At 45.3% G+C, this 243,392-nt stretch overlaps 1 protein-coding gene and 1 pseudogene across 3 annotated transcripts; both read right to left on the bottom strand.

Annotated features, from left to right (window-relative positions):
• Positions 1-50,552: 50,552 nt before the first annotated feature.
• On the bottom strand, positions 50,553-198,749 carry GPR146 (G protein-coupled receptor 146). Of its 2 annotated transcripts, XM_086940569.1 has the most exons (6): positions 197,605-198,749; positions 96,667-96,753; positions 55,639-58,682; positions 54,956-55,389; positions 52,671-54,911; positions 50,553-52,412 (listed from the first exon to the last, which is right to left on the bottom strand). In XM_086940569.1, the coding sequence occupies exon 3, from the start codon at positions 58,635-58,637 to the stop codon at positions 57,636-57,638; it is 1,002 nt and encodes a 333-aa protein (XP_086796695.1). In that variant the 5' UTR covers positions 58,638-58,682; positions 96,667-96,753; positions 197,605-198,749; the 3' UTR covers positions 50,553-52,412; positions 52,671-54,911; positions 54,956-55,389; positions 55,639-57,635. The 2 variants fall into 2 exon arrangements, with proteins under 2 accessions (XP_086796695.1, XP_086796694.1); XM_086940568.1 differs by lacking the exons at positions 96,667-96,753; positions 197,605-198,749 and adding an exon at positions 75,393-75,585 and having other exon boundaries at positions 52,671-55,389.
• LOC147684727 (BCL-6 corepressor-like protein 1) lies at positions 144,155-155,354 on the bottom strand (annotated as a pseudogene). The gene is made up of 5 exons (XR_015300743.1): positions 154,432-155,354; positions 152,001-153,995; positions 148,543-148,984; positions 145,594-146,640; positions 144,155-144,932 (listed from the first exon to the last, which is right to left on the bottom strand). The product of XR_015300743.1 is annotated as a BCL-6 corepressor-like protein 1 (transcript).
• Positions 198,750-243,392: the final 44,643 nt, after the last annotated feature.

Genomic DNA, 243,392 nt, shown 5'->3' with positions numbered 1-243,392 from the left:
ATTACTACACTCCTGATGTAAACTGTGTGTTTCCATTGTATAAAATGAATACCTTGTATGCAAGGTATAAAGCAAAAACTACTTTTTTAATCACTGCACGATGATGCCTTGTACAGAACTGAGGAATGGTCATTCACTGAGAAACCTGGTGGGCCCATGGGGTTTGTACACTGAATTTAACCCCTTTGTCGCTGATGACGAGCTCAGCTCGTCATGAAGTACACCTCTCGTACGCTCATGACGAGCTGAGCTCGCCAAGAACCGCGGGATTTTCGAATCTTCAGCGCACAACGGGAAAATGCGCTGCACCGATGGTGTTAAGTCTCAGTGAACAAACATGAATGCAGGTACTAGAGAAAGGCACTTTTGCACTGTAAAAAAATAAATGATGTCACCATTTACAGTGGGGTAGAGCTGAATGGGCTCGAAGATGGCTGTTCTTCTTGTGGGCCATGTTTAACCGCTCTACCGCTACCATTTTGCCTCCCTCAGGAAGCAATGGGATCCCAGAGATGACTTAGGGCCATATGTATCAACATCCTGATTTGCGATTCTCAAATAGCGATTTTTTAGAAATCGCTATTTGAGAATTGCAAATCGGGATGTATGTAAAAAATTGCAATTTTTTAGCGAGTTCTTAATATTCCTTAATTGCGATTAGCAAATTGCGAATCGCAATTAAGGAATACTTTCCTATTCATTTCTATGGGCCAGGAGGCCCATAGGAATGAATGGGAAGTTATTCTCAATTTGCGATTCACAATTTGAGAATCGCAAATTGAGAATAATTTCAAGGGTGCAGGGGTGTCAAAAGGACACCCTGATGCACCCCTGAAATAAGCATGGGTGCACATGTGGCGCACATACATGCCCTAAGGGCATGTATGTGCTTCATATTGCACTTTGAAAAATGCAAAAAAGTGCATTTTTCAAAGAAATCGCAAATTACCACCAACTTGAAGTTGGTGGTAATTTGCGATTCCTTAAGTCCAAATTGCACTTTTTTGGTGCTTCTTACATTGCATTTAAGGAATGGCAAAATTTGCGATTCATTAAATGCAATCGCAAAATAAGGATTCGCAAATTTTGCGATTCCTTATTTTGCCTTAATACATATCACTTGGCAAAATTGCATTCGCAAACGCCGAAATTTTGCGAATGCAATTTTGCTTGATACATATGGCCCTTAGTGTGCTGTTGCTGAAATCTTTTGACCTTCCATAAGTGAAGTAGATCTCTTCTATCTCTCACTGGGTGCACAGAGAGATCCAAGATGGCAGAGAAACGCTACTGAGGCCCAGTTGGTGCGGTAAACCATGGGGCACCAGTGGTGCGGCTGAGTAACAGAGGGAAGTCAGCCACAACCACAAATCCTGAAGATGTATTGAACTCGAAACATGCTTGATCTTACCCGGTCCTTGAGCAGCATGGCTTTGAGATTGCAGGAGTGAAGGACAGAGCCTTTGGCCTGATGTGGGTGGAATTCTCTCACCTGGAACCATAGGGGATCCGCAGATCCACCGAATGAAGGTGCGGCAAGAGCAAAGGTCTTCTAGCACCATGGGCGCTAGCAGAGTTTTTCTGTGCTTCGACTAGGTGATATTACTGTGGTGACTTTGACCCTCTCTCTAGTTTGTTCGGACCCATTCATTGAGGTACAAGGTGCAAACATTTGAAGTATATATAAATAAAGAAGCAAAACTGAAAATTGAAAATTTTATAATATTCTGTGTGTGAGAATTTGAATTGGAGGATAAAAAGTAAGTTGGTGCGCTCAGATTGATATGTTTGAGCAGTGCAAGTGTATCAAACAGAGTATAGTACGACTGATGGGTGGCCCAAATTTAATTGAGAAGCTGCACACTTCCCATTAAAATGTAAAATTCGATTTCTTTTTGATATATTTGTTTGTAAATTAAATAAAATGTTTCATCATTTGTTTATTTGTTTGTTGAATGCTTGTTGGACCATTTTTATGTATTGTTTTGAGGTTCAAATCCTTGAACTTGCCCTAGTGGGCAGAGAAAAAGTTGGTGGCTCAGTGATGCTGGTCAGTTCTTGAAATGGAACAATAGAAGTGCAGGTACCCTGTACCAGAGTACCTGCTTGTTTCTGAGAAGTGCCTGTACGCTCTAATTAACGATATTATGTCACTCTTGAGAAGTGCAAGTACTTCCCTCTCAAAATAAAAAAGTGCCGGTACTCAGTACCGAACAGTACCAGCCCATTTAAAGCAGTGATGCTGGTTGTGCAAATAGAGAAATTAGCCTGTGTTGAAGTGACAGGAAGTGCGATTTGATGGACAGCAAATGTTCTTTCTTCCTTGGTCAGTCTGACAACTTTGAAAAGGAAGCAAGTCCTCTTGGGGATACACAGTGAGCTACAGGCACTGGGAATCCCAGAGTGGTCAGCTGCCCTGCAAGACTGAACGTGGTACATGGAGGCGGGACATTTCTGTTCACGCGGCAGGAGGAGCCTGCCTGGCGGAGGATGCTGGCATGGACCATCCCATCTGCTGCGCACTGGGGGTGGTCGGCTCATTCCACACCAAAAGCCGCTTCAGTGTTCCTCCTTGTAGAATTGTATAGAGCTCAATTCACCTTGATGTTATCTCTAGCTTGTGACTTGTTTTCCTCTTTCACTTGGCAATTAACCCCTTGCGTGCGGCCGCGATTCTGTGCCTGTGCGGCGCTTTTAAAGAGTGGGCGGGTTCATGACGGCCCCCAGCCGCCATCAGCACACGCCCACCGTGCTGCATGACGGACGGGGGCCGTCATCAGCACGCAAGGGGTTAATGCAGTGTTATTTATTTTCCCTTCCCCCTCTATACAGTGTTACACCAGGCGTGTACACCCAGTTTTTTTTTATTTGGCGTCACAATTAATATGAAAGTGTAATACTGCAGTTGTGGTTCTGCATCTGCACTTCGGCTGCTTTTGAGTTCATGAATCTTATGATCTTTTGATGGCAGCATTGATGTTTAAGGTTTAAACATAGATATCATGGGACAGGTTACATGTGCTTTTTTTCAATATTAGTTGGATGTTTATGAGCTCAGCTGACCTTATCTTGTGCTCATGAGTCAAAACATCAAAAAGCCTTTCTCTTTTCTCGCCTGCAGTCCATCACAAGACTTTTTCCAAGCGATATCATCTAGCTTTTCTAAATGAAGTGCAATTTTTAATTTTTTTTAATCACTTAAAGCCGAGCTGAAATGGAGCAAGGGTCTGTAATCATTAATAAAGCATCCAAGTGGCTTGTTGATGTTATATATATATATATATTCACTGAAAAAACATAGGCTATAGACCATATATAGTTAGGAATTAGCATTTACAAAACCTTGAAAATTCACTGAAAAAACCATAGGTTATAGACCATATATAGTTAGGAATTAGCATTTACAAAACCTTATTTTACTCACACAAAACCATTGAAATTCGCATATATAGTTAGTTGCACTAACTATATATCGCGCACCCGCAATCCACTGCTGATCATGTCACATATTACATCATTCATGACATGGTCAGTGACATCACTGATGACATCTCAAATGACCGTTACGCTACCGGTGAGCTACCCGGTTCGCGTACCGGGTAGCGCTTCCACCGCGAAAAATCGAAAAAAAAAGTATTTTATTTTTTTGCCCCGCGGGGCCCTTTAATAGCCCCCACATTAATCCTAAGGGGTCAGGAGGGGTCTACCTTGCCCCCTTTCATTCATTTCCCCCTTCATTTATTTCCACCTCTTGTCTCTCGATCCTACCGAGAGACAAGATGGCGGCCACTCCGGACTGTTTAGAATGTTGACAGTCACCGGAGAGCCAATCCGCTTCTCCTCGCGAAGTTCCGTTACGCGTCTGGTACGCGAACTGGGGCGCTAACCGGGACGCTGTCACAGATATATATATTTTTTGGAACGTTAATCTCTCAAAATCCACTGGAGCACATATCTTGAGACCTAGCAAAGGCACATCGGGCAAACAGTCTCTACAATTTTGCCAAGTTTCATAGAAATCCATTCAGCCGTTCGAGCTAAAAGTGAGTCCAACCGCCCTATGGAAAACTCAATGTTAAAAACACGTTTTGGGACCCCCCTTTTTTCTCGGCCCTCGCTTGACGAAACCCCCCCAAACTTTCAGGGGACGCTCAGAAACGAAACCTGCCATTTTCCTGAAAATTTCAGCCAATTCCGTCCATCAACGCCAAAGTTATTCAACATAGAATTTTCAGAAATCCCTATTAAAAAAAATCCTGACTATATATACCTACTGGCGACTGCCAGTAGGTAATATATATATATATATATATATATATATATATATATATATATATATATATATATATATATATATATATATATATATATATATAACATTTCTATGGTAAAACGAAACCCCTTTGTTCCTTTGCAAATTAAATGTTTTAAGTGTTAACACTTTATTCCAATCAAGATGACTTCAGGTGTGCCATACTTTTGTCATAAGTAAGACTGTTAGCGTTCTAGTTGTTCTTTAGAACACTCTGGGACATTCTGTCATTGGGCTATAGTTGGGCTACATCTGGCTGATATTTGGGCTACATTTGGGCTCTTTTGTCTCTGGTGGCCATCTTGGGAGACTGCATATCAGAATTTTTTAATGAAATATAAGAGGATTTGAGAAGTCACTCAAAATGTGCCCTAATTTTTCTTTCTTCAGCACTAATCATAATTTCTATGGCAAAATGAACCCCCTCATTTTGTTCCTTTGCAAATTAAATGTTTTAAGTGTTAACACTTTATTCCAATCAAGATGACTTCAGGTGTGCCATACTTTTGTCATAAGTAAGACTGTTAGCGCTCTAGTTGTTCTTTAGAACACTCTGGGACATTCTGTCACTGGGCTATAGTGGGGCTACATCTGGCTGATATTTGGGCTACATTTGTTTTTTTTGTCTCTGGTGGCCATCTTTGGGCTACATTGGGCTACATTGGGCTACATTTGGGCTCTAACATATATATAGCCCAATGTAGCCCAATATATATTTTTCAAACTTAATTTTCGTAAAAACCACTGGAGCATATATCTTGAGACATAGCAAAGGCACATCGGGCTACCAGTCCCTACAATTTTGCCAAGTTTTGTGGAAATCCATTAAGCCGTTCGAGCTAAAAGTGAGTCCAACCGCCCTATGGAAAACTCAATGTTAAAAACACGTTTTGGGACCACCCTTTTTTCTCGGCCCCCGCTTGACGAAACCCCCCCAAACTTTCAGGGGACGCTCAGAAACAAAATGTGCCATTTTCCTGACAATTTCAGCCAATTCCGTCCATCAACGCCAAAGTTATTCAACATTGAATTTTCAGAAATCCCTATTCAAAAAAATCCTAACTATATATACCTACTGGCGGCCGCCAGTAGGTAATATATATATATATATATATATATATATATATATATATATCTTCACCCTAGAATGCCTCTGACACAAAGACGCCACTCCGTGTCTGAACAGGTACAACCTTCTTTAATTGCAAAAACTGCGCCAAGCGTCTGTCATTTTTCAGGGTCCCCAACGCGTTTCGAAGCGTCTCGCTTCTTCCTCAGGGGGTGGCACTGTGTGAGGGCGGATGAAACTGCAGCTCTGTTTGTCCAATGCGCATGCTCCTTCCAATAGGTGCATGCTGGGGGCTGTAGTCTGATAAAACTCCTCCAGTGGAGTCCGTGCTCTCACAATGTTTTCGTGCTTTTAACCATATTTAACTGCCCTCCAGTGGGCTGCAGACACAAAGCACAGTTCTCAATTAGGCAGTTCATCCACGCTGCTTGTTGGCTGTCGAGTCACAGCCCCACGCAGACCCGCACTACCTTTTCAGCGGGCGGTGCATCTTCCGCGGTTGAGGCCACCGCGCATAATCTTCACCCTAGAATGCCTCTGACACAAAGACGCCACTCCGTGTCTGAACAGGTACAACCTTCTTTAATTGCAAAAACTGCGCCAAGCGTCTGTCATTTTTCAGGGTCCCCAACGCGTTTCGAAGCGTCTCGCTTCTTCCTCAGGGGGTGGCACTGTGTGAGGGCGGATGAAACTGCAGCTCTGTTTGTCCAATGCGCATGCTCCTTCCAATAGGTGCATGCTGGGGGCTGTAGTCTGATAAAACTCCTCCAGTGGAGTCCGTGCTCTCACAATGTTTTCGTGCTTTTAACCATATTTAACTGCCCTCCAGTGGGCTGCAGACACAAAGCACAGTTCTCAATTAGGCAGTTCATCCACGCTGCTTGTTGGCTGTCGAGTCACAGCCCCACGCAGACCCGCACTACCTTTTCAGCGGGCGGTGCATCTTCCGCGGTTGAGGCCACCGCGCATAATCTTCACCCTAGAATGCCTCTGACACAAAGACGCCACTCCGTGTCTGAACAGGTACAACCTTCTTTAATTGCAAAAACTGCGCCAAGCGTCTGTCATTTTTCAGGGTCCCCAACGCGTTTCGAAGCGTCTCGCTTCTTCCTCAGGGGGTGGCACTGTGTGAGGGCGGATGAAACTGCAGCTCTGTTTGTCCAATGCGCATGCTCCTTCCAATAGGTGCATGCTGGGGGCTGTAGTCTGATAAAACTCCTCCAGTGGAGTCCGTGCTCTCACAATGTTTTCGTGCTTTTAACCATATTTAACTGCCCTCCAGTGGGCTGCAGACACAAAGCACAGTTCTCAATTAGGCAGTTCATCCACGCTGCTTGTTGGCTGTCGAGTCACAGCCCCACGCAGACCCGCACTACCTTTTCAGCGGGCGGTGCATCTTCCGCGGTTGAGGCCACCGCGCATAATCTTCACCCTAGAATGCCTCTGACACAAAGAAGCCACTCCGTGTCTGAACAGGTACAACCTTCCGAGGCCACCGCGCATTTAAATATGGTTAAAAGCACGAAAACATTGTGAGAGCACGGACTCCACTGGAGGAGTTTTATCAGACTACAGCCCCCAGCATGCACCTATTGGAAGGAGCATGCGCATTGGACAAACAGAGCTGCAGTTTCATCCGCCCTCACACAGTGCCACCCCCTGAGGAAGAAGCGAGACGCTTCGAAACGCGTTGGGGACCCTGAAAAATGACAGACGCTTGGCGCAGTTTTTGCAATTAAAGAAGGTTGTACCTGTTCAGACACGGAGTGGCGTCTTTGTGTCAGAGGCATTCTAGGGTGAAGATTATGCGCGGTGGCCTCAACCGCGGAAGATGCACCGCCCGCTGAAAAGGTAGTGCGGGTCTGCGTGGGGCTGTGACTCGACAGCCAACAAGCAGCGTGGATGAACTGCCTAATTGAGAACTGTGCTTTGTGTCTGCAGCCCACTGGAGGGCAGTTAAATATGGTTAAAAGCACGAAAACATTGTGAGAGCACGGACTCCACTGGAGGAGTTTTATCAGACTACAGCCCCCAGCATGCACCTATTGGAAGGAGCATGCGCATTGGACAAACAGAGCTGCAGTTTCATCCGCCCTCACACAGTGCCACCCCCTGAGGAAGAAGCGAGACGCTTCGAAACGCGTTGGGGACCCTGAAAAATGACAGACGCTTGGCGCAGTTTTTGCAATTAAAGAAGGTTGTACCTGTTCAGACACGGAGTGGCGTCTTTGTGTCAGAGGCATTCTAGGGTGAGGATATATATATATATATATATATATATATATCCCAGTAGCAGATGTAATAGAATAGAATAGTTAGGTCTGTGGTTTGCTAATAACTTTAGCACCGTTTGACAAACCTTCATGAAACTCTCTAAACAAGTGCTTTTTTTGGCCTAGTTTGTGCACTGAAAATTTCAAAGTGATCGTCAAGTTTGGGGCCGGAGGGATTCTCGGGGAAACCAAAATGCAAAATCCCCATTCATTTTCCATAGACATAGCACTACTGCAAAACTTGCTGAACTGAACTACACCAATTTGGCACAAAGCTAGATCTTAGTTGCCAGAAAGTAAGCTTTTCGTCATTGGGTGTAAATCTGTTCAGTAGTTTTTGGGATATTAAGTTTCAAAACTATTTGTATATCTGGGCTGTTGTATTCGAGGGACTCTCGCAAGAGTCCCTCGAACCGAATTAAAGAAAATAGAGCATTCTGTTTGGCCTGGGAGTCTTCATTTTCCTTTGGGATAATTCTCTCCTACCGATTACACACTGAAGTGGGAGCACTCTGATTGGTTGCCTGCAACATAAAGAAAAATGTTGCAGGCAGCTATTACAGGCCTCAGGGACTTAGGGCCCGATGTAGGTAGGCCGTTACCGATCGGTAACGGCCGAAAATACCGATTTTCGGCCCTTACCGATCGGTATCCAGCCATCGAGATGTAGGGCAATGAAAATCGTCCAAATCGGTAAATATACCGATTCGGAATGGCTACCGAATCGGACATAATCCGAATCGGAAATACCCCGAATCTGTAACAGAAGGAATCGGTAACATACCGATTCGATAAAAATACCGAATCGGTACATGTACCGAATCGGTAGTGACACCGAATCGAAAAAAATACCGATTCGGTCCATGTATCGAATCGGTAGAGACAGCGAATCGGAAAAATTCCGATTCGGATAACCTACCGATTCGGTAGAGTAACCGAATCGGGAAATCTCCGAATCGGACAGAGAGAGAGATGTAGGGAAGCACAGAAATACCGATTTTGCCACAAAATCGGTATTTCAAAATCGGTATTTACCATGGATTACAATCAGGTGGTAACCAACTCCAACCTATAAAAATAGACCCAAAATGTATTGCAACTTGCAGGATGGCTGCTTTTTATGTCATTGCAAGGCGGCTACAGCTACAGCAGGAAGGAGAGAGGGAATGGCAAAGAGAGGAACAGGTCTACAGACAGAGGATCACCCTGTTCATGCTCACAGAGGCAGAGATCCTACAGAGGTACAGGCTGGACTCAGACACCATTCTGGAGCTCATCAGGGACACCATACCATTGTTGGACCAACCCACCCCAAGGGCACACGCCATCCCAGCGCACGTGCAGGTGCTATGCAGCCTACACCTGCTTGCGTCTGGCAGCTATCAAAGTGGAGTAGCTGCGGTAGGAGGGGTGACCCAGAGCAGCCTGTCAAGGTTTTTCCACAATTTCCTTGACGCCATGATACACAGGATGGACCAATACATCTCTTTCCCTGCAACCCACGCAGAACTGGTACAAACAAAAGCTGACTTTTACCAGATGGCACAATTTCCCCAAATCATCGGCTGTATAGATGGCACGCACATTCCGATTTGCCCCCCTGCTGACACAGAATACATATACCGCAATAGGAAGTCTACGCACACCATCAATGTTCAGGTGATCTGCAATGCGAAGTGCACCATCACAGACCTGGTCGCAAAATTCCCAGGGAGTACCCACGACTCCTACATTTTTCAACAGAGCGGCATCTATGCACGGCTGACGGCAGGCGAATTTGGTGAAGGATACCTCCTAGGTGAGACACATCATCAGACCCCCATAACACAAAGTAGCTAAGTGAAATACATGTATGCATGTGAGTAATGTTACCCCTTTTCCTTCTAGGCGACAGTGCATATGCCCTCCGCTCATTCATACTCACCCCCTACCTCAAACCCTCTACACCCAGCCAAAGGAGGTATAACCGGGCCCACAAAAGCACAAGGAATGTAGTTGAACGGATCTTTGGCATCTGGAAAAGCAGATTCAGATGCTTGCACAAGAGTGGAGGTGCAAGGCAGTATACCCCCATCACCTGCTGCAAGATCATAGCAGTCTGTGCAATGTTGCACAACCTTGCAGTGAAGAAGGGCACTGAGGTGGAGTTGTCAGACTACGAGGACCATGACGACGACGTTGCTGTGCCACAAACACAACCTGCTGGGGTGTCTACGCCAAGTGATGGCAGATACAGACGTGAGGAGATTACAGAAAACTATTTCTGAGTGAGTACAGATGCACAGACAGGTCAATGGATGTTAGGAAAAGAAATATTTAATAATGTTGCAACAACGTTACTGCACTGATGTGCAACAAAAGAAAATGTAAACAAAAAGTTGTTAAATGTCAATTGTTCGGGTTGCCTCACCCGCCCTGGCAAGCTTATTTTTTGCTGCGCTTAGCAGCCCCACTGGGATGAGCCTCTCCCCATTCCGCATGTCCAGCAGCATCAGCAGAGCGCCTGCTGCTCCGGCGCGGCTTTGACACTGCGCTGGCTGGGCTGCTGCGGCTGCTGCTGTCCCCAGCCTCGCCCAGGTCCAGGGCTGGATTGCCAACAGTGTTTGAAATTATAAGTGCCTCCATGGCGGTCGTAATGCGGGCCATGCCCCTAGTGACCTCAGCCGTGTTCTGGGTCAGGCTGGCCTCCATATTTGCCCCACGTTGGCATAGCTGGGCGGTAGCAGCAGCAAGGCGGTTGATTGCCCTATTATGCATCCGTGCATCCCTGCGGCGAGAGTGCTCGTGGTCATCAAGTTTGGTACAGAGCTGCGTGATGGCAGTGGTCATCCGGCCAAGACCTGTAGCAATGTCCTTATTGCTTTCTACAAATGTCTTAAACCCCTGCTCCATCTCTCCCATCTGCAGGTTATGCAGCCGCAACTGGCGCTGGCAGGCCAAGATGGATTTCGCCTGCATGCGCTGGATCTTTACCATGCTGCCCTCCAGCCCCTGAAACACGCTGTCCTCCCGTGCTGGAAGAGCACTGGTGGATGTTGTTCGCCTCCGGGGATTGCTGCTGCCCTGCTGCGTTGGCTGGGGTGCCACAGGTGTGACTGTGTTGCTAGCTGGGGCCTGACCCGCTGCTCCCTCGATGGGGTTCAATGGAGCTACAATAATACTCCTGGCAGGAGATGTGGCAGGTGCAGGGTGGCTCTGTGGTGGAGAGTTATCTGGGGAGAACTGCAATGGGGGTGTGCCGGATAGTCGGGGGGAGTGTAGAAATGTGAGGGAATGTCCTAGGTCCTCCTCATTTTCCAGGGCACTGGTGTTCTCATCCGCCTCCTCCTCCTGTGCTGCTTGACTGGTGCTTGGCCCTGCCACCGCACTGGCAGATGGTGCTGGTGCTTGACTATCTCCTGCTCCTCCGCCTGATGGTGCCCCTAGGTATAAAGAAGCATTTGTGAATTGAGTGCTGATGTATTACAGTCACTACAATTAAAGCATTGCACATATCATTTCAAATACTTTGATTCAGTTTCACAGTTCTTTTAATTATGCTTCTGCACTGGCATTTGTGCCTAGTTCTGCTGACTACATTTACCATGTGGCATTTCTCATGTCTGTTGAAAGCAGTACTGGGCTGGGGTTTGGCTGTGCATTGGGTCTAAAGGGGAGGTGTCTGGTAGGGTGTGTCATGATGCACATGCTTCTTACCTTTAGCTGTAGCTCTGGCTGAGCTGTCCAGGTCTCCAACTCCAACCACACTCTCCCTCTCGATGGTAGTCGCCACTAGTTCCTCCAGGTCAGTGAGGGGTGGCGCCGGGTTCCTGCCTCCACCAGTAAGTCCGGCTTGCCTCTGCAGCTCTGCCATTTTGCGCTTTGTGAGGCTGCGGATATCATAGAACCTCTTCTTGAGGTCGTCAAGGCTCCTGGGGGTGACACCGACAGCGTTGACTTTCTCCCCTATGTCGCTCCACAGCCTCCTCTTCGTGCTCTCAGGTACAGTGAGGGACAGCCTCCCAAACAGCTGCCTGTGTACCCTCACCACCTCCTCCACCAACACTTGCAGCTCCATGGTGCTGAATTTTGGTTTCCTCTTGTGCCCAGCCTTCTGGCTCTCAGTGCTGCTAGCCATGTTTCACAGTGCTCTGGATCCTTCTTCCACTGCTGCTCACTGTGAATGCTCAGCTCAGGCTGCCTCTCCAGAAAGTTCTTAATGAGCTGCACCTGCCTGGGTAGCCACTCCCTGCTAGGGTGGGGGAGGGTGGTTCCACCTCATTGGCTGTTGTCTTTGGTTTCAGTTTGACTTGCTTCCCGAATCGGCATTCACCGATTCGGTATTTACCGAATCGGATTTTACCGAATCGGATCTTACCGATTCGGTAAATACCGATTCGGTATTTACAATGCGTTCCTATGGGCCTTTTGGCCATGGGGGTGTATTGCGATTACCGAATCGGTATTTGCCGAATCGGTTGTAGCCGATTCGGTAAATTCTGATTCGGTGAATGCCGATTTGGTACGTATCGAATCACAATACCGAATCCTACCGAATCTGTATTTTTCCGACTTTTTTTTTCTACATCTCGTTTTCCGATTTCAAAATACCGATTCGGTGCGATTCGGTATTTTAAAATCGGAAAACGCGTATTACCTACATCGGGCCCCAAGTCCCCTGTCCTGAGTGTTATTTATAATTATATATAAGGGGACAGAGTTGGGGTTCCCTTACCCTCTAGACCTTGTGGGGGGTCCCACAAGGACCCCTGCTGGGGCCAAAATAAAACAAATATTTTTTTTAAAGCAGCAATCTTGAGAGAGTTCTGTGGGACTCCCACAAAATCACAGCTTTTTGTAGAAAATAAAACGCCTGCCGACATTTTAAATTTCAATAATTGGTGTGATGTGGACCAGGGCCCAAGGGGCTTATTTTTAAATATTTTTGGTGGGGTGTAAATGGGGACTGCTCCCTGAGCCAGTCCTTGCTCCAGGTCCTAATCCCCCAGGGTTAATTTAGAATTAAAGGGGAGGGGCATGCAGTCCTGTCCTCATCACACCATTTGGCCCTGGGGACCTCATCCTCTGAGACCAATATTTTTAAAGAGGGGAGGGGGTGCAGCCCCGCTTCCAGAGACTCTTTTGGGCCTTGGGGACCCCATGCCCGGTTTCAAATTACTAATACAAGGGGAGGGGACATATGCCCCCACCCAGTGCCAATATCAGCTACGGGATCCCAACACCGAGGGCACGATAATCTACAGTTTCCCAGGAAACCCACCTCTGAGACACTGTGGTTACCTGCCCAGGAGAGTTGAGACATTCCCTGCCCACACACTCCCGGTCAGGGAACTACACTTTGGTCCAGCCCAGTGGGAGCAGTTAACAACAGTTGCTCCCTCCGGATGGGAGTAGATACAAGTTGCCGGCTCCCGGCAGCACCTGGTATGGTGCTGGATGGGGAGCCAGCCAGCGCCGTGGGGCACTGGGGCTCTATCTGCATCCGGGGCCCCTTAAGGCTCAGGGAGAGGGCTGCATACCCCCTCCCCTTACTTTAAAAAAAGGCCACAGGATTTTTTTTTTTTTAAACCAATATGTCTCTACCTATATGTTTATTACATTTTCACCCCAAAAATGTAATAATAAAAGCTATGTAAAAAAGCACGTCATGTATTTTTATTAAAACTTTATGAAACATTTTTATAATAATCAATATAAATAAGCATTGCATTATGTGTATTCTTGAAATATACATCTGATTAAAAATATTAGTAATTTTAGGAGAAAGGTGATAGATCTGCTTTATATATATTGATATGTACACCCCTTCATAAAACCAATTGGCTCACTTTTTATATTTTGGTGTTGCAGAAGCCGTGCTTGGCTGTGGGTTGGCAGCTCGCAGGCCAGGCCCTGCGGCCACCCCCTTGCGGTGCACGGCCAAAGGCTGTGCATGGTGGGGTGTTGCCTGCCAGTGGGGGTATTGGCTGCAGGGCCTGGCAGGTGGCCAGGCCCTCAGGCCAACACTCGGCCGTGCATGGCCAAAGGCGGGGGTTGACTGCTCACAGGGGATTGGAGGCAGGGCCAAAAGACTTTGCACAGCGGGGCGTTCCTGGTCTAAGGCAAATGTTGTGGGCAATGGGAGGGGGGAGTTGGTCACTTGTGGGGTATTACCCTGAGAAACGCAGTCAAAGGCCATTCTCAGAGGAGGTGTTGACCACCCATCTTGGCCAGAGCGGAAGTCCATGTACAGCAGGGATGTTGCTCGTCCATGCGGGTTGGGTGGAGGCTTGCCCTTTAGCAAACTGCGCATACAACTTCTGCAGCAGGGTTAGCTGCCTGCAGGGCATAGCGGCAGTGCCTGGCTGGAGTCTGAGCACCGCAGGAGAGCTGGGCGCAGTCTCGGTGAACAACCCTAAAGGACATGCATTGCGTGGGTTTTGGGAACCTGTGGGGTGTTGAATGCAAGTCACCTGTAGAGGGCTGGCCGAAGAGTCTCCTGAGGCCTATTCCCAACCGATGGCCGGGCACAATGGAGAGGTTGACTGCCTGCTGGGGAGTTGGTTGTCTGCCTGCCCAGGGCCGAGGACTGGATGTGACAGGGGGCATTGGCAAAAAGAATCAACAACAACCCTGGCCGTATCATCTATAGAGGTCCTGAGGTGGATCTTAAAGTTCAACAAAGGGTGACGTTGAGTAATATCAGAGTCAGAACCGCATAAAGACTTCGTTTCTTTTCTTATTCCTTTATTTGGTAATCATTTTCTCAAGGTTTGTTTGGGTATCAATAATCAGTCATTTAGGATAAATGACATTACACACGTTAAAATATATACAAAAATTCAAAAATAATAACAGTCCCACACATACCTCAAAAATCAGAGCTCAAATCACAGTCATATCATCAACATTAAGCTACCATTCATACCTTCTATCAAACATTCATACAATACAATCACAGTGGTACATCAAAGCCTTAGGATGCAGTCAAGAAGGACAATACTGCATTGATAAAGGTGAAGGGATGTGGGGCAGGGAGAGATGGAAAAGGTCATCTAAAACAGAAGATGTCCTGCCTCCGACTAGCAATGGAGGTTTGGCATAGGTCGCCCCTCGGAGCTGGGTGAAGGGCTTTGCCAGAGACCAGGCATTGGGCCAACATCATGCACCATACGGGTGAAGATCATGCGCAGCAGATAGGTTGGCCACCTGTGGGTGTTTGGACAGCAGGAACTGTGCAAAGTGTAAGTCTGTGCTCAGCAGTGTGTGCTAGCTGCCCACGAGGGCTGTGCAAAGAGTTCGGTCGCAGGTCACGCATGGAGTGGTGGGAACAGGACCTGAAAAGATGCAACCCTCTGTCGCACATGACTGAAGACTGACAGAAGTTGGCTGCCCGCAAATTGTTGGGCGCAGGACGAGGCCCAATGGCAGTTAGGTGTATGTTCACCTTAAAACATGCTCAAAAACACATAAATTCACTAAGCCATCATCATGCACAGCTTATGACCTTACATATTGCATGACTCATGACATGGTCAGTTAATTGATCAATAATCTTTATTGGATTATTCATAAATAATCATAAAAGCACAAGGTTAAAATATTGCAATCTATCCATATTAAAAATATCAACCTATCCAGACAAAGTCATCTTGAATTAAAAAAGCATTCAATTGCGAAGTAATACTGTAGAATTTAAGAAGCACTCGATATCATTACAGATCAAAGGATTGCTTATCATCTGTTAAAAAATAAAATGCAGGTTTCATTTGGGAAATCCATACATTTTAAGAACAGGAATTAAAAAGCAGCAGATAAAAAGTGTATAACATTTACAAAAGAAGACTGAGTGCATCATTAACTGCGCGGAAAGTTCATCAGAAAGGCTTATCGGCATTGTGGACTGATCACATTCTCCTAGGGTCAACCAAGATAACTTCTGATACTGCACAAGTGGTATCTTTGTAATAAACACCTTTCCCATGGGGTTTTAACCGAAGGTACGTAGGGCTCTGCCATGGTTTGAACAATAACATATTCATGCAGAGTTGTGTTTTTTCAATTCACTACTCATGACTTGTGAAATGACTTCATTAATGACCACTGTAGATATCTCAAATAACATCATTGATGACATCACTAATGACAGCATCCAAAATTGTGTCAGTATGCAACAAGCTTCGTGGGCTGGGAGTAATTCAACAAGTTAAAATGCGGACTGCTATTTTAAAAGTAGTTAGCAGAAAATAAACATACCATTTGTTATTGTGCAATAGATTTTGCATACATGTTAAATAAACCACTTTTAGGGGATGTCACTCTCCTTTTACTTGTATTCACTTGCCTAAGAGATAAATATTCTTTATAGATTTTAATGAGTTCACATGCTTATTAAATTTTGATCAACAGCTAAAAAAAGTGTTTGCTATTATTTCACTTTAAGTGGAACACTCACCAATACAAGTCACAATGCTCACAATGAACAATACATTTTTTTACAAGTAAGCATTTTTCAATGATGTGCAACCTTTGACAAGGCGAAATAACCAAATCTCTGTTGTTTTGTTAAATACACTACATCACTTGCTGAGATAAACAGAATGGCATCTTTAGAGCCATCATTAGAATCAGATTTGAGTTAAAACGTGTAGGTGGTCACCCCTACATTGCGCATTTTTGAACAATATGAAATTAATCAAAAAGGTAGAGGAGGTGGGGAAGTTACACATCTATAACCGATCACCTTATAAATCTTCCATACAAATTATCTATAACTCTGCCAAACTGTATGGATGTATGGCTATTATGGATATTTTGTACAGATTTGTTGAAGTGCACCAAAGTTATTAAGAAAACAAAAAATGTATTTCTTGCGTCTCTGTAATACAAAGTGTATATATATATATATATATATATATATATATATAAAATATATATAATTTTTATTTTTTATTTTTATTTATTTATTTATTTATTCTTTTAATAACCTTAGCATTGTTCAACAAACCTGCACCAAACATCGGGTGAAAAAAAAATTAATCCACTTTGTCCTTTATGGTAAGTGTCATTCAATTCCAACAAGCAGGGGCCAAGCAAAAGAAGGGGTTCCAAAGTTCCATTTCTAATTTTAATAGAATTTCTCATAGAAAGTTTTTGCTCTTTGATACAGAACAAAAGCTGAATAGAATTATACCAAATCTGGCATCAAGTTACAACTTTACTCAAGAATGTGTATTTTGTATTAGGATTTTAGTGATGGAGTTGTTTTTGAGTTGATTGTCAGGCCGATCTTTCTCTGCTTTCTTTGCTTTTTGTTCTTCCGCTTCCCCCCCTCAGGAGAATCCTGTAAGTCTCGCGAGGTCTCTTGTGAGTCCCTGATATGTTTTATATGCTCGCTACCAGCTTTCACTTTCACTTCCAAACGCCTGTGGTTCTACCCATGTTGACTCAAACTGCCCAAGGGAACTAATCAGGGCTCTATTTCGAAGTGTATAGCGCCCCACCTATATATAATGGGGTCTCTGCAACACAATCCCCTGGCGCGTTTGCAGAGGGGGAACTAATTCCCACTGCATACTGGTGGTCCCTGGGGGCCAACTAGCCCACCAGGAACCTCCAGAATGCCCAAGGGGGCTGCGTTGCAGAGAGGTGTAATGAGGCCCCGCCCCTTTTCACACCTCTCTGCAAGGCAGCCCCCTGGCGCGTTTGCAGAGTGGGAACAAATTCCCCTTGAATACTGGGGATCTCTGGGGGCCAACTAGCCCACCAGGGACCTCCAGTATGCGCCAGGGGGCTGCGTTGCACCTTCCACGTACGGTCCTGGGATCTTGAGCTTCTTTACAGCGTTTATTCTATCAAGAGGACTTCATGAGTGGCACACTTTTGTAATAAATACAGAATGTTTGCCCCTGCCATTCCTCTCCTGGGACTAACCTGTTTCCACTGACTTTATCTCTGGGAAGAGTTAGATATCACAACCCTGGGTGACTTTTTCTGAACTATCAGTTGGCTCAATACATTTCCTGGCCCAAGTCCAACTTTCTTTGCAGTCACTGCAGGACACCTGGGAACTGGAGCTACAAAGGGTCTTTCAAGACAAAGAATGGTCCTGGGAACTGGAATATCCACACAAAGTATTATGTAATGCCTGATGTAAGTTAATCAAGTTATTTATCCTAAATACGGTCTACCTTCTTCCTTCCAACATGAATCGTCTATTCCCCAAGGCAAATGTGTCTTGAACCCACTGTGGAGCGAATGATGCTGACTTCCATCACATGTTATGTGGCTACCGGTCACTGTCTTCTTTCTGGGGAGAGTTGCTCAGCCAGTGTGTGGAGCTCACTGGCCTTCCTCAACTGCAGTTCAGTGAGCCAGGTGCACTGGGTATATTTAAGAGACCAAAACAGGTGAAAATCACTATGCACTTCCTAGACCTATCGCCCCAATTGGTGAAACTTGCCATCACCTGAACCTAGAAATCCCCTCACCCACCATCACTCAGGAATTGGAGCTGAGACCTGTTCCAATGGGCAGGGGTATGGCCCTCCTTAGGGATGACACCCCAGCTTTCGAAAACTCCCTATCGCTGGCAACGTGAATGCCCTATGAAAGCCTCCTGCACTGCCCTCGAAAGCCGAAGCACCAACACCTTGAGAAGTTCTGGCCTCTAGTATGAAAGATGTGGGTTTAGGGGCCTCCACCCTCCAATACTTCCCCATGTATGATTCCTAGGGGCACCCCCAATCCTCTTCTATTCACCAGACCAAACCATGGCCTGCTCATAGCCACTCTCTGACACCCTAGATATCCATCCTTTATATACTCGCCACTCTTTACTAACCTCTCTACTTAACTCTGGAATATTCTCCAAGCCTACCAGTTGCCTTTCTTTTCCTTTTTTTATGCTTCTCCAGTTTGTTCCCGGCTTATATGAGTCCAGCGGAAATACCTGTACCTGCCCCACCACGCCCCAGTGCCACAGTCTCTAATACGCCTGCCTGGCCCACAACACAGTTTAACACCCCTCTTGCTCCCACTTATCACTTAAATTGCCAATTTCTCTTACTCCTGTTTGGACCGAGAAAAGAGTGAGTGGTACAGAGACCTGAGAAGACTTTGACCAGCATTTCCAGTACTCCAAAAACAATGTATTGCTTACTACTGAAGAAGGACAACTATCCTGAAACACGTGTCTAGAGATACACAGCATTGGCTGCACCAAAAAGGGGAAAAAACTAAAGACTGTCACTGAAGGAAATGTTATTATGCACTGCGTTTACCATAATGCATTGGGGTGAACTGATTGCTGGGATGTTAGGCAGTGTGCTCCCACCCTCATTTTGGACAGCGAAACTGATGTACAATAAAAATGTGTTTATTGACTAAAACTAAATGTTCCTGTTTTTTTCGTCCATTCTGTCAGTACTCGGTTTAGAACATATTGCAAAAATGCAATAAAAAATGATTTAATAAAAAAATACCTGAATAAATAAAAATGCTAATGCACAGGTTTGTTCATTATTATACTCTGAGAATCAGTATGCTGGGAAGTTAACTTGGCAGACTGCGGCTGGTGTTGAAAGTATTTGTTTCATCTGCATGTCATAATGCTTTACTATAAAGGATGAGAACGATATTTGAGGATTGTTTTTTTCTCATTTTAGCTTTCTCGAGCACCAACCATAATTTCTACCTTCAATTCCATCAAAATGGCCTCAGGTGTGCCACATCTTTATCATAAATGTGGAATGTTAGCGTTCTAGTTGCTCATTAGAACACTGTGGGAAGCTGCAGTAGAACACTGGGGAATCACTGACAGGTTGGGGCTTCTGGTGAAGGAAGTGGAAGTACGTTTTACTCAGAATATCAGACTTTATTCTCACACGCTTGAGGAAGGGAGTGTGAATGTATAGGAAATGTGCTGTCATTTTATGTCCCTGGTGAACCTTCCATAAACACTATGACAAAATCATGAGAGAAAATTGTTTTCTTTCAAACATGGTTCATCAATTCACATTAGAGTGTCAGCATTTTTCATATGATAAACCCACCTTAGAACACACCACAATTGCTATCATTAGTATGGTACCATCAACAAATGATTTATATTGTGACTAAAATCGGTTATCACTCTTTTTATAGGTTCTCCTTTTTGTGACACTCAAAATATTCACTACAATGCATTTCAATGGGGACCATGCCCCTGAGTCCTGCCACAAAACGTTCCCCATATTGTGACCAGCAAGTCAATCAACATTGGAGGAGGGATCCCTTTGGGACCACCCCACATGCCCCTTGATTGACGTGGAAATTATTTATATTTTTTGCTGTTCATTCTGCAAAACCAACTGGCATTTTACTGTACTGTAAGCCGGCAAGTTCGGACCTTGTTTTGAATAGCTATTAATTTATTTTTGCAACTTATGATGAAAAAGAAAATCTTTGTACTATACTGTATCTAATAAAAGTCAGAAGGGACTGCCGACATAGGCACTTCTTTACTGCCAGAAATAATATATAGGAGTTTATTACACCTTGCAACTACTATTAAGCTCTGAAAAATCTTTATTTTTTATGACTTATAGATGTTCAGAGGCAACACAATTTTACACAAAGCATATGTAGGTGCTGCTAAAACAAACATTACCAGCATGCTAGTTATACTACGTTGGAATGTGTATGATAGTGGAATATGTGATGATTGTTTTTGTTTTGTTCGTTCCTAATCACGCAATTCGAATAACTTGAATAAACAAAAATAGTTATTTCTTAGACTTGTGAGGCATCAGGATTCCTGACAGCATGTAGTTAAAGCGTCTTTTCTCTGAGCTGTGTGATCCACGTCACTTAACGATAGGTTAATGGAGTACTTGACAAAGTTTGTTTGCAGGGAGCGCCCTCTCCTGGAAGAGATTTGTGCAAACCCAGTTCTATTTATCAAATGATTATGAGCCCTTTAATCCCATGAGCATGGGTACTCACAAGGGGCCAACATGTACAGTTTGAAGCGTGACCGAAGGCCACATCGGTGCCGTGGCATCACCAAGGAGAAGAGATACGGTGAGGGATTATCAGGACAGAAAAGAAAAACACATCTTTCAAAAAATTACTAGATAATGCTTTCTTTAAACGCATTTTTGCACATTTTGCACCGGTTTATTTTCAACGGTGCTGACCTGTACATTTTTAGGATTGTACAGGCTATGTTATACTGTGTTCATCACCACCCCCTTTTGTAAATCGATTTTGGCCACTATAGGTGTGGCAGGGTATACTCAGACATGAGTCCCTTTCTCACTGCTCCATCAGGATTCAAGCAAGCCGGGCCGAAGAGGCTGAAATGCCAGAAACCGGTCCCCGGTAGCTTGGCTCCTTTCTGGTAAAGAATTGGCTTGGTAGTTCAGTCTGCCCTGTTCCCATGATGCACTGGGCCAGGGACAGACTGATTTGCATATAGCCAGATTCTGAGCTGGGATGGGGCAGTGAGATAAATAACGGTGATGGATCAAGCCCTGATCTTTGGACTGGGTAAGAGTGGTCTGCTCAATTCAGACACTCTGTTCATCACCACCCCCTTTTGTAAATCGATTTTGGCCACTATAGGTGTGGCAGGGTATACTCAGACATGAGTCCCTTTCTCACTGCTCCATCAGGATTCAAGCAAGCCGGGCCGAAGAGGCTGAAATGCCAGAAACCGGTCCCCGGTAGCTTGGCTCCTTTCTGGTAAAGAATTGGCTTGGTAGTTCAGTCTGCCCTGTTCCCATGATGCACTGGGCCAGGGACAGACTGATTTGCATATAGCCAGATTCTGAGCTGGGATGGGGCAGTGAGATAAATAACGGTGATGGATCAAGCCCTGATCTTTGGACTGGGTAAGAGTGGTCTGCTCAATTCAGACACTCTGTTCATCACCACCCCCTTTTGTAAATCGATTTTGGCCACTATAGGTGTGGCAGGGTATACTCAGACATGAGTCCCTTTCTCACTGCTCCATCAGGATTCAAGCAAGCCGGGCCGAAGAGGCTGAAATGCCAGAAACCGGTCCCCGGTAGCTTGGCTCCTTTCTGGTAAAGAATTGGCTTGGTAGTTCAGTCTGCCCTGTTCCCATGATGCACTGGGCCAGGGACAGACTGATTTGCATATAGCCAGATTCTGAGCTGGGATGGGGCAGTGAGATAAATAACGGTGATGGATCAAGCCCTGATCTTTGGACTGGGTAAGAGTGGTCTGCTCAATTCAGACACTCTGTTCATCACCACCCCCTTTTGTAAATCGATTTTGGCCACTATAGGTGTGGCAGGGTATACTCAGACATGAGTCCCTTTCTCACTGCTCCATCAGGATTCAAGCAAGCCGGGCCGAAGAGGCTGAAATGCCAGAAACCGGTCCCCGGTAGCTTGGCTCCTTTCTGGTAAAGAATTGGCTTGGTAGTTCAGTCTGCCCTGTTCCCATGATGCACTGGGCCAGGGACAGACTGATTTGCATATAGCCAGATTCTGAGCTGGGATGGGGCAGTGAGATAAATAACGGTGATGGATCAAGCCCTGATCTTTGGACTGGGTAAGAGTGGTCTGCTCAATTCAGACACTCTGTTCATCACCACCCCCTTTTGTAAATCGATTTTGGCCACTATAGGTGTGGCAGGGTATACTCAGACATGAGTCCCTTTCTCACTGCTCCATCAGGATTCAAGCAAGCCGGGCCGAAGAGGCTGAAATGCCAGAAACCGGTCCCCGGTAGCTTGGCTCCTTTCTGGTAAAGAATTGGCTTGGTAGTTCAGTCTGCCCTGTTCCCATGATGCACTGGGCCAGGGACAGACTGATTTGCATATAGCCAGATTCTGAGCTGGGATGGGGCAGTGAGATAAATAACGGTGATGGATCAAGCCCTGATCTTTGGACTGGGTAAGAGTGGTCTGCTCAATTCAGACACTCTGTTCATCACCACCCCCTTTTGTAAATCGATTTTGGCCACTATAGGTGTGGCAGGGTATACTCAGACATGAGTCCCTTTCTCACTGCTCCATCAGGATTCAAGCAAGCCGGGCCGAAGAGGCTGAAATGCCAGAAACCGGTCCCCGGTAGCTTGGCTCCTTTCTGGTAAAGAATTGGCTTGGTAGTTCAGTCTGCCCTGTTCCCATGATGCACTGGGCCAGGGACAGACTGATTTGCATATAGCCAGATTCTGAGCTGGGATGGGGCAGTGAGATAAATAACGGTGATGGATCAAGCCCTGATCTTTGGACTGGGTAAGAGTGGTCTGCTCAATTCAGACACTCTGTTCATCACCACCCCCTTTTGTAAATCGATTTTGGCCACTATAGGTGTGGCAGGGTATACTCAGACATGAGTCCCTTTCTCACTGCTCCATCAGGATTCAAGCAAGCCGGGCCGAAGAGGCTGAAATGCCAGAAACCGGTCCCCGGTAGCTTGGCTCCTTTCTGGTAAAGAATTGGCTTGGTAGTTCAGTCTGCCCTGTTCCCATGATGCACTGGGCCAGGGACAGACTGATTTGCATATAGCCAGATTCTGAGCTGGGATGGGGCAGTGAGATAAATAACGGTGATGGATCAAGCCCTGATCTTTGGACTGGGTAAGAGTGGTCTGCTCAATTCAGACACTCTGTTCATCACCACCCCCTTTTGTAAATCGATTTTGGCCACTATAGGTGTGGCAGGGTATACTCAGACATGAGTCCCTTTCTCACTGCTCCATCAGGATTCAAGCAAGCCGGGCCGAAGAGGCTGAAATGCCAGAAACCGGTCCCCGGTAGCTTGGCTCCTTTCTGGTAAAGAATTGGCTTGGTAGTTCAGTCTGCCCTGTTCCCATGATGCACTGGGCCAGGGACAGACTGATTTGCATATAGCCAGATTCTGAGCTGGGATGGGGCAGTGAGATAAATAACGGTGATGGATCAAGCCCTGATCTTTGGACTGGGTAAGAGTGGTCTGCTCAATTCAGACACTCTGTTCATCACCACCCCCTTTTGTAAATCGATTTTGGCCACTATAGGTGTGGCAGGGTATACTCAGACATGAGTCCCTTTCTCACTGCTCCATCAGGATTCAAGCAAGCCGGGCCGAAGAGGCTGAAATGCCAGAAACCGGTCCCCGGTAGCTTGGCTCCTTTCTGGTAAAGAATTGGCTTGGTAGTTCAGTCTGCCCTGTTCCCATGATGCACTGGGCCAGGGACAGACTGATTTGCATATAGCCAGATTCTGAGCTGGGATGGGGCAGTGAGATAAATAACGGTGATGGATCAAGCCCTGATCTTTGGACTGGGTAAGAGTGGTCTGCTCAATTCAGACACTCTGTTCATCACCACCCCCTTTTGTAAATCGATTTTGGCCACTATAGGTGTGGCAGGGTATACTCAGACATGAGTCCCTTTCTCACTGCTCCATCAGGATTCAAGCAAGCCGGGCCGAAGAGGCTGAAATGCCAGAAACCGGTCCCCGGTAGCTTGGCTCCTTTCTGGTAAAGAATTGGCTTGGTAGTTCAGTCTGCCCTGTTCCCATGATGCACTGGGCCAGGGACAGACTGATTTGCATATAGCCAGATTCTGAGCTGGGATGGGGCAGTGAGATAAATAACGGTGATGGATCAAGCCCTGATCTTTGGACTGGGTAAGAGTGGTCTGCTCAATTCAGACACTCTGTTCATCACCACCCCCTTTTGTAAATCGATTTTGGCCACTATAGGTGTGGCAGGGTATACTCAGACATGAGTCCCTTTCTCACTGCTCCATCAGGATTCAAGCAAGCCGGGCCGAAGAGGCTGAAATGCCAGAAACCGGTCCCCGGTAGCTTGGCTCCTTTCTGGTAAAGAATTGGCTTGGTAGTTCAGTCTGCCCTGTTCCCATGATGCACTGGGCCAGGGACAGACTGATTTGCATATAGCCAGATTCTGAGCTGGGATGGGGCAGTGAGATAAATAACGGTGATGGATCAAGCCCTGATCTTTGGACTGGGTAAGAGTGGTCTGCTCAATTCAGACACTCTGTTCATCACCACCCCCTTTTGTAAATCGATTTTGGCCACTATAGGTGTGGCAGGGTATACTCAGACATGAGTCCCTTTCTCACTGCTCCATCAGGATTCAAGCAAGCCGGGCCGAAGAGGCTGAAATGCCAGAAACCGGTCCCCGGTAGCTTGGCTCCTTTCTGGTAAAGAATTGGCTTGGTAGTTCAGTCTGCCCTGTTCCCATGATGCACTGGGCCAGGGACAGACTGATTTGCATATAGCCAGATTCTGAGCTGGGATGGGGCAGTGAGATAAATAACGGTGATGGATCAAGCCCTGATCTTTGGACTGGGTAAGAGTGGTCTGCTCAATTCAGACACTCTGTTCATCACCACCCCCTTTTGTAAATCGATTTTGGCCACTATAGGTGTGGCAGGGTATACTCAGACATGAGTCCCTTTCTCACTGCTCCATCAGGATTCAAGCAAGCCGGGCCGAAGAGGCTGAAATGCCAGAAACCGGTCCCCGGTAGCTTGGCTCCTTTCTGGTAAAGAATTGGCTTGGTAGTTCAGTCTGCCCTGTTCCCATGATGCACTGGGCCAGGGACAGACTGATTTGCATATAGCCAGATTCTGAGCTGGGATGGGGCAGTGAGATAAATAACGGTGATGGATCAAGCCCTGATCTTTGGACTGGGTAAGAGTGGTCTGCTCAATTCAGACACTCTGTTCATCACCACCCCCTTTTGTAAATCGATTTTGGCCACTATAGGTGTGGCAGGGTATACTCAGACATGAGTCCCTTTCTCACTGCTCCATCAGGATTCAAGCAAGCCGGGCCGAAGAGGCTGAAATGCCAGAAACCGGTCCCCGGTAGCTTGGCTCCTTTCTGGTAAAGAATTGGCTTGGTAGTTCAGTCTGCCCTGTTCCCATGATGCACTGGGCCAGGGACAGACTGATTTGCATATAGCCAGATTCTGAGCTGGGATGGGGCAGTGAGATAAATAACGGTGATGGATCAAGCCCTGATCTTTGGACTGGGTAAGAGTGGTCTGCTCAATTCAGACACTCTGTTCATCACCACCCCCTTTTGTAAATCGATTTTGGCCACTATAGGTGTGGCAGGGTATACTCAGACATGAGTCCCTTTCTCACTGCTCCATCAGGATTCAAGCAAGCCGGGCCGAAGAGGCTGAAATGCCAGAAACCGGTCCCCGGTAGCTTGGCTCCTTTCTGGTAAAGAATTGGCTTGGTAGTTCAGTCTGCCCTGTTCCCATGATGCACTGGGCCAGGGACAGACTGATTTGCATATAGCCAGATTCTGAGCTGGGATGGGGCAGTGAGATAAATAACGGTGATGGATCAAGCCCTGATCTTTGGACTGGGTAAGAGTGGTCTGCTCAATTCAGACACTCTGTTCATCACCACCCCCTTTTGTAAATCGATTTTGGCCACTATAGGTGTGGCAGGGTATACTCAGACATGAGTCCCTTTCTCACTGCTCCATCAGGATTCAAGCAAGCCGGGCCGAAGAGGCTGAAATGCCAGAAACCGGTCCCCGGTAGCTTGGCTCCTTTCTGGTAAAGAATTGGCTTGGTAGTTCAGTCTGCCCTGTTCCCATGATGCACTGGGCCAGGGACAGACTGATTTGCATATAGCCAGATTCTGAGCTGGGATGGGGCAGTGAGATAAATAACGGTGATGGATCAAGCCCTGATCTTTGGACTGGGTAAGAGTGGTCTGCTCAATTCAGACACTCTGTTCATCACCACCCCCTTTTGTAAATCGATTTTGGCCACTATAGGTGTGGCAGGGTATACTCAGACATGAGTCCCTTTCTCACTGCTCCATCAGGATTCAAGCAAGCCGGGCCGAAGAGGCTGAAATGCCAGAAACCGGTCCCCGGTAGCTTGGCTCCTTTCTGGTAAAGAATTGGCTTGGTAGTTCAGTCTGCCCTGTTCCCATGATGCACTGGGCCAGGGACAGACTGATTTGCATATAGCCAGATTCTGAGCTGGGATGGGGCAGTGAGATAAATAACGGTGATGGATCAAGCCCTGATCTTTGGACTGGGTAAGAGTGGTCTGCTCAATTCAGACACTCTGTTCATCACCACCCCCTTTTGTAAATCGATTTTGGCCACTATAGGTGTGGCAGGGTATACTCAGACATGAGTCCCTTTCTCACTGCTCCATCAGGATTCAAGCAAGCCGGGCCGAAGAGGCTGAAATGCCAGAAACCGGTCCCCGGTAGCTTGGCTCCTTTCTGGTAAAGAATTGGCTTGGTAGTTCAGTCTGCCCTGTTCCCATGATGCACTGGGCCAGGGACAGACTGATTTGCATATAGCCAGATTCTGAGCTGGGATGGGGCAGTGAGATAAATAACGGTGATGGATCAAGCCCTGATCTTTGGACTGGGTAAGAGTGGTCTGCTCAATTCAGACACTCTGTTCATCACCACCCCCTTTTGTAAATCGATTTTGGCCACTATAGGTGTGGCAGGGTATACTCAGACATGAGTCCCTTTCTCACTGCTCCATCAGGATTCAAGCAAGCCGGGCCGAAGAGGCTGAAATGCCAGAAACCGGTCCCCGGTAGCTTGGCTCCTTTCTGGTAAAGAATTGGCTTGGTAGTTCAGTCTGCCCTGTTCCCATGATGCACTGGGCCAGGGACAGACTGATTTGCATATAGCCAGATTCTGAGCTGGGATGGGGCAGTGAGATAAATAACGGTGATGGATCAAGCCCTGATCTTTGGACTGGGTAAGAGTGGTCTGCTCAATTCAGACACTCTGTTCATCACCACCCCCTTTTGTAAATCGATTTTGGCCACTATAGGTGTGGCAGGGTATACTCAGACATGAGTCCCTTTCTCACTGCTCCATCAGGATTCAAGCAAGCCGGGCCGAAGAGGCTGAAATGCCAGAAACCGGTCCCCGGTAGCTTGGCTCCTTTCTGGTAAAGAATTGGCTTGGTAGTTCAGTCTGCCCTGTTCCCATGATGCACTGGGCCAGGGACAGACTGATTTGCATATAGCCAGATTCTGAGCTGGGATGGGGCAGTGAGATAAATAACGGTGATGGATCAAGCCCTGATCTTTGGACTGGGTAAGAGTGGTCTGCTCAATTCAGACACTCTGTTCATCACCACCCCCTTTTGTAAATCGATTTTGGCCACTATAGGTGTGGCAGGGTATACTCAGACATGAGTCCCTTTCTCACTGCTCCATCAGGATTCAAGCAAGCCGGGCCGAAGAGGCTGAAATGCCAGAAACCGGTCCCCGGTAGCTTGGCTCCTTTCTGGTAAAGAATTGGCTTGGTAGTTCAGTCTGCCCTGTTCCCATGATGCACTGGGCCAGGGACAGACTGATTTGCATATAGCCAGATTCTGAGCTGGGATGGGGCAGTGAGATAAATAACGGTGATGGATCAAGCCCTGATCTTTGGACTGGGTAAGAGTGGTCTGCTCAATTCAGACACTCTGTTCATCACCACCCCCTTTTGTAAATCGATTTTGGCCACTATAGGTGTGGCAGGGTATACTCAGACATGAGTCCCTTTCTCACTGCTCCATCAGGATTCAAGCAAGCCGGGCCGAAGAGGCTGAAATGCCAGAAACCGGTCCCCGGTAGCTTGGCTCCTTTCTGGTAAAGAATTGGCTTGGTAGTTCAGTCTGCCCTGTTCCCATGATGCACTGGGCCAGGGACAGACTGATTTGCATATAGCCAGATTCTGAGCTGGGATGGGGCAGTGAGATAAATAACGGTGATGGATCAAGCCCTGATCTTTGGACTGGGTAAGAGTGGTCTGCTCAATTCAGACACTCTGTTCATCACCACCCCCTTTTGTAAATCGATTTTGGCCACTATAGGTGTGGCAGGGTATACTCAGACATGAGTCCCTTTCTCACTGCTCCATCAGGATTCAAGCAAGCCGGGCCGAAGAGGCTGAAATGCCAGAAACCGGTCCCCGGTAGCTTGGCTCCTTTCTGGTAAAGAATTGGCTTGGTAGTTCAGTCTGCCCTGTTCCCATGATGCACTGGGCCAGGGACAGACTGATTTGCATATAGCCAGATTCTGAGCTGGGATGGGGCAGTGAGATAAATAACGGTGATGGATCAAGCCCTGATCTTTGGACTGGGTAAGAGTGGTCTGCTCAATTCAGACACTCTGTTCATCACCACCCCCTTTTGTAAATCGATCTTTAATCCCATGAGCATGGGTACTCACAAGGGGCCAACATGTACAGTTTGAAGCGTGACCGAAGGCCACATCGGTGCCGTGGCATCACCAAGGAGAAGAGATACGGTGAGGGATTATCAGGACAGAAAAGAAAAACACATCTTTCAAAAAATTACTAGATAATGCTTTCTTTAAACGCATTTTTGCACATTTTGCACCGGTTTATTTTCAACGGTGCTGACCTGTACATTTTTAGGATTGTACAGGCTATGTTATACTGTGTTTAATACATTTTTTAACTAATTACTTGCATATTCACAGTGCTTATGGTCACAGGAAGGGACCTCGCAGCATTATATATACCCTCGACTTTTCTACAGTGCACCAATGATGTATTTCAGTAACACTGTAGTTACACGTATAGACATGTGAGAGAGAGAACTGTAGTTACTGCATTAACAAACTTAGATTGAAACTATGTACTATGCAACTATGCATGGTTATTCCATTATTGAAAAAGGCTAACGCTGATCCAACGGTGTCGTCGAACTATCGGCCAATCTCCTTGCTTCCTATATTTTCTAAAATCTTGGAGAGGCATATTAATGGTCAATTGCCTCAGTTTATTGAAAAGAACAAGATTTTGCATTCTTCTCAATCTGGTTTTCATACCGGTTATTCTACGGAGACAGCTTTTCTTGACGTAACTGAAATGTTGCCCCAAAACTTGGATGCAGGCAACACGGTTGCACTTATTGGATTTAAGTGCGGCTTTTGATACAGTGTCCCATGCCATGCTGATAAATGCCCTACAATCTAGAAGGGTTACTGGTTCTGCACTTAGCTGGCTAACCTCTTTTCTCACTAACCGTACGTTCCAGGTTTTCTCTTCTGCAGCTAAGTCCAAGACTCATTCATCCCCATATGGGGTTCCCCAGGGGTCTATTCTTAGCCCTTTGTTGTTTAACATATATGTTAGACCCCTGGCAACGGGTGTTGAAGAAGCTGGGTTGTGGTTATTTTCATACGCCAACGACACTCAGATGAAATGTTCCCTCTAATTTCTTTCCTCTGTGTGCGGCAGTGTAAGGTCTCTGTGCACTGCAGCCAAGGCTATGTTTGCCAACAACCAGCCTGCACGTGTGGGTGCAGCAACAAATATCCGTTCAAAAATCACTCCAAACGTTTTGCACACATACAAACCAACATGATGGGTCTTATTTATATAGCGCTTGTTACCCCTGGTGGGATGTTAAAGCGCTTTTTTGGCGAGTAGTATTCAACTCCGGAACCCATAAATGATTAGTGGTGAATCAGTATAGTGAAATGTGAAAGTAATTTGAGTGGTGAATGATGAAGTTGGCCTTAAAAATTACACAGTCTTAGATAGGAAGCTTGTGTAGTTGGTTCCTTAACCATTATTTTACCCTCGAAAAGGGAATGTGGAAGAGTAATTCAGGTCAGACTGTTCCTTTGGGAGTGAGGTCACAGCTGACTTGCAAATTGTTCTTTACACGCACAGATGAGATAAACAGCCTTATAAAGAAAAGCTAATTGGTATAAAGTGTTGATATATGCATTACATCCCTCACTCTGCTTTTCTCAGCCAATCTCCATAAATATGAAAAAGAGGACAACTCATTCCAATATGTGAAAGAAACAGGAATGACTAAGGAAGGGCCAGGCCAGCCAGTCATTCACTGGACACCACTAGATTTCAGTTCACGAGAGAATTAGTCTGAAGACATGAGTCAAGATATTCAAAACCGCTTTAACTTTCTACCGCAACTTCCATACTTACCTCTACCAGCAAGACGAAATCTCCATTCATGAACCGATCAGACAACTCTGATCATCTAGAGCAGTTTACATTTAGGATTGAAGAAGCCACTGAATCTATGCAAACCACACCATTGCCAAAGAACAATGGCTGTAGTGGAATTTTCTAACACAATTATCACACTCCATTACTCTCCACTCACTAGCTTGTGAATCATGGATTGCTCAGTACCGGTGAACAACCTTTACAACGAAACTTTTACAACGCACTACCATTACAACGCGGTCATTACAACGCAAACCATTACAACGCATTGCGCTGGGGGGCGCTCTAGGATAGGGAATAAGTTTAATTTTCTATCCAACACTTTCCCTAGTGTCCACGGGGACTGGAGTTGGAATAGAAAATTAAACTTTTCACTATCCAGCACCTCTAAGCGCTATGCGTTGTAAAGGTATGCGATGTAAAAACCGCGTTGTAAAGGCAGGCGTTGTAATAGCCTGCGTTGTAACGTCATACATCCCTCAGTACCTACCTAATCATAGGTTTTAGGAACCACAGAGTGGCTGTGAGGTTGTGGCTCTGGAATACGCTTGTCGTCCTGGAATTCCTTTATGCAGGAGTGGGAGGTGTAGTTCGTTCAGGGATATAACACAAATTAATGTTGTCAAAAGTATGGTGAAGGTAGAGATAAGGCAATTTTAGTGTGATGTCTACATTTAGGTAAGCATATCAAATATGTCAAACTCATTTAGGTAGGAGCAATCATAGCACGACGTAAGGCTGCTGCCTTAAGATGACAGCACTAGGGCATGTGAAATTACTAGATCTGAAAACGGTTATCTCATCTCCTTTCATCTTGATGGCAGCACTCAGTAGTGTCAAATAACAAGAAAAGACCTCAAAACGGATATTTCATCTCATCGTAGATGTCAGCACTAGATGGTGTTAAATAAGGCCAGAAAACAGCTCCTTCATTCCAACATAAGATTTTAATATTAAGTGGTGCCAAATTACAGGCAAGGGCATGAAAATGTCTATCTCATCTCATCAGCTTAAAATGTCAGCAGTAACTGGTGTCAGATTGCAGATTGTAACACATCAGCAGTTCACTAATATTAATCTAAAATTCACAGTAACGCACAAAAATACTAGTTACTGCTTTGATGTACTTGTAACAAAGTGTCACTCGGTTGGCAGTAGAATGCCACTTATATACACACTGAAACCACCAAAATTCCACACATAAGTAGTGGGAAACATCCTTTACAATGCAACTTTTACCACGCAGTGCTTTTACATCGCAACTTTTACAACGCAAACCATTACAACGCATTGCGCTGGGGGGCGCTCTAGGATAGGGAATAGATTTAATTTACTATCCAAAACCTTCCCTACTATCCACGGGGACTGGAGTTGGAATAGTAAATTAAACTATTCACTATCCAGCACCCCTCAACACTATGCGTTGTAAAGGCATGCGTTGTAAAAGTTGCGATGTAAAAGCATGCGTGGTAAAAGCATGCGTTGTGATGTCATACATCCATAAGTAGTATCACTCATAGTCCTTGAAATGTCACTCAAACATACACAGAAATTATCCATATGTTAACACATAGCAATCTGAAACCTTGCCAGCTATGCCTGAAAGGCTGGGGCCCTGGCCCACTTTGGCCATGCCTTAAAACGTCTGTGAAGGCTACAAGCATGACGTGCGTTCAGGTGTTTCTGAAAAGACACGTCTGCTTGTAGACTTGCTGCATTTCTTTTGTTGGTAGAGCAGGCAGATTGCGTACCCGCTCTATTAACAAATTAAAGGCAGCAAGACTACAAGTATGACGTGTGCCTTCAGGTGTTTCTGTAAGCACATGTCAGCTTGTAGACTTGCTGCATTTCTTTTGTTAATGGAGCGGGCAGATTGTGCGCCCGCTCTACAAAAGAAATGCAGCAAGTCCTGAAACACCTGAACGCACGTCATGCTTGTAGTCTTGCTGCCTTTCATTTGTTAATAGGGCACAGCTGCGGGGCAGATTGTGCACCCCTTCGTGAAAGTATTCATGTTCATTTCAGCGCACACAGGTGCTGCGATTAACATGCCTCACAGCCGTGCCCTTTTAACAAAAGAAAGGCATCAGGAGCCACTTGAGGACAAACTTCGGGTGGTCTCTACTGCCACCAACTACAAAAGGAAGTGAACATTTTTCATGCTGCGCGCATTTTAAAAGCGTCGGCGCGAACGGTCCTCAGCTGCAAGTGCGCGCTTCAAGTATTACTCTGTGCGCTCACAGAGACCAAAGATCTTTATTGATGAGAATCAGATTAAGTTTAAGGCTCTGAACTATATGTTCAGAATTAAGCACGGCATGGTTCCTATGTATGTGCAAAATTTGGTCCATCTCTATTTACCTTCCCGTTCTCTCAGATCCACTACTCAGGCTAAATTTCAGGTGCCAAGGATCAAACTATCCTGCGTGGGTGGCCGTTCTTTTTCTGTTTTGGGCCCTGTTCTATGGAACACTCTTCCACTGTCTCTTCGTACTCAGATGAAAGTTACACTCTTTCGTAAATCCCTTAAAACCTGGCTTTTTAATCAGTAAGCTCCATTTCCCATCTCTGTTGTTGTCTCCGCCGGGCGCCGGGAAACCATTTTGGGTAGCTGTTGCGCCTATATAAATTTAAATAACATAACATATGCATTTCCACATATTAGTTTCACTTGCACTCATTTTTTCATGTAAGATGTTTGCATTATATTTTATATTCCGGTACCTGTAGATTAAAAGACCAACAAAATATTTAGAGAATATTTTGTTCTTTTAAACTCCTCTCTCCCACCCCTCTCAACACCCACTGACCCTCCCATTGTAATCATGATCACATTTCCCATCATTTTTTGAAGCACTTTCACAGTTCTCTCATTTAAGCTTCCACCAATGAGCAGGGTTGCGTTGTTGAAAGTACAAGCTACAATGGATGTAGAAACAAACCCCATAACCAAAAGAGCACAAAAATTGCCATTCAGCATCGTTTTTTTGTGTGTGTGTTTTTTTTTATTCTAGGGTTTGTTTCTAGAGTCATTTCTGCCTGTTCTGTGAACAGGGCATCCCTGCTCATAAAACACATTGAACTGACAATAGGAAAAAAAAGCCCAGAATAGCATAACGATGTTGCTGGGCTAACAAAATATGCCAACAACTGTATAGGTGCAGTTTTCTCTCTCGGGTTACCAGCGGTCCCAGAAGATCGGTGAGCCACAAGGAAAGTTCTGCTGGGCCGTTGTTGGCCCGCGGGCCATACTTTGAGCATCAGTGGCCTAGAAGTACATTAAAGACATGGGGGCTTGATTTCAGTTATAGCATGAATGAACTTTCTGGAATCTAACTAACTCTGGCTCAGTAGCGGCCCGTGGAGGGAGTGCTGCAAGGCGGATAGGCGGGCAGGGGAGGAGCAGGGTGGGGGTAGTAAACTACGGAATACGGCCCAACGGAGGTAACAAATAAATAAATAAAACTCATTTCATTGCACGCGCTGCATTGCCAAATGCGATGAAGTGCACACAACAACATGTGTTTTATTTATTTATTTGTTTACTTGCCTCCGTTGGGCCGTACTGCGCATACTAACCCACAAACAGTCCTATACAACACCATACAGTCAGAAAGAGCACACAACACACTGGGCTGTCACATACAGCCCGTGGACAAACAGACAGATGGACAGAGGGATAGATGCTTGATTGGTGCTAGACATATTCAGGCCCTGTGCTCACTTATAATTTTATATGCAGGAAGTTATAATTGCAGTGAAGAAAATAGTATCGATTCCCATTGGGCTCTGCTTGTAAAACTCACTTCCAATGGATGTTGGCAGCCTTCCCTTTCCAGGCCCATCTAATGCTTGCAACCTTTGCAATGAACACCCTATGCTAATAATAGGGTGCACTTCGCAAAGTAGTATTGGCCTCTTTGGCATAATTATATACGTGTCACATTTCGGCTGCCACATCACATAGTGTACACTGCATAACATATGGCTGAGATTTTTGTTGTTTCAAATCACTGTTATCTGGTGTACTAGTCCAATTAGATCAAATGAAACAAAGACAGCTATTCTCAGAATTCATAGATTGTTTGAAAGAAAACAAAGGTTTAATATGATGATATCATGTATATGTATATATGTATATCCTGTAACCTTTAACCACACATTGCATGCTGCATGCATTTGTTGCGCCAGTTTTCATTTTCTAAACTAAACAAACATACTTTATTTACATTCTTAATTTAATTTGATTTTCCTGCTTCCTAAAAGGGTTGTTATTGACGTTGAATTTTGCACCTTTCTACACACAATGCAAATGTTTTATTTCTTGTTTACTCTTCTTGCTTGTGAAATGTTGTGCCTACAGTTCAGCATAGACCTCAAGAATCTCGAAAAAAGTGAAATCCGTCCAATGGGTGTTAAGAGCTGATGCACGTTGAAAGGCTTGACTTGTTAGCTCAGTCAGTGCACAAATACTGAAACTCATATGCACATGGCTGGGCTAAGTCTTACTGCATCCAGGCTTGCTCATTCGAATGGGAATCCTTTCCACAGAGGAATCAAAGAAATCTGCAGAGGTAAAACGACAATGTGCAGAAGCTAAACTTCTTCCCTGAAACATAGGTTTAGATTGTTTTCTCGTTCATCCCAGTGCAGGTCGTTGGGTTCCAAGTCCCTATCTCCTATTATATCTCTAAAACTGCAAATCTGAAACCAAGACAACGGGGAAAGGCCATTACATACCGTTTGTAAGGGTATGCAACCTTTACAACGCAACTTTTACCACGCAGTGCTGTCACAACGCATGTATTACAACAAAAACCATTACAATGCATTACACTGGGGGGCGCTCTAGGATAAGGAATAGTTTTAATTTACTATCCAACACCTTCCCTAGTGTCCACGGGGACTGGAGATGGAATAGTAAATTAAACTATTCACTATCCAGCACCCCCAAGTGTAATGCGTTGTAAAGGTTTTCGTTATAATACTTGCGTTGTAACAGCATGCGTGGTAAAAGCATGCGTTGTAACGTCATACATCCGTTTGTAAGCATTCTAAGGCAACTCCTGGTGATGTAGGCGAATAATGGCACATACTACCATTCCACCTCTACAGTTGTTGCACTAGATCACCTTAAAGTGCACCTTGTATAGAAAGCCATGACTGATTGACTGAACACAGGCAAGACAGAAGTGCTAACACGCTGCCCGTGCACACACTTATGAATTACACCAGCTTATTGCATTCATTTCATCAAAACAATTCCAAATTTTATTTTTTGATCTTTATTTTCTTCTGCTAGTTGTCCAGCCGACACATGTTTCGACCTTTAGGGCAGTAATCAATGACTTCCTCAGGGCTGTTTTACTACATCAAGCACTCTGTGCCGGCTGTACTTCCGTCCCAGCTGGTAGGAAGTAGAACTGAAATCCAAATCTTCTACAATAAATAGGCAGCAAATATGGTCAATGTTGGCTGAAGCTGGACCAAAGCTATATTATTATTATTATTGAATTTTATACCGCGCACGGTTACCCTGAGGCATCCCAGCGCCTATGAAGACCAAGAGCAGACTGCTAATGGAGAACAGGGGCTCATGGAAGTCTTGATGATCCATATTAAGACTTCCTGGCGAGTGGTGCTCTTCTAGCGTCTTGCAGGTCCTGAGTCGAGGAGGTGGTGTTTACGAGTACAGAATCTCACTCGGGACACAATCGAGCTCCCTTTCATGATGGCGGCTACAGACTGATAAGTGCTGGTGGGCGCTTGTGGTTTTGGTGCAAAAAACTATTTGGATCACAAGGAACACTCTTAAACATGTTTATGTTGAACGCTCTCAAGGGTCATTCATGAAGAAATCTGATTAATGACACAAACGTGTAGTCTTAGCCAGAGGACTAATAACTAATAGGACAACCGTTTTATATACTCACAATTACTATTTATGTCTTTATGCTTAAGGTGTGAGTGCGAGTGATTTAGCTGTGTTCTGAAATTAATATAGGGGATACATGTGACACCATAGATATGAGTGCTGAGTAAATTCTATAATCCAAAGTCATAATGTGTGGGTTATTAACACCCATGAAGTTTCATGGTGGCACAACTCTGACCAGCAGTAAATGGAACACGTCAAAACATCAGTACAGATAATTTCAGGTGTGTTTTAGTTGTTCCATGCTGTTAATGTGAGTAATCAGCTCCAACCACCTTCTCAGCCACCTTATTCAGTTTTTCGATGGTCTAATTTGCTTAAATCATAGGCTAATTCCTATTTTCAAATGTTGCTTCAATTTTCGCCACTTAAAATCAAGTGTGGAGCCGGAGTGCAGGGACGTAAAAATCAGTGTGTGTGCTCCATACGTGCTCCGTGTTCATTAAATTAGACCATCGAAAAACTGAATAAGGTGTCTGAGAGCAGACATAAAAGACATCATAGATTGGTGGGTGTCTGTTATTGTTTGCATAAATCTTGATTAACAAACAGCATACAGAATATATCAAGTGAATTGAAGATCTACAACATATTGTGACATATTTGGTTGTCACACCTTGGGATAAGTGAGGAGATTTCCCTTCCACCTCTGTGTTTGTAGACTCTGGGAGATACGAAAAAATACCCGGAGGAATTATTTCCCGGTATAGAGTCAGAAGGCCCAGACTGTGACAAAATTGCTGGGAGACATTTTGATTTAAGCCTGAAGAAGGTGGTTGGACCTGTTTATGCCACCGAGAGGCGTCGCTTCTTGGTCTTCTTTAAGAATTAAACCACAAGGGTTCTCCTTTGGACAAAACAATAGAAAAATATGACCAAATGTTGAACCGCTTATAAATTGTTGGGTTTGAGTTGCATTATTTGTACTGTTGTTTTATTAACATTTTGTTGATCAATTTGTCATTTTAATATTGAAAGTGGTGCTTTTTAGCCTATTCTAATACTTTCCATATTGGCTCTTGGGCTACTGTTATACTCTCTTGGTGATTGGTTGTTATGACTGAATGCGGTGTGTGATTAGTGTGTAATGCTCTTGAAGTATCCCAAAGGGAAATTATTTTAGACCTAATATAGTATAGTTTGCCCACATTCATCATAAAAAAGAACCAGTTTAACAAAACCAAGCAACTCAATTAATCAATCAGGATTTATAAAGTGCGGCTAATCACCCAATAGGGTATCCAGGTGCCTGCAGGTCCCGGAGGCTTATTCGAACAGCCAGGTCTTGAGGGCCATTCAGAATGCCAGAAGTGAGGTGATGGTCCGGAGGTGCGTGGGGAGACTGTTCCAGGTATTTGCTGTTATGTGGGAGAAGGAGCGTCCTCCACTTCTGCTTCCGTAGAGGCAGGGAGTATGGGCAAATGAAAGGGAGGCAGAGCATAGTCTTCTCAATGGTTGGTGGAAGTTCAAGTGGTGGTTAATGAAGGCAGGACCTTGGTTGTGTAGAGACTTGTGTGCCTGGGTCAGCAACTTGAATAGGAATCTCTTCTGTACGGGAAGACAGTGGACTTTCCTGAGTTGGGATGTGATGTGGGTTCATCTGGAAAGGCCGAGGATGGGTCTGGCTGAGGCTTTCTGTATGGTATGAAGTCTCTGTAGGAGGTGTGCTGCGATTTCTACGTAGAGGGCATTGCCGTAGTCCAGTCGGTTGGTGATGAGGGCTTGTGTCATGGTGCATCTCGTGTGTAGGAGTAGCCACTTGAAGATCTTATATAGCATGCACAGAATGAGGAAGCAGGCAGAGGAGATGGCGTTCATCTGTGATTTCATGGTGAGCTTGTTGTCAATTATGATTCTGAGGTTTCTGGCATGGTTGGAGGGAGTGGGTGCATATCCTAGGTCTGATGGCCACCAGGAGTTGTTCCTTGTGTTGCTGCTGTTGCCAAAGATCAGTACTTAAGTCTTGTCAGTTGTTCTTCATCCAGTCGGCGATGTTTGTTAGGCATTTTCAGAAGTTGGTTTTGGTGGTGGGGTCGTCGTTGAGTGAGAGGATGAGTTGGGTGTAGTCTGCGTAGGAAATTATGTTGAGACCGTGAGATCTGGCAATGTTGGCCAGCGAGGTCATGTATGTATTGAAGAACATAGGGATGAGCCCTGGGGGACACTGCAGATGATCTCCTTGGGTTTAGAGGGGAAAGGTGGGTCTTATTCCCCGAAGAAATTGGAACAAAATTACCACCGAGCAGCTCTTCAAATCGCTCCCCCAAAACCCTCCTGCCAAATCATCGGACCCAAACCAAGCAGCCACCAACCTCACACAATGGATCACCCACAGCGCCGACGAACTAGCAACCTTTAAAAATCATCAAATCAAGCAAGGTAGCAAAAAAGCCCCCTGGTTCAACGATGACCTTAAGAAATCCAAGCAGTTCTGTCGCACCCTCGAGAAAGCCTGGAGAAAAAACCCAACCACTGGCAACCTGGCCACCTTCAAGAACGCCACCAGCAAACACCACCAACTGATCCGATCCACCAAGAAATAAGCATTCAAGGATCGACTTGACAACAACGCCCAAAACAGCAAGGAACTATTCAACATCGTCAAAGAATTCACCAACCCCACCACCGGCACCAATGACATCACTCCCTCCCAAGACCTCTGCGACTCTCTATCCTCATTCTTCCACAACAAAATTGCCGACATACATAACAGCTTTGAAAACCAGTCCGAAGACCAGTCCACTCCACCCACCTCCGAACCAAAACCGCTCTCTACCAACCTTTGCGCCTGGAACCCAATCACCACTGAAGACACCATCCACCTGATGAACTCCATCCACTCAGGATCGCCAACCGACCCATGTCCCCACCACATTTTCAACAAAGCAGACTCGATCATCGCACCCCATCTCCGCGATGTCATCAACTGTTCCTTCAACTCCGCTACATTCCCGGAAAGCTGGAAACATGCCGAACTCCGCGCCCTTCTGAAGAAACCCACAGCAGACCCCACTGAACTTAAGAACTACCGCCCCATCTCGCTCCTCCCATTCCCTGCCAAAGTCATTGAGAAAGCCGTCAATAGTCAGCTCGCCGCCTTCCTTGAATCCAACAAATCCCTCGACCCTTCACAGTCCAGCTTCCGAGCCAAACACAGCACCGAAACCGCCCTCATCGCAGCCACAGACGACATTCGAACTCTACTGGACAACGGAGAAACAGCCGCGCTCATCCTACTTGACCTTTCCGCAGCCTTCGACACAGTCATCCTAGCACCCTCATACAACGCCTCAGCAACATCGGAATACAAGGAAAAGCATTGGACTGGATCATCTCGTTCCTCGCCGGAAGAACCCTGAGAGTCCGCCTCCCCCCATTCAGATCAGAGGCCACCGAAGTCATCTGCGGCGTACCACAAGGATCATCACTCAGTCCCACCCTCTTCAACGTATACATGAGTCCCCTCGCATCCATCGCGCGCCAACACAACCTCAACATCATCTCCTACGCAGATGGCACCCAGCTGATCCTCTCCCTCAACAAAGACCCAAACACCGCCAAAACCAACTTACACGAAGGAATGAAAGAAGTAGCCGAGTGGATGAAGAACAGCCGTTTAAAACTAAACTCGGACAAAACGGAAGTCCTCATCTTAGGGTCATCCCACTCTGCCTGGGACGACTCATGGTGGCCACCGGCCCTGGGAACCGCACCCATACCTACGGATCACGAACGTAACCTGGGCTTCATCCTGGACTCCTCCCTCTCGATGACCAGACAAGCCAACGCCGTCTCTTCATCATGCTTCAACATCCTACGCATGCTCAAAAAAATCTTCTGTTGGATCCCCACCGAAACAAGAAAGACGGTCACCCACGCACTGGTCATCAGCCGACTGGATTACGGAAACACCCTTTACGCCGGAACCACAGCCAAACTACAGAAAAAACTCCAGCACATCCAAAACGCCTCAGCCAGAATCATATTGGACATCCCTCGTCAAGCTCACATTTCCGGTCACCTGAAAGACCTCCACTGGCTCCCCGTCAACAAGAGAATAACGTTCCGTCTCCTCACCCACGCACACAAAGCCCTCTACCACCTAGGACCCGAATGCCTCAACACGTGACTGTCCTTCTACACCCCCACCCGCCAACTACGATTGTTCAATCAAGCCCTCGCCGCAATTCCGCGCATCCATAGATCCACCATGGGGTGGAAGATCCTTCTCCTACTTTGCGGCCAAAACCTGGAATTCTCTCTCCACCCACCTCCGCCTTACACAGAACCACCTCTCCTTCAGAAAGCAACTAAAAACTTGGATATTCGATAAGTAAAGCACCCCCCCTCCCTCAAGCGCCTTGAGACCCTCTGGGTGAGTAGTGCGCTATACAAATTTCTGAACTTGAACTTCCGTGAGAAATGGGATTATCTATCCGAGTGCGTTACTTTAGATGCCAATGTGGAGTCTTTCAGTCAGTGTGTAGTGGGATACGGTGTCGAAGGCTGCCGAGAGGAGAAGGAGGATGAAAGCTGTGGTTTTTCCTTGATCGAGGAGGGTTTGGATGTTGACGATGGCTGCGATCAGGGCAGTTTCAGTGCTGTGATTGCTGCGGATGCCGGATTCTGAGGCGTTGAGTAGCTGGTTCTGCTCCAGGTGTGTCATGAGTTGATTGATGGTGATCTTTTCCAGTACCTTCACAGGGAATGGGAGCAGGAAGATTGGGTTGTAGTTTATGAGTTTGCTGTGGTCAAATAAGGGTTTTTTGAGAAGTGGTCTGACTTTGGCATGTTTCCAGGTGTTGGGATATGTAGCAGTGGTGATAGAGGTGTTGAGAAGGGTGGCGAGTTCCTGGCTGAACCTTTAGTTTCGGAGGTTGAAAATGTGGTGCAGGAATGGGTCTGTGTGAGCTCCTGAGTGGGTGGATTTCATGGTGGAGGTGGTGTCCAGGGTGGAGAGGATATTCCAGGTGGTCAGTGTGTGGTTCGTGTCGTTAGGGTGGTGGCGTATCTGTCGAGGAAGTCCGTAAGTGTGGGTTGGGGTTCGAAGTTTCTGTATATATTTCTGTGATCTTGTCATGGAAGAAGTGGGAGTGTTTGTTGCACAGCTCCTGTGAGGGTGTGATGTGGTTTTCGCTGACAGGCGCTTTGGAGAATTCTTTAACGATGTTGAAAAGTTCCTTGGTGTTGTTGGCGCTGGTTTCAATAGGTGTGGCAAGGGCGGTCTTCTTTGTTGCCCTCAGCAGCCAGTGGTAAAAGTTGAGGGAGGTCGTGAAGGCTGCCCTGTCAGAGGTGTCCTTACTGATGTGCCATCTCCTCTGCAACTGTTTGCTGTCTTTTTTCTCTGTTCTGAGTTCTTGGCTGTACCAGCTGGCCTTTTTGGATGATTTTCTCTGGATTTTGATCTTGATGGGGATAATGCTGTCTGCGCAATTGGTGATTCATGTGCGGCAGTTTTTCACTTCCTGTTTGAGGGTGGTGGCAATCCCAGTGTTGGGGGTGTTTAGGGTGTACACCCAGCTGGTCTCTGAGATTTTTTCAACCTTTGGTGGGGGCGTTGGTCATCTTGGGGGTGGCGGTGCATGGGCAAGAGATGATAAAGTGGACAATGGAGTGATCAGTCCATGTGAGTTCTGTAACATGACTGTATTTGACACAGTTGCTGAACGGGAAAATTGGGTACAGTGTGTGTCCTGCGGTGTGTGTAGGGTTGTGGACGATCTGGGTCAATCAGAGCTGCTCATACTGTCGAGGAGGTGTGCGATATATTGGTCATTGGGGTCATCGATGTGGAAATTTAGGTTGCAGAGAAAGATGTAGTCCTTGGAGTCTAAGACTAGGGGCGCAAAGAGGTCTATGATGGTGTTGCAAAAGCTGGAGCATGGGCCTGAGGGTCAGTATGCAAAGGAGGCTCTGATGTTTATCTTGTCGTCTGTGCGGAACTTGAAGTTGAGATGTTCTATGGGATGGCGATGTTGGTGGTGGTGGTACACTCTGTGGTCTCTTTGTGGATGATGGCTGTTCCTCCTCCTGACTTGTTGGTGCAGTCCTGGGGAGTGATTTTATATCCATTAGTGATCGCTGTGGCAATGTCTGGTATGGATGTGGAGTTGAGCGAGGTCTCAGTGAGGAAAGCGGAATCGGGTGTGAGGGTGGCTCACTCCACTGCTAACAGATCATGTCATGAAAACACTGTACCAGGCTTCAAATCAGTGCACTGTTAGCCAATCTGGGAAGATTGTACCCTAATCACTTCAGTCTCATCCACAAACATATCTATGATACTGGCCATGTTTATATGAAACCTCTCCCCAAGTGAGAACTAAGATCTTATCACAAACCCTCTTAAAATCTATTCTCTGCCCTACGACATAATAGAGCACATCCTCTCCTGTTTCTGACTACGCTTTTAAAAGAAACAATCACTCTGCTAATCTCCATTACACCACTGACCACATCATCTATCACAAGCAACTGAAACTCCACCTCTTCACTAAGTTATACTATGTTCTTCTCCCACTTGGTATCCTGTCCAGAACTCCTTAAACTTCCTCGGGTTGATATGTTGATGCTATACAAGAAATTACAAACCCAAAAATATAGTAGCCAGATTAGATAGGGTTCTGATGCCTCACTATTTGACTAGAGATTGTTTTTAAAAAGTATTTTAAAGAATGCTAGATTTAAACATGCTAAGGTGGCCTTGTTGTTTTAAAAAATTTTCCACAGACGCATTAACTCTGCTCTGCACTGTAAACTTTTTAAGGACAGCCGTCAGACTTAGAAACACAAGAGGTACTAGGTGAATAAACACGGCACTAAGTGCTAGTCTGTTAAGGGCCCTAAAATGAATTTGACTTCAGTTCTCAGAGCTTCTCCTGTCTGATCTTCTCTGAGAGTTTTGGCATATATCCATGGTTTACTTCTGAATCCTCTCACTTCTGAGTGTGTCCTTTTATTCCCGTTTCATCCATATTCCTTCTGCCCAGACCTCTGCTTCTTAAGGTGTGTTGAAAATACATATTTACCATCCAAAATAACTCTCAGCCATGCAGAGAACAGCATCATTTAACCCCTCCCCTGCTGGTGACGGAACCACTCCGTCATCAGCCGCGGTTGCGCTGTGCTGATGACGGAGTGTTTCCGTCACGACCCGCTCGGCACGCCTGCGTAGCGCGGATTCCGCGCCTGCGCTGAGCGTTCAATTGAGCAGGCGGGGCCGTGACGGAACCGCTCAGTCATGAGCACAGCGCAAACGCGGATGGTGACGGAGCGGTTCCAGCAAGGGACCGCCGTGCGGGCCCCCCGCCCCCTTAGCACTGCAGCGGAATAGCCGCCGCAGTGAAGGGGTTAATTCATGTTTAGGTCTATGCCTTGGTTTCTGCACCACCATGGGGAAGTTGGAGCACAGACGGAAAATTGAATTTTTGTATGGATTAGCTCCTGTCTGGCTGCCTACAGTATGGTATCTCTATTCAGGAAATTGAACACTCTCTCAGTCTTGGCATTGGGAGGTGCCCCAATCTTTCGCAGTTTCCAGTTAACCTTGGAGTCGCTCCAATGTGTAGAATTTAGAGAGGCCTTTTTGTTTCAGCACTGTAATAATCCAGTCATCCATGTATGATTATGTGCCCAGGCCCGCTGCCCTTTCTGGTTTCCCACTAGTCTGGTGTTCCCCCTTATCACCCTTTGCGTCTTCTAGGTGGGTGTGTGTGTATTCAATCAAAAAGCTCAATCCTTCAACTGTTGCTCTCACGGGTTTTGTCTCAGCTGTTACATTAGTGAGGAAGTGCGCCTTCTACTCAACTCTGTCACTGAATTTATGAAAATCTGATCATAGGAGGCTTAATTCGACCATCACAAAGTACATTTTGTGTATCAATCTTAACTTTGGGTCTCTTACTTCTTGTAGAAGTTCCTTCAACGTGGGTTATTGGTCTGTAATGGATCAAGCTTGTGGGTTTCCATTTACGTCTCTTGCTTCCTTCCCTGACATCTAATGTGTAGAAATGCTCCATTGACTTACCAGTAATCTTCATTACTCCAAGCCCAGGTCTTCCCAGATATAGCCCTATATTCCTCTCCCTCCCGGAGGGTGGGATTGATTAGATCTTTTATATTGGTTGTCTTTCACAGAGTAAGTAATTAACAGGACATGATGTAGTAATTCTTCTTTTTCTAGAGATGGCTGGGTAGTCAGCCGCCATATTGGGAGAAGTAATTTAAGTCAGCTAGGGAACAAGTCTGTGGACTGGAGTACTTATCACGCATGCGAGGCCTAGAGTGGGGAAGACTGACGAGGAGGTCATAAAAATTTTTGGAGGCAGTTTTCCTGAGGTACTCTATCTCTGTTTTGCCTCATTTCAGTCTTTTCTTAGGCGGTTTGCTTTTCTCACTTATGGCTGCCCGCTTGTTCCTGAGGTTTACCTCAACTCTGGGGCACCTTTTCTTTCAGAGAGGGCAAGAATTGGGGATAGACAGGCCGACAAGCCCACCTACGCCTCAGTGCTGCCACTCCACCCATCCCCACCAGCACAGTACCTCGGTGGTGCACACATCCCCTCCAGACTCCTCAACTAGTGCGTCACCACCTACTCCACTCCTCTGCATTGTGTAGACATGCGCCTCTTGCAGCTGACAACCAATGGGAGAGGGAACGAGGCCTCTGTCAATCCACCAAGATCTGCATCCAGTCTACCAACACGGAGAACTAGCTCCATTCTAGCTCGGCCTTCGCATTGGTGCCCTGGTTGAGGCGGTGTCCGCGAGCGAAGAGCATGATTTAGCTGTAGCCCGCTTGCTTGGTGCCCATCCATTTATAGTTCTTAATAAAAAGAAAAAAAGCATCATCTGTGCTCCGAGCTGGGAATTGAACCCTCACCCCCCAACTGTAGGTCATGACTTATGCTTGGTCCCACCTTCTAGCCTAATATTCCAATTGTCTATTGTGAAGTCCCTAAAATATTACTTGTGACAGGCCAGTGTGAATTAGGAATATATGGTGACCTAAACACTGTACCATTCGTTTTCAATGGAAACTCACTAGTTATTTTTCACACTTCCTGACCGTTAATATATGTGGACAGTAGAAGACCTTAGAGTAAACGCATGCTTTGCCGCAAAACATATTGTGGATGGGAAATTAACATTAATTAGGGATATCCTATTCAGCAAACAGGAATTTCTTAGTTTTAACCTAAAAAGTCTCAAATGTTCGCAATTTTAAGTCCTAAGGGGCACATGCATCAATGGAAATTGCATTTGCAAATGGTGCAAATCGCAAAATTCGGCCGTTTGCGAATGCAAATCCAATTTTTGGGATGCATTATCATTTTTGTAATTTCGCAATTTAAGAAATCGCAAAATTGTGATTTTTTAAATTGCGATTGCATTTAAGAACTCTCAAATTGAGATTCCTTAAATGCAATGCATCAAACGTTAAAAATTTGCAAATTCGCAAATAAGGGGAGCAAATTACCATGAAGTTAACCTTCCTGGTAATTTGCGAAAACTTTGAAAAATGCACTAAAGTGCATTTTTCAAAGTTCAATTTTACACACACATATGTCCTTGGGGCATGTGTGTGTGCAAAATGTACTTATAGGCAGATTTCAGGGGTGCAACAGGGTGTCCTTTGGACACCCCTGCACCCTTGAAATTGCATTCTGAATTTGCGAATTTTTAATGGTGAATCGCAAATTAAGAATGTCTTCCCATTCATTCCTACAGGCCTCTAGGCCCATAGGAATGGATGGGGAGGTATTCCTTAATTGCGATTCTCAATTAGAGAATCGCAATTAAGGAATTTTAAGAAATCACAATTTTTTTTAGTGATTTCTTGATGCATTGTAGTTTGCAATTACTTAATTGCGATTCCTTATTTTTCGCAATTAAGGAATCGCAAAATGCAATATTGATGCATGTGCCCCTACTCCCTCCTCTTCTTCATTTCAGAATATGGGCAATTCCCGAAAATCTTATTTTTAATTATATCTATTCTACTGTGCTCTTTTTCTAAGTGTAGAAACATTGAATTCTTTCCATCAACTTTCCGTAGTGCCTTCACATGCCCCGGCCACCTGATCTTCGGTGATTAACGGTGGAATCCACATTTTTTCCTCACGTGCACTTTGTCATGTACACAGAATACCGAGTGAAGCGGAAGATTACTAAGTGATGCGTTTTTTTAAACTCCTAATTCCATAACATTTATTCTGGTTTCTATTGTCAAGATCAGTTGCTTTCCTTCTGTATAATCACAAGTGAAGGGGCGCTGAACGTTATCAATATACCCCACTCGATCCATCTGTGCCAGATTTCTGTATTGATTACATACTGTAATCATTTATGGATTATTCAGGCACCAAATCATACAACCAGTCCATTGTTCAGCTTTCACAGTTCATCACATATTTATAGCTAGCTATTCTGCACTTTTATTGATGCAGTTTCCTGAGACGCGTCTTTATAAATTTAGTCGCTAGGTGGCGGCAGCATCATGTGTATTGAAGAAGCCTGTTAAAGTACAAACTGCCGCCCTAATCCTAGGTTTCAACCGGAGTATTTTGCGTTATAATGTAATAAAAAGAGGCATCAGAGATATAGCCTGCGTTACTGAATTACAACAAAATGGCTGCATTGTCTCCCTTCAAAACTGTAGCTAACATGTTTGGTACATTTTTTTTCTCGCAATTAATTCAGTTCATCCAGGTTAGTTCAAATCTGCTGTCTTCGCTACGAGCACAGAGCTCCTTGTAAATAGATATTTTAATAGGCTCACCTGTACACGCTACGCCCTCCTCTGCAGCAGCCCTTGTGATGTGCTGATAGGTACTGAAAAATCCAGTGCTTGCTTTTATGATTAACTTTGATCCCGGACTGCTCAAAAGTACCCTTCAGTTACCAGTGGCGTAAGATTTATAGACCCCCTTCTCCTCTCTAACCGGATACTCCCTGGCAGCATTGGGTATCGTTTCTTTTCAGAAATTCTAATTTATCCTTCCTTCATGCCTTTTTAGCCTCTATTATGCTTGCCTGGATGCATGCCATAGAGATATAATGCCAAACAGTTATTGAAACAAAACCTTTTATTAATGTTGTGCCAAATTTGCATATTTTGTATTTGCGTAACTAAGTGACTTTGATAGAAATTACGTGAAATGCAAAACTGCATTTTGAGCTACATTTTAGCACAAAATGCGTCCTCGTGTCCATTTTAGATGCAAAGACAAATTCGGGGATAAAAAAAATAGTGCAAAAAACACAAGCACCGTAAACAGTGGATGTAACGTTCCGGTCGTTCATATTGTCCTCATGCGGTCAGGTTAAATGTTTGCCACAAACAGCTTGAAAGGAGAAGAGATGGCATACTAGAGGAACTTCAGAAATTACACAAGTTTAAGCTGGTGTAAAAGAAATTTCGCTCAAGGCTACTTCTCACTAAATGGTAAACATCAGAAACATGAAATCCAGACCTTGTTCCCCGTTTTAGAATATTTCTCTGAGCAGTTCAGGCAAATAAGCCAGAACACGAAGCATGTCCACAATATGTTCTACAGAAGGATTAGAATCACTACTGTAAGGACAGTTGACAACAGTGCTTAAGTTGTGCCGGTGGTTCCAGGTGGCGAGCACTGGCCTTTATTTTTGGAGTCTGGGGCTTATTTTTCATGGCCCTATGACCGACAGCAAGAGTGAGAAAGACAGACACGGTGGAAAGAAAGAGGAAGAAAAAGAAACCAAAAGAGTGACAAAGGGAGAAAACATGGGTGGAAAAAGAACCTACGTGAGTGAGATAAAGGGACATGAAGTGTAGCGTGGTGGAAAACAGCAGTGCGGGGAGAAATCAGGTCTAGGCATTCATCAACTCCACCAGTCGGTACAGCTGAGATCCTACGAATAAATTAGGGCCACTGCACATTTATTTTAAAACAAAACAAAAAAACACTGGTTGGCACCGCTTCATATTCCCTCCGAAACTGCTTCGGCCACGTCACCTTTTGTTCCTCTGGTAATGTGAAAGATTTCAAAGTCCTGCTTTAAATGGTGGCCACGTTTCTGGGTGGAAACACTGCATTCTGCCAGCCATCTTTCAGTATTCCTGCCTCCCTAGCACTCGCATGGAAACTTGTATTTTCTCTCAACCAGTTTTTACTACATATAACTGCATATTGTTTCAATATGTTTTGAATGCCCCACGGTTAAATCTGTTCTGAAGGAGTAATTTTCCTCTGTATCTTGTAAAAAGATTTGTCAACCACCAGCTGTATACAGGAAACAGCCGTCACATCGCATGTGTTACAACGTGTGCGATTACGACGTGGTTGTTACAACGACCGCCTTGTTACATCGCAGTACCGTTACAACGACTTGCTGTAGGGGGTGCAATAAACTAAGGAATAGTATAATTTACTATTCCAACACCTTCCCTACTGTTGCACTCACTGGAGTTGGAATAGTAAATGATACTATTCCAACATCCAGCGCCCCTACAGCATTGTATTGGTACTGCGATGTAACAACGTGGCAGTTGTAACGAATGAATGAATGAAATAAATCTTATTTTGCGCAAACTTTGCCCATAGGCATCAACAACAGCGTTGTATTCGCATGCGATGTAAACGTCTATATTCTCTCTATAATCAAGGCACAAAAAGCCAAATATCAATTGGTCACCATTGGAATTTACAGGTTTGGATTTCCACAAACTTTCCACATGGTTAGCCAAGCAACCTTCATGGCATCAGGACCCCACTTCTGGAAGGACGCTAGCTCAAAAGTTGTTACCTATCATGAAGAAATCTTTTCTCACCACATAAATATTGGTAGATTTTATCAACAGTTTCACATTTTGGAGAATTCCCCCTACAAAAATATCAAAATATCTTTGAAACACAAAATCCACATAATTACCTACTACGTCAAGTACACTATCTCACCAAGAATTAATTACTAAGGTTTCTTCATGCTTAGGAGAATGCAAATTACTCAGCAATGCCAGTTTTGTGTGTAGCCAATAGTGTCAGTTCTTAGATTGGTTTACCACAAGAAATAATCTGAGAGAATATCTAATGACATTTATAAGGTTTTCACCTCCCTGAAGAAGTCTCTTGTCACAATCTGGGTTCATAAAATCCCCAGTGCTTGAATCTGCCATGCATGGCACAGGTTGGCACAGACACAATGATGAAATGGTTCCAAAGTGTAGTTTCACTAGCCTTGCCCAGAGGTCAATGCAGAAATGTTTGTTCAATCTTTTCTGATAATGTTCTTCCAAAAACAGTCTGCGCCGTTCAGGCTGAATTTTTTAAATGAACTACAAGACAACCTCATTTTGAAATCAGGGAAATTACTTAAACGAGCTAGACTATATGTAGCCCCATTTTTTCATCTTCTGAAAGCTAAAAAAACATGAGCAACTGAATAAACATTTCCTCTGCTTACATTTCTTAGATGCAAGTGGCATGGGGAATCTCAAATGTTGGGTTATTCTCTGTTGTGGTTATACAAGTCATTGCCATTTGCCACAAATACACCCTTTTGTTGATCAGTTTCTGCATTTATCATAGGTTATGTCTATGAATCATGTTGCATGTGAACCACTGCAGTAAACTGTGTCCACCTTCCATTCTATAACTATGGGCCCAATTGTCAGACTCCAAAGTACACCTTGCTTAGCACTATTAAACAAGGATATTACATGTCCAACCTAAAATAGAACTGGATCTGCATATGTGCACTGAAGAGGAATATTACTTTGTTTTTGACATTTGCCTTGATAAAGCTTATTGACCTACTGATCCAGAGCGAAACACGTGTCAGCTATGTTCAAAACCACGGAGTTATCCACGCAGGATATGTTTCAGATTCTGAGTTTCTGTATTTCTAGAAAGTAAATTAGTAACTAACTGACTCATCACCCGCATATTCTTTTTAGTGAACATACAGGAACCAATGCAGGACTTTAGAAAAGCTGTGCGAGTGTCAATCAAGGCCAACGTTTCAATAAGACTCACTCAAGAACTGAGCAACTGTTAGTTTATTGATTTCATACATTTAACTCTTCATTGAAAGGACTACAAAAGTAGTACATCAACACAAACATATCTAACAAAGTCTGTGAGAAAATAATACTGTGTTAATAATGGCACTTGTGCAGATTTTTCTATATACAGTATAGAAACATACGTACAATAGATGCAAGTACTACACTTATTCACTGTGCACTCGTGCCAGCATTTTAATGAAATAATTTAATATAGTCTGTCTCTCTCCATGTTCTTTTTACATCAGTAGGTTTGTTTTTGAGTATATACAGTACTTTACACATGGTTATTAAAAATATAAAACAGGCTGGCTCATATGTACTTCGAAACCAGAGAACCTCAGATTAGAACCGGGGAGTGCAGGTTTGATTGACACCTCGCTCCCCCAAAGACACAAAAGAAAATGGGACTTATTACATGAAAAGCGGCCATAGCAAATGGACCAACTGTGCAATGCTGCTTTGTTCAGCTTGTTATAAACAAACAAATATAGCTTTGGATGGACAAGGACCACAGGAAGGGCTCTTATGCACGTCTCTCAGCTGCTTCTAAGATGCTAGCTTCTGCTGAACTTAATGCAAAGAACACATTGTTTGTATGCTCTGTAGGAATAGAAAATTACAGTAGAGGTAGTGTTTGGCACATCTGTGTAAAGCATGAAGTCCTAAACAGCCTAGAATTTCTCTAAAGTTATTTGGTAAACTGGTTAAAATGTAAACCATGTGTAGACAGGCCATGAACTGTAAACTTTTAGAATCTCTTCCGAGTGGAGACATGGTGTTGCTTCTTCAAGGGCACTGAAACGCAACGTTTCCAGTGGTGCATTTTGGAAACCTGCAGAATGAGTTTCTGGAGCAGGTTAGCATTCTAATAATTGTAAGTTATGATTCAGCAAATCAAATGACTGCTAAAGGCAAAAGCGTCAGGGATCCACACACTGCATCTAAGCTCCCACACCCCCTCGCTCCCCAGTGACTCCTTCGGAGCACTTTGAGAAGTCTGCATTAGACGCTTTCAAATCCAAATATGTTTTGGAATGTAAATACAAGCCTAGGGAACTGACTGACCAGTAGGGAAATGTAAAGATTTCACAACTGGTTGGTGCCTCCGAACACACAGATAGAGCTGGTCAGAGCCGTTAATGTATATAACTATACCCAATATGACTCGGATCCTGCACCAGCCAACTAAGCTTTCTTAGGTACCTCTGAAAAACGTTATGTTTTAGGTTTAATACACCATTGTGTTTTCTTTAGGGGTAGACATCAGCTGATATTGTTCAATTTGTAATTGACACAAGTACTAATTGACAGAAATATAGCAAAATAAACAAACAGTGGTTTGGCATAATTTGCTGGTTGCAGAAAATATACATTGGGCCAATAAGTGCATGATATTCTTTGTTCTCTAAGACTGTATTTTGTTATTTCATAAAAAATATTCAATACTCGTTGTTCGATCTCATACTTGCCCTAAGTTGAGGATAATATACACAAATCACTCTGCGCTGGAAGGGGCTACTCAAATATATATAACAACTCATTACCTACCCTGGTGCCATGTTGCTCTCTCTGGCCCTCGTAATATAGCAATTCAGAGAAATGTTATGCCTTTTCCTTGCTCTTGCATAGTTAAAACAAAACATCAGATGACTCACACCATTGGGTCTTAAAAAAAAAAAAAAATTAGGGCTTACATTTTTCCCCCAAAAAACACTTGGTTCTAAAACTGAAATTTGGAGCCTGAAAATAGGAAACCGATGGGTCATGCTTATGTTTCCTTTATCAAATTCGTTGACAATCAGGAAAAACCTTTAGCCTCAAATATATTGAGACCTAAAGTAATTACATGTAACTTTGAGGATGCGTATCTTGAATGAATTTTGGCCAACTATAATAATTATTTGGGATGATAATCTGTTTATGATCGGAACTGGTTGTACATATACTACGTTTCTGTTCTTTTTGTATGGAATGGTTTCCCTTCTTTATTTCATTTTACTGTATTTTATGTTGCAAGAACTTCAATAAAAAAAATATATTGGGAAAAAAAAGACAATCAGGAAAAACCTTTAGCCTCAAATATATTGAGACCTAAACCAAAATGGTATAAGGAATATGATGCAGTATTACTGAACTTGTCAAAATTCCAACTGGCATATGAAAACTTGAATCAATAAACTATTACGTCCCTATCAATGGTAATAACATTTCCAATATTTGTATATAACCCCTCGATCTTGAAAAACTATTTGTGTGAACTCACTGTGGCTTGTAATTTTAGACCAATGACCAAAGTCATGGACAGACGTGTTGATGATTTATTGTAAAACACATTTTCACAGTTTTATCAGAATTTAGTAGAATTTTTAAGAATCCTGTTGTCATTTCAGGGCCCTAAACTTAAAATATAATGGCTTAAGAATAATATGAATTCTCCAGAGGAGAAAGATCTCCAAAGGACTGCTTAGCAGGAAATGTAACCAAAGACAGCATTTGAAAACTACGTTTACTGACATGACGTGTTTTGTGGAGAAATAATGCATACGGATAAGATTGGTCCTCTGAGGACTGGATAAAAGATTCCACAAGCAAATACTAGTGGTAGAGGGTTCATCTCACAGTAATGAGGTGCAATATTGAATGTAGTGGTGATAAGCCGGCCAATGTTTATATATAGCTCTGACATGCTGACAGTTGATTTAGTGGTTCATTTATGGCAGTTCATAACTTGTTTCAATGGATTTGCATTTAACAAGATTAAATATGGCATGTTTGGCAACTAGGGGTACATCTTACATAGATTTTTGAAGTGCAGAGTAAAACGGGTGCCAAGTATATAATAACTTTATTCTATATAGCTGCCTATCTTGAAGTAAAATACACATATGAAATACTTGGGCCACAATATTAGATTGAATAGGTATGCCATTATCAGGGTCACTGGAATTATGCAATTGTTCGGCTGTGGCATTTTTTACATAGATATAGATTTGCCGCATTTGCCACATAATCCACCATCTGCTGCATAATCTGCAGATTTGAACAAAATGGTCCAAAAGCGATGTGTTTTGCAACACAGTTAAAGGCCTTTTGCAAAGGTTGACTTATTACCTTTCTGTTGTTTATTGCCATATTTGGGGGTTAAAGTGGTATTAATGAGGTACAACTAATACCCAAGACAGTGTTTGCAAGCGTTAAAAAAACCAGACAAAATAATGGATACTATCACAAAATATGCCGCATAATTTACTCAGCCCTGTCGTATAATTTGCCCCCCCCCCCCTTCCGCATTATTCCACTAGCAAGGGCAACAAAGGGTAATATAGTGATTTATACAAGATCGGAAGGACTATAATTGATCACTGGGTTTCTTACTGAAGACCCAGTCACTCTTATTAGCCATTTTGAATAGTGGCGCTCAATTTCACATTATACTGAAAGCAAAGATACACACTCAACAGTGGGTCCATACTGCCCAACCCACAGAAAATTGACTTCTCGACAGCCTAAAGAAAGACATGCAATAAAGCAGAAACCAAAAGATCGATCAATGGTTGTTTTTAGATCCGTTTGTGTCAACACACAAAATTACTTCATCTAATGCTAACTTGCTGCCTGAGGAATTTAAAAGACACTGAAGAGATCCTGATGAAATGTGGAAGGCATGGATGAAAACTTTGGCTAAATAGCTCCATAGAAGATAAAGGTGATCGATAATCATATATTTGCATTATCTTTAGTTTGTTGATCAAGCCACATATATGTAGAATGACAGAAGGAAAATAAACAGCAATGTTTTTTTCACGAAGGAAAATCTCTTTTTTTTCCAAGTGAAAGGCACTTCATATTTCTGGCAAATTTAAAGATGATTTCTTGCGGCGATCTAGTATCAACCGGCTATGTGTGTAAGTGTATATACATACATATATGTTTTTTTTAAGATTATGTCCTCATCACAACATGTTGGTACACAAAATTAATTTGATTCTTTGACGTACTGCACATTTTTTATGTTTTTGACGATTTTTAAATATTGCCAGTTGTGAGGTTGAAAAGAGCACTGTAAAAGGTGTGCTACTGTATTCTGATGGTCAAAGACAGGGTTGTTCGTCATCACCCCAGGTGTTATTAAAGGTAGTTTTTTTAGATACAAGAGGAAAAAAAAGTTTGAAAAATATTACATTTCTGTATGAGTTTATCCCTGTGATTACTTTAGTTTCCATGAAAACGTGATTGTTGTCTCTATTGTTTAGAACTGAAGTTCTAACCCCCAGCACTTCATGGTTTTGATCCGGTACACTGGCAAAATTGATCGCTCCTGCCATGGCATTTCTGCAGTTTTGTAGCACTGTACTAAAGATTGTAACTACTCTTACCCCAAAGCAAACAGTATTCAGACGATTGATCTGGTAACAGCAAGGGTGATTCGGCCCCAATTAAACCTGTAACCACGTTACGGGCAGATCTCAAAATCTGGCTATACCCACTTTCGTTTCACGATAAAAAACGGTAATAATAAGCTCTAGCCACGGGATATCCCTTTCGGGATGAGTTGCGCACTTTGTAAGTACCGAATACAAATACAAAGCAAGTGCTTGATACACTAAGGTGCGAGAAACATGAACCCAGCACTGCAGTTATAAGCAAGAGACCTTAGTGAGCCAACTTCAAAGGGGACTTCTGTACTGTATACCCGACTACTAGCAAAGGACCAATTTCACCAGCTTCAGTCAAGCAGACTGATGCCAGATCCAAGGATTTATCACTAATGACCAGTGCATGAGTGAGTGATAAAATACTCTCTATGCCTCTTTGTTGTACTCTGTGCATGAAGACACTGGTAGCCAGGTTGTAAGTTCTTAACCGCATGCGCGCTAGCGGTTTTCCCGCTGAGCGTGGCGATTTCGAAAATCCAGCGTTACGTGACAAGGCCAACTCGTCACACGCACAGCGCAGGTAACGCCCATGACGAGCTGACCTTGTCACACGCATCGAAGGGGTTAAAGTCTTCTTTATTAATCCATGTCAAGTGGTATCAAACAAGGATCAGCTTTACCACTCTTCCAATCGGTGTAGCCTTGGAGCCTGCTAAGGGTATGTGTAGCTAAGTAGTATTTGTAGGTTACTTGAGCTTAGCAAGGGACTCTTGTGTGACGATAAAAAGGCACAACAGGTTATGGTAAAGCTTTACGTGGTTGCATTAAACAGTGTTCTGTGCACACAAAATACAGAAAAGATGAAGAGCATGCCCCTGGATTTAGAGAATTTCCAGGTATGGTCCCCAGCATAGCAAAGGGGTGAAGATATAATAGTTCACCGGGGGAGCATCAGGAGGTGGTTTTGGATTACCAGATGAAGAGGGAGGGCATGAAAACAAGAGTCAGTTGATGCTCTGGGCCACACTCCCCGTAGATATGATGAAGCCGACACCCCTCAACTTATTTTCTGCCCACCACAATTGCAGGGAATTGGAAGGGTGCTACCACCGACCCCTTCTTAAGAATTTTAAGATGCCAGGCAAACCGTTGCGTTCAAGGGAAGATTCTGTTAAGAATAGAAGCTCTTCAGCCTTCTGGTATCAATCCTGGCCAATTTCACTGCCCACAATTATCGTCAGGAGAAACCCCAGACCTCAGTGGCTGTTATAGGTTTTTGGGCAAGCAACCTACCTTACCCTGCTAGATACTGAAAGCTCAGAGAGGATTTATACCAGAGGTCTATACTGCCTGCCTGCCAATGACCACCTTATCTCATCCTCTACTGCCTCCTTTTACTTGATCCGTGGCTTATCCTTCCACCACTAGCAAATGGGATGAAGACAGGTAGTGTCAGCTGGAGGGAGGCATTATTGTTCACAAGGAAAACAGAATCTTAATATAAGCTTCTAGATGTGGACAAAAGTCAACTTCTTTGCACTATGTATATAATATTGTATGTAACTTATAAATTATGGATCTTACTAGAGAACCATCTGCATTTAGAATCATACAATGTTTTTGAGCCACTCTTGAACAGAGTTCAGTGGAACCTTTGAACGTATAATGGATTTTATTTTTGAGGATGCTATTATTTTCGTCTTGGATAGCGGCTTTTCTCAGCGACCACAGATCAGGTAGTTTGAACACATACACATTTAAGGAAGCTAGTTGTGTGCAGGAACCAATGAACTATTCTAAGTAAACCAACAAAAGGGAATGCATTGTTAAATACAAATATGGTATATCTTCAGCAAACAATTATGACACAAGTACATTTGTATCGGCGAATATTCAAACTGGTTCCAATAGGTAAAACATAGTATTTAGCTTATTAAAAGGTACTCTTGAGTTGCAGCTGCTGAACATTTCTACGGCTAGAACTGGCGCTGTATTTAACACAATCCATACCCTTCATGAACAGTGGCATACCTGCCAACTCACATGGTGCCACCGTGTGTCACACAATTCGGCTCCCTACACACTGTCAGTCGGCGAGCAGCCGAAATCAGACAGTGGCAGAGAAAACAAGCTGAAAACCACTATACACAGTGGATTTCCCGCTTGTTTTTGGAGGCTATAAGCAGCCGATGACCATAAAACGTGTGAAAAGACCCCAGGACATCGGTGACAGCCTCGATCCCTTGTACAGAATGCCTCTTAATTAGCTCTCGGCACAAGGCCAGCCCCCTACTCACACTGCAAAAATATTTTGTACGTTGGCAGGTATGTGATGGTGCTGTTTTAGCTTCATATTACGGATATAAGCTTCATTTAAGTGAGTAGACTTTCTTTTTAGAAGATAACAAAGTGCTGTATATTTAGCCTAGTAAGCCAACAGAAAGCTGTCTAGGGCACAAAAACAGGAGGGGGCAGCATAATGTCCCCAGAAGTATCAGACATGGCCCCTGTGCCAGGGGAAGGAGCAGCAAAAAGCCACTTCACCCAGGATGCCAAAAATGATGGCACCACCCCTGCGTTTGAGGCATTCATGCTAGAAGACTCCAAGTAGGTCAACAGAGGAATGCCTTGGACCACTCTTGAGTTCTACAGTACAACATGCTGCTAGGATACTTCATCATTAAATCATGACTTGCTGGACCACAGCGCGTTCATGGGAACATCCTTGGTTTCCACAGTGCAGTTTCTTGAGTAGCCTTCGTAGCTTACTCGGAAAGTTTTTGTTTATGTATCTGTAAAGCAAAGGTATCACAAAACTGCTGGAAAAGGCCAGGAATTTCGATAAACCCTTTACAAAATGAAATATTCGAATGTAGTTCTCATCTGTTGGCTTCCCTTGTATGCTAGTGAACGTGTTCACCAAGAGAGTGATGTAGTACGGTGTCCATAGAATGAACTGAGTACATACGGTGGCAATTAAAAGCCGGTGCACGGAAGGATCCAATCTTCCGCTATCATGGTCCAGTGGTGTAGCCTCTTTACGAATTCTCGAGATTAGCACAAGTGCATAGAGTATAGCAACAGCCGGTACAATATATCCAATAAAAACCATAATGGCGTCTGCAGCTTCTTTATTCTGCATCTTGGAGCACTCGATGATTTTAGTGGAGACGTGATTGCAGACGTAAAAAAGGAGGGATGAAAAGCTTGTTAGCATGGCTCCGCCCCAGATAAATCCACAGACATGCTTGGTGTTGTACACACTAGACATATATGTTCTTGGTAAGGCACGCTCAATGTAGTAATCCAGGCTGAGCAGTGTGGTCGAGTACATGATAACCAAAGACGAAACATTGAACAATATCAGCAAGGTGATATAAACTTCATTGTTAAAACTCCAAAGTGCCCACTTGGTGTTCGCGGGTCCCAAGAGGTATATGGGTGCAACAGCACTGATGATGAGGCCGGCGATGGCCATGTTCACAAAGTAGACATCGGGCATGGTCATGGTGGCCTTGTTGTAGAGGTTGACTAGAACCAGTAGGGCATTGTAACAAAATCCGACTGGAAAACAGACAATGAGGTAGAGCAGGGAGAAGATGGACAGGATAAGATGGAAGTCTTGGCAGCGATGCTGGTCCTCAGTGGTAATGGTGCCATTGTACGCTTCACAGCTCCACATAGTGATCCCCGGCCAGGGTCCTTCGTTTTTTGTTCACCAGCCAGGCTGCAGAAAGAACAATTAGGAGAAGATGAGAAACTCACAGTTTTACATACTTTATAAACACAGTTGCAGTGATTCGTTTTTGTGAATGGTGTTAACTGAGCAGTACTACCTTGAATAATAAATTACATTTATATCTCCACCCCAAAAACGTCATGTTTCCTCTTCTTTCCCCTGTTACGCAGTTCATGGGCTGTTGACCGTACCTACCCTCCGTAATAACTGACTAACACCACTCAAATTACTTTCATATTTCGCTATACTAATTCACCACTAATCCTTTATGGGTTCCACAGTAGTGTGCTACTCGCCAAAAAAGCGCGTTGACGCCTCGTCAGAGGTAGTAAGCGCTATATAAATGCAATTACAAAACAATCTCTGTCTGTTGTCCGGGGATGTCTTTCCAAACTAAACAGTTTTGCAGTCATTGACATTATGTACCATATTTTTGAGACCTTCGACCAGTGGTACTCAAAAGTACAGCCCGCGGGCCGCAGGCGGCTCAGCCGACCTTTCGTTGCGGCACGCAGGGCTTCCTCCGGGAACATGGTAAGCTGCAGCTCAGAAATAAAGCTGTTCGAGATCCGTTTCATTCTGTTGCTGCTAACCATGCAGCATCGTTTTGTGATTCTGGGCTTTCTCTAGATAGTTAGTCTAGCTTGTTTAATGAGCTGGGCTGCCCTGCTCATAGAACAAGCTGAAATGACTATAGAAAAAGCCCAAGATCAGAACTCAAAGAAAACGAAGTATTATGGTTACATTTTTGGTGATGTTCAGGATATGGGCTTTGTTTCTACATCTAGCTCAGCATAGGAAAAGTATGGGAATACAAATAGGAGTAGAACAGGGCAGGGTTAGTGAGTGTGAGGAGGTGGCGAGGAGGTGGCCAGCCAGTAGCCAAAAAGAACAAAGTGTTCTGTAAACATTTTCTTGGTCTTTAACAGACTAGGAACTGCATACAAATTGTTATGGACACACCTTAAATGAAAAAAAAAATGAATGCAAGTTAAACTTGAATCTGGCAATACGTTGCTTTGGTCGGAAAGGACAGTTTGATCACTACAGAGTTAAGTGTAAATGGAGGGGCATTGACTTGAATCATGTTTGGTGCGCTGGGGCAAAGCAATGGTGTATTTTTTGTTAAATTGGGTACCATCCTAGGAAAGTAAGCACTGTGAATATAAAAGTAATTTATTTGAAACTGTATTACACACAGTATAACAGACTACAAAACCTAAAAAATGTATAGAATACACACAGTACCCGATGGGCTGCAGCAAAATGTGTAAAAAGACTTCAAAGAAAACCTATCTACAAATCTTTTGAAATGGTGCATGCTTCTTTTCTGTCCCCACAAACCCCCCACCTCACCCGGTCTCCCTAGTCTTTTGCCAGCACGGGTGTGGCCCTTGGACTATTACCCAGACTGTACTTTTTGGCCCCTGTGAAAATGTTCGTGAGTACCTGTGCCTTAGACGGATGCCCGCTCCCCTTTTAATTTTTGCAACTAGAATTTCTTCACTGAAGATATGTGCAGCTAAGAATAAATGCTATGCCTTTCATGCTTCACATAGGCTCAGCATTTCTCATTTCTCATTGTAGCATTATCCATAACGTCAGAGTCCCAGTATCTAGAATTCCACATAATCCTAAAATTCATGATTTCACACAGTCCCAGCATAACTCATTTCTCACTGTTCCAGCAACCATAACTTTACATAGTCACAGTATCAATTTTTCACATACTTGCAGCATCCATACCTTCAACCAGTTGCATCATCAATAATTTCATAGTGCTATTATCCATATATTCACTTACAGCATTCAAACTAACACAGGGATAATATTTGTAATTTCACACAGCATCTTCATCCACAATATCACACAATCCCTGTATTCATAATTTCACAGTCCCAGCAGCTATTATTTCACATGAACCCACCCCACCCTTCACCGTCCCAGCATTCATAATTTCACACAATCACAGTATCCATAATTGCACTCAGTCCTAGCAGCAATTACTTCATAATGTCCATAATTTCACAGAAACAGCATTCATAATTTATTAGTCCCAGCATTCATAATAATTTCACAGTGTCTGAAATTATGGCTGCTGGGATTATGAACTCGTACACAAGCTGCCACCCTGGCACTTTACTGCTCAAATGCCTGGAAACTCATCTGTGGAGCACCTCAAGGTTCATTCCGCAGCCCCACCCTTCTCGATGTATACATGACCCCTTGGCCAACGTCATCCACACACAAGGCATCAACATCCTGTCCTAAACTGACGATACGCTACTCATACTCTCCCCCTCAGGCAAGTCCCTCAAAACACCGCCTGCCTGACTGAATTTGCTAACTGTGGTGGTGTGGTGAGCAAAATAATGATGGATTAAACCCGGATCTGTAACTGGAGGGGAGTGTTTTGCCATTGTGCAACATTCCATCCATCATCTTGTGTGTTTTGCTGTTCACCCTATGTGGGAAGGGTATGCCCAGACGTGGTTCCCGTGCTCACTACGCCACTGGAGTCAAGCTATCCTGGCTGATGACGTCCGATAGCCAGAAAACTGCCCTAGGATGCTTGATTCCGGTCCAGGGAAGACATGGCTTGGCAGTTCGCGCTGGACTGTTCCCATGAGGCACAGGGTCAAGACTGATTTGCATATGGCCATGTTTGAACTGGGGTGGTGTGGTGAGCAAAATAACGATGGATTAAACCCAGATCTGTGACTGGGGGTGAATGTTTTGCCACTGTGCAACATTCCCTCCATCAACTTGTGCAAGAGCACCTCGCCATGGTGTTCAGACTGATGGCAGGCCAACCTCGGACCCACACGCATGCCAGGAACCTCGGGGTTATCACGGACAGCAACCTAGACATGACCACACAAGTCAACACTGTCACTGCATCTTGCTACCACATGCTGAAGATGCTCAGAAAGATGTTTAATTGGCTCCCAAGCAGCACCAGAAAAAACATCACTCAAGTCCTCATCACCAGCAAACTGGACAATGGGATCACCCTCACGCAATCTGGACAATGGAAACACCGGCATCCCCAAACAACTCACCAGAAGCCTACAAACTATCCAGAACTCTGCAACCAGGCTCAACCTCCTATGCAAAACCCTTATCACACCGCACCTCATGGAACTCCACTGGCTCTATGTACACAAGCGAGTTCATTTCAAACTCCACACTCATATGTTCAAGGCACTACACAACCTAGGCCCCACCTACCTGAACAGCCACGTATCCTTTCGCCAACCACTCAGAACTCCTATAAGCACACATACACAAAGCTAGATTCAGAGGGCAGGCGTTCTCCTTCATGGCTACTAAAGCATGGAACGAACTAACTGCACATCAGTGTCCCCCTCTCTTCTGGAATTGCTTAAGAAGCTGAAGACCTGGCTATTCAACTAACCACCCGGCCCATAGGCAAGGCTAGACGCACACACCTGGGCACCGCCACGATACCCTCATAGGCGACAGGGCGCTTTAAACATAAGATACGATTACATATCAGAACATAAGATAAGTTAACATATTGTAAAATACATATGGTAATGTAGATGCAGCATTCATAATTTTGATAGTTCCAGCATCCATTATTTTAAATTGTCCTTGCATTCATAATTTGCTGAGGGGCTCTGATTAACATGGAATGCACTCCACACAAAATGGAATTATTTAACCCCCCACCCCCCTCCCCCCTCTTTTAGCTCTACATACTTCATGCCTCCGGCTAAATTTTTTTAAATGATATTTTAGGCCTCAAAAGAATTTAAAGCCAGCCCAGGTCTAAAAGATCAACAACGTTTGTTATCAAATTCAGCTAAAGTTTTACACTGAGTCATCAGTCTTGTAGGGTAATCGGGCAAGCAGTGCATGCCTATATTTACTTTATTAGCCCAAGCCCTCACCTCAGCCCAAATTCTGAGTTTCATGGAATACTCGTTTCATATATTTAGGGGAATGTGTGTCCAAATCAGGAGTCATGCAAGTGAAGTAATTCTGCAAGTAGTATTACTTGACCTACTTGAAGAAACTCTGTGGAAAACAGCCTAGAATCTGAAAACTACATGTAAAAATCTTGGCATAAACACCTGTTTCTGTGATAAATGTCCTGTTCCTCAAAGGACATCTTAGGATAGTGCGGTGATAGCACCCCTTGGTATGGTGAATTCCAGGTGAAGAGAAGGAGCTTGTGTCCTCAGGATCATCAAGCAGCCACTCAAGAAACAAACATCTCAAACACGGAGGCAGAATTCCTTGCATCCCGCGTCACTGAGGACGGGTTTCCAGTGCTTGACTAGGTCTAAAGAATGGCATATCAACTTTGTCTTAGAGTATCTGTTTTTTCCTGTGAGATAATTGTACTCTGTCATACTTGGAATCACAGGTGCAGGTACTGCCCGTTTAAAATTAAAGAATTGCTGGGACTCAGTTCCTGACAGTACCTGCCCACTTAAAGCAGTGTTTATTCCCATCATAACAGGGACTTGCCCTGGTGAATCACCATGAATTGGCACTGTATTATGTGCCCTTCACCTTTAGGAACAAAGGCTAAATCATGATGTCGGCTATTGGCTATCTTTTTTCAAATGTGTGAAATAGGTGGTGTCGGCTCAGCCTTGCTCCAATGGTTGTCTTATGCCTATTGCGGTAGGACTACTACACTCCTAAAAATACACAACACAATTTACCGGCTTGTGTCCAGATGGAAGGATTGTGGACTTTTAGGAAAGAGGAACAGTTTATTTTCTTCACAACATATTTTATTGAGTTTTGGTACCATAAACACCAGAGTAGCCCGGAAAAATTAAAACTTACACAACCATTTTAAAAGACATTAATAATTCTAGTATTCACACCGGTTATGGCTACTGTACATATGAGGAGACTTAAACGAACTGTATAAAACAAAGAGGAACAGTTTTGATTCTCCTTTGTAAGGCACCATCCATGAAATACAGTAGTGGGGACAAAGGCATCTTTGGGAAGGTAATGACGTAAGAACAAATCAAATAACTAACCTCAATACTAGTATGAGTTATTTATTTCAGAGCCAAATCATGAAGCCAACGAACAGGCTGGACATGAACTCTTTTCTTTGTAGTGGACTACACTATAGGCAATCTCCATTTCCATATATGTTGTCATTTCACATGAGAGTACACATCTTCACAGAATGCTGCAATCGGACCCTTTTTTTGCAGACGTCAGTATATTTCAAGCTCTAGGAAAAGACCATGGGCCTTATTTAGGGTTTGGCAGAATGAGAACATCGCCTGAGATAAGGAAGATGTCTCACATATCTTATTTTCGGAATATAAGGCCTATATACCCTCCACGTACGGTGGACGATACACCGGCCAGGTTTTGGTGGATGTCCCACATCTGCCAAACTAAACATAATGCCATATATTTTATATTACATTATATATATATATATATGTGTGAAGAAATCCCCGCCTGTCAATGGATGACAGGCAGCAGCAGGGTGCAGACCTCGCAGCGCCACAGCAGACAGGCAAATGAAGCTCTCCAATAATCCAGCTCAAGTGAGTAGCAGGTTCAAAACATTTATTAAGGGGTAACGCGTTTCACTCCACTAGGGAGCTTGATCACACAAAGGCACTCATAAAAGTGGGGATATATATACAACAAGTGGGAGGGGCTTGATTGGGGAGAAAAAACGCCCAAAAATAAAAAAACAGCAAAGTAAATAAAGCAACAGTGTCTACATTAATCCAACATGTTAGACACACATGGGAAACAGCATGTACCACATGGAAATTTACATATTAAAGATAACACAATGCAATGTGATGAGAAAGCAAATCTGGGAAGTATTAAGGCAGATCAAGAGTAAAGCAGCGCTGCATGGTTCATGAAGGTTGCGAATGAGTAGCATGTAAAATAACATGGGAAGTCACGACAAAGTGCCAAAATAAGTATTTACATGGAAACAAATTTAGCAAACCAAAGGGTCAAAGAGCGCGCTGAAAACAATTACGGCATAGTGCCTGAGTCAAATATCTGCACATTAGAGTAATTAAAACAAAGGCAATATATCAAAGAGCATATAGTGAACATTTAGCGTGGCATAACATAGCAAGCTGCGAGAGACATGTGAGCTCAAATAAGGGTAAGGGAGGAGAATACAAAGTGCTAGAAAATAATCATAAAAAAAGAGTGAATAAAATATATTAGAGAGCCCAACCACAGATGTGAAAAGTAAAAGTGAGAGGAGAGGGAAAGTGACAGAACAATAAAAGAGTAAGACAGCGGCAGCACAAGAAAAAAAGTGGAAAGCATGGCAACAAATCCTATTCAAGTTACAAATATAACAAGAGTCATGATTCTAAGGTTACGCCATGCGTAGCATGTGGCAAATGAGCCAGTAGTCAAACAAAGAGCCTAAACTGAGCGAGAGAGAGGAAAAGACTGGAGTAAGGAATAGAATAATAATGACCAGACCACCTAACTAAGGACAGAAGGAAGCTTTATAAGAAGCTTTTCAAATCTTCAGTCAAGTTAAGACCATTAGGGGCTTTGGTGTCGAGGGACAAAATCAACTGGGTTTCACGCTGCCTGAGCATTTTTTCACGGTCACCTCCACGGCTAGGTGGAGGTACTGAACAGAGAACCGTGTATTGGAGGTCTTTAAGCATCTTGTTGTGGACCAACCCAAAGTGTCGAGCAACCGGATAGTTGCTATCGCTATTTACAATGGCCCTTATGTGTTGCAAAATTCTCTGATGCACTGGTAGTTTGGTGCTGCCAATGTATTCTAGGTTGCATGTGCACTTAAGTTTGTAGACCACAAACTCTGATCTGCAAGTGAGGTATTCCTTGATGGGAATAGGAGTGTCACAAAAAGCAGTCACATAGTGGGTAGCATTAGTAGCAAAATTGCAAGCACGGCAGGAGGTGCATTTAAAAAAGCCCATTTTGGTGGTTTTGTTAGGTTTAGGAGGATTTTCAGGTGCAATTCTATCGAGTGCATCGCGCATGGACGGTGCACGTCGGAAGGTAATGGTAGGGGTATCATTTAGTAGTGGACCGAGTACTGGGTCAGTCAAAATGATAGGCCATTCAGTGCCAATGATGCGTCTGATCTTGCGCTCATGTGTGCTAAAAGTAGTTATGAGCCTGACAGTGCATTGTGAATCATATATATATATATATACACACACACACATACATGCATACATACACACACACATATATATATTTATATATATATATATATTTTTTTTTTTTAATTTTTATGATAGAATCACTTGCGTTCATTTTACCTAATGGCTTAGTTTATATTCTGTCATAGGATTGTTCCTCCCCACTAAACAAAGGAGAAGCAATCGTAATATTTGCGCTTTACAGTAATCAGTTCTTTCAAAACCACAAAGTTCATACCTCAGTACTGTTTCCACAACAACTCTAACGTTAACTACCAACATCTTTTGTAATAAGACCTGCCAAGCAATATTGTTACTTTGCATGGATCACAACAGGTGTTAGGCCATGTTTGTTGTTGATTCTGCACTACACATTTCCTTCAAGTGAATACAAGCCCATTATTACAAAGCACTGAAAACTGGGGCCTGGTGACTCACAGGGTCCCTGCGGGGTTTACATGTGCTTCTGCTGAAGAGGATTCAGGATTCCTAATTACTAAGTGGCTAGGAGCTATTTTGTCTATGTGGCCGTTTTATTTCGTCTACATGCCATAAACAGACAAAGATTAGCATGGTACGGTGCTTTTCAAGGTGGGTGAAATTTGGGCAATTTGTTTCGCTACATTTCAAGATAAGTGTGTAAAGTAACACAGAAAGCTTGAAGTGTGGTTTACTGGTATCATGTATAGCTTATGTATATGAGAACATAACTGCAAGAGACTGCGCAGCTCTTGTAGAAGACAACATAACAGCGAGACCGCATAGCTTTTGTATAGGCTTTTGTATAGAACAACTACCAACAAGAGACTGTATAGCTCTTGTCTATGAGGAGTTACCAGCAAGATAATGCACAGCTCTTGTTTGCAAGAACATACCAGAAAGAGACCGCACAGCTCTTGTACACAGGAACATACCAGAAAGAGACCGCACAGCTCTGGTCTATGAGGAGTTACCAGCAAGATAATGCACAGCTCTTGTATGCAAATACATACCAGAAAGAGACCGCACAGCTCTTGTACACAGGAACATACCAGAAAGAGACCGCACAGCTCTGGTCTATGAGGAGTTACCAGCAAGATAATGCACAGCTCTTGTTTGCAAGAACATACCAGAAAGAGACCGCACAGCTCTTGTACACAGGAACATACCAGCAAGAGACCGCACAGCTCTTGTACACAGGAACATACCAGCAAGAGACCGCATAGCTCTGGTCTATGAGGAGTTACCAGCAAGATAATGCACAGCTCTTGTTTTCAAGAACATACCAGAAAGAGACCGCACAGCTCTTGTACACAGGAACATACCAGAAAGAGACCGCACAGCTCTTGTACACAGGAACATACCAGCAAGAGACTGCATAGCTCTTGTCTATGAGAAGTTACAAGCAAGAGACTGCACAGCTCTTGTATACGTGAACATACCAGTAAGAGATCGCGCTGTGTTTTTCTAAACAATTGTTTCATAATATTGTTTACCCGGTGACAGGAAACTTTTAATTGGATTTTAATATGTTTTTTATGATATTGATGTATACAATAATGTACTGTACTGAATAAACCAGGTTTTTTTTTAGAAATTTTGTTTTGCGAACATTTCTTAGTACATCCACTTTTTATTCATGGATATTATGCTTTTGACATGTTGGTATTAGTTTTCTGTTCTGAGTTTTGACAAACATAACATTACCTTACTGTTAGGTTCTGGGTATTTCATTCTCTGTTAGGGACATTGTTGCTTTATTTGCATTCATATAGCGCCTGTTACCCCTGATGGGGTGTTGAAACACTTTTCTGGCGAGTAGCAGGCTACTCCAGAATCCATAAAGGATTAGTGTTGAAAATAAATATAGTGAAATATGAAGTAATTTGAGTGGTGGATATGTTAGTCAGTTATTTAGATTGAGAAGGGTTGGGGAGGCATAAAAAAGGTTTGTATTTGTATATAAATTTTTTGTAAATTGTTGTGTCTTGTAAAGCGCACTGCTACCCGGAGGCCTCGTAGCGCTATAGACCGCTGGGGAACCCGTCCTGGCTTTCCCTGTGAGATAGTCCCTCCTGGGGGTCTCCAAGGTGAAACCAGGCATCCCCGGCGTTTGTGTGGGGCCGTTGTGGAGATGAGGCAAGCTAATGCCCAGAGTTGCCGAGTGTGCTCCCTGGTCGGAGTAGGCACCGATGCGAGAATTATCAGTCCGCTGATCCTGGTCCAAGACCCTGCCGCGTCGGGAATCGAACCCTGGTCGAACCCTGGTCCCGGGCCGTTCTCTGCACTCGGGTCTGCCGCCTCTAACCAGTGAGCCACACCTCACAGCGCTTGTAACCCTGATGAGGTGTTGAAACGCTTTGTTGGCGAGTAGCACGCTCCTCTGGAACCCATAAAGGATTAGTGGTGGTTTAGTATAGTGGAATATGGAATTAGAGAAGTGAACGTGTTAGTCTGTTATTTTGATAGAAAAGGATAGTGGAGGGATAGAAAAATGAAGGATTTCTTTTTTGTGGTCATGGCAGTGGGAGGAGACTTTTGGATAAGTAAAAAGGGGTTTTGGAGAGGAAGAGTCAGAGGGAAGAGTTTAGAAAGGTTTGTTTTGGGTGATCAGTATAGTAAAAGAGGTGTCAGATGATGCAAGGAGGGGTAGAGTAGGAGAGAGTCGAGAAAGGGTTTATTAAGACAAGTATAGGTGGAGAAATAGGGTAGTGCATTGGAAATGCTAAATTAGAAGAACGTGATAAATATGTAGATCCATAAGTACATTGAAAGTATATAGATGCATAAAGGAGGTAAGTATATGCAGATTGAAGATCTTGATAGAGGTACAGGATGAGAAATAGTATAGTGCATTGGATGTGCTTTTTCAGGAGAATAGTAACAGGCACACAGATCCAAGTACATGGAGGTACATAGATGCACAATGGAAGTACATGTAGACCAAAGATGATTTTTTTTAACATATTCTACATGTTTATACAAAGCAATACACTAAGTTAGGTACATATCTATGGTGAATATAAATGCTTACATACAGAGGGACACATACATAGGGAGGGTATTAATGAATGGGAATATGGGCAGCATTTCTCGCCCTGGCCAGTCTTGAACAGGCTCAAACAGGCACTCACCCCGGTCGTCTCCACCCTCAGCCTCGACGCCCGGGTGAGACAAAATGATAAAATGTTGGTGAGCAGAAGATTCCAACTTTCGTTTTAGGTACTACAACCTCCAGTGTGTATGTGAACATGCCAGTAAGAGACTGCACAGCTCTTGTATATGAGAACATACTAGAAAAAGACTGCACGGCTCTGGTTTACAAGAACATACCAGCAAGAGACTGCACAGCTCTTGTATACTAGAACATACCAGTAAGACACACAGCTCTTGAATACATGAACATACCATCAAGAAACCACACAGCTCTTGAATACAAGAACATATCAGCATGACACTGCACAGCTCTTGCATATCGGAAAAGACCAGCAAGAGACTGCACAGCTCTTGTATGTGAGAACATACCAGCAAAGACCGCACAGCTCTTGTATGTGAGAACATACCAGCATGAGACCGCACAGCTCTTGTATGTGAGAACATACCAGCAAGAGACTACCCAGCTCTTGTATGTGAGAACATACCAGCAAGAGACTACCCAGCTCTTGTATGTGAGAACATACCAGCATGAGACCGCACAGCTCTTGTATGTGAGAACATACCAGCATGAGACCGCACAGCTCTTGTATGTGAGAACATACCAGCAAGAGACTACCCAGCTCTTGTATGTGAGAACATGCCAGCAAGAGACTACCCAGCTCTTGTATGTGAGAACATACCAGCATGAGACCGCACAGCTCTTGTATGTGAGAACATACCAGCATGAGACCGCACAGCTCTTGTATGTGAGAACATACCAGCAAGAGACTACCCAGCTCTTGTATGTGAGAACATACCAGCATGAGACCGCACAGCTCTTGTATGTGAGAACATACCAGCATGAGACCGCACAGCTCTTGTATGTGCGAACATACCAGCAAGAGACTACCCAGCTCTTGTATGTGAGAATATACCAGCAAGAGACTACCCAGCTCTTGTATGTGAGAACATACCAGCAAGACGCACAGCTCTTGAATACAAGAACAAACCAGCCAGAAACTGCATAGCTCTTGCATATCGGAAAAGACCAGCAAGAGACTGCACAGCTCTTGCATATCGGAAAAGACCAGCAAGAGACTGCACAGCTCTTGTATGTGAGAATATACCAGCAAGAGACTGCCCAGCTCTTGTATGTGAGAATATACCAGCAAGAGACTACCCAGCTCTTGTATGTGAGAACATACCAGCAAGAGACTACCCAGCTCTTGTATGTGAGAACATACCAGCATGAGACCGCACAGCTCTTGTATGTGAGAACATACCAGCATGAGACCGCACAGCTCTTGTATGTGAGAACATACCAGCAAGAGACTACCCAGCTCTTGTATGTGAGAACATACCAGCAAGAGACTGCACAGCTCTTGCATATCGGAAAAGACCAGCAAGAGACTGCACAGCTCTTGCATATCGGAAAAGACCAGCAAGAGACTGCACAGCTCTTGTATGTGAGAATATACCAGCAAGAGACTGCCCAGCTCTTGTATGTGAGAATATACCAGCAAGAGACTACCCAGCTCTTGTATGTGAGAACATACCAGCAAGAGACTACCCAGCTCTTGTATGTGAGAACATACCAGCATGAGACCGCACAGCTCTTGTATGTGAGAACATACCAGCATGAGACCGCACAGCTCTTGTATGTGAGAACATACCAGCAAGAGACTACCCAGCTCTTGTATGTGAGAACATACCAGCAAGAGACTGCACAGCTCTTGCATATCGGAAAAGACCAGCAAGAGACTGCACAGCTCTTGTATGTGAGAATATACCAGCAAGAGACTGCACAGCTCTTGTATGTGAGAATATACCAGCAAGAGACTGCCCAGCTCTTGTATGTGAGAACATACCAGCAAGAGACTACCCAGCTCTTGTATGTGAGAACATACCAGCAAGAGACTACCCAGCTCTTGTATGTGAGAACATACCAGCATGAGACTACCCAGCTCTTGTATGTGAGAATATACCAGCAAGAGACTACCCAGCTCTTGTATGTGAGAACATACCAGCAAGACGCACAGCTCTTGTATGTGAGAACATACCAGCATGAGACCGCACAGCTCTTGTATGTGAGAATATACCAGCAAGAGACTACCCAGCTCTTGTATGTGAGAACATACCAGCAAGAGACTACCCAGCTCTTGTATGTGAGAACATACCAGCAAGAGACTACCCAGCTCTTGTATGTGAGAACATACCAGCATGAGACCGCACAGCTCTTGTATGTGAGAACATACCAGCATGAGACCGCACAGCTCTTGTATGTGAGAACATACCAGCAAGAGACTACCCAGCTCTTGTATGTGAGAACATACCAGCAAGAGACTGCACAGCTCTTGCATATCGGAAAAGACCAGCAAGAGACTGCACAGCTCTTGTATGTGAGAATATACCAGCAAGAGACTGCACAGCTCTTGCATATCGGAAAAGACCAGCAAGAGACTGCACAGCTCTTGTATGTGAGAATATACCAGCAAGAGACTGCCCAGCTCTTGTATGTGAGAATATACCAGCAAGAGACTACCCAGCTCTTGTATGTGAGAACATACCAGCAAGAGACTACCCAGCTCTTGTATGTGAGAACATACCAGCATGAGACCGCACAGCTCTTGTATGTGAGAACATACCAGCATGAGACCGCACAGCTCTTGTATGTGAGAACATACCAGCAAGAGACTACCCAGCTCTTGTAAGTGAGAACATACCAGCAAGAGACTGCACAGCTCTTGCATATCGGAAAAGACCAGCAAGAGACTGCACAGCTCTTGTATGTGAGAATATACCAGCAAGAGACTGCACAGCTCTTGCATATTGGAAAAGACCAGCAAGAGACTGCACAGCTCTTGTATGTGAGAATATACCAGCAAGAGACTGCACAGCTCTTGTATGTGAGAATATACCAGCAAGAGACTGCCCAGCTCTTGTAAGTGAGAACATACCAGCAAGAGACTACCCAGCTCTTGTATGTGAGAACATACCAGCAAGAGACTACCCAGCTCTTGTATGTGAGAACATACCAGCATGAGACCGCACAGCTCTTGTATGTGAGAACATACCAGCATGAGACCGCACAGCTCTTGTATGTGAGAACATACCAGCAAGAGACTACCCAGCTCTTGTATGTGAGAACATACCAGCAAGTGACTGCACAGCTCTTGTATGTGAGAACATACCAGCAAGAGACTACCCAGCTCTTGTATGTGAGAACATACCAGCATGAGACCGCACAGCTCTTGTATGTGAGAACATACCAGCAAGAGACTACCCAGCTCTTGTATGTGAGAACATACCAGCAAGAGACTACCCAGCTCTTGTATGTGAGAACATACCAGCATGAGACCGCACAGCTCTTGTATGTGAGAACATACCAGCAAGAGACTACCCAGCTCTTGTATGTGAGAATATACCAGCAAGAGACTACCCAGCTCTTGTATGTGAGAACATACCAGCATGAGACCGCACAGCTCTTGTATGTGAGAACATACCAGCATGAGACCGCACAGCTCTTGTATGTGAGAACATACCAGCAAGAGACTACCCAGCTCTTGTATGTGAGAACATACCAGCATGAGACCGCACAGCTCTTGTATGTGAGAACATACCAGCAAGAGCTTGTTTTTAGCAGATGTTGGTCGCTCGTTGTTTTGCTGTTCCTGGGAAACATTTTCTGCTCAAAATAATTACTAGAAGCAAAAAGAACACCTAATTGCCTAATGCAAAACTTCACCAGGGCCTAAAAGGGAATATGGCAACTGTTCACAAAACAAATACTTTTAGCAATCATTACAGTGAGGCTGAGAATATGGAATAATTATAAAGTCAGGACATTGTGAGGCCGGCCTAGGATGTACGACATAGGGCACTGGAGGACGTACACACTACAGCTGTCCATGCTACAGCTCTTTAAAGTTGAAGATTGTGGAGAACATATTTTTTTAAACGCCTTCAGAGGGTTAATTTAATAAAAATAAACCTATATTTGTGTAAAGTGTTTCTATAGTAACACTTCACAAGACATTGAACTATGGAGATTGAGGCCCAATTTAAAGTTTGAATGACAGAAAATTCTTTCACTTCTTGAGGAAGTGGCACATCTGAGAAAATCCACTGTTGGATTCTTCTATGGATTTAGCACATAACCAAGATATCTTTCCATCTTCAAAAATTAAGGCTTGTAGGGCATAACGATGAGCTCTGCTGATCAGAATCCCAGAGTGGGGTTCCTCTATGCACTATTACGAGTGCCTTATTTACTGGGAGCCAAAAACCAGATTTTACTGTCTAGGAAAAGAGTCTGGTAAAATTGCTTGGAGAAAGGAGTGCATTGCAGGCTAGACCATGAAATGCTCCCACTGCAAGGAAACATCTGTCCATACCTCCCCTGCCCACCAAGCCTCCATTCCTCATGGTAATGCGAGCCACCTGCTGAAAGCAAGTGGTATATTGTGTTAAACCCACAAATTAAGATGCTTTGAGGTAGTTCTCTAGAATGCCATTAACATAGTGGGCCTGCTACACAGGGCGGAATCTCCGCAATGCAATGAGAATTCTTATTTAGTAGATTTTGCCCAGAGAGTGGGCGGTCCCTCGCGACTGCTAGACCTCCGACAGAAGTGCGAAGGGCTTTTGTGAATGAGGCCCATTGTGTTTGCCTGGATATAAACAAACACTTGCACTGTATATCATGCCATTTCATTTTAATAACAAAAAGATGTTAAAAAATGTATTCAACCTCACAGAATTGAGAATTCTGTTCAATGTACCAGCTGGAACATCTGGGTCCAAGTAGTTATTTCCCATTCCACAATGTTTACCTCGTTATAGGAGTAAATTAAGTGTAGGTAACCTTCAGAAAAGGTAATTCTGGTCATGGGGAATAGGTTCCCATTATTAATTCTAGCTCACAATTGGTGCACTGAGCAAAAGACACACAAATGATGGACAGAATGTGGAACTAATGAAACATTCACCCCAGTCAAGAGACCTGGGTTGAATCCATTGTTCCTTTGCTCACTATGACACCCCAGTTTAGACACAGCCATATGCAAATCATTCTTGACACTGCTCGTCATGGGAACAGTCCAGCCGGAACTGCCAAGCCAGGTCTTCCCGAAACAAGCATCATGGGACGAGTTTTAGGGTATCACACCTCAGCCAGGCTGGCTTGAATCCATTGGCACAGTGAACCCGGGACCCACATCTGGGCATGCCCAGCGCACTTAGGGCGAGAAAGCTAAAGACACACAAAGGATGGACGGAATGCGAAACAACTCAAACATTCACCCCCAGTCAAGAGACCTGGGTTAAACCCATCGTTCTTTTTTCTCACCATGCCACCACAATTTAGACCCTGCCATATGCAAATCAGTCTTGACCCTGCTCCTCGTGAGAACGTCCAGCCTAAACTGTCAAGCCAGGTTCTCCCCATACCGTAAACAAGCATCCTGGGACCAGTTTTGCGGTTTCACTAGTCAGCCAGGCTAGCTGGCAGTTCAGGCTGGACTGTTCCCATGGGGAGCAGGGCCAAGAGTGATATGCATATGGCTGGGTCTAAACTAGAATAATGTAGCGTGCAAATAGGTAACAATGGATTTAACCCAAATCTGTGACTGGGGGGCGAATGTTTGATTTGTTCAGCATTCCATCCATCATCTGTTCTACATGCATCTGTGCCCTGAGCAGCACCACAGTCAAATAAACACGGAGCTTTTAAAAGCGCAGACTGTTTGGAAACCTAATGGCTAGTTGTGCTCTGGACCTGCATTTTTGTAACAGTGCACCGTGAGTCACACTGTGCCACTTGGGAGTAAACAGCGACTATTATACATAAACAATCATTAGACACGAGACAGCCTTGACAGCCGGTACAGCTGCTGCACGCCCTGTACCTTCAGCAGGAGAAACAAACGTGCCTCGATGCCTGCGCCACGATTGCCACATACCTTCTACTTAATCTACTACAAGAAAAAAAAAACATTTACATTGAAAAAAAACATGACTAGGCTGACATGCTATGTGAAGTATTTATAACTTAATTGGTGCACTCATTGTGATGTGCACACGCCTAAAAGGGCGGCACGGAGTCGCCAATGTGTCAGGGCTATTTTCAGCCATCACGGTTCCATCTCTGGTATAAATAAATAAATCAATTACATATAAAGTTTCCTCATCAATGTCCCATCGCGCCCCCCCCCCTAAAAAAAAAAGCTGTCAGGGCTATTTTCAGCAATCGTAGTTCCATCTCTGGTCGAAATAAATAAAATAAATACATAAAAAGTTTCCTCAACAATGTCCCATCGCTCCCCCCTCCTCCTGCAGCCTTTTGCATCCCTCGCAGCTGTATCCACAGACCTCCCCACGTCAGAGAGCACGCCCCGCCACAGCCTACCTCCGGTTCCTCGCCGCACATTCTCCTAGCCCCGGGGTCCTCGAGAGTCGCTAAGGGACGGGCGGGGGGAGAGGCCGAGGGAGGCTCTGGACGGACACGACCCCCTTCCTCGGCCAGCATGGCGTTCCATCCGCGTTTCCCGGCAGCGCGCTGGCCAGTGTGGCTGCTGCACTTGTTTCTTCGCCTAGTAAATAACACAGAAACTTCCAAGCTCTCTGGGCGGGCGGCTCTAGGCCCCGCCCCGGCCGCTGTTTACAGCGCACGGGCTGAGAGGCGGGAGGCTGCTCTCTGACTGGACAGCGCGGCGAGTCCCCCCCTCAAGACACCGCTGCACCCCGGGGGCCCGGTCCGGCCAGCTTCAAGGGCCCTTCAGAAAGTACGCTGCGACATACCGGCCCTTGCAATCTCTTGAGAAGAATGCGAGGTCACGGGGAAGTTCAACAAGCAGAGGAATTTTATTGAAAAAGAGGGGGGTAAAGAAGCAAGAGTGTATCTGGGTGCAGATTACGGGCGGCGCGAGCGTCCGCAGCCCGCGCGCACAATGGAGGCTCTGTGCGCGCGTGAAGGGGCGGCGGGAAAACAATGACAGATGCCCTCGCTGGGGAAACCACAGGGCCAACCCCGGGGCCAGGTGACGGCGTCAGGGGAATGCAAGGCCGCGCAACAGGTTCCTGTGAACACGCATCGCCTCCCCGGCGTCCACTTCCTCGTTCCACTCATTGCTTCGGCTTCCATTGTTGTTATTTGAAATGGATGCAAAGACCGGAAGAGCCGGCTCAGAGTGATCTAATTACTGGGAAGTAACGTTTTACACCTCAAAATATGGTCCACGTTTGGTAAAAAAAAATATAGTGCAAGAGTGCCAGGCCTGGAAATCTATTTCGTGGTTGTTGTATTTGTTACTTTGGCGTTTGCTAGAATTGTTTTCTGAGACGCAGCTGGGATAAATAAACATATAGCTGCTGCTAAAAGTAATTAGACTCACATCATCCTTTCCAGGATGCGAAGTTCAAAAGTTATCAAATTTACATTATATGACACTTTTTTAAGCAGTCGCTGTTTCAAACAGTTGCAGAAATGCAGTGATTATTTTAATCCGCGCTTTCCTTATGACAGGTGCATGTGCATTTTAAGCAAAAGGGCACTTTGCAGAGGATCCGCGGACTATCAAATTGTCCATCTGAGAGGGGTTAAGAAGTGTACGTGAGAAAAAAACAATGACTACCAGAACACTTAAAGGAGGACATAAAATGCCAGAAAAGGCTCCAAAGTAGCAAACACACATTGTTTCAGTTCAAAGCGCTGCAAACTTTACAAAACGAGAACACACCCCATTGGCGAAACACATACTTCTCCCAGAACCACACAACCGCAACTGGCTAACAAAAACACACAGACAAGATACAAGTTCCACTTGCAACAACAAAGAGGTGCAAAAAAATGCTACATAATGCTTACCAGGAGCTACATTATAGCAGAATACGTCGACACAGCGACGAACTCCAAACACAGGCAGTTTATGACCGAATAAAGTGCACAGGATCTTGTACTAGAGATGGAAACAGGATGTCTCAGACACGCATGGTAAGCAGAACCACATCTGATCTGGTAATGCGATGTGGAAAACGAGATGACTTCCTCTCGTGCCGGCTCAGATATGAGTAAAAACACAACGGCTGCTCTGAGGAACTTGCCCCCAGGCGGACTGACTTCACATGACTTAAGGATGACCACAAGATCTGATTGAGAAGTCCAAGAGCGGACAGGAACAGACAGGAGAATACCTAAAAATAACTTTTTTTTTTTTAATCAGCTGCTTTGGTGTGCTTGGTATTTGGCATGTGCATAGTGCACAATGTGGCACGAGCATGGAATGGCTGCGTTCAATAGTTCGGAGATGACTTTCCAAGCGGTTGTGTGAATCGGTTTGTGTAGATGTGCAGTCAGGACTGCTGGATTTTGCCACGTGTGTACCTTGCTCTCCATGCTACTGGATTCAAGCTAGCCTGGCTGATGAGGGGTGATGCCCTGAAACTGGTGCCAGGATGCTTGTTTCAGGTCCATGGAGGACCAGACAGTCCATCCTGGACTGTTCCCATGGGGAACAGGGTCAAGACTGACTTGCATATGGCTGGATCCAAACTGGAATGGAAAGGGGAGCATAACAACAATGGATTTAGGCCCAGATCTCTGTACTGGGGTGAAGGTTTGACATTGTGCAGCATTCTGTCCATCAATTGTTCTTTTTGGAATGTCCCTGCCAGGCACTGCCAATACCAGGTGTTCCTACAAGCTAACTTAAGACTACACCTTTTGCTAACCTTAAAAGCCTGGAAGGCTGTGGCGTACTTGCCAGGCAACAACATCTGACCTTTATCCAAGCAGATGTCAGCAGCAAGTGTTTTAGTCACGGAGTCAACTTACCTGTTTGTCAACTTGTGATGCCATCAAAGACACACAAGCTATCGTGAAAGGAGTCAGCAAGAGCGGTTGGTAACACCTGCAAACCCATACCCACAACACACAAATATCTTTTGGCAAAACATTCTGCTGCTTGACTAATGATGCATTATGATGTTGGTGCTAGACTAATGCCGACAAGTGCAGAGGGGAACTTCCACCAACACCACGACAATGCCAAAAGGCCAACTCACTGGTGAATGCAGCACTATACAAAAATCGCCCAACAAAGAAAGCTGTGCTAAAACCTCATTCAATTTTATTGTTTTGGGTGCTATCGCCGGTAATTTGAGAGGAAACAGCAGACAATCAGTAATGCCCGTAAATAACACCATGAGCCTCTGCAGCAACAGATTCTTTCATCTCACTGAAAAAGTGCTTCGACGCCTCGTCAGGGGTAGTAAGCGCTATATAAATGCAATCACAATACAATACAATCTCCTTCTTCAAACACATGATCTTGAAGGAAGGTAGTAAAACTGCCCAACGAAATCAAAAGCCCCAAAAGTGGGCCAAACCATGACCAACAGCGTTCCTTATGGATGACCTCGCAACACTGGCCCCGGAAATCACAAACTTTCCCAATACAGATCTAATAAAAGAAGCCATCAGCGCATGCATGAAACAAGGCATAAAGCCCCCAAACCGATCGTGGTTTGGCAACGACAGACTGATCTTGACCCATCTTCAACATAAAATGTATTAGAGAGTGAAGTGAAAACAAGTACGTGTATATGTGAATCAACATACCCTCTCCTATAGCTGCAATCAGGCTTAAGACCCCTCTCCACCCCTTCCCTCTAGAGGGACTTAACTCAACAGTAAATGTACAGGTGCATCGTATCCCAGCAGTACCTGGGACGAAGAACACAAAACTGGCCCACTTCTCTTCCGCCTGTCCGCACACCACAGTGTTCGTCTCAGAGACAGTGTGGAACAGAGTCGATCATCCTTCAAGAAGCGCAATCATAAGACCACGATATGATGCTCTGAAGCCTAAATGCAAAGAGTCCCACACTATTGCAGGAGGCAACAGCTGTCTGCCGCTGCTAACCCAACTCCTTGAACACCACCAGCTGTCGTTTCAGATGTTTGCAGATACACCAATGCTTGGTGCAGAAAAGGTGGTTGGTAAAGTAGGTCTACCTTAGCAACTCCTTCAATCCCTCCAATCATCTGGAAGAAGACCTGCACCACCGTCTCAGCTGCAAGTCCCCTGAACTGCACAACATCCAGGAAACGTGCAGTTTGGCAATGCTGCTGCACTGGGTTTTATGGCCGTACAAGGATAAAAAATAACGCAATACCTTGGAGTACAAAAATCTGTGTTTCATAAACATTCCTAGCTGACAACAGGACTTGAAAATACTCTATTTCCAGCTATTCCAACAAGTTAACATTTAAACCCACTTAAGGGAAAAAGTACAGACATTTCTCCAACAAAAATAGCATATGTGGCCAAAATCCAATTAAATAAACATGGTTGGATTATTTTCTGTTTTTCTTCTTAACTGCCCATCTAAAAGCACAAAGCACAAATCAGACTCGCGTAAAGACCTACTCCACGCAGAGACTCAACATGACCCACAATACAACAGACTTCACAAAATGGACGAACACAGAAGGTAACTGGTAGACAGACACCCCGAGAAGCATAACAAATAAGTTGCAAACTGATATACCAAGACCAGCACACCAAGCTGCAGCAACAAATGTACGAGTTTTCAAACAAAAAATAAAGCCACTTCACTTACAAAAGTGTAGCTGGCAGAAACAAGCGTAATGAACTATTTTGGGTTATTTACCCGCTTATCTTCAAGCTACAGAGCTGTGAAGCTTTAGTAAGGACTTGATCTATGATACAATGAAGAAGTGCTAAAATAACAACACACAGTAAGTGCACTAGATCTCCAGTGCCTCTACCGACAGTAAACCCTATTCTAAAAAGACCCATAGTTACAGAGAGGACTAAAAGCAGAATGTATTGGGAAATGAACACATCAAAATTAAGTAATTTGTTGCAAAAAATTATTAGAATCAGTTTAATATAAATCAGATTAACCCCTTCATTGCGGCGGCTATTCCGCTGCAGTGCTAAGGGGGCCGGGCTGCCGCGCGGCAGCCGCATGCTGGTGACGGAACCGCTTAGTCACCAGCCTCGGTTGAGCTGTGCTCATGACGGAGCGGTTCCGCCATGGCCCGCCCCGCTCAATGGAACGTCCAGCGCAGGCGCGGAATTCGCGCCGCGTAGGCGAGCGGGCCATGATGGAACCGCTCCGTCATCAGCACAGCGCACCCGCAGCTGATGACGGAGCGGTTCCGTCATCAGCATCGAACGAGTTAAACAAAAATGGAGAGGCTAACAATGTGTTGTTAAAATGCTAAGAAATTCTATTTTACTTGTAATGACCTTTAGTGTGCAAAAAAATAAACCTGCCGCCATACAGATCTCACATGTACTTCGTCAATATACCTTTGAGGAAAAAAGATCAGAAGAATGAAAATCCAGTTTTCGTTGCTTTATTTAAACTACAGCTGTAATTATGCTCCATGACCTGCATTTCACCTTGGTAGCGGACTCTGAGCAGGTACTGTGGTGCCACTTAGCGACTTTAATATTTATTTCACATGAACAACAATGCCAATTTGTTATTAAAGGTGACTAGAGATATCACAAGTGGCCTGCAATAAGTAAAAAATTAGAGACAGGCTTTTATATAGGGACAGTGGCATTCACATATTCTATAGAAGGCCCCCTGTTTTCCGTTTTTACTGATCTTTACAGATAAATGCAGACAGAAAACAATTTATTTTCTTGTCTGTTTTTAGTTTTAATTGTGGATAGAAACGGATATTGGGTGCTTTTAGAGTGGTTCTAAATATACTTTGCCATGACTGCCAGGCCAATAACTGAGTGGATTGATGGCAAAGGGGGTTAAAAAAGAAAGGAATTTAGTAAAGAGGCTTAAACAGCAGTAGATATGCACAAGGCTGATACTGAAATGTTATTATTTCCATATAAGTACATTGATTTATCTTCTGCTGGTGTTCATATCACCGAAACCTGACAGGCATTCAACCATGGCTGCATATTTATTGGTTAAATGTGAAAATATACTAGTTTCAGCTTTATTTTTTTCTCATAACCCATAATAAATAAGGATAAATACAGCTAAGGTTGACAAAAATAAATATGGATTAATGCAAATGGAAATGTCCAAAAAATAAATATCATAAAACTAGGAGCCCTAATTATATAATATGTCTGGTGGTCGAATAGCACATGGGTAGTGCTCAGATTAATAGTAAATAAAGAGAGCTTTTAGCGCCTTTTCATGCCCCCACCACTGCAAGCTCTCCATCACAAAGACCTATTTGTCACTACCAATGTGACAAAAGTATCAATGGAGATCGCTGTGCTCCTTCCACCACGACCCCCCTCCTTTTGTGTTTTTCACATGATCGCATTTTTCTTTTTTAAGACAGGTTTTCATTGTTTGGCATTTCTACGTGCTCTTTTAAGTCAGGTGCTACTGCTCACAAGGTTTTCTTCCCCGTGGTTTTGTGAACAGAATTATAAGGATTTTAACAACATTAGTGGACGATTAAGTAGCTGTGTGGCACAGATCTAAAGCAGCAATCAGGAAGTTTTCTGTGTAGTGTAAAAAGTGCTACATAATAACAGGACAAAATAAGGTGGCTTGTTAGCAATTATCAGAAAAGGTCTCTTTTGAAACAACATGTATAACAGAAACGAATGTATTCCTTGTACTGAGGTGCAGTAGATATTAACATACGCTAAAATGAAGTGCTGCTCTTTGTTAAAAATTTAAGAAACAATAACCTATATTTTATATGAGGAATCCATGATTATGTATCTGTGAGGACTTCAATGCTAGACTGAGCATATGATGGCTGCCATATTGGGATTATTTTTTTGCGGGTATGGCCTGCCTGACCCTAAAATGGAGACCCCGAGGCTTTGCAAGATTGCAGCTTCTTCTTGGTCTCGTGAGACTTCATCCACACGCATGCCTGACAATGTGATGGTGGGGTTGGGTATCTCATCGGACCTTGCTGCCGGCCCCCACTCTTGCGTATCTGTTTTTCAATGAACATTGCAGAGGGGCCTCCACTGTTCTCCGGAACACACAAAAGTGATGTGTTTTATGTTTTTTATTGTCTGGTCTGGCCTGACAGTGCAGCTGTCTCCAGACAATTATGTGAGAACCACCAAGAGATGGGTCTTGGCTTTGCCTGCAGATTGGGAGCCAGGAGTACAGCTTTTGATTCGGCAGAAGTTATGTGGAAAAATAGTGTTTGCGCTACACACAGCAGTGGTAATTTCATTTATTTATCCAGCTTCTTGAGCTAGAACTTTCATGGGCACATACACGCCATTGTAATGCTTTTAAAGTGTCTTGGATAACTAAATAATGTAGGTTTTTCTCTGGCAACAGCACAGATGGTAGGAGATATGCCTGTTTAGGTCTGTCGTGATAGTGCATTCATTTATACCGACCTATTGGTGTTGCCAATGCATGTTTAATAGATGTGATAGGTTGAGTAGCAGTGCACACATTTGTACATCCAAGATGTTCATGCCTGAAAACATATTCCACTGCACCATGGGTTTCTGTAGCACCATCTGCTGTGTGTCACCGTCGCCTTAAGAAAGTCCTTAATTAAGTGCCAGCCCTGCTGAGTAGAATTCACAGGTTTAAATGAACTCACAGGAAGGGGTGACTCACCTCATGACAGAACAGATCAACAGGAATTGTTATTCCCCATCTGGGGCTGGAGCAGCCGCAGCTATTCATTCTCTGCAGCCATGTCCCTGTTCCCCACATCCTCTCTCGCCTACATCTCCCAGGAAACACAGCGATCTAGGCATCCTCTTGCTCTACAGTTCTTGCGTCTACCGGCACCAATTCCTCTTGTTATTTGGACTGCACTTCGTGAAATCTGATGCATCGCAGCAGAGTAAGGGATGTTTGATAAAAACAGCTTTTTTCTGTTTGGAAACCACAAACTAATGCTGTTACAATCAGATGACCCTATGCACGCCCCACAGCTGTCTCTTCGTGCACAGTGATGTTTGTGTGATGTCGCGACTTATGACGACACCGGCACGTCGCAAACGTGAGGGTCATGTGACCCGTAGTTAATAATAAAAGTAATGGGACGTGCTCACGTCGGCCAGTTGGAGACGGAGAAGAACCCCATGAGGTTAACCATGAGCACGGGCTCCTGTGGTTATTAATACAAGTGTGCCCCTCAGTGTACCTCATTGCAAGTGTTGGCGCTGCCCACGCGCACAACATTTGCCGACGGGGGTGGGCTCGCACCTCGGTGAGGCGGCCGTGAGCGTGTCGTGCTGCTCGCGGCGCTCGTGCCCGGACGACCGGCGCCATCCTTTCCTGGCGCCCAGAGACCCGAGTGACACTCCTGTCCTGTGCGGAGACGTGCGGTCGACATGGCCCGGCGTGGCCGATAAGGTGAGGTTGCCACTGCGCCCCGCCCGGAGGAGCCGCCTGCCGCGTGGCCCATTGCCGCGGCTGTGTGCAGCTTGTGTGGTGCCGCCTGCGTGGTGCTCCAGCGGTCGGCGTTGGCCCGCCCGTTCGCAGGAACGTGCAGCTGAGGGAGGCTGCAGGTGCGATCGGCGCATCGCGCCCAACGATGCAAAGTGCGTGGTGCACACAGGACCCTTCCTGCCAGCACTAGTGCCGCCACGTGGTGGTGAAGCCAGGAGGCCTCGGCACAGGCCTCTGCACAGCACCGGAGGAGGCCACAATACAAGCCCCGCCCCATTCAAGCACCAAGCCGGCCCTGATACACACCGCGAGGGGCTGCTGTCTAGCCACAGCCAGTGCCACATAGACAGGCCTAACACTTACACGCTTGGGAGCACCTACGTATTGTGGAGGCAGGCCATACCATTGGGGGAAACAGTATAAGGAGGAACAGGCAATGAACTGCCCTAGGTGCTAACACGCACACATGCTTCTACTAGGAGCATTCCAAGGTTGCACGCACTGGCCCTATGCACTTGCCCTGCCACGGGAAAGTCACCTGAGTGCCCAGGGGGAGAGGAGAGCCCGTCACCACTTATTACCACATGCTAGGGACACTCTCGGAAACTGCTGCATTCCTGAAAAGACACAGCCAAGAGTTCCTGAACCCGAAGCATGTCGCAAATACCCCCATAGAGCCCTTCATAGTAGAAGGATCGCCATCCTCCCTCGCGCCCAAATGGAAAGATGGGTGGACCGTCTACAAATTTCTTCGAGGCCACTAAAGTACACAAAGACCAGAAAAGAGCAATGCTGTTGCACTTAGGAGGAAAAGACATATATAACATTGCCAAAACACTTGCAGAAGCCACGCCAAAGAACCACAACACATTAATTAATGCGCTCAATGGACATTTTGAGCCGATGGCCAACCAGGACTATGAGAGGTTCATATTCAGACAAGCCCGACAACTTCCAGATGAATCGTTGGACACGTACCATGCAAGGCTTAAAAATCTTGCCTCAACGTGTGGGTTTCAGGACGAGATGGAAGAGATAAGGGGTCAAGTGATTCAGGGTTGTGCCCCAGCCAAACTTCGGGAACGTATCCTAGAGGAGTCTGACAAGTCCCTCGCCGATATACTTACCCTGGGGCGCACCAAGGAGCTGTCCAAAGCCCGAGCAGCTCATATGGAGGCAGCCCTCCAAGTCCCCGTGAAAACGGAACTGGTTAATGCCGTGACAACTAAGCCTGCAACGTGATGGAACAAGAAGGGACCCCACACTGCGACGGCAGGGACAGCTAAGACGTGTGGGTACTGTGGCCGACCACCACACCAGCCAGCTGAGTGTCCAGCAAAAGGAAAAAGATGTTCCGGATGTGAGCGATTTAATCATTTTGAGAAGGTATGCAGAGCCAAGAAATACTGCAAGCCACGACAGATGGTTAATGCAGTGCCGGTGGGAGAAAAAACACCAAGTGATATGGACGACGGTGAGGAGGAAGATCGACAGTCCACAAGGTGCCCACGATTGGTACCGCCACCCGCAAAGCGCGACGCTTACCACAGTACAACATTCGTGTAGGGGCTCAGGAAGTCATGGACGGAGTAGACACTGGGGCCACCATCAACATCATGGCAGCCGCCCTTCACCGGACATTGTGCCCCGCACCCGTGCAACATCCATCAGCCATCACAGTGTTCACCTATGGCCAAGACACCCCTCTGAAGATCCTGGGGCGTTTCAAGACGTCGCTAGCTCATGGAGAGCGGACTTTCAACACCAATGTATACGTCACCGAGGATGGCCAAGCATGTTCCTAGGGTGTCGTGCTGCAGAAGACTTAGGGGTAGTGACATTCGCCTTCAGTGTGTATCATGAGTCCATACGACACCTGCTGTAGGAGTTCTCTGAAGTATTTGAGGGCATTGGAAGGTTCAAGGGGAAAGAAGTCCATCTGCATGTTGATCCCACGGTTCAACCTGTTGCCCTACGACATCGAAGGATAGCGTTCCACCTACGGCCACAAGTTGAGGAGGAACTGAAAAAGCTGGAGGCCACTGGAATCATTAAGAAAGTCACCGCTCCCACGGCGTGGGTCTCCCCCTATAGTGGTCACGCGGAAACCAAAACAGCCTGGTGCAGTGAGTATCTGTGTTGACATGCGCTTATCAAATGCTGCAATCAAACGCGAGCGCCATATTACCCCGACAATCGATGATCTTATTGGAGAAATGGCTGGAGCCTGCTGGTTCTCCAAACTAGACTTACGGTCAGGATACCACAAACTAGTCCTTGACGAGGCGTCACAAAACATCACCACATTTTCAACTCATGTGGGGCTACGACGTTACACTCGACTTAGTTTCGGGGTATCGAGCACCGCAGAAGTGTTCCAAAACGTCATACAAGAATTGATCATGGACATCCCTGGGGTAATCAATGTAAGTGTCGACATTATGGTACACGCCAAATTGTTACCTGAACACAACTCTTGTCTCACAAGTGCTGCGACGTCTGCGAGACGCTGGCCTCACGGTACATAGAGAGAAGTGCGAATTCCTAAGGAAGAAGCTCCAGTTTTTCGGTTATACTTTCTCCACTGAGGGAGTCAACCCGGATCCCGAAAAGGTGCGGGACATCAAAGACGCTGCGGCCCCTGCCAGTGTGACGGAAGTTCGCAGCTTCCTTGGCATGATAAACTATTGCGGTAGGTTCATTAGAGACGGACGAGGTCACTGTGGTCCTGTGACAGCATGGATTTTGGCAGTCTACCTGACGGTCGTCACACCTTAGTGGCCATTAATGACTATTCTAAGTATCCAGAGGTGGAAATTGTATAATCTCCCAATGCCGCTGAAGTGATACCCAAGATAAAAAAGATCATGGCTGCCTATGGACTGATACAAGAATTGCCTCCCTTTCAGGGACAAGAACTGGCTGTATACCCCCCAGCCCTTGGTATCCGACACCGCCGAATCACTCCTCACTGGCCTCAAGCCAATGGTGAGGCAGAACGGTTCATGAGGACTCTTAACAAGGTAATCACATGACAAGAAGCAGTCCGTAGAGCTGGCCCTATTCACATTCTTCCGCAGCTACTGCCAAACTCCCCACACCACAACCGGGGTAGCCCCAGCTCACTTATTGAGTGGTCGAGTAGTCACTGATTCTTTACCTCATCATCCTCAATGGCAACCGCAGGACCCTGATGAGAGAAGAGAGACAGTGGAGAGAGCAGAAAGAGGGGAGGGTGGGGAGAAAAGTGAGAGAGTGGAGAGAGCAGAGAGAGAGTGGAGGGTGGGGAGAGTAGAGAGAAAGTGGAGAGAGCAGAGAGAGAGAGAGAGAGAGAGAGAGGAGGGCGAGAGAGCATAGACAGTGGAGGGTGGACAGAAAAGAGAGAGGGTAGAGAGGGCAGACAGAGGAGGGTGGGGAGAGCAGAGAGTGTGGAGGGAGCAGAGAGAGGGTGGAGAGAGAAGAGAGAGCAGAGGGAGGGGAGAGCAGAGAGTGTGGAGGGTGGAGAGAGAAGAGAGCAGAGGCAGAGTGGAGGGTGGGGAGAGCAGAGAGAGAGTGGAGAAAGCAGAGGGAGAGTGGAGGGTGGGAAGAGCAGAGAGAGTGGAGGGAGGGGAGGGTGGAGAGAGAAGAGAGGAGGGAGCAGAGAGAGAGTGGAGGGTGGGGAGAGAAGAGAGAGTGGGGAGAGCAGAGAGAGAGCAGAGGGTGTAGAGAGCAGAGAGGCAGGGACAGCGAAGGTTGAGAGGGTGAGTGAAAAGGAAGAGAGATGAGAGCTCAGGAGTGTGAAAAGTGAAAGGGTGAAGAGTACGAAGGAGGGGGAGATAGAGGGCAAGAGAGAAGGAGGAAAAGAAAGGTAAGGAAGCGGAAGATGGAGAGAGGCAGGAAGGAGGGAAGACGTGAGAGAGAGCAAGCTAGTTCTGAACAGAGTAAGAGACAGGGAAGAACAGAGAGATGTAAGACACAAGAGACAAAGAAGAGGAAGAAAAAGGCAGGAAGCGAGTGAGACAAAGAGGGAGAGACGGCACAAGTAAGAGAGGAGGCAGTAAGAAGAGAGAGAGAGATGCACCAAACACTACTAGGCATTACACTTTATTGCACTGATGTCTACAGAGTCCTTTCCGTGCCTCAACCCCAATAGTCCATGCATCCGCCATAGAGCGGTAAGGCGGCTCCGCCTGGAGAGCTCCTCCCTGATTTAAAAACAGCATGCGTGTTGCTCCACAGTGACGCTGTACCCAAACGGGTGTTGCCTAGAGACCGCAGATGGAAAAAGAGCAAGCTATGTAAGATTGGGAGATGCTGCGCACAAACACGTAAATTATCCCTCATGCACCTTGGAAAAAGCAGGAGGGCGACTCAATGTTTATAGCAAGGTTTTCAGGGTAGGAAGAAGAGAACAGAAACAGACACGCCTTCCCTGTGATGAATATAGGCCACTGTGGAAGGTTTGTGCGGTGTCTGATGAAAGGTGTTACCCAGAAACTGGTCCCAGGATGCTTGTTTCCGGTTTTGGGAAGACCTGGTTTGCAGTTCAGGCTGGACTGTTCCCATGAGGCACAGTGTCAAGACCGATTTGCATATAGCTGGGTCTGAACTGAGGTGGCGGAGTGAGCTAAAGAATGATGATGGATTTAACCCAGATCTGTGACTGGAGGTGAGTGTCTGAAAAGTTGTAGCGCTCCGTCCAGGGCTGGGCTGGCCATTGCGGGCACCGGGCAATCCCCCGGTGCGCTGCAAGGGTGGGGGCCGGTTTTGGGCCCCTGGCAGCCGTTTTTGTTACAGGGCCGTTTTTGCGGCCCTGTAACAAAATCGGCCGAAAACCGGCACCGGCAAAGAGCTTGGTCACACCCTCAACGCCCTCTGGGGGGCCGGCCGAGCACTTTGCCGGGGCCGGTTTTGGTTCTCAGTCCGGCCCTGGCTCCGTCCATCATCTTGTGTTTGAAAATATAACTGAAATTGAATAGAAAATATTTTGCAAACCTTCTCAGCAGAACGTATTCCCTATATCAACTGTGTCACAAACAGGAGCTGCTCCTCCATTAGGACAGTGGAGCGTCACCCAACTGCCGAAAATGTCTCCCAGGAAAGCCCCGGAGATGAAAAATAAAATGGTAATATAGTTCATTTAGGCAAGGAAAGTGGTTATTTCTTTTTATTTACATTCACCTTGCATGCATTCATGCACACACTAATCACACATTTGCCCCCCCCCCCCAGCTATCTACTTACCAGCTGGTCTCTAACCATTACTGTGTTGAGGCCCAGTCTTCAAATGGTTGCCTCACAGATATGAAGAGGTAGGTTTTGAGTTCAGGTTTCAGTTTTTGGAACTTTCTCAGCACCGTGAGAGTCTGTAGGCTCTCCTGAGGCAAGCTCCTAAAGTTCACAGAAGCCGCCTCTGCACCCCACTCCACATCAGTAGACAACTTGTGCTGGTAAAGGGCAACATAAATTCATGCTTATTGAAATAAGATACCTTTAAAAGTATGGCCTAATTTGTGGTCACAAATGCTGTGCTTCGCAAACAAGGTGCATTTGGGACCACAAAATAAGTTTTTACCATGTACTAATCGAATTTTATGTGTCAGTAAACGTTTGCCAACTCCTAAATCGGATTGTGAAAAAGTATGAGACATACCAATGCTTTGTGGCCATAATCCTTTACATTCATGAGGTAGGCCAGATTGCGACCCACCGAACTGGAGTTTTGCAGACCAACGTTTTGATGCATATGTCGTTTCGCTAAATCCCACACGGATTGCAAATGCACTGAACACAGTTTGCGGTGGAGATTTCGCAGCGTGTGTTCTGTACATCAGGCCCCAGTTGCTAGGGATGCATGGGTGCTAAAGGAGGATGAACACTCTATCCAAAACATGTAACATGTTTGGCTTCTTTTACTTAATCGAAACAGTGTCATAGCCCATCATTCACTGAGATATGATTCTATGTTGCAGACAGCACAACTTCTGTAAAAATGTAAAATTAATACTTGTATAGCGCACTACTCAACCGCAAGGGTCTCAAGGCGCTTGTACGAATACGGCTGCGGAACCCATCCTGGCTTTCCCTGTGAGGCGTCCACTCCTGGGCACCCTCAAGGTGGAGGCCAGGCATCCTTAGCGTTGTGGGGACCGTTGTGGAGATTAAGCAAGTTATTGCCTGGAGTTGCAGAGTGGGACTCCATGATTGGAATAGGCACTGAGGCGAGAATTATCAGGTCCGTGGAATTTTTGAGCCCAAGACCCGCCGAGGCGGGGAATTGAACCCTGGTCCCGGGCTAGACCTCTGCATCAGGGTCTGCCACTCTAATCATTGAGCCACAGTTCTCCTTCTCTGTGAAATATGGGTAAACCTCAATGGGCATTCTAATCTCAGTTTTATATTCTATGCTCATTCAAAGCACAGCAGTTCATTCTAATAATGAAAGACCCATCCACTCTGTTAAACTCCCACTGTGCCTGTTGTTTAATTAGCCTCTTCTTCATCAAAAGTAGCCAGAAAATTCAAATTTCAAATCAGTGCCCATTGTTAGGTGCACCATACAAACAAGAGTTTCGGAAGCTCTCACTTGTACAGACAACATTTAATTTCATAACCACTATTATTAGTAGATGCTGTGATTACATTTAAGATTCTGTGTAACATTCAGAAAGTCCCCCTTGCAAAGGCATGAAAATACCATCAGAAACTAGCACCACACTCTGGACAAACAAGAAACTGTTCTTTAAGCCTTCACTCATCTAATTACCCAACAAACTTTCAAGAATTTAAAGCAGAAGCACGTGTGGGAGAGCACATGTACTTGAAAGCTTAACCCAATCGCAAGCTGTTCACGAAAACGCCAGAAAATTGAGATAGTCTGACTGGCGTTCAACCCAACTAGTTACAGAACGGAGGCCATGAATACAGAATACTGGACACAGCTACTCTCCCCATGTGGTCGGGCTCAAACATCCCCAGTTCCATTTTGACCATAATTGTCAGACCTCTGACCAGTGCCGTCTTAACGCATGGGCACACTGGGCAGTTGCCAGACGGCCCCACAAGTTTAGGGGCCCCATGCAGACCAGAATTTAACACTAATTTTCTGTTAAACATTTTTATTCCTGTAAGTGGTTGTGTAGTCAAGGCCCACGCGGCTACATGCAGCCTCCCACTGAACCTCTGATTAAACAATAAACTAAAGAGATTTTCTGGTAATTCCCTACCCTCTTAATAAAATAATTCACTTTGTTCTCTCCTGTTTTCTCAAAGCAGTACTGTCCAGCATCTCACTTACTGTTTTCAATAAAAATTTCTCCATTAGAAAAAGGGCACCAGTTTCATGTTTTCATACCGATTGTACGGTATTAAATGTTTGATGTAAAAAATAAAAAGAAAAGGCCATAAAGGCTTCAATTATGAGTGCCTGTGTAGTATACAATCACATCACAGCGCTAACACCCGTTTGCGTAGGGATCGCAGTTACAAGCAACACCTGGTAATAACCAGGTATCTTAACCACTGCACAGTTTTCTTCAGAAAGATCAAACCTACTGAAATTTAATGGGGAAAAAGCCTGGTAAGTATTGGGACATGTGGCCCATTTTGCAGGGCTTAATAAGTAATAGGGGATATATATTTATATATATATGTCTCGGTATTCACCAAGGGGGATCCATATCGGGCACACACCCTGGTCACACCTAATCAAGCCCAAAGGGCAACCCTCATCCTAGCGCACCAAAGCCGCCCCCGGACATTATACCATTTACAAACCACTTCGACTTCGCGGTTTACGCCATCACCAGAATAACTTGATATCTTTTTCCTTCCAGTCCTGCGCCCTCTTATTTTGAGATTTATATTCATTGTACAGAATGCCCATTTATAAGTGTGCTTTAGTCTGCTTGATAGAGACAGTGTTATTTTAGCTTTTAATTGTTCAGAACATTGTTTTTTCAATTTAATGAAGAGTTACAGGAAGTGATACAGGAATGTCCATCTCTTGCAACAGCCTCTCCTCCTGTTCCTAGCCATGTTTTCGTTGGACCCAGTCACAGTGTTTACCAATCCTGCTGTCTCCAAAGGCCTCCTGAAAACACCACCTGTTCCTGACTTGGTTATTTTCTGCCTAAATTGCTTCCTGCACTTCTCCGACTCCCACACAGGCCAACATTATCCTCCCAGACAGATCCTTGTTGTCTTTTCAGTTTGTAATTTCATTAACTCTTATGGCAGGCTTCAACCAGACACATGCTTCTGAATATAAGCATCTCAGTACGAATTTAAAGGGCACTAGGTTAAGCGATATTGCTGTTCTGTGGATTGAAAGAGGTGGGAGATTAAAGCTTTAAGTAAAAAAATGAAGGGGGGGGGATTTAAAGTAATATACGCAGCCTGCAGAGCTTTTGGTATGGTGAAGGGCGAAAAACTCACTTCAAGGGGGACATGAATAACTTAAGAGTCTGCCAAAAACATCAGCTCTTGGGGCCTTGCAGACATGCTAATGCTCTTCTTGTCCAATAATTCTATAGGACTCCATATGTATTTATGTTCAGGGGGTCAGTAAGAAATTAGATGATTATTTGGGGTTGGGCGACTAACCACCTCAAGGAATACTTGAAATACCAGTATTTGTAAATGTTTGTCAGGGTTGACACCCAAAATCACGAATTTACCAGAGTTCAACCCGCTAGAAGCTTTGGCATAAAGCAGACAGGCCTAAATTAGGGCAATGTGTTAAGTATTTATGCAGTACTAAAGCAGTTATAAAGTAAAAATGCATAAGGATAAAACTCAAAACAAATTTGAAAAATAGAGTGCAATTTAATAAACAAAATGACAGAAACCCAATAAGGGTAACCAAAGGTATGACTTTTTCAAGTTTTAAGTAGAAATAGCACCAAAAAGCACTAAGTGCCAATAACAAGTCAATGGTCACGTTAGACCAGGACTTAGGCACAATTTAAGGCTTAGCGCAATGGCCGCGAGTCAGATACACCAACCAGGTTTGTCCTGGTCAAAGATTTTATCTCCGACTTAGTCTTTTTAAGTCCTACTCCAACACAGGAATACACTTCTAAAGCCCCCATGACCTCTGGGGAGGCACTTAGAAACTCACAGGGTGCCAAGCTGAGGCCAAAAGCAGGGACCAGTTCAGGTCAAGCTGCCACAGTGCAGGAACAGCATCTTGTAGCTGGTTGTATACTTTGTACTAAGTGTACTATAGTAATCCTAGGGTCCTCCTGCATTAAATATCAAAATATGGGTTCAAGCATTCACTAGGGCACCAATAAATGCCCAATTAACCCTGAAACAGAAGGACAAAAGTAGGGTTTTCTGCAACCACAAAATGCACACACAACAATGGTCTTGGCACCAGGGGCGGCCGGTACAGCTCGTGGGTAGGGGGCGGGCCTTGCGAGCAGATCTTTAAAAAAAAAGTAAAACTAAAACTTACCTTGCTGCCACTGGGTTCCGCGTCTTCTCTCCTGCTGTATTCCATCCCAGGTTACCTAAGCCAATCAAAACGCTCCAAAGGAGCGTTGTGATTGGACTGAGCGCTGTGACACAGAGTTCAGCCAGGGGCTGTAGGGATGGGCATGTCCTCCATGCAGGCTGCAATAAAGCTGCATGGAGAACTGGGGAGTGTGCATGACTGTTTTGGGCGGCCCGAGAAGTCATTGTGCACAAGAATGTCTACCTCTCCACCCCTGCCGCTCCACCCTGCCCCTCACACACTGTTGCAGCAGGAGGAAAAAAAAAATGATAACATTCCGTTATTATCAAATTTGTTTTTTCCTTTCTTTGTTGCTCCTGGCAGTGGGGAGACGCTCCTCCGCATTAGCGGAAGAGCCGCCACTGCTTAGCACCCTCCTTCATTCTTTTCAAGCTCACTCCTATGTGTTATATGTAAACCTAGAAGACCAGTCAAGCAAATGACACTTACATAGGATACTTTTAGTCACAGTTACCTATTGTGTAGCTCATCAGGACTTGAGCAATCAGAGGGTGGCAGCTGGAGGTTAGTGCAAATTAGCCTCCAGAGGCTTTCGAGAGGGAAAAGGTAAATTTCTGAAAGTACCTTTTCCTTAATAATTTTTAACATTTTGATTGTACAACTAAATTGGATTTTTAATAATTAATTAAGAGTCCCTGAATTATTTTTGTAGCCGTTTCCCAGTTAAGATAGCATTATTAAATATAATAAAGCATCTCATTGCTTTCCTATGTTACAGCCAGCCTTAGTACAGTGAAAACAGATTTTGGGGCCTAAACACTGCAAGGACATGCGTAACGTGAAATTTCTACATGCCCTACTTTTAAATACCACGCACCGTGCCTCACTGCCGACAAAGTGGTGTTTTATAAATATTTAAAATTAAGGTTTTTCCCTGTCAAAATGGTTTATTTTTACTGGTTGAATTATAGTTTTTACACTGCTGCAGTCCGGCTACAAGGGTAGACCTGAAGCCATGTTTGCCCTGTCACAGTGTTGGGTGGCACAATAGGTGCTGCAGTCTACGGCTGGCATTCAACTTACAGGCCCTGGGTACCACTTATGGGCAATTTAAATATATCAATTAGAAATATGCTAATTTAACCACATTTAGAGGGGAAGCACAAGCACTGCAACACAGGGTAGGAGGGTTAATGCAAACAGAGTCCTAAAGCCAACGCAAATATAGGGTCCAGCAAAAGGCGAAAAATCCTGGGTGACCACAGAGAAAAGGTGGATTTCCTACAGTGCCATTCTGTATGTATGTTTCTACATCGCTGCCGCAAGAACTGAAAACTATGTGAGTCAATTGTCTGTGATGACTTTTAAAAATCATCTTTCTGCTCTCAAGGACATTACAAACCAGTCTACACCTGGCAGTTCTACTTCAAATGTGCGTTAACATCCAGTCAGCTTCTCAAATATCTGCTTATAATTGGCATCACTACCCAAGTTAGATTATCAGGCTTCTGTTTAGTCCAACAGTTCTCTTTACAAACAGGGGGCCAATCCTTTAAAAATTGTCTTAATAATGGAAGTGACTTTCTTACAGTGTGATAGTCCAAGGACTGGTTGACTTCATACCCAAAATCCTGAGACGTGTCACAGTCATAGATACATGGTGTCTGCTAGCAACTTCATAAGAAGAGTGCTGGGTGCGGTAGAAGCTCTGGCACAGAGCATCTAGTTTCATGAACAGACCAGTGATAGGATGCTAGACCGCTCACCCCCAATGCTCGGCGGCCATGTTTGTGGTCTGAAGTCATCCGTGTAGTACTCGAGATGTAAGTGACCTTGGTCACAATAAGATGTCCATTGACCAGCTATGCATAGCATTGCTCAGTAGGACAGGTGTCTGAGAAATGGAAATATAGGGAAGTCCTTCCCATTTAAAGGAGGTCAGGGATTTCCTCCGGAGTGAACAGAAGGGATGGGGGTGGGGGGGGGGGGGGGGGGGAATTTTAAGTGTTATGTTCAGTGCTACCAGCTCTGCTCTTTGTCACATATTTACAATAAAGATTGTTAAAGAATGTTTGCAAATCACTATATGATACACTTGAAGTTATTTTCTTTCTGAGATTTTCATAATTATATTAACAAATTAATTGATGAATTAGATCATTTAGGGAACATTTGTTTTTGAATACTGATACAATTTAAAAATACATTAGCATGACAGTAAGTAGATCAACAAAGTGCTAGAAATGTAAACTACTGAGGCAGCGTGCACTTTACCACACTTCTTATGTTCACTTTATTTACTCACACAACATCAACATGATCCATTATTTGTTGTCATTATATGGACTAATATGGCATGATGGAACCCACCACGTGACCAATCCTGTGCCTGGCATAATGATGTTAATTATTTGCCTATTAAGGTCAGCCAAAGCCATATGGAACCCGCGTCTAACATAATACAACGAATGTCTTAATGAAGGCCATTCTCAGCATACTGTGGGCATCCATGGCATGATGCCGCACACCCTTGCCATGCTGTTTACCATTGGCTGAAGTTTGGCACACATGCACTATTCACGTCTGGTAAATGCTGGCGCTGGCATAATGGTGGTAACTCTTTCCTTATTTCAGCCACCCTTACCATAGGGGTGTCCAGCAAGACATAATGATGGTCGTGGCGTCAGTCACAGTGTTAGACCTGGCACCATGGTATAGTTTTGTCATATTGTACATAACATTTATGCAATCAATCAAGCAGCATTTGTATAGCGCAGCACGGTCACCCCAGGGGTGTCTGGGCGCTGCATTGCCACAGCTGCCTAAAAGTAAAGCAGTGGTGGTTCATTTACAAAACTATTTGAGAGGTTGAGGAAGAGAGGCACCCTGCATCTTACTTTGATGAATGTGAAACATTTCCCAGACCAGATCAATAAATATTTCTAACAAGTGAGAGCGAGAGAAAGAGAGAGAGCTCCATAGGAGCAGAAAGGTGGCGCAGGTGCAAGAAAGACAACAATGCGTCACCGATTTAAACGCTCGCCGCTGTTATCTGCAGAGTTAGAATCCCAGCCGGGCTAACTCAGCCTTCCATCCTTCTGAAGCTCAAAAATCAACTGGTTAACAGTAACGGTTGTTACTTACAGCACTCAGGAGGCGCTATATATAAAACAGGTTATTAATGGGCAATATTGACAGATGAAAAAACCTGGCTCCCTTTCCAAGGAAGTCTGTGTGAGGACTGCTTTGTAAACTCGATAAGCCACCCCCGTTGTGCAGCAACCCCCTTTAAATAACACTGTAATTTCATTTCCTGCTGCGGATAATCTCCGCTCTCGGAGCCGGGCACGGGCCAGTCGGGGCTTAATGAGAACAGGGCTCAGGGCAACCGGCCCAAATACTATTTGCAAGAGGAAATATTGTGATAGCATTGGCAGAGTCTGAAAACAATGCACAACTTTCGAATAGCACTTTTAAACATCTACCCAGAAACGTTCTCCGTTTACAACGTTACATCACGACATCAAACGACTCAAAAACAGACAATTTTCGCTTTTCAGTGCACATTAAATAAATATAAAGTGAAGGGTTTGGCGAAATAGCTAGTAATTATTATTTACATCTTTGCATCTTTAACATGATCTTCATAACGCGACTGTGCAATTGGAAAATGTTTAAACCAATCGGGTTAAAGGGAATGAAGTCTGTTCTTTACAGTTTAAAAGGGAAATCTATTGTATAAAAAAAATCATGTTCATCTGTGCGCTGTCCAAACACATTTACAAAGCATTTAACCTCCAGTGAAAAGAAGGACAAAAAAATAAAGAGGTGCAAAACTCACCTGGCAGGCGAAGCTCTGGGGCTGTTCTCTGTCCTGCATGGGCCCCTCGTTGGCAGAGAGAAACATTTCACTGGTCTGGACTGTAACCTTAATCAAAGCAAAGAGAGAGATCAGATTTCCCTCAGAAGGTAAACAATGGCTGAGCTCACAGAAAAAGAGTGCTGACTTCACTGCGCTAAGGCCCGTGTGGCACTGAACTCTGTGTACACCACGTGACCTGCCCCCCTCCCCTGGAGCCACCCGCCCAACACCCCCCCCCCCCCCCACACACAAATCCCCTCAGCTCCGGCCGCCCCTCAGGATTGGCCCAGCGGCCCGTTTACAGAGGCGAGCCCTCGCGGCGGCGGCGGCCCTAAATGTGATTGTGAGAGGTGGGGTTAAGAGGGCATTAATGGTGGCGCCGGGTCACTGCCCCCACCCCGGCCCAGCGCGCGGCTCACAAGGGGAGTCATTCATTGGCGCTGGAGTCTTTTTGAAAATACAAGGGGGGGGGGAGGAGGAATCGCATTGTTACAGGTAGGCACCCCCCCCCCAAAGTCCACACTTTGACCACAGCAAACAGTCACTCAAAGGGTGCGTCACGGGGGCATAAAAGCAAACACCCCTCGTTAAAATATGCCTCGAACTGCCACTGTCACCTCAGTAACTCGAGGCACCCTTTATTTCACAGGACTGCGCCTACCTCTCCCGGAAAGGTCTGAAGCGGTTTCGACTACAATATAAAAGAAACATTTTGTGTCCAAATTTACAACATATGTAAATACACACACGCCAGGAGGCACCAGGCACCCTTTTAAAAAAAAAGAAATAAAAAAAAGAGGATTCGCGATTTTTATTGCAGGTCGCGTTGCTTTTCAGCCTTTTACATGCAGTGACCGTAGTCAGTATGTTCGAGGGTCCCAGTGGCAGAAAATTAGCGGGTCTCCCCACCTCTATCGAACTGTGGAATCCAACAATCATCAGGGGCGGTTCAAGCTTCTGGGCCTTGGTGCCACAGCACCTGCTGCACCCATGGACGGCTGGACGCTCAGATCCCGTTTCCATGGCTTCCGCTACAGCTGTTTTGCGGAGCACATCAGCACAGACGCCTGCCTGGCAGGCTGGCGTGGCTTCGGAGCCCGGCGCCACATTTAAACCCCAGTCTCTGCAGGGCACCCCTGCACTTCCTGAAACCAATCAGATCTCTGCAGAAACGCGCCCATTGTCCCACCCGCGACAGACAGCCTTTGTTTCTATTTGGGCGACACCATTGTACTGGAAAGGGGCGTATCTGCATTGATGCAGTCAGGGGGGTAGGATTCTCGTTGGGTGCTACTGTGCTGCCTGCCCCCCTCCCCCTCCACACACACACACACATGGTTTATTATCTCATCGCACAATTGCGCTAAAGTTTTTTGATCAGTGTGACGTGCTAAATAAAGAACGTTTTTTGTCTGAACTTTTGCAACAGTGAAGCACCTGTTTGAACGTCTTGTATTTCCCACAGCTGTAGGCGCCCGTCTCCCCTTTTTTGAAACCTAACATTAGCTGGTCGGAGTCTTCATTAAATGGAGACAGACTGTGTTTGCGCTTGAAGAGTCTAGCGCCGAACTGATTGTTCGCTGTACCAAGTCTACACACCAAAAAGATGCGAGACCGCTGCTCTTTACAACTGCTTGGCAGCCAGTACACACACAAAACAAACTTAGAACACTATAGCCTGAACTGTAGAGCACAATTACATCAACCCGACAGAACTGTTAATGTTTATTTTGAGAGAAAGGAAATTCGTAGATTCAAGTTATTGTGAAAGCATGTGCGGCAGACAGGCAGGTCACACAACGCCATAAAAAACACTAGAAGGCCGAACGCACAAGTGTGTGTGATGGAAACGCTAATTTTTTTAGAATAAATACACTCAGTACATCTCTCACAATTACAGGTATAACTTACATAGCACCCTTTTAGTGCAAGGACAAAAAAAACTTGATGGAAATTTAACAAAGCATCAGAAATCTGTTGCTTACCACTACAATGCAGCGCTGAATGTAGCATCCAATTATTAGCTCATATTTTGCCAGAAACCCCTGCTTCTTGCAAATATAGGAGAAACACACGTTTCCTCGCCAGACTTTTAGATGTATTTGCCCCTTAGGAGGGGAAACAACCTTTACAACGCAACTTTTGCAACGCATGCCATTACAACGCAACCATTACAACGCATGACACTATAACGCATACCATTACAACGCATGTCATTACAACGCATGTCATTACAACACATACCATCACAACACATACCATCACAACGCATACCATCACAACGCATACCATCACAACGCATAGTACCCTTACACTATCCAACACTTAACCTACTGTTGAACCCCCTGGAGTTAGAATAGTAATTTTTACCCCTACACTATCCAATACTTACCATACATGCAATGTAATGGTATGCATTGTAATGGTATGCGTTGTAAAGGTAGTATGCGTTGTAATGGAATGCGTTGTGAAGGTAGTTTAAAAAAATTCGTTGTAATGGATGATGCGTTGTAAAAAATGCGTTGTAAAGGTATGCGTTGTAAAAGTATGCGTTGTAACGTCATACATTCTTTAGGAGATTATTGGCTAGGGGGGCACAATCTAACCTACCTGCAGTGGCGGAGAAGCCGTGAGGGAAACGGCCAAGCGACTCCTTCACTCCACCAGCCGAGAGGGAAACGGCAAACGTGACGCATTCCGGGCATTGTGAACTACATCACCCAGCAGCCCCGGGACCTGGCGCGCTCGTGACGCAACCGCTGCGCCTGCAGGCGCTTCAAGAACGCGGAGCACCGAGCGTGTCCTGGGGGCACAATCTAACCTACCTGCAGTGGCGGAGAAGCCGTGAGGGAAACGGCCAATCGACTCCTTCACTCCACCAGCCGTGACGGAAACGGCAAAAGCGACGCATTCCGGGCATTGTGAACTACACCACCCAGCAGCCCCGGGACCTGGCGCCCTCGTGACGCTACCGCTGCGCCTGCAGGCACTTCAAGAACGCGGAGCACCGAGCGTGTCCTGGGGGCACAATCTAACCTACCTGCAGTAGCGGAGAAGCCGTGAGGGAAACGGCCAAGCGACTCCTTCACTCCACCAGCAGTGAGGGAAACGGCAAACGCGACGCATTCCGGGCATTGTGAACTACACCACCCAGCAGCCCCGGGACCTGGCGCGCTCGTGACGCTACCGCTGCGCCTGCAGGCGCTTCAAGAACGCAGGACACCTCCCGCACCGCGGGACGCGCGCGGGTGGGCGCCGGGAGGGCGGGACAGTCTGTGCAGTCCAGGCAGACCGAGGCAGGGCTGGGCCACCCCCTTAAGAAGTAAGAATCACGAACTTTTAGAATATTCTGTAAATGTCATTTCGGTTCTTAAGTTACATTTGGAAGTACATTGATGTTATAAATCCTTGTTCCTGTTCTCCTGCCTAGTACCAGTGGTGGTCTAAAAGACATTGATATCGAAGGGGGCAGTACCTAGCTATTATCAATGGCTAAAAGCAAAGTAACCATGGACAATAATCTAGTTAAAATGGTGAGCAAAATTAACAATGATAGAAGGAAGTCACTGGGGCGTGATAATTTACCTGAGATAACAACGACTGTACCTGATGTCAGTAGCGGATCGAACTTAGCCCCTCTTCCACTACTGATGCCCCCACCAGTGCTCTTACAGTGGAACCCCCGGAGACAAACATGGTAGACCAGGACACACTAGATGATGACCCGCCTGATGATCCTATGGATGTTTCCACTCACTGCTCACCAGCCAAGAGACCAGTAAGGAAATGTAGGAAAACAGCATCTAAACGGGGAGGAACACACCTTAAGAGAAAGCCTGATACAGCCAAGAGGAGTACTCCCAGCCATAAGGGACTATGACTACTGACACTGGCATTAACATAAACCCTGATCTCTTGGACCATATCGCTAAGTTGTTAGAGGACAAACTAGAAGTGATTGTCAAGCCTCTAGTGGCAAAAATTGATGCCCTGACTACTGAAGTATCTAGATTGGGGGAGCTTCTAAACCAGACAACTAATGGCGAGAGCCCTAAAACGAGGGAAAGGAATATTTTAACAGATAATGTTGTACAGCAACCAATGGCGGGGGGGGGGGGGGGGCAATTACGGCTACAGCTAAAGTGACGAGCCAACTGGATGGCCAGTCTACTCAGACCAAAGTAACCCCACTGCAACAGTGTGCCAGTGAGAGAGCCATGTCTTTGCATGGAGACGGACCAGAGCCAAAGCTGGCTTGTGTGAAAGTTGAGGGTGAAAGATCTTTACCTTCACACTCTGCTCTCCTATCAGAGTCCTAAACTATGAGTGGCAGTGCCCATCCCAGATCAAAAGTTAGTGCTGTTACTTTAAAAGTTATAGATGTTGAAGCTCCACCTCTATGCTGGCAGATAAAAGCGCTTTGACGCCTCATCAGGGGTAGTAAGCGCTATATAAATGCGAATACTACACAACCCCGACTTCACCTGCACCACACAGCCTTGTGGCTGCACAAGACGTGGCACCAGGGGAGCTCGAGACGTCCGGTGGGGCCCAGTTGGCGCACCGGGAGCACGAGCTGCATAGATGTGCCTGCGAGGAGCTACTGTTTAGGACTTGTGGTAGCCAAGAGCTTTGGATTTTCAATTCAATTCAATTCAAAAAAGTCTTTATTGCGATTATTCATCTTAAAAGACAGAGGATATAATGAAAACAAGGTACAGCTGGGCGCAACCATAGCTACACCATAAAATCTGTCATTACAAGTTTACCATTCATAATAAAAACATAAATACATATATTTACAATTTTAAGAACGATTCATAAGACCGGATTAAATATATCACGCGCACAAGACTTTTCATCTATATACAATCAGCAAAAAGTAAAAACCAATACGTTTCCATTTTATATCATACTATGCTAAGGAATATCTATAACAAGCTATTAGGACCCCCCCGTTTTTCTCCCGAAGGGCCCAGGACCAGCTCAGGAACTTAGCCACCCCTATGACTGCAAGGTCATTGCGACCAGCTTTTGATTTTATTAAAATGACATGTATGGTATATCTATAGGGGCTGGGAGGAAGAGCGATATCAGAGAGTTGGCTGTGATCAGCCCTTTGGCTTGCATGGCTTGCCATGGCTTGGATGAGTTCATCAAGGTTTCGGCCCTTCATGGATGGTTACAATGCCCCATTTATGTTCATATTTGGTTTTGGCGAGAAGGTCTCCAGAAGTCCCTTTGTTAGACTGCAGATGCAACATGAGGTGTACCTGATCATTGAGAGGCAGTGTCTCTCCTTTGATAGATCTACTTTGCTGCCACAAGATGTTAATTGTAGGCACACTTGTTTAAGAAGTGCCTGCTGTTTGTCTTAGCCTGTCATAAAAGCAGAGCTGTTCACTTACCTTATCCTTGCACAGACTTTCAATCTACTTTTCTGAAGAGATAACACGCTGTTCGATTTAAGACTTAATTGTCTTCACAAAATAAAAAAAAAATGACATGAATGCTCATGGCTTTTTTTTCTTTAGAAAAGGTTTTATGGTTTTCTAACAAACCTCATATAGTATTTGACATAAGGCAATCAAAGGATACGTAGATTCAGATCCCCGGCCACCCCCTTCCCCCGCATTATAGTAGGTCAATGAGCCCAGACATTGCCTTATACCCGGAGCCCCATTGGGAGACATGACTCATGGTCCTTCCGGTGCATGGAGAACCCCTTTCATCATGTGTGACCCACAAGAGCACTCTGGTACACCAACCAGGCATTTTATATTTTGTCTCATTTCCAGGGGCCACCCTTGTCCCTCATACACCACACTTTCAGCCTGCCTGCACCATTCTACATCTTTGTACCAGTGGTCAAACAATAGTAGAGAGGGTGATACCCACAGCCTATCTATATGGCGCAGAGCCACCAGCATTCCCAATTGCTGGTACCACATTGTGTTGTCTAACCCTCCCAGATCCCACTGATGACCAGCTTCTTCCTCAGGGTAAGGTGCATGGACAGAACTCCTGACAGGTAATTGAGAGCCTCTCCCAGAACTCTCTAATGCCCAAGCATTCCCAAATGGTGTGAATAAAGGTGTCAACCAAGCCACAATCCCCAAGACATTCATCCGCTCCAGCAAGTCCAAATGTAACCATCTGCACACTAGTGTAGTAAACCCTATGCAGTATTTTCAGCGGCCACACTATGGACGAAGCCGCCAGGAGGCCTGAATATGTGAAATGTTTTTGTTATTTATATTGCACAGTTACTTAAAACCATTTACAATACATCTTAGAAAGAAAGGCAATCCTAAAAAAGACATTTATATACGAAACTTTCAAAAACAATATATAAAAAACAATATGTGTATTAATATTTGTATCTGTACATTCATAAAAAAAAAAAAAAAACTGCAAGAATATACCAGTGTGTCCACATTAGTGAGTTACTTGCGTAATTTAAAATGTTATAGTTATTAAAATGAGGTCTTATCCAACTGGAGGCCTAAATATTTTTCTCATAAATGTACTCGATAGACACGCACTCGTGTCTCTTGAACGCCGACGCTTACGACCGCAATCATACCTATTTATGTTCATTTCGGAGGGGCATTGATTGTGTACTGGCGTGAATTTTGGAGGAACCACTCTATCCAAGAGGTCCCCAGCTTCTACAAATTCAGTGGGACCGAGCGCAGTGGTGCCGGTTTGGAATTATCACCGGCCACACGATTACCCCATATAATTCCCGCACCGGACAGTCCTTACTTACAGTCCTCGTACAGCAGCACCACCACCATGGACCAACGTTGTTGAATGCACCTTACCGGTTTGGAATTTTCATCCGGCCAAGTGATTACCCTCATCATTGGTACTACCATACAGCCCTGAAGAGTCAGGAAACTACCTGTTTCCCTGACGAAACACGTGTCGGCTGGCTGCGCTGTACAAACTGTATTAAAAGAACAAAAAAGACACCATCCAAGAATTCTGAGCTGTATTTTCTTTGACATTTTGATACAACCTTTTGGGATACTATATGCGCGCACGGGAAACGAGAAAATGTATATGTGTAGTTTTGTGACTACACAGATTAAGGGGTTAAAAGGTTTCCCCTTCCCAGTTAGCCCCATAGCCTACGCACACACTCGCACACTAGCTGAGCGCCATACTTCCTATATACTAAAACCTTGTTCACACAGCTTCAGTGTTTTCAGCTGCACCGGTCTGAATCCTTCTGTTATAACCACTTCCCTCACAGCCTCCTCCCAGTCCTCATCAGACAGTCAAGCTGTACGTAACAAAATACCTCCGCCTACAACATCTCGTATTCGCTCATGTGTTCCGCAAAGAGAGATGTGGTCCTCCAAACATCCCCCAGTTTACTAATGCTTATGGGATCCCAGCCACTTAACACTTTCAACGTGCCCATTTGCCACAGCTCCTGGGAATACCAGGATGGGGATTCTCTTGTCCATATTCAACACCACCCCAGTAGGGTCAGTGTTTTGCCCGGATATCTGCAGGACCACTCTCATATAGGATGGCCGGGTCTTCCTGCAGCTTGTTTTATGCAGCGCTATAGGACCTCCACGGTCATCCATCCATCATCTGTCATGTCGGACCAAGGGCTCTCCCAGGGGGGATAAGTCCAAATATTGACCACCACTAGTTGGGCAGCCCAACAGTACTTCTTTACAGTGGCATAGCAGGACCCATTGCCGCCCGTGGCGACCCCTGAGTTTGCCACCCGCATGCACGAGTGGTCGGGGGAGGTGGCGATTCCGGTCCTTGTCGCCCCGCTACAGCAGGTAAGAGCGGGGAGGTGCCACCCCTTGCTCATCCGGGAGGGCTCTGTCTCCATTATATACGGCTCTGTCTCCATCATATACCCCGCACACTAACTTTAACGGCGGAATTCTCAGTACGCCGTCATTCCAGAGTAGGCAGCGGATCTCGCTCTACACCGTTCGAGAGAATAGCGAAGAGCAAGATCTGCTGGTGTTTCGTACAGCGTGAATACATTTAGGAAAACGAATAATTCTGAGCAGGGCTGCCCTACCTAACATAGAGAGAGGGAGAGATCTCCAGAAGATGGCGTCAGCCTTAATCATTTCCAAAATGGGGTAAAGATTGTGTTGCAAAAATATCTTCAGGTCCCATGTGTCTTCGATACCCAGGTACCGGAAGCCCTCCCTATTGATCTGCAGTTGCCCTCTCAGCGGTGCTCTAGGAGTCCAGTCCGATAGAGGGTAAACCACCAATTTTGTCCAGTTTATTTTAAAATTGATGTAGTTCCCAAAGCTCCATACCATATCTGCATCGCTTCATCGATTGACAGCTCCGGGTACATGAGGTACAATAAAACATAATTCACACAAAGTGCTAATAACGCCTTTTAAGGTCACCATTCCCAATAATATGAATTCCTCTTGAGCCTGGATGTTTGCCCCAGTTCTCCGGAAGTTCAAACCTGCATGTTTTAAGAGAGTCCCTTTGTTGAAGCTTGGATGTTAGGAAGAGGTCAACATAATACCAGCAAGGTGTTCTGAAACCAAGACACACATGCCAAGATGCTTCCACTTAGAATCTGAACTGGAGAAAGAGATGAAGGACGTTTGTAGTTATGTGGCAAGGCAGTACCAGTGTTTAAATGGGCAGGAACTATCGGCTATCAGTTCCTGCATTTCTTTCATTTGGAAGGATAGTACCAGCAGTGTGACAATAATTTTTTTTTTAGAGTACCAGCACTTCTCGGGAGCAAACGGGTACTCTTGGACAAGGAGTACCTGCACTATATATTTCTCTTTCTAATACCGAGCAGATATATAGGTGGAGTGGTGTAGGCGCGGCAAATGGATAATTTGCTGGCCAGCTAGTGGCCTTGTTACTTCTTACTGCTTGTGAGTTGTGTGTGTGTGTGTGTGTGTGGGGGGGGGGGGCGGGGGGAGGGGGGGACAGCAAAGACCTTCCGTCATCTTTGGGTCTTTTTCTTCCAAAGGTAGACTACTGATTTAGGGGTTTTGTCTTTGGAAAAGCAAAACATAACCATGTACCCCACACGTTGGGAGTTTTCTACTCATGCATGAGGAACAATTGTGGATTTTCCCGTCTAGTACTACCAACATGGCGGTCCCGCACTGAATGAGCAATGACAAGAATAGAGTAAGGGGGCTTCGTACAGTTTCTCCAACAACATTGCCACTGGCATCAGATCCATGCAACCATATTCCTATGGTTACAGCCACAGTTGGCTCGGCCGTAACAAAGAAATGTATTCCTACGACAAGTTAATAAGGTAGGAAAACCAAGAGATGGGTGGACAGGACATTCATCAATTGTTGGTGGGTATCTCATTACCACACACCGCTTACATGAGGCCTGAAGTATTTCAGGACAAATCTTGTCTTCCTCAGAGATGACTGTGGAAGATGACACAGTACAATTCTACCACATTGTGACTTCTCCATGGGTTTGTGTTACAGTCAACATAACTAAAGATCGTTTATGAACATAGAGACACTATTATGTAACCTGAAATAACAATTCCCAGCTTTGTATGAAATTATGGTTTGACGTTCAAATGTACAACTCCTTCTGCCAGAAGAGACGAAAAAGCAAATTATGAGACAATAGTCTGGACCCAGAGTCTGCTGCGCCCAGCAGTGGGCTGTGTAAGTGTTTTATGGTGAAGAGTGGGCTCAGATGCTGAGCTCAACTTGGTTTGATGTCCTTGAAACAACATTGCACTCCTCTCCCATTTCTTCAGAAGTTTCACATGATGCGTTTGAACTCGGTTATTGCTGTTTATATAAATGCTCTATTAATGCTCAGATCCCTCCGCCACCCCATCAGAAGATTAAAGATTTTTGAAAAGAGAGGGATTATGGCTTTGGCTGAAAACAAACACAGTTTTTCAGATGTCAAATCCATGTTCTCTTTTCTTTGTTATATAAACACACACACAGGGATCTTGATCTCTCTCATTGTAAATGCTGTGATGAAAATGTGTCAGTAAAATGCAATTCATAAAGACTCTAAATGTCGACTTGCCACTGGCAGACACTGAGAGTCGCTACATTACACCTCACCCGTGAGCTGCGAATGAAAGATGCAAACCAACTTCAGGCAACAGGACAAGCGGTGTCCACATAAGGCTGTCTTCGACTTGAAATCTGTGCATAAGAGAGCTTGAATACCAGTGGTGGCACTTTGTTAGGTCTGACATAGTGAGTTTTTGGCTATCTCGCCAGGCTCACGTGTTCTTTAAAAAAACAAAAAAACATATGCATACATACATATATACACACACACTTACGGGAAATCCCTCTACACACACTTACGGGCAATCCCTCTTCAAAAATGGTCTGTTCATGTTTCTTTTTCATAGTGCATCCACCCACCACAGCATTCAACTTGGAGCAATGGGTTAGCCCACGTAAGCCATAGGCTCGGTTGATGTGAGTGAAGGCATAATGCTTTACCACAGGTGCGCATCTGCCTAAAAAGAAGTAAACTTCACTGCCAGGGCGGGTAGGCCAAGCTCTGCTTTTACTTCATCTTTAATTTGTTTTATTCATTTTTTCCAATATGTCAATGTTATATTTTTTTCTTTTTAAATATAGACACAATTGTATGGCAGAAAATCTATTGCAAAAATAATGTGATACAATATAGCTCCAAAAACTACTGAAGGCACGAATATCACCTTTACATACTTTATGTGTATAGTGCAAAATTATGGACTAAAAAATATAATATAAAACAATTATATAATAAAATAAGAAAGTATATCGATTTCTAAATATTCACTTTAAAAATATTAAATCAAAATATTAAATGTAAACATATAAAATGTACACAAGTACCTTTATATATATATACACATACATATTAAAAATGTAAACATTTAATAGACATAATATGTAAATAAAATATTGAATAAACATGAATAAAATAGGAAATACTAATAATTAGGAATAATTAAACACACTGTTTTACAAATTATATTACAAATATAATAAACATTCATTAGAATTAAAATATAATACAAAGAACTTTAAAAAAGTAACAATTTAAAATTAAAATAACTTTTAAAATTAAATAATACTTCTTTAAAAGAAAAAGAAAAAAAAACAAAGTAAAACTTTTTTACTTGGAGGTGTAAAATTGACTAAGCCCACTCCAACCAGAGCAACAGTTTGGAAAGTGTTGGACTATGGAAGGCTCAGATTTACTATTCCCCCTCCTGAATTAACAAACAAAAAAGTTAATATAGATAAAAAGAAATCACAATCCTATGCACACGCATCAATTGACATTTCAATCATATGGCAGTAATTGCACGAAACAAGTCCACGAGTAGATTTGGGTTTGTTTCTTTTTTTTGTCTTTTAATTCTTTCGGCCCAGCCAACACGTGTTTTGTCGTTCGGTGGTAACGCCGCAACTTCTTCAGGGCTGTCTGGCTTGTTGAGATCTTGTTTCTTATCTTCTCTCCGCCAGTTCTACTTCCGACCCGGCTGGTCAAAATATTAGTTAGTCCGTCTGTGTATCAGCCTGTTGCTTCCAACAAGGCTATATTCTTTAACCTTTTCCGTGCTCATGACGAGCACAGCTCATCATGAGGCACGGTGCTCCTGTGCTCATGACGAGCTGAGCTCGTCATGAGCCGTGGAACGCTCACACGCGGGGATAATCCCCCTGCTGTGCTGAACGTTCCACGGGAACGGGTGTGGTCATGACGAGCTCAGCTCATCATGAGCACACGAGCACTGTGCCTCATGACGAGCTGAGCTCGTCATGAGTACAGGGGAGCTGTGCGCGCCCCGCGCCCCCCAGCACAGCGGGGGAATTACCCCCGCTGCGAAGGGGTTAAAGCGAGTTTGCTCCTCTTAGTTCCTCCTTCCCTCGACCGTGTGGATATCTCCAGCCCCTCTACACATCTCCTACTTTGTGTATCCTTTGTTCATGGTTCTGCTTACTTGCTGTCAAACACTCTGTTCCCTCCTTTACACATCTCACAGTATTCTGCTGCCTCACTAGTTCTCTGTCTGCTTTCCTTTCCATCGTTTTACACATCTCCCACTAATCTGCTCCTCTGTCTTACACACTATCCCCTTCTCTCCTATCTGCTCCCTTTCCATCGCCTTTTACACATCTTTTACTAGTCTTCTCGTCTTAAATACGGTCCCCTCTTCTGTTCTCTCTGCTGATCTTCCTATCCCCTTTAAACACCTTCCATTATCATGCTCCTCTGTCTTACACACTCTCCCCCCCAACAAATTGCATCACCTCTAGAAAGTTCTGTAGATTTAGGGCATGAATGCCATTGTGCACAAAAATGCCCAGGAAAGGAACAATTCAAACTCCATCCTCATTTGGGGCTTGGCTTCTTAGCTATGAGAGGGCAAATGTAATATTGTATGTAAGGCTTCAAAAGTAGTTAAACAAAGGCAGCAATGCTAAAGATCCGTAATTCTGACTCGCGAAAGCAGCAAGCATCTGTCACAAGGTATTGAGAAAGACAGTGTGTGCCAGGGCTGCCTACCCCAATTGGTACAGCTGCTGAAGTTTGGCCGTCTCCCCCAGGAATTCAAGGTGCAACCTGGGTAATGGGACAGGTGGGTGTAGACCATAGCTGCTTGCTCCACATTTCTGCTGCAGAGAGTCCTCACTTGTATGTCCCCCCCCCGGTTGGTTCTTTGAAGAACCTACATGTCCACGCCAACAGGATCCCCTATGAACCCAGGGCCCCACCCAAAGAGGATCAAGAAAAAGGAAATCTAACATGTTTGCCTGGTTGTTTTGCTCTGTGATATAGAATTGATATGGTGCTTTATACCCCTAAAAAGGCTACAGAGACTCAGGTTTTCAATGTGATCCCTTTTTGAAGTGCATAGCTGAATAAAGTATTAGAAATAGTTTGTCCTAGGTGTTGAGTGAAGTGTGTGAGATTTTTAGAGATATTTTACACGTGATGCAGAAGATTCAGCTGTTTTAAAGCAGGATGTGATGTTGAGTGGGAGTTGTTCAAAGCTCTGACTAACCTACGGTGCTAAGTCCACAACAATGTAACTAGAAACCATATAGTATTACATGGTATGGTAGTAGGTGGGGTGGGAATGCAAATCAGAAGTATGCAAAACACACAAACAGATCAAGATGAGTACTGTAACCATATCCGCAACAAAACAAGCAATTCTAACAATAAATCTTAGAAATGCTGATTGCGGCAGCATTGTCGCAACCACGAAGTCTGAGCAGTCCCCCACTAGATGCGATGAAAACACTTAAAAAGTAAAGGAATGAACACAAAATTCTTCAACACTGAATGATCTATGGTTAGTAAAGGGTTAAACATCTATTAAGTACAACACAAAGAAGTATGTGTTTCCACACGATGGCAGTCACTTAGATACAGTGCAACTACATGTTTCTTCAAATGTGCACGTTTATGTTCAAACTTAATGGAACTATCCATGAGTAAGATTATGTTGCACGAAGGTGGCACATTCCTTTCCTAAAAGCACACATTGCCTTATAATGCTTACAAGGATAATCAGCGACAAGAAAAAGCATGAACAAAACAGCAAATGAAAAAATGGCTTCATGGCTTCCCACACTGGATTGATTTTATAAGTAACGCCACTGGGGTTGTTTGTGCTGCATCCACGCAAGCAGCCGTGGCCCGTGCAGGTACGAGTAGTGGGGCCAGATTGTGGGAGGGGGAATTCGACAGACTACCTTGAGGGAAATCTAAATAAATAATGAATTTTCCCTCATCGTCTGTCCAAATTCCCCCCCACCTCAATTACCTGCACGGGTCGCGGCTGCACGCAAGCAGGTGAAGACCCTTCTGTGAGTGTCCGTATACTTATCTCCCACATTCACAAAAGTGGGTTGCAGCCATTGTAGCCAATAGGATATGCAGAATTGCTTTGGTATAGATAGTGCTAACCCACGAAGCCTAAAGCACTATATACAGCAATATGGCTCAGAGCTTTAATTTTGACCGGCAATTTTTGTTTCAGTCGCACTGTGGTAGATAATCCTCCTGCCGCTCTACAGACAAAAATACATTGTTTAACTAAGTAAATAAACCAAACAGCTGCATCTTCCTCAGTCCTCAGTTAGGTAAAATGAAAAAAATGAAAAAAACACACATGGACACTTACTCACAACCTAAGCCTGCTCAAAACTAAATGTAACATTTGATGATAAACACTTTCGATTTAGAGTATAGCTTTCGGCCAACAAAGGAACCACTCTTCCTTGCTGCCATCCATGATCTCTTTAATGTGGCGCCAGCTATGCTCCAAAGAGAGAGAGACCAGTTTTCACACCGGTCCTGTCTTTTAGGGCATGCAACAGCGTGGGCGCGGCCACAGACTTTCTGTGCGCTAGAAGAGAGAAGGTTGCGCGCGCGCCCAAGTGCGCATCTTACAGAGAACAATGCTGATGACCTGTACGGAGCTTGCAGTGACCGCAAGGCATGGAGAAATTAAAGAAATCATGACATTATGGGCGTGATTAAGAGTTTGGCAGACAGGTTACTCCATCACAAACGTGACGGATATCCCACCCGCCGTATTACGAGTTCCATTACATTCCATTGGATATAATGGAACTTGTAATACAGTGGATGGGATATCCGTCAAATTAGAGAAACTCATAATCAGGCACTTTGTGTGTATTGCCGCTTGCTTCGGTTGCAGAATATTTCCGTAGTCAATACCCACATTTAGCTAAATGTCCATTAATGATTGGATACATGTTTGGAAAGTACCAATAGGGGGTGGTGGCTGAATGGTTGTTTTATATACAAGATCTATCAAAGGTATAAGAACAAATGCAAATTATTGTATTTTAGGTGAGCCCCCATATGGAGGTCCTCTTCACACCGCTGTCTTCCATAAAATTCCAACTTTGAACTTTACCGCATACTTGTTTCATTTAATTATTAATAGGCTTCTACAGAGGCAGATTCCAATGACTGCTGAAGTTCTTCCCTCTGATGCATGTCGTCTTTAAGCTTTCTTTGTGAATCAGCAATCATGGGGGACGGGATGCACTCCTATTTTTCGCACTTTCCTCATAATAATCCAAAACGTTTTTCATTTCCATCTTTTTGCGTGCAGACTTCTTAAATGTGATGCCCAACCACACTTGAGTGAACATGACACCGTGTTGAAGCGCTTTTACGCACCAATCCGTCGCACAGCATTTCCAAGCCTCTTCTGGCAATTTATCCAACAGTTACACCATCATTTTTTACATCTTCTCAACCTAGTCACATTATCCATTCATGCTAATTTCATTTATTTGCATATTTCCTCAAACGGGATGTTAAAGTCATTTTCCAGGTTTCTTATGTTGTCACCGTGTCCATCCGGACCTCTTGGTAAAAACACGAGTAAAACATTCTTCGTTCAGGGCAGTGTTTATTTGTAAAAAACCCAATGCATTTCGTGCATTATATGCACTTCTTCTTTCCAGGTTTCTTATGACAACATAAGAAACCTGGAAAATGACTTTAACATCCCGTTTGAGGAAATATGCAAATAAATGAAATTAGCATGAATGGATAATGTGACTAGGTTGAGAAGATGTAAAAAATGATGGTGTAACTGTTGGATAAATTGCCAGAAGAGGCTTGGAAATGCTGTGCGACGGATTGGTGCGTAAAAGCGCTTCAACACGGTGTCTTTAAGCTTTCAACACTGCTCCAATACCGGTCATGGCATTGGGAATAAGATACCAATTATGGATTTGAAAGATCGTATGGATTGGGAGCCTATGCTTCCCTACGGTGCAATGTTCTTTTTTTCAGAAATTCTAAGAGAGTTGAGAGCGAGCGAGAGAGACTGGCCCTCATTACGATGGTGGTCGGCCGAGCGTCCAACAGTCATCGCCAGAGGCAGGTTTCCGCCGACTACATGTCAGCGGTCCCACCTGCCCGATTACAATGAGAGCGCCACGCAGGCAGTCGGAAAACTTCTTTTTACCATTGTGGCTTGTGCTGTGGCCCTAGAAAAGGGCACAAGCCACAGTGGAAAAGAGTACCTCTCAAGCATCCATGAACTATGTGCCAGGCACCATGTGGTAGCTGGAACATGGTGCATGGATGTTTGTGGAAGGGGGGCACATGTGCCCCCTAGCCATATAACGGAGGCCCAAGGAGGAAAGGGACTCTGCTAGGGGCCCCAAGTCCCATTCCATCTGCCTTTATACGGCGGTCGGATCGCCATGTAAAGGCAGAGGGAAAAGGGACCTCGTAATCCCTACAGGGTGCCTCCGCAGGCACTGCCCCCATTGTACGGATTACGCTCTGACTGACGCTCCGATGGGCTCCATTAGCCTTTCGGAGATGTCGGTCGGTCCCTCCGCCTGTTGCGCTCCGACCGGCCGTGTCATTATGCAGCGGTGGGACCACAACATCAGATGTCGGGCGGAGCACACAGCCGGCCTGACGGTGGTGGTCCACCCAACATCAGAATGTGGCCTGCTCTCTTTGTGGCTCTGAAGAATTCTGAAAACAGGTTAGCATTAGAACACACAGTTTGCACCATTGACAAGAAAAAAATGCAATGGATGTAAAACCTTATTCTTTCACATTCACGCAAAGTACTGGTTCAGACCACACTTCTAATAGTGAGTTGAACGATTACCATACGTTATAAAATGGATATTGTACTTAACATATATTTTAGGTTGCTTTAAATTTGCATGACAAGTACTATTTTTTCATGATGGTTTGCACTATTTTACATGCTAGGTATGCTACTTTGATAAGCACTGTGTTCTGGAGATATTACATTAACCCCTTCGCAGCTGGGCAAATTCCCCTGCTGTGCTGGGGGGCGGGGGCCCGCACAGTGCCCCCGTGCTCATGACGAGCTCAGCTCGTCATGAGCCACGGTGGTCGTGTGCTCATGACGAGCTGAGCTCGTCATGACCACACCCGTTCCTTTAGAACGCTCGCACAGCAGGGAATTTGCCCAGCATGCGAGCGTTCTAACGATCATGACGAGCTGAGCTCGTCATGAGCACACGAGCACGTGTGCTGTAGAATAGTTAATAGTTTAATTACTATCCAAAACCTTCCCTACTATCCACGGGGACTGGAGTTGGAATAGTAAATTAAACTATTCACTATCCAGCGCCCCCCAACGCAAGTCGTTGTAACGACTTGCGTTGTAAAACCTGCGTTGTAAAGGCATGCGTGGAAAAAGCATGCGTTGTAACGACATACATCCCAGGTTGCTGCTCGACCGACCCTGGGAGCGGGGGAGGATGAGGTAGCATGAAGCACCGCTCCAGCTTTTCTCACAGGGGGCTGATATTGCAGCACTGCTGCATAATCGGCCCCCGTGAGAAAAGCGGCCCCAGCGGCCACAAAACCAGCCCCCACCCCTCTGGCCCACCTGGGAAATGCCTGGTGCTCGCTACAGCCAGTCCGGCCCTGGTTTTGCTTCACTTGGGTAAACGTAATGGCCATTCTTGCAAATGGAATGTGCATGCAGCTGAATATCTAGTGAATACATTCTTGATGACCAGAGATTTTGGCATAAAAACATGCTCTGCAATGATAACTATTGGATTACAAATGTCTTTCTTAAACCACCACAGAAACGAATACATTCTACTTTAAGCGGAGGCCCACTAATTTAATGAGTCCCTAATGTCGGTGGCCTTTGCTCGTGGCATGGAAACATAAACCAATTGAAATTGTCCCACAAGCCCACCATTTTGTTATTACACAACGGTAGGTTTCTTTAGCCCCTCAATGAAGATATGCCCTTTTCAGAGTAAAGGAAACTCGGCAGGTACCTCTCAACCATGCAATGAGTTATGCTCTTATGGAATAGGGGTGTAACGATTTACATAAACCAGGAAATCTCTTAGATCTGCATGTGAAATAGCAGCGCCCCCACCTAAACCCCATAACAGGTACACAAAAAAATAGTTTTTTTTACAATGCAATAGAATTGTGTGCTACTCTCACATAAACCTGATAAATAAAATTATCATCTTGATATTCTTAATCAAGAATGATACAAGAATGATGGCTTAACACCCAAACATTGTATATGTCACATCCAGAACATATTATTAAAATTCATAACTATATTATGTCGCTGACTTTTGGCTAAACGCATCAGTCCAAAATGTACCATAATGTGGTCTGGGTGATTGAAAGTGTCTACAGGATCCCTGTAGTCCAGTTGGGCTCCAATTGGAGTCCATACTATAATCTCTTTAGGGACCCTTTATACCCTTTTCATATATTTGGGTCTATCTATGGAGCAAGTCGAGGTCTCTTACAGTCAGATCCTGATTCTGTTTCACATTCACTTGGTCTTTGGCAGGAAGGTTTAACAGCCAAAGACCAAGCAAATGCACAGCAAGACTGCAGATGTACATTGATGGACCTCATCATGGATGAGGCCTTGTAGAATGTAGTTTGTAATAAACGTTCTGAAGGGTCTGGTGTGGATTTATTAATGAATCCTTTCATGAACTAGCCTCCAGTGTTAGGAGGAGTAGGAATATACAAACTGAGGTCAATCCATGGACTAGTGAATAGAAAGATTCCTCTTGGAATTTGAAACCAGCAAAAACTAAAACATGTTTGTGTATATTACTGTATCCTAAGCCTTGAGAAAGAGATTTAGTCTGTGAAACGTGTTTTGATTAATAAAAAGAAGATTGTTTGCTGGTATTTGAAGTAGCAGTAATTATCGATTTATTTCTGTGTTTGTAAAAAAGACAGGAAAGTGATGGAAGAAGTGTACCAAATAAATGGCCAGTTTGTGTGGAATTGAAGGATATCCATTATTTCCCTAAACATTCATGGTTTCATAGAATACTTACCAACTTTATTTTCTTGACAATTAAACATTTATAAACAAGCATTTGCAATGCGATTGGTCTCGTATTTTTGAAAGTTAGAGCTATTGGCATTGTAAATGACAATGTTTTTTTACTTATGTTTTTTGATCTGCGGAACTTGGCAATGCATATCATGTAGTGTCAGGGCTGAATATCAAGTTTATAGCCAAACAAGAGAACATTGAAGTAAGTTACTTAAGCGTGATAAAACAAACTAGTTATGCCAGAATAACGCAAACCGTCACAGTGGCGTGGGGGTCACGTTTCGCACTGTACACAAACACTGCATCACGTCCAACCAAAATAAACACAGAAAAAAGGGCTGGATAGGACCACCCACAGTCAACAGTTTCAAATATAATTGTTCCAGTTCCAAGATTTTAAAAAACACAACCAAATACTTTTTTTCAGGTGTGGTGTGTTAGTTCACCTGGATCAACTGAAGTGCACCAGGGCTACACAAACCAAAGAAGGCAGAAGTGTTAAACTAACCCAATGACTGGAGCATTGCGGTCTGTGTGACATTTGTAAGCTTATTTGTACTGTTATGTTATGTTATGTTATTTTTACTTATACCGCGCACAGCTGCCCCAGAGAAGGGGCGCCCAGGCGCTTTGACAAGGCAAACACAACACAACACCGAAAGAAAAACAGAAGGGCCACAGGAACAGCATGAGAACTAAACAAATAAGAAGGTCTGGATGGCACGTCTAAACTGAAGAAGGTCATCAAGCTGTGCATTATGGTAAATGGCCAGTCATAAAGGCAGAGAGGGTAAATGCAGAATGTGTTTTTTGCATGATTCTAGTTACTTTTTGTTTAGTTTATGGGTGAAGCTTGTTTCTTGGACATTGCAACCATGAAATTGAGAACCCTCCTCTCTCGCCATGCAGCTGATAAAACAATAATTGGCAAAACCATTGTGCATCGCAATGGCTTTGCTTTTTTAAAAAAAATGTTATTATTATATACCGATCTAAGTTGGATTGGAAAATTAAAAGCATTGGGATTCTGGAATGCCAAAAAAGCAAACCAAAGCCAAGAGAACCATTTTTAAGAACAGAGGCACACAATTGTGTGCTCTTCTGTCCAGGTCAGGAGCAACCACCGGCAGTACTGTGGGAATCACCCCTCCCTTCTCACCCCCACCCCCGGGTGTGGGGGTGAATTGAAACAATACCGACTTACCTGTCCAGCGCAGATGCCGCACCTCTTCCATAGCCAGCTACTGCTGTGTGGAACATGGGTGAGCACGGAAGGGGGGGCGGGAAGAAAAACAACACGAACGGGTGCGGGGTTAGGTGCATAAGGAATGCTGACAACAGGAGGACGTGGGAAAAAAGACAACAGGGGAGTGAGCGGGAACAAAGGGAATAGGGACAGTGGGAGGGGGCGGGAAAAAGACAACAGGGGGCAGGAGCAAAGGGAAAACTGACAAGGGGAGTGAGCGGGAGCAAAGTGAGCAAGGACAACGGGAGGGGGGCGGGAGGAGAGCAAAAGACAACAGGAAATTACTAAAGAGGCAGAAGCAAAAGAAAATGTCGTACCAAAACTTATGGCCCATATCGAAAGGATCCATGCAGCAGAGGCAAACACCAAGAGGGAAACAAAACAGTCACAAGGCCGGACAAATGTACTCTATCCATGAACCAAAACTATGGAATTCATAAAGGCGGACAAAGTAATCAATCACAAGCGGTGGGTGTGTGGTGGGTGTCTTCTAACTTCCCAGAGACATTACAGCATGCCTCGCAGAGCAGCGCATACGCGCTCCCTCTAGGCTCGAACTAAAAAAGGCTACCGTACTTGGGGCATTCTGTTGATTTGTGCATAGGTTGCAAAACTGCTCATGTTTTCAAGAAGTAAAAAGTTAACAGGGAAAGGCCGTGAATATAAAATGCGCCAACATATTCCAACATTAGGCCTTTGCAGCATGTAGCATACACAACAGGTTTCCTGTCACTAAGCGGAAAATTACAGGAGAAATAAAAACAAATACAATCGGCCTCCGTTCAAGGGAAGTTGTTCGCTTCAGAAGAGCTGTGCATCACTGCATATTCAAACTGCCAGTGAGGGAGAAACTCAAAAAGCAATGCCAGTGGTTTTTCACCGTGGATTAGAGTACAGCACCTTTAATGTTCATAGTATTGTTAAGACGTACCGCATGCAAAAGCCTGAAGTGCAGGAAGAGAGGTTGCGTTTCCACTACAAGACTGAGAGACAAGCAGGCTTCACCCGATGTATCTCAAAACAATTTATGGTAGAGATGGAGCAATGGAAGCAGCTGCAAAACAGAAAGTTATTAAAGCATTTTGGAAAAACATTTTACTGCAACGCCGACCAATAGACACCTTCAAGCAAAAAATAAGCAACATACACTCAGTAAAAACTCTCCCAATGCTATACCCTCCAAACTACTGGAAATGGGAAATAAGAGTAATTCTAGAATGACGCCAGAGATATCTCAGAACGCACAATGACAGAGATGGGCTACATGAACATTGTTGTTTTGTTTACTTGTCGGAGAAAGTCAAAAGAAAAGTGAAAAACCTGGGGTTTGTCACAAAAAGAGAACATATGGGGGGGTTTCTAAGCATCAAGGGTATATATAATATTAGAAGAGAAGTCTTTCTGCGGGTATCCCCTATTTTTAGCAACGACAATGGGAGGTGGGGGTGTGAGTATGGCACTGGGGATATTAAGTGATGGCAGCAATGACGGGAGGGAGGGGGGTGCAAGCGAGGAGACACAAGACGGCCAGAGCTGGCCAAGCAAAAGACACAATCGGTGAAGTCCGCTGCGAGGGAGCCAAGAACCCAAAGGCAGAACAGATGGACACTATTGACCAACCAGAGTAAAGGAATTTCGAAAGGCAGGCCAACCAACCAACCAGAAGTGCTGGGCATGTTGAAAGCCCATAGACTGAATACAGCATGCCTCGCAGAGCAGCGCGTGCGTTGTCCAGGCTTGACCTAAAAATGAAATGTAACCATGATAGAATGACTAGAAAGCAATATTTTTTGGGGTGAAGAACTACTGCCTTCGTAAGGCCCAATGCTCAGCCCTTCACCAACACCAACAACGCCAGAAGCCAAAGTAAGCAATTCATGCAAGATGCACGGCAACTATGAGACAAAAGTAATGCATTTGTGATCAGTGTGTTTGCTCCGTACATGAATTGGGCGCAGAGTGGAAGGAAAGGAGTGCTCTGAGCACTGTTGAGAACAAGGACGTAAAGGCTGGTGTCAGTGCTTAATTTGTAAAAATAAAAAGTAGTTGCCTTCTTGGGAGGATGCTGCAGCCTGCACCACTCATTGCCCCGTTAGCTCTGCCAAGGACAGTATCAACTAAACTTATAACCGTCACACTCCTACAAGTGTGACAATTCAGCCTATTCTAGGCCATTCAAAGCTATAATAACGGCCTGAGCGGCAGGTACTGTTCTTTTTTTAATCTATATTGACTTATTAAACCCTGTTGTGCTCATCTCGAAATTAAATATACAGCGTCTCCATGTGGTGGACTGTCACTAGAGTCGGTGCTGACAATTAAGCGCCAGTGCAGAGTACCGGAAACCACCGGGTCAAATTAAGCACTGGCTGGTGTGCCCATCACAAAAAGAGAGGAACTGTTTGCACAGTGTGTGAGTAAGAATAAAGTTCCCCTAGGCACCTTTACCACCATCATTGTGGAAGCGATGGTACTCCATGACAACCTCATTAATAGCATCACCTCTAGACAGGTGACAGTGCGTAACTTCTGAAAAACAGACAGGATACTGCTCATGGCAACTACCTGCACCCGGATTTGGATCTGTAAAATTTGCAATGGTGGTGTTAAATAAAGTGACTGAATATGGGCTAAAAGTCTTAATAATGTAATACACTCCCCGAGCAGAGGATGTCGTTTTAATTCAGAAAAAGCAGTTTACTCCAAGCGTTTTAGAGGACTATCCAAATGTTTGCTTATCTTTTGCATAAATCTTCAAAATGCCTTTTTTTCCTCCCTGAGTTTCATATAGCGCGAACATGACCCAAAGGTATCGGGTATAAGAGGGCTTTTACATAAGCACCAGTTGCTTACACAAGGACACATTTATTTTTGTTCGGCACGGGGAGATTAAGTGACTTGCCCAGAATCACAGAATGCTGAGCGTCATTGCCGTGACTCGAACCCGGTTCCCGAGATTTGAGATCGACCGCCCTAGCCGTTAGGCCACATCCTTTCTCCTTTGTTTTCTACATATGTATGAACTGTTATTGAAACCTACGTCTAGAATAATTATTTTTGGGGCTATTGGAACACCTCTGTTAGGATTCACTCACAAAACTTTCTGCAATTGACTTGTATGAAAAAACAGTGCACTGTTGATAATGCAATAGTTAATGCGAAAGCAACAGATTTATTTAATTTCCTGAGAGATGTTCAGACCCCCTCTGAAGAATTTGTCCTCGGGTTCCATTTCTACTATTTTATTTTTACCTCAATGTTTTTATCGACGAGTATCAAAAACAAACAGAACAATGGCCAGAATAATAAACGATATTGTACTATAAACTGTAAGTCTAGACATCAAGCACTAGGCGTGCATTCATCAGAAATCTATAAAAAATAAATCTAATAATCTCGGATTTATCTCAGCAGGCAGAAGACTGGGCGAGGAGTTGAAAAAGGAATAAAGGGGTAAAGAAAAACTAGTAATATTAGAAAGCAATTCTGTTAGTAAATATGAAAGATTGCACAGTGCACTTCTGAATTCCCCCGACATTAAACAACACCTGCTCCTGCTTTTAATTCATATTTACAGTCTCAAGAGGTCTCTGTAATTACATAGAATCTGTATTCTCTCAGTTTAGTTTCTTGCTGCTTTAAAACTTCGGCTAAATGGCTGGATATTCTTGAGGTGTGATTTCATCCTAACTAACTTTTTTTATCCATTTGTACGTGGTGTCTTTTTATCATTTTAATTATTTTTAACTGCACATTTATGAAGATGAATTGATTCTTCTTTTTTTAACTTATGAATCATCTTTTTTAATTCATGGATAATGTTATGTGATTGCTTTTATGATTTTAACTAATGGGATAAAGTTGATTTGACTGGACTTGGCTTGGCTGGAACAAAGTGTGCTTTCAAGGTAAATCTTACCAAAAAAACATTTTAGCAGCACTATCTTGACACGGACATTAGTTGCTGGCAGATTAAAGCCCAAATGCCAGCCGGAAGAGAACGGGTTTACTGCTTCGATTCTATTTTATGATCAAAATGAAAGATGCCACAGCGGGTAGAAGTGAATTTAAAAGGCTCAGCTCGACCACTGTGGCCTCACACCACCTCCCCAAAGAACAAGCAAAGTTGTTTAAGGGATTATACACGTTCGATTGCAAAAACATCAGAACAGTCATGACTATTAGACCACGCCTGAGAGAATTGAATTCGGTTTTCTCAGTTGTTTTAGATCCTCTGGTGATTATTAAACCCACTGCAGCTTCCTCGGCCTTGAAGTTTGATCTGGTTTATTTTACCCTCCTCGCCTCCGGCCTGACTGAGTCCTTTCTGGGATTTACAGAGACGAAAAACGCAGACTTTGATTCACAGAATCAGGAAACCAGTCTCACAATGTTCTGTTTTATACAGAGCAAAAGTCGTAAAAAAAGAGTGGGGGTGGCGGGGGGGGGGGGGGGGGGTTAAACGCTGTCACCGAAAGTGACGACACGGCCGGACGTTGACGTCACGAAAGGTGCCAAGGTCTTCGTCCCAGAGAGGCCAAAGAGTGAAGTTCAGCTGTTTGGCAGGGGGGATGGTGTCCCCCCGGTAAAATAAGTGGGGGGGACGCCGTCCACCCACGTGGTACCCAGACTCGAGCCCTTGTTTTATGTCGCGTGCCTTATGCCTTTGTAGAGCCACACAGCGCCAAGCGGTCTGGTACCTTTTCTCCCAGATTTCAAGGGTTCCTTTAGAGGCCATATTCTCAAAATCTACAAACTCAATACAGTATTTGTTTTTTAGTTGTTTACAGTGAGTATTTTTTTTAAATAATCGGTGGGTTGATGTGATAGGAAGTTTAATGGGTGCGCCTGGAGGTCTCCCCTAAGCCGGTGGGCCTATCTTGGGTAATGGACCTGTCCATTTCCTGGCATAAGGTAATGGATGTGAGTTACATGAAGTCAGGAGTGATGCTGGGTTTCCATTACATCCATCAATTGGTCTATCTGGACAATGTGGGGTGGTGGGTGCAAGGATGTGTTTTAATGTGTTCGGTTGCTGGTTCGTAGCATTATTTATGGCGTAGGCCGGTAGGAGCATGCTGGTCCCAGTTCTATGACATATTGGTGCAGTGTTGGATTTGTATAGACTGTTCCATCTAATGTGTGGTATCTGTTTTTGGATGTGAGGTTTCTTGGTGCAAAGTGGTGATCGGAGCACGTTGACCCCCAGCTATTTGGAATCTATGGGCAGTGTTCTGCCAAATGTGTTCCGGTGGATGTTTGATTGGTGGCAAGCATTGCTGTATGTTCTCCAAGATGGCAGGGCGGTGGCGAGTTAGACGCTCATTTCTGACACGTGCTGTAATCTGCAGGTACCAGGTTTGAATCCTGTTTTGACATTCCATAGTCAGTAACTTGGGTACCATTACAAAAGGGATAGTAACCCTAGTGACTTAAAATGGAGGGGCGAATTCTACGTAAGAAACAATTTACTATTAACCACTCAGGATTGCGTGTTTTACCTTAATTTTTGTAGCCCCTTTCCAGGAGCATGTCGGAAATAGAAGGTTCATATTTTATGCACCGAATTAGAAAAGGTGTATTGGAAAATGATCCCCTCTTCCTCTAGAAGCAGCAGTTAAGGGAAAGTAATCTGATGTCTGATGGACAATGACTGTGTAACGATGTGGACACTCTGCCACGAGGTGTCACGGTCGTGAGAGGCTTGATTGAGAAACTTTTTTGCAACATAAATTACACTTAGGGCAAACATGGTGGATTTGCAGTCAGCATTGCAAAAATACAAATTTACCAACTAAATACTTGAGTAAATTTTCAACCCCAAGTCACACTTATGGTTTAGAAAATAACAGATTTTTCACTGTTAAGGTAAGTGTTTGGGGGAGTTCCGGGGTACATCAAGGGGAGGTTATTGGGAATGTACGGAACCTCCACAGTGACAATGTACCCATTTTTTTGGCCAGAAGTTTAAAGTGTGCATGATTTAGAGTGGCTGAGGTGGGGGAAGCAACCGGGGAAGCAGGGGGATGAAAGCAACATGGAGGGGGTGAAAGAGAAGTAACAGCCGACAGAGAAGGAGGCCGTGGTTGGGGATAAGTTCATTTAGGGTGGTTAAGGAGGATAAGCAACAGGCAAGAGAGCGATGTTGAGCGGGTGGGGAGAAGCACACGGGTGACAGAAAGCAACATGGAATGCAGCAGGAGAAAAGTGCAAGAGGGAGGCAGCTAGAAAACACATACTCTCACGTGGAGTGCTTGACCAAAAAGAAAAAAGTAGTGCTAAAAAAGCCGGCAGTGAAGGCACAGACGCCAGCCAATCAAAAGAGATGGGAAGGAGGCTATGCTTCATTAGAGGGACACACAAAAGATTTACAAGCTGGGACACAACTAAGCAGGTGAATAAGAGTGACCGAGAAGTCAACCAACGGGAAGCAATGAGAGCGCTCCAAGAACTACTATATATTCTTTGTATGCCAACAATATGTCTCACGACCGACAGTGATAAAGAACAGGAGTGGAACCCATAAACCATGTTGGGATTGGGTATAGAATGAACATAAGAAACAATATCCCAACAGGAATCAGTTTAAGACAGTTTAACCATGTATGCAAACAGCATTACATTAGTACGAAACAAGGAGACGACTGATTTATATAAGGCTTGTAATTCACCAATTCTTAAAAGCAGTTGCACATGGAAATACAGTTAAAGCAGCACTGTGCAGAGAGAATCATGTGACAACCCCGAGGCACTTGGTGAATAGTGATATATACAAGTAATGCAAAGTGACGATGCAAGTGATGAAAGTGAACAGCGTGAACAGCGCAAGGTGACCAATATATGTACAGTGGTGGCTCAATGAGTGACAATTGTGATGTCGACAGCGTTTCGATCCTCATTATGCTGGGATGGGCATCTACGGTGGGAGGATACAGCGCCTGGCAACGAAAAAACACATGAGTTGTGTCACTCATTGAGCCACCACTGTACATATATTGGTCACCATGCGCTGTTCACGCTGTTCACTTTCATCACTTGCGTCGTCACTTTGCATTACTTGTATATATCACTATTCACCATGTGCCTCCGGGTTGTCACATGATTCTCTCTGCACAGTGCTGCTTTAACTGTATTTCCATGTGCAACTGCTTTTAAGAATTGGTGAATTACAAGCCTTATATAAATCAGTCGAGTCTCCTTAATTCGTACTTATGTAATGCTGTTTGCATACATGGTTAAACTGTCTTAAACTGATACCGGTTGGGATATTGTTTCTTATGTACACTCACGACCAACAGAGCGTGCACTGTTCTAGTAGGCTGGACCTAAAAAATAGAATACAAATTAACCCTGGTAAGGCTATAGGGAGACAGAACCTTCTCCATCTTAATCTAAAACTGTGAGCTGTGAAGCAGAATTTTATGTGCATTTTCTACTTCAAATCTCTCCAATTTTAGACTACAACTCCTAGAATCCATAAGCAGCTTGAGCATCACCGATCCACGCCAAATATTCTACGTTTTAGGATCACATGAAATCTCACCTTCTCATAGTTGTTTTCCACTTTTAAGTAATGCTCCTTAACCCATTGAGTTTTTTCTGTGGCATCTGGACATGCCAGGGCAGTAATTGAAGCTCAGGGGAGATTGTGGCAAGAAATCATCGTTAGATCTAAGGTTATGGTTATAAACTTTAATTCACAGCCACAATAGAGCACTTAAGTGTGTGAGCACCATGTGGGTATTTTGCTTGGAAGTTAATAAGCCAACAAATGTTTAGAATACGTCTGATCCGTATATAGGAAGAGAAGAAAATAAAAATAGTTGTTAGTTGATTAGGAAGGCATGTCTATTGCCCCACCAATTGAAAGAGGTCACTTGTTCCTGGATCCCCAACAGGAATGAGAAATAACTCTTTGTTCACCACTGGGATTCAATAGGACTGGGAACACAAAAAATGTAAAACACTCTAGAAACAGCTTTCAAATGTACCATGCCCTAGGACACAACGAAGTGCTTCAGAGCACCTTTTTGGGAAATACTGTTAAGCCCCTCCCACCACCTACTGAAGCCATCAGTAACCACATTTCTTAGCACACTTGAAATGATAATATTACTGTCCAGGATAGTAGGTTCACAGTGTGAGACAAAGAGTAATGTCTCTTAGTGTTGGTGGTCACTGGTGCCATGGTTCCCCCAAATACAGAAATGAATGCAGTCATTCATGCTCTCCACACCACTGGAGTCAAGCTATCCTGGCTGAAGACGGCTGATAGCCAGAAACCGGTCCTAGGATGCTTGATTCCAGTCCAGGAAAGACATGGCTTGGCAGTTCATGCTGGACTGTTCCCATGAGGCACAGGGTCAAGACTCAACTTTCTCAGTGGAGATCCTGTTGCAATGCTATAGCGCCGAGACGCCTTTGGGCAATTGTTCGTGCTTTACCAAATTTCATAAATAAATAAATAAATAAATAAATAAATAAGACTGATTTGCATATGGCGATGTTTGAACTGGGGTGGTGTGGGGTGCAAAAAAATAAGAAACTATGGATTAAGGCCCAGATCTCTGTACCGGGGTGAATGTATGACATTGTTCTGCATTCTGTCCATCAACTGTTGTTTTTGCATTTGTTACCCCGAGTGGGATGGGTATGCTCAGACGTGAGTCCCATGCTCTCCACACCACTGGAGTCAAGCTATCCTGGCTGAAGACGGCTGATAGCCAGAAACCGGTCCTAGGATGCTTGATTCCGGGCCAGGAAAGACATGGCTTGGCAGTTCGGGCTGGACTGTTCCCATGAGGCACAGGGTCAAGGCTGATTTGCATATGGCCATGTCGGAACTGGGGTGGTGTGGGGTGCAAAAAAACATGGATTTAGGCCCAGATCGCTGTACTGGGGTGAATGTATGACATTGTTCTGCATTCTGTCCATCAACTGCTGTTTTTGCATTCTGCTAAGTCTTGGCATCCTTCTTCTTTTTTTTTTTTTACTAATAATGAATGGCCTTGCAGATGGCTGTTCCTCTAGTGTTGCATGATTTGCTAATGCTGGGGTAGTGAGTGGCCTTTGTGCTGCAGGTCTTGTGGTCAAATATTGTTCTAATATTTGTGTATAAGGTGCAGGGCACAAGTCGGGGCTACACGCAGGGCCACCGTGTTCACCCACTATTTTCACAGAAGCGGGCCCACTGAAATATGCTGAACTTGTCCTGGTGTAACTTTCAGCAGCGCCAGCACATTGTCTATGCTACTTTGATTCACAACTGGAACTAGAAAAACACAGGTCTCTCCAGCAAATGTGTTTCCCTCTAAAGTTATCTTACCCTCAGTTTTGTTCATTGGAATTTACTGGGTATACAACGATCTTTGCAGCAGGTGTCTTAACCACATAAGATATTTTAAAATGCAGACTTTGCCACCAATTAAGCAGAATAGATTTACTACCATGTTTCTCCTTTTTGCCAACTTCTTTGTTGCAGAGTTTTAAAAAAAAAACAAATGTATAAATTATGGCCCACATTTAGTGTCAGGGATGCATCACTTTTTTGCCACAACACAGATGCCAAATCTCATTTGTTAAATCTCAGAATGTGCTCAAAAGTAGTCTTGATAGATGTGTGAAACATATGTGTGAAATGTTAAGATCTGATGTTGCTTCTTGTGATATCACTTCCTATGATCTCATTGGTTGTGATGACGCTTCCTGTGAAGCAGTATTTTTGTGTTGCGATGTCACACACCATGATGTCACACACCATGATGTCACTTCATACTGCCTAACTTGATTAGTCCCTCCACTTCTTTTTTTAGGGCTTGTGCCCTGATAAGGTGCAAGGCAAACTTATGAATCTGAGCCCACGGAGGAAGAATGGTAACGAAAGGTTTGGACTACCACAGATGTACTGAATCATGTAAACAAACAGTTGGTGCCAATATTTGCCCGTGACATTGGTGTGATAAGGTAATCTCATCTTACCACAGAGGTCAGCAGCTCCTGCTGCTGATATGTTGCGACGAATCACACACTTTAGTGTCAGCTGTATTACACAGGACAACATTTCAGTACTGAACTAAAGGCGGGAGGGGTGCCCACAGATATGCCGTGATTGGTAATGCACATTCTGGACTTAAGCACAACCTTCTATTAAAAACCTCAAACCTACGGAAGTAGGGTAAGAGCGGTTGTTCGCCAACCATGCATGTGGCTGGATTTGAATTTGATGCATGAGCAACTATCAGCAGTATTTGAAGTGTCATTTCTAATTGGGAGCAGATATAAAATTGAAGTTTGGTGTCTCTGGACTCACAATATTAAACTCTTCTTTTAGTGAAGTTGTTTTTTTAAATTGCAAGTCTGTAAATACCGCTTTTAGAAAGTTGGCATTTTCTTACTTTAACTATTCAGTGCCTCTGCCTGTCCCTAGAATACACGTCTGGACCAGGGTGACAGCTGGTCTTTGTGAATTCACTCTAGATAGTCACACATAAAAGAAGCTGAGGTATGCCATGCATATCCTGATGGCCCATCACCAGGCTGATGGGTCTTCCTGAGTTAGAGTGGTGGGAGTAGTTGACACTTGCACCTGAATAGGGCTGTACCTGTCCCCTCACAAAGACCTGCATACCCCCCTGTCGTGTGTCTGGAGCCAGGAAGGGCAGGGTCTTGTGCACTACAAAGACCTTTCTTTGAAGTCTTCCTACTTCAAAAGCTAAAATGGGTACAATCACTGGACCACTGACACCATATACTCAGAGCACTCAGGATATTCAGCCAGGAAGAAGAGCTGTTGTGCTGCCAGGCGGGACTGCCACTTTGTCGCTTGGTTTGTTGTGTTGCCCTGCTGGTTCTTGAGTGGGAGGGCTGGATGTTATTCTCTGCATCCTGCTTTCTAAGTTTCTCCAGGGGCTTAACTGAGCTTGCCTCCCATTGCTGAAGTCACAGGGACATCAAAGACTACACCTGCATCTTGCTACCGGCACCTGGGTTCCTCTGCTCTGAGCCCTGCTCTACCAAATGGTGCTAAATCCAGTCCTTGACCCTTGGAGGTGAATTTGGTGCTGCATTCAAGAAATCAACACATTGACTCCAAAGCGTCAGTTCTGACCTGGCACATCCCTGTGAAACAGACATCGCTGCTGCCTGCACCAAAGCTGTGGACGCCACTTGCAAAGTATGCGATGCAACAACCTCGACTTTCAACGCAGCCCGGACTTTGCCTTAGCGTCTATGAAAAACCAGCACTGTGTGAGTCTCGAGCACTGCCTCACCTAAATCCGTGACGAACTGCTCCGACTCCGACACAGCCCCGGCACTGCATGGCTTTTGACCGACGCATCGCCTTCAGCCCAGCAGTTCGACTTCTACACCATGGAATTGATGCATCGCTCTGTTGACATCGACATATCATCGATGCAGTGTCGCTTTCAGGGACCTAGGCTCACACCAGCAATCGAGGCATCACCTTCCCTGTGCAGTGCATGGTCCCTGGACGTTAAAGCTTCAATGACCTTGCACCGCTTTATGGCACCCACGCATCACCTGCATATGTGACACCTCACCTCCTCTGCGCCACGCATGGTCTTTGATTTCTGACGCATCCAAGGGACTGTTAGGGGGGCTGCGTGATTCGTGTATCCGGTCTGCGCTCCAGCGCTGTCAGATTGAACCTTTGGATTTATCCTGGGCAAGCACGACCACATAGACCCAGTTGGAGGTAATGTCTTTTAAGCACTGCATTTTGATTTAATCTTTAAAAATTCATAACTTAACTTGTGTATGTTGGATTTTTGTCACTTTGGTCTTGTTTACTCCGATAAATATTGACTATTTTGCCAAACTGGTGTGGAGTACTTTTGTGGTGGTTTCACTGTTACTATGTGTGTGTGCACAAATACTTTACCTCTTTAGTTCAGCCTGACTGCTCTGTGCCAGGCTACCAGAGGTTGAGCACAGGTAAACTTTTAGTGTGTACAACACTTACCCTGAGTGGAGTGTGGGTCCCTTCGAGGACAGGGTGCATACCTCTGCCAACTAGAGACCCCATTTTTAACATTTACCCCAACACATTAAAATGCTGATGTCACAAAGCTGTTTAGAATATCCTGCCAGTACTGCTGCCAAATTCCAATTCGGTCGCCGACAAAAACTGTTTACCTGATCCAGCCACATGCATGGTTGGCAAACAACCGCTCTTACCCTACTTCCGTAGGTTTGAGGTTTTTAATAGAAGGTTTTGCCTAAGTCCAGAATGTGCCTTACCAGTCACGGCATATTTGTGGGCACCCCTCCCGCCTTTAGTTCAGTACTGAAATGTTGCCCTGTGTAAACAGCCCTTAGCTGGTGAAAACACTACCTCGTGAGAACACGCACTTGTGAGATGGTTTTATGAAAGCGGGGCTGAGAGCATGGGGGAGCATTCCCACGAGCAGCAGATCTATCATTTTTATTTCGGATTATTTTGATCCCTTCCTTCCAGCTCCCAAACATCGAAAACCGAAGGTTTGATTCTAAATAAAAAATTTGACGGCATAATTATTTATTTTTCGGTTCTGCCACCGCAACATTTGCCGTTTCTATTCCTCAAAATGTTAAAAGCGTCCTATTGTGTGCAGTAATAAAGACACATACAGCATTATCTGGTGAAAATGAGCATAAAGAGTTGGAGAATAGAGGAAAGCTGTGCTGGCAAGGTCTGGCCAGAAAAGATGAATGAAATGGTGTCTGTTTGTGGAAAACATAAGCGGATGTGGAAGATTCAACTTTCGATTTCTGCTGTAATTGAATCTTCGTCTCCAGCTTGCGGCTTTAATTATTCAGCACAACAGAGACCTTTCTAAGGCATCAGGAAACAGAACAGCTGCTTTTATTACATTTGGGATGTGAATGTTCAAGTTCAAAAATTTGTATAGCGCACTACTCACCCAGAGGGTCTCAAGGCGCTTGGTGGAATAGGAGTATGGTATTCTTTTCATAATCACACCCTTAAGCTTTAGTGTTTACTATACGTAGCAACATGTTACAATGCCACCAAAGATGGTTTAAGGCATTGTGATGTGACAGTAAATAGTGTACAATCTCAATAAAGATGGTTTACTATAATTTAAGATAGTGTGATGTCCGCAGTAAGCCAAAATGTAAGTAAAAGTGGTTTAAGGTAGTGTGATGTCAGTAGTTCTGTGCTGCAGTGTCAATAAAGTTGGTTTAAGGTCGTTTTTTGTGACTTCCTTCCTGTGGTATCCTATTGGGCCAAAGCGTGTGTGATGTCACTTCCGCCTCTGCATAGTTTGTAGGAGGTATAATTTTGACTGTTGTGCTATACAGAGGAAACCTCTTCATAGAAGACGTAATTCAGATTTTTAAAGGCAGGGAAGTAAAGGCCGAAGAGTGCCATGGGTACGCTCCTGCTTGGCTAAGGCGCATCCTTGGATGTAAACAATACAATAAGTAGAATGGGGCTGCTGCATTTTGTTTTAGGTTTCAACACTCCGAAGAGTTGAAGTCGAGCATACGCACCAGCTCATGAGATCTTCTCGACAGACGTACCGTATGAACTATGTAGGATCACAACTTTGAAAACATCCCGCCTTCCAAACGGGATTGGTCTCTAAAAGGTAGAGGATACACATTTGTTTCCCCCTCTTATTTTTATTTTTATAGTGGTCCAAGCAATTTTATTTTATGGGCTTCCTATGGGAAAGCAAACGTCTTCTTGGTTATTTGTTGGCAAATTTCCTCTAGATCGATTTTCTAAATCACAGGTTCCGAGAGGTAGACACCTGTACTACCGTCTTCTAAACTGTCTGAGTAGGTCATATCTTTGAAACTCTAGTAAAAATCCTATAAGAGTTTCCTATGGGAATGAAAGACAATGAAAGCTTCTACTGTTCATCTTGGATCTAATTTACTATTCTTTTTTGCACAGCTAACTCATGGTTCCTTCACGGAAGTTTGCACTTCCCGTCACCAATTCCAAATCGAATTCACAGAATATTCAGTCATCCATTTTCCAAATTCAAATACTACTCATTAGTAGGGTACGTTTGCAACTAAGGGGCATTTTCCGTATTTCTAAGTACTAGATTGGGGTGTGTAGGTGTTCACTGAGGAGGGTGGAGGGAGTGGCCATTGGAAAGGTAGTCAACAACCTCAAGGTCATAGGTTTGTGAGCATTCACAAATCTTTTCATAGTTGTTTCACACACAATTCCCATATTTACACTTTAAAAACACACCCAACCATCACCATGTGTGAAGGAGCGTGCGAGGGGAACTTTCCGCCACCTGGAAAATATTTTTCCATGGGGAGAAAAAAATAAATTCCTAAATGTGAAAAAGCACCTTCTTTTGACACTCATTTCTGCCTACTGTCTGTGCTGCAACAATTCACAGGTGTGCAGTGTGGGGCAGTAAGGTTATTCAGGGAAATCTGATTTGCACTGATGTCCATCCGTGCTCCTGGGAATGTTAGTGCTGAATCATTGAGTGCCTGGAGATTACAAGCTTTTCATGTCAGATAAAATAAAAACAAAAAAAAAACCTCTAGACTCCTCCATGAACCATTGACCCATTGCAGTGCCTGCATAGAGTGCCCTTCGATTGCTTACAATGACGCCCTGCCTATGTTCGTGTTGCACATATTGGCCTTCTCGATGGAGCTCACCCCAGTCCTCCCACCTTGCAGCGATGAGACGCGACCTACAAGATGACCCAACAGTTGGTTGACTTTGCCGTCTGTAAACAATGTACACGTATGGTTAAGGTGGATACTCCCCATGGTGGGAAGTCTTATGCCTGCCTTAGGTGGTACAGCACAGCTTACTCTTTGCTGCATTGACTTCCAGACATCTTAGATCCGCTAAGGAGAGAAGGTGGCACAGTGGTCAGAGCTGCTGACTCGGTAGCTGGGGATCCAGGTTCGAGTCTCGGCGTCAACTCAACATCCTGTGATTCAGTGCAAATCAGTTAATCGCCCTGTGCCCATGGACAGTGCCTGGATACCCTCATGGGTGATAAACCGCGCTATATAAATCTATACATTTAAATTGTACCCACCCCTCCCACCAACTTGGACAACATATGCTCCAATGTAGTAAAGTACTAGTCGGCTCGTTCCTTTGAAGCACATCAACTCAGCTCAACTCTGCATTTCAAGTCACCGCGGCTAGTGTCGTGACACTCACACAAAAAAGGTCCATACCTTTGGAGCACCTTGCTAGAAGTCTCATAACATCAAAAGGCAATCCATAAAATAGCTTTGTTAGAACATTAAATATGATCATAAAAGCAAATACATAAAATAACACTTAATTATAAAATCCTAGCCTTGTTACATTTTAAAATCAAAAGACCATATGGCAATCAAAGGTCATCCTTCACGTAAAAAAATCAAAGACCATTCTCTTAGGAGAAAAATATGACCAGCATCATAAATGGAACCAAGTGACTAATCTTTCTTGAGATACATCTTGCACTCCATAGCATTCTCGGGTACACATGTAGCATGCCACATGCAGCTTATAAAATAATATAAAAGTAAATATAACATAAAATATCGGTCAGCACCACAGGATGTCAACCCAGAGGGACACTCAAGTCTGAAAGGCAGAATTCAGCACTGCTGTTGACGCACGGCCAACGAAGGCGATCCATGATACCGCACAGTCATGTAACTGAACTTAAGCAAATAAAGAATTAAGTAGGTTTTTTTGTTTTGTTTTTGCAGGTGCACTTTTTCCATTGTTGTTCTGTACCTTAAAAAATGCATGCATAATGTTCTGTCACAGGCTGCACCCGCTGGCTCAGGTGGAGAGTGCCTCATAATTGGAGGCCTCACTGTGTGCTGCTCAGGACTCACCATCCATCATACACATTTGCCAGTTACAGACTGGTGCCCAAACATGCTCTTCCTAGTGTACTGCCCCGCCCTGGTCTGCCTTTGAGCCTGGGAATAATTCTTCTTCTTTTGGGTGAATAAGGACAGGGTTAGAGTTCAGGTCTATGTGGTCTCTGGATTGGTAAGAGCTGTTCGCGGCCTCACAGAGCTCATAGTGAGGAATTTCCGAAGTGTCCTGCAGTGCAGCAGGCCCATTATAGCCTTATAGCCCGCCATAGCAGACTAAACTGGCCATTAAAGGCCCAAGACGAGGGCGAGGGCCTTAAACAAGGGAGCGGAACTTTAACCCAGTATAGCCCAGCTACGGAGGGCTAGAAGGCTTTTGGAACATTCCACCATTAGAAGGCATAATGTTCTAACAAATAAACAAAGGCCTCAGGGAGCCGGGGGACTGAACATTGGAATGTTGGCACTCCAGGCTTCTATCAGCCATTAGAAGCCCGGAGAACGCCATTGTTTTCAATGGAGCTCCCCACAATCCAATGTTCTAATATGGGTTGGTGACCTCACAGCCATTTGAATAATGAGACATTCCTCAAAACCTGTCCCCTTCCTTGTAGTGACAGTTCATGGGGAGCTTTCACGAGGAAGAGGAAATGTCCCCCAAGAATGACATATCTGGCTAATATCTAGTCCCCATGTCCAATAAGGGGTGGTGGTGGGGCTCACAGAGTGCCTCATCTGGAACGTTATCATATTAGTGTTCCTTTCCAGCTTCGCAATCTCCTCGTGTTGTGAGGCGCCAGACTTGTACACTAGGGATGCGGTGTCTCATGTGGTCCTGGAGTAGTAGAGCAGTGGTGAATATTATGCTGCTGTCTCTGGTTGCCTTGAAGGAGTTTATCCAGGAGCTCCATCGTGATGTGGCCATGATGGGCATTGCCAGGTCGGTGTGTAGCGGAAGTGGACAGGCTGTGGTGAGGGATGTGATCAGAACTGGTTCCACATTGATTGGAGGTTTTTCACCCCCCATTGTTGTCTGAATGATGGGGATAAGGGTATCCAGGCGCTGGGGGCCGTTGGGGAGATTAAGTAAGCTATTGCTCAGAGGGTTGTATGTCGTTACAACGCATGCTTATTCCATGCATGCCTTTACAATGCAGGTTTTACAACGACTTGCATTGGGGGCGCTGGATAGTGAATAGTTTAATTTAAAATTCCAACTCCAGTCCCCGTGGATAGTAGGGAAGGTTTTGGATAGTAAATTAAACTATTCCCTATCCTACGGCGCCCTCCAGTGCAAGTCGTTGTAACGACTTGCGTTGCAATTCCTGCGTTGTAAAGGTACTGCGTGGAAAAAGTTTTGTTGTAAAGGATGTTTCCCTGCCCAGAGTCACATGATGTTGAGCGGAGCGGCCACCGGCACAAGGGATAGTACCATGTGCCGAACACTCCGGAGTCAGCCGCTCTGGCCGCTGCGCCACACCTCCCAAGTAGGGGATCCATGTCCGGTGTTTTGTCGCCAGTGTTTTATTGCGAGCCAGACCGTGGTTCAGGTCCTCGGCGGGCGTAGGCCTCCTTATGCACAGGAGACACCGTCACACGCTTGCTGCAGTCGCACATCATGCTTTGTCCTATTGTCCTAGACTGTTGCAGTGGTGGCGTGTAGTGTACACAGGGCAGGCCTCCAAGGTCTTACCTTAGACCCTGATTGCAGCTTACAGGACATCACAGATACATTAGCTATTTCCTGCACAGTACTATGCATCTGATCAAAATGTTTTTTTTTTTAGTTTTTCTCAAGAATTTTAATGCTCAGTTTCACTCATAGCATGGCGCTGAAGAAAATATTTGTCAATCACCACCCTACGTTAATTTTGCAACCAGTAGTAAGTTCAAATATCTACTTAAAAACATGTTCCATAAATACACTTTTTTCTGCATTTGATCCGCACGTCCTTCCAGTGTTTGGATACATTTACAAGGTATACATTAGTGCTAGATACAAGATCTCAAATTATTCGCCAGTTAAATTCCACTGCATTACACATCTGTGGGAGCGATGTGTGTGGTACTAACCTTACCCACAACATTCACATTTCTAGTGGTTTCACTTATTAAACACATCTTGAATAAAGATGGGCCTAAACTAAGTCTCCACCCTTTATTTAAAAAAAAATGCAGCATATTTAGAGTTTAGGAAAGAGCCCAGGCCTCAGTACCCTTCAAAACAAACCGCGCTTTCTACTCTGGCGGTGGCGCTCCCGCTGCGACTTCCTGGCTTTGTGTTATGTTTCCAGCTCTGTGTGGGCAGGAAGCTGGTCCGTGTGCAGAAGGCAAAAACAATGCCCTGCAGGAAATAACAGCTCCAGCAGCCAAGCGCATCAGCCAAGGCGAAGAAAAGGAGGCCCAAGATCACAGGGCTCCGTACCGTCAGCAGTAAGTGACTAGCGCCGAGCTAATGCGTAAAGAAAATAAGGCGCACGAGGGAGGATGCGCTTCAGAGCTGCTCGAGCTCCGCCGGCTTCTTTGGAAATGCTTGTGGTTCTGGGTTAGTTTATACATGCTGCTGGCTATACCTTCAGTTCCTCTCACAAGCCCGGGTTCGCAAAAAAAAGTCAGAAATGTATTACTGTAGGCAGAGTCGCACCAGCCGGAAGGGCAGCCTGGCAGTGCCAGAAGAGCTGGTCTGACAGGTCAGTTTTGTGCTTCCTTTGTGGACTTGTTCTGTGGCGCTTTGTGGGCCTGTTTTAAAGTCTGGCCGGCAGGTTCTGGCTATTGATTTTCCTGATATGATCACAAACATTGCCTGCGGCAAGCACAAAAGCATGCATAGTGGCGTAACGAAAGTAGAGCCCCTCCCCCCTGCAAAGTAGACACCCCCCCCCCCCCCTCAACACTCCAGACCCAGTCCGGAACTCTCAGGCCAGGACCGGTCAGTGCCAGAGGGTAACCCCGGAGCTCTCGGCCCCCCTGCACCACACCGCGGGGGCTGTGGGGGCTTTTGTTACGCCACAGAGCACGTAATCTCCCATACCTTGCACAACACCTATACAGCGAGCCTTTACAGGGTCAAAACTGCGGACTTTCAAGTGTGGGCTACTTTTTTTTATCCATATGAATCAGTACTGGGTGTCACTTAGATTTCTCCACCTGGACTTATTTTCTGTCCCACTCGGACGTTGTACGCTGGATTATATTTGAGTTGGGCGTACATTTCTGACATTTTAGGCCACACCTACTAGCCAGTTGCGGCCTGAGGGAGGCACATTGGGGCTCAAGAAGCGAGGGACTCGGAGCATGCCAATTGCTTACAGTTGATTGGCTCTCCTTTTCACTCATTTTCCTTCTTATTCGTTCCCCAGCTTGTCAATCTTGTGTTTCTCCCTCCCATGGAGCATTGCCTTTTTACCATCTCTGGCTGGCTGCATTGCTGCTTCCAAAGCCTGCTTTTCAAGCACCATTTTCCTTTGTGTGAAGTGCTCCACAAGAGTGCATTTGTTTTCAAGTCTCCCCTGCACTCCATGTTACTCATTTGCCAGACCGCTTGTTCCCACCCCTCTTGTGCAGCCCCTATGCTTCTCGCCACTGCTTCCAGCCACCCGTGCCTCTGCGTTACTTTTCCGCAAGCCCCTTTCGCAACAACCTTCTCTCACTTCTGCTTTCGGGTCTTCTTCGGCCATCCCCCTGTTGCTTTCGCATCCCCTCCAGTGTTGCTCCGCCCTTTCCCATGATACTTTGGCTTCCCCCTCACATTCCTCTATGTTGCTTCCGCTCCTCGTCCTGCCCACTTAAAAAATTAATAATTGGAGAAAAATAAAATCAATACAATTTCGCATGTTTTACTTTCCTTTTAGTGACTGATTCAACTCCAGTCGGTAACTAAACAGAAAAAAAGTGCCCTTGTCATTTTGTAGACATGCGCACCTTCAAACTGATGCAGGCAGCTTCGTCCAATGCTTTGGTTTTTATTAGCTTTTGCCTCGCTCACACAGCATCGTGGATGCTGTACAGTGTGGCAAAAACCATTGGCAAAGCCCAATATATCACAAGGGAAACAACCTTTACAATGCAGTCATTACATCGCAACATCCTGTACATTGCAGTCATTACATCGCAAAATCCTGTACATTGCATGTCATTTCAACGCAGCCATAACATTGCATGTCACTACAACGCATGTCATTACATTGCATGTCACTACAACGCATGTCATTACAATGCATGGCACTACAACGCAGGCATTACATCGCAAGTCTTTACAACGCATACCATTACAACGCATAGTACCCTTACACTATCCGACACTTATCCTACTGTTGCACTCACTGGGGTTAGAATAGTAATTATTACCTCTATACTATCCAACACTTACCTTAAATGCAATGTAATGGTATGCATTGTAATCTTATGCATTGTAAAGGTATAATGGAATGCTTTTAAAGGTAGTCTCTGAAAATGCGATGTAATGGCATGCTATGTAAAGGAATGCGCTGTCAAGGATGTTGCGATGTAAAGACGGTGTTGTAAATGCATGCATTGTAACGTCATACATTCATATCACAAAGGTGAAACCTATTGGCTTTGCCATTGCTTGTTTAAATTCACAGATGATTCTAGTGGTAACCTGGGAAGCTCCGATAAGTATTCTGTTGTGAATTCCACTCTTACATGGTGCACATTTAGTCATGCACATACACTTTGTAAAATGCATCTGTACATTAAAACAATACTCTTTTTTCCTTCCCTGGGAAAATATTCCACCAAGAAAAAAAATACCTTCACCCCACACTCTCAATGATACCAGCACTTGTGTTTGGGTTCTGGCACTTATTTTAGCTCAGCAGGTTTTATTTAAAGCAAGAGAAAGAAGGGCAAAAATGCAACTCAAGAGAAAGTTTGAAAACATTGTCAAAAGGATAAATAAAATGCACAAGTGTGATAAAAAGACAGAAAGTGTAGAGTTATGGAAGAAAGAGGCACGAGCTGGAATCAAGACTAGCCAGGCATGGCATTAGGCAGCTCTGGTTACAGCCTCCAAAGAGACTGGGCAGCGCATGCGCCGCTCTGCAAGGCATGCTGTAGTCGAGATTTGACCTAAAGCCCCGCCCACTCTCCGCTCATAGTCTCATTGTCGTTTGTAAATGCTGGCTTCTGATTTGTTAATAGGCTTGTTAGTCACTCTTTAGTACCGCTTTGTCTTCATTTGTAACCTCCCAGGAGGACTGGCCCTTTTACTTTTGTTGTTACACGGTATGTTTTATTTAGTCTGTAAACACTATTTTCTTTAATGAGTTTCTCCTACTGCAGGCACAACATGCTTTCCTGCAGCGTTCAGCGCACAATGTGCACTTTCACTTTCCCAGCAGCCCGGGACAATGTCGGCCACTTCCTTGAAGTGAAATAGGTCTCGCATTTACAACAGTTTGAGCTATTGGCATTGTAAATGACAATGCCTTTTCTTTATAAGTTAATTATCAAAACAGATAAATAAAAGGCATTGTCATTTACAGCGCCAATAGCTTAAACTCTCGCAAATGCGCGACCTATTGCATTGCAAATGCTTGTTTATTTAACTAATTATGCATTGGCCTGACCTTTCAGGACTACGAGCAAATATTTCGTGAAATCCCAGAAGTAGTCCCAACTAAACCTGCAATAGGACACAGCTCCTTTCACAAAATGCTCTGCAAGTCCATATTTATGTGCAATCCACATCTTTGACAAATGTAAAGCACTATTACTCACATGAAAACCTTTGTGTATCGAACACACATCTTACAAGCAGGTTTTGGCTGATACCCACTGCCCAACCTTCCTGTATTCAGATCCATCACCATGATTTGTAAGGAGCTTTCAGCCTGATTCATCAAGCCGAAATCGGCTCGCAAAGGGCCAGATTCTGAGAATCTGGCCCTTTGCAAGCGCTATTTTTGCATTTGGGATTCATCATCCCAAATGCAAAAATCGGTAATAGCGATTTCGCTATTTTGCGAGGAATTACATTTAAGGAATCTCTATTTGAGATTCCTTAAATGCAATTCATCATCCATTTAAAATTTGCAAATTCGCAATTTCGGCCCGCTATTTACCGCGAGGTCAAACCTCGTGGTAAATAGCGAAAACTCAGAAAAATGCTTTTAAAAGCATTTTTCTGAGTTGCATGTTGCACACACACATGTCCTTTGGACATGTGTGTGCTCAACACCTGTTTAAATTAGCATTTAAGGGGTGCTACAGGGTGTCCTCTGGACACCCCTGGCACCCTTAAAATCGCTATCTTATTTGCGATTAGCTTATTGCTAATCGCAAATAAGGAATACTCCCCATTCATTCCTATGGGCCTTTTGGCCCATAGGAATGAATGGAGAGTTATTCCTTATTTGCGATTAGCAATTTGCTAATCACAAATAAGGAATCTGTAGGAATCGCAAAAAATGTTTCTATTCCTACATGAATCCCGTTTTGCGAGTCTGGAATAGCGATTCCTTATGATTCGCTATTTCAGACTCGCAAAACCTCCCAATGATGAATCAGGCTGTTTGTCCCTGTAGTGCCAATCTCTGAAATAGATACTTGCCTCGTGCAATTTTCACTTTCTCCACCCCTTGCTGTCCTTGTCACTCTGGATCAAACAAATATTTACAGTCTGGCTTCATATTAACAGTGGAAAGGGCATTTTTACTGGATGACACATTTGAATGCAGAAGTTTTGCATAACTTTGTATTTTAACCTTACGTATGAATAACACATGACATAACCAGCATCAACCACTGGTGCAGTCAATAACACCTGCTAATTGTCTGCCCCCCACAGTCATGTGCTAGAGCGGAGACACAAAGCTGCTGCTCACACGGAGAAGGAGCCGACGGGCCTTTATCCCAAATATAAGCAATAAATACTTGGAAACCATTTTAGTCCTGCCGGATAGGGCCCATGTCTGCATAACAATTGCTATCATTTCTTTAAAACACATACAGGCATATGCATCGAAGTAAATACCGGGAGCAAAGGGGCAGATTCTCAGAATCTGCCCCTTTGCTCCCGGTATTTTTGCATTTGAGATGCATCATCCCAAATGCAAAAATCGCAATTTAAGGAATCTCTAAATTGAGATTCCTTAAATTGCGATTGCTTTTAAGGAATCCCAAATTGAGATTCCTTGAATGCAATGCATGAAAGTAAAAAAAATAGCGAATTCGCTAATAAGAGTAGCAAATTACCATGAAGCTGAACTTCATGGTAATTTGCTAAAACTTTGAAAAAAGCACTTTTGTGCATTTTTCAAATTTCATGTTGCGCACACACATGCCCTTAGGGCATGTGTATTTGTGCACAGATCGATCTCAGGGGTCGAACAGGGTGTCATTTTGACACCCTTGCACCCTTGAAATTGCATGAGCAATTTGGGAGTACCTACTGGTACTAGCAAATTAGGCCCATAGGAATGAATGGGACAGCATTCCTTAATTGCGACTAGCAATTTGCGAGTAGCAATTAAGGAATGTTTAGGTATCGTAGCGATTCCTACATGCATAGGCTTTTGCTATTCCTAAATAGCGATTCCTTAAAAATCGCTTTTTAGGAATAGCAAAAGGCTACGTTGATGCATCTGTCAGATAGAGTTTCTTTCAAATATACAGAAGTGTATTTATCTCTCGCCCCTTGCTCAGAGCTTTGTGGTTCATCATTCTTCCTCCATTGCAACACATGAGGGACTATTTTACATCTTAAAAGCACACTTAATCATCAGATATTACATTTTTATCTGAAAGCAGCATGTTTTTCTTTTTGTAAGACAAACCTGTCGGCTTTGACAATGTCTGTTTCTCTGGTTTTTCCTGGCCTTGGCAGTAGGGTCCTACGCCTGCCCCCTGAATCTTCCCAACGTGCCTGCCTCGGCCCTGCTCTTTTGCCAAACCTTTTTGCAGCCTGCTTCTGGGCACTCATGTGCTCTGCACCCCTGCCCAGTCTTAAAAGAATCTGTTTCTCTTTCATTGACAAATGGAAACCGAATGTTTTAATGGGGTTAAAATGTGGGCAATTAAAACCAGTTAAAAACCACCTTCTAAGCCTTCTCACTGGCCTAAGGAACCTAAACATCCATAAAGATTGTGCACATAAAGTCCGGGGATTAATTTATATGCTTTCCGCTGAAGGAGTGTTTGTGGAGCAGGAAAACTCGTTTGCCCTACAGCTTTCTTTAGTGGTTTAGTGCATAGCTAGTTGGGTTACAGAGAGTTTGTGGTGTGTTTGCTGGATTTTGTACAGTGGTCGCTGTATGCAGAGACTTGTTAACATTGCTAGAAAGCAGTGTTGCCTTAAGTTGAAGATGGAGCATGCACTGGCCAGAAACCGATCCAAAAAGCTCTCTTAACAACTCCTTTGCAAGGACTGGTGCTGCTAACCAAGAGTAAACATCTTTTTTTTAATTTTATTTTTCATAATCCATCAAGTAACATCTTTTATGATTAAATTTACGAGATGTGAAGCATTTTTAAAAGGATGTGCAATTCAAACAAAAATATCTGTTAACGCTTTGCTTTTTCAGTTGATCTCAGAATCTTTTTAGAACGTCCGATATTTCTCAGAACAGGCAGTTTGGCACAAAAGAAACACAATTTGGGAACTTCTGTGTAAAACAGGAAGGCTTTAAATGATCTGAGATAATAGCCATCTCAGAACAGACTATATTACCAAGGACACACAGATACGCCCACCCACTCGCACGCACTCACCCGCTCACACACACACACAACACAAATAAGGGGCAGGCAACAGGAAAACAAATATATACCAGCACAACCCCAAAATGCCATTGAGAAGGATACTGGAGAACAATGGATTGTCCAAACCTTTAAACTATTTCTTTTTAGCACCCGTACAATAAAACTGTAGCATTTACAATAATGATAAAAAACAAATCTCAGTTCAAAACAAGTTAAAGTGCCGTCTGTTTTGCGCCACACGACACATTGCTATCTGTCTTTTAACCCTTTCTATGCTGATGACGGAGCCGCTCCGTCATCAGCTGCGGTGGCGCTGTGCTGATGACGGAGCGGTTCCGTCATGGCCCGGCCACCGCGCCTGCGCGGCGCGTTCTATTGAGTGGGCGGGGCCATGACGGAACTGCTCCGTCATGAGCACAGCCCACCGCGGCTGATGACGGAGCGGTTCCGGCATCAGCATGCGGCCGCCGAGCAGCCACCCCGCCCACTTAGCGCTGCGGCGGAATAGCCGCCGCAGCGATGTGGTTAACAAGGGTTCATTTTTCATTATATTTGTGTAGTTAGCTCGCACTCTCGCTGTTAGAATGGCTTTAAAAATAGCATTTACTATAAAAGTAAGAAGTGTATTAGAGAAGGAGGATTTGGGAGAGAGGTACAGGAAGGAACACCCCTGTTTTGTCACCCCTTTCCTGCAGTCACTGCTTTATGGTTTGCAAACAGATGCATTTTAGTGTTTTTCATGTTTCAAAAGTCTACACTGCACCTTATCTCAGGACTTCCTCTATAAGGTCTGTCTTTAACAATCTGTCACGACTCCAGGAAGACTACATAAATTGACCCCCGGAATACAAGGTGCTCTATTTAGCAATAGCCATCTCTTCACAGACAAGTAGAATAATTGCAGTATCCACATTTTTTCTGTCACTAGGTTTGTTCAAGAAAATGTGCCCCTTTCTCTTTCCGACTTAACCATCTTTGCTACCTATTTGAGTAAATGGACATTTATTGTTCAACGCATCAACCTGCAGTGCTGATAGTTTCTAAAGCATCCACAATACCTCAAGCCAGTTTTTCCTTTCAATGCATCTCAGGTGAACACTGGCTCGATAGTCAAACGTTTAGGAGGCCGAGGAGCTGCTCTAACAGTGGCTGATGTGGTAAAGTACAGAATACATGTTTACATACACATTTTTATTATAGTTATGAAGTAGGATCTTGTCAGTTTGAGTTTGACCCGTATCGATTATACGATGTTCTAGTTTGCACAGTATCTTCTTGTATGTTGCTTACGTTTCATTTAAGAGTATATAAGTATGGCTGATACAGTATATTCTGATATCTATATACTCATGTTAATGTATCTTCTTCCTCAGTAATATTCCCTGAAGAAGGACACTATGCCTGAAATGCACAGGAGAATTAACGCCAGAGAATTGAGAAATGGATAAAAATATGTGAATACAACATAAAATCAATGAATTTAAATTGATCAAATAAACAATTTAATCAAATTGAACTTTAAGAACCTTTTTGTGGAGCACTTGGGAGGTACACCCAGGCACAAGAAGGTGTGCGTTAAGGGATGGTACCAACTGTCAGCTGGTACCACATACTGACCTATTGATTCAACACCTTGGACCCAAGGCGTTACCTCAGCAGCACCCATAAATTAAGAAACACAGGAGAACCATAATAATTAATAGGTTGTGCACAAATCAATTACATTTTTTGTAAAGTCCAGAATCCCATCTGTGAGCAGTCAATGCTTATTTTAAACAATATCAGCTCTCAGTTCTTCCTTTTGATCTACCATGTGTAAACAAATAAATCTGGAAGGCAACTGGTTGGGTGCCAAAGGGTACAGCTAGTGTTTTTTTCGGCACCCGATAAAAAACACGAGATACCACTAACATAAATAGGAAGAAGTCACCCTGTCTGACCATAATAACTCATAAGGTATTATCTGTGCCTTTTAGGTTCATAGGCACTTTCTAATGGTATCCACAAGCGAAACCTTCAGAAAAAAAAGAAAAGCTACAGCCACCACAGCGCGTACAGAAACCTCTGGTGTTGCAGAGGGACCTTTCCTAACCTAGTATAATTTGATGGTCTGGATATCCAACCATTACACTCACTCAAACTCTACAGTTTTATCACCTATCTTGAATACTCTTGTATACATGAAAGGGATTTGGCCCTTTTCCATCAATTTCTGAATTGCACTACTCTCGACATGTGACCCTGCGCCAGGCAATATAAACTATAGATGAATCGATTACAACTAAGTGTCAAAGATTTAAAATGGGTCATGGACAAAATAAATCAACTATTGCTTAGGTCTCCACTTTGCTAATCAAGGTGGCTCTGCAAAATGTCTGTAGGCAAAATACAGAGTAGACACTGTACCTCCTCCAATCAAATCTCATTAATTGTACATATAAAATGGAGAATGCATGAATTTTGTTTGGTGTGGAAGCTTTCAGGAAGAAACAAGACAGCGAGAGTGAGTGCTACAAACCCATCGCACATATTTTTTTATTCTGTTTGACCCAGTGACTGTTGGAAGATTCACCAACTCTGGTTCTGGCCAGCACAATCAGATCCTTCTTACGAGGAATCCACCATGCAACCATGAACCAATGGGAAACACAGATAGGAGAGTAAGGAATCTAGCTTTTTTGCTTCTGTTCATTCTCCTAGTTTTCATCCAGACCTCCAATGAGGGTTGCGGAAACACAGAAGCCGAGGCGGTGACTCCAGCAATTCCTTGCACTGCAGCCTGTATTGCAAAACTCTTCAGATGGCCTCAAATATAAAGAGTAGTGCTAGTGTCTCTCTTTTTATCTTCACCAGTTATAACATGTGAATGTTAACAGATGGAGAAAATAACTAAACAGCCAAAAGACTCCAGTCACCAATGCTGGTGTTTGTAGGCTGCTCCCGAATAGTTCATTTTATTGCCTCTTGTTGCGATCAGATGCAGCAGGCCCTGAGCTCAAGTTCACTTTCCTTGTCAGCTGCTTGCTGTCTGAAACTCTACTGAGGATCCCAGAAGTTTCATTAGCTCAGGCTCGTATCTCACAAGCTCCAAAGTCTCTCCATCATCTTGGGTCCACTGCTCAGGGCTTTCAGCTAACAACTGGCTTGTGGACACCGGTCTGTGGAACTCGTTCTTCTGCAAACTGGTCATTTCAAAGTGCGGGAATCGGGCTTGGAAAATCCGAGATGAAAGTTTCAGTTTCTTGAGCACATCAGAAAGTAGGAACCAATTGCTGGACCCGCAGGAAACCGACACTTGTAGGTTGTAGCAGGAAAGTAATGGTGTGTCCGAGAATTCAAATAAGAAGCAGTCTGATTCTTCCGGTGCTTCGTCCTGGTCCAAGTTCTCTGGAGGTGTGAGCAGAATGTTTTCTTCCAAAACAGAGCTGCTATAAAAAAAAGTCCCAGAAAATGTGAGGATCGCCATCAGAACGGCCTCTAAGATCATCGAGGTAATCAGTTAGATACTGTTTCATAGCATCACTGCTTGCTAGTTTCATTGCTGTTTGTCCTGAGTATGTGGTAAACCAAATTTGTCCCACAAATATACCACTAAGTTGGTGAAGAGTGGAATAATGGTACCAAGTTAGTTTTTCAGCATACCAATCACACAATTGTATTAGAAGCAGAAGGCTAAATTACAACGCATAGGCCAACTAATATAGTCATTAAACCACCAAGACTTACAAAATTAAACCACTATGGCACACATTTCATAATTTCAAGACAAGATAAAAAATGGAAAAACCAGAAAACAATGTTTTGGAAAAATATATATACTTTGTGTATTTATTCAAAAGTAAACATTTTATCACAGTGATAACAAATCATTTAAAAAATATACATGAAGCATATTAAACATTTCATTAAAAACATTAAAAATCACATAAAGTACTTATTTATGTGATTTTTAATTTTTAATGTGTGCCATAGTGGTTTAATTTTGTAAGTCTTGGTGGTTTAATGACTATATTAGTTGGCCTATGCGTTGTAATTTAGCCTTCTGCTTCTAATACAATTGTGTGACTGGTATTGCTAAAAAACTACCTTGGTACCATTATTCCACTCTTCACCAACTTAGTGGTATATTTGTGGGACAAATTTGGTTTACAATATATCTCCCCTGTCCCAAAGTTGACAGATAAGGGGGCCTCCTTTTTACTTTCTATGTCCTGAGTATGTGGCCAACGTTGGATCCGCACCATAAGACAAAAGAAGCCAGACTGCCTCCAAGCTATCATTGACTGCAGCATCATGAATTGGCCTAGTTCCATCTTGAGCACTGCAATTAACATTGGCCCCGTTGTCTAGTAGCGCTTGCATTATGTCTATGCATCCTCTTGAGCATGCTTCATGAAGTGCTGTATAACCAGCATTATCACGGCGATTCACATCTCCCAAGTCTTTCTGGAGGCAGTACAAAACGATTTCCATGTACCCTAATCGTGCAGCGGGCTGAAGGAGTGTTTCTCCAGCATTTTTGTTTACAATCAATCTGCGAGCCTCGGGTGGGACAAGCTGGGTGTTGGATGAGTCTGGAGAACCAAAGGCGCTAACCCGCACTCGCTTGCAAGGTGTGCCAACAGCCTGAGTCTTCTTGGGAGGTGGATATTTCACTGCCACAGTTTTAGGTGACGATCCCCGCCGCCTCCGCTTAACCTTTCCATCCTCATCTGTGTTGTCTCCAAGGTGCTTAGTTTTGAATTTGCGTTTTCCAGATGGTGTATCCAGGCCTGGAAGAATGGCAAAGTCCTCAAGTTCCTCCTTATAAAAGTGTCTCTGTAACTCTTGAGGGAAGGGGGGCAGCCTGCTCCTCAAACACAGGTTTGAAGCACCCAGAACCGGTGATCGTTAACTCTTGTTTCAATCTGGTATCGGAGACTGCTTTGGCTTTCCTTCTTTTGTAGCAGTGGGCCATCTCCAACTCTTTCTCTCGTTCAGTTAGGTATTCTCCATTCTGGTACTTCCCGTTCTTCTGCCGTCTCCTCTTTCTCTTTTTCATATGCCCATCAACCTCCTCATCACTTTCAAAGAGCGTCCAAAACGAGCCAACAGGTTCAACCTTTTGGGGAACCTCACGTGCCCGTCTCAGGTTGTGGGATGGGCAAGAGATTTCCTCTTGCTTGGGTTCTTCTTTTATTTTCCGCTGCTGGTATCTGTTCACCCCATACACTTTCATTCCTCTCCTCCTCTTTGAAAGCAGAACATCCTCCAGTGGTGGAAGCACCTCATCCAAAAACGCAATCACCAAAGCAAAGGCCTCACATATCTCTGAAAGAATTGACTCAGCCCGCAATAAATCTAAAGAAATCTTCAAAATTATGAACGACTTTTCATCAGATCACAGAGTGCTCCCTACTCAGGCCCCTACCCAAGAAACCTGTAATGTGCTCAACACCTTCTTTATCCAGAAAATTGTAGATATTAAGAATGCTATCTCTCCCTCCATCCCTGCCAGCTCATCAGACTCCGTCTCTCTCAATCCCTGTTCCCTCTCCCAGCTCCCAGCAATCACCCCCAGTATTCTTTCAGAGCTCACTACCCGCATCAAATCAGGATCTCCTAAGGACTGCTGTCCCCCTCCAGTCCTGAGAGCGGTCTTCTCAGCCTTACCCGACAGTATTCTTCCCCTTCTGAACGCCTCCCTGAGCACTGGTACGGTCCCCAGCGCGTTCAAGGAGGCCATATTAATCCCCGTCCTGAAGAAAGCGGGAGCTGACCCCGCTAACCCTGCTAACTACAGGCCCATCTCCCTTTTGCCCTACACCTCTAAACTCCTGGAGGCTCATGTGACCACTTGCCTATCGGCATTTATAGAGAGTTCTGGCTTCTTGGAACCTAACCAAGCAGGCTTCAGGCCAGCACACTCCACTGAAGCAGTCATCCTGAAAGTCCTCGACACTCTCCGGGAGAATGCTGACAGGGGGTCCCCGCATGCACTGGTTCTCCTGGATTTATCGGCCGCTTTCGACACGGTGGACCATGACATCCTTCTCCACCGTGTCAGACAGGCGGGCATCCAGGGCCCCGCCCGGGAATGGATTAAGTCCTTCCTCTCAGGCAGAGTGCAAACAGTCCATCTAGGCCCCTTCACAGCAACCCAGGTACCTACTACTTGTGGTGTACCGTAGGGATCCGCCCTTTCACCATTATTGTTTAATTTATACCTCCGGCCATTAATCCATTCACTGAGAAACTGGAAATGCACTGTCCTCAACTATGCAGACGACATGCAGATCATCTTTCCCTTAGACACCCCTGATGCCGCATCTGTTTTTTCAGGCAGTGATGCTTCACATCCAACAATGGATGATTTCCAACCAGCTCAAATTAAATCCGGAGAAAACGGAACTCATTTAGCCTGGTACCAGCGCGGCACTTGGGGGCCCACACTTATGGCCTAAAGAGCTAGGTACACCTCCAAGCCCGTCAAGCTCGGTAAAAAACTTGGGCGTCACCATTGACATCGACCTCTCTCTTAAAACCCATGTCGGAGCCATCATCTCGGCCAGCATCTTCCAGTTACGAAAAATGCGTAAAATCTCCCACCTTCTCTCACATGATGCTCTGGTGCAAGTTGTCATTTCCCTTGTCCTATCCCGTCTTGACTTCTCCAACTCTCTTCACTGGGGCCTACCTAAGTCCCTGCTCCATCGTCTCCAGATGGTACAGAACCAGGCAGCAAGGCTCATTTATAGAGCCCCCAAAAGGCAATCAGCAAGACCACTTCTGTCCAAGCTACACTGGCTGCCTATCGAACAAAGGGCTGCTTTTAAAATCGGCTGCCTAATTTACAAAGCCCGGCAGTCCAAGTGCCCGGCCTTCCTGAAATCTCTCATCACCTCGCATTGCCCGGCCCGTAATCTCCGATCTGCTCATCTTCACCTTCTAACCATCCCGGTGGTTAAACTAAAGAAACTGGGTGGTCGCAGATTCAGCTATCTGGCACCCAAATTGTGGAACTCCCTCCCTCTACGTATCAAGACCTCTGACACCCTCCTGAGCTTCAGGAAGAGCTTAAAAACCTGGCTCTTCTCGAATTCCCTCTAGTCCATCACCCTCTATCCCAATCTCAGTGCCAGGAAACCTACGGTGTCAGTGCGCTCTATAAGTGTAGCTTAACATTAACATTAACATCCAAGGCATGATCACACTCAGCTGCTATACTAGCAAAAGAACTGTTTGCGCTTCCTGACCCAGTCCCTGCTCCATCATTCTACTGCAAGTTCTACTGGTTAGGACCACAGGGATAAGATCTCGGAAATTGTTCTTGGGTCTCTTCTCAGGGTAACCTTCTTCCTGGTCAAGAGGCTCAATCTTTACAGCCTTTCGACTGCGACTTTTGATGGCACCTGACTCCTTCACAGGAGGTGTGATGGACTGGCTGTTCTTTCCACTGGCTCCCTTCAGGCTGAATCGCCTTTTCCTCCGCTTCCTCTTGTAAGGTTTGCTAGACACTTCGTCATCTTCCTTCATTTTGCATTTTGATTTCTTTTGAGCCCTCTTCCCAGAGAGGTCCTCCATCTGCCGCTTTGATTTGCGTTTTATTCCCACCTTCTTGCTCTCTTTTTAGGTTTTGCCTAGCGGAAGCTGCGCTCTGCGCAGCTTTTTCGCGCAGGCGAAATCCTGTTGAGAACTGTAGGGTGCTTTGGGTCGGCCCTCGTCGTTGATTGGCTGGCTCCGTAAACGGAGCCTTGCCATTGGACGAGGGGCCTGTCCGTCAATGCCGGACCAGACACGGGGGCGTTCCCGACATTCTTTGGCTTTTGCCGACGTCACGGGACGCCGGGAACGCCCCCGTGTCTGGTCCGGCATTGCCGGCACTTCTGCGTCTCTCCTAACCCCGTGACTGGCCGGCCGGCCAATCCTAGCGCGGCCGGCCGGAAGTGCCCGCCCCCCGCAGCCCGGGGGAAGAAGGAAGACGGCAAGCAGTATGGCGGCGCCCGCGGGGCTCCCGTGGCCTGGAGGGAACCGCCGCCGTCGATGTTGCCGGTCTCCCATGCCGAAGAGGGAGACCGGAGAAGTGCCGCCGTCGCAAGGTGCAGGTGAGTCAAATTTGTGCTCCCGTCCCCGTTCCCGCCCCCCTCCCGCTGGTGACCGCTCCCCGCAGACTCCCCTCCCCCTGGTCTCCGTTGTTCCCACCCCCTCTCCTGCTCGCAGCGTCTCCCGTCCCCGTTCCCGCCCCCCTCAGCCGGGCAGATGTTGAATGGCTGTGTCCGACAGGAAGGGGCTCAGGGGGATGGAGCTGTGTGCACGGAGGGGAGGGTAGGATAGGGGAGAGGGGTCAGATGGGGAGAGGGGTCAGATGGATAGAGGTCCCTGGAGGCCCGAGGGAGCAAGTCAGGATAGCAAATCGGAATGGGGGAGGGGCTTGGGGGGGGGAGACAAGGCACTGCTGTGAGCAGTGGAGTTAGGGGCGCTAGCGCTGGCTAACAATGAAGGGGTGGGAGGAGGTAGACTAGGGTGCTGACTGTGATGACTTGACTCGGTCACAACGGGCCATGAGGGCTAATTATTAGTGAGAAATAAGGTATCTGGGAGGGGGGCATTTCTAGCCGCTATACGGTCAGAGAATGGCGGTGGAGAGGAAGGATCTGGACTCTGGTGCCATTGACCATGTGCCTGCTACAATCGCTTGGTAACTGTACTCCTGTAAAGCGCTCTTACGCCACTTGACCATGTACCTGCTGTAATTGTTTGGCACCTGCACTCTTTTAAAACGTTCTGGTACTTCCAGGCCACGTGCCTCCAATAATTGTTTGGCAATTGTACTTCTGTGAAGTACTATGGTGCCAAGTGACGTGACCATCTGCCTGCTATAATAGTTTGGTACCTGTGCTCTACTCCTGTAAAGCGCTCTGATGCATCCGGCCATGTGCCTGCTATGATAGTACTCCTCTAAAGCGCCCTTAAGCCTCCGGCCATGTGCCTGCTATAATAGTTTGGTGCATGTACTCCTGTAAAGCGCTCGAATGCCTCCGTGCCATGTGCCTGCTATCATAGTTTGGTGCCTGTACTCCTGTAAAGCGCTCGAATGCCTCCGTGCCATGTGCCTGCTATCATAGTTTGGTGCCTGTACTCCTGTAAAGCGCTCTGATGCATCCGGCCATGTGCCTGCTATGATAGTTTGGTGCATGTAAAGCGCTCGAATGCCTCCGTGCCATGTGCCTGCTATCATAGTTTGGTACCTGTACTACTGTAAAGCGCTCGGATGCCTCTGTGCCATGTGCCTGCTATCATAGTTTGGTGCCTGTACTCCTGTAAAGCGCCCTTAAGCCTCCGGCCATGTGCCTGCTATAATAGTTTGGCACCTGTACTCCTGCCAGGCGCCCTGAGGCCCCCGCTATATATAAGCACATCAATAAATAAGCGAGGTCGGGGCGCTGCCTGCTCTGCGCCTGCTCGCGGCACTAAGACCCGGGAAGCTGCCTGGGCCTGCCTGCCGCAGCCCTGCCTGCTGTGGCACACGCGCTGCGCTCTGCCTGCTCGCCTGCTGCCTGCCCCGGCTCCGGCGGAGCAGGTGTGGTGGAGGATGGCGAGGCGGCGCAGGCAGCAGCAGCAGCCCGGGGAGGGGGGCGGGGGGGGCTGTGGAGGAGTGCAAGGGAGGGGCCGGGGAGTGCCTGCTCCGGAGCCCTCGTGGGGCAGAGATTAATGTGTGTTTATACATGTAGACAAACCTGCGAGCGGAGCGCCGTGTGCCTGTGTGCGTGTGTGTGCGTGCCTGTGTGAGTGAGTGCCTGCTGCTGCCTGCCTGTCACGGCGCAGGGAGTGCGGGGAGCAGACGGGAGGGCACCAGGCAGCAGCGGCAGCGATGGTACTCATTCTCAACCACATCCTCATCGCAGTCCTTCAATTTTTCAGACGGGGCCAGCAGGTCTTCCTGAAGGCGGAGGAGAAGCCGGCATGCTCGCTTGGGTATCCATGGAAATACAACTTGTATAGGCAACTTCAAGATAAACCTGATAACCACAATCTTGCTCTGTATAGTTATTTTAAGGCTAGTTAAATGGTTTACATAGCACCTCTCTTTTTGGATCAGCAAATTGGTTTAGAAGTTCAGGGATGCAAACTACTTTCTCGGACCCTGTTGCTTGCTTGTGACCCTGTTTTCGTGCCTCTGTTGCCTGCTTGTGACCCTGTTTTCGTGCCTCTGTTGCCTGCTTGTGACCCTGTTTTCGTGCCTCTGTTGCCTGCTTGTGACGCTGTTTTTGTGCCTCTGTTGCCTGCTTGTGACCCTGTTTTCGTGCCTCTGTTGCCTGCTTGTGACCCTGTTTACGTGCCTCTGTTGCCTGCTTGTGGCCCTGTTTACGTGCCTCTGTTGCCTGCTTGTGGCCCTCTTTACGTGCCCCTGTTGCTTGCTTGGGACCCTGTTGCTTGCTTGTGACCCTGTTGCTTGCTTGTGACCCTGTTTTCGTGCCTCTGTTGCCTGCTTGGGACCCTCTTTTCGTGCCACTGTTGCCTGCTTGGGACCCTGTTTTCGTGCCTCTGTTGCCTGCTTGGGACCCTGTTTTCGTGCCTCTGTTGCCTGCTTGTGACCCTGTTGCTTGCTTGGGACCCTGTTGCTTGCTTGTGACCCTGTTGCTTGTTTAATTCTGTTTTTAACTTTGGCTTTTGTAATTCCACTGAAATTATTCACTGGCATCCATTCTGCTCTGCTGCGTGAAGTGGGTGACCCGTAAGCCTCATCACCATCAGTCTTTTCAATTTTCACTTTCTTCAAGTCCACTTCATGCACACAGTGCACAGGCTGATTGAATGTGCTATCTTCATTTACACTTTTGCTGCGACTGTGCCGGGACATCTTATCTTCTGGATCTTTTAGGGCATGGTCTTGATTTAGCAAAGGTGGGTCTTGGACATTTCTGAAGTTATGGGAATGGTTTGTGGGTTGATCATGTGATAAATAGGTAGCCAACACTTTGTTTTTGGGTTTTGTGTCCCCCGATTTCCGACCACAGTTCATTTTGAAGCCATCAATCTGCCCAATGTTAGTCTTACTTTCTTCAGCTCTGCCACTTTTACGGTCTTGTTCATTGGTTGCTTTTTTCATAACAGTACTCGTGCTCTTGCTACTTATATTACATCCCATGGTGACTCCTCCTTTTGGCAAATTTGAATGAACAAACTTTGGGTGATCATCTGCTCTCAATTACAAGCCCGGAGAGCTTCACTTATTACGGGTTCTGTGTGCACAGGTTTGCACATCACACCTTTTGCTTTGGGGTCATCTTTCAGAGAAGTTGATACAACTGTTTGTGAATGACCTTCCGAACTCCTTTCACTAGACCTTCTAACGGGTAATACAGTGGTGTCGGAAGGTTTGGGGTTGGGCAGCAGGGTGCATTCGCCATCTGAAGACGGCATTTTAGAAGCAGTAGATGGATTCTGGATAGGCTGCCCAGTAGTTGAGATACCAGTTGATACAGAGACCTGATATGTAGGCCAACTAACTGGTAACACACGGGGAGAGGAGGAGTTTCCATTCCCTGGACACCTAGTTTGAACAGTTGCTTGTACTGGTGCAGTCCACAAGGTGGTTTCTTTTGCAGCACACACGGAGGTCATAGAAGGAATCGGTCCAAAAAGGAAGGGTCGGTTAACTTGTTGTCCTTCTACCGTGGTTCGAAGGGCTTTCTTCGCACAGGGGGCTGGATTTTTTTGCTCCCCCTGATCTATGATAGAGATGGATTCTTGTTTGGCCAAATGCCTCGAATCGCTATTAATTTCCACATTGGAATCTTTTCTGATAAGTAGCGAGGCAGGAACAGGGTTAGCCACCCCCACATAGGTTCCGAGTATAGTGCCAAGCAGAGCGTTTTAACTAAGATGTAGAGGAGGTCAAGACCTGAGAAGAACGAGTGTCACCATTCATCATGTACTCTGGAAAAAGTACATAGGATGCAGTAGCACCAAGACCTGAAGTCCCAGTGCTGCTAGTGTAGCTGCTCTGCAAATGACGACGACTGCTGCAATCAGACTTCGACAGGACAGTGGAGAGAACAGCTTTTCCACTTGTGTGGACTGGAGTTAATACTGGCATAGGAGGAGTTTTGCGTTGGTTGGGGGGGGTATGTTTTTGGCGGTTAGACTTGGAGGAAAGATCAAGAGGCATTTCATTACAATCTTGTGGAGAAACCATCTCACGGTCAAGCTGTGGAGGTGATTTCATGGGGGAAAAAGAACCAGAAGCTCCATCTGTATTCTGATCGATGTGACCTGGTACCCTATTCAATGAGTTGATGCTCAGCAAAGAAATAGGACTTCCACAACCTGCGGGAAGAGATGAATGGGATGATAGACACTGCTTGTTGGGAAGTGCTGTTGATGAAGTACAATCTGCATAAGAAGGAGGACAGTCCATAACAGTTGTGACATTGTTAGTAATGCTGGGCGATGAGGAGGGTGCAGAAGTGATGATCTTGCTGATTTCCATAGAAGATACCTTGGGATCAGAAGTTAGGTGTCTTCCCTCTGTAGAGGCAAAGGCATATGGATGCAATTCTGTAGGAGCCATAATGCCAGTAAGACATCGCTCTGGAAGGTATGGTGGCAACACTGGTAGTGTAACAGAGGATGCAGGTTCTGAGCTGGGATGGTGCGGTGAGCTAAAAAACGGTGATGAATACAGCCCTGATCTTTGGACTGGGTAAGAGTATTCTGCATCATTTCAGGAACTCTGTCCATCACCACCCCCTTTTTCCAAATTCGGTTTGTCCACACTATGTGTGGGAGGGTATACTCAGACGTGAGTCCCTTGCTCATTGCACCATCAGGATTCAAGCAAACCGGGCCGACGACGGCTGAAATGCCAGAAACCGGTCCCCGGAAGCTTGTTTCCTTCCCAGTATAAGAATTGGCTTGGTAGTTTGGTTTCCAGGTTCTGAGCTGGGATGGTGCAGTGAGCTAAAAAACGGTGATGGATACAGCCCTGATCTTTGGACTGGGTAAGAGTATTCTGCATCATTCAGAAACTCTGTCCATCACCACCCCCTTTTTCCAAATACAGAGGATGCAACGCCCAGCGTGCTTGGAAGGGAGGCGACACTGAGAGACTGGCCACAACTAGAGGGTGGTATATAAACCAGCGGCTGGTTCGGTGTTAAAACTGTTCCAGATTGAAAAGGCAAAGGTCGTGTCTGCACAGCAGGGACCTGAGAAGTAGAGAAACAGATTCTGCTCATGAAAGGAGTGAGGTTGCTGAAGCCTGAAGAGACAACCGGATGGATGCCCATCAGTGGTTGTCCTGCCAACTGTACCCCAGAATTCAGTGCACTCTTGAGGTTTGGAGAGTGTTCAGCTTCTACTGACTGGAGATTAGCGGAAAAAGCTTCTGCCTGGTTTCCTGTGGGTAGGGCTGGTGTTCTGATGGATTCAGAACTTGAGGTCCTGACAATGTAAAATCAAGCATAATTAAATCGTCTTCACTTTTCAAAGGCAACTCTTTATCACTGGTGTCTGGTGCGATCAGCTTTCCTGCACAATCAAGTCTTCGAGGATCTGGTGGCCTCTCCAGTTTTTTGTGCCCCGTTTTTGCTTCCACATTGCTTTCTTCATCGACCATTTATGCATTCCTGCAGTTATCTGTTGTGAGCGCCACCTTGGACAAGCCACTGTTTCCACAATCATCTTGTGATCCCACACCCTGCGAGATGCCAGTCTTGGAATCCACACCAGACAGAGAGGTTATTCGGTAATAATCTTTATTACACAAAGTCCAACTCTTCCTCGTTACAGCCCTTGCATCACGAGGGCGAATTCGTGTCATGGAGACAGGAAACCACACTTGTCCTGTCTTCGTTGATGCCACACATCCGGATCCAGTCAGCAGCGGTCCAGCTGTGCAATCCGTTGTACAGCGGCGTCGCTGATATCATGACAAGTTCGCCCTTCAGGCAATCCGACAGTTCTCTATTGCCCCGGAGAACTGTCTTACGACATTGGGCACTCCACCCGCGGAGCAGAGCTCGGGCACCGACCCCCCGCCCTGGGCGGCTGCAGGCATCCCATCACCGGAGTGCGGCGCGCGGCGCCGGAGCCCGGTTCTATCACCTCACGGCGGAGAGCGCCGAGCACGGCCTCCTAAACATCTTTTTCAGATTAGGGAGACCCAGTGTAGATGACAATCAGGAAGAAGGAACTTTCAAACACTCCTGTTTAGCGCGGAGATGTTAGTTTTTCCCAATCCACTGTAAGCAAGGGCATTATTCAGGGTGTTAAGAGTTTTAGCTGCAAAAAAAAAAACAATTTAAAAGCATAAATATAATCTAAAACTCGTGGTTGCCTCTTTTTGTCCCATCATCCATAGCAGGTTTCTCTTGCACAACATGATGCTAAGTGTCTGCTGGCCTTTGGCATGGTAGGTGTACTTAGTGGTGTAACACAGGTCCCCGTAACCCTGCGAGGCGGGGGGAGGGCCCACTCATCACAGTATCCTGCCCTTAGAGCTCCTGATTGAGTATGGAGGGGGCTCCACCATGTACCTTGCAGGGGTGCCTCCTCAAGTTTGTTTACACCACAGGGTGTACTTCTTAGATACTAAGGCTTTTATGCATCTGTTGAACCCACTCACTAGGAAAAGTTTCTGTTCAAGAGGAAACACTCTTCCCCCTTCTCTGGCCTCCAACTAGAGCCTAAGGCATTGCTTCATATCAAAGTGGGAATGTAGTATGTTTTGGAAGGTAAGTAATCCCCAACTTTCCTTCTCTGCTGGACCGGTTACTTGGTTCTTAGTGGGCAGAAATGTTCTCCCCAGCTTACTTGAACTGCCTGCAAAAGCATAGGTTTTACCGCAGTTCAAATAATGTGGGTATGAAATGTATCACCTTTTAAGATTTATAAAGCATATTCATTAATATCTACCCTCCACTCCTTGGTGTTTCCCATCCTGATACTTCCAGGAAAATTACCTTTAATAGGAATTAATCTAATTGGATGGGGAAGGACTGGATTGTGAAAGATCTACATAACCTTCAGGATGTCAGACCTTAGACAGCACTGCTATCCCTCATTTCTCAGATAGGACAGATGTAGAAAGTTGAGAACGAAGCCTTCACAGTCCTCGGACAGTAGTTAGAATTAGAGATACTGAGGGCATAAACATTGATTGTTAACGATGATGCAATGCCTTCCATCAGCCATGAAACACCATCATAACATAAGTGGCTTCTGCACCAACAAATATTTGCCTTTATTTCAGCTATTGTCCTCAAATTAGCACAAAATATTACTGAAATATCGGTCAGAAATATTTTGTTAATTTTCTTGAAAGACTTATAGTATTCGTTGCGGGGTGTAATCGCCCACCTCAAGTTATAATAACAATCCTCGCTAGGCTGAACCCTTAAAGTTCCTACATTAACCTGAGCTCAGCCCCTTGAAGCCAATGACACAGAGCTGGCAGGCGTAATTAAGGGCAATGTGTAAAGTATTTATGCAGTAGCAAACAGTAATAAAGTTGAACTGAAACACAATAAAAATCTCAAACCGAATTAGAACCGGATACAGGAATTTTTATAGATTTGAATAGAAATAGTGGCAAGAAGCATAAAGAGCCAATAATAGTCCGTGGTCATGGTAGCCCGAGACCTAGGTGCAATTTGATGCTGACTGCAATGGACAGTGGATAGGATACACCAGCCAGGTTCGTCATGGTCAAAGATGTTAACTTCTAACTGGAGTCCTTTGTGTCCTATCCATACAGGAGTACACTTTCAAATTCCCTAAGACCTTAGGGGAGGCACCTAGAGACGCACAGGTTAGTAGGCCAAACAACAGGGTCCAGTCCAGGTCCAGTTGCCTCAGGTCAGCTGAGTGGTTGCAGGAAAGGTAGCTTGTATTCATGGAGCTTTAACAGGAGGTCAGTCTTATGACCCTTGGAGTACTCTTATTGGTCCTGGATACAAGAGAGAGCAAGTCCAGACCTCCAAGAATCTTCTCAGTTTGCAGGCCACTGGTTCACACTTTTTCTGATCTTCGTCAGGTCCAAGGTTGTTTTGAAGTGGGTGCCTAGAAGTACCACATTTATGCCTGACATGCGCTAGTGGGTGGGGATGACTCCTGGGAAGGTCTTAACCAATGGGGTAAAAGTTCTCAGGGCCAACACTACCAACTTTGTGTTGGGATGCACCAAACTTGGGTGCTGGGTGCGTGTTTGGGGGTGTACTATGGTAATCCTAGTGTCCACCCACATCTGACACCAAAGTCCAGTTTGAAGCAGACATGATAACTCCTATAACCTAGAGACAGAAGTCTAGTAAAATGAAGCAGTGTTTTCCAGCAACCAGACAGTAGATGCACACAAATTGTTTTGGCATCCTGTTTACCTCATTTGAAGTGCACCCTAACTTTTATAAGTAAACCCAGAAGCCATGTTCAGCAAGATTGGACACTCAAGAAGGTTATGAAACTGTAGTTTAAAAAATTTTTTCACAGCGATAGAGCCTCCCTGGGAGGTGGGGACATAGGAAGGCCCCGCCCAGGTGTCAGCTATCATTTGCCTGTGACAGAGGTGGACCCTCTGAAGTTAATCAAGTTCCTGGGCGCAGCTCACTGGTCATACTGTCAAGCAAACCTCACCACCTCCCCACACCAAAGGCCTTTGTCCTGCTCTGGGAGCAGTTTTCACACCTCATTAGGGGAGCTATTCAGCAGCCAGGTGACAGTTAGGCTCAAGGAAATAGTCCTGCAGAGGCTTTAGGCAGGGAAAAGTAATTTTCTAAAATTTCCTTTTCCTTAATAATTATTAAACAACCTACTCCCGAAATGAATTGGCTATTTAATAACTAACTATTACAAATAGTTGTTTAATAATTTTTCTAGATTGTCCCATTTCTGAGATAAAGTATTAATATTCAATATTGCATCTCAGTGATTTCCTGTGGAACAGCTAGTCTTGCTACAGGGAAAATAGCTTTTGAGGCTTTTCATTTTAAAAGCATATTTAACATTAAATTCCTGCATGTCCTATTTTTAAATAGCATGCTCTTTGCTTTAGGACAATATTACCTACATAGGGGTGACTTAGACATATTTGAGAGGAACAATTTGACCTGTCAAAAATGAGTTGTTTTGACAGGTCGAATTGGAGCTTTTAAACTGCCACAGTCAAGCCACAATGGTAGGCCTGCAGTCATGTTTGCACTGTACCTGTACTGGATGGCACAATGGGTGCTGCAGTCCACTAGACCTTCAACTTACAGGCCCAGAGTACACTTTGTACCATATACTGGGGACTCATAGGAAAGTTAAGTATGACAATCACAATCTACCAATTTCATCAAGTTAAAAGGATGAGCACAGGGACTTTACCACTGGTTAACAAGGGTAAAATGTACGGCGTCTTACAGTCAGCAAAAACAGTAAAGGCAAAATTAATGGGGTACACCACATAAAAGATGGTAATTTCCTAAATTGTTCATTTTATCTCAACATATCAGATGTTCTTTTTTATCAAACAGATAACTTAGTCCTAGTCCAATCCCCCCGTCATATTTTCTTTTAAAAAAAACACCATCCCCAGAATAGGAACTTCCATTTTATTAAGTAACTCTTTTGCATTCCCAAACATAAGCGTACTGTATATAAATAGAAAACTTATCCCAGAACACTAACATTTCAACATTAGTAAAAAAACACATTTCTTACACAAACATCATGTCATTCACAATAAAGTAATTGTCAGAGCTCCAAGAACAGCTCAGCAGAAAAGGCTCAGGAAACTTTATACATCGAGGTGGAAAACTTGGCATCGAAAACTACACTAATGCAGGACAGGCATTTGTTTGGCTTTGCTAACTGCAGGATGCCACACCCACTGCAATGCCACTGGACATGCATACACCTCCAGGTCACAATAAATAAAGCTCCATAAATGCTCATGACCTAAGAGAAGACGTCTGGCAACAGCAGTTGTTACGACCCTCTCAATGGGTGTTACGAGCCTCTCGCTTTTTGTATCATTTTACTCAACCTTGCTCCCTTAAATTTGTTTTTCCCCTCCTTTGTTCCCTTTAGTGCTTTATGTTAAATTTGCTCCCATTGACTTTGCTGTAAACTGTATTATATTTATCTGGTTATTTTCTGTTACTTACTCCCTAGCTGCTCAGCCTGTGTGAATGTGATGCACGGGAAGTTGGTGTGATGGTCTTGAATGGAATGTTTGGGGTGCCTGGATGCTGGAGTGTGTCAGTTGGAGTATGGGCTGAGCAACAGGCAGACTGCTCCTGGGGAGGCTGCATCTCTACAACTCAACTACCTGTAACTGAACTCAATAAATCTACTTGAAACTAAATCCTGGCTGTGGACCTCGTCACTGCAGACTTTGATGGCACTTTCCTCCAGTCCTGCTTGGTTTGTGCCATAATAATAATAATAACCTCATAAGTGCTGCGCCGGTCCAACGGTTGATGGCACCACTACCTCGGGAGTGCTGCCGTCGGCGGTTGGACGTTCCAACTGCACCTGCGCAATGGAACGTTCAGCACTGGAGTTGGACGTTCCATAGCTGCTAAGGTGATAATAATATTAATAATAATAATAATAATAATAATAATAATCCTCATTTGTAAAGCGCGAACCATCACCCGTTAGGGTCTCTAGGCGCTGGGGGGCGTCGGGAAGATTAAGCAAGTTATTGCCCAGAGTCGCATGGTGCTGGGCTAATCTGCCGCCGGCCCGGGGATCGAACCGTGATCCCCAGATTCCGGAGTCAGTCACCCTGGCCTCGGCGCCACACCTCTCCCTTAACAGGAATCCTCTACTGCACTTCCTGTTCGGCATCTCATTGCAACTCCTCATTTACCGAAGGGACAGAGTTCGATCATCGTGGATTCTTGGGCACGTTTCCAGGTTTGACAGGGGCTAAATAAAGTGAAATTTCTCTGCTGGAGGGGTATTTATCTCATGGTTCCCGGTATTTATGTACGACTTTACATCTGGCGCTATACTTACCTTATTCCTGCCTTTCAGTGTTCCCATCTCCGCTGTGCTGCAAATGTGTGACAATGCGACACCTGTAATCAGAGAGCCCATGCCAGGCTTTCCACCAATCTTCCTGCCGTGCAACTGCCTCTCTCGCTCACTCTCTCTTCCACAGCCCCTTTACCTATTAACGTTGGGTTTGTATAGGGTTCGGACAGTTACATACAGGCCGCGAATAAACTCATAAGGGGCGTTGATGGGTGTGGCCTCTCTATTCAGTATCAAAGAGTCATGACAGTAATTTTGTCCATCAATATTACTCTTCCGTATAAATATAAATAGATAACATTTTATTATATCAAGTTATTTAAAACCATCACAATATAACAAGCATTAGAAATGCAATAGGTCTCGCAGCATTAGAGTTAGTGCTTTTAGAATTGTTTATAGGTTTTTTGTTGTAAATCTTTTGCATTTTATTTTTTTGTAGGCAATGCAAAAGAATTACAAATAAAAAAAGCAATAAGCAAATGTAAAAGCTTTAACTAAAAATCCTGCGAGACCTATTGCACTGTGTGAGGGTGAGGGGTTGAGGGTGAGTGAGGGTGGGGGTGAGTGAGGAGTTGAGTGTGAGTGAGGTGTTGAGGGTGAGTGAGGTGTTGAGGGTGAGTGTGAGTGAGAGTGAGTGAGGGTGAGGGTGAGAGAGTGTTATTGTGAGTTAGGGTGAGGGGTTGAGGGTGGGTGAGGGTGAGGTGTTGAGGATGAGTGAGGATGAGTGAGGGTGAGTGAGGGGTCGAGGGTGAGTGAGGGTGAGTGAGGGTGACGGAGTGTGAGTGATTGTGAGTGAGGATGAGTGAGGGTGAGGGTGAGTCAGAGTGAGTGAGGGTGAGGTGTTGAGGGTGAGGTGTTGAGGGTGAGTGAGGGTGAGGGTGGGTGAGGGTGAGTGAGGGTGAGGGGTTGAGGGTGAGTGAGAGTGAGGGTGAGTGAGGGTGAGTGAGAGTGAGGGTGAGTGAGGGTGAGTGAGGGTGAGAGTGAGTGAGGGTGAGGGTGAGTGAGGGTGAGTGAGGGTGAGTGAGGGTGAGAGTGAGTGAGGGTGAGGGTGAGTGAGGGTGAGGGTGAGTGAGGGTGAGGGTGAGTGAGGGTTAGTGAGGGTGAGTGAGGGTGAGGGTGAGTGAGGGTGAGGGTGAGTGAGGGTGGGTGAGGGTGAGTGAGGGTGAGTGAGGGTGAGGGTGAGTGAGGGTGAGGGGTTGATGTTGAGGGGTTGAGGGTGAGAGGGTGAGTGAGGGGTTGAGGGTGAGTGAGGGTGAGGGTGAGGGGTTGAGGGTGAGAGGGTGAGTGAGGGGTTGAGGGTGAGTGAGGGTGAGGGTGAGGGGTTGAGGGTGAGTGAGGGTGAGGGGTTGAGGGTGAGTGAGGGTGGGTGAGGGTGAGGGGTTGAGGGTGAGTGAGGGTGGGTGAGGGTGAGTGAGGGTGAGGGGTTGAGGCTGAGTGAGGATGAGTGAGAGTGAGGGTGAGTGAGGGGTTGAGGGTGAGTGAGGGTGAGTGATGGTGGGTGAGGGTGAGTGAGGGTGAGGGGTTGAGGGTGAGTGAGGGTGAGGGTGAGTGAGGGTGAGGGGTTGAGGGTGAGTGAGGGTGAGGGTGAGAGGGGGTGAGGGGTGAGGGTGAGTGAGGGTGAGTGAGGGTGAGTGAGTGAGGGGGTGAGGGGTGAGGGTGAGTGAGGGTGAGTGAGGGTGAGTGAGTGAGGGGTTGAGGGTGAGTGAGTGAGGGGTTGAGGGTGAGTGAGGGTGAGTGAGGGTGAGTGGGTGAGTGAGGGGGAGGGTGGGTGAGTGAGGGTGAGTGAGTGAGAGTGAGGGTGAGTGAGTGAGAGTGAGGGTGAGTGAGTGAGAGTGAGGGTGAGTGAGGGTGAGTGAGGGTGAGTGAGGGTGAGTGAGGGTGAGTGAGGGTGAGTGAGGGTGAGTGAGTGAGGGTGAGTGAGGGTGAGTGAGTGAGGGTGAGTGAGGGTGAGTGAGTGAGGGTGAGTGAGGGTGAGTGAGGGTGAGTGAGGGTGAGTGAGGTGAGGGGTTGAGGGTGAGTGAGGGTGAGTGAGGTGAGGGGTTGAGGGTGAGTGAGGTGAGGGGTTGAGGGTGAGTGAGGGTGAGTGAGGGTGAGTGAGGGTGAGTGAGGGTGAGTGAGGGTGAGTGAGGGTGAGTGAGGGTGAGTGAGGGTGAGTGAGGGTGAGTGAGGGTGAGGGTTTGAGGGTGAGTGAGGGTGAGTGAGGGTGAGTGAGTGAGGGGTTGAGGGTGAGTGAGGTGAGGGGTTGAGGGTGAGTGAGGGTGAGTGAGAGTGAGGGTGAGTGAGGGGTTGAGGGTGAGTGAGGGTGAGTGAGGGTGAGTGAGGATGAGTGAGAGTGAGGGTGAGTGAGGGGTTGAGGGTGAGTGAGGGTGAGTGAGGGTGAGTGAGGGTGAGTGAGAGTGAGTGAGAGTGAGGGTGAGGGGTTGAGGGTGAGTGAGGGTGGGTGAGGGTGGGTGAGGGTGAGTGAGGGTGAGGGGTTGAGGGTGAGTGAGGGTGAGTGAGGGTGAGGGGTTGAGGGTGAGGGCGAGTGAGGGTGAGTGAGGGTGAGTGAGTGAGGGGTTGAGGGTGAGTGAGTGAGGGGTTGAGGGTGAGTGAGGGTGAGTGAGGGTGAGTGAGGGTGGGTGAGGGTGGATGAGTGAGGGTGAGTGGGGGTGAGTGAGGGTGGGTGAGTGAGGGTGAGTGAGGGTGAGTGTGGGTGAGTGGGGGTGAGTGGGGGTGAGTGAGGGTGAGTGAGGGTGAGTGGGGGTGAGTGTGGGTGAGTGTGAGTGGGGGTGAGTGTGGGTGAGTGTGGGTGAGTGGGGGTGAGTGGGGGTGAGTGAGGGTGAGTGAGGGTGAGTGAGGGTGAGTGAGGGTGAGTGAGGGTGAGTGAGGGTGAGTGAGGGTGAGTGAGGTGAGGGGTTGAGGGTGAGTGAGGGTGAGTGAGGGTGAGTGAGGTGAGGGGTTGAGGGTGAGTGAGGTGAGGGGTTGAGGGTGAGTGAGGGTGAGTGAGGGTGAGTGAGGGTGAGTGAGGGTGAGTGAGGGTGAGTGAGGGTGAGGGTGAGTGAGGGTGAGTGAGGGTGAGTGAGGGTGAGTGAGGGTGAGTGAGGGTGAGTGAGGGTGAGTGAGGGTGAGTGAGGGTGAGTGAGGGTGAGTGAGGGTGAGTGAGGGTGAGTGAGGGTGAGTGAGGGTGAGTGTGGGTGAGTGAGGGTGAGGGGTTGAGGGTGAGTGAGGGTGAGTGAGGGTGAGTGAGGGTGAGGGGTTGAGGGTGAGGGGTTGAGGGTGAGGGGGTGAGGGGTTGAGGGTGAGGGGTTGGGGTTGAGGGGTTGGGGTTGAGGGGTTGGGGTTGAGGGTGAGGGGTTGAGGGTGAGGGACTGACTGCTGGCATCTGGCGAGAAAACTCTATGCAGCGGCAAAACAGCCTGAGCAGACCCAGCGGTGGCCATATCCAACGAAGGAGCGCACTGGCGGCGACGTCCTGCTTCAGGCTGGCTCTCCCAGGATGGTAGCCTGGTGCAGTGCAGTCCTATTGTGTTGCACCTCCGCCTCTGTCTAATCCCCGTTCTGCTATCTTGGAGCGAATGGCAGCATGTGAGGCCACCGGGCTAGATGACCGAAGGTCATGGCTCACCTGAGTTGCATGAGGGAGCTTACAGGCCGGAGAGAAATCGTGGCGCCTTTGGACTGGACTCAGCAGCCTCGACACTTGGGGAGGGGCAGAGGCAGCGAGTACACACTTTGGGGAGGATCCCCTTACTAACAGAGCACAGCAGAGGACGTGGTGCGGGCCGCTGCTCGGGCCCCCGTATACCAGAGCTGAACAGTGAGCACACACGGACGCTAGGAAGTGAGGCCAGAGATAATACGCTGCTCTTTGAGGCCGGAGAGAAATCGTGGCGCCTTTGGACTGGACTCAGCAGCCTCGACACTTGGGGAGGGGCAGAGGCAGCGAGTACACACTTTGGGGAGGATCCCCTTACTAACAGAGCACAGCAGAGGACGTGGTGCGGGCCGCTGCTCGGGCCCCCGTATACCAGAGCTGAACAGTGAGCACACACGGACGCTAGGAAGTGAGGCCAGAGATAATACGCTGCTCTTTGTCTATCTAAAAAAAAACAAGCGAAAGGATCGGAGACACGGCGTGTAAAATAAACAAAAAAAGAAGCCGGAGGGAAGAGAGGGGAGGGGGGAGGAGAAATGCGACACGGCGGGAGGGGGCGGAGCGGGTCAAATCAACAAACAAGCCGGAGGGAAGAGAGGGGAGGGGGGAGGAAAGACGGACATGCACGCGCCCGTGACTTTTAAGGTCAATGCGCATGCTCATAAGCTTAATGCGCATGCGCATTGACCTTAAAAGTCACGGGCACTGCAAGGAATCGCCACGATTCCTTGCAGTGTAGATAAAGAGTGGATAACTCGCAATACTCTCGCCTTGCTCGATGCGCATGCGCATCGACAGGCGAGACCTAAAAACAGCAATCTGGATAAAACTGAGCAACAGACAAATCATAGCGTGATCAATCGATCCATGTAGCAGCACTCAACTCCACTGCGAACCAGATCCACTAAAGTGCAAGGTGCGACGTTGTCCACGTTGGATTTAAAGGGCCATCAAATGAGGAGAAAATGGCCACCTACTCTATACACAGAAGGTTTACATATAAAATGAATGCATATATGCTAATTTATGCCATCATTTTCCCACTTATCCCAGTCAAATAACAGCCTTTTCCATCATTTATCCAGGTAGCTACCATCGGAGGCTAGTATATGTGATGGTGAGTCCAGATAGCACCCATTATGTGCTACTTAATGCCAAGAGGCTGACCAAGCACTCACTATAGGCCAGTGAATGACAAGATGTGCTCCAGCTCCCATAACCAAGATGTCAGTCTCGACGTACCCATACGGACAAGTCAGTTCCTTATCTACCTCATGTATCACCTTGGAGAACAGGTAATGTCATGATTTACCCTAGGCGTCCTAGCCTAGATCAGCCAATGTCATGATGGGCCACTGATATCCTGAAGAGGCCAGTCAAAACCATCTTGTAAACCACATGCCTCAGCATATATATCAGTCAGGTGCAAAATGTGGCATGGTGCATCCCAAGGCCCTCAGGGGTGAGATATCCACTATGCATCCCTCTATAGGTAGGTCAAAGTAATTTACAATTACTGCCATGAGGTATTATCAGACCAGAGCTAAGTTAAACCCATTACATGCTAGAACCATCCCACCACACATCACTTAGTGATATTCTGAGACGCACAGATCCACCCAAGATTAGCCAATGTAATGATATATTCAACACCCACCACCTGCCACTCAAAGCCATGGCGGTGTGAGCGGTTACCTCATGTTTTCCCTGTGTATTTTCATCCGCATCTTCGTTTTGGATCCAACAGACCATAGAAGTTCCAGCCCCCCAGTACTTAATTTGTGCTGGTGTTTGCCAGTGCTTGGCACTTATTTTTAAACATCAGCACTTACAAGAGTACACCACTAGGTGGTGTTCTCGGTCTATTTTTGCACAGTGTCCATCTGACAGCTTGGTAACTCAATATACAAAAATACATATTGTGCCAGCTGCAGTGCGCGACCATGGGCCCTGGCACTTCTCATTTTAAAAATTAGGCACTATGGCCATTTGGCCTCCGTCTTCTATTCCAAGTGTACAGAACACATAGCTTTGTTTATAATCTTGCATTTTCTAGGGGGATGACTGGAAAAACACATCTTGGTGTTATTGCCCATTTTCTCCAAAAACTACTGGGAGCTCACATCACCCAATTTCCATAAGCATTAGGGCCCCTGCTGTGGTGGGAAGTGTTCCCATGTTATGTGCCCCACACCTCAGCCCACAGGCCAATTAATGATATGTGTGTTCCAAGTAATTACCACAGGCCAGTCAATCTCCTGCTCATAGACCAAGCAGCAAAACTATGGTGTGCTGATGCCAAGTTGTGCCCCTGACATCTGCCCATAAGCCAGTCAATCCAATGATGTTTATATGGCTCAAATCAATAAACTGGAGGGGGGGGGGGGGGGGGGGAGGGGCGCGCGCAGCACCACGGTGCTTGTGATGAGCTCAGCTCGTCACGCTGCACGGTGGCACTAAGCTCGTCATGACCAAGCCCGTTTTTCAGAACGTTCAGCACAGCGGGGGAATTAGCCCCGTGTGTGAACGCCGTGCGTGTCATGACGAGCTCAGCTCGTCATCAGCACAGCGCAACTGTGCCTCATGACGAGCTGAGCTCGTCAAGAGCACAGGAGGGGTAAAGAAACAGTTGTTGTTTTGCTCATACCTAAAACAGGAAGACTGCGCCACCATGTGGCAGACTGTCATAAGCGCTGGTGCTGAGAATTAAGTGCCAGTGCGAGCACCGGAAATCACCGGCTCAAATGAAGCACTGCACTGGATAAGTCCTAGGGCTACTAGCCCAGTGCCAGGTCCAAGCAGGATCTGTTGGTTCCATGAACTAATGTATCCACTCCAGGGATCTGTGTTGAATCCCAAGGTCAGAGGTCAAATATCAGTGGATTCATTAGGCGTTTGTTTAATTCCTTTCCAGGTAGATAAAATGAATATCACTAAGTTGGGTACCAACAAACATTGGTTACTCCACACCAAGATGCCACAAGGGGAGAAAATGCACTTTACAAACACACAACATGCAGCGTTCTGTGCCATCACACGGAGAGCAGTGGGGGCCGTGATGCTGGAGGGACGAGTGGCTCCCCAGGGGACACCTGGCATCAGTGGCACATAGCAGCCAATCCAAGGTTTCTGCTAGTCCTTCCCATGCTCAAGCCCGGAAGACGCTCCTTTAATGAGGGGGAGGTGCTTCCTGAGGAGACCTGTGTCAGTACCAAATTGTGCGTCAGTACTGGGAGTAGTGGGAGACCTGCCTCTACCGCTCTGAAATACTCACTACTTGTGGAAGAGCGAATGCTCAAAGTACTCTGTATCGGCTTGCTGTGTGCAGGTCAGAGCTAGACAACAATTAAGTCAATGGCCTGAACCTAGCTCAGCACATCAAGTTTTGTACTTACCAAGGGGCTGAGCAGGTCATACAAACTTGACGCAAGGGGGCTGAGCAGGTCATCCAAACGTGATGCATGGGGGCTGAGCAGGTCATACAAACTTGACGCAAGGGGGCTGAGGTGACAAGCCTCGTGCTCACTTCACTAAGAAAGAACAGCAGCTCGCGGAGCTCGGCATTCCGGAGCGCGTGGCCATCATAAATAACTCCGAGGGTACACAAGACAAGCTTCCGAGCGGTGCACTTACACGACCATCTGCTTTCAATAGCGGAGTGTTTTACATCTGAGCCGTCGGGGTCAAAGCCTTGTGTTTTGTTTTTTTAATCATACCACTTAGGCAGCGCGCCCTTGGACTTCGCTGCACCCTGTGCCCATTTAACATAAAACTGAAGGTAACTGCCGACATTTGGCTCAGGAAAGCCCTTACATGCATTCCAGGACGTGAGGCCTCCTTGTTGCGGCTGACTGTAATTACATCATTACTGCTTCTCAGCCCTAAAGTAAAGGATTGAATTAAGATGCGTTCAATCCAAGTACCCAAACAAGAAGCCCCCCAGCGCTTCAAAGCGGACCGAGCCCCGTTTTAGACACTAGGTGGCATTCAATAAATAGTTTACATGTTGAATGTTGTGCTCATTTGTGCTTTCAGGTTCCTTGTTATCCGGTGTACAGGGGCGTAACAAAGGCCCCCGCAGCCCCCGAGCTGCAGGGCCCCCCTCATCACAGAACTCCGGCTTGAGAGCTCGGGTTTAAATCCGGAGCGGGGGCCCCTCTGTGTACCGGGAGGGGGGGTGGGGGCGGGGGGACTCAACTTTCGTTACGCCACTGCCGGTGTATATACATTCATGATAAGTTACAAGTGCAAGGCTGTGCGCATTTGTGCCTTCATGTTCCTGGTTAGCTGGTGTGTAAACATATATATTAATTAATAAAGTACAAGACTTTGCTGATTCGTGCCTTGAGGTTCCCTGTCAGCCGTCCTATAGACATGTTTCTTAACTCATAAGCGGAAGGCTGTCCTCATTAGTGCCTTGAGGTTTCTTCTATGCCGATGTGACATGCACATAAGGTTCAAGGCTAACCTGTGTTTCTCCCAGGAGTGCTAATTATTCCACGTTTTTAGCAATACTAAAACGCAAACTGGTTGCCAAGTTGATATTACCTTCCTATAGGTTTAGTGACCAATGGGGATGGGTGGAGGGAGGTGGGGGCGGGTACTGGTCAAGTGTGAGGTATTTACCACAAGGATAAATACGGATAGCGGGCGGTGGTATTTACTGGGTGGCGGAAATACCTTTGCAGTTGTCCTCTCGAAAATGAGGAATTACGTTTTCCTTATCTAATTCCACTTTTATTACAATTTTTGATCATTAGTAGGGGAAAATGCAAGGTGTGGTAATTACCTCATTATTCAGAATTCTGATCCCTGTGCAATCTCCAGTTTGCACCATGACCGCTATTTACCCACACTCCATAATTAGGGCATTAGTGTTTTGAGTAGGTGTGGGCGGAACTCAGGAGTTTCACTCGACGGAATTCCTGTGAAGTTGCAGAGAAACTCCACGAGATTCCACGGAATTCCGCCACGGGTGAAAGCTATGCAGTTTGCTCTGCAATTTCACTCTGGTAGCTGGAGCAGTGCTGAAATTCAGAACGCACTATACCATGCGTTGTGCAAGAGGGCATGGACATTAGAGTTGATTTTGCTGCCACTCGAGTAGAAAATGTACTCGAGCGGCAGCAAATCTACTCGAACTGCGGCCCTCTGACCGTAACCGCAAGTGAATGACGGCAACCGCCCACATTAGAAAATTGCACTAGGGGACGCCAAATCTCGCTCAAGCTTGCCAGCTTAAATATACTGGAGCCCCGCGTGAAAAACATTCCGCTACGCAGCGATTATTAAAATTTGGCCAGAACTGTGGGCTAAAGAGTAATGCGGGGTGGCCAAATTTCCGCAGGCAGAACGGAATATTCCGCCCAGCCTCAGTTTTGAGATACCTTTGCATGCGGTCAGATTATTCTCATTTATGTCCCACTCACCTTCAATTTGGACCCATGAGACATAAAGGTCTTGGTCAATCATGTCTTAGATGATGTCTGCAGGGTAGAGGGCTTATTAACCACCTCCTGGAGCCACTGTCTATTTCCACCTAGGTGGACATCTGACAGCATTTGATTCTCTACAGTGGGAAGAGTTCCCATGTTAGTAGTAAATCAGAATTATTTTTAAACAATAACGCTGACTATGAACACATTCAGGCTAGAAACTTCTCTGTGCAATTATATGCTTTCTCAAATGATGGCTAGCAACATGTTTTTTTTACCCCCAAACTCACTCCACTGATCATGGTACATCACATTTCACCACAACAAAGCGGCAGTCTGCACACATTTTCCTTAAGTCTCAAAATGTGTCAGATCTGTCTTTGAACAAGGTAATTATTTGGGTTTTGTTCCCAGGTAAGTTATCTGATGAAAGTTAATGGGTTAAGGGAAGGTAGAAAATGCTTTGAGCTTGGAGTTTTCATTTACTTAAACTTCACAAAGTCGCGCCAGTACATCGCATGTTGTGGACACATTCCCAGTCCGGTTTCTTTCATTTTCTGCAAGAGTGCCTTGGCTGTCAGCCTCTATTGTGTGTTCAGTGCTGGCACAGAAGCCGCGCTCTGAAGGTTTTTTGGCTTGTAATATCAGTGTAAAAGCACAAAAGAGGAATTCTTACCTGCCAGAAATTACAAACCAGTCTTGACGGTTTATGACCAACTTCAGCTCAGGGACTAATCACACATCCCTCAGAAAAAAAGTGCTATAGTCACATTGTGCCTTCTATGCATCAGCTAGCAAAGGCCAGAAGCAACAGTTGTATAGTGTTATTGTTCACTGTGGAGGACTATAATGGCCGGTAAAAGCGCTCTATTTGAGTTATAGAACGGAGCCACAAGCAAGGACCTGGGACAAGGGAGCGGGCCTTCTATGGTTGATATAGCTAATGGCAGAAGGGCTCTAAGGCTATTGGAACATTCGACCCAGAAAGACTTTGCAAAGATAAATATAATCAAGCATTGGCAAAGCCAACAGACCCTGCATATGCGAGAGCTATTGACTTTGTTAAAGTGTTTTAGCCATGTTGTACATCTGCGTGGCTGCTGGTCAGCATGGCTACAAGTTAGTGGAGTAGAAGAAAGTGGTGTGGAGTTGCGTAGAGTGGAGTGGAATGATGTGGAGTGGCGTGGAGTGTTGTAGAGACCAGAGTGTCATAGAGTGAAATGGCACAGAGTGGAGCAGCATAGGGGGGAGTGGCATAGTGTGGGGTGGTGTAGAATGGAGTAGCGTTGAGTAGAGTGTCATAGACTGGGATGGAGTTGAGTGTTGTAGAATGGAGTGGCGTAGAGTGGAGTACTGTACAGTGTTGTAGAGTGCAGTGGTGTAGTGTTGTACAGTGTAGTGGTATAGAGTGGAGTAGGGTGTCGCAGAGTGACGTAGAGTGTCGCAGAGTGGAATGGAATAGAGGTGAGTAGCGTAGAATGGAATAAGGTGGAGTAAGTGGTGTAGAGTGGAGTAAGGAGTGGAATGGGGTAGAGTGAAGTAAAGTGGCGTAGTGTGTCGGGAGGGGCATCAAGCGGTGTAGAGTGGAGTACAGTAAAATGGAGTGGAGTGGAGTAGTGTGGAGTGTTATGGGGTGTCAGAGTGGAGAGGATTGACGTTATTAGGGGTAGAGTGGAGTGAGGAAGAATGGTGTGGAGTACAGTGGTGTGGAGTGGAGTGACAGAGTGGAGTGTGTGGTAGCGCGCTGCCATTACAGACAACACATTTTCAATTGAAACGACATACAATTTACTGATAAAACTACGGTGCACAAATGATAATGTATGGAAATCTGCATCATCTAGTGTATTGATTTGTTTTGATCATATTAAAATATGTGTTTTCACACTACTTCAGAATTACAAAAAAACAAATTAGCTTAATTTGTCCTTTCCTAATTCTGATACATTCTGAAATAATTGTACAGCTCACTAACTGCCATTTACATTTTATTGTGTGCAAGAAAAGGTTTTACATCCTGCAGCCTTTCCTTTCAAACCCCAGTACCCAGCAAAATTGTCACATACATCCTCTTACTTTGTAGTCAGAGAAATAAGAATGAACACCAACCTCTCAGAGCATAATATTTGACCTCAGCCTTTGTATGTGCAGCATATGTGACCAGATAAAAAACAAAATTTAAAGGCCTGTTCATTGCTCATTCACTTCTGAACTCCAGCATGGTGATTTTGGGCGATGCTCCAGCACCTGGTACATCCAGCACCTTTGGCATGGACATGAAATTGAGGAAGAGAACTGTTTAAGTTATGCTATTAGTAAGAGCAGAAACCAAAACAAACAAGCTTGTAGACAGAAAATTGTTCCTCACAGGCATGCAAGATTAATGATCTGGTAGTGGCAGAGGTAAGTTGAATCAATCAGATAGAAAGAAAGGAGTCAGGAACATTTTTCCAAAAAATACAACATATTTACTGCTTTCTGAACTACTATACAAGGGAGACAACTTAAAGCACGTGTACTCTCGTGGAGCGCCTTACGAAAAAGAAAAAGTGTTCCCAGAAAGCGAGTACTTCAGAGGGTTTGTCCGGGGGCTCTCAGCACACTTGCCCTACCTCTGTGAATGCTCACTGTGGGTGGGCCTTATCAGCATCTGACAAGCCCCCTACAAAAACTCCACCCTTGTACCTACTAGCGGCGTTACCTATTGCCGGATTCCAAATGTGAAGGAGGCAGGGGCAGGACCCCCAAAATAAGACTAGACTTTGGCTGATCTTAGGTTAGTGGAAAGCCATAAATGTCCATAGTGAACATAAATCCAGAGGAATTTGCACAAGTGTATGTTCAAGTGCTCGCACCTGGTTCTTTCCCCACAGTGAAAAACATTGAAATCGCTGGCACTTTTTTCTTCCAAATATAGCAACTCTGTTTGCAATCAGTAGTACAAACCATGTATGACAGGTCCGTACTTGAAAAATATATTTCTTTCTACTCTTTTTGAGGCATACTGTATCAGTCGATTCTAGTACAAGTGTTTTAATTATTTTTTGCTTAGTTTGGCCTTTTATGTTCCATTTTCTCCTGAAATTTTGACCATATATAAAATGGTCATCAATTATGCCCAAGACACTGGGAACTCTTTCAGTGCAGACTCAACTTAACAAGTATCTAGAATAGACCGTTCAACAGGCCCTAGGAGGAGTTGATTTCGAAAGCCATTTCATTTTATACCTCCTTTTGTCACTGTTTTTCTATTTTTCTCCTCTTCCTCCATGTATCTATAATTTCTGTCTTTCTCTATGAAGCACTGAATGATGACTAAGTCCCAATCTCTAACACGAATTGGCATAGCCAATAGGTCTCGCATATGGGACCTTATAAGTGTTTAGTTATCCAGCCCAATATCCTTTGTGCAACAACATAAACTGTTGCATGGCTAAACACTTATAAGGTTCCAAAGGCGAGACCTCTTGGCTATGCCAATGCTGGTTTATTAATGTTGTCAACCATAAAACATGCTGAGCACGAGTTGAACTGGAACCCATAGCCAGCAAGGCATGAACGCCACTACATGCATCAAACGAGGGAAGGAGTTACTAGTACTGGAAGCACATAATAAGTACAGAGTACCAAGAGGAGGATGGAGACGGGCGGCCAAACTATGCATGACAAGTTTTGGAAGAGCAAAACAGCAGTGCACACAGCAAGCAAAACAGTGCACATGGAATGCTTCTGTATGGAAAAACAACAGTTCTGTAAACAAACACTAAAGTGAACAAAGTTTCAAAGTTCAAAGTTTTATTTATTATGCTTTGGCTCTCATTGAGGGCCACATAAAATAACATACATATTATCATAACAAAATAAACACAGGATACATACAGCTTCAGAAGTAACCACTTGAATATAAACAAATAATACACTTATCAGCGTCTCCCAAAATCATATTAATATAAGTCTAAAAATTCTTTAAAATAATTAAATAATCTGGAACAGAACATTTCGTTAGGTGGGCAATACAGAGCATGGAAAAACATTTTTATATTCAAAATTCCCAACTGTAGACAGATTGGTTTTATCCATTTTTTGCGCAATAGGCGTAATATCGGACAAATAAACAATACATGGTTGAGGTCTTGAGCAGCATTATTACATAGGTTGCATAAGGGAGACACACCATACCATTTTGCGAGGAGTGTATTAAGTGGAAGCAAATTATGGCGTAAAAGGTACCATATCCTACGGACACCATGTGGAATATTCCACCTTAGGTATTGTTGTGCATGTTTAGGTGTATAGGTTAAGACCAGAGCTTCCCTTTCTTTATACTTCTGTTGGGCAAGTATATCCATCTTATAACATAGTTCCCAGGACCTACTTTTTAGCTTTAGCTTTAGCTCTAGCTCTAATGGAGAAAGAGAAAATAACATACTTTCATCTAATTCCAATAATAAAACAGCTTTTCTGAAATTTTTTACCAGCTGCGAGAACTCATTAAAGTTACCTAAAAGCTCCTTTTTTAAGATTTCACGTAGGGTTCCTGGTTTAGCTCTGGCCAGGGATGCTACCCACCTTACAAGAGCGGCCAGCCCTTGAGCCCAGCAGCTTCGCAGTCCGAATTCCAGTCTGCAAGAGGATGTGGAGCAGGCTGAATTCAATGAGGAGATTTTCCTTAATACCTTTCCCTCCGTTTTTTGCATAAAATCCCATTGCTTTAAATTCACCAATTCTGTTCCATAAAGGAGGGTGGCGGGAATCTTTGCTCGAAATACCTCCAAGCAAAAGGAGAAGTGCCTCTTCCCCGTCGCATTATACAAGGAACGTAGTCCCCTGCCATGGGCCATTGCTTTTCTAGAGTTATTTTCGATGTGAGGCTTCTCACTAAGGTTAGAAGATATTATTTTGCCCAAAAACGTATAGGAGTTAACTACCTCAAGTTTTTCTCCGCTTAATGACCAATTAAAGCTCCTCGATCTGCACTTCTTTTTACCAAAGATGCACATGATCTTGCTTTTAGAGCTATTAATTTTCATACAGTGTTTATCCGCGAAATCATTCAATGTATGAAGACGATTAGCAAGACCTTTCGGGGTCAGATCTAAAACTAGTATGTCGTCTGCATACATTAGAATAGATATGGCAGTCCCTCCAATTACTGGGGCAAGACCCTCACATTCTGCAACTACAGTTGGCAAATCGGCCATATACAGGGAAAACAATGTGGGAGCTAATATACATCCCTGTTTTAACCCATTCCGGGAGGGGATTGCTTGAGTGAGTCCCCTTTCTCCGCCTTGTAACACCCTACACCAAGTATTACAGTGCAGGGACTTAACTAAGTCCAATAAGTATCGCGGCATACCCAATGACGTCAGTTTTCTCCACAGCGTCGGTCGGTCAACCCTATCGAACGCTGCGGAGAAATCTATAAATGCTGCATATATGCCCCCACCACGAACACGCACATATTTGTCTACAATTACATGTAGCATAGTTAGGTTATCTAAAGTTCCATGCTCTTTTCGAAAGCCTGTCTGTTTCCTAGGAATAATATTATTTAAGAGTGCCCAGTCTGTTATTAATATTAATAAAAGTTTAGCGAAAATTTTTCCAATCGCGTCTAATAAAGCAATTAGGCGATAATTAGAGGGATTATCACGGTCTCCTTTTTTAAAAATTGGAATCAAAATACTTCCCCGCCAAGAGTCAGGAACTATTCGCTTTTTAAAGCACGCCTGAAACACTGGAAGAAGAATCCTGCTCCAAGTTGTTACGTCTTGCTTAATTATAGACATGGGCACTTCGTCTGGTCCCATAGCCCCGGAAGATCGCATGCTCTTGATTGCGGTAGCTATGGAATACTCAGTGGGGAGTTCCATTTTAGCATCAATGTTACAGTCTGGAACCCAAGCGTCCCCCCCTGCCTCATTGGTTGCATATAAGGTGAGCACAAATTGGGTCCAGACATCTTCAGTAATAACAGTAGGAGTGGATGTTTTTACAGAACCACATCCTTGTCTTATTATGGACCAAAAAGCTCTAGAGTTTTTACTCCTGGATGCTTCTCTTAGACTGATCCATACCATATCTTCTTTGTCTCTTTTTAGCTTGGCTCTCAATCTCACCCTCCTTCTCTTTAACAAAGCTAACTGTATCCCAATTTCTCCTGATCTATTAAGATATTGCATCCTAACAAGTTTGTTAATCTCTTTATTTAACTTTAATAAAGGACTAGGAGAAAAGTATTTCTTTTTAAACTTTCCTTTACTCCTGGCCATTTCAGTAACTTTTTGGATAAGCGTTTCAAGGAATCTGAACTCCCTACCTTGCCAAAAGTCGAGATTAGTTAGGAATTGGGTAAGGATGTTTTGTACATCCTTATTATGGTTGGAACCCCAATAACATCTCCCAGAATGGCGATTAATAGAGAAGCCTTTGTTCTTTAGGGACCAGCGGTCAGATTCCGGGGGTATTAATGAGACAGTTAGTTTAATAATTTTGTGGTCACTCAAAGGGGTATGGGTGATTACCAAGTCTTTAAAGCAAGAGAACGTGTCAAAATCTGTTATTGCGTAATCCAAAATAGATTCACCCCTAATAGAACCATGTGTATAATTTGCCGGGGAATCAGAAGGCATTCTGCCATTTATAATAATTCCCTCCACGGCACTAAGCTCCCCGAGAAGAATCTTGCCCCTTTTGTTCGTTTTTATTTTATTAGGCAAGAGAGCTTGGGGAATATTAAATACTTCTTCTTTTACCTTGTTTCTAAACATGTCTAGGGAAGTATTGGACACTTTACAATTTAAGTCCCCCACCAGTAATAAATATGGGGGGTCATCCACCTCTAATAACTGCTTTATATAGGAAAACATACGTTTTAAAACTGGGGTAAAATTATCTTCGGGAGGAATGTAGGCATTTAATATTGTAAACGAAGACCGATGACCAACGGAATCCAGGTTAGAGATGGTTATGGATTGGAATAGATTACTCTCATCCTTGTAGTGTGAGAATTGCCATTGTAATGTATTGGATAGCAAACAAGCAATTCCACCTTTAGCGTGGCCCCTTTTAGATGGCGTTGCAGCGGCTTCTAGGATGAAGTAATCATTCCCCCCATAGGGGAGAGTATCACACCATGTTTCTTGTATACAATACACATCCGCCTTCAGAGAAAGAAGATAATCAAATTTCTCCGGACAGTTAGACAAGCCAGCAGCATTCCAAGAAACTATTTTTAAACACTGGTTAAAGATATGAAGATGGTCGTGGGTTTCTCGAGGTGGTATTTGAGAGAACTCCCGGTAACCAGTTCCACCTTGAAGCGTCTTCAACTAGAGGGTTATCCGTGCAACCCGATAAGGGAAAGACCTGAGAAACCATACGTTTGCCTCTGGAGAGCCAAATTTTCAGGTCATTATTACATACAGGATAATCATCCTGACCAGAGGACAACCTTGTATTTCTTTCAGAGAAAGAATAACACAAGTTTTTATTAACAAAAGGTAACACGTCAATTCCTCTACGTTGAAAGGCTTCTGCTTGTTGAAGGACTAGATTAGCAATTATTTTAGAGTAAAACTTTACCCTTATTCGTTGGCCATTTATGGTTCTTATAGGAAGAACTAAATCAATATCATTTGTCTGGACCAACTTTAAGCTTTCAATTTCATTAAAACAGCTAAGTAGCCAAGATCTATTCATTCTTAAATCAGAATCAAGTAATGGCAGAAAATCCAATGACAAAGTATCCGCATATGAAATAGTACCTTTAGATGACTGATGTGATACGTTCCTGGCTACATCAGCCTGAGGCAGAAAAATAGGAGCTGTTGGATTAAATACTCTTGTTACTATTGGAGAATGTCTATCAGCCACACTTATAGGATGGGGAACAGGGGCATCAATTGCAGATCCAGAAACCACCCTATTCGATGTTACATCATCTGGGGCGTCAATTACTAATCCAGAAACCACCCTATTCATAGTTAATTCAACTGGGGTATCATTGGAGTCATTTAAGATACCTTCCGGATCTACATTATCCGGAATATCAGGAGGTGGGCTATACCCTCTTCCTATGGGAGCGGGCGTTTCAGTTATTATATGTTTTGGAAAAATAATTTGTCTAGGTCTTTTCTTTTTGTGTTTACGTATAGGCTTCCCCTTTTTTCCTCTTGTTATCATTTTGGTAACTCGAGGAGACCCCAAGAGACTTTCTGGCTCCTTTTTATCAAGCACAAAAATGGGAAAAAGATCATGGCCCCCCGTTTGAGCTTCTTCACACACATTCTCTTCCTGCTCAACTAGGGATGGTTCCATTCTCAAAGGCAGGACAGATGAGGTGCATGGATTAGGGGACTTATGAATCTCCGCCTCTATGGGTAATCCCAAAGGGGCAATTCCCTTCCCTTCAGTAGAAGAAACAGCCTCTTGATATAAAACAGGCTCAGGATTAGGAGGGGCAACAAGAGGCTTAGATTCATTTTCAACATTTTTCACATTTTGTGCCAACAGTGCCTGCAGTATTTCAGTAACTGAGGATAAAATACAATCAGAATTTACAGCAAATTTACCCATTAGCAGTAGTATGGAAGACAGAATTTGCTCAAGGGCTATGAGTGACTCAGAGATGGGTTTATCATTTTTTGGATAACTTGAAGATGTAAGGGGACAAATCCCTGATAGATTAAAATGAGGGGATTGTTCATTACTCAGCGGAGACAAATTATCTGTGGATTTGACGGAGGGGGTACTGCTATATAATAGCAGACCAGATGGTGTTTCTCCACTGGGCGTTTTATTAACTACTATGGGAGGTAGAGATGTCTTATCCACATATCTTCCACAGAGTTCAAAGTCAATACTAGTAGCTATGGACACATCACCCTTATCTTCTTCCAAAATATCATTCCCCTTATGAGTATCATGTATCAGAGATTGCGATGTTAACAGGGGATCAACAACAGTCACATGTTCAGAACCTATTGGCAAGTCTGCCACACTAGACTGACTTAGTGACCTTTTCATTTCCACCATGGGGGTCACCTCACTACCTTCCTCCTTATTTAAGCAGGGATTTAATTGCTGTAATGGGTCATTATCAGATTTCCTGAAAACTTCAAGCGATCTATTCAAGCTTTTCTCCCAAATTTGGTTTAATTGCATCTGACCTTTCATGGTAACACTGTTAGCTTGTTTTTTCCTCAAATGACTCGGACCGTGTGTTGTACCGTGATTCTCCATTACAACCTTCCCGGATCGTAATGTCTTAGCCTCCATAGTACTAAGAATAAAACAAAGCCTACAAAAGATCTCCCGAACTTATAAAAACACAGTTTTAGAATAATATGAACATACAAAGAATGAAATGGGAGAGAAACTAACAATTCAACTACTTTGTGCCTATACTTCTATCGGCTTATTTGCGTTACCATACAATATAATAACACAAACTAGTATCTATAAACATACGACTGAAGAGTCAAGATACCAGGGCCCAGCCCGGCCTACCTCGGCCACTGAGGGCCACAGAGGGCCCGCCCTTTGCCCGGGCTTAGCTCCGCGCTTTGCCCCGCGCGCGTCCCGCTAGCGCGTCTTTCAGTGCCTTATTATACTACAAGGGGGCGGGAAGAGGGCCAGCTGAGGCGAGTTTGTTTCCGCAGCGCCCGCTGGTCCTCGCAGTCCCTGACACTCTGCTGTTCCCTCGTCGATTACCTTTCAGGCTCAGGCAATCCGCTGATGACAGGCACTCGAACGGCGCCCGCGAAGCGGGGGCCGTGAGGCGTGGGATTGAGAACGGCAAAAGAAGCACCCGATGGCAAGTAAGCAGCAGTCTCGCTTTAGCAGGCACACAGAATTGAGTTAAACCTCCACTTTTAAGTCCGGCGGGAGGGGGCGGGAAGAGGGCCAGCTGAGGCGAGTTTGTTTCCGCAGCGCCCGCTGGTCCTCGCAGTCCCTGACACTCTGCTGTTCCCTCGTCGATTACCTTTCAGGCTCAGGCAATCCGCTGATGACAGGCACTCGAACGGCGCCCGCGAAGCGGGGGCCGTGAGGCGTGGGATTGAGAACGGCAAAAGAAGCACCCGATGGCAAGTAAGCAGCAGTCTCGCTTTAGCAGGCACACAGAATTGAGTTAAACCTCCACTTTTAAGTCCGGCGGGAGGGGGCGGGAAGAGGGCCAGCTGAGGCGAGTTTGTTTCCGCAGCGCCCGCTGGTCCTCGCAGTCCCTGACACTCTGCTGTTCCCTCGTCGATTACCTTTCAGGCTCAGGCAATCCGCTGATGACAGGCACTCGAACGGCGCCCGCGAAGCGGGGGCCGTGAGGCGTGGGATTGAGAACGGCAAAAGAAGCACCCGATGGCAAGTAAGCAGCAGTCTCGCTTTAGCAGGCACACAGAATTGAGTTAAACCTCCACTTTTAAGTCCGGCGGGAGGGGGCGGGAAGAGGGCCAGCTGAGGCGAGTTTGTTTCCGCAGCGCCCGCTGGTCCTCGCAGTCCCTGACACTCTGCTGTTCCCTCGTCGATTACCTTTCAGGCTCAGGCAATCCGCTGATGACAGGCACTCGAACGGCGCCCGCGAAGCGGGGGCCGTGAGGCGTGGGATTGAGAACGGCAAAAGAAGCACCCGATGGCAAGTAAGCAGCAGTCTCGCTTTAGCAGGCACACAGAATTGAGTTAAACCTCCACTTTTAAGTCCGGCGGGAGGGGGCGGGAAGAGGGCCAGCTGAGGCGAGTTTGTTTCCGCAGCGCCCGCTGGTCCTCGCAGTCCCTGACACTCTGCTGTTCCCTCGTCGATTACCTTTCAGGCTCAGGCAATCCGCTGATGACAGGCACTCGAACGGCGCCCGCGAAGCGGGGGCCGTGAGGCGTGGGATTGAGAACGGCAAAAGAAGCACCCGATGGCAAGTAAGCAGCAGTCTCGCTTTAGCAGGCAACAAAACAAGTTCTGGTAACGAAACTAAAAGTGCACAGAACAACAACGCTATTGTAATAAGCAAGCTTTTGAAAGGAACATAACTGTAAATAGAAAACAGAAAAGAATACAAAGAATTCTTTTATAAAGGAAATAACTATACAGTGCATAAAAGAAGAGTAAAAGTATAAGAAGCAACCTTTTGCAAATGAAATAACAGTCTCAGCAAATCGCACACAGTGTACAAAGCGGGGTGGAGCAGATGGGAGTTGTGCTGCACTAAGGTTGTCGCTTCAGTGGTGTAACCGATCTAACATGGTCTACTAGAAGTCGCGGATTACTAACAGGTTGATCGTGGCAGAAAATGTAATATCTGTTCCCGAAAAAAAATTAAAGTTTGAGTGAAAGGGCCTGGCACAGACAAGACAGAGCAAAATGAAAGATAGAATGGACTAGCGGGAGGCATCGAAGGGGGAGATGGATCAGGAGAAGGAGCTGCTAAGTGGGAAAAAAATGAACAAGTTTTGGCCGCGCTGCCGTGAAAGTGACGAGGCCGCACGGCCTTCAAAGTGAAAGTGATTACGGGCTTTAAGGGTGCCTGCGAGCAATGCACTTAATGAGCCACCATGACGAGAGAGGAAAGCCAGATGGCGCCTCTGCTCGTAACTGTGCATGTAACTGCATGCTCTAGGCCACACAAAAAGCCCACTCACTAACTGTCTCGCCACAGCAGCGCATGCGCTGGCTCAGGCGAGCCCTAAAAAAGGAGTGCCAGTGGCCACTAGCACACACAACCACCAGTCCAAATTAAGGCCTTTTTGGGCTTTTGATGTCAAAAAGCCCCATATCCCGCAGCTACAAGGACCATTAGAAGCATAGACTGTTTAATACCTGGTCTTTAAAAGTTGTCAAGACAAGCATCAAGAAAGAAGGTCTTACTAAAACTCACTTCTATCACTTCACAAAGATGCGGGCCTTCTTCTCGAGATGCAACAGTGGTGTGCCGCTATCTGAATATCACTACTTTTTGGATCCTGGTTTTCTACTCTTGTAATTGAAGCTCCAACTGCTTTACCCAAATTGCATATATGGCTAAAGATTTTGTAGTACTAAATTTAGACTAAAAATGAAAATTATATTTTTGGGAATGGGAAAGCACATTTAAAACTAGGGGTAAAACGTGCAAGAAGTAAAAATGGAGACAAAAAAAATAGATCAGCATATTCCAAGTCACTCAAAGTGCTGGTCGGACAGCTGGATCATGCACCATCTATGCAGTGTCACTCAAAAGGTTTATGGGGCAGTGGAACTATGCAGAGTCACTCAAAGCACCAGTGAGCAAGGGGGGGTCTTGCACCATGCAGTGTCGCTCAAAGCCCTTCTGGGGCAGTGAGAATATGTAGTGTGGCACAAAGCACCAGTGAGCCAGTGGGATCTTGCATCCTGCAGTGTCGCTCAAAGCACTGGGTGGACAGCAGGATCACACACCATTCAGGGTCGCTCAAAGCGCTGGGTGGACAGCAGGATCACGCACCAATCAGTGCCACTCAAAGCGTTGGGTGGCCAGCAGGAACATGCACCATCACTCAAAGTACAGCTTTAAATCTAATACAAGAATAAACAAACAGTCTCAGGGTGAGGGCACAGGCCTGGTCTTTTTTTCATTAAAAACACACACTCACAGATTGCAACTGGAATTCTCCTTTAAACTTTTCTTTCCATGAAATGACTGTTCTTTGCTGCTCTGCCAAATACTGAGTAGTTAACCTGGAATTCTGCACTGCCAAGGTTCTACCATGCGCTATGTTTCTGGACTAGGGTCAAGGACATTCATTGCTGCCATGTCTCTGCAGCCAGCCAATGTGAAGCTGCCTCTCCATACCCCAGCATGGAGCACCACTGAAGGACAGCAAACCATTGGAAACCCCATCAGGCTTTAAATACCGCGGCTTCCCCTCGGAGGACGATTCAGAACACCATTATTTTATTTATTTATGTTAGAAATCTCAGCTTAACTGTACTCAAAGAACTTTCAAAGATCTTTGAATTTTTGAAATAACAGTCTCAGCAAATCGCACAGTGTACAAAGCAGGGTGGAGCAGATGGGAGTTGTGCTGCACTAAGGTTGTCGCTTCAGTGGTGTAACCGATCTAACATTGTCCACTAGAGGTCGCTGATTACTAACAGGTTGATCGTAGGCAGAAAATGTAATATCTGTTCCCGAAAAAAAATAAAAGTTTGAGTGAAAGGGCCTGGCACAGACAAGACAGAGCAAAATGAAAGATAGAATGGACTAGCGGGAGGCAGCGAAGGGGGAGATGGCCCAGGAGAAGGAGCTGCTAAGTGGAAAAAAAATGAACAAGCATTGGCCGCGCTGCCGTGAAAGTGACGAGGCCGCACGGCCTTCAAAGTGAAAGTGATTGCGATTGCGGGCTGTAAGGGTGCCTGCGAGCGATGCACTTAATGAGCCGCCATGACGAGAGAGGAAAGCCAGATGGCGCCTCTGCTGGCAACTGTGCATGTAACTGCATGCTCTAGGCCACACAAAAAGCCCACTCACTAAATGCTCGCCATACAGCACATGCGCTGGCTCAGGCGAGACCTAAAAAGGAGTGCCAGTGGCCACTAGCACACACAACCACCAGTGCAAATTAAGGCCTTTTTGGACTTTTGATGTCACGAAGCCCCATTTCCCGCAGCTACAAGGACCATTAGAAGCATAGACTGTTTAATGCCTGGTCTTTAAAAGTTGTCATGACAAGCTCAAGAAAGAAGGTCTTACTAAAACTCACTTCTATCACTTCACAAAAATGGGGGGCTTTTCCTTGAGATGCAACAGTGGTGTGCTGCTATCTGAATATCACTACTTTTTGGATCCTGGTTTTCTACCTTTGTCATTGAAGCTCCAACTGTTTTTCCCAAATTGCATATATGGCTAAAGATTTTGAAGTACTAAATTTTAGACAAAAAATGAAAATTATATTTTTGGGAATGGGAAAGCACATTTAAAACTAGGGGTAAAACGTGTAAGAAGTAAACATGGAGACAAAAAAAAAACAGATCAGCATAGTCACTCAAAGTGCTGGTCGGACAGCTGGATCATCATGCACCATCTATGCAGTGTCACTCAAAAGGTTTATGGGGCAGTGGAACTATGCAGAGTCACTCAAAGCACCAGTGAGCAAGGGGGGGTCTTGCACCATGCAGTGTCGCTCAAAGCGCTGGGTGGACAGCAGGATCACGCACCATTCAGGGTCACTCAAAGCGCTGGTGGACAGCAGGATCACGCACCATTCAGGGTCACTCAAAGCGTTGGGTGGACAGCAGAAACATACACCATCACTCAAAGTGCATCTTTTAAATCTAATCTAAGAATAAACAAACAGTCTCAGGGTGAGGGCACAGGCCTGGCCTTTTTTCCATTAAAAACACACACTCACAGATTGCAAATGGAATTCCCCTTTAAACTTCTCTTTCCATGAAATGACTGTTCTTTGCTGCTCTGCCAAATACTGAGTAGTTTACCTGGAAATCTGCACTGCCAAGGTTCTACCATGAGCTATGACTCTGGACTAGGGTCAAGGACATTCATTGCTGCCATGTCTCTGCAGCCAGCCAATGTGAAGCTGCCTCTCCATACCCCAGCATGGAGCACCACTGAAGGACAGCAAACCATTGGAAACCCCATCAGGCTTTAAATACCGCGGCTTCCCCTCGGAGGAGGATTCAGAACACCATTATTTTATTTATTTATGTTAGAAATCTCAGCTTAACTGCACTCAAAGGACTTTCAAAGATCTTTGCATTTTTCTCCCGAAGTACTAAAGATTATTTTCCTGCATCTGATTACTTTCTACCTGGATGAAAACGCCACCCTGCCCAGCCTAAAGTTTGTTTGTGCCAAGTACACTTTAGCCCCCCATTTCCAGGCTTAAATGTGCAATTGCCACCAAAATGTTATTTTGCAATGGGTGCTTTTAATTTATTAGTGGCTGGCACAATCTTGGGGGGGAAAAAAGCACAGGCAGCGGTTTTAGCAGAAAATAATCTATTAAATGGCAACTGAGATTTGGAAGAGGTATTGGCCACAGGACAAAAGTAGTTTGCAGTATTTCTCTCAAAGGAAAATTGGATGCCTCACAGCTGGGGACTTGGAGTCATTTCCTTGCTTCACTTTGAAAGAGCATTGCTATCCTATTTCATGCCCAGGGCTCGAGTGTGCCAAGCAGGCATGCCATAGTGTAACACGTAACCCGCCTTTATGCAATCATTACGGTATTGTTTACTCCAGTCTTATAGAAGCGTGCTTAGCAAGAACGTCTGAAACTATGCTTTTTAACCCCACAACAAAGCCATTTTGATGCAGTACCCACTTCTTAAAATCAAGTTCGAATATAAAAACACATTTAACAGGTTAGTTTTAGAGAGCACAACCCGGGTTTTAATTTCAGAGCTTAATCCTGCATTGCTTTTTTGATTTTCGACCGTGTCCATGGACAACCTTATAAAGCTGCACCTGCTACTGTAAAACCCAGATGTGGCTTGCACTGTTTGAGGAATGCAGGCTAATTATACCAAGCCCAAGCAAAGACTTGATTGGATATTTACATTGAAGCTGTAAGGGCCTTGGTTTTGAGTTTGGTGGTGACGGAGAATACTCAATTTTAAAGGAAATACAAAAATTGGAAAAGTGGAATTTCCTCCACCAATATATGTTTATATTGGAAACCATTTCTCCAAATGTTGCATTACAACCCTAATCAGGCTAAGAAGAACTAAAAAACATTTGGTGTTATTTAAACTTTCAATTATAAACTCATTTTTTTTAGTGAACATTTGGTTCTCCATTTCGAATATTACCAGGGCAAACCAGTCACCATAAGTTACCTATTTTACAAGTTTGCCCAGGGTTCACATTTCTTTATTTATAATTTAAGTTCACAGTTTTATGGTATAAATATCCACTACATTTTTCTCCATGTATCCATTTTATATTTTGTCCAATTTTATTGGTATTTACCCACATTTATTTTTGGTCCCCGAAAGAAAAATTACGCAACCAGCAATTATCACATCTTTATACTAACCAAATCTGCACTTGTATTTAGATGCCTATAGGACTATAGGACTTTTTGCTAGATTACGGTTAGCCTTGACCAGTTTAACAACATATTTTTCATGACAAATTTTTTAACATGCGTCTTTATGTTCACTGAATTTCTATTACACTTAAAAAACTATCAACTCAAACACACTGTAAATGTTAAGGCTCCTGTGAAAGTGGCTGGAATCAGAGCACTGAGGTTCAGAAGATAATTAAGTTAATATTGGGAAAAGCCGCTGGTCCCTCAGTGTTTTAATTTGTAAAAAAATAAATAAGTGTCAGGGTCCTCGTCAGGAGGTCATTGTAGCTTGCACCACCCTCTGCCCCCGCTAGCACCACCAATAACACAACCAACACAACTACTAACCATCTCACCCTACAAGTGTGACAATTCAGACTATTACAAGCTATAAGAATAGCTTAGGCAGCAGGTATTAGTCATTTTTACTGTATATTGAATTAATAATCAACAGTTGTTTTGTTCATCTCCATTTTAGAAAATCAGCGCCGTCATGTGGCAGATTGTCAGAAGCGTAGGTGTTGACAATTAACTGCAGGTGCCGAGCACCGGAAACCACTGGCTCAAATAAAGCTCTGCTCCAGTCCTCCATAGGATTACAAATACAACTGGGAAAAAGGTTTAAAAGCTATAAATTTAAGCCAAATCTCATTTTAATGAACAGAAATTCGTCATTTATCCTGCACGAGGAGGGCTTGTTTGTCAGTTGGTATGCAGACGTAGCTAGACCACAAATATTTTTGCACTCCTGACACAGTCACTTGCCACAGCTTTTGGCATCAAAAGATTATAGTCACAGCCTGAGGGACGACTGATTATTATTCAAAATTGAAAAACTGAGATGATATTGTAAATACAGATGAGAAAAGAAATTGTTTGGTATCCATAATATGTGTAATAATTAGCAGAAACAGAATGGGGTGCTTTGGGTTTAATGCATCATTTTTTGTGCTACTTTTTTTTAAGACAGATAATGATCTCTAGATTGTCTTTTTTGATTTTTACTTATCTACATAACATTTAGTTGACAGTGGAGAATACTTCTCTTAGGGTGCAGAGGTTACGCAGACAAACAGTGTATGTACCTTGCTGCCCTCTTCTGCAGTGAGCAAACTTTACACTCAATGTCAAATACTAACCTCACCAGTAGGACGTTAAGGTCCCCAAAAGGCGGGTAAAAGCTTCTAGTGATAAGACTCTTTGAGATACCCATATAGCATCAATTTCCCGTTCATCTGTCGAAACCCTCATGGCATTAAATGTATGTACCCTTGTGTTCCAGTCAAATTACTGACTTATATAATAGAAGTAAATCTTTAAAAAAACATTCTGGAGATGGTATGTGCATAGTGATACATGAGGTAAGATTGTTAAGGGATTTAATATTTACATAAGGCTGTACTTTTTCTTCGTAAATATAGTGGGATTGCACAACACCGAGGTGAACTATTTTTACTGTGGTTTTACGAGTTTAGTACCACCCTAAACAAAGATGAGGAATTTACAAGGAACACAGAGCTAACAGAATAAGGAAATGATTATTGTAGAAGACACATTACAGGTTGGATCTGGGGAGTGCATGCAGCGGGCTGGTACCATGGGTAGAAATAGATGTGAACACAAATCCTAGAATGAGATGAATTTATAGCAAAATGGCTCAGGAAGGTTGTCCTAGTATTAGCTGCATATTTTGAAGTGGGATACTGCCTCGTCATACCCCGATTTGTCTTGACCTGGCACAGGCAATGAGAACTTATCACCAATGTTTGTAATGTTTTTATTATTGTTCTATTCTCCATATACTGCCCACTCACTCCCTGAATTTCCCTACCTTCCGAAGTCCCCAAACATCACACGTTTTGACATTAATTAATTAATTGTGGGTTTGTAATGCACTAGAATTGACTCCCGAAGGAATATCTCTGCGCAGTAGACCGCTGGGGAACCCGTCCTGGCTTTCCCTGTGAGATGGTCCCTACTGGGTATCTCCAAGGTGAAGCCAGGCATCCCCGTCGTTTGTGGGGGGCCGTGGAGGAGATGAGGCAAGCTACTGCCCAGAGTTGCCGAGTGTGATCCCTGGTTAGAGTAGGCACTGAGGCGAGAATTATCAAGTCCGCTGACCCTGGTCCATGACCCTGCCGCGTCGGGAATTGAACCCTGGTCCCGGGCCGTCCTCTGCTCCCGGGTCTGCCGCCTCTAACCAGTGAGCCACACCACTCCACATAGGACACTTATTGGACGGAATTAGAAGGAAAATGTGCAGTTGCCTTGACCTAAACACCACATGCAATGCCAAAGGTTTTCCCAATGTGCCCATGATGTTGTGTTATGTTCAAAGCATTTGTATGAAGCTCAGTATGCTTTAGAAACACCTAAATCTCTCTGTAGTTCATCCTGGTTGTATTCCACACTATTAAAGGTCTCCATCTCATATAAGAGTCGGCATCGTTCTGTGACGATATGGAGCGGTGTCCATTGGGTGACAATGGCTAGTTAATTAAACGGAGGATGTATGATTCCGGTCTCAAGGAGGTATGGCCAGAGGATATAATAGTTGTTTAAGTATATTTTAGATTGCTAAACTGGCTGTTTCCCGGCTGGTAGAGATAGACTGAACATGGACTGCTGGCACTCGGGTATGTTTACGCTGCGTTGGATGTTTAGATAGTGTTTAGTGGAATGTGTTGGTGATGAGTGTGCAATGTTCAATCTGGTTTAATCTTGAATTTGTGCAAATAGCTCCATAGTGGTTGGTGCTGTTGATTTGTCTTCTTTCCGTGGTAGATGGAAGCTTAGGTGTTCTGTTGGTTGTTTGCATGTGTTATCTTGGTGGTTTATGCTGTTGAGATCCAGGCACTAGGCGACTGCGTGACATATTTGTGCTCTGTGTTCGAAGTAGGACACCTGTCCTAGCTAATAGGTTGTATTGTGTGGGATATTGCAACCAAGATTCTAATATATGTATTATGTTATCATATAAAAGTCCATGACTGGAACAGTGTCTCTACTGACATGGATTGAGATGACCTTAATGCTCACCTAATCATGTGTGGCCTGGAAAGGGGTTTTAGCACTCAAAAGGTTCCCAAAACCGGCCTTGTTCACAGCGCTCTGGAAGCTCTTACGCTGTTAGACAACTAAGGATGAAGCTCACGTTTGTGATTGTGGGGGCAGGGTGGGAGTGGGGGGCTTTGCTCAGATCATGCTTGGATTTCTGGAGCAATAGGATGTACACATATTTGACAGACCTGCATGTAACATTACAAAATATTTCATTGGTATGCCAAGTTAGAAAAGTTTTGCCAGCCGAAGTTGGGCATAAGTGTCAGGCAAGCACTTACCTTTCCAGCGGAGTCCCATCAAATGCTGCTTTTCCCAGGACCACCCTGGCCAGGTCCTGCCAATGCATAACTTAGCTAACCTCTTCCTGCAGACAACATTCTGAACTCTTTCCACAAATATGGGTTCCTGGTCAATGGAAATGTAGACTCAACAATGGCCCCAGAGGTTATTGCTATGTTTATAATATGCCCGAGACAATGATGAGTCCGAGGTCATTTCTTCCCTTTGCTCTCACTTCACTTTCTTGGATGCTTGTGTGCTTATGGTTTTGAGGCTCAGTGGTCCCTCTGTGAAGTGACATTATTACACCTTCTGTCAGTGGTTTGAGATTTCTTATTCCAAGGCGGCTGTGAGGGGTTATTAATACATTGTGATGGAAGTTAAAGTTTCCTAGACTGGTTTTAAGGAGGAAAATACGCGTGGTGGAAAAAGGGGTAGTTGAAAACTGCTAAATATGGCCGAACAATGTTCAGGAGCATACTTAATACAACTCGAAATGTATTTATCTAATATGCATATGCATTGTAACATGAATAGAGTAGGAGATGCTCACATGTTTTTTTGCAACATTTATTTACTTGGAACATTTGCATGGTGGAACGACGGAGACCCAGACATCAAAGTGTTGATATGAAGGATGCACGGACAACAGGTCAGCAGCTATGCAGATGTCCAAGAACACACAGTGCATGCATTTTAAAAACCATACAGAAACCTTGAAACCTACTGGGGGATAATGACAGAGAGGGTGGGGTGAAATGAGGGGGAATGGTACAGCAGGTTGGTTGACGGTCGCCATCACAAGAGGCTAAGGGCCGGATTTAGATCTTTGCGGAGGGGAATACTCAGTCACAAACATGACGGATATTAACCCGTTAACCGCGGCGGTAATTCCGCTGCGGTGCGGGCGTTTTCGTGCACGGGCGGGGCCGCGTCGGCCATTGGACGACGGCAGCACTGGGGAGGTAGTGCTGCAGAATGGCCGACAGCAGCAAGGAAAGGGTTAAGATCTCATTATATCCTATGGAGATAATACGGTGGACGGGATATCAGTCACTTTTGTGACGGAATATTCCAATTGCCAAGATCTAAATAGGGTCCTAATTCAGAAACAAGTGTAGAGATCATAGGAGCCAGGTCACACCCTGAAGCGCAGAATAATTCCCACAAGGCACGGAAGACCAACCAGGAGAGATGAGAACCCACAAACAGCATGCCCAATATATACAGCACTCCAGTTACCATCGCCCACGCCCCTCCACCCACACAGAATATAAACGTGCTGTACGGTCATAAAGGCGAGGTGGTGAACACCCACTGTCGATGGTAAATACTCAGCGTGCATGAGTGAACAATATCTCACACTATGACATCCACTTTGGTAAGGAAGTCACTGAAGCATGGAGGGCAGGAAGAGCTAGGTGCAAGACGACCACCAACATGAGGTGCAGAGACAAGCCAATATCCTTCAACTAGGAGTACGGGGGTGATACGGCCGCTTAGACTGGTCAAAAAGCTCATATTAAGGTGAGTTGCAAGAGTCGATGGAAATGGAGAGGTTTCCTACAGTTCCGCACTTGGCAGAGTAGGTCCATACTGCAGGAGGACAAATAAAGAGAAACAATTTGGTGGTGCTCCCTTCCAATTCTAGAAAGGCTCTCCAAATCCCAGCAAAGGCGTCTAGTTTGTCTTGAGCTTGTATCGAGTTTGTATAGATTGACCACTCTATTAACTCGACCAGCCATTTATGACATGCCGGTGTGGAGAGTTGATCGAAATGTTGTCGAATGCACATTTAGGCCACTGCAAGTGAAGTCACCAGTTAGCGATGAGCATGAGTAGTCAGGTCTGACACAGAGAGATTGCCAGTTGAGGATAGGGGGATATTGAAAGGGAACAAAAGTGACATAATTGCAGACACACAGTCATCCATTATCTTGCAGGGGCCGGGCAAGACTAAAGAATGTGATAGAGGTTACAGTTGTCAGAGTCACATCTCCAGCAAAGGTCATGGAGCTCGGCCCTTTTTATTTTCCACGGAGATCAATACCAATCATTCATAACCTTGATATACGAGAACTTCAGCCTGGAATCAGTACCCTGTCATAATCGAGAAGCAGTTTTGCCCAGACTTTCAGAGGAAAGCCTTCGGCAAAAAGCGTCCGGTACATTAGTCCAGTTGTGTTGAGGGAGGAACCCGAATGCAGGGTTTTAATGAAAATCCCAAACAGTCCAGAGACCACCTCTTGGAACTGGTTCCAGGGCTGTTGGTATTGGAGTAAAGGAGAAGACAACGGGTCTGATTATTAGTTGCTTGTTATATTCCGACCTGTGCAGAAACATCTGTTTACACATGGGTCAGAATTAGGAGTTAAAAGGTATCGCATCAGATAACTATTGGATGCATTAAATATCTTCGTTAAAGGTTGGCACGGTAAACCTGCCGAAATTTAACAGGGGAAATGTGTGCGGCGTTTACTGTACCATGCAGATTTTGGTGTGTTAAAACGCCAAAATCAGCATGTTATTCCCCAATAAATCGTAATTTGTGCTATTTATTGCACCCGATAAATAACGAACCCCAGGGTATCATTATTTACAAGGTGCGATAAATAGCACCTTTACTTATAATCAGGCCCAAATGGTCAGTTGGTGATGACCCTAATGCATCGCGGGGAGACAATGGATCACATGGCGGTACCACTAGAGATCTACGTCCGAAAGACCAAATTCAAGTTTCAAGGCTTTAAATGATTTGAGTGCCTCCGCTGTCTAGCTGATCTACGTGTTTCAGGCCCATGCCCTACCAGGACACCTAACGCAACGGTTACCCTGCTACGCCCCACATTATGCTACAGTAGTGCCTTGTGAGGTAGACAGGAGAGTAGAAGCCAGGCTGTTGCAAGTAACACCAGGTTTGTCGCCACTAAGCGGTTCATGGTGGTGCAGTAGGGAAAGGCAAATTAGGACAACTGAGAAGTTGCTCCAGTGGCACCTACAGACGGGCCCCAAACGGAGATACGGCATAGAGGATAGTTGCGAGGTAAAAGGCCAAGCTATACAGAGTCATGCAAGTCATGCGTCACAGGCCCCTTGCTACGGCATCCACCCACAGCCGAGGCACTCTCAGTTTGACTTTGCGTCCACTCCAGATCCAGAATCCTATATCTGCCTCGATTACAGCAACACACTGATGGGGAACCAGGAGGGGTAACATACAGAAAATGTAACTGAGTTGGCAGGCCACTGACCTTTTGATCATCTGTACCTTACACCATACAGATAAGTTAAGATGCATCCACTTCAAGTTGTCTTGTCTGGTTCGAGCTATCAGTGAGAGAACTCTGTCCTAAACTTTGCGGAAAGCCCCCTATTGATATGAACATTCAGAAGCCAAGCCCTTCCGGTACACATTACATGTTATAGCCACGTAAGCTGGTGATAGTGATAAATATAGACTCCGGGAGCATTTCACACTTCGTAGAGGTGATCCGGTAGCCTGACAATATAGAGATATTGTTAATGATGTGCACGATTGCAGCAATAAGAGTTTCTGGGTGGGCAACAAAAAAAAAGTATGTCATCCGCGTAGAATAGAGTTTTCACCTTATCTGCCTCAGTGGGGATAGCCACAACGTGCCACAATAGGTGGATCGCCATCACAAGAGGCTTCAAGGGAGGAGAGAAAGAGAAGCAGGAATAGGGGACACCCCTGCCGGGTACCAGGGCATATCTTGCAGGTGGCAGACAGGAAGCCTCCACCGGTGACGTCCCCAACAGGGCAATCATGCAAAAGGCACACCTTGCGCAGAAATTCATGCCCTAACCCGATGCGAGACAAGACATGAAAAGAGTATGACCACTCTACTGGATCACATGCTTTCTCAGCATCTAGTAAGTGCGCTAACATTTCATCTGAATTCTCTTTTGTCATCCAAAGGAGGTGCACCAGCATCCGTTTCTGGTTGCAGGAGCAATGGCCTGGTACAAACCCACTTGATATTCAGAAATTCAAGGGTGAATCACTCTGCTCAATCATGCCCCCAGTATTTTGGAAATGATTTTGAAATCAACATGGATCTGGAAGATTGAGCGATGGCCAACACACTCCAACTGCTCTTTATTTTCCTTAAGGAGAAGGGTGATAGTGACGATATTAGATATGGCACCCAAGGAGCCACACTCTACAGCTGCCATGGTATGCCCGGGTCAGGAAAGGCACTAGAAAACCTTTTCCAAACTTGTAAAACTCACCTGTGAATCCTCCTCTCTCAGGCATATGCACATTGGTAGGGCGGAAATTGCCTCTGCCACCTCTTTCTCTGTGTACTCCCCTGCTAGGAGAGCACAACCCTTCGTCAACAGAATAGGAAAATACAGTGGGGCCAAGAATACATCAACGTTAGCAGCTGTACCTCTGGATTCTGAAATGAGCCGCAATGTCAAGGTGGTGAACCAGCAAATGAACCGGATATGCCTCAAATTGCTGAAATGGCCAATTGAGATTCCCTCTGTTGTAACTGTGTAGCCAGGAGCCTCCCAGCTTTTTCTCAATGGTCATAATTGTGCCATTGGAGCTTGTCCAATGCCTTCTCCACTGCTGCCGTAAAGAATTAGTTCAGACGTATTTTGGCCAGCTAACTCCTGCAGAGCAGATGTATGAATAGCAGAGTATCGTCCTGTGAGGTTGTGAATCTACAGAAGCTATAGGTCCGTATGGGCCTTTTCCTTTGCTATAGCCGAATCCCTCATCGGTCCCCCACCTCAATGTTGCTCACATGGTGATTCAAACGTTTCCATTGCTTTCCCCAACTAGCGTGGGAGAAAGAAATACAAACTATTAAAGATTCCCAAAGTGTGTGCAATATGACTGTCATCATACTGGACTCCTCACTCTCACTGTGTTGATTTGGCGGTTCGTTATCTTCATCATGTTTCCACACGCTCCGCTTGCTTCGAAAGACTTTCAGATGGCTCCCCACAGTATCCAGAAAGACGGTCACCCATACACTCATCACCAGTAGACTGGACAATGGCAACGCACTCTACGCAGGCGTCACCCAGAAGCAGCTCAGCAAACTACAGAACATCCAAAACGCCGCTGCCAGACTGGTCCTTGACATCCGCAGCCGGACAACTCCACTGGCTCCCAGTCAACGAGAGAATCACCTTCAAGCTAATCACACATGCCTACAAAGCTCTCCACGGCGCAGGACCAGCATATCTCAACCACCATTTCAATTTACACACACCCGCCAGACAACTCCTTTCTGCCCATCTTGCCCTGGCCTCCATCCCACAGATCCACAAGACCAGAACCGGAGAAATATCCTCCTACCTTGCCGCCAAGACCTGGAACACCCTGCCTCTCCACCCCAGGCAATCTGCATTGCTGACACAGTTCAGGAAAGACCTGGCTCTTCGAATGAACCTCCACATCCAGGTGGAAAAGCAACCCCCTCAGTGCCTTGATGCCCTCACAGGTGAGTAGCCGGCTATACAAACACCGGATTGATTGATACAAAAATATCAGAAAATTGAAATTATGGAAGGTTGCGAGAGAAGACCAGAGGGGTGAATCATACCCCTGGAGAAGCAAAAGTTTTGGAAGGGGACTTTTATTCAGGATGAAGAAATATAATGAGACCAGAAAGGGTAAACATATAATACGATAAACAGAATAAAATAGGAAATATGATATATCAAGCTCCCTTCTGTGAGAAAAATTTGAGGATTTGTTAAGACAGTGGCCAAAAACATAGACAACATAATCTAAATAATGAGATATATATTTGAACAGGAAGACAAAGCAGACATGTAGGAAGCCATGAATTTAAAAGCAGTAATCGAGAAGAGCAATAATCAAAGTTTAATTTGGTAAATAGACACTGAAAAGCTAGACGAGGGCAAATGTTCTCAACACTGAGAAACTTGATTGGTAAAGAAAATTGAAACTAACTTTAGAAAGGTGGACAGATGGGTGTCTGAATATGAATAATCATTAAAGGAGAGAAACATGTGGGTATATTGTGTAGAAATGTGATAGGAAAAAGAAACGGGTGGTGATAAACTTCTCTAGAACAATAACTTAGAATGCGAGGAGGAGCGGGCCATTTCGATAACCATGAGGTGCTTCACAAGTGTGGAAAAGGGGCGGGGACAGTAAAACCCTCCAACCAGGTTCAGTTTTAGTCAATGAACAAGAGGAACTAAATTTGCAGTAGTAGTAAGAAATCTAATAGACTGAAGACTGGAGAAAAGACAATGCAGATGTTGGGGATGAAAAATTACCAAAAATCCTGGGAGAGGTCTCAAAATGAAGGATGCAGCGGAACAGCAGAGGGTTTGAATGAGCTGCAACGAGGATCAGAAGCCAGCTGCGCATTCCGATGGATTTATTGCAACTGGAAGTAGAGAATTCCAGCTGGAAAAGTTGCAAAATGGAGGAACGTCAGATGTGGGGGAGGACAAAGATAAGTAAGCAGGAGTCATTCGCTCAGTACTTTGGAACCTACCGCCAAAGAAATTGTAACAGTTGAGGTCTTCAAAATTCTACAAAGCTCATACTTAATATTGTTAGATAGTTTTGTGAACATACACAAAGACTTAGTCAATGTGACCCTATCGTGATTGCCACATACAAACCATCGACATACCCTTGCCCACTACCTCAGTCGCTCCTCTTTCTATTTCCTTTTTGTACTCTTGCTGCAGGTCTTATATATTATTTTGGTGTCCGACTAAGCCCCCATCTTATGAATAATTCTTGGTGGAGGGTGCTACCGCGTGTTTTGAATATTGACAACTGTGGTCATGCTGCCACTTGCAAGAACTTTGATACATGTTGCGTATGTTCAGAGAGTTCCTGGAATCGTATGTCAGGTCTTCGAATTCTAAATTAACAACATAAACCCATATGAGAATAATGCAGAAATCGTCCTCCACACTTTCGAGCCACCCACAGATTGACCTAATATTATTTTCCTTCCTTGCCACAAAATGCTTTTAGGTGACCTCCAATTTCTTCATAATGTTCCACATCTACAGATTTTGTACCGCAGCATCAGAATCCAAGTTTGTGGATCTACCAAGTTGATTATCTATCGACTGATTTGCCACCTCCTTCCAACAAATCACGGTCTTGATGCAGTTATTGATGTAAAGCTATTTGTCCATTGAGTCAAGGAGGGACATGCCATAAACGGTCAACAAATATCAGTATTATGGACCATAAGCAGTCTGAGTAGATATGTATTGTACATAGAGGTCACATGAGGTAGACACGCTAAAGTGCAACCCTGACCTCCCCACACTGACATTTCACGTCAATAGATACACCACATCATATTCCAAAACACAAGGATAGTCGAACTCATGATTGTTCTAGTTTAGTTTAAGGTAAAACGCTGTCGTAAGGGAAGATCTCCATCCATGACATCTTGACGCAACTCAAGACTACGATGCGGAAGGTTGCGTGCCAGCTGGGCCGTGAACCATCTAGATGCTAAATATGGATACGCTGCAAACATATGAAACATGATCTTATAGATGGATGTTTCAAAAAGTACACCATAGCTGTTTTTTGACCTCATACCCCATCTAAGACCACCACCAAGTCCGGGCTTTTTTGGCCAATTGACATCAATTTCTATGGAGTGATTTTAGAGCAGGTAACGTTAAAGAAGCCCCAGAATTCACAGTGCTTGGGATTAAAAAGCTGTGACTGGATTGCGTCACACTGTCGATAGCATTGCGGTATCTGTCCAAGTTAAAAGAAGCACGCCAAAGATAACTGTTGTGCGCAAAGTTACTTTTTGGGGCCGTACTGCACTAAGTAATTAACTTATAAGGTGAACGTAGCAAAAACACAGTCAAGTATTTAGGTTTAAAAAATATCCAGTTCTTCTTGATATATATATATATCTCTCAAGATCGCGGAGGCGATCGAAACGCGTCTGAGGCGGACACTTGTCTGTTTTAAATCTGGAAGAATAAATAAAATTCACAATGTTTTTTTTAAACCAGCCTTCGTACATTCTTGTGGTCTTTCTTGTTGTGGTCTGCGCGCCTGTGACCTCCCTCCGTGGATTTGGAGGGTCAGGACTTTTGTTTTGATATATATATATATATATACATATATATATATATTTACTATCCATCGAAGTCAGAACTAAATCACAACAACCTGATTTTTCTTAATAAGGCACAGAAATTGTAATAGTTTGTTCCACATGTTATGTTATCTTCCTAGAGACAGTTTGTCAGCTGGGTTGTTGCAGAAGTCAAGCAATTTTATAGGTACTATAAGGTTGAGCAGTAGTCAACCTCAAGGCTAGGTTCTGCTAAAATATATATTTAGGTGCTAATATTTTTAGTTTTCTAGTTTAAACAAGACCCTACACTGCAAGCTACCAAGTTTTATATGACAAAATAACTACTGTTTTTTAAATTTTAAACAAGTCCCCGCTGCAAGCTACCAAGTCTCGGCGTTTAGTAAATATTGCCCCGGTCTAATCTGCTCATTACCAAAGCTTAGCGGATGTAGGGAGGGGAGGGAACATTTGGTAACACTTAAGAAGGAACATTTGGTGGCGAGAGGCTGAACATGCCATCCATCACGTTCCTGAACAAGGCTCGGGACCAAAAACGTAAACATTCTCAAGTAAAGTGAAAGAAGGCAGGCTCTTGGGGAACACGTCCTTTAAAGACTGTTTAAAAAGAAACACCGGTTTAAAATGGGAGAAAACAAAAAATACAATAAGCTATGACTTACCAGGGCGCGGATTATGAAGTTTCCAAGTGCATCTTCGTCGATTAAAATGTCCACATTAGGCAGGAAGCCTGAGGCGCCGTCTCACTCGCCTGGGTCGGCCCTGCCGGGCTCCTGAAACCTCCCCGGCAGCAGCTGACATTCTGGTAATTTCGCTCAATGTTGTTTCCCTCCGGTTGGTACTCCGCTCCCTCCTGCGTCTTTCACTTTTACAGCTTTTTTTCTTTTTTTTTTGGAAAGTGATTCGAGTGTCCTGGAAGAGGAGGGGGGCGGGGAGTGCACTTGTCCGGGAAAGTGTGACGTCTCTGCCTGAAAACAATCCTTTTCTTTCTGACCGTGGTAGGGGGAGGGCCGGGAACAGGCTAAACACAAAATAGCAAAAAAAATGTCCTGTCCTTGCGATTCCGGAGAGGAAAGAGGCGCTTGTCCGGGTGATCGTGAAAGTTTTAACTCCGGGGGAGGGAGATGGGGAACTCGTCAGTCCGCTGCGCCTCGCTCTCACCCCTACCGGGCCCCTCGCCGAGTGTTTTTTATTGATCCCAATCACCGAGGGCCGGCTGGCTCTCGGCAGAAACACTGTGTAATGTGTTCGGTGCTGGCTTTCATTACATGCGCTGAATGCGGCGCGGTCATGCTGCCGAGCGCGCCTGGCAACCGGCCGGGGCTCTGTGGTGCGGCTCCCCCCCCACCTCCTCTCGGCACTCGGCTCTTGTTTTCCCCTTTACCAAGGACTTGAAAACATCTTATCCTCGTCCCTTTCTATCTGGAAAGGCTCAGCCTGTTCCAAATTCTGTGTTTTTTTGGCAAACTCTTGAAAACAGAGCACTTCAGAAAGTAAAGGCCCCCCGGGATGCTACCCTTCTGCACACGATGCAGAGGCAATTAAGAGAAAAAGCAAAGTTAAGTTGTTTTCCTCAGCTGAATCAACAAACAAATCTTGTTTTACCTTTTCGCAATGAAGTGAGGAGCAGTGTTTACACAAATAGGCTTGGTATACCACAGATAAGGTATTTTGAAGCTAACTATGCAACTTGATTATCTGAAATAAATTACGCCCGGAAAAGCCCAAAGAGGATGGTTCTTTTGAGCGGTGATGCTTGAAAAAGAAAAACTCTAACCTAGTTCACTCGTCAGAATGACCCGGAAGTGACTCTGCTGTGGATATGCCAGATGTCCATGTCCTCCCGGATATACCCTGTTCTAATCAGTTGAGGTGAGAGGTGGAGCTACTTACTGTGCCAAGGGCAGCTGCAATCACTTGTTGTCCCCTCTTAAGGGCACTCTGTCATGGCCATTGCCTTTCTTGGTAAAACAAGTAGAGGAGTATCCCCCGAAGTAAAGGGGGGTTTTCAATGATGAAAGGAAAGGATTCATCCTTTTGTAAGAAACCCCTCACTCACCAACCTAGTGGTGACATGCTTCATCATCGGGGTCCACCCTGGTGGCCTAGCGTCACCAGGGTGTGCTTCGACACCTGTAGTACAGTGGAGCAGGTTGTGAATGTAGGTGCAAAAAAAGAAATGTTAAAAATGGTCCTGGTTTAACTTATAAAAATATGAATTTTATTTTAAAGCAACTGGACAATATTAAAAAAAGAGTGGCGAGATACTGGGAGGGGAGTTACGACCAAGGTATCTCTATATGTGTAGTGGTGGGTTGGTCAACATGTTTCTACCATAAGGGGGAGTACCCGGTATTCATCAGGACCATGAACAAGGAGATGGACGGTGTGGGCCCCCTAAAAGGCACACCCTATCCTAAATCCTTGTGTACCTCTTGGCAAAATTGCCAGTGGTAAAATGCTCAATCAAAAATCGATGAGCATGTGTAATAAGAAAAGCAAAATACGTATTTAAGCGCTGTCAAATGCTTCGGCGGGCAGGGAGTAGGCTCATCACGCGGTGGAACATATTAGTTTACCGGTGACGCTTTCGGCCAATAACCTACTTCTACCTTCCGCTGCTCGGCTAGTCTTGTCCATCTTCCTCGTCAAAGTTCTTGCAGCATGAGCTCCAGAATTCATCATTACCAAGAAAGTTTTATTTAGCCCTAAGATGGCTGTCACTTCACCTCCTGTCCCATGACCCGTAAAGGTGAGGGCAAACCTTTGCACATCCTGCTCTTTTTTTTGGTCAAGTTGGTATCACCCAAACAGAAGTACCATTGATTCTATTAAGACAGTATACTCGTCAAGTGGAACTATTATTTTAGAGGCAGAGCCCGTTGATGCAACTGACAAGAAAGTGGGAGGCTGCCATCAAGAGGATTATGCTGCTTTCCACTTTTGCTTTAGGAGCCGGCTCTTATGGCACTCGGGTTGCAGCCTCTCCTTCAGGCTTTTACAGTTTGGCATTCAACAGTGACTGACTCTTGGCTCCTTCAGATGGTGAAAAGAGGCTACAATATCAACCTCTAGATGTACAATACTACACAGCGCCTCAATGCCTCTCAGGTCTGGTTAGCGCTTACACCCCCGTACATAACGCCTTTGGTCCTGTGCTTACCTCTCGGGGTGCAGTGAGCACAACGCTATTCTTGTATAATCTCTATGAAGCGCATCAATGCCCCTCGGGTCTGGTTGGCGCCTGAGACACCCTTACTTACATAAGACCACGGGTCCTGTGCTTACCTCTCGGGATGCAGAGCCCTGCTGAGCCTGCAGCAGTCCGTACCACAGGGTGGGTGTCCCCTAGCACAGAGCCCCCACCTAGAAGCGAGCCCCGGGATAGGGAAGCGGCCTCTCCCCGCCTCCGTCCCACTCTCCATTTTGAGGACGCGCACTTATTTAACATTTGTCCCAGTGACGCTGTTACCGGCGCCGCTGCTGACCCCGCCGTGCTCCTCAGCTCTGGGTTCGCCGGTGTGCCCCGTGGTCGGTGGGCAGTAGAGCTGCTTTCTCGCTGCCCGCTGCTCTGCCCCGGCCGCCGTCCGGTAAATCCACCGGGACACAAACTGAGACCGAAACCAAATGCCAGCCAGCAGGTGGCAGCAGACGCCACCAGCTCTGTGCACAAGTCCACACATACAGGCTGCACAGGTTGTGGCAAACTTCCTGTGCCAGGAGGGTCCGTCGAGGTGGTGTGGCACAGGGCCCTGCCGAACCCCGCTAGACAACACTGGGGCAGTTCTGGACTCATAACCAGGCAAAACACAGAGGCTCAAAGCTGGATCACAGCCTGTACCAGGGTAGACCGCCTGTGCCATAGGTCTGAGGGGGCAGCATCAAGCGCTGAGCACCCCGGGGGCATCTTTGTGCACATACCGGGGCAGCACATACAGGCTAAGGGGAACACAGCCTGTTGAAGGCGCAATCACTTGTACAATAGGTGTCGAGGGCAGCACAGAGCCCCGCCGGTAAACACCGGAGTAGCTCTGGGCACATGCCGGGGCAGAACACAGGCTCAAACTGGAATACAGCCGGTCCAGGAGAGATCACCCATGGCATATGGTGCTAGGGGGCTCCATCCTGCACGGGGCACACTGCGAACAGGAGCTTTTGTACAAACAGCAGCACATAACAAGCAACACAAAGGGTATGGATAAGCGAAAAAATGGTGCGTCGGAGGAAGCGGTGATGCATTACCTTACAAGCGAAAGCGTGGCACGTGTACCCTGAGACACCAGGATTGCAGCTGGCAGCCTGCTCGCCCCTGCTCGTTCCCGAGACCCATAGGCCATTGGAGTGAACGTTCACAAACAAGGCGGGATGTACCCCCGCCTTTGGCCATTTGCATGCTTTCAATTATTGAAAGCCACACGCAAAGGCCAATAGGATGTGTGGGAGGAGGAAGACCCACAGGGAGAAGGCTCTTGGAAGTCTGAAGTGATTCCAAGAGCCCTCTCCTAGAGCAGCACTTGCGTGCTGCGCTAGGCGAGACCTAAAAGAACTATGAAAGGCCAATATCCAGTGTTGGCTGGAATTTAACAGTACCGGGAGGGGACGGGTCGTTGGGGGGGGAATGAACAAAAAAATTAAAACACTTCCCTGTTGCTGCTGCCGCCTCTCGTTCCTCTTTCCCGTTTCCAATGCAGGAAGTACCCGGCTCCCACGCTCCCCATAGCCAATCATAACACTGCAATGAAGCGTTGTGATTGGTCTGATCGCCGTGGTTCAGCGATCAGATGGAGACTGACAGGCTCCTCTAGAAATGTGTTTTTGCTCCCCATCTGTTTCAAGAAATTTAGAAGAGGTTCAGGAATCCATGTTTGGATCTTTTTGCTTCCTTTGCTTCCCAGGTTCTGCTGTCTCCTATCATTCTTAGGGGAGTAGGCAGTGGATATGATAAGATTTCCTTGGCCTGGGGGTCTGTTTATGCATCCCCTCACTTGACCCTGTTTAGCAGGGTTCTCTGAAAAATCAGGAGTCAGTCAGTCGGAGTTTCTGTAAGTGGTGCATGTTGATATCACCGACCTAGGGTCCCTCTGCTTCTACAATTAGCATTCCAGCTTCCTGGAATTGAGCAAACCTTTCCAACGCCCATATGAACAGTTATCAGAGATGTATCTCAAATGTCTGTCCCTGTGAGTCTGGAAACTGAGAGGCTAAGAGTGGTGTATCTGGGCTCTACTAATACAGCCAAATCAGTCCAGAAATCTTTAAGGCAAAGCCCTTTAAAAGTGTATGTGAGACACTGGGGGGCATTTTAATTCATGGTGTATGCCTAAGAATGTTCAGGCTCTTCTTGAAATTCTAGAGTTTCTAAGGGACAGTTTTCTCTTAAGCCTTTTGGTGTCACTTTACATAGCCAGTGGGCAGCCATCAGAATCCTTTAAGCAATTTGGCATTTCTACATTTTGTTGCCCTGGCTTCCCCTGTCTCCTTAAGAGTTTTTATTTGAGAAAACCTGCACTGCATATTTCAGTCCCTTGATGGAATTGGCTCTTGCGCTTAAGGTGTTGCAGGAGGGTCCATTCAAACCCCTGCATCCACTCTCTTTGAATTACTTACTCTTATGTTTTTTTCCCTAGTAGCTACTTCTTCAGGAAAGAGATTGATGAAAATTGGAGCTCTTCTTTCCCATAAACCTTTTATTTGATTTTCTGAAGGTAATGTAATCTTAAAACCCAACTCTTCAATTTTAGGTTTGGCTTGTGAAATCTATTGTTTTTAATATAAATCTTAAAAGGGGGTTATGTTCCACCCCTCTCTTTCTGCCTTTCGATTGGTTCCTGTGCTTGCCACTTCTTTTCCTCCAATTCTATTGGCTGTAGCATATTTTCCTGCATTTAACAATGCTTGTTCTTTATCTGCTTCTCTTCCAATTTCCTATAGTCGAATTACTGTTAAAATCCTCTTTGGTGGAAATATTTTTTCATAAAGTTTGCCTCTTTCTACTTTTTATCTTGCAGCAGCTTCTTACCCGGAGAGATTAAGTGATTTGCCCATAATCTCAGAATGTTGCACCGCTCAAGTCAAAAGCTCTGGCCACTGTGCCACATTTTCTCCGCTCCCGTCATACTTGTCAGAGAGCTCTTTTCTTTGTCCCTTCGTCCCGGACGGTGATTGATAAAAACAGCTTATTATTCATCACATAGGAGAAACCGATGCATTACCAATGCTTGTTTCCTAAAGTGGCCTAATCCATTTTTCTCTTATATGACCTAATGCCTGCTATGTTTATCCGCACCCCTCAATTGATCAGGAGGTTTAGTGGCACACTTTAGACCTTCATAGAGCATTTGCTATCTATTTACAAGTTACTTCTTCCATCAGGTAGATTCCTTGTTTGTTACCTTTGAATAATCCAATATTGGTCCCCGACCATGCACATCCGCCTTAAGCAGATGGATAACAATGACTATTTCATTAGCCAATCAGAAAGCTGTTGTTCCTCTGCCCTCTAAAATCTAAGGTCTGGGGGCGTGGCCAAGATGGCGGGGTGAGCGGACGCTTCCTCTCGTAGCTCCTCCGGCCCAGCTCGGCCCGAGCCCCGATTCCTGCGCTTCTCTCCCCCCGCGGCTGCACTGCGGGTGAGAGAACTGTGCCGGAGTTCGTGGGGCACATTTTGAGACCACTTTGACTTCTGTGGCCCCGGGGGAAGTCCCCGGAAAGTTTATTCGAAGACCGCTCCGAGGAGTGGAGCCCGGGTCGCCCCGAGGTGAAGAGCCGGGAGGCGGAGCGTATTGCGGCGCTGTCCGCGTGCCTCGGCTGGGCCGAGTGCTGAAAAGCTGAAAGCCGGAGATCCCGGGGGAGCGGACTAGACGGACTCCGCGGAGTGTGGTGGCTTCCTGGCCGGTGCCCTGGTGGCAAGCACCATTGCTGGGCGACGAACCCCAGCCCTGCGCCGGCGATCTTCCCCCTACTCTGAGTTTCGAGGAGTGCTGACTTGCGAACTACGCGCCTGGAGGCACTGGATGGCGGCGTTCGAGCAGTGCCCGAGCCGGGCAATCAACTGGTGGTGAAGGGAGACATCGATTTCGCACTTTCCGGACCCGTTGCCGTTTGAGGGTTACCCACGGACTTGCTGGCCCGGGCTGCCTTCTTGGGTTCCACCCTCCCGCCATCTTGTCTTTGTGTAGCTGAGCCCAGTGGCCCTTGCCCGCGCCCTTCTCACGCAGGAGCCTCGGCTCGTCCTGGTACCGACTCATCTGCTGCCCCCCCCTGGGAGTACGAGGCTGGAGGCCTACACCTTGGACGTTGCTGCCTGCCCTGCTGGCCCGGGGGTCGTCTTGCCCAGGCCCGGGCCGCCATTTTGTCGCCTGTGACGCACTACCCTTGTCCCCGACGAGGGCCTCACATCTGGTGCCCGCGAGCGGTGGCGCTCGCCTACGGCAACTGACCCTAGGCCTCACCGGGGGCCAAGATGGCTGGGAGACGTGGCGCGGCACGAGGAGATCGCACTTTGCCGGAAATGCTCGGCAGGTCCCAGCAACTACGCGACAGGGCGCAGCCGTCCCCGGGGGCCTCCCGGGCATCAACAGACGCAACCGTGGGCGAGCCACCAGTCACGAGGTCCTTCATGGAGGACTTATTCAGCTCCCTCAAGGAGGAATTTCAAACTCTTAAGACCGAAGTGGCTGGAGAGGTCCGGGAGGTGCGCAGGGAAGTCGAAGGCCTGGGTGAGCGGGTCGATACTGTGGAGACGGCGGCCCAACGTCGCGATGAAGAGATAACTCATCTCCAGCAGGACGTCCTCCGCCTTCGGGAGCAATGTGTCGAGCTCCAGGCCCACTCGGAGGACCTCGAGAACAGGTCCAGGCGGAATAACATCCGGGTGCGAGGGGTTCCATCCGCGGATGAAGGTGCGGACCTAGTGGCCTATCTGCAGGACCTGTTCCGCGACATTTTGGAGGAAGGAGCGGATTTCCCGATCCGCATTGACAGAGCACACAGGGTGGGCCGCCAGCGCCAGTCATCGGCGCCCCCGCCTGATATCCTGGCATTCCTGCCGGATTTCCCCCTAAAAGAGCGCATCATGACGGAGGCCCGCAGGAAGCAACCGCTGACCTTCCGAGAAAGACCTGTGGCGCTCTATCAGGACCTGTCCGCCATCACACTGCAGAAGCGCAGGTCTTTCCGCATCGCTACGGACTTTCTGCGAGAGCATGAGACAGCCTATTCCTGGGGTCACCCCTTCCGTCTTATCTTTCGATGGAATGGGGTGCTGCATCAGCTGCGCTCTTTACAAGATGTCTGTGGAGTACTGGGCCTTACTGCTACGGAGGAGGAAGGGGCTACACCCGCATGGCGGCGCCCCGAACGGCGGGGCCGACGGAGATCGAGGAGACGCCAACCGTCAGCGACGGCGAGTCGTCCAGACTCGCCCACCATCAGAGCAGACATGGAGGAGGCCCTGAGGACTGCGGCCAGGAACTTGCCTGAATCTACTGGTGTGGCCCTAACGGCCTAACTTTTCTCCGGGGGGAGAGACTCTTAGCTTTAACGATGCTGAGCTGGGGCTGGGGGCTGGGGGGGCGAGGGGGGAGGCGTGTGGCTGGATGTCCACTTGACTGTTTTCTGCAGACTCGCCCACCTGGGCTAGACTGAGACTATGGGGTGTTGTTTCCTGTTTTTTGTTTTGGTTGGTTGCTATGGGATGGTTCTGGGGGGGTTTACCTGTTGGTTTGGTGTGGGGGGGGTCCCGTCCGAAGCTGTCCGACCATGTGCGATGCTGCCTCTGGCCTTCCCTGCGCCCCTGCCCCGCGCGCCCCCTCCGCTGATCCCTCGCTCGCTGCATAGCGCGTTGTTTCCCTGGAGGCCCTGAAAGTAGTGACCCTTAATGTTAAGGGTCTGAATAACCCCGTGAAGCGTAGGGCGATCCTTTCCCTGTTGGAGGGGTCGCGGGCGGATATCTGCCTCCTGCAGGAAACCCATTTACTTTCCAAAGATTGCCATAGGTTGCGCTCTACCAAGTTCCCCACGCAACTCTTTTCCTCTGCTGCGACTAAGACTGCTGGGGTGGCCATTCTTCTAGCCAGCTCCTTCAGGGGGGAGGTGTTGCATAAACATGCTGAGCAGAAGGGGAGGCTTCTGGTGTATCGCATGCGTTTGGGAGGTGTTACCTTTACGGTTGGTTCGGTATACAGCCCAAATGACCACCAGGATCGCTTCCTGGAATCAGTGTTGGTGGACGTTACTGCCTCGCCCGATCGCTATATCATCTTGGGGGGAGACCTGAATATGGTCTTCGACTCCACCCTGGATAGGTCTGCCCAGCGCTTTCCGCAGACAGGGGAGCTTTCTAGGGCGGTACAGGACCAGCTTGCGGAAATGGACCTGCATGACCTCTGGCGCGCCATGCACCCCACCGATAGGGACTACTCCTATTTCTCCCACGCGCACCGCACGTATTCACGGTTGGATTACCTCTTGGTGAGCGGACCGCTTCGTTCGGCCGCCACAGCGGCAGACATCGGGGTCTTGTCCCTGTCCGACCACGCACCGGTTTCCGGGATCTTTGCTTGGCCGGCGGCCCCCCCCCTCTAGGGGGATGTAGCGGCTTCGGGACACGCTTCTCCATAAGAAATCGGTTGTAAAGCGGGTGGAGGAGGTCATCCAGGACTACCTAACCCACAATAACAACTCTGCCACGTCCCTGGCAACGCAGTGGGCGGCTTTGAAAGCGGTCGTCAGGGGGGAGTTTATCTCCATTTCCTCGGCGGAAAACAGGGAACGCCAACGCAAGAGGGAGGAACTGACAGCGCAGGTTAGGGAGCTTGAGCAGGTTCACCGCCGAACAGGGGCTCCTCGTGTCTGGAAGCAGCTGAAGGCGGCACGGAAACTCCTCTCTGCGTTGGATCTAGATCGGGCGGAGTATGCCGCGCTGCGCCTGAAGCATGCCTTTTACACCGGCGGAGACAGGTGCGGTAAGCTCCTGGCCCATAGGCTCACGGCTGCGCAGCAACGCAATGTGGTGAAGGAGCTGGTGGGAGTGGATGGGATCCCGGTTTCCGGTGACGCGGAGGTGGCAGATACCTTTCGTTCCTTTTACGAGGCGCTGTACGCTGCAGAGCCTTCCCCACCGGGAGAGGCTGAGGCCTATTTGGAATCCGTGACCCTCCCGGCCCTGGACCCTCCCAGGCGGACCACCTAGAGAGGGACATTCACGTGGAGGAGGTCATCTCCGCGATTGCACGGCTAAAGCATGGTAAAGCCCCGGGCCCGGATGGCTATACGGCCTTGTTTTACAAGACCTTCTGTCCCACTGTCGCGCCTCTACTGGCTCGCTTGTTCAACTCCTTCTCCGAGCCGGGAGCCATCCCACCGGACCTTCTCTCAGCGACTGTGTCGGTTATCCCCAAGCCGGGGAAGGACCGGACCCTGTGCGGCTCGTACCGGCCCATCTCGCTCCTAAATGTGGACCTCAAGCTTTACACCGGAATCTTGGCGGCCAGATTGGGTCTACACCTACCAGGTTTGGTGGAGGCGGACCAGGCCGGTTTTGTACCCGGTAGGCAGACGGTCGACAACACAAAGAGGGTGACGCACGTGTTGGAAAAGGCCTCACGCGTCCCGGGGGAGCGGATGCTGCTATCGGTCGACGCGGAGAAGGCCTTTGATAGGGTTCATTGGCCATATCTCGAGCTGGTCCTTGGGAAACTGGGGATCGGCGAGAAGTTCCGCACTATGGTCTTTAACTGCTATAGGAGACCATCAGCGTCAGTGCGTGTCAATGGACACAGCTCCAACAGCTTTGCCATTGAGCGCGGCACGAGACAGGGTTGCCCCCTCTCGCCGCTCCTCTTTGCCCTTCATATGGAGCCGTTTGCACAGAGGATTCGCGATAACCCGGACGCTATTGGGGTGAAGATGGGGCAATACACGCACACTGTCAGCTTATACGCGGACGATGTCTTGCTGACCCTGGATGACCCCAAGCGGTCGCTCCCTGCCTGCGTCCAGGAACTGGATGCTTTTGCCCGTGTGGCGGGCTTTAAAATGAATATGACTAAGTCGGCTGCACTGGATGTGTCGCTCTCTGCCGACACCAGGCGGGACCTTCAGAGTCTCTTTCCTCTGCAGTGGTCCTCCTCCACGGTGCCTTACCTGGGAATTTTGCTTGCTCCCTCCCTGCCTGCCATGGTCGCAGCTAACTATTCCTCTCTGGGCAAAAAGATCAAAGAGGAACTCGGCCGATGGAACAAGGGCCTACTCTCGTGGCTGGGCCGTATCGCGGCGGTGAAGATGACGATACTGCCTCAGATCCTGTATCTTTTCCGCGCTCTGCCTCTCCAGCCCCCCGTGGGTTGGATACGGCAGACGCAGGCAGACATCTCCCGCTTTGTGTGGCAGGGCCGTAAACCTCGGATGAAGCGGGTCCTCTCCATGCTTGCCCCGGAGGCGGGGGGTCTCGGAGTCCCGGACCTCCGGAAGTACTTTCAGGCGGCGCAGCTCCGGTATTTGGTGGAGTGGAGCCGGTGGGAATCGGACAAACACTGGCTCTTTCAAGACCAGGCAGTTGCAGGCCGTACCCTCCAGGAGGTCCCGTTCCTGTGGCGCACTCACCGCCCGCCTAATCTCTACGCCTCCTTTATCACCCGGGTCCCGCTAAGAGTGTGGGACGCGGTGTGTGAGCTGCGTGAGCTCACCACTTTTCCATCGCCGTTCACTCTCATTGCTGGCAATCCGGACTTTACCCCGGGTCTGGAGCCGGGAGCCTTTTCCCACTGGGTGAGCGCGGGTTGCAGGGCGCTTTTCCAGATCTACGGGCCGGAGGGCGTGCTCCCCTTCCAGCAGCTCCGACAGGAGTTTGGCCTGACGGAAGGGGACAGACTGCGTTACATGCAGGTCCGCCACTGGGCTCTTCAACCCCCAGTGCGTGACGTCGCTGCCCGTTCGATTACGCCCTACGAGCGATGGTTGGTAACCCGGACCTCGGACGCCAAGCTCATCACTGATTTGTATAAGTTTCTCCAACCCCCGCCGTTTCATTACCATAACCCAGGGAGGGAGCGCTGGCACAGGGAACTGGGCAGGACCCTAAGTCACAAGGAGTGGGACAGGATTGCGTATCGGGCGAGGCACTCTGCGTACCACACTGGGCTGACGGAAACCTTCACTAAAGTGTCCACCTATTGGTACTACACCCCGGAGCGGCTCTATGAGATGCGCAAAATCGGCGATAAAGGTTGCTGGTGCGGCTGCGGACAGGAGGGCACCCTCACGCACATTCTCTGGGAGTGCCCGGTGCTGTCGGCCTATTGGAAGGAAGTCTTAGATGAGGTGGATAGGCATTTTGAGATCGAGCTTCCGCGCTTCCCCGCGTATGTCTTGCTAGGCCTCCCCAATGACTTGATGTACCCGCTGAAATCCCGCAGGGGCAGGCAGATTGCGATTGCGCTAGGCTCCGCCGTTCAGAACATACTGGTACTCTGGCGCACCCCTACTGCCCCCTCTATCACTGGTTGGCTGCATAGGCTCTGGCAGGTACTGGGCATGGAGAAGATGTCGCTAACGGTGGCTGGGAATGTTGACCAGTTTGAGGAGCTCTGGCACCCCTTTTTGGCACTGCTGTCCACGGAATTTCACGAGCTCACGTGTCCACGGTATTTGCGCCTCCTTAGGCTGACGCCGCCGGCAGCTGCGGCGGAGTGAATGTGCGGATCGGGGGCCGGGGGCTGGGGGCGGGAAGAGAGGTTATATGCTTCTAATGCTGACTTTCGGACGGGGATGTTGGGGTATTGTTTTCTTTCTTCTCCTCCTTTGCTTTTCTTTCTTCTTCTTTTCTGGGGTCGGGGGGTTGGTGGTACGGTATGCTTCTCCTTTACTGTGTTGCGGGGTGCTATTCGGGCTCGGCCTTGCCTAAGGAGTGGGGGTCTACAGGGGGGTCGTTCACAATGCCTTATTGCCTTATGTCTTTGCCTTGTTACCCTCTGGGGCTTCCCGCCTCCCTGCTTTTCTTCTGACTCGCTGCAACGTTCCGCTTCTTGTACTGTATGTTTGCTTGACCCCCTGCTCCCCTCCCCGTGTTTTTGTGCCTTAATAAAATACTTTAAACCTAAAATCTAAGGTCTGTCTACGAGAAGCAAGGCTTCCACTTGGGCAACATGGAGCGTCTCTGGAGGACAGATGTGTAGCAGCAGCAAATCTCTTCCTCCCATATACATTAGTTTCTCATTATAGGCTGCGCATGGGAGAGATGATTTCATCACCTTTTGGAACAGCTGGGTGGTATGATATCTGCAATGTACTTGGTAAATCATCACAGTGTGTTGCATTATCACTTGTGGTGTATTGTATTTTTTTCTGGCAGTTTTTACATTGCTTGCGTAAACACTCACACTGTGAGGACTGCGGCGAGGTGGACCGACCAGGAAGATAATTCTCAGATTACTTAACATTTATTTTCATTACTCCGAGTCGTAATCTTCTTGTTGGAAGCACTGGGTACTGATTCCTATATATAAAAACATTTTAAAGTTTGTGAAAATGTTTCAGTTGAAGTACAGCATTCACGTATCGGTAGTTGGATAATAGTCACAGTAGACATAACAGATAATAGACATAGTCAACACACCATAAATCATCATCACACAAGTCTTATAAGGGCAAACCATAACTCTATCACTTTAGCAATCCACTAACTACTTGTGAATATTCAGTGTAAGATTCCTTTCCGATCCCTTCTTGGCTCAACTGGTCGCACCTCAGACCTCCGGCCCAGTGCCTCTCTTACTGGTTCAACCTATGGAAAAGAGCAAAAACATTGGTGCTGAAGCCAACTGTTCCATAGAATTTCTCGTCTGCTACCTCTGCCTACATTGCCACCCCCACATCTCACAGAAGAGGTGAAGTCGACCTGTCTCCGACATTGGCGCATACATTATCTGCTTCACAGCGACATTCAGTGATGTGGCCATATATGGCAATCGTCAACGTTCCCTAAAGGCCTATGCGCAGGGGGAACATCCTTTTCAACGCAACTTTTACGACGCATGCCTTTACATCGCAAGTTTTACAACGCATGCTGTTACAACGCATTGCGCTGGGGGGCGCTCTAGGATAGGGAATATATTTAATTTACTATCCAACACCTTCCCTACTATCCACGGGGACTGGAGTTGGAATAGTAAAGTAAACTATTCACTATCCAGCACCCCTCAACACTATGCGTTGTAACAGCATGCGTTGTAAAACTTGCGATGTAAAGGCATGCGTGGTAAAAGCATACGTTGTAATGTCATACAACCATGCGCAGTGAAGTCAGTTTTAAGCATAAGGCTCTATAACCACCGTGGGGCACAAGGAAGGCAGGAGGGTTTCTAGTGGATTTCTACACCATGCATTGGCTTTGGAGTAGGAGAGGAATTATGCTTCTGGGTAATATGACAGTATCAAGGTTAATGCAGGATTTGCCACCCAATTTTCATGATTTGATTGTGGATGAAACCCCACTTCCCTCCCCAAACATATCTGTGGATCTTCATCCTACCTGCTTCACGTGGTAATTCCTCATTTCTCGGGGGACTCTTGAAGGAATACTTGTAACATTGTGGCATTCTCGGATCCTGTGATGAACATATTTGTTACCGGTGATCTTCATTATCCTGATCCTTAGTCTTCCCATCACAGTCAGACTCATCTGAGGCATCCCGCCACTTCGAGACAGAGTTGATTGATAAATACTAACTAAAAGTCTTTCTTCAGTGTTTTAACCGCATGCGCGCTAGCGGGTTTTCCCGCTGCGCGCTGAAATTTGAAAATCGCGGGTTACGTGACAAAGCCAGCTCGTCATGCGCGCAGCGCAGGTAACGCCCATGACGAGCTGGCTTTGTCACCAGCATCGAAGGGGTTAAAGAAAACCCCTTCTTTCCAATAGAAATAGCCTCTCCCCCTTTCCTTCTTCATCCTTAGCTAACAATCAACACTGAGGGATAAAGAAAAAGAGTTAGAGAGGGAGAGAGGGAACTAGGACTGTAACTGGTAGGACTAAGGCTCAGGGTCATAAAGGTCACTGGAAATTAATATGTTCATTACCCCTTCACCCATCCTCCCTGTCACAGACAGTACCACCTGAAGATATACAAAAGATCTCTTTTTTCTGCAATTCCACAGTGAAAAAACAAAAATCCAAACATCAGTTTTGTCCAAAAGCAAGCCTTTAATGCCAAATGTTATAAATGTTGGTATTTATTCCATAACAGACTGTAATGCCTGAGAATCAAGGTTAACACTATGTCCTAACTGTAAACTCTACTGTTTTACAAATGTATCCACAGAACACAGTGCTGCGGCCCTGTAAATCTCAATGAGAGGGACACCATTTGCTTCTGCCCATGATGCTGTGTGCCCCTGATGTATACCTTGGAAGCGGGCTAGTGCTTGTACTTGCATAGAAGAATATGTCTTGTGATTTCCCATTGTACCCACCTATTAAGGGATGTAGTTGGAGGCTTTTTACTAGGCGGGCCATTGTAAACAAAAACAGAGTTTGTTTTCCTGAAAACCTTTGTCCTGTCCGAATAAATTAGCAAAGACTTTCTTACATCCAACAATAATATGCCTGATCCTCCTCCTCTGTCTGATAAAAGGGAAGCAGAATTTCTTGCTCTGAATTTAAAGGTTCCAAATGGTGACTATGAAGACATTAAGCGGTAAAAAAGGGGATGGTGATGGATGGAGCATCTGAATCAATCAAACACTCACACCCAGTCAAAAGATCTGGGTTTAATCCATCACCGTTCTTTAGCCCACTCTGCCACCCCAGTTCAGACATTGCTATATGCAAATCAGTCTGACCCTGTGCCTCATGGGAACAGTCCAGCCCGAACTGCCAAGCCATGTCATCCCTGGACCGGAAACAAGCTTCCGAGGGCCCTTTTCTGGCATTCCAGCCGTCTTCAGCCCGGCTTGCTTGAATCCAGTGGCAAAGTGAGCAAGGGACTCACGTCTGAGCATACCCTGCCACACTTATGGCGGCCAAAACGGAGCATCTGAATCAATCAAACACGCACACCCACTCAAAAGATCTGGGTTTAATCCATCACCGTTCTTTAGCCCACTCCGCCACCCCAGTTCAGACATGGCTATATGCAAATCAGTCTGACCCTGTGCCTCATGGGATCAGTCCAGCCCGAACTGCCAAGCCATGTCATCCCTGAACCGGAAACAAGCTTCCGAGGACCGGTTTCTGGCATTCCAGCCGTCTTCAGCCCGGCTTGCTTGAATCCAGTGGCAAAGTGAGCAAGGGACTCACGTCTGAACATACCCTGCCACACTTATGGCGGCCAAAAGCGGTAAAAAAGGGGGTGGTGATGGACGGAGCATCTGAATCAATCAAACACTCACACCCAGTCAAAAGATCTGGGTTTAATTCATTACCGTTCTTTAGCCCACTCTGCCACCCCAGTTCAGACATGGCTATATGCAAATCAGTCTGACCCTGGGCCTCATGGGAACAGTCCACCCCGAACTGCCAAGCCATGTCATCCCTGGACCGGAAACAAGCTTCTGAGGACCGGTTTCTGGCATTCCCGCCGTCTTCAGCCCGGCTTGCTTGAATCCAGTGGCAAAGTGAGCAAGGGACTCACGTCTGGGCACACACTTATGGCGGCCAAAAGCGGTAAAAAAGGGGGTGATGATGGACAGAGCTTCTGAATCAATCAAACACTCACACCCAGTCAAAAGATCTGGGTTTAATCCATCACCGTTCTTTAGCCCACTCTGACACCCCAGTTCAGACATGGCTATATGCAAATCAGTCTGACCCTGTGCCTCATGGGAACTGTCCAGCCCGAACTGCCAAGCCATTTCATCCCTGGACCGGAAACAAGCTTCCGAGGACCGGTTTCTGGCATTCCAGCCGTCTTCAGCCCGGCTTGCTTGAATCCAGTGGCAAAGTGAGCAAGGGACTCACGTCTGAGCATACCCTGCCACACTTATGGCGGCCAAAAGCGGTAAAAAAGGGGGTGTTGATGGACGGAGCATCTGAATCAATCAAACACTCACACCCAGTCAACGATCTGGGTTTAATCCATCACCGTTCTTTAGCCCACTCTGCCACCCCAGTTCATACATTGCTATATGCAAATCAGTCTGACCCTGTGCCTCATGGGAACAGTCCAGCCCGAACTGCCAAGCCATGTCATCCCTGGACCTTGACACTCTCTAACTGTATCTTTTGAAGCGCCTTGTGCTTTCGGTGTAAATTTCAAACAAGGCTAATTATACAACTCGGTGCTTGAAAGAGTCTATCCCTTTTCCGGCAAAAAATGTATTGTGTTTAGGAACTTTATAAATTAAAGACTATTTTTATGACAGTACACTTTATGTGAACATTCCTATGAGAGGCAAATCACTTTTATTCAGATTATCTGGAAAAAGACTTCTAACTATCACAGGGCCTACACCTGGGGAATAATATAATAGTAATTGTTCATACTGTTGACTAGCAACCACTTCAATACAATCTATTTTCTTCTCAGCCCTGTACGTAAATACGCCGTTAAGAGGTACTTTGGTGGCGATTAGGTGTGGTGGTTTGATTTTAGCTGGTGAGAATTTCTAGGTGAGTTAACTCTCGCTGCTGTCATCTGGTGTGAGCCGAAGGTCACAAATTCGAATTCCGGCAATCACAAATCCTCTTGTGAGTCCAGTAAATTGATTACCATTACTTTAGGGAAGAGTAACTCAACATTTGTAGTGCTTAGAAAAGGCAGAAGTGTGGCACGGTAAAAAAACTTGTTATTTTTGTCACACACAAGGGAAGATGATTAGTGTTATGTGTGATTCTTTTACCCCTTTCTTTCTTTCTCAGGCAGCATAGGGATATAGTTAAGAGTAACAATAAACCACAGAAACTGTTAATAGTCACTGCCGGGCCATTACATCTGCTGCTGAGGTCTGGTGCAACTTCTTTGGTGTCTCATTCTTGCTGAGAGCTGGTTGTCTTTTAGATTATTGAAAACATCTCGTGTAAGACCGACTCTCTACCTACCGTTTAAACAATTATCTTTAAACTTTCCTTGCTCTGATCTTGCACAGGAAGTTAGACTCTGTTATCTTTGTCTCGAAGCCAGATGGATTAGCCACGCTTGGAACAATTGAAAGTTTGGCTGCTGCCGAAGACCTCCCATGAAGGCTGTTGTAGCTGATTTTATTTTTAGAATTTTCTGCAGAGGAAAAAAGTTTATGAGTGGCTGCTTTCTGCTTACTTTTCTGTGCAGCTTTTATATTTGCACATTGAAGTATCTTGTTCTGTCTAATCTTAGTAAGCGCTATATAAATACAAGTACAATACAATACAATCATTTATTAAAGTGTACCTTTTCAGCAGCAGCCTAGCAGCTGGTTCCAGTTAATTGTTAAAATGTACCCTGTGTGCTTAGAAATTCTTGTTGTTCTTGAGAAAGTATTTTTTTGTACTGGAAGATCATAACGGGTAAGGGACAGAGAGTGTGGGTGAGGTCGAAAGGAATAGAATAAGGAACTTTTAGTGGATTTAATTTGAGAATTTAAAAATACTGAAATACCATCCATAAATACGTGGAAAAAAATCAGATTAGGTGATCAAATATTTTGAGACCTACTCACTAAAGTATTCTACTAGTCGGAAACGTATGGATTGTGGGCGTAGTCATAAAATGCGAGTAGATACCAAATTGTTGTGAATCACAAAACTCCCTTCGTTATTCCTCTCTGTTATGTATTGCTATTAGGTATTTGTATGGCAAATATATATATATTTCCTAGAGTAGTCTTCCTTCTGCATATTTCTCCGGATTATCTCTAAGGTAGACAATCCTCGATCTATCTCCATGGAAAATGTGGATGATTAAGTTGGATGAGAAAAACAATTAGAAAGGTCTGTGACTATTGACACACTTAGGACTTTTTGGTGTTCCTTAACTTGGCAAAGACCACCACCGCCCATCTGCTCCCCCACTGCTGGGACCACACGGGATACCATTCTTGGCCTTAAACTATGTGCTGACATGTTTTATATGATTCTAAGTTCTATCAGCAGATTTCTTTCTACTACTTACTTGAGTTTACCTTAGGTGCAGAAAAAACTGTAATCAGGTTCAGTGACATTAGTGAAACATGGTAAATCAATCATGAAACACTTCTCCAGTTTTGTGGAGGCCAATAGCTGAGCAATAAAGAATGTTCTGTGGTTCTGCGTTTTATATTATAAATTCAAAGACCTCTATGGCACAGTTTACTAATCACAGATGTATGATCAACATGCTGTAGATTACCTCTTCTGGTCACCCATATCAAACACAGCTTAGACAGCAAACAAAATGAGAAGGCAGCAAACCCATTACCTAGTCTGTGGCACATCTAAACGAAAGGAAAGTGGATTGGTGTGGAGCCTACAGATCACACTCCCTGTTTTGCGTTTAGGTTGAACTCCATGCATTTCTCCAGGCTTGTGCTCAGAGAAGGCAGATTGGAAACCTGTTGGCAGTAACACTCGACTTCTGGTCCCAGTGACGACTTTTTAATGTTGGTGTTACTTGCCTTAAACTAAGTTGTCTGAAAAGATGGCCTTCATCAGAAGGAGATTATCTCTATCATGCTAGTTACGGAAAAGAAAATAGAATTAATCCTTAACTCAGGAAGTCATGTGTATGCCTTCTTCAGAGTGTGGAGATTTTCACTAGGCAGAGGTTCAAGATTACACCGGTTATAGTCTTTCCTCTACAGTTTCATTAAAGGAGAAATTGTAGAATGGAAGAGATATTCTCTCGACCCAGACCTATAAAAATTGCTAGTTCTGAGCTTACTGTTGGAATGGCTTGATTTACTTTGTTTATTGAGCAGTGACTGATTTCCTTAATCGCTTGATGTCTGTTTTGTCTGATCATTTTGAGCAGGAAATAGGCTGATCTGTATAACACCGCAATTCTTGTAGAACTTCCTATATTGGTTGGCTGGTTTTTAAGATTTGAAAAGTGGTGCATGAAACATTTGGAATAATTCCTAGCGCATACGGGAAATTGAAGATAATGTGAAATGGGGAGAGAACCCATCCACCAGATCGACTAGGTGTCCGCAGGTGATATTCTGCAGCCACTTTCTCGATCGCCAGGAAGGTCCATTAGAAAGGAAGCATGGATAGGCCAGTTTTAAGAAGTTTGTTAAGGCATTGCATGGCATTTGTTAGGTGCTACTTTACCATTTAATGTGGACAATTGGTCTGTTGATGGAGAATTGGGGCTCAGCTCAAGAAGAAAGACGGGACAGACTATAACATGGCATGTGGAATCAGTGGCGGCTAGCACAGATCAGGTGTGGTGTGCCCCCGCAAAGAAGTGTGCTGCAAAAGGTATGCAGTTCTTAGAGGGGACAGGAGAGAGACAGGTCTTTCTCCATGATGCCCTCACACACCCCGAAGGATGTCATGCTTCATCATTGGGCTTTGCTCCTCATCGGGCCGGCGCTGCAATGCCCGACGGGCTCACCATAAACGGAGCTCTTCCTGTGCACTACACCTTCCTTGCCTTCTTACCCGCACGCACCACACAGCTTCGTCAAAAGATCTCCGGCAAAGAGCCCCATTTACGGTGAGCCCATCGGGCATTGCAACGCCGGCCCGACGAGGAGCAAAGCATGACATCCTTCGGGGTGTGTGAGGGCATCATGAAGAAAGACCTGTCTCTCCCCTGTCCCCTCTGGGAACTGCATACCTTTTGCAGCACAGTTCTCCAGGAGCCCTGTGTGCAGGACCTGTTTAAACAACGGCTGCCGGTCCCAACCCCCATTTTTGACCCGCAAAGAAAATAAATGATCATGTTATTTTTCCTTCACTTACACTACTAAAAACAGTGGGAGGACGGCTCCTCTGCCTTAGCGTAAGAGCCGCCACTGCGTGGAATTATTGTTATTATAATTAGGGTTTTACTTTTGTGCGTAAGGTCTGGGAATTATGCCTATGGGAGGTTATATAGTTTTGAAGATGGGTACATCGAACCCGCGCCAACAGATTCTTGTGTAAATGTCAGATGGGGAGAAGGCAGTCAGAGGAAGAGAGGAGGTATCTGACTGAGCAGTCATGTGAAATAAACATTCACGATTTCTGTGCTTTCTTGGAACTTCCGGCACTGGATGAGCACCAGGTCTTTCACGATGTCCATGTCGCAGTCGGCAAGTGTAACTGAAAACAACCTAAATGCCACAAGCGAGCGAACCCCGCTTGAATTTAAACGACGACCAGTGGCACCAACTTTGACGTAGATTGTGGTCTTACGGCGAGAGTGGTCGACCTCAACGCTGGGGAACCGGCTTTGAGTCTTGGCAGGGACGCTGAACATCCTGTGATTCTGGGCAAATCACTTAGGGCCATATGTATCAAGAACTAATGCGTTCGCAAACTCCGAAATTCGCAGAATTTCGGCCTTTGTGAATGTATTTTTGCTAAATGGTATGTATCAAAGAAATCTGCGTGCAAAATAAGGAATCGCAAAATTTGCAATTCCTTATTTTGCAATTGCATTTAAGGAATCACAAATTTTGCGATTCCTTGAATGCAATGTAAGAAGCTTAAAAAAATGCTAATTGCCCTTAAGGAATTGCAAATTACCACCAACTTCAAGGTGGTGGTAATTTGCGATTTCCTTGAAAAATGCAAAAAAGTGCATTTTTCAAAGTGCAATGTGAAGCACATAGAGGCGGCAGACCCGAGAGCAGAGGACGGCCCGGGACCAGGGTTCGATTCCCGGCGCGGCAGGTTTCTGGACCAGGGTCAGCGGACTCGATAATTCTCTCGCCTCGGTGCCCACTCTGATCAGCGTTCACACTCGGCAACTCTGGGCATTAGCTTGCCTCATCTTCACTAACGGCCCCACCAGACAGCCGGGGATGCCTGGTCTCACCCTGGAGATACCCATTAAGGGACCATCTCTCAGGGAAGCCAGGAAGGGTTTTGCAGCGGTCGAAGCGCCTTGGGACCCTCCGGGTAAGTAGTGCGCTATATAAATGCCTATACATACATACATACATACATACATGCCCTTAGGGCATGTATGTGCACCACATGTGCTCCCATGCTTATTTCAGGGGTGCACCAGGGTGTCCTTTGGACACCCCTGCACCCTTGAAATTGCATTCTCAATTTGCGATTCGCAAATTGAGAATGTCTTCCCATTCATTCCTATGTGACTCTAGGCCCATGGGAATGAATGGGGAGGTATTCCTTAATTGCGAATCGCAATTTGCGATTCGCAATTAAGGAATATGTAGGATTCGCAAAATTTATTGCAAATCCTACATACATAGCATTTTGCTATTCTCAAATAGTGATTCGCAAAAAATCGCTATTTGAGAATCGCAAAATGACTTCTTGATACATATGGCCCTTAATTACCTGTGCCTAACACAAATGAATGTGTCCTTCTGTAACGCAACTGGTGCTTTGTAAAGTGCCCTGATACCTTCGGGTCAAGATCGCGCTATATAAAACTCCAGAGAAAAAAAAAACTGGAGATATGTTAGGGTCAGGGCCACTTGGCTGCTTTAACAACAGCCTTTATTAAGCTCTACAGGGGTAGGCATTGGACAAACACATCCAGTGTCCACCATTGCTGACTGCTCCATTCTCACCCATTCATTCAAGGATTCTTCCATCATTACTACGAAATTCCGCTCTCAAAAGTGGCGCATAACCGCGTGCGATTTCTGTTAGGGTTTTTTTGTTTTCCAGACCTCATTTGCATCCGATAAGGATCATTGCTCGGCCTACGTAGAAATATGAAAGACATTTCTGTGTGGCTCGTTTTTACAAGTCACTCAGAAGACAGATTTACAGATAAAAAGTTTCATGTAAGGGACATTTGAGTGCAGTTCTCTTTCAGGGCTGCTGCACCAGGGGAAGTGTCTTTTTAAAAACCGAACATATTGGTAAGGTGGCGGGATTTACACAAAGATGAGAAATGTGCAGAATTCGCAGAAGTTGTCAGACTGTTAATAAGTTAAAACAGCTGGCACAGCAGGAGGGCCGGGCAAAGTTAGGAAGCCTGACAGCTGGCAAACTTCACAGTTTTAAAAAAAACTCGGCAGCTTGGCTAAGTGCGAAGATGCAGAATTCTTTTTTCAATGAAAGAAGCTGAACGAATGGTGTCCTGAGCAGTGCCAGGAGCGGGAGCTATTTACATTTTCTTGGTTTTATCCTCTGTTTCCTTTTGCCTCTGCCAGGAGTCAGAGAATGAGACTTCTGGAGCATAAAAGAACACGATGCGCCTAGATGTTGCCCCAACAGATTGCAGGGATCACTGACTTTATGTCAAATTCGGGGAGCTTTGTACTTTTTGCAAAGTGCAAAAATCCCTGCATTTGTTCATTGACGAAGGCATAAGTAAACTGTGGTCAACCGTGAATAGGAAGGGCATTCTGGCAACCCATAAACACGACAAAATACCACCTGATGTTAAACTGCACCCTACCAGATTACTTCTCAGTTACCAGTGGAGGTGACATTTTCGCAGATGATCTGGAAAAAATACAACCCCAAAATGTATGGAAGTTATGATATAGCTTGATTCGGCTATATAGGAAAATGGAGGATTGTGCCTTCACAGTCTCTCAAAGGTTGGTCCAAAAAGAAATTTCAGGCGTTCTTTAGTGGTTTTGCGTGCGTGATTTATATTTATTGTTGCATATGTGAAAGAAGAACAGCCGACACGTGTTTCGCCCTGGTGGCCTTATGGCCATGGGCTTTTTCAAGGCAGGAATCAAGTCTTGCTCGAGGACCGCAGAAATCTAAACACCGGCCTGATAGAGAATTACGAAAACTTAACCTGACTACAGACTTGATTCAGACTAAAGAACGCCTCTATACTTACCTCTACAATGGCTCTTGGGTGAAGCCTTTTGTGAGGAATGTGCCACAACACAATTGGGCCCTGACAATTGTAGCACCTAAGCCCAGAGACTTCCACCCATACAGCAAACCTGATTCGGCTATAGTTGCAGATTGAGACATGGATATTATGAAAAGTCGGTGCTCATCCTGGACCGGAAGTTATAAGAAGAAGCAACACGGAAGTTATAAGAATGAACAAAAATAGTTAATGGCAAATTCATTCCGCACTAAATTGTTCTTCAAACATGGCACACAATAGCCTTGCATGCATGTTTGGGATTTTAGTTTTCTAGAAGTTATTTGCATCTGATAGTGATCACTGCTCGGCCTACAGAGTCATATGAATGACATTTTGTTGTGGTTCATTTTCCCAGCACTGCATAAGTGACTAAGATAGATAAAAGGTTTCAAGTTGAGGTCATATGGCTTCAATTCCTTTCCAGGCAGTTGCAACAGAGGCAGTCTTATTCTGAAACAGAAGATACCAAGGGTAGCTTGTCGAGGGGTTCTCGAGGCAAGACTGGCCAGTTACCCGCTGGGCATTGCCAGGCCTGATGGTTGCATCACACGCTTTGGGGAGGGTTACCCACTGATTTAACTTGGCATTAGATTTTCTTAGGAGCCCGCCACCAGCTCTGCCGAATGCCAGAGTTGCTGAATACAAAGGCTGCTCAGCTCCGATTCCACCTCATGCCTCTCTCCTCCATCCCGCTACACCCATGTACCCAGGATGTGGATCAACATGTCCCTATCCATCAGGACCGGCCCAGTGCTGCTCCCATTTAGGAAAGAGTTGAAGACTCGCCTCTTTAAAGAACACTACATCACAATGCATTAACCATCCATAACCCAGCCTCCTCTCCTACTATTCCTTGACTTTATGCTTGTCTTTGACCATGTACCACACACTATGGAAATACCATATACATACATTAATATACATAGCTTCATGTATATCTTGTTTCTCACTTTTGCAGGTTCTTTTATGTCCCAGCATTCTTCACTTATCTATGTTTTTCTGTTGTTCTCATCCATCTTCTTCCTCACTTTTTCTCTCTCCTGCTCTGGATCAATGCCTGAGCTTGAAAAATAAGTCATGGTCCTAAACATGAGTGTTGGTGCCTCTCACCTCCAACCACCAACATGAATTATGTACATCTAATGCACTACACCACTGCTCTCCTAAACTCACCCATGCAGACAAATAGTTGGGGGCCCCCTCATGCTGGAACCACAGCTCTACCAGTGTCAACCCAGGCCCGCCAGCACTTGACTGGGCTACTTGTGCAAGGTGGACACATAGTCTCAAATATTGGAAATAAACAGACATATGAATCCCAAAAACACAGTTAAAATCACATTGTGACATCAACCTTTCTGTCAGTGAACAAGGAGTCTTGATTTTCTGTGCCAGCTGGACACAGTGACGTTCATAGTGACTCAAGTGGATCGGTTGTGGCTGACCTCAATAATTTGGGGCAGCACCAAGGCCAATATCACATATCATGTGCAAGTGTGCGAGTGCAAGGTCAAGAGATGGATGTGGAGGGCAGATACAATTGTGACATGATACTAATGTCTATGGCATTGGGGGCTGGGGAACTTTGAAACTTGTTAGGTGCCAGTGAAGGCACTTTTTAAGATGCCCTCAGGCAAATATTCCAATGTTAATGGGCTGATTCATTATTCTAGCCATCCATAGGGGTGCCTAGGGGAGATACCCCTCAAATATTTAAAAATAGCAGAAAATTGTCCTTTGTAAGGCACATTTTGCTAAACTGCTTTAAAAGTTGTACTTTTTACAGACAGTCCAAGTAATCTGCACATGTTATCTAGCAGAATTTCACAACTCATTCATCATCTTTCTTCTCTTCTGTTGCCCACTTCTCCATTTTTCTCTGTCAAGAAATAGGGATGGGAATCTACTTGATAGTTGCAGGATGTGCAAATGAAATTTACAAAGATCTCCAATTCTTCCCCTTAAACAGCAGAGAACTATTCTTCATCTATATAGATCTTAAAGGCGTGGACAGTAGGACCAGCACTCATCATGCATAGGCCGTAAAGGCTCAGAAAAGACACGTCCTCAGTTTAAATTAAAGTTAAAGCTTTATCTTTCTTTGTGTGTGTTTCTATCTCTCTCTTCTTTTATGTGCCCACATAGTATCTCTTTACCGTGCTCCTTCTTCCCGGTGTTTCTCAGTGATCTACAACATGATCTGTGCCTTGTGCTGATCAGGATTTCATGAAAGAAGCAACAGGCATATAAGGGCCTCCATGTCACAGCAGACTGGCAGATTGACCAAAAGGAATTGAACCGGCAGTGGGCTTCAAGAAGCCGGAAACTACTGACAAGGCACAGGCATGCATGCACTTGGAATACCAAAATGAAAGAGACAGCATAGGCTGCATAACAGTGGCTGTCAATCTGCTCGGCCTAGCCATGATTCCTACCTCTCCTCTCATGGGCTGAGACTCTGACAATCTCACTCACATTCACTCAGTGGGGGGGATGCTGTTCCGGAGTTGGGGTGCAATGATGCGGTTTGCTTTGTTGAAGATGTGGTGAGGGCAGGGGTCGGATGGGGAGCCGGAGTGGATGGTGTTCATGGTCTTGATGTTGTCGTCATCGCTGACATGGGCCCCAGAGAACAGGTGGTTGCTGGGGCTGGGGGGCGGTGAGTCTGCCAAGTTAGTGGCTGGGGGGGGGGGGGGGTGTCTGGGTGATGAAGCTGCTGGTGATGTCTGCTATCTTGCGGTGACAGAAAGTGGCTAGGGAGTTTCATAGGTCTTGCGATGGCGGAATGTCGTCCGAACTGGCGCTGGGGTTGGAGAGATCCTTCACGATGTTGAAGAGCTCTTTACTGATGTGTGCGTTGTTGTCGATGCGTTCCTTGAAGGAGGTCCTTTTGGCTGCCCAGATGAGTTGGTGGTGCTTTCGGCTGGCATTATTAAGGGCTGTGTGGTTGTTCGGTGTCTTTTCCTGGCGCTACTTTTTTCTCGAGTCTTTGGAAGACCTGTTTGGATTTCTGGATGTCGGTGGTGAACCAGTTGGCCTTTCTGTCAGTGCCTCTGTTTGAGGGTTTTTGGATCGGGCGAGAGTGTTGGCGCAGTGGTCGATCCATTGCCTGAGGTTGCTGGCAGCTGTGTCGGTATCTGTGGGGTCTGTCGGTTGGGTCACAGGCGATGGTGATGATGAGCTGGTCTTCGGTGACCATTTTCCAGCTGCGGTAGGGGATCCATTGCGGGTGGTGGTGCATTTCTTGAAGGTGAAATGAATGCAGCGGTGGTCGATCCAGTGTAGTTCGGTGGTGTGGCTGAAGGTGATGTGGTTGCTGGCTGAGAAGATGGGGTCGAGCATGTGTCTGGCGGTGTGGTTGGCGGTTGGGACGTGCTCTTTGAGTCCGAGGTTGGCGAGGTTATCGAGCAGGGCGAGAGAGTTGCTGTCGTCGGGGGTTTCCAGGTGAAAATTCAGGTCTCCGAGGAGGATGTAGTCCATGGACGCAAGATCGTGCGCGCTGACGATGTCGGAGATGTCGTCGATGTACGGGGTCCGGGGGTCTGTAAACAAGTGTTCCTCTGAGGGTGGTGTTGAGGTTGGTGTGGATCTGGAAGTGCAGGTGTTCGGTGGTGCTGGAGATATCAGTCGTGCAGGACGAGACTCTGAGGGTGCTCCTGTAGACGATTTTGTAGAACTCTGTTTTGACTGCCTCTACCAATGAGTGATTGATGTGTAAAAGTGCTACAATTAGTGTGTGCAGACGGTCAGGTGATTTTACAGCATTAATAGCTATGTTACAAGTCTCTAAAAACAGTTTCTCACAGCAATTTTGATACACGTATTTACTGTATTGATAAAAGACCCAGAGAGATGGAGAACACAGGATTTAAGACTATGGGGAAAGAATAATTTAATTAACAGTTCTGTTTGCTCAAACTTGTCTACTAATTTGGTATGGAATTTCATGGTGTTATATACAAAGGATTGAACTGTTATTCAGGTTTTTTTGATGGGGAAAGGGAATATCTAAAAAACAAAAATATCTTTTGTTAGGCGCCAAGCTTCATGGTGGCCTGGAGGTTTTGACTTTACAAATTTTAGAAGATATAATCATGCACATATATTCTCTGATACATTTAATTATTTACCTGTTTATTTAGTAGTTTTTGTAGTGAGGTAAAAGCTCTTGGGCAGTAGCATGCTTCCCTTAGATTTGGAATTACAAGAATCAATTACAGATAAAATTTATAACAATTTTTAGTAGTTTTAGAACTTCTCTAGGGTCAGACTATTAGAAAAACTTACTGGCCACTTGAAGAGGTTGAAGTGGACCTTCATTTCCGGGAACTTTGGGATGAAGTGTTGTTGGAAAAGAAGGTTTTTTTGTATTCAATCTTGTATGATTCATGAGAAGGGGTTATTTTGATATATTCATAGGAATAGAGTTCCATAATTGATGGGCACTTCCAGAGAATGGTTGCTTTAGTGGCTTTAATTACTTTAAGGTTCGGGTTTGAAGAAGGAGCGAAGCATAGCGTTTCGATTGGCGTAGAGCTGTAGATCTTCTGACATCCTCTATATCTGAGCCACATACTTTGTGGTGTCATCTGAGAGCAATTAGAATGGGTGAAATGTGGTCACATTTTTAGACCCTGTGACCAGTCTAGCTGCAGCATGAAAATCTGCTTTGATGGATGCAAGGTGTAATTTGGGACTCCCTGCCAATGAGGAGTTCCGACAAAATCTAGGCTTGATAAAACTCGGGTTTATCCCACTTGTTGAAAGTCATTCTGTTATGAATTGTTTGATGCCTCTGAGATCTTTTTGTTGAAATTGAGCTCCCTTGGCTAGATCATTTATATTTTGTTGAAGATTGAGGTGTTTGTCAAGAATGAAACATAGGAATTGTGGCCATTGTATACCAGATATAATATTTGGATTGCTCTCAATTGCTTATTAGAGCCAGTATTTTGTTAGTGTACTAAGGTTGCCAAAGAAATGAGTAGATATTCCGTCTTTAGAGGGTATGGTTTCAAGTGTTGGTATGTTATCCAGAATTTGATCTTGTTGACGATATGGGATAGCTGAATGACTTCTTGTGGAGAGGATATCTTCAAATAACGTTGTGTGTTGTCAGTGTGGACAAGCCCACAGATTGACTAAGCTTCGGATACTTATCTTGAAGATCCAACTCCCCCTTTATTTTGCGTGCACTGTTCCTTTCACGGTTGTGTGGTGCCTGGCCCGAGCTGACTCAGATTTGATTTAATTCCTTTTATTTTATTGTACTATTATTTTTCTTGTACTTTTGACTGGCTCACTTTTGAGATTTTAGGTTGCTTTTATTATTTTTCCTTTACAAGGCCATAAAATGGCAGACCTATGTAACGGATGAGCTGTTGGCGCACATCATACAATGTATTTATGTTTTTAGCTATATAAATTCATTGTAGGTCTGGCTATACAGTGCATTTTCTATTATGTATACGCATTGTATGCAGGAAGCAGTTGTTTTTGTTGTGTTTTTTTCATTGCACCAGGCTTTTTATATTTTATATGTTTTAGTTGTAAGCCAACCTAGTTTGTATATGTATGACTTAGTATATTTACTGAACTTTCCAAATAGTGTTTATTTTTGTACATATGCAGTTGTTAGGGTTTTGCTTATGTTTTTGAATCTGGCATGAAATTGCACTTTTCAGTAGTTTACTTCCCACTCACATGCTGTGTTTCCTCTTCTGGTTACAATAAGTTGTCAACATACTTTCCAAAGACATCCAGACAGCCTGCCCTGCCGCAAAGGTCACCATTTCGCAATTCCTGGGATCAATCATTTAAAAACTCGTGGGTGGAAGGCTTTGCTCACAGGGGTTCGTCTGACATTGTTTGGAGTGACATTTTAAGTCTACAGGCTTCTGTGTTTAAAGTCTATGGAACAGAGGCAGGATGGTGTTGACAGCCTTGGAATAATCAGCAGAGCTCTGGAATGCAGAGTCCATTAGCAGAAGGGATTTGCATGCAAGTGTTGATGCACTTCTACACCACAGCAGGCTGTGGCTGATATCAGGGATGGAATTACAGCTCCTTACTTGGGCACTGCTCATGTGATGTTGGCTTGAGGGGTTATTGTGACACATGGCGCTTGATCAGCAATTTGGCATGGGTTGCAGCGTCTGGGGTGGACCGTTAGCATTTCTGGAGTCCCTTCCACCAGTCCAGTGTTGAGACCCTTACCCCCAAGCACATCTATTAGATTTTACGAACATTTTAAAATTATGCGCCCCTAAGAATTTTGTGCCTGGGGCTACCGCCTCTGTGGTGCCGCCAACGCTACGCCACCGCTCTTGATGGCAGAATATTAAGAGGATACTGGCTTGGGTTATGTTTTCTCATTAAGGGCAAGATGTAGGAAGGTTATTACCGGTTGGTAACGGCCGAAATTAACGAATTTCGGCCGTTACGGACCGGTAATAGGTTTTTCTGATGTAGGGGCCGAAATTAAGGATTCGGTAATTTACTGAATCAGTGATTTAAGGAATCGGTAAATTACCGATTTCTTAAATATTGATTCGGTAAATTACCGAATTCCTAATGTAGTGAGCACTTAAATGAGTGCTTATCCCATGTTAGGATTCGTTATTTACCACCAACTACAAGTTGGTGGTAAATAACGGAATAAAAAACAAAAAGCAATTTTATGCAAATTGCTTCAGTGCCATGTTGCAGACATACATGCGGGCATGTATGTCTGCAACATGTGCACCCATAAGCAATTGAGGGGTGCAACAGGGTGTCAAAGTGACACCCTGCCACCCTTCAATGTTTTCCCCCTTTTACCGAATCGGTATTTACCAATTCGGTAATTGCCATTCACTCCTATGGGCCTCCAGGCCCATAGGAAATAATGGCAATTAACGAATCGGTAAATACCGATTCGGTAAATACCGAATTTTACAGATTCGGTCAAATTTACCGAAAAATTGCCTACATACTATTTACCTATTGTAAAATACCGAATCGGTAAAATTCGGTATTTAAGAATAGGTAAATAGTATTTACCTACATCTGGCCCTTAGGAGGAAGCAAGCAGGCTGGTAATTTATTTTATTTTACTTTACTTATAAAGTTTTTATATAGCGCAAACAAGATCCCGAAGGATATCAGAGCGCTTTACAAAAGGATGGAAGGAAGGACAAATGCAATATCGACATCAAGTAAGAATACGAAACCGGTATAATCGCATAATTACAGGACAAATGGTTTAAGGAGAGCAATACAATAAACAGGTACCTAGTGGGCTACGAAGGAGTTTCCAAATGGTTAAGGGGAACACCGACTCCCCATCTCTGGAGAGATCATGCATAGCATCACAACACTCTGAGGCAATCTTATGCATGAGTGGAATGATTAACAAGTTCATGGTAAACTTTTCTGAATACCTCCCACTCATAAATTGTCATTTGTGCATGTAAATTAGATTCAGAGGCCTCCAAAGCTCTGTCAATCAAGCCCTCAGCATCTATTTCATGCTTTTTCAAAAAGAACAGTTTTGATTTTCTGAACCCATTTCAACAAAAGCTTGAAGGGGGTGAGGGGCAATTAGATGAAGAAGATTTGTTGAACGCTTGCAATGTGTAAATTGTGTGAGTTCACAAACTCAAAAAGTCTGACGTGCCTTTTGTAAATTTCCAAATGCAAAAATTCTGTTCTGACTGCAGATTTTATCCAGAAGGTAATCATGGCCGTGGAGTGAAAAAGTGGGTGAACCTCAACAGTGAGTGACAAAAACTGATAAATAACATTGATAAATAGTATAACGCAACGGTATTTAAACTTTGTAGTGCACACCTACGTAGAGCAAAAAGAAATATATATATCGGGCCCTTCAGAATGACAAACATATTTTTTTCACAATCATTTTATAAAATTGGCAGCTCTGTACATACTTAATAAATGAAACGTTGCAATTAGGTTCAGTTCTCTCTGTTACGAAAGGTATCAAATGCATGATTGTCATCTTTCGTTTGATAGCCAGGTCTCTCAAAAAATGCAAAAGTATCCGAAGTGTGACCTTTTATCAGAAATGAGGGGGTTTGAGAGTACTTTGACATTTATTTGGAGGCCCTAACTCCCCCCACACTGACACCCAGTGACAGGACAGGGACAGAAGACGTTACTGATGGCTCGTTACAGAGTGCCACTCTGTTTTCTTTCATTAACAGACAAGACAGTTTTTAACACTGTATCTTTTTCCCAGCAGCATAATTGTCCGGAGGCTGACTCCGCCCCCAAGATCAATAAAAGCTCCACCCACCCAAGTTTGAAAGAATTTAAAGGGAGAGTTTACTTCTCGCAACTCCCTCAACTGGCTTCCCATGGAGAGAAGGTGTATTCACAAGCTGGCCTGCATCACACACAAAACCCTTCACTCTTCGTCCCCCAACTACCTAAACAACAAACTGGTAAACGCAGGAAAATCCAGAACTCTGAGAAGCTCCAACTCACTCCTTCTTATCCCTCCGAAACTGAAAAAGAAAACCACTCAGTACCGATCATTTTCTGGCAATGCTCCCAGGATGTGCAACGCTCTCCGTAGAGTCCTCAGATGCAACCCCTCCTTCCCCTGTTTTAAAAGGGACCTGAAACTCCATCTCCTCAACATATTCTTCCCCTTCCAACGTCAACAAACCTAGACTTCAATATCCAAATTGACTCCTCTCTCTCTTGACATTCAAGGATAGTTGGTGACCAGACTGTGTTAGCCACCTTTGTTTGCTTTCTCTTCCTCCCCTGCACTGTTTACCTATTTTTCATGTTGTATTTTTATCTCTGTTTTGCTTCCTTACCGCCTTCCTACTATGTAATACAATGTTCTTCTGTCTTTATTGTGTGTATGTAAAGCACTCTGATACCCACGGGTCAAGCTAGCGCTATATAAAACTTTTAAGATAATAATAAATAAATAAACTTCACCAACCTTTCACCATACACTATGGTAATGCAGCAGGGGGTACCTCAGTCCAACCTTATTCAATATATATAGGATCACCCTGGCTAAGATCATTGAATGGCATGGGTTCTCAGTAACCACCTATGCTGATGATACTCAGCTGATCATCAGACTCTCCCAGGATGCAACATCCATGGCTATTTCTCTAAGATCAGGCCTGAAGGAGTCGCCGGGTGGATGGAGCAAAATTGTCTAAGGTGGAATGCAGGGAAGACAGAGGTTTTGATCTTGGTCAAACAAGCCAACATCTGGTCAACCTCTTGGTGGCCTGAAACTCTTGGACCTCTACCCAGCCCTAAGTCCAAGGTTAAAAACGTGCGCATTTAGTTTGACCAAAGCTGTCCTTTGACAGTCAAATTGCAGCGCTGGCTGGATAGTATTTTAGACCCTGAAAAAAATTCTGGATTTGCTCCCAGAAACTGGGAGGAAGGCAGTGGTCCAGGCATTGATTATTTCAAGGCTGGACTATTGTAATGTGCTGTACCTGGAGGTGTCACAGTCCTGTATGATGCGACAACGAGTCAGGAACACAGCAGTGCGTTTGCTACTCAATCTCCCAAAATGCGTCTCCTTGGGCCCCTTACTAGTGAAGTTACACTGGCTTCCTATGAAGCAGAGGGTCTCGTTCAAGGCGATGTGCTATTGCTACAAAGCCCAGACAAACACTGAACCTTGGTACATACACCCTTTCTTTAAACCCTACACTCCCTGAGGAATCTTAGATCCTCGGGAACTAGTAGGGCCTGAGATCCGAAAGTGAGAAGGTTGTGCCTTGGTGGCAGCTCCTTTAACTTCCTGGCATCGAATCTGGAAACTCACTTTCTCTTTCTGTCCGACAGGCTCCCTTAGAACTTCTTTTTTGAAAAAATGAAAAACCTGGTTGTTCAGATAGTCTGGTTCTGTCACCTTTTGCGAGAGTGTAACATGGCGGAGCTGGGACGCAGTGCTGGGACACTTCTTCGAAGTAGCTATGCGCTTTATAAGTGGCATTATTATTATTATTGTATATTTTATCATTTTTATACTGCATTCCTGGGCTACTAGGTCTTTACCGAGGACCAGAGAAATCACTGCAGACTCACCAGTTGTGATGGCTTTGCCAGGTGCATTTGTGTCTCAACATCAGCACTCGGCAGTACGCCACTGTGTCGGAGGGCACATGCGGCACAGCAGTTGTACACTATTGATTCTTTCCTATGTGTGTTTGGTGTACTGAACACATGCCATATTCCTCCCAAAAACAGTTTCAGAATCACCCCCACTGGCACCACAGTAATGCCCTTTGAGATGCCGGAGTTCACGTCATGCGTGAGTCTGTCAGTTGTTCTATTGCAACACAAGGTTGCAACATCTTTCCATGGCCAGCTGTTAGCTAGAGAGTACAGTGAAATGTGGCTGCTCAATGAGTACCAGCAAATATATGTTCTTGTTAATTGTGCATGCCCTCACTTACAGCACTTGATGTTACACACATGTTGCATAAACCAGTACATGGATGCATACTATGGGGTGTGTCAATCATACTGAAATCCATATGCATTTTGGCAATGCAACACACTAGTGTTACAGTTGATGTATTTTACAAACATGTGACAGTGACTACCATGTCTCTCCCCATATCCTGATTCTTGACACTGTTTTGGCAGTCCACCACATGACCACAATAAAGGCATAATACAGCACACCACACACCCTTGGTATCACTGACTGGAGCTTTGAGCACTGGTCACCCTCTAGGCACCAGCACCACACCAGTGGAGTGCACCTTGATCTTCCAAATATAGCTTGGAAGATGACTTGGTCTGTTGTGTGTTGCACAATACTGCACCGTGGCAGGCCATATAAAGTGACCTTGGCACTGGGCTTGGCCTATAGCTAGGTTCTTCTGCTTTAGATAGTGGCATATTTTGCATAATGTGTGGTCTGCCAAAGAAAAATGTCAGCTGTCACTATTGAGAAATGGCTTTTACTGCTTGGCAAGCTAAGACATGTGGGGAAAACTCTGTGAACATGTCAAGACACCCCACAAGACTCTGCCCCTCCATGTCTTCCATTCGCTATGCACAATTTGACACTGATTGTGCCCATTGGTGAATATACACTCAGCCCAATACATAAACACATAAAAATCTTGTGACCCTACATCCTAACTGTGGTTAATTTGTAAAAAATAAATAAGTGCCCGGGCCCTCATCAGGAGACCACAGGAGCTTTCACCACACATTGTCCCGCCAGTGCTCCCATTTCCAGTAGTAACACAACTACTAACCATCACACTCCTACAAGTATGATACCTCAGACTATTCCAGGTGCCCAACACTACAAGAATGGCCTGGGCGGAAGGTATTATTCCTTTTTAATGTATACTGAATTAATAAACTGCCGTTGTTGCGCTCATTTCTAAACTAGACAGACAGCACCGCCATGTGGTAGATTGTCATAAGTGGTAGTGTTGTCAATTAAGTGCCAGTGCTAAACAATGGAAACACTGGCTCAATTTAAGCACTGCCACCCAACCACTCATTCAGCACTCATCTTTTCAAAGACAATCCTGCCCAAAGGTATTTATGAAGTCTGCGCTGCTCTGAGATCAGTGTTTGCCTTTGGTTACAGCCTCTGGACAGCAAAGGCAAGAATACAATTAAGCATGTTTTACGTTTAACTCTCTTAGGTGCCTACTTTTTGATCCCTGTAAGTATTGGGGTTTTTGCTGTCTTCATATTTTTTCGGGCACTTTAGTCTGTGTCATCTAGTTTTCTGCATTTTATTTCCTGGAAAACGCGAAGTGGCATCAGGGGGAAGGGCCACCCTTATAACCCTTTAAATAAAGAGAAAGCCTAAGGTAAGAAAGGAGGTACGGCCTGCTATGGACAGGACTGCGGAGCGGGTTAGAAAAAGAACTGTGCCCCATTGGCGATAATCGACTGAAGTTGCCGCCAAGGCTGGTGTTCCGTACCCGGTCACACAGCAAAATTGTAGCCAGAGGTGTCAAGCAAGCCCCTGCTGCCCCTGTGGTTCATGGGTCCAGTGCTTAATTTGTAAAAAAAAATAAGTGCTAGGGCCCTCGTCAGGAGACCACTTGAGACTGCAACATCCATTGCCCCTGCCAGTGCTGCAATTCACAGTACCAACACGACTACTAACCATCACATCGGTACAAGTGTGACAATTCAGACTATTCCAGGTGCCCAACACTAAAAGAATGGCCTGGGTGTAAGGTATTAGAACTTTTTAGTGTATGCTGAATTAATAAACTGCCGTTGTTGCGTTCATTTCTAAAGTAGACAGCGATCCCCACCATGTGGTCGACTGTCATAAGTGTCGGTGTTGTCAATTAAGTGCTGGTGCCAAGCACTTGAAAGCAACGGCTCAAATTGAGCCCTGATTGCACCCACCCTTGTGGGGGAGGTGGAGAATTCAGCCCAAGGCTTTTGACACTTGTGAGATATGGGGGACTCAGGGGCTCCCCACCTCATTCTGCAGGGACATTATTTTGCTAAAAGCCATTCATGGTAACATGCCTGACAATTCAAATGTCAGATATTTTTCAATTTAGTTAATTTAAAAATATTCTTAGTGCATGGTGGGTACAAGTTTTGAACAATTAGCAAAACAAGACATACAAATGGCAACAGTTAGTAAAGAAATCACAGAATAGATTTTCAAGGCAAAAAATGTCCATGTGGATCACTTATTATTTTATTATAGCATTTGATATATTAAATGTCCCTGTGGATCAGTGATTATTTTATTATAGCATTTGATATAATAAATGTCCCTGTGGATCAGTTATTATTTTATTATAGCATTTGATATATTCAATGTCCCTGTGGATCAGTTATTATTTGATTATAGCAATTGATATATTACACACCTAACTTCAAGGAGCAGTGTTGTGCTTTATAGAAAACATTTTAATTTTAATAAGAGTATGTCACACATAATGTGCTACACATTATACAGTGTGACTTGTTGGGTCAATTTCATACCTTACCGGGAAAAACAAATTTGGTGGCGAGGGTACATGTAGCCACGCCAGTACTAGAGTGTGCGGATGCTTTTCACATGTTTCGCTTAAGCATAGTTACCATTAGAGGCATTGCCAGGATTTTGTAATAAATGCAGCATTCTCAGTTGCACATCATTACTGCTGTATCGTTGCTGGATATTACGACTTCTAACATCTGTCATAAATTTACAATGCTCTTTCCCATATATAGAGAAGGAAAAAGCATCTGGTACCGCTTAAACATTTGTTCGCTGTAATGTATACAGATGTGACAGGGTTTGGACTGTGCACCACAGACATTTTCTTTTTCCTTCATCCACTATTCTACAATGGGGCTTAAAATAATAGGATTCAAATGGGATGAGTCTTAATTTGGAATTTAAAAAAATAAATAAAAATTAAAGATTCCATAGTATTAATTCCATAAATATGAATAAAAAAATACAATACTGCAAAGTGCAGTTCAGGTACCAAGCTCCAAAGATATCGGGTAACTGAGATTCAGGGTTGCAATGAAGAGAACCCTAAATTAGGGAAAAATAGTGTCCCTTTTGATTATTAACTTCCTGTCGGATATTTATTTTAAAAAGTAGGGTAGCCATCACCCATCAACAGCGGAATCTTTCATGATCAGGTTCCTCCCCATGACGAGATAGCTGTGAATCCATGGAAGGCTCTCTTGGAAGCTCTTGCAAGGTTTTTGTATTTTTGGCGGGGGTGCGTAATAATACACAACCATTGAGTAGTAAATTCTCTACCTTGTTCGAAAGATGTTGAGTAATAGAAAATTGATAACACAAAGTAAGAAAAATGCATAGAGGATGGTTACTCAGGATGCTACTTTAATTCTAACCTCCCTATCACATGGTTAAAATCACAGTTCAACGGGGAACCTATGATGGAAACCCCCAGGTATTGTCTACATGTCTCTGCCTACAGTCAGACCTAAACAGGCCAGCAGTATTCATCCGGAGAGTTCCCAATAAAAATACTATACTTCGAACACTACGCAAAGTCAATAGTCAGTGTGACGAAGGCATAGAGGGAAAAGACACATCAATTCTTATGTGTCTAGATGATTGGTCAAATTTACCTATAGTCAGGGTCATTGGACTTATGCAATTGTGTGGGAGTGACGTTTTTTTCATAATCATAGATTTGCCGCACAATTACACATTTGCCACCTAATCCACCATCTGCTGCATAATCTGCAGGTTTTAAGAAAAACATTAGTTTCAAACTCAAATGGTTCAAAATTTACTAAAAATGTAGCGACACATGGTCGCGCCCAATGGAAGGCCCTTTGCAAAGGTTGACTGGTCATATTTCAATTGCTTATTGCTATACGTGGATATTAAACTGGAACTATTGAGGTGCAACCTATGCACAGATACTGTTAAGTGTAAATTGACAATATAATGAAGTAGTACTATTTCAAAATGTGCAGCATTATGCTGAATAATTTTCTTGCCACATAATTTACTCAACCCTGCCGCATAATTTGGCCTTTCCCTGCCGCATATTTTCAGTGCCCTGCCTAACATATAAAACATGTTTAATTAGTCATTGTAAGAAATTGGGTTATTGGTTGAGGGGGTGGAAGCCCCACTCAGCTAATAACTGTAATGCTTTTCAGGGTGAACCACAAAAGTCACTAAATTATCCTGTGCTTAACACTCTGGTAGCTTTTCACAAAGCAGTCAGGCTTGATGTAGACATAATGTGTAAAGTATTTACGCAGAACACAACCAGTAATAACGACCTCTGCCAATCAGGAGCAGCCAGACACAGCAATGCAACATCTTGCTTCAGGTTGAGTTGTGCTTTCAGTTGCTCCAGGAGTATTACACTCTAACTCCAGCCAAGGGTCCGGGACCTGGGGACACCTCTTGGGAATCAGGACTTACTCCAGCAGAAGCCAGCAGCAGGGACCAGGCAGGTTCAGCTGCAGCAGGTCATCTGTACAGCTGTACAGATGCAAGGAGCCTATTGACGTTTGTTGTGTCCCTGTAGCTCAGGTCAGCCAACGGACCCCTGGCGTCACTCTGAGTAGCCTGGGATGAAGACAAGCAGGCCAAATCTTCTTTATGAGACAGCAAGGCGGTCCTTCAAGCAGCAGGATTGTTCTCTGGCAGCAGGGCACTCCTTCTTCTGTAACATCCACAGGTCCAAGAGTGCTCTGATGAGTGGCATTTGAGGTCCAATATTTATACCTGGTGCCAGCCTTTGTGTGTGGGGGGATTCCTGTCCTATCCCCACATCTGGTGCTGAAAAGTTCTTCCCCTTCCCCATATAAGGTTCCAAATTGTCGGAAGATGACCAAAGACAGAGCAGGCCTGCTGTTGTTTTCCTTTTTGTGTGTAGAAGGCAAAACTCTTTGAAGTGTAAGTGAGACTGAGTACAGCCCACTCCAGTTATCTTGTCCACATCTAAGCCCCCTTTGTAGTACTCGCTGAACGCAATACACAAACACCAACAGCAGGGCCATTCATAGTCATGTGACTTAGGACACTGACAGAAGGTACAATTAGTTGGGATAAAAAATTGCAACTTTCTATAAGTGCAATTTTTACAATTTTAAAATTAAACCTGACATTATTGTCAAAGAGTAATTAAAATTAGAGTCATTTGAATGTAAACAGAATATCTCTATCTGTTTCCAGTCCAATGTTAGCAATTGTTAAATATAATAAGGTAGACCTGTGTTACTCACTGGGAGAGATTGGCCTTACTATGGTGAAAAATGACTTGAGGAGGTTTTCACTGCCAGGATACATAAAACTTAAATACACATGTCCTACTATGTTAAACACAACACACCCTTCCCTTGTGAGCCTTAGGGCCTACCTTAGATTTGACTTATAGGAGTGGGTGAGAAATTCTCCTCCACCAGCGAAGTTCACTGAGTTTGACATGCATAATGCGGAGTTCCGGCAAAACTCCTTTAGCAACTGTAAGTTGGCGAGTGGCAGCAGGAACTGGCAACCCCTATTCGATTTCTGAGTACTAGAAGGGCACCCAATTAGATTTTTCCAACACGGGTGGTTGCGACCGTTCGCAATGCGAAAGCTACTGCTTGATTAGAAAATATACTTGAGTGACAGCAAAACCAACTCGAGAAGCAGCACCCTCTGGCGCACAGCTGGATACCGTTCAAGCTGATTTTGCAGCGCAAAACAAGCTCAGAGTTCTAAAACTCAGCACGAACATCCTGACATGCCAATTTATGCCGGTTCACGGAACTCCGTGGAATCTCGTGAGTTTTCATGTAACTCTGCGAGTTCTGCCCACTCCTACTTATATGTATTAAAAAGAAAGGTTTAGGCCTGCAAAAGATTTATTGTGCCCGGTCATAATGACATATGTTTTTAAAAGCTACATTAGAAGGTGGCACAATGAGTGCTGCTTCCAACTAGTAGCATTTAATTTACTGGCCCTGGGTACGTCTGGCACCATATACTAGGGTCCTACTAGTAAATTAAATGTACCTATCAGGTCTAGGTTGATTGTACCATGTTTTGTGGTAGAGAGCATAAGCACTTTACGACTAGTTGGTAGGGGAAAAGTGCAATGAATCCAAAGTGGGTTCAGCAAAAGAAGGCAAAAAGCTGGGGGTGACCCTACAAAAAGGGTTAGATAAAACAGAGACATATATATATATATATATATATATATATATATATATATATATATATATATATATATATATATATATATATATATATATATATATAAATAAATTGATTCTTTCAGACAGTGTATGTTTGAAGTGTTATAATGATAACAAATGAAGGCATTCTTGTCTTTATGGAGCAATATGCATGTAGGGTTGTTAATTCTTACAGCAAGAGCTGTATTCAGCAACTTATTTTTGTCTTGAGGTGTGTGACAGGCCTAATGATCTGCAGGTTTACCATACTTCAAAAAGCTTACAATGATGCGGAAATGATCAGAAATAGGATCTTCCACCGGCTAAGAGATGATTTAGCAATTTAATGAACAGAAATTTAATTACATCACTTAGGGCTAGATGTAGGTAAATAGTATTTACCGATTCGTAAATACCGAATTTTTCCGATTCGGTATTTACGAATCGTTAAATGCTATGTAGCTAAAAATTCGGTAAAAATTACCGAATCTTTAAGATTCGGTATTTACCGAATCAATATTTATCGATTCAGTAATTTCCATTCATTCCTATGGGCCTGGAGGCCCATAGGAATGAATGTCAATTACCGAATCGGTAAATACCGATTCGGTAAAAGGGGGAAAACATTGAAGGGTGGCAGGGTGTCACTTTGACACCCTGTTCACCCCTTAATTGTGTATGTCTGCAACATGGCACTGAAGCAATTTGCATTAAATTGCTTTATGTTTTTTTTTCTCGTTATTTACCACCACCTTGTAGTTGATGGTAAATAACGAATCCTAACATGGGATAAGCACTCATTTAAGTGCTCCCTACATTAGGAATTCGGTAATTTACGGAATTGGTATTTAAGATATCGGTAATTTACCGATTCCTTAAATTACCGATTCGGTAATTAACCGAATCCTTAATTTCATCCCCCTACATAAGAAAAGCCTATTACTGGTCGGTAACGGACGAAATTCGTTAATTTCGGCTGTTACCGACCGGTAATGGGCCACCTACATCTGGCCCTTAGTGTTTTTAAAAATAGGAAAGTATACCATCTACACCACATTGCCCAGCGCTGGGAAGTTCTCTCACCACAGTTACAATCCACAAAGATTATTAAGGAAGCCCCAGATTTAGCTGAAAGTTGATTTAATGCTTGATTAGAGAAAAAAATAGATATTATGAATGCTTCAGTGTTTTTGTGGTACAAAAGGGTGTAATTAAACCCAGACCAGATCTGTTGACTGGGTGTGAGTGTTTGATTGGTTCAGATGCTCCATCCATCACCACCCCCTTTTGTACTGCTTTGTTCGCCATAAGTTGGCAGGGTATGCTCAGACGTGAGTCCCTTGCTCACTTTGCCACTGGATTAAGCAAGCCTGGCTGAAGACGGCTGTAATGCCAGAAACCGGTCCTAGGAAGCTTGTTTCTGGTCCAGGGAAGACATGGCTTGGCAGTCCGGGCTGGACTGTTCCCATGAGGCACAGGGTCAGACTGATTTGCATATGGTCATGTCTAAACTGGGGTGGCAGAGTGGGCTAAAGAACGGTGATGGATTAAACCCACATCTGTTGACTGGGTGTGAGTGTTTGATTGGTTCAGATGCTCCGTCCATCACCACCCCCTTTTGTACCGCTTTGTTCGCCATAAGTTGGCAGGGTATTCTCAGACGTGAGTCCCTTGCTCACTTTGCCACTGGATTCAAGCAAGCCTGGCTGAAGACGGCTGTAATGCCAGAAACCGGTCCTAGGAAGCTTGTTTCCGGTCCAGGGAAGGCATGGCTTGGCAGTTCGGGCTGGACTGTTTCCATGAGGCACAGGGTCAGACTGATTTGCATATGGCCATGTCTGAACTGGGGTGGCAGATTGGGCTAAAGAACGGTGATGGATTAAACCCAGATCTGTTGACTGGGTGTGAGTGTTTTATTGGTTCAGATGCTCCGTCCATCACCACCCCCTTTTGTACCGCAGTTTTTTTGTATGCATGATACAGCAGTTAATAGTGGTATATTATGATCTCTTAAATCAATCACTTATTATCCATTCTTAGATCAACTAGATACTTCGGCCTAACAGTACCTGCAATCAACATATCTGTCTGAAGATTATAGTCTCTCCATGTGCTTTTATCAGCATCCCACCTTCTTTTAAATCTTCTGCTATACCTGGTCCATTAAAATAATTTCCCCTTGTTTTCACATTTAATTGTAGGGCTGAAAATACTCCCAAAATGTGCCAAATCTGAAATTTGCTCTAAAAATACTGGTATAAATTCTATAGTTTTATCAACGCATTTTCCATCCATCTATAATGTTTTGTCAAATGTCCATGTATAGTGTCTGAAATCAGCTTCCATAGATTAATAATCCAATTAAATTCCAGATCAGGTCGAAAAAATTGCAAACATTTTATTTACCATACTTGGTGACATGAAATGTGAAATAAAAAGAAGTTTATCCTTGATGCTGTTTTATCTCAACAACATACAGGGGTCATCCTGTATCCTGGATATACTTAGGATCTACTAATCCATATTCATCCTGCAAATCTTTAATTTTAAGTATTGTAGGCTTCTCTTGTCTCCCGATCATGGTAGATATATTTAAACTTAAAACGGATTACAAATGTAATCTCCTCTGATTATTATCACTCTAACAGTAGAGAGCAGAGACAAAAGTAGATTGTTTAAGGATTGTCCTCTATTGACCTAATAGCACATTCTTATGAAGGCCATATTTGATATTGAGACCATAACCCCTAGGCTTTGCACTTATGCTTCTGTATGAAATCCAAAACTTGTGTATATAACCTTTTTCTAAGAAGAATGGCAACCACTCTATGTGCTACTTATGCCGAAAGAAATGCCTTACGTACCCATAATTACATTTTGGTCCCTTTACCCTAATGAAATTAGTCTGCTGTAATAAAATTACCAATGGGCTGAGATTTTAAAGCTAGGCCTTTTACTGCTTTACACTCCTGCTTATTACATAGCTTGTTAGCATTACAAGAAATCGTTCAACAGTATCACCTCATTCTCGTAGCCTGGCTTTGTAATTAGGGCGGCAGCTAAGAATTAAATAGATCTGCAAAATCTATGCAAGGATGTTTGAAACATCCTTGCAAAGCTCAGGAACTCCCACAAAGTGAAGATGACACCGACAAAACTGATTTTGCAGATCTATTTAATTCTTAACTGCCGACATCATTACTTGATAGCATCGTATTAGATTGAATTTCAGTTTTGCTGATCTTTGATATCTAATAAACCTTGGCAAGTGATCCTGGATAACCTCACCTATCTTACTGCCAAGGGGATGCCCTTCGAACCCTCTAATTGTAAAGAAGTTACTTGGTCCTCTCCCTGACTCAACCATATTTTCAACCTTGTGTTTTGTAACTAAACTCGGAGAATGTCACTTCTCTACACAAAACCAGGCTATGAGAATGAGGTGATACTGTTGAACCTTTGTCATGATCCGGCATTTTCTCCTTTCTTGTTGTGATTCTATTAGCATTTCCTCCTTACCATGTGCAGCTTGGAAAGGTGTGGACTGAGTCAAAGGAATAAGTATGGCTATTCATTTTCTTCTCTTCTAACTCATTTACTGACTGTTTCACTTTGCCTTCCAAACATAACTAGCTTTATTCTCTGATCTAACCATTCGGACATTGTTGGACTTGGCCATTTTTGCAGGGTCATCCCTGACCTTTTTGCCTTCCTCCTAGCATTTTTTCTGACATGGTGTTGGTGGTTTTAGGACTCTGGGCAATCTATCACTGCTGTCCAGTGTAAAGTGAGTGTGGTCTCTGTGGTACACCTGTTTGCGTATTTAATTTACCTGTCAGTCCCCAGTAATGTGGTATCTCATATACCCGGGCCAGTAAATTAAATGCTACTGGTGGGCTTGCAGCGCTGCTTGCGCCACCCACCAAAGTAGCCTTTCAAACCTGTCTCAGGCCTCTGCCATTGCAGGGCCTGTGCGCCCAGTGTTACTGCAGCTGTGATGTGGCACCTAAAGTGTGTGCCACGTCTGTGACCCCGTTTTACTGCATGTCAGTCACCCCTAAGGAAGGCCCTAGCTAGCCCTATGGGCAGGGTGCGTTGTAGGTAAAAGGTAGGACATGTACCTTAAGTGTGTGACATGTCCGGGTAGTGACAAACAGCCATTTTGGTTTCTCACTGCTGTGAGGCTGCCCTCTCATAGGAATGCATTGGGGATCTCCTGATAAGTGTTTCAGCGGTAATTCATGGTATGAGAGGAGCAGCGTAGTAAAGTTTGGTATGTTTGGAATAGTAATAATAAATGCGGCTTAATGGTGTGCACAGATTTATGATCACTATTTTAAAAATGCCACTTTCAGAAGTTGGCATTTCTATGTGCTATGTGTCTTTGCCTGCCTGATGTGTATTGCATGTCTGGCTCTGGAGTGACAGGGGCTGGTGAGGTGTGTGGCTCCAGAGGGTCTGGGTGAATCAGCGCTGGGCTGAATGGGCAGATCTGCATTTGGAGTAGTGGGAGGAGTAGTCCCCTGACCCTGACTAGGTCTGTGCCTGCCTGGGTGAATGCTGGTTCCGCCCCCTGTGGTGTGTCTGATGACAGAGCCCAAACTGACAAAGCAGGGTGGGAGCACTGTACACAAAGTGCTTGAGTGCCCCCCCAGAACCAGTTGGGACTGGTTTTCCAAGCCCTGTGCCAGGGCAGAACAAATGGAAATGTAATATAAATATTGGGGCTGTGACCCAATGTCAGTGAGCTTACTTGGAGCAGTGCGCCTGCTTGGACTGCTGGGCCCCAGGAGGAACCACCACGAGGGATTGCCCCTCTGCTGGAGGGCTCTGTGAGCTGGCCTGCCTGGGCCCAGCTCTGCCCATCTGGACTTTGGAGCTCAGCGCGCGGTGAGCGCTGGATTCATTAGGGGGTGCATCCTCTTTGCTGCGTGGGGAATGAGAGAGGGTCCCTCCTCGTCCTGTGAATCAGCAGAAAGAGCGTGAGAAATGCACCTGTGTGTACTGCAGTGCGTGGCAAGCGCTGGGTTGTGCAGCCGGTGTTGCTCCTAAACCATGTGTGGAGCCTTGTACTTTTGTTCATCGGGAACCCGAAGCTGGAGCTGTGTCTGGAGACCAAGAGCGGCCGCTCGTCAGCTGAGCGAGTGCCGCAGTAGCCTTGAGCGTTGCCTAGCAAGCCGGAAGTCAAGCAAGCCAGTGCCTGTCCATGGGCGCGCCTCCCACGAGAAAAGCCCCGCGCTTTGCCTGCCACCTGACCGGAAGACGACGGCTGCCCATTGTTGCGCTCAGCCCCCAAGGAGTGGTGAGTGGGGCTGAGCCTCTTTTTGGGCTTCCACCCGGGCTGCAGTGCGGTGACGTCAGGGGGACCGGCAGAAGGACAGGTTAGCTGCCGGAAGCAATGCGAGCCCTTGTTGTAGGCGGAGCCACGACGAGTGTGGGTCCGACGAGACCTCGCTCCATGTTTTTCAACATTTGAGCTGTAACTGGCCACAAGAGAATCCTGGTGAGTGGAGCTAAGAAGGCACCCTGTTGGTGCCCGCTTGCACCAGTTGGCCCAGAGGAGTCCCGGTGAGTGGGGCTCACAAGGCACGGTTAGTGCCGATTTTTCAGATGCAACGGGGGGCACAAGGGTGACTCTCACCCCCTTCCATGAGGATTGTGCCCAAAGTGAGTGCTGTGGCAGCAGCCCAGAAAGAGCCCTAACTTTTGATGGTTGCAGGGCATTGCTGGGTAATCCCAGACGGCCCCCCAGAGGAAGGACAGATGGCTTGTGAGCACCTGAGGTGCTGATAGGGTGAAAGGCACTAAGATGATGCATAATGTGGTTTATGCTTACGGTGAAGTATGCACCTGGGGAGTATTACTATGGTACACTTCTG

Source organism: Lissotriton vulgaris, chromosome 10, assembly GCF_964263255.1.
Source record: "Lissotriton vulgaris chromosome 10, aLisVul1.2, whole genome shotgun sequence".
Taxonomy (NCBI): Eukaryota; Metazoa; Chordata; class Amphibia; order Caudata; family Salamandridae; genus Lissotriton; species Lissotriton vulgaris.
This window is presented reverse-complemented; position numbering and strand designations above follow the sequence as displayed.

Coding starts and splice junctions, on each gene's coding strand:
- GPR146 (XM_086940569.1), bottom strand. CDS start 58,637: ATGTGGAGCTGTGAAGCGTACAATGGCACCATTACCACTGAGGACCAG.